The sequence below is a fragment of the Colossoma macropomum genome, unplaced genomic scaffold (genome assembly GCF_904425465.1).
Source record: "Colossoma macropomum unplaced genomic scaffold, Colossoma_macropomum, whole genome shotgun sequence".
NCBI classification, from domain to species: domain Eukaryota; kingdom Metazoa; phylum Chordata; class Actinopteri; order Characiformes; family Serrasalmidae; genus Colossoma; species Colossoma macropomum.
This window is the reverse complement of record NW_023494793.1, coordinates 27,959,052-28,247,409: the sequence shown is the minus strand read 5'-3', so window position 1 is coordinate 28,247,409 and position 288,358 is coordinate 27,959,052. Positions and strand designations below refer to the sequence as shown.

General features: G+C 38.1%; 8 protein-coding genes across 11 annotated transcripts; 2 read left to right on the top strand and 6 right to left on the bottom strand.

The window, feature by feature from the left end:
* Positions 1-13,719: 13,719 nt before the first annotated feature.
* si:ch211-218o21.4 lies at positions 13,720-22,826 on the bottom strand. Its single transcript, XM_036579744.1, has 4 exons — positions 22,574-22,826; positions 20,486-20,597; positions 15,957-16,098; positions 13,720-13,962 (listed from the first exon to the last, which is right to left on the bottom strand). The coding sequence occupies exons 1-4, from the start codon at positions 22,824-22,826 to the stop codon at positions 13,846-13,848; spliced, it is 624 nt and encodes a 207-aa protein (XP_036435637.1). The 3' UTR covers positions 13,720-13,845.
* A 4,287-nt stretch (positions 22,827-27,113) lies between these two features.
* LOC118813626 (5'-nucleotidase domain-containing protein 2-like) lies at positions 27,114-54,446 on the bottom strand. 2 transcript variants are annotated; one of them, XM_036579064.1, is made up of 14 exons: positions 54,098-54,446; positions 46,518-46,702; positions 45,002-45,076; positions 42,958-43,013; positions 41,805-41,898; positions 40,740-40,868; positions 33,895-33,955; positions 33,287-33,389; positions 32,568-32,669; positions 32,292-32,373; positions 32,073-32,159; positions 30,575-30,715; positions 30,056-30,120; positions 27,114-28,690 (listed from the first exon to the last, which is right to left on the bottom strand). In XM_036579064.1, the coding sequence occupies exons 1-14, from the start codon at positions 54,444-54,446 to the stop codon at positions 28,429-28,431; spliced, it is 1,791 nt and encodes a 596-aa protein (XP_036434957.1). In that variant the 3' UTR covers positions 27,114-28,428. The 2 variants fall into 2 exon arrangements, with proteins under 2 accessions (XP_036434957.1, XP_036434958.1); XM_036579065.1 differs by lacking the exon at positions 54,098-54,446 and adding an exon at positions 48,413-49,239 and having other exon boundaries at positions 28,429-28,690.
* An 8,863-nt stretch (positions 54,447-63,309) lies between these two features.
* On the bottom strand, positions 63,310-87,405 carry zgc:162200 (uncharacterized protein LOC558638 homolog). Its single transcript, XM_036579063.1, has 10 exons — positions 87,227-87,405; positions 85,804-86,090; positions 80,211-80,423; positions 79,434-79,586; positions 77,582-78,034; positions 74,901-75,800; positions 73,039-73,218; positions 70,085-70,236; positions 66,915-67,254; positions 63,310-65,273 (listed from the first exon to the last, which is right to left on the bottom strand). The coding sequence occupies exons 2-10, from the start codon at positions 86,023-86,025 to the stop codon at positions 65,268-65,270; spliced, it is 2,619 nt and encodes an 872-aa protein (XP_036434956.1). The 5' UTR covers positions 86,026-86,090; positions 87,227-87,405; the 3' UTR covers positions 63,310-65,267.
* Positions 87,406-95,927: 8,522 nt separating this feature from the next.
* Positions 95,928-106,702, top strand: ren (renin). Its single transcript, XM_036578044.1, has 9 exons — positions 95,928-96,096; positions 98,288-98,444; positions 98,537-98,660; positions 98,741-98,859; positions 99,109-99,305; positions 100,785-100,907; positions 101,274-101,418; positions 102,788-102,886; positions 105,086-106,702. The coding sequence occupies exons 1-9, from the start codon at positions 96,035-96,037 to the stop codon at positions 105,245-105,247; spliced, it is 1,188 nt and encodes a 395-aa protein (XP_036433937.1). The 5' UTR covers positions 95,928-96,034; the 3' UTR covers positions 105,248-106,702.
* A 12,184-nt stretch (positions 106,703-118,886) lies between these two features.
* Positions 118,887-156,584, top strand: csf1b (colony stimulating factor 1b (macrophage)). Of its 3 annotated transcripts, none has more exons than XM_036579061.1 (8): positions 118,887-119,303; positions 138,197-138,310; positions 138,916-138,978; positions 140,682-140,852; positions 141,587-141,773; positions 141,847-141,986; positions 143,548-143,591; positions 155,908-156,584. In XM_036579061.1, exons 1-8 carry the CDS (start codon positions 119,253-119,255, stop codon positions 155,924-155,926), a joined length of 789 nt encoding a protein of 262 aa, XP_036434954.1. In that variant the 5' UTR covers positions 118,887-119,252; the 3' UTR covers positions 155,927-156,584. The 3 variants fall into 3 exon arrangements, with proteins under 3 accessions (XP_036434954.1, XP_036434953.1, XP_036434955.1); XM_036579060.1 differs by having other exon boundaries at positions 155,903-156,584; XM_036579062.1 differs by lacking the exon at positions 143,548-143,591 and having other exon boundaries at positions 155,903-156,584.
* Positions 156,585-158,483: 1,899 nt separating this feature from the next.
* rbm39b (RNA binding motif protein 39b) lies at positions 158,484-168,869 on the bottom strand. The gene is made up of 16 exons (XM_036579059.1): positions 168,495-168,869; positions 166,894-166,951; positions 165,276-165,325; positions 164,980-165,171; positions 163,743-163,802; positions 163,560-163,613; positions 163,000-163,117; positions 162,766-162,918; positions 162,538-162,672; positions 162,333-162,398; positions 162,024-162,228; positions 161,813-161,893; positions 160,001-160,109; positions 159,465-159,570; positions 159,244-159,322; positions 158,484-159,127 (listed from the first exon to the last, which is right to left on the bottom strand). The coding sequence occupies exons 2-16, from the start codon at positions 166,942-166,944 to the stop codon at positions 159,027-159,029; spliced, it is 1,560 nt and encodes a 519-aa protein (XP_036434952.1). The 5' UTR covers positions 166,945-166,951; positions 168,495-168,869; the 3' UTR covers positions 158,484-159,026.
* Positions 168,870-173,878: 5,009 nt separating this feature from the next.
* rh50 (Rh50-like protein) lies at positions 173,879-175,692 on the bottom strand. Its single transcript, XM_036579057.1, has 2 exons — positions 175,155-175,692; positions 173,879-175,069 (listed from the first exon to the last, which is right to left on the bottom strand). Exons 1-2 carry the CDS (start codon positions 175,599-175,601, stop codon positions 174,062-174,064), a joined length of 1,455 nt encoding a protein of 484 aa, XP_036434950.1. The 5' UTR covers positions 175,602-175,692; the 3' UTR covers positions 173,879-174,061.
* A 10,221-nt stretch (positions 175,693-185,913) lies between these two features.
* slc12a5b (solute carrier family 12 member 5b) lies at positions 185,914-271,474 on the bottom strand. Its single transcript, XM_036579058.1, has 26 exons — positions 271,344-271,474; positions 221,749-221,852; positions 220,799-220,930; positions 218,524-218,670; positions 214,592-214,646; positions 213,202-213,332; positions 212,270-212,517; positions 210,156-210,367; positions 208,463-208,630; positions 205,851-205,949; positions 204,043-204,100; positions 203,699-203,873; positions 201,192-201,310; positions 200,827-200,925; positions 197,073-197,192; positions 196,564-196,668; positions 194,718-194,886; positions 194,323-194,518; positions 193,262-193,431; positions 192,083-192,214; positions 191,873-191,980; positions 190,549-190,674; positions 189,903-190,117; positions 187,558-187,572; positions 186,431-186,564; positions 185,914-186,114 (listed from the first exon to the last, which is right to left on the bottom strand). Exons 1-26 carry the CDS (start codon positions 271,396-271,398, stop codon positions 186,023-186,025), a joined length of 3,384 nt encoding a protein of 1,127 aa, XP_036434951.1. The 5' UTR covers positions 271,399-271,474; the 3' UTR covers positions 185,914-186,022.
* Positions 271,475-288,358: the final 16,884 nt, after the last annotated feature.

The window sequence follows — 288,358 nt, the reverse complement described above, 5'->3', positions numbered from 1 at the left end:
TCATTTGATGCTGCACGCTAGGGGAACGCTGACCAGTGATGTCTTCAGTGTTATTCCACCATCTGTTAGCAGACACCAGTCAGTCCAGTAGGGCATGGACTCTGCTGGACTGACTGGTCTCCACCACCACCACCCGTAAGTAAATGATCCACTAAATCAACTTTAACACATTTTACTATATTCATTATTATAGAACTGTATGATGAGATGAGGAGGTCAAATACAGTCCACCTGATTCCACATTTTTGTCTTTTCTTCCTCTGTTTCTATACGTCGGCGTGATGGAGCCTCACCACTGCAGTTCACACTGAGCCAGGCAACAGGAAACTTTAGTGACGGCCACTGAGTGACAAGGTAAAGCAACATAGAACACCATTTCATTTCTTTTTTTCTGTCATTGCCTAAATTTCTCCATTTTTATTCTTTATAAACAAGTCTCCACACTCCACGTCAGGTTCTGAAGTCATTGTCTTTGAATTACTCTCTTTTTTTAGCCCCAGAAGCTCTGGATCATAGTCAGCAGAAAGAGTGAGTGTTGTTGGTCAGCATTTAGCCAGCAGTATACTCCAAACAAACAAACTTGATTTTAATGATTGAAATGATTTTAAATAGATTTTTCGTAACATTCTGCAGTTTAAATGAACAAATTCTCATCACTGCAAAACACAGTAAGTTGTGAAGATAAATGTATAAGTAATGTTTTTCTGCACTTTTCATAATCTCTAAGCTGCTGTTGGACCAAGTTATTTAACGCTGATCATTAAAATAAATACATCAATTAGAAAATATAATATTTTGTAATTTTATCTCATCACACCAACACATTGACATACACTGATGTATTTCTTTTACCTTTTTGGTTCATTTACTTTTGCAACAGAAACATTACAGAAACTCTACATATTTAGTTTTATTCAGTTCAATTGTGAAAGTAAACTTGTAAACTTGTACACATTGTTCTCATCTGTAGTGGATTTTTTAATTTCCTGTTTTTTTTCCACTAGAAGTGCAGTCCGCCATCATGTTTCCATGGCAGCGAGTTTATAGATTCTGAACATATTAGCTTCATGTTAAAGCAACGTACATGTTAGTTAGTTGTTACTAGCTTATAGATTTGTGGCGCAACCAAATTTAGTGAAAGGATAGTTTGAAACTCACTAGTCTTTAATGAGAACTTAATAAAGACTTTACACGCTTAATTGATTACTAATTAATAGTAATAGTATATTAATTAAGTGTCTCAATATTGGACTTGGTAATTTACTGCATTCTTTGTGCTGCTTGTGCTGCCTCAGAATTCTCTCTGCTCCACCTCATCACACATACTGAACTTGCAAAACAAAGTAAACTAGAAATCTGTCTGTTCAGAACAAATCAATTAAAAACAGCAAAGTATTTCAATAATGTTAAACAGTTTGTTTGTTTCATGGTCATGGTATTAATTACAGCAGGCTATTCAGCTCTGGGCCAGCACAGTTATGTGATTTACTCTTGCATTACAGTGATATCTTGGCTGCTTTTCCATGAAGTATCTTCTCTTGAATGTTATCAATTGTAGTAACTGTATTATAATCTCACTGAAGAATTCCTCCATCTAGCAGGCCAGTTTGGAGTACAGCAACAACAACCCACCACTCAAATGTACAATCATTATGTTTACAATGCTTTTACATGTTTACAAGTCCTGAGACTCGACCTGTTCACTGAGGTACTTTGCAAATGCTTTCACTGACCTTTTATTCTGTCTAACAGGTTTGGAGGATTCTAGATGCAGAGAAGGCTGCAGAGATCTTGATGTGGAGATGGCCTTGTGGAGATGTTATGGAGATGGCCGACTCTTAAATGGAGGAGTTTAGCAGAAGTTCAGGCATTAAGAACCTGGAACCTGTGGGAGACGTCAGATTTTCTTCCCAAGTGCTGAACTTAAAACCAGATTGTTCCAGTTGTTGTGGCTGTTCAGTGCAGCAGCTTCACCAAAATATATCAGTTAATATAAGTTACAGTTGTAGAAACATCTTAGTAGTTATACGTTGCAATTAGGTGTTAAAAGCTACTGACCAACAACTACTTTTCTGTTGTGGTAACCATCCCTAATAAACACAAGAAATCAGTTAAACAACAGAATCACAATTGAGTCTCCAGAGTAATATGTTTATTTAGGAATCATGGCCAGGGAGAAGCTCCTGGTAAAAACCAGAGACGTCCATCTGAATCAAAGATTACAGAAGGTTTCATAGTCCCCTAAAAGGGTGTATTTCATTGGTCCATTGGTTAAATCTGATTATTATATGAATATACAGGAGAGTGTTAATGTATATGCATAGTAAATGAGAAGGAAGGAAAGCAACCTGCAACCCCAGGGACAGTAAACGATGGTCTACTGTCACATTATCACCTAGCTAGACTCTTGGATGAAACACAGCAATACAATTTATGTCCAAATAGAAGGAGGAGATGGGAAACTCCTTCAATTCGTGGCTCACTCACACAGTCCAAAACTCCAAAAACGGTTTGAAGACACTTAGAAAGGGAGATGAAATGTTCTCTATTAAGAGAATTGTGTGATTAACTATAAGGTCAGCAATTGATAAGTGAGATCATTATTTCAGTAACCGCACTATCATACATAATTTCTGAATACAGTATTTGATGCCTTAAAAACAAAATGGCTTCACATACCTTTGGGAGTTTGGGAGGACCACACCTGAAGCTCCGCCTCCTTCCAGTCTAACGTTCTATACATTTACATCTCTACCTTCCATTTCCTGTGAGGTTTCTGCACTTCACCACCTATATTGAGGCCACAAATTACTATACTTAAAATGTATTCAGTGTAGAAACTGTGACTACATATACCTGGATTAGATTAACATTACAGAATAATATATCATTTGTTTCTATAGAGTTACAAATACATTAAAATAAAGAAATTCAGACATTTACGCACAGTAACGCAGCATCGCCTAAATCAGGGGTGCACAACTCTGGTCCTGAAGGGCTGATGTCCAGCACAGTTTGGTATTTTTCCTCCTCAAACATCCCCTTTAAATTAAACCTGTCATTTACCAGAGTGTAATCAGGTGTGTTTGAGCAGGTAAGTCACCCTCCAGGACCGGAGTTGTGCACCCCTGGCCTAAACACAGTAAATATGTCGGCAAATATCTGTTTGAAATACTGATCAAATCTAAACATACTTATGATGCCAATATATTTTTTAAAATCTTGCACAGTCGTGCATCACTAGCTGTAAGAGTGCACTAACAGTTTTCATTTTAATTCTCTGAAAATTAAGAGTTTAGTTTCAGTTCAGTTTTTAATATTTTGGTGAATATTTTGTCAGAAACTGGAGTGAAACACCAAACACACACACACACACACACACATCATCTAAACCGCTTATCCTTCTGAGCTGCGGGGTGCTCAAGCGTAACATCAAACAGACGTCTGAATCTGTGTTGTCATTCTGTAGTTGGCGTCATGCCAGTATTTGAGACTCCAGGTCAAAGCAGTTTTTATCTGTGAAGAAAATGACACAACTGTACCCTGAACTGGCATCATAAGACTCACAACTTCACCAAAATACCCACACAAACCAGCAAGCTTTGTTACATTAGATACTTAAGATGCTTTGTCAGTGAGCATAGAGTTTGGAAAGCTAACATTGTTATACAATACTGTTAAAATATAGCAGCAGATGGAATTTCAATGTGCAAAGTGTTTTCTTACTTGTAGCCTGGATGTACCGTTATTCATATTTATACTGCTCAAGGATCTCGGCTGGGTTTACTGAAAGCATCTTAGTACAAAGATAATTCTTAAATGGTAGAGTGAGCATCACACTGAGCACTCCCTCTCCCAGAAAGATGGTCTCATCACTAATATACAGTATTACATCAATAATACTGTATTTTGCACTTCTGGTTAGATGCTAACTGCATTTCATTGGCTCTGTACCTGTAGTCTGCATAATGACAATAGATTTGAATCTAATCTAATCTAATCTACTCTTGGGAAACCCCTTATACTTCAGAGCATCCAGCAACATTCTGAGGGAAAATGTACACAGGAGCGTTTCTGTTGACAATGGCAGCAATTTTTAAAAATGTTATTCATTCTCCTCATAGAGAAAAACTGCTCTGACCCAGAGCTCCTAATATGGTCATACGCTGACTACACAATGATGTACGACTGCAGAGGCCTATTAAACTTTAATGTTTCCTTCTGATGAGTTTCACAATGCTAACTTAGCACAACTGTAGACTAAACTCAGCTAGACTGATCAAAGTGAAATTACACAACTCAGAGACATCTACATCTTTTGTATACCATGATTCACACTATTTTTTCCTCCATAATTCTATTCATTTTTTGTTCTTGTCGCTCCAGACGTTGATTTGCTGAAACATGTTTGACGTATGAACTTTGCTTCTTTAGGTTTGCACTGGTTACTGGCTGTTTTGGGCACATAGACAGAATGTATTCAAATTTGAGGGGTCAAGGATGCTCAGTTACAGTTCTGAGTGCTGATTGGTTGGCAGCTTATTTGCTGAATGAAGCGGTTGACGAGTTCAAAAGCACTCAAAAATATAACGGCAGACTTATAATGTTTTATGTTGTTGTGTGTCCAGGAAATAAACATGTTCTTCTAAAAAAGTTTAAGCATTAACAAACTGATTTTGCTCAAACACTCCATATGAACACATTCATGTTGAACTCGCTCGGGAGCGCCCTCTAGTGTTTAACAGACCCAGAAGACATTACAGAGCGGCGATTCTCCTCTGTACTCATTCTCTGCCCGTGTTGAGCTCATAGACTGTGATTGACCGCAGCGACGCCCCGTTATAAACATGTTTCCTTTTGAAGTTTAAACTCCATTGTGACCCGAAATGGAACCAACCCGCGACATAAAACGGTCAGAAAAGAACGTTGATCCTCAGTCGTTTACCGACACCCCCAGCGCTGAACGGCTCTTTCTGTGCTCAGAAAACGCGACAGACTTCTGCTTCTTCTGGAGATGAAGACCCCCCTGGCCGGCGTCCTCTCTCTTCCCTCTCGGCTCGGCTTGCGCCCCCTGCTGTTCGTGGCTGGGGCCGCGGCCGCCGCCGCCGGAGCTTACTATGTTTTCTTTTACAGGTTTGGAGATCGACAGCGGAGACCGACGACGGAGGAGACCACCGATACCCTCAGAGTCCAGACTGAGGTAGTTATTCAGCTCCACTCACACGAACTAACACTGCTGAAAGTAGCTTATTAATGTTTCTAATCTCGGTTTCCATCGTAGGTCATCACTGAGGACAGCGGGCAGCTGCTGGTCAGCCCTCAGTACTGTGGACCTGTGACTGTATACAGGGTGAGTGAAGCGATGAGGTTGTTTACTTTTAAATTGGATGTATCTGTACATTGTCTAGAGGATTCACTGGTGTTAAATTTCTCTTTGAGGGTTTACAGAGACAGTTTAACCGTCTTTTAAAGGTCTTTCAGTGGATCGTAACGTTACTTTATTCTGCCTGTTTGTGGTTTTCTGTTTAAAGGGTCTGTAAACATTGTTATGTTTCAAAATGTACCATTCACTCCCAGTCCATACAGTCCATACAGTCCATATATGGAAACTAAACTCTAAAACAGCCTTTTCAGTATTTATTTTTAGCAGTATTTTGTCTCGTTTGCTAATGTTTGTGATAGCTAATCACAGCTGCTGCACCATTGAAGGTGTAACGGGAACATTCAAACAAGAAGCTGAAGAGGCGAAAAAGAAGCTACATTCAGCCTCATAGTTTTAACACGGGTAGTATTTTTAAAAAAGAGTTCTAGGCTATCAAAATGTCCCACCTAGAGGTTCTATCTGTGAGCTACGGTAGAACATTTCGATAAGGTAGCACAACTCGTCAGATCACCGCCATAGTGTTAGTTAGTGTGGTGTAGCATAGTGATATCACACTGATGCACAGTAGCTTCAGCTTGCATGTAGCAATGTTAGTATTAAGGCTCGTAATTCGGAGGATCCAGTGATATTCGGGAGAAAAATGTACACAGGAAAAATGTATGGCGTTCTGAACATTTTTATTTAACACAGGGTGTGACAGAGGCTATTGTTCGTAAACCCCATTTATTCTGGCCATAGAGAAATCGATCTTAGACCCGGAGTTCCTAATATGGGCATAACACGGACTACAGAATGACGCACGACTACAGTGGAATATTCAGTCTACAGCAGTTTAGCTCCGCCCATTCACGCTGACATTAGAAAGAGTGTTTCCACCTGAATAGGTTTTTGAACAAGATACAACACAGGGTAGCCAATGATCACAGAGATCATTTACATAAACCAGTCTTAAAGGCGCAGTAACAAGAACAGCCTGTTCAATACTCTGGTATAAAGGATGGAAAATGGTCTTGTACATAACCTCACACACACATTAGAGGACCTCATACAGGATATGAGCACTTTAATGTAAATATTATGGTTATACTAAATTCCAAACTAATGAATAAGGTCTTTCATGTTAACATTTTGATGTATACTTACAAATTTACTGAATAGCTTGCTTTCTATGATGGTATCTCACTACAGTGTCCCAGACAGTTTCTGGAGGAGCTTATCCTGCAGCACTGCTTCAAGGAGGTGCAGAGTTCATTCTGGACTCTGCGCTTCTCTTACGTATCCTGGCACAACCGTGACCAGCAGGTATGCACTTCTGCCTCTGTTCAAGAACACGTTTAGTATTGTTACTCATATCTGCAGCTTCATAGTGTCTTATTTGCATGTGTGTGTATTTTTCAGAGGATCTGTGTCAGGCGGCACTATGTGCTGTTGATGCGGGGGGCAGTGACGTATTCGTGGTGGATCCTCACCAACGATTTCTTCATGTCATCTTCTCAGGTAGAACAGATCTCCCTGTTGTAGTCATCTCCATTAGCCTTGTTGTATATGGTAAACATTGTTAGGATTATTCTTCATATTATTATATAAAGACTTGAATTTCTCTCACAGTGCCCCATTTGGTACGCATCAGCGGCACGGATCACCCTCGCTGAGGTAAGACGTTTCAGTCATGTTTATGTTCAGGTCTGGCCTTCTCTTAGAACTTGACTCTCATGATAACATGCTGTGTCTTTTTAGCGTGTTGAGGGTCTCCTGACTCGAGTGGCTTCTTGTGCATTCACTGAGCACCACGTCCCTAAAACATTTGATGGTGTTCAGGTAACCTAAGCATTTTCTAGTAGATACCAACACATCTGTTGTTGTAGAACATTCCCTGAAAAGCTCATACATTGAATTACATCTGAGCACAAGACATTATGCCCTGAGTATGTGTTCTACAGGTGACGGAGGTGTTCTACACTCATCAGTCCCTTATCATCGGACATGATGAGTGGCGTGACTTTGCACACTCGTGGTCAGAAGTCCTTCTCTGTGAACCAGAGCCTCAGGACACTCCTGAGGTAACTAACTTCTGTTATTAGGTGTAATAAGTTCTTTATAGCTGTAACGGATGTTTAGTATTTGGTATTCAACTTTTCTGGCTGGTATTACAGGCAGCTGGAGGCAGTGCAGATGTGGACAGAGAGGTGCCCGCTTTGCAGTGAGTACCACATCAGCTTTAATCCTTTTCTTAGTAATTGGAATCTTGGTGTTTCTGTTCATTTTGACTGAAAGATATTTGGTTAATGTGCAAATGTAAAATGTACTCCTTTTCCACAGTGCCTACACACGGATTAAGAGGATTGACAACTTTCCTCTTAAACTGATCGCTCTGCGCCAGGCCTTCACTGTAAGTGGGACTGCATAGAACTACTTTTACACACCTCAAATCTTTAAATAATGATGTGTCATCATTCCTTTACTGACACCCATTTCTCCGTTTCTGTAGATCATTCTGAACAACGCAGAGTGCCGAAAGGACGTCTGTGAGACTGGCAGGAAGATTCTTGGTGACCTCGCCACTCTGAATGCCAGGGTAATTACATGATCATGATCTAAAACAAATGAAGCCTGTAAATTAGTATAATCTGATTTAAATGATTGGTTTGAATATCTTTCTTCTTCCTGCAGGATCTGACTGCCTTTCAGCAGGCGTATGATTGGCTGCTGGCGTTGGTTCAGGATCCTTCCTGCCGTGAAGGAATTGAAGTGGAGCTGGCGCAGATTGGGGTGAGTTCAATTAACTAGGCTGTAACCTAAAACTTGGTGTCACTTCTGTTCTGTAACACTAATGTTTCTTTATACTTTCAGATTCATCACTTCAACTTCATAGACATCGTCTATGAAGTGGTGATCTTTGGAGTTCAGTGTGGAGTGAGGCCTCAGATCTGTCCAGTAAGAAATCTTTACAGTTTTCAGAGTGGAATGTGTGTGTTGTGTCCTAGAGATCAGGGTTTAGACAGTATGGAGCAACAGAACGCTGATTTAGCTGCAGCATCCTGGTGTCATTTTCGGTAAATTATCCAACCAAAAACTTTACTCTAGAAGGGGGTTGATACATAAGTGTCCAGAGGAACTAACCAGCGTTGCTCACTTCTCTATCATTTCTCACATTGTTGCAGACGCCAGGAGGATTTCTTGACCATCTGTTGGTCATGATCTCCTCTTTCTCTGTGTCCACCGAGCAGAGCAGACCCAGAGCCGAGCAATACAGACTCATGATCCAGGTAAAACTCAGAATCCATCACAACACAAGTGAACATCACAACTCTCCTCCAGACATTCAGAGCAGAAATTATGAGAATTTGTTTTGAGACGTTTTGTTTTCCTCATTTAATAACCATCTCTGTTCTCTGTGTCTCAGAATGCGATGATGCGCCTCCTGGAGGACATCTTTGCCCTGGGGGAGTCTGTGTATGAGCATCCTGAGTCTGTGGCCGAAGCTGTGTGGAACTTGGTTGTGGACCAGTTTGACGAGCTCTTGGACAGGCTGAAGAACATCGAGCCAGAACTCTTTTAAATTCCTTTTCAGATTTCACCTCTCCTTACCTTCCCTACTATCTCTTTTTCACCATTAATATTAATGTTTTACTTAAATATATTTAATGTTAAGACTCCTTAAAGAGCCCATATCCTACATTTTTCCACTTTTAATATTTCTGTGCCAAAATTTCATTTCTGCATTACCATTTTCAAACCTCCCTTTGTCCAGTAGAATTAAACAGGCTTTTTTGTTACTTTGCCTTTAAGACAGATATATGTAAATGAACTGTCTTCAGATTGGCTTCTTCCTATTGTGCCTAGTTCAAAAAGCAGTCTGTCTGAAACACTTCTTATAACTTCAGCGTAAATGGGCGGGACTAAACTGCTGTAGGCTGAACAGGCACATGTATGTAAATGCGCTGTTTATTGTGAAATCGCAGATACGATGATTTAAAATCAGGCTGTTTTTTCACTGTAGTTTATATAAATGGACCGTCTGGACTGGGAAGTGAATGGTACGTTTTAAAACTAACTGTACTACATCAAACTCTTTCATTCAGTTATCATGATATGGGCCCTTTAAGACTGTTCACTGTAAATAAATGTATTATTAGTATTTTAATCAGTTTTGTATAAGAGCTGTTTTAGTTGTATTTGTGTGTTTTTGTTATATGAGGTAAGGCAAAGTAAGGTTCATTTCAGTTTGCTTTCTATTGTTGAGCGTTGTTTTATTACATGATATTAGCATTTTGTATTTTAAATGATGTTTGCTTTCTCTCTCCACTCTTTCACTGTTTCTTTGCAGGGTTTCCACTGGATCTGCAGTCGTCTTGTATGGTGTCTGATGTGTTGTGAGTCCTGTACAATTTAAAAGTCCTCTGATAAAAGGACTATGTATTAGATATTATTTAACCATTTAAGTCTATTTTTGTTTTTTTAGGTTTGAGCCAAAACACTGGTACATCAGAGTATTAGACAGTTTGATATTATAACACTGTCAGTGTAAACATTAAAAGTATTAAATGGCATTAATACTGAAAAAAATGAAGACTTTTGATAAATTCTCCAGTAAATATGTAGCATGTTTTATATGTATAATGTGGTGCCTCAGCTCTTTGTCTCTGTATTTGCAGTGGTTGCCGCTTGTCATTTGATGCTGCACGCTAAGGAACGCTGACCAGTGATGTCCTCCGTTTTATTCCACCATCTATTAGCGACACCAGTCAGTCCAGTAGGGCATCAACTCTGCTGGACTGACTGGTCTCCACCACCACCACCCGTAAGTAAATGATCCACTAAATCAACTTTAACACATTTTACTATATTCATTATTATAGAACTGTATGATGAGATGAGGAGGTCAAATACAGTCCACCTGATTCCACACTTTTGTCTTTTCTTCCTCTGTTTCTATACGTCGGTGTGATGGAGCCTCACCACTGCAGTTCACATTGAGCCAGGCAACAGGAAGCTTTATTGACGGCCATGAGTGACAAGGTAAAGCAACTCAGAGCACCATTTCATTTCTTTTTTTCTGTCATTTCCTAAATTTCTCCATATTTATTCTTTATAAACAAGTCTCCACACTCCATGTCATGTTCTGAAGTCAGTGTCTTTGAATTACTCTCCTTTTTTCAGCCTCAGAAGCTCTGGATCATAGTCAGCAGAAAGAGTGAGTGTTGTTGGTCAGCGTTTAGCCAGCAGTATACTCCAAACAGAAAAGTGTTTAAGGCCTCCCCCACCTGAGATTGGTTCTAATTACTGCATGGTTTGTTCTGACACCTCTCCCTGACTGTGACTGGTCCAAATTACTGCATCACTTGTTTTGAGACCACCCCCTAACTGTGATTGGTCCAAATTACTGCATCATTTGTTTTGAGACCTCCCCCTCACTGTGATTGTTGATTTTTCTTTTTTTTTAATCTGTTTTACAGGTAGAGACACAGAGAAACACTTGGAATCTGCATGAATCTCTTCACCTCTCCACTCAAATTCAGTGTAAGACTACAGTGGATGGCTGTACCAGCTGTATGTTTATGCATTTCTAAATCAGGTTACACCACATTTCTTTGCACCACTAGTTTTTAGGTTGATTTTATTTGGTAGTAAATATTTACACCTCGCCCTAAGCAAGTGTAAGTGTTGGGCAAACCAACAGAAACAACATAGGACATACAAAAAAGGATAAAATCATGAACTGACTTTGTGGTTAAATGAACTAAGCTAAAACACTGAATGCTGTGTGCTGTAATTTTACTCACAGCTCTAGTCTTTTCCCTGGTATTAGCTCCAAACATGAAGCTGACATCCAGAGCTCCAGTTTAGACTCAGCAGTTCAGACTGATGCTGCTGTTGTGCTGTCAGTCAGTCAGAAAATGTTCAGTTATTGTGAGGAAATATTAAAGAATAAACAAACGAACCATGACTATATAAGAGGTATTCTCTCAAACAAAAACTCCAACTTAATAATTTATTTTTTGCATATAAAAACAGTGATGGCTGGTTGATTTTTAAAGACAAACCTGATTAATTTAATTGATTTAAAACTGATTTTAGTTTTTTTTGTGTAGTTTGTAACCAAATTCTCTTTACCGCGACACAGTAAGACATGATAATAAATGTATAAATGTTTTTTCTTCACTTTTACTTTTTCTCACTTTTACTGTTGTCAGACTAAATACTTTAACGCAAATCATTAAAATAAATACAGAATTTACAAAATATAACATTTTGTAATTTTATCTCATTTCACCAACACATTGACAAACACTGAGTTTTTTCTTTTACCTTTTCGGGTCACTTAGTTTGCAACAAAAACATTAAAGAAACTGAACAGTTGATAGTTATATAAATGTTTATATATGTATCATTTAAATTTTATGCTGTACTATATGGAGCTTCAGCCTAGTTACTACATTATAATTGCATAATGATTGACACTCATATTCTTTGTATTCATTTCAATTGTGAAAGTAAACTTGTACACATTGTTGTCGTATCTAGTGGATTTTTTTATGTTTGAATTTTTATTATTATTCCTATGAAGTATCTTCTCTTGAATGCTATCAATTGTAGTAACTGTATTATAATCTCACTGAAGAATTCCTCCATCTAGCAGGCCAGTTTGGAGTACAGCAACAACAACCCACCCCTCAAATATACAATCGTTATGTTTACAATGCTTTTACATGTTTATAAGTCCTGAGACTCGACCTGTTTACTGAGGTACTTTGCAAATGCTTTTAATGACCTTTTATTTTGTCCAGCAGGTTTGGAGGACTGTAGATGCAGAAAAGGCTGCAGAGATCTTGTTGTGGAGATGCCCTTGTGGAGTTATGGAGACCCCTCCTTCTCCCTTTTCCTCAGTCCTCTCTCAGGCCTGCCTCCATGGATCAAAAGGACTGGGTCCAGTCTTATAGCTTAAAGCAGAAACCACTCACAACTGCAGCCCAAGTTCTCAGAGTTCACTCTCCTCATACAGTCATATGGTCTTTCTCATACTACACCGATGTTTTGAAGGTGTCAACTAGCAAACTTTAAATACACTCAGAAGTGTTCAGATGTCTGGAATTGCTGTTTTCAACAACATAATAAATAATAAAAGCTAACCTGGATGCAGACAAGTGTATAAAATGATTGTAAAATGAAAAACCTATACATATTAAGTTTAAGGTAATTAGTAGAATACTAAAAAACTGAAGTACAATGAAAAAATGGGACATCAAGAATATAAAAAAGTCATAAAAATTAATATTAAGATTTTATCACATTCAGAATTTTGAGATCAAGTTTCAATGCGGATAACAGCAAAAATGAATGTAAATAAATACTTATTGTATAATGAATTTTATTCACTTCTCGTTAACAGAATTCTTGAAATATTAAATAAAACATCTAAAAGTGCTTTTTGGTGAGTAGGTTGTATTTAAGATATACTTAAATGCACATTTGTACAAGTTATTATTGTACATGAATTAAAAATAAAGCTGCACTATGTAAAAAATTGAAAGAAGAACTAAAATAGGGTGTGCGTGTGCTGTTGCAAGTCACCCTGTAAAGCCTAAATAAATCGCTGGAAAGTCAAAGTTGGATTTCTCTGGAGTTTTTTGGACCACGTCAATTGTCTTTACATAGTAAAGTATAACTTATGTTTAAGTCTCAAAATTCAAAACTACACTGATGAAACGATGACAATTCACTTACATCCTTGGAAGACACGTCCTTCATCAAGTTTTGACTGAGTTCTCTTTCAATTCTCTTTCAACGCATTCGCAGATATCAGATTCATCCGCCCAGGGAAGGTGATTGATGCTGTGTACAATTACACATTTCCACCAGAGAGGTCTCCAAATCCTCAAAATGGAAGTCCCTAAAAGTGTAGCTTTAAATGGCAAATTATTCTAAACTTCTGAACTGCAGTTTTTAAATATTTATTTATTTGTTTATTTATTTAGGCTGTATTCATATGCTTTAGGCCTTAATTCATATAATGCATATAAGGGCCTAGATTTTTCAGCATCATTACTTCTGTCAAATACAGATCCAAATAGATGTTTATTATCCACAGTGAAATAACTTCCATAAAAACAATTCTAAAGCAGAAAAACATATAGAAGCTCTAAATTCAGACAGTTACAAAAGAGGCAGGTCTTTTACACCACTGATATGTGACTGCACACATACACATACTTAAGACATACTACTTAAGCTGATCATATTATTACCAACACAAAGACTAAAAGATGGTAGTGGAGTATTTTAAACTATGATATTGATTGACTAACACATAGATAAACATATGCAAGCCACAAACAAGGTTTCCAGCTTAGTAATTACAGCAGCAGGCAGAGCATGAAACACCCTCTTCTGCCAGTGTGAAGTGGCTGTTGCATGTCCATTCTGTTTGTCCAGTCACAGCCAGCTTCTGCTATTGACCAGCTTCAGGAGTTGATGTTCTTGTGTAGAGCCGAATGGACTTTTCTCAAGTTCTGTCTCACGCGGATGAACTCAAGAAGCTGAATCTCATCACGAATCTTCTCCTCCTGTTCCTTCTCCCTCTGTCCAATCAAATCACACAAGCACTGTAACACATCTGTACATTCAGAGGTTTTATCTAGTGTATGAACCAGTTTCATCACAGCAGCATTTTCTTCATGTTTTCCTTTACTTGCAGTTTCTCCTGAGAATGTTTAGGTCAAACTTGTGGTCTTTAACCATTCAATAAAACATTCAATACTTGTGTATATCATGAAACAACACAGACTACAGTTTAGACGTTTGGAGTCACCTGTGGTATTAATAATCACTATTATATTTGGATTATTAATATTGTTTTTCAGAACAACTAGAAGTTATTAAAATATAGGTCTACTCTCTTGTACATTATATTAGGACAGGTCACATCATGGATTTCCATGGATTTTCCTGATTTCCAAAGCTGTGTCCAAATCATTTTTTAGTTATACATTTTTTAAATTTGTCCACCAGGTTCTACATCACAACTTAAATGTTGAGTCTAACTGCTTACAATATGACAGCATGGAGCTGAAATATTAACTGGGTATACACATACAGTTGCATGCAAAAGTTTGAACACGCCTGGTCAAATATTACATTTTGTTGATTTTCTGAGTGAAAGGAAGTTAACAGATACACTTAAAATGGTATTTTATGCAGATTTTAGTGCACAGTTTCTATTTATTTGATGAGTTTAACACACTGGAAAAAAACAAAACACAAAACATGCTGTAACCTTTGCACAGGCTTAGAAAACAGATGTGCTATGATGGTTTAATAAGCTTTTTGAACATGAGGTATTTTACTTACAAGCACAATGTAAAGAATTAGTAAACTATAAATAGAAAGGCAGTGGATTTCCAAATGAACTTTTATAAGGTTTATAAGAGGTAATATATTCTTCCATTTCTGGTTGTTGGACGATACACAATGACGCATATATATATCACGCAACAAGTATCCTGCTTTGATAAAAGAAATACTGAATTAGCATGAATTCAGGCAAGTTTTTGCTTGACATTTGTTTTATTTATGGAAATACATGATACCTGCCAGTTGGTGTGAAATGATCTAATCATTTTTATACAGCTTCTGAGCAATTTCTTGTCAAGTTACGTTTTAAGGTTTGATCACCATTTTTTCAGTTTTTATAGAATCATCTACAACTCGTTTGTTATTCTGTAGTCATACACACTGATCAGCCATAACATTAAAACCACCTCCTTGTTTTACTCTCTTTGTGCATTTTATCAGCTCCACTTACCATATAGGAGCACTTTGCAGTTCTACAATTACAGACTGTAGTCCATCTGTTTCTCTACATACTTCATTGGCCCCCTTTCACCTTATTCTTAATGGTCAGGACCCCCACAGGACCACCACAGAGCAGGCATTATTTAGGAGGTGGATCATTCTCAGCACTGCAGTAACACTGACGTGGTGGTGGTGTGTTAGTGTGTGTTGTGGTGGTGCGAGTGGATCAGACACAGCAGTCCTGCTGGAGTTTTTAAACACTGTGTCCACTCACTGTCCACTCTATTAGACAATCCTACCTTGTCAGTCCACCTTGTAGATGTAAAGTCAGAGACGATAGCTCATCTGCTGCTGCACAGTTTATGCTGGTCATCCTCTAGGCCTTCATCAGTGGTCACAGGACGCTGTCCCCAGGACGCTGTTGCCTGGATAATTTTGGTTGGTGGACTCCAGCAGTGACACTGAGGTGTCTGATCCACTCAGACCAGTGCAACACACACTAACACACCACCACCACGTCAGTGTTACTGTAGTGCTAAGAATGGGACCACCACAGAGCATGCATTATTTGGGTGGTGGATCGTTCTCAGCACCGCAGTGACAATGTTCTGGCTGATGGGTGTAGAATGTTTTAATTTTTTACAGTGTACTAAAAGCCAATAGAACTGTTTTTATATTAAAAACAGTGATTCCAAACATCTGAAAAGTAGTGAAAGTGTCACATGACACAAACAGTCATGATTTGTTTAGAATTAGGACTGAAGCCGGTGCTAACCATCACCTCCTGGTGCTTCTGCTGGCGTTTGAGCAGGACCTGCTCCAGAGGGCTCCTGTCCCTCTCGCCCTCCTCTTTCTGTGCCTGCTCCCTCTTGCGCCTCTCCAGAACCGTCTGGAGCTCAGGCTTACAGCACACTACCAGCCCCCTGCCCTCCCCAAAGAGCCAAATCACAAGAGACAATCAGGCAAACTAGAAGCATGACAGAAAGAAAGACGAAAGTTGATGATGCTTAACATCCACAGTGAGTTAACCTATTTACATTAAAAGCTAACTCATTTCCATTACAAAATTAAAAGAAAGAGCATTATCAAATAAAGAAAGATCTTTATCTCTTCCTAAAAGAACTAGCAAAGGTGACATACAGTCAGGGTTGTGGTGATAATATGAGAATACTTTTAAAATACTTATATATACACCATCTTGAAACACCATCAGTGCTTATTTATTAACTATTTTAGAATCAGTGCAGGGCATGTAGCAATCATATATAGAATACTGAAGAGGATGTCTTTAATTAATGGCTTGTTTACAAACATCGAAGTTCCTACTAAAGTCTGAGTAGACTGGTAAACCAAAGTGATGATCAGTTATTAATCTCAGTGTAACTGAGCTCTGCTAAAGCCTGAGTAGACTGATAAATCAATGTGATGATCAGTGATTAATCTCAGTGTTACTGAGCTCTGCTAAAGCCTGAGTAGACTGATAAACCAATGTGATGATCAGTTATTAATCTCAGTGTAACTGAGCTCTGCTAAGCCTGAGTAGACTTTTTTTATTTTTCATGAACATGTTTCAAAAAACCCAAATTATTACATAAAGAAAACTGACATCCAGTAACAGCGAGGAACAATGTGTAATAAAGACAAATATTTTGAATGTGCCTTCCTGAGATTTATTGTAAATATATTCTAAATATGTTATTTTGTTATGTACTATAATAGAATATGTTACTGAATACATTTAGGACAGTGTATTCAGTATTTAGTCATCACTACTTTTTAAATTATTAATTATTCCAACTCTGTATATGGCACTGTCAGCTTCCTGTTGCTCCAAGCAGCCAAAACTCAAGAAACATATCAAAACAGGGATAACGATTATGTTTTTCCTTTGGTTGCTTTTAGGAAAAATCTGATTTACCTTCTTTCAAGCAGGCCTTTAGGCAGGAGGAGTTAGCAAGCTGTTGGACATAAAACCTATTTTTGCACCATGTATGCCTCTTACCATGCCTGAAAAACGCTCTCTGCCAAATCCTTAGAAAACCTCTGTGCTTGCTGGGTTTGAGGGTTGATCTGTTGGTTCAGATGTTCTGCGCATGATGTTTTTTTAAACCATCAATACATTTTTGGAGATTTCCAACAGAGGCCCACTGATGAATATGTTCATGTTTTGTTTGCTTTTATGTGTCGTGTCCAGAGGTTAGACTCAGTGCTCTGCTGCTACTGTTCTGACTCATTGGTTTCGGTCTACCAGTCTACCAAACTCCTCCCTGTCTCCCAGGCAGCTAGTAAGCTGGTATTTCCACATGGAACATGACCTGATGCTGTTTATGAACACAAGCATGACCAATGTGGCAAAGGCCCAGAAAACGTCCAGATCCACTTTTATACAGGCCTCACTGGTGGATCACATTGTATCGCAAGGAGCCTCAGACCTGCACCAGTGATGTTCTCAATATCAGTAATGCTAGTGTCCTAACTTGTTTGCTGTAGAAAAACAGAAAGATACTGGTGTATCTTTACAGGAATATCTTCTACTTTCTGAATTTAAAAAGTTCACATATGCCTAAAAACATGTTGTATTTTGAATTTTTAGCCATTTAGATCCCTTCACCACATATATTAAAGCCCTCTAGCGTTTTGCACATTTTTGACATAATTGGAAAAATGGGAATGGCTCCCTTTTAAACTGGCTCTGTTAGAAAAGTGGTGACTCAAGTCAGAAAGTGACGAGGGGACAGTGAGGAGCGGTTTTTTCAAATGGTACGCAGGTTAGCCTCAGTGAGCTAACTGGCTAGCCATGCAAACTTGCCACACAAAATGTATTTTAAAAGTCTGAACATAATGTGCATAAAATGTGTGAGGAATTGCTTAGCCTGGCTATAAACTCGGCATGGTGTAGTGCCTTTCTTAATATTGTTTTTTAGCCATGTAGACTTTAGCATGCTAACTAGCCAGGGAGCAGAGTCAGGTGATCAAGGTTGTACCAGTTGTCACGTATAACAGATAGATTTTGCAACCGAAAGCCCAGCAAATTAAATGTTATGGTTCCTAAACAGCTATTTCTGTCATTATTTTCAGGTTTGAAAAGGGAAATGCGTCAGGTCTCTGAGGGCTCATTTTTACTTGAGTTAATAAAGTAGACAAAGATAGCACCAGGGATTCTCCTGAGGGGAAATGACGAGGCCAAGTGGACTTGCTGGGGCTCCAGAGTGGCCCTACAGACCAGGGAGATTGCGAGTTTGACACCCAATGATGCCACAGCCATCCGTGTCTGGTAGTCCAAGAGAGCGTAACTGGCTGGGCCCTCTCTGGGTGGGTAAGATGTCCCTCCCTTTTTTCCCTTATCACAGTGCAATGGTAGCCAACGCAAGCATCTGTTAGCTAACATGACAGAATTGTCAGTAAGTGTTCGCCTCCAAGCGTGTTGAACTGTCTAATGACACTGTGTTAGCAGCAGTTTGAAAAGATGTGGTGGTGCTTCACACGTGTCAGAGGAAACGTGCTCGTCTTCATTCTCCCAGCTTGGTAAAAATATTGTGATGGAGGGACCTAGCTAGCAGCTGGAACTGTCCACAACTAAACTGATGAGAAAAAAAAAAACAACAGCAGCAACAAAAACAGATTCTGTATGGTTGCCAGTTTTTTTTCTTTTAATATCCATAGCAACATGGTCCATGATACTGGTTGTACGAGATGAGTTGCCTTTGACAGAACTGTTTGTCAGGCTTCTATTCTCAATGGCATCGGTATGCTGAACTGACTCTTAAGAGTACTGATAGTTACTTTACTGAATTACTTTACTTCAGCTCATTGTTTATTTGTAAGTAATGATTCAATGCAGAAAGCTTATATCAGAGCAGCATCATACTTAGTCCCAGACTGACTGGTTCTTTGGGGAAGCAGTCTGAAAAGTTTAAGCAAGTGAAGTAAACAGGTGTTTCCCAATTCCCTACATATTAAACGATGTTTTATACACAGGTCTGTTGTGGCCCATTCTTCAGTAATTACTATGAAGCTATTGTGTAAGTTGTGACAGTACATCAGGAGTGTAACTGCTATGAAAGCCCACATACAGGTCTCTAGAGTTTGAGGGATTAATTCAAGACTGGTAAGTTTACTGTGTGTGGAATTCATGAGTACACTGCTGTTAGTGATTTACAATAATCACAATTTGTTGCATTTAATAATTCTTAAACTAGTACTGTCATATTTTGAAAATTGAGTGAGTTTATAACTCATGACTTCATTTGCTGGTAGAAATTCATAATGCCCTTGTTTGACAGCACTTGTCTATCACTTATTTAACCCCTTGAATTGCATTTCCTGTAGCTACTGAATAATAAACCTTAGAATGTAATACGCCTGGGATTTTAAGAGGTAAATTCTCTAAAGACTAAGTGGAGCGTTGCTTTATTCTAGGCTAGTGCTTCTACTCTCTCTGTATGACATCACAGTGCTGTAAAGAAGAGCTATCCAGCAAGTCTTAATAGGGTGAATGTCTATCATTACAGTGGCTGACACAGCGTGGCAAGTAGGCTATCGCTCATGCGAGAGAGGGTGTACGATTGCAGCCCATGTGGTCGTGTGTAGCTGCCTGACACAAAAGACGAGAGAGAGAGAACGAGACTGTCATCAATTTTTCACAGAGCTCACTCCACTGGCTCAGCGATTTATAAAAAGGCGGGCAATTCCTTTTCGAATGGACTTCATGTGTCTCTTTCATCTACAGCATCAGTATAACTTGGTGTTTTGTTACATATGGAAAAGGCCTGATGCATTAACCCCTTAAAATCCCAGACTTATTACATAGTAAGGCTTATTATTCAGTGACTTCAGGGACTCCAATGCAAACTGGTTAAGCTATTCTTAGGTTATACAAGTGTGTAATTAAACTTTGGGCCTGCCGGTGGCCCCATGTAAGGGGTTAAACCTATGTGAACATAGGTAGTGCTCTTATGGTTCTTCAAAGGTTCTTTAGTAAAGACAATGGTTCTATATAGAACCATAAACACTTGAGATTGATGGATGCTTATGGTTCTATATAGCACCAAAAAGGTTTCCTCTATTGGTACAAGCTTGACATCGTAACAATAGCAGAACCCTTTTTGGTGCTAAATAGAATCCTTTTTTAGAAAGGTTTTATATAGAACCATATACAACACATTCTCCGTCAATCTGAAGAACCATTTCACCGTGCGAAGAACCCTTCAAGCATGCAAACTTTTTTTGGGTGTTCATGGTTCTACATAGAACCACTGTCTTTACTAAAGAACCCTTGAAGAATCACTTTTAAGAGTATGGTGCTCTTACTTCTTGTGGGCCAGCAGCAGCTCTCTGTGGAGTTCCTGGTGGCTTCTCGAGGCCTTCACTGGGTTGTTCAGGTTCCAGGGACTCTCGCCTGTGTTGTGCTTGTCTGCATTTTCTAGAAGAAAATTAAACTTGTGGAGTTTACTTTCAAGCTGCTTTTACAGAGAGTTCCCATTTCCATTACCATGCAGAATGACCATCAGACAATTATGTATTCTCAATTTACAAGTAGTTTCTTAATTTACACACAAAAACTGATTTGGCTGCATGAGTAAAGCTAGACCATATATATATATATATATATATATATATATATATATAGCATATATATATATATATATATATATATATAGCACAATACCTCTCCCAGCATTTTCCAGTTGATGGAAATGCATTGTAACTTCATATAAACTGTTTGCTCTCTATTTACTGTCCTTTTGCTTTTACCGCTTATATAGGCTGGCATTCAGTAAAGCCTTGTTATCTTGGCAGATCTACTTGTTTTTGTGATGTACGCATCAGATGAATTGTGCAGTTCACTAATGCAGCGGAGAATCTACTGATGTTTTGGTCATGTACTGTAGGTGTGGGCTGTACTGCTGTCCTAATACCAGTATAGATGCTTAATCTGCAGAAGTCACATTATCACCAGCAGTAACAAAACTTACTGTCATTCAATATTGTAAATAATTCCCATTCATAGTTCATTATACTAGAAGCGAGTTGAAAGTGCAGATTCTAAAGCTCAATCTGACTATATTTGTGCTTGTAAGTAGAAAAGTAGATTTTCTATTATAGATCAAATTTGAAGTCCCGGACCTGTTGATACAGAGTATAAATCAAATGTAAATGTTCATTAACTGTGTAACTTACTGTGTAATTGAATATATAACTACAAACTATAATGCACAACAGTAAGAGACCATTCATTCATGTGCTTCATTTCAGTTATTCATTGTTCAGCATCAGGATAAAAAAAAACATATTATAGTATAGTATATTATATAATATAGTATATAGAAAATATATATTTAACAGAAAATTGCACAGAAGCCTAACAATGAACTATCCATGATTTCATTAAAACGCGGTCATTGCAGCTTTTAAAAATATGGTTACTAAGCAGCCACCTTGTATTTTTGGCCATTTCTATTTAAAAAAAACAGCAACGCACATCTACTGTTTAACTCGTTCAGAAGATAAACACTAACTAGAAACCAAAATCTGGGTTTGGCTATGAATCACAATAAAGGTTAAAGATGAGGAAAATCATATAACATTTTCAGTGTTTAGTGTGTCCACTTTTTGCCTTTATTACAGCTTCTTTTCAAGAGACTTGCTTTCAGTTTGTCACAGAAATCTGCGACGAAAGCTTTAAGTGCTGTTTATTTGATAGCGACAGTTTTTTTGGTCTACCAGGTCTTGCAGGTGGTTGTTAGTAGTCTTATTTTCTCTTTTAATTATTTTTTCAACTTCAGTTTTGGAAACTCGTGTTTTTTTTTCACTTATTTTCCTTTGACTTTGTCCTTCCGTATGCAAGTGGAATATTTATAGCTCCTAATATAATCTAGAGGTGGGCGATATGGCAAAAATATAATATTACAATACTTCAAGAAATATAAACACATGAAATGTCATGATATTTATTTTTTAAATCTTATCAGTTGGAACAGAGAAAAAAGAACCAATGATGCTACATTAAAAAACTTTAAATACAATGATTTTTATTCAGTATTTGGCATATTGTGGTACACTAAATCTAGTTAAACAGGACTAATTTTGCTCTCTTTATAATGAAACATGTTGTTGGTCAGTTTTCTAAAAGTACTGACAACACCCATGATATGTTCAGAAAAGCATATTGTATTGTATTGTATTGTGATACATTATCATATTGCCCAGCCCTATTATAATCTCAGAAATATCTCCTTTAGCCATTTTAGATGCATTATTGTGCTTATTATCTGATGCTGAAAAATGAAATTACACTTATGGGCTGTTTTGATTGGAATTAAAATAAACGATATGGTGACTTTTCCACATGACTGTATATATAATGCAGAGCAAAGGTCAGGATCGAAGGCTACTGACCTCTGTTATGTGGAAACACAGGACTGTTGCTGAACGTGTTGTTGGACGTGCGGGTCCTGAGGTGTGCTGGTCTGGGTGAGTTGGGGATGCTGTGGGCCTGGCCGGGGCCGTCGCTGCCGGACAGAGCTCGTTTGAGATCGTGTGGGGACGGGGGCGTGGGCAGCGGGTGTGAGGCGGCCGCTCTCATGGCACAAGCTGCTTTCAGAGAGGCAAGCACCTGAGACTGGGCCCTCAGCCACAGCTCCTGCTGCATGCTGGGACACTGCGGGGGGTCAGGTATGTGCGTCAGTGTGTGAGTGAATGTTTTGGGGTCGTCAACGAAAGCAAAGAGAGAGCGAGAGGAGTGGAGAGATTGAGTTTCACCTAAGTGGAAATCTATAATTAATCTGCTGGTCAAATGCCTGCCAGAACCGCAAATGATTTATTTGTTATCTCAGGCAAATTCACAAGAGATTACCACACAGCAGAGTGACCGCACACAGCAAATCTGCTTATACAGAGTTTGATGAGTATTATATATGAGTGTGCAGTCGGATGCAGTAGTGTGGTGCCTCTGGTCAAATTACATGTTTAGTTGATTTTGTGGAAATAAGTGAACACATCCTCTACAGAGAATACACCTCTACACATTTTAATGCACAATTACTGTTTATTTGCAGAATTTAAGATATTGGGGAAAAAATAAAACATGCAAATTTGACACATTTTATATGTTATAATTTCTTCCAAGATGTTAAACTCAAATAAATTGAAGTTGTTCACTAAACTTCTTAATCTTAATACTTAAAATCTTAAAATCTTCCACTTAATATCGCTGTTGTCGGAAGAAAACCTCGTATTTCCATTTTTGATGTTTTTCAGTTTTTGACATAATTTGAAAATACCTGTTGCCCTTTACATTGTATGTAAATTTCATGATTAATGGACTAAAAGAAATGGCCCAAAATTACTTGGAAAACATTCTGGTTCCATTGACTTAGATTAAATGTAAAGTATGTTTTTTCCTTCTCCTATAAAGTCACCATTTTAAAAATAGACAACAGTGAGATATATCTATATCTATATCTATATCTATATATATATATATATATATATGTACAAACACTAAACCATCATGAAAATAAATGTATATTAAAATAAGTATGAATAAATTAAAAAGTAACAAAAATTCTTTTTCTTCTTGGTTTTTTTGTGCAAACAAGTAGTTGATATCTTGTACTTTGATAGTTTGAAGACTAGTTTGGTTACAGATTTCACCTCAACACCCACAGCCATCACATGGATATATTCAATTTTATCATCAACACACTTCATTTAACCTAATGAAATAAAATTTCCTGTATATTTACATGTAAGAAATTATTATAAGGTATGCACTAAATTTTCATATGAGTACATATATATGTATAGATGATAAAGTAAATAATCATGACGATACACATTACAAAGCCATAATGCACATGCATTTCTTTGCTTTGACTGCATAAGAAACAGCACAGTATAGTAACTGCATGAATATAAAAAGCTGCTTCACAGCATTGAGTTTCCAGCAGGTTAAGTGGCTTGCCTTCATTAAGGATTTCTGTTACTATTCACAAACCAACATGTGGTAAAAATCATGCATTTTAATCCCCCCTTCAAAGGCCAAACACACTTTCAGACCTCTGTTCAAATCTTGGCTTAAAGCAATCAAAATAAGGTACACATTTTGAACTCACCTCAAGTGTGTCAGCCCTCCATGAGCGAGTTCTCCTCTGAGCTACAGTGAGCAACAGATATCACGTTTACGCCACAGCACAACGGACACCTGAGAAAGAGGAGCGTTAATCTGGCCCTGCATCTAAAGCGCCTTTCCCTTTTCCTACCAGATGGGGGAAGCATCATTTTGCAGTGCCACCTCATAGATCAGCAGTCTACTAAACCAAACACAAGCAAAGCTGTTCAGATTTCATGTGCATTTTAGAGCTAGGCCAGGGTTTCCCAGTCCTAGCACAGGAGGCCCCCAGTAATATGGTAAAAATCTAGTTTGCACAATTTTTTTACCTTACCCCACATGTAGTCTTATCAGCCATGTTTAGTTTGCTTTACACTTACATTTATGACTTTTATCCAGAGTGAGGTACAATAGTGCTGTTTTACCTCAAAGATTGTATCCTAGCTAGCATGAATGTTAAAAAATACCAGCTAAGATACTGCCAGAACCAGAAGTCAGTGCTTCTTTAGTCTGCAATGGAGGCTAATCTAGCTAAAAAGTAATGGAAGAGTATACCTCATCAGTTAGCACTGCAAACTGTAGGCCCAACTCATTAGACATTTGTCTCAAATTGAGTTAAGCAATCTCAAATAGACCACCTTATAGGGGCTCCTAACTCTGTATGATTAGTTAGTCTCCAAACTAAAGGAACTTTGGACAACAACATGTCTTGGCTGATCTTCAGTCCAAGAGCAAGACCAAGAAACGCCTACCTAATTTAAAGGTTTTGGGCCTAGTGTCTATACAAGCTGCTGAACAAAACGACCCTAGACTAAATGGAGTTTTTTATAGTGAAACAGCACTGTAGTCCAAGAATAGGCTTAATCATATCCACAGTTTAAATTATGTAAAAGAGACAAAGACAAGTTAGTAAGTAATTTATAAATATTTTATTTAAATTTCAATGGAATTAGATACAGTATAGTGGTCACATCTATGAATGATTGCAGTAAAAACTAACCTACATACTGGTAATTGGTTTGTGACTTTAGCAGAGGCTTCTTGGCAATAGTAGAATAAAGTATGAGAAAATCATCCAGACAGGAGTAAAAGGTATGTTTTGCTGTCCTGTTAGTGCCTGTCCATTCTTTATAATCAGAGGGGATGTAATCAGAGCAGAAATACAGACATTCTGTACTCAAACAAAAGTATAAAAGTACATGTTTCTAGATGTACTTAAAGCAAAAAAGTAAAAATATGTATTTAAAAAATGTTCGTAATTCAATTTTTGAAATAGGGTGTTCTTTACTGCGTGTTAATGAGATGTGTTATTTATGTTAGACTTGTATGCATCATCTGCAAAACCATAGAATCGCCAGATTTTGTTTTGTAGAAATGTTTTTTGAACCAACCAGGTCAAACAGTGGAAAGTAAGGACATGGATGGGGTTCTTGATAGCTTTGGCAGCAGCCAATCACAGGTGACATGTAGAAATTTGCATCTCACTGAATCATCCTTCCTGGTTTCACACCCAGTAGGATTTCAATTAGCTAACAATTTGCCACCTGATGAGGTGCCTAAATTTACAGTAACAAGTAAGTGAGTAGAAAGCGAAGTTAAAGTAAAAAGTAAGTGATAGAAATGCTCAAGTAAAGTAGAGACACAAATTTTTACTTATTTTTACTTAGTTAAATTAAACAATATTGCATCAGTATGAACCTTAATATTTTAGAGCAGTGGTTCTCAAATCAGTCCTCAGGGACCCCAAGATTAATTCACATTTTTGCTCCAACCATTGGGACACAGTAAAAAATGGGGACCATCTGGGGGGTCCTTGAAGTATTGTTTGAGAACCACTGTTTTAGAGCAAGTGAGAAATCCAGGCAACATACATAAGCCTCTCACTGAATTAAAACCTTCTAAAATCTGTTCGGTCTGAAGAAAAAAAGGTGTTTTGGTTATTTTATGTACAGTTTTTATCCATCTGCTATGAGAAAAGGCTAAGAAAATGTAATAAACAATCACTGAAAAATTAGGTTGATTTTAAAAATAAACTTATAGACAAATTAACTGTGTTCAAAGCAACATAAACAGGTTTGAATTCAATATGAGGCTTGATCATCCTGATCATAAAAAAACTTAAAACTCCTTCCTAAAACTTGTGCGTACCTGTGGTACCAAAGTGCCACTAATATCTTGTGCGTTTAAAGCATTATACTCAAAATAACAAACACTAAACAAGTAAAAATGAAAGACCTTGACATCAATACCTAAAATGAACGATTATCTGTGAGAACTAATATACACTACTGTGCAAAATTAAGAGACCACTCAGAGTTCGGACCTCAACATCAGTGAAAGTGTTTGGGATTTGTTGGATCATGAGAAGCAGAAAATGCAACTAACTTCTAAAACTGAACTTTGAGTGTGTGTAAAAATATCTCAGTAGATTTTTGAAAACTGAAAGCAAGTGTCCTGAAAAGAATGGAAGCCGCAATAAAGTTTGGGCACATTAAATACTGAAAAAAATTATATTTTGTTGTTGAGGCTTTAGTGCCATGTTTTCTTTCCTGATGCAAAAAATTAATAACTTATACTTTAATGGTCTTTTTGACTGGAAATTAAATACATAAAGAGTGATCTCTGACTATTGCAAACTACTGTATGTAATTACTTGTCATCACATTCTTGTATCAACAGGGTGAAGTCTGCACTTTTTTTTGTTTGTTTCAATATTAAACAATGACAAATATATATATATATATATATATATATATATATATATATATATATATATATATATATATATATATATGTGTGTATATATATACATTGTGTGTAAATTTCATAATGAAAGGAACAAGAAAAATGGCCCCAAAATTACTTGGAAAAAGTCTGGTTACATTGACTTACATTAAAAGTGAAGTATGTTTTTTCCTTCTCCTGTAAAGTTACCATTGGAGATACAAGGTTTTGTTCTGACAGCAGTGATTATATGTGTGTGTGTGTGTGTGTGTGTGTATGTATGTGTACTATAAGGACATAGACACCTCACACCTATCTATGCTTGTGGTGTTATATCCCTTCCAAAACCCCTTGCAGCTGTAACTGTCTCCACTCTTCTAGGAAGTCCGAGAAGGCTTAAAAACAACATTTTGGAGTGTGTCTGTGGGAATCTGTGCCCACTCAGTCAAAAAAGCATTTGTGAGGTCAGGCTCTTATGTTGGACAAAAAAGGCCTGGCTCACAAATGTTCCAATTCATCCCAAAGGCGTTCAGTATCCTGTGACAGTGCCACATCACTGAGCTCTTCAGTACGGCCCATTCTACTGCCAATGTCTGTCTATGGACATTGCATGGCTATATGCTTGATTAGAACCTGTTAGAAATGGGTGGCTAAAACACCTGAACTTAATAATTTAGGAGGGGTGTCCACATACTTTTTGGGTGTATAGTATATATATGCTTTGGCTATGTCTGTTTAGATTTCTTTCATTTGGATATTTGTGCCATGGGCTGTTTCCAGAACACTCTTGAAAATAAAAGGGTTCTTTACGCGATACCACACAAGAATCATTTGCTTCCCTAAAAATGTTTTAATTGATGGTTACTTGGAGAACCTCTTTTGTAAATAAAATATGTAAGTGAGAACCTTTCTTTCACATAATGTACAGGAACCTTTACCAGAGAATAGAATTTTTACATTATGTGAAGGTTCTTTTCACCTTCAAATGGTGCGTCACATTCATAGTTCTCTTTTTCAAACAGCTCTCTAGGCAATCAAAAGCGGTTCATCAATGGCATCACTCAGAGAACCTATAGTGGCACCATTTTTTCAAGAGTGAACAAAAAGTTGAACTTTTTAGCCTGTTGCTGATTATTTAACCTCATCAAGCCATGAAGCTGAAAGGAAACATTAGTACCATACTGTTGAAAGTACTGTAAGAGAGTGAGCTCTGATAATGCACAGAACAAACTACAAGTTAACTAGATACCAGTCTCTAGATACATAACCTTTCACGTGTAAATGAAAATGAACAATTTCTCCAGTTTTTTCCCAGGTCCCTCAGAACATTCATAATACCTCAATGTCTCATAAATTGTACATAATGCAGTGCAAACTCTAAACAAACTAGTGGAACGAATATCGGGTAAAACCTCCATTAGCGGATGTGGGCCATCTCCTCCAGAAAGGGGGTCTTCATGCAGCCCGTGCAGAGCTGGTCCATCCAAAGTGGGGCTTCGTGCTGCAGGGGCGTGCGGCGAGGGTAGAAGGTGTAGGAGAGGTCATAGTTCAGCAGACAGCTGATGGAGGCCATGTAGAGGTCGGAGAAGCGGCAGAGGCGGCGAGAGAAGTAGGTGGGGTTGTGGTATGTGCGGAAGATGCTGCCGAACTGCGGGTTGAACAGGTTCTTGATCCTGGCGCTGGGAGAAGGAGATAAAGACATGAAGAAAGCAAGACCCACGTTTAGACTACTGCAGTTTAAGAGGTTAAAAAAAGACTATGGCATGCGCCCGTCCCCCGGCCTTGCTGCGGACCAGGAGGCAGGGTCTGGGCAGCGGAGTTCGAGACTCGAATCCCGCCTTTGTGTTTCTTTGTGTCCCTCTCTGGCGGCTGACGTCCTCCTCCCACCGTCACTCGCGTCCTTCTGTGGTGTAAAGGATTCCTGCGCCGTCCCCACCCCTTCACGGTTTTCCTCTTCCTGCCGTCCTCACCGGAGTTCCTGCCCTGCCTTCCTGCTGGCTCTCTGGGCCGTCAGTGGGGCCCGGGGGATGGGCGCATGCCATGAAGCCACACCACAAAGGCCAATAATATATGGACATTCAAACATCAACTTTATACTTGCTTGCTGAACATCTCATTTCAAAACATTGGGTTTGCATGGTGTGGGTTCCTCTACTCTCTTGAGAAGGCTTTATGCAAATTTTTGGAACATGTCTGAGAATTCGCTTCCATTCAGCCTCAAAGCATTAGTGCGATTAAGCACCATTGTTGGGTGATAAGGTCTAGCTTGCAGCTGGCATCCCAGGTCAATTCAAAAGTATTGGATGGGGCTGAAGTCTGGGCAGTCAAGTTCTTTCACACTTAACAAACCATTTATTTTTGAACCTCAAGGGAATTGTCATGCTGAAACATGCATGTTCCTATTTATAGAAATTATGCAGCCCGGCCCTAATAAAAAAAAACAACCCCAGATCATTATTCCTCCTCCGCCAAACTTTACAGTTGGCAACATGCATTTGGGCAAGCAGCGTCCTCCTGCATGTGTCAAATCTAGATTTTGTCTGTCAGACACAAGATGGCGAAGAGTGATTCATTGCATTGCATTTTGTGTGGCTCAGCCATGCAAACCCAATTCATAAAGATCCCGAAAAACAGTTGTGCTTATGATTCTGTAATTCTCCCAGAGGCTTTTTGGTACATGGTATTGAGATGATTTTAAACACTATGCACTTCAGCACTCAGTGGCAGCTGCAGCTGACGTTCCTCCTAAATGTTTCAACTTCACAATAACAGCACTTCTATATTACTAGCACGCTGCTTAATTTGAGCTCAAGATGGAAAAAAGTAATGTTTACCAATGTTGTTCTAGTAAGTGTTTTGTTACCACTTTCTGGTGGTAATAAAAATGTGCTTTAAAATATGTAACTGAGCCCTGTGCAAAACTGTTTCTTTATGACGAATTGTATAACATAAATTTGAATAACTTTGGTGACAACTGTATGAATTTGATCCACCATGTGAGCTGTAAAAAAAGTATAACCACTTAATAACTTGGCTGCACCAACCGTAGTTCTTCTCGCTCTTTCAGCCATTCCTGCAGCACAGCTCTGGAGTCAGGATCTCGATACATCTAAACAAGCAAGAGAAGAAATATATGCAACCATGTAAGATACTGTGTCACCTACACTTCCATAAAAAGATTCCCTTTTTAAAAAATGGTTTGATGTTGCACTTTTGGCTCCCAACCCTAGACTAAAGGTGATGTTTTGGCCAAACATCAAATATATACTTTCTCCATACCTCAATAATAGTCAGTTAGCCAAGACATGTTTGCTGTCTGACGTTTGCTACCTCAGTAGGCCGTCAAGGCTAATGTAGCTCACAAGCAATTAAAGCTAAAACCAACACGTTGTGCAAACTGATTCCAATACTTGGCAGCTACATGTCCATGTAGGCAAAACTAAAGAAGCACACTTTGATATTAATACATGCCAAAAGGGAAAAACTGTGTGAATGTAATTTCTGGCTGAATTATCGCTCAAGTCAAAAGTTAAGCCTAAGTTGTCCGCCTATGTTGTCCTCACTTGCATGCGTTCCAGCAGTCCAGTGAGGGCCTGCAGCCAGGTGAGACTCTGAGCGTACTGCTCCGTGTTCACTACTTTCGTCTCCAGCTCCAGCTCAGGAACGATGGCTCCTGTGCGCCAGCCATGACGCAGCATCAGGTCCTGCACAGAATAATGGCTTCAGTTTCTTCACTGCTGGATCCAATCTTGCTTTTAGACAGGCAAAGTCTATCTAAAAGCAAGACTTCAGTGCAATTTCAGCATGTCACCTCTGGGTACTGCCAGGGCAGAATGGGAAACCCAGACCACCAGAGGCACCACTATGCTGCCAGTATATGATGTCCTTTATCAGTGGCATCTTATGGGCCCTGGTGCAAAAAAATGTATGGATTTTTAATAAAATGACAACTAATTAGAAACATTAATATAAGTGGTTTGTTTATTGCTATCATGTCTCAAATAAGTTCTCTGGCAAGCCACTCCACTTACTAGCATCTAAAGTTAACCTAAATGTTTACATGGGCCCCAGTGCGATTCCCCTTCATCCTGCAGTAGTTATACCACAGTCCCTTATGTTTAAAGGCTATAAAAACAGCATCAGTAGTCGGCCAATCTGTTTACAAGGATGTGTTTCAATAGAGGAGAGGGGTTTGTCCCTGTAGAAAGGTATGTAAAACCAATGGAAGCTCCTAATTGTAGGTATAGTCTCTGCTTTTGTTGAGCCCCTGAGGCATTCTTAAATGAGGGAGCTCCTAACTGGACACCATGCTATGCATACAAGCTGCTGCATGCTGCCATTGTGTGTAGTAGTAGGCCTGTCACGATCATGACATTTTAGCTGACAACGAATTGCCATATAAATAACGGCAAATAACAATTTAATTGGCTTTTTTTCTCACTGTTTGCAGCCATTAAAGTACAAGCCTAAGGTGAGCAACATGGACGATCAGCTATCTTGCTTCTTCGCTGTCAAGTGATAGACAGCCCAAGCTCAAATAAACAAGCATTGCTCACTGCTGCTTCAGCACCAGTCAGAATTTTTTCTTGTCGCAATAAGTGCGTTTTCTGCTTTTCTTGAAAACACACCCAATTTCCACCATTGTGACGATTGTTGTGACGTAAACAATTGTGAAAGCTAACATCTGTGGAAAATAATCATGATCAGTTGAGAAAACTGCAGTCAGATAATTATACAATAATTAAGACACGCTTAACAATTGATGATAATGTTTTTAACCTACGTCCTAATTAGTCGATTTCTTTTTTTTGATATAAGGGAATGATATAGTGATGTCTAGGGTTGGGTTCAGGTGAAATGGCTAAAGATACATTTTTCTTTGCTTTAAGTAGTGTTAGGTGTTGAATGGCAGAATTTAGGGTTTTTTCTGGGGCGTCCGCTTTACACATGCTTGTGTATCCATTAGGAAGATATATCATGCAGCCTAATGATGTTCTTCTAACTTGTGCAGTCCAAAAGAAATTTCACTTGAGTATGAGGTGCTTCTTTTTGGAACATTACCGCTAGGTCGCTGTAGAGATGGTCTCCAAAGTACAGCACCTTGGACCCTCTCCAGCCTGTTAGTCGGAGGAAGTCAAAGAGGTTCCCCTGTAACGCACATATAAACCTTACTGTGTGATGATGAACACTAAAGCATGGAAAATGGAGGCCACTGTACAATCAGTAGGAAAAAGGAAAGCCAAATATGATGCAGAATGAATGAGGCTATAATAGTCAAACCTGTTTATAGACTTGACCCTTGTCTAAATTACTGATCTTATCCCACTGCAGGTCCCCTTTGCTGTCCAAACGTCTAAATGGTCTATTGAAAGATGAATGAGAGAATATAGTTACAGGCGTTCAACCCTGAACTTTATTCAAATTGATAGTGTAATATTAGAATAGAACAGAATACTGCTTATGTTGCTTGTGGTACACCAAAAAATATCTCAAAACATCTTAAAACGAGACACAGTGCTCTTCTCAGATCATTACTTGTGCGCAGAGGGAACTTACTTGGCACAGTCATTGAAGAAATGGGGCTTGTCTGCTTGCACGATGATGACATTGAAGAAATCTCTCCAGTCTTTGCCTACCATGTATCTCATCCCTTTGTCACTGACAACAAGACATCAAGACATCAGGAGGCAGAATTATATTATATTTTCACTTCATTCCTCAAAGCAAAGCACTTATGCTACAATCATACACTCAAAACAAGGGATTTCAACTTGATCTCATGACTGGAATATTCCAGTGTTTTTCAACCTGAGCTCTATCTACCGTTTCTATCTGAAAATACATATCAGCCCCCCAGTTAAAACAAAATCGGGTTCTTGTGCAGGGTATAATTACATGGTTTTGGGCTATCAGGCCATACAAGGAACATGTTTAAATATCTTGGTGCACTGCAGAATTCAGATTTTATGCAAGCTCATAAGTGTGAGTGTATCAAGGATTTTACAGTGACTTAGAACGTGGCTAATCCAATCACAGAACTGGTATTCTGATCCTTGATTTTGTTTTCTTTTTTTTTTTTGAACATTTAATCACGGTTTTCAGTCAAAAGAACATGTCTTATCCCTAATAAGTCTACCAATGCATAAATTAAGACAGACCACATTTATACACAGTTATAATGTAAGCCTGTTTGGCTTCCACGCATATTTTTCAGTTTAAAAGTTTAAATCTTCACATCAGAGGCCAGAGAGCAGGAACATTCCAGTCCTACTCACACAAAGCTGAAAGGGCTGTTTGTGATGAGGAACAGCTTCTTCCCATGACTAACTAGTCGATGTAGCACTGCGTATGTCTCCTCTCCTCTGAGAATATATTTTTCTGGAAGAAAAAAACAACATAGCAACAATACAACATAATGAACAAATATGACAACAAAGGCATATTTCATCAAAAAAATGCCAACATTTTTAATAATGAATGAAGTCTTTGGTCAGAACTACTCCTGTGTAGCCACATTAATGTTACTGGATAAAGGACTGATTTAATGAAAGGGTACAGAAAAATTATCGTGAAGTGGGCAACAGGATGAAAAAATACCTCAGAAGAGCAGGCCAAATCCTATAATCTCTAAGAGCTTTTCTTGTGAAATAAAACCCAAGTGAAAACCAGTCACCCATGGAGTTGAATCCTGCGGACAGCATTTTCCATTGTCTACCTAATAGATCTCACACTATGAAGATTCCAAAAACATTGAGGTCTACGCATGAGAATGGCAGATAAGCTGTCAAAAACAACCCTAAACTGGCATGTATCTCGGGCGTGTAGATTCAGGCATAGTATTAGCAGGTAAAACTTTTGTCAGTTAGCTAAAGACAAACCTTACCCAGATCCTCCATGATCCACTTGTACATGTAGCCTTTAATGTGCACCATGCCAATAGCCTCCTGAGAAAAAAAGAAAAAAATCCTGTTTTTTCCCACCCCTTCAGAGAAGTGGGCTGAATATAATTAGAAATACAAATGAATTAATTTACATGAAGACGCAACAATAACAATCAATAGATATAGATAGGAATACAATTTTACACACTGTCTAATTGTTACGATGGCAAAATACATAACAACTAAGCAAGTGTACCAAGCAAACCAAAACACACCCTCTCAGAAGGCCGCCTCTCTCAGCGGTAAAGCATGGGAAATTCTTTTGAAAGGAGTTAATGTTTTGTGAAATCAGTAATTTGGCCAAAAACCAGTTGGAACTTCATGTTACTCTGGAATTCCTCTTCAAGCTGAACAGGCTGCTACAATCCCACGGCCTAATCAGGGCTCCAGCTTGCTTGTTTACTGTTGCTTACTTGTTTACTACAGTAAGCTTTTATGTTTACCTAATTCCTTCCCAAGAATCCGACACAGGCAAATATCATAATTCACAGATAACAATTTAAATAGCCTGTAATGTTTTCTTTGTTTTCTCTCAGATCTCACTGAAAACTAGCTGCATGTCATTTCTAACAATTTACAGTGCTGTGCAAAAGTCAGAGAGCACACTTTCATTTTTTTTATTTTCAGCATCAAGTAAAAAGCAGAAACATACTTAGTAGAAGATTACACTGAAGCCTCAACAACTATTTCAGTATTTAGTGTGTCCACACTTTGCCTTCATTACAGCTTCCATACTTTTCAGGAGACTCACTTTCAGTTCTTTAAAGAAATAAGTAGGGATATTTTCCAGCACCTCCAAAGTTCAGTCCATAAAACCTTAATCTACATCATACTATTCTGGTGAAAATGTACTTATTTTTGTCTATGTCCTTTTCTCAGTAATGTGGAAGTACAGTGGAAGGATGGACAGAAACACCTGTGGATTTTTTCAGATATGAAGTAAGAGTGGAGCTTGATTTTCTCCTCTCTCTCAAAGATGAAAGTTTTAAGTACTGATGGGGACAGTTTTGTTGGTCTACCAGGTCTTCCAAGGTTGTTAAAAGTCTAATTTTCTCTGTATCTTTTCATCATTTTTTGTAAACGTTTTCACTTTACTTTCTTTTTCATCTTTGTTGCCCCTTCCTCATGCAAATGCATTACCTTATATGTAATCTCTACAGAAATATCTCCTTTAGCCATTTCAAAGGCATACGAGAAAGAAATCTGCATACAGCTGGTTTTGACATAGGAAGGATGGAAGAGTTGAAGCCCCAGTGGAGTGCACAAAGGTAAAGAGCGGACAAATTAAATATCTGATTTGACAGTGTTAGAGGCTTTTGTGTGATGTACTGTTAAAATATATGTTTCTTGCTTTTTCTGACACTGAAAAATGAATAACTTGTAGTTAATGGCAGTTATTGACTGAAAATTAAACAAATGAGACAGTGGTTTCCGACCTTTACACAGAACTGTATATGGTTCATGGATACAAACTAGAGTGTTGAGACCTGGCTTTTGTGAGTTCTTCACTTCAGCATTTGTGAAAACTGAAGCAAATACTGCATGTTTCATTGAATTTTCTTTCATGGAGCTACAAGCGAACTCTGCCGAAGTCCAATTCCACACAGTGCAGAGATAACACCTCAGTTTCCCTAATGGAGAAAAGCAGATCCGCTCTCTGTGGACCATGAAGCATCAGTGTAACCAGAGAACAGTCATGCTGAGCTCAGGGATCTCTTTACCACCACAGTGTAATGAGAAAAAGCCTTTGTTTCAAGTGCATCTGCAAGACACCCCTGTCTCCTTGCTCGAGAACAGGGAAATGTAAACCTGCACAGCGTAAAACACTTGCACTTACGAAATGACCCCTGATGGTGATAGAACACTCAATATCCAAAGCACAGAAACTGGAGCCCGCCTGCATGGTGAGTGACAGGAGGGGAACTCACCACTTAGAAAATGGTACAAAGGCTGGTCGAATCCCTTGCCAAATCCCACAAATCGAAATGAAAAGCTATGGACAATTCTAACTGATCCAGACCAAGAGAGTCAGAGTCCTAGGACAGATTGAATGTCACATAAATACTCTAACCAGTAATCAAGTGCAACCGAAGTAAGCATTTAATACATTACGTCTACAAAACCCCTGGAAGCCCACATTAACTTCTAATGTTCAAGTCTACTTTATGTGTTGCCTTTTGACCATCTCTTTCTGACAAGCCCAGGCACTGGTAGATGTGTCAGACTGGCAGGAGTTACACTTGTTTGTTTTTAGATTTTTGCCCAATACGTTTCTCTTCAGTGTTTCTACCAGTGCTTGTCCACTGTCTCACTCTCCCATACTGTACAACACCAAACAATTTTAGATTCTGTTTACACCTTGTATTAACATGCGTTTCATGTCTGAATCATATCTGGATAAACTTTGGCCAGATTCCATTTGCACTATTAACTAAAATGTGTTAACCAGATAAGATCTGATTGTACTTTTCCAGTGTAAAGAACACATTAGCACGTATGTCATTTCTGTTACACTTTTGTTATTTTTTTTCCTTGTTACTATAGAAGTCAACAAGCTTGGACTGGACACTTTCATTGGCCCAGAGTGCAAGTTATTTTATTGTTTATTCTCCCACCTGCTAGTCTGCATTCAGCAGACGCATATCTGCTATTGTATACAAATAACAAAAACACATTCCATTTTACACTAATGTTAAATGTGGTGAAGATCCGTCTCTGACCACCTCTGAATATGGTTTTAGTGATCCATTTGTAATCCGCTCACATGTCTTGGGAGTGTTTACACCTGGCTTTTCAGGCGGTCAAATGCAATCCGAACATGATTACTCAAATTACCCAAAATACATTTTAAAGCAAGGCATAAACAGGCCCTTAAAGTGTGAACATTAGCATGTGCTTCCTCCAATATACAATATATATTTTTGGTCTGCTGCTCACATGATGATGTAGAGCGTGTGAATGCACTTACACCGAACAAAAACTATTCAATGTTCTAACTTAACAAAGTACGGAACCTGTCTACCCTAATATTTTGAGTTCACTGAACTTCAATTAGGGCTGCATAGTTTGGTTCCCTTGGTGCAGATCAAAGCATAAAATTATACATTTTTTTTGCATTTTGGTTCTGGTTTGCTTAGCGTTCACACTGACATATTCAACATAAAATCAAAAGTAAAAGGTCACAACTGATGATGTACAACTGTCCATCAACTTTGTGAATCATGCTATTTTCTTTTCTATCTGGGCTCATTGGTTTTATGTCGTGTTATATCTGTCTTGTGATATTAGAGCAAAAAGCCGTGAAACTCCCTATATTACCATGTTTTTGCATGACGCAAAGCAGGGTGAAATCTGTGTCTCACACCCAGTGGCTTACTGCTTTTACAAAATGGAGAAACCTTGGAGCCTTAATAATATAATATAATTTGTTTGTAGTCAAATTGTTTGGACCGTGCCTTCAATGGGAGAGAATTCTGACAACTTGAGCTGGAGTTTTTTTGGCAGCTTCTAGAAGGCAGAACTGTGGTAGGACTGACATGGGACAGAGGGACAGGGAGAGGACGGAGTCGTGGTGGGGACGGCAAAAACTTTATCATGGGAAACAGGAGGCATTTATAAAGTGTTAGACTGGAAGGAGGCAGAGCGTCAGACTATGGTTCTCCCCCCAAATTTCAGTTATTCCATAACTCCACATTGAGTATATTACAATGGCTTAAAACATGCTTCAGCCTCATTTTGAAACTGAAACTGCTCGTTCTGTAGTTACCAATTCAGAGCTTTTGGAGAGATGATACATCACATGCATGTTTAAAACAGCATCAGAAACTCTTTTCCACATACTAAAGAAGTTCTGCAGAGAGGACGGCGGTTCATTCTGTCTTCGGTCTGTTTAGATGTCTTTGGTCTGTCATGCATTTATACTTCAAATGAACCCCACCAGAAGAAGATTTTGGTTCAACAATTGATTTGGCTGACTGGAGAAATATATGTGGACAACCCAGTCATGTTGTAGCAAGACACTCAGGTTGGGAGAGGGAATTTAAAATACTGCATCGGCTCTTTATTACCCCAGAATCTAGACACAAGATGAATCCAAACTTGTCCAAATTCTGTAATAAATGTCATACAGCAGTTGGATCTTTATTTCATTTGTGGGGTTGTCCACATACACCGAAGTTTTGGTTTGAGGTTATTAAGTTGATTGAGAAAATATTCAAATGTTCTCTTAATTTAGGGGACTAAGATTTGTGTGTTAGGGCTCAATGATTTTCCAGGTATACATTTGTTGCATATTCTTTTGTATTGTGCCAGAAAATGTATTTTATGTCTTTGGATTACTGACAAAGCACCTAATGTAATTCAGTGGCAGCAATCAGTAACAAGCATTATTCCGCTGGAGGCGTTCTCTTTAGCCCTGAAAAGCAAGCCATATTTATTTTTTAAAATATGGACCCCTTATTTGGACCATTTGGGCAACGAGAAAGCCCAAAAACTCATTTCTGGGCTCCAGGATATAGCTTGGAAAAAGTGCTAGGGGACTTGCAATATTTTCTATTTTTAACATGTGCTTCTCGTTCATAAATTAGTCCCACTAGGAAAGTTTATGTTTGATGGCAAATTGTTTATCTGCATGTGTGTGTATGAATGTATCTAGGATGTACATGTAGCTCCTACTGTGTGTTTTTTTCCTTCTTTCTCCTTAATTGTATGTTGTTTATAATGATTTTGTTAGGTATTTTATACAATAATATCTTTGTACCAGAGTTTTTTTTTGATGCGAACCAAGACTGACATGCTGAGGGGGGGTCTCGGTCCACTTATTTGGTGTGGACCAGAGTTTGGATGGCAGTGTTTTGACTTGCACTAACAAACTACACTAACAGAGCAATCGCAACAGTGTTCCTTTTAATTGAACCAAACCTGCGTAGTCCGAACACACCTTAATAAGTTAACAGAACGCAAAACTTTTTTAAGTTAAAACACTGAATCATTGCACTGACTGCCCATCTCTGTTTAGAATTGGTCAGCACCAATGTAGATGGACAAGAGAGAGGAACTAATTCATCCTTCCCTGTTGATATCAACTGCATATCAAATGTTAAGGGCCTATAATACTTCTCTTATTTGAAATAAAAGAGTTTGATGTAGCATGTAAGTGTAGCAAAAATGGCCTGGTTTATTCTAAGGACTAAAGAGCTGTTTGTAAAAGGTCATGCAAAAGTTAATTACAACTGTTTTTGGCAAATAAACCCACATAAACATCATAAGAGGACCTCAGGGAACAAAAGTACATGAGCAACGTAGAATTTGTGCCCTTGCTGTGTCCACATTACAAGCCTCATTGTTTAATTGAGATTTTTTGCTTATACCAGATCTTGATGGTTCATGTTCATGTGGGTGACATGTATCTGTCATTAATGTGAACAGCTCTCAACTATTCATTTTTAGAGCAAGATGAAGGTGACAAAAGGTTAGATGGTTGCTTTTACAACGGTTACCGGCACTCACTTCAAATTAGACGCTGCTGCCATGTTAACACTCAATGATGGAGTCAGAAAAAAAAACATATTCCAATCTGGCTGTTCTTGTTAAGGTTGCATGGCCACGACTTGGCTATGGACTGTGAAAAAAGGTTTCGATGTTTTAACTTAAAAAGTGACCGAGTTGCCTTAAAAAGTTGAGTTCTTCTAGCAAGTTAAAAGAACAACAATTTGGGATTTACATTCTGTTAACTTATTATTTCGGTGAACTAAAAAACATTAAGGCAGCCATATTACACATTTTTTATTTTAAAACATCGAATTGTTTTTTATAGTGTGGCAACCGTGTTCATAAGCTGTGCAGTGGTAACCATGTTTATAAGCTGTGCAATGGCAACAGTGGGCCTCATTTACCAACTGTTCTTAAGAAGAAATTTCTTCTTAAAACCCACTTACGCAATTTTCACGAAGATTCTGACATTCACCAACGTTTTGTTACTTAGGATTTATTCTTAGGTAAGAACAGAATCTACACACACTCAAGAGCACAAAGGTGCGAACAGCTCTGTGGTTTAAGAACGTGTCATGAATCTGACGCAGACTTTTTATTAGGACCCTTTTCTAGAACAAAATTAGGAAAAAACCTAGGAAGATATTGGCGAAAGAGGCCCAATGTTCATAAGCTGTGCAATGGCAATCGTGTTCGTTAGCAGTGCAATGGCAACAGTGTTTATAAGCAGTGCCATGACATCAGTGTTCATAAGCTGTGTCATGGCAACAGTGTTTGTTAGCAGTGCCATGGCAACAGTATTCATAAGCAGTGCCATGGCATCAGTGTTTGTAAGTTGTGTCGTGGCAACACAGAGTTCATAAGGTGTGCTGTGGAAATGAGCTATGAAAGGGCAACAAGGTTCATAAGCTGTGCAGTGGCAACAGCTTTCGTAAGCTATGGCATGGCAGTAAAACTATGCAGCTGTAATAGTGTTCATAAACTGTTCTGTGGCTACAGTGTTCATAAGCTATGCGGTAGCAATAGTGTTCATAAATTGTGACGTAGCTACAGTTTTCATGAACTATGCAATGGCAACAGTGTTCATGAGCTGTGATGTGGCTACAATGTTCATAAGCTACGCAGTAACAACAGTGCTCATAAACTATGTTGTGACAGCAGTGTTGACAAGCAGTGCCATGGCACGCGTGTAACTGGACTGGATCACTATAGACTTGATGTTGGGTCTTCACTGCAAGAATTAAGCTCTGGGGGTGAGACGCCACTATGTTTAGTGAAAGTTTCTGTCCACACTTACCGAGACATCTTTATACAAGTGCACAGGGTCGTACTCGATGTCATTGGAGATGAAGTAGTCGTTAGCAACCGCCAGAAGAGTCATCTCAGGTAGAGAGAAGACATCCATGAACTGCTTAACATTCGGACCCTAAAGACACATATTGATCTGTTGATTCCAAAATGCTTATCAAAATAAACAAGATCTCATCATAGATTCACCAACTCAATCATCTCAACCATCAAAATCTGTATCAAGACTGTGACCTCAGTCTTTGATCTTTTTCAGTTCAGTTACATAAACTTTATCCTTTATTTGATGATACACTGTAATTACACAACCAAAGTGCAACCACAACAATGACATAAGAGTAATCCAACCAACCGGCCACTGGTCAGGATTTTGAATTTCTTTAGAATTTCATTCGGGCTTTACTTGACCTCCTTTGACCTCCCCCCTGTTTCCACCACTGGCAGAGATGAAATCCAATTTAATAGACTCAAAATACACCAAAAATAATTATCCTGTCTCCCTGCAGGCAGGGACGCAGACTACAAAAACAGGAAAAGGTTAGAGAGGATGTCACGTTAGGGGGGCACTTTCATAAGAGTGGAAAGAATCTGAACACAGGACATAGCGTCAAACAATCTGCTGGATTAGTAGTGGGACACCTCCACAATTTTCCTACAAAATAACATCGTCTGACTTGATAAAACCTGACACTAAGCCCATGTAATCAACTGCAAACCAGTCATTGGTCAATTTGAATCTAATCCTAAATCAAATTCCTGTTTCCAAAATGCTGCTTGCATGCAAAGCCAAGGAGAGCCTTTTGCAGAGTTTGGAAGTTTGGAAATCCAGATAAAATATGCTGGCAGTAATTCAATGTCTGGCTTTACTACTGCTGCTGCAAAAAAAGTTGCAGAATTGCAGAAAAGTTAAGTTACTTCAAGGTTGAGAACTTTTTTTAAATACATTCTTTTATGCTTGAGATCAGACTCATACCACAGTCACACTTCTTAAAATTAATTTTTCAATGGACATTGAACTGGATGGATAACGCTAAATACTACAGCAATTACTGACCTTCCCATAGAAACCACTGACTTGGTTCAGGGGCACGTGGTGCGTTCCATCATACAGCCTGAGCACTTCTTCATCCGGCACTGGATTTAAACCCCTGCAGTAATGATTTTATGGTGAAGTACAATGCAAAACTAATTTGCAGGATGTACATTACAAAGCAGGGTTGAAGCCAAGGGTAAGCCTACCCAGACTGATCACAGGCCCACCCAATCAAATGGAGAAAGAATATGTATTAAGCTGCTGTTTTAACATAATGCAATTTGATTTGTTTTCGGTGAGTGCTGTCATTGTACTATGGCCACTACGAAATCATTGTGCTCTCCACATCATTCCTGAATGTGTAAGGTCTAATTAACCAATCCCAGAAACTGTCTAATTTTCACAGCCTACCAATCACTGCTTTGCAAATGATACCATCCACCATTGCCTCAAGCCTTCACATGTTTATTATCGCATCATTAGACCAATAGGTCTTACTAGCACACTCTATGCACCTTTGTTGCAGCCTTTGGCGAGGACTGCAACATTGTAAACTCAGCAGCCAATTACTCAAAAGTCCTTGAGATACAGGTGAGTAAAAATATGTTTTCTTATTAATTTGGCTTATCATAAAGTGCCATTATGCCTGTAAGCACTGTAGATCACCCTCGAAGTTTCTTGCATATTGCTGACATCACCAAAGTGGACTTTGAGGAGGGCCGCAGGGCTTAGGGCACCATTTGAGACTGGGTTGTAGCCTAGGATGATTATATTTAGGTTTTTTAACTTTGCTGTGTAGTTTTTCCTCATCTTTGTGCATTTCAGTTATCTGATTTTACCTCAACTGTCTTTACTGGGCAAAAGTTGTCCCTGTAAAATGTGGACACATGCTTTATAGTGAAAGGTGTTGCACTGTTGCTTGTGTTTATGTGAATACAGAGTTCTGGTTGATGTATACACAGTCTTGCTATTGTTTTGTAGTACCATAGGGGTGGAAGCACTGGAGTAGGTAGGGTGATGACTGCACTGCTGTCAGCATTAGGCTATAACCTAATGTTATGATACTGCGGGACATAGTGCATTTGGAAATATTATTTTCCACTTTTTCATAGGCCGACCCAAATATTTATATCTGCTTATGCCACTGCTACAAACACAGAGGAACAGCACTCACCTATACACTGTACCCAGCTGAATGTAATGGAAGGCATCTATCTTCATTAGAAGCCCCTGTGGAAACAACGAAGACTCTGACTTCAATTTAACACTCTTGCACGTTACTCATGGAGGTGGCTTTTCTTTGCTTGTTTTAACACAAACTAACCCAGTACCAACGTGTCCTACATTTTTGATTAAACGTTCCCCTGACCACTAATGCTGCTACTAGTATTACTGCTGCTTCTACTGGTATTACTACCACTACTACTATTACTACTACTAATAATAATAATATTTTTTTTGTTATTAATAATATTATTTTTTATAGTAATAAAAATATCACAGTAAGAATATAATTGCAAAACATTAAGCCACACGTTGGGTAAAAGGCCCATAGCCTACATTTTTACTGTAATATATGTTTCTCCCTGAGGTCCATTTATAACATGTATGTGGCCATTTATAACATTTGTTATGTCCCAAAACCAGTCATTTCTTTTTACATTGCAATTTTCCAAGCTCTTTTTATCCTTTAGAACTGAACACATTGTTAATAAAATAAACAAATCAAAATCCTGCATATAATACACAGAAGTCATCCAGAAACCTCTTCTAATTAGTGAATTCACTCACATAGCTTGTATAATCTCCCTAGGAAAGTACTGCTAACAGAATAGGAAGCTCTGGAGTAGCCACATATAAGGTCAACATGCCCAACGCCAAAGCATCAACCAGAGGGGTACAGAGTTCCCAGCAATGGTCTCTGGAGCTGTGGAATCTGACTCATCCCAAAGGACCCTCACCCCAGAGAACACAATTCTATTTGTGGAACAAACTACCTATTAATACTCTTGCTTTTAGAAGAAACACTGAATGAGTAGGTGTCTATAGACTTTTGGACTTATAATGTATGAGACATAAAAGACAAAATATTAGGAGTTCAGTGCCTATAATATCACAAAATACAAATGTAAACCCATAAAAATGAATAACAAAAAAGCTAAATTAAAAAGTAATAATAATAGAAATTAAACCTATATTTGCTTTTATTTGCTTACGCTCATCATATAGTTTGGAAGTGCAGTAAATTCTACGCACATGAAGTGTTTCAAATCACATTTTGAGACAAATCAAATTTTAAGCATTTTTCAGGGTGTGTTGCCTAACAAATTACATATCTGGGCTAACTAAGGCATTCTTGGTGACATTAAAGGAAACAAAGGAGATACAAAGAATGTAATATCTTTCACCTTTTGCCTTTTGAAAATGATTAGGGAGAACAGGACCTGATTGTTCACATTTTGGCTTTTGCTAAATAATTTTCAAAGTGTTTGAACAAAATTAACATTTTTTAATCTCCACATGCTACAAATGAAAACATAAACTCTGTTTCTAGCACCTGCTGTTTATGAACAGTAAAGCGGAAAAGGGCAAGAGTGCAAACATTACAACTTCCCCCACAGACGGGGATTAATTCTACCAGTCAGAGGGGCTAGCTGTACCAGCTGCTATAAAAGTCTGATAAGTAGATATTTAGCACAATTAATTCAATACAATTCTTCATACAATTGTTTGAACCAAATTAACTTTCTTGCCTAAATACATAAAAAATATCTGCTTTAAAATAAATATGATTAATGAAAAGAGACCCTACACTGGTACATCCAGCACCCGCCTGCGACCCAGGAGGATAAACGGCTTAGATGATGAATGAATGAATGAATGAATGAATGAATAAAGTAATCAGAAGCACGTTCCATTTAATTCTTGATGTACTGACTGTGTGGTATAGTACATTGACCTGTTTCAGCTTTATGTAAAAAAAAGCTGGGACATTTTGGGAGCTTTCTTTTCCAATCATATAAGCTTCTTACTGAGAGGGAAAGTGTGTACACTCACATACTACTTTTTGCCCATCTAAATGTAATCTCTAGAGCCACATTTCCAAGAAGCCATTTTCCCTCTTTGTACTTGTGTTTCCATCCTATTTCATCCTCGAGCATACATTATCTTCTTTTTATCCTCAGATTAGAGGAATTTTACATTGTTCATGAGTTTACCTTTTGAATGTCGTAGTGAAGGCCCCGTGCTGCGAAGTTGGGAAGGTAGTCATACTTACTGATGGCTTGTGGATACTATGAGACAAGAAAGAAATCAGAAGAAATTGGTAACTGATATGAAATCACTGCAGACAAAGAAGTACAACAGACAAAAGGCAAAGCATACAGTACTGTGCAAAAGTAAGAGACCACCGTTCATTCATTTATTTACTTTGTCAAAAACAGCCATTCAACTTCTTCATTTTTCAGCAGCAGAAAAAAGCTGAAAATATAGTGAACAGAAAATCACAGAGAAGCCTCAACAACCAAATATAATATTATTATTGTACAATTTTTTCAGTATTTAGTGTATCCCTCCTTTGCCTTTATTACAGCTTTCATTCTGTTCAAGAGACTTGCTTTTTTGGTTTTTAAAGAGAGATTTTTTCCACGCTTCCAAACAGGGGCAGATTTAATGTTTGTGAGACTCAAGGCAAAAGACAGGAATTTGCCTCCCAGGATGCAGTAAATTGATGAGTAATGAGATTACTTTCTCCAGGGAGCAAAAAGTAATATAATCCTATTACATTTTTCTGACAAGTATTTAGTAACTTATAATGGATTAATTGGCCCAACACTGGAGCTATCTATACTAACACTAACGGTAAAATTATATACTGAAATATCAGAAATAACAACTATTTTTAATTCATTTTAAACATCATTGAATGTGTTTGGGATGTATACACATATATATATATATATATATATATCAAACACATTCAATGATGTTCAGGGCAACAGTTTTGGTGGTCTACCAGCTTCCACGTGTTTGTTAGGAGTTTTTTCTGTATTTTACAATAATTTTTTGTACACCAGTTTTGAAAACTCCAGTTTAATATTATCCTGATTATCTTATATCTATTCTCCTTTGAAAGACCTCTGTAACATAAATCATTAATAGATATTTTCACTGAATGTGAAATGAATGAAGGGGGTGGGTGTCTCTGATTTTTGCACAGTACTGTATACTGTAAATTTATTTTTTGACCAGCTGTCAACTTCAAAAACGTTACCATTTTAAAATGCACACTACTATTATAAAATGTGTAACATTTTTAATAATATAAAACCAATATAGTTGCAAATAAATGTACAAAATTCTAATTCTAATACGCTAACCCAGTGTGATTTCACAGGTTTCAAATAATTAGTAGTACTGAGAAAGGAGTATAGCACTAAGAATGAAGTTATGAACAAAAATTATATCCAGAATCATATTTGAAAAGTGGTAGATCATTGGACCAATAATGAAAATGAACAGATAATCACAGTATATGTCTTGTCAGTTAATAAAAATCTTTGTTGAAATATGGATACATCTAAAAATAGCTGTCGTTATCTTGTTTATATTATTTCTATCTACATAGTATAAGTTATTGCAGTATACAAAACTAAAAAATATTTAACACGACAAACGAACTCAAATGTCTGAGTGGAAATGTATTGGGCTGATTATTTAACTGCTGTCCTCCACCTTAAAGTGTTCGATGAGGAAGTCTCGGGCAGTGGTGTAGATCATGGCATCCAGAGCACTGGAGTAGAGGGCAAGCGTGTAGTCATAGTCAAAGCCATAGATGTCCACTTCTGACAGACTGACTTCATTATTGGCGTAGATGGTAGATGAATTGAGCAGGTTACACACTCCTGGTGGGATCAGGTCTGGACAGAGTGGGAGAGAATAAATAGAAATTTAATAGAAGATTTTTTCAGGAGATTTGTAGAGGAAACAGACAAAAAAAAGGACAATTGTAAATCAAACAAAGAAACTACTGGTGTTCTCAGAACAATGGACTGACCACCATAGAGTCCAGACCTCAATATCATTGAATGTGTTCAGGATTACTTAGATCATGGTAAGCAGAAAATGTGACCAACTGCTAAGACTGAACTTCGGAGGTGTGGAAAAATATGCAGATTTCTTTGAAAAACTGAAAGCAAGATTCCTGAAAAGAATGGAAGCTGTAATAAAGAAAAGAGTGGACAGAGTAAATATTGACAATTATGGTAATACACTTAGTTGTTGTGACTTCTGTGTAATTTTCTGTTAAATAAGTCATATGTATCTCCAAAGTAGTAACTTTATAGGAGAGGGCAAAAGCATTCTTAACTTTGAATGCAAGTTAGTGAAAATAAATTTCTCACAGTTTAAAGGGCAGCTGCAGTGTTCAAATGATGTAGAAAAATAAAAATCTAATTATTTTTTAAACAGCAACAGTATGTTTTCTACTTTTCGACTACTGGAAATGAACAACTGAAAATAACCATGCATAATGGTGAATGGTGTGGTACTGGTTATGCACATGGTTTATTCAACATACACCTGAATATCAGTGAATTAAGACTAACATTCTGCACTTTAACCTCACAGTCAACAGATGATTTCAAATCCAATGTGCTGAAATACAGAATGAAAACAACAACAGTATCACGTCCAGTTGGACTGTACTGTAGTCACCAGTGTAAATACAAGCTGATTTTATGCTGCGTCTCTGCACAGTTCAAACAAAGTCTTCCATCAGATCAGTGACCACATGTAGACAGTAACAGGGCAGATGGTAAATATCAGTAAAGGAGCCAAAAAGTATGCTTTCTTCATGTCTCCAGTGGAAATGGATTTATAAATATAATTTTAAAGGTGACAGAAGCATGCAATCACGCCAGCACGTCATGCACACTTTAACAGTAGGAAGTAAAAGAAAACACGACGGTTGTAAAGGTTTTCAAAGGAAGTGTTGACTCAGTGTTTTTCTTTCTATTTGTTCTCCCTGTGCAATCATAAAAGCAGCGGTTCAGTAAACAGAGTGAGATTAAAAAGGGTCACCGGCTGTTGCCCAATCTGTTGCCAGACTCTGGGCCAGAACCAGGAATTGAAGAGAAGAGCAAAGTGGGACAGTGAGTGAGTGACTCAGAGATTGTCAGCAAAACAGCTGGGCTGAGGAGGCTCTCTCTCTCTCTCTCTCTCTCTCTCTCTCCATCTGAGCATCTTTACACAATAGAGAGAGTCTGTGAGGTTCATAACAAGGAGCTACTGCAGTTTCTGAAGTTCAGCTTCACTCATAATGCAACTTTGTATATGTGTATGTTTTGTCAGGTGAAAATGATTCCAAGACTTTTAAATGTTATTTGTATTATTTACGTCAGAGGTCCCCGACCTGTTTTTAGTACTTGCCGATACCATGTCCGATACCATACTGAGTAACCTCCTTAGAATTATTATTATTATTATTAGCATATGCTAGCATAAATGAAGGCAATGTACCTTAGTTCAATCTAGCTGATTTTAAACGACATGCATTAGCTAGCTATGCTACATTAGTTGCCTTTGATTAAGTAGTGTGGCTGTGGTGAAGAGTGGGTTTTGTTCCTCACCAGAAAAGTGCTTCTGTACAGCTGCAAATAAAGTATGTTTCATAGTTTTGATCCTCATTGGTCTCTTTCAGCATCAGTCTTTGTAGCTCAGTGACAGCAGGAATCACATCCGAGGCTAAACCGCAGAGTTTTACATCTGAAGTATTTTGTTTGAGTTGTAGTTGAATGTCCTGTAAAGCCAAACATACACTGTGTGATTTTAGAAATCATGTTCTTTGGTGACTTTGGTGACCGTACATTTGAACAGACCTTCATGTATGGACAAAGCCTACGATTTATGTACTCACGCTGTACGAAAACACTCCGTCCATGATCATGGTCCAAGATCAATTTCAAATAAAGCTGTTCCATTGAAAATAACATGGTGCCAAATACTGAGCAAACAGAAACTGATCAATGCTGCTAACACTGTGTACTGAAGGTAAAAACCAGGCTTGGACATATACAGTCTATCTACAGCCTATTTTACAAAAAGAATCACCATATTAGCACTTATAATGTCGGTATCAGTTCATTTTTATGAGTAGAAGTACGAGTAAACGAGCACAGTATTAGCTGGATACACGGCACCAGTATCAGTATCAATGCATCCCTAGTTTAGATACATATTATATTTAGGCACGGTTGGGCAAAAATCTGAATACACTGTCCTAAATGTATTCAGTAAAGTTCTCCATTACAGTACATAAAAAGTAACATGTTCAGAATACATTTACAATAGATTTACAACACATATACATTAGACTACTTTTTATTTCATTCACACTGATCCTCGCTGTTACTGGTTGGCAATTTTCTTCATGTAATTCTTCAGTTAAGATGTTTCATGAAAAATTCAATTATTCAAATGAGTACAAAAATGATTACAAATCTCTTAACATTATTTTGGCTCTCAGTGCCTGTGTTAGTCCACTGCTGCTCCCATAATTTTACTGCCCTTTTATGACCTATGACAACACTTTGCCATATCCCAATAAAAAACACCTTGCTAATTCAACTATAAAGTGGGTAACTATGTGATTTTCAGTTTATAACATGTATGTAAAAAGTCCAGTACGACACCAAAGCTCAGCTTATCACTCATGAACATGTTAACTACAGAGAAGACTCTGGTTCAGTTCTGGATGTTCAGGAACACTAATAACTGATCATCACATTAATTTATAAGGCTACTCAGGCTTTAGCAGAGCTCAGTAACACTGAGATTAATAACTGATCATCACATTGATTTATCAGTTTACTCAGGCTTTAGCAGAGCTCAGTAACACTGAGATTAATAACTGATCATCACATTGATTTATCAGTTTACTCAGGCTTCAGCAGAGCTCAGTAACACTGAGATTAATAACTGATCATCACATTGATTTATCAGTCTACTCAGGCTTTAGCAGAGCTCAGTAACACTGAGATTAATAACTGATCATCACATTGATTTATCAGTCTACTAAGGCTTCAGCAGAGCTCAGTAACACTGAGATTAATAACTGATCATCACATTGATTTATCAGTCTACTCAGGCTTTAGCAGAGCTCAGTAACACTGAGATTAATAACTGATCATCACAATGATTTATCAGTCTACTAAGGCTTTAGTAGAAACTTCAGTTTTTGAATAAATGAGTTCCACAAATGAAAAGTCAAAAGGTTTACATTGACTTGCTCTCAAAATATAAACATAACTAGTATGCATTTTGCCAGAACAATCAAAGAGTTTGATTTTTTTTTCTTTTTGGAGCTCAACAACAGTATATGTCATATTTAACATTATGCTTGGCTAAATGGCTATAACTATTCTAACAATTGTTTATGGTTTTAAAAAAAAACTGATGGGCAACAGCCCCCTAGTAGCACCACCATAGCCCACTGGGGGGCTGCAGGCCACAGGATGAAAACTACTGGGTTGTATGACCATCTTCACTGTTAGAGAGCTGTATAGACTAAATAAGATGTCCACATAACAAACTACTACATGACAGTAAAGAACAGAATACACACACCTGATAAGTCTATTTTAATGTACCAAAAACAATCCTAATTAATTTTTACATCACCATTTTCCAACCTCCCTTTATCTCTCAGAATTAATCAGGCTGTTTTGTTACTGCCTTTAAGACTGATGTAAACAGGTGGATACAAGTAAATGCGTTTGTTTTTGTGACACTGTAAAGCAATTAATTTAAAGTAGGCTGTTTTTGCAGCAGTATTCATTTTTACAAGACCACTTTCCAACCTTTCTTTAACCCTTAGAATCAAACAGGCTATTTTTGTCACTGTGCTTTCAAGAATGACACATGTAAATGTTCTTGGGCCTCAAAAAGCAGTTCAGGCCAAAACTCTCCTTACAACTTCAGGGGTTAATGGGATAAATATTAATCTGCTGGTTTTCCTGATAAAACCAATTATTTCAAAACAGGCTGTATAGATTGGGGAGTGAATTGCACATTTTGAAAGTTCAATAAAATAAAACTGGCAGTGATTAGTAGGCAGGCTATAAGATGATAAAGAATATGCAAATCCTCTTACTCTCTTACAGAAAGAAACAGAGCCTGATGGACAGGCACATTTATACGCATGTGCTTATATTTTTAAGGGCAACACAAATCAGAAATCATAACACACTTTTCCTACATACTGTGACATATTTCTGAGTGAAACATGGTATCAGGGAGGGTCTCTGAGCTAGCTGAGCGATTCTCTCTTTGAGAGATGGGGTGGAGGGAGGAGGACGTGAAACATTATATTGTTTGTAAATATTATTTTTAAATTTAAAAATCTTTTAAATGATATGATTTGATAAATCGTGCGTAATATGACCAGGGACATAAACTAACAAGGTAAAAATGGTCAATTGCAGTGACGTATTTTGTAATCTTTGAAAGGCTGTGTATGGTATGTTAGTGCTCAGTTAGATCTATTTTTAGATGTTAAGCCTTTTTTTTAACTCTGATTACACAAAGCCAAGCCCTGTCCAACAGTACAAGAGGTAAAGGACATTCTAATTGGACAGTCTTCACTTTTGGTTTAACTTCTTCAGTTTTACTTAATCCTGATTTCTGAAATATTCTCCTGAAAATCATTTCAAACAGGATTTCTCAATTTACCAGATAACTTAAGCCCAGAGTGAAGCCTGTCTAATAGGAGAAGGGGTAGGTAACATTCTTATTGGAATGTCGTTATTTTTAACTTAAATTATCCAGTTTGGTGAAAAATTCTGCTTTATGAATTATCCTCCTGGTCCTGGAGGTGCACTGCACTGCATAATGCAATGTTATCCCTGATATTAATAAAAGGCCTTTCTGAGTTCACCTGACCTGACCAGTGCTGTGGAGCAGGGAAACACTGAACTTGGCAGGGGTGACTGGATTGAGAAACACTGGTGTAAACAAAGCCCCAGCAGAAACATGCTTCATCATGCTCATCTCGAGGGCTTGTTTATGCAGCTCTACCTATTAATGTAGAAAGAAAATTTTATGTCCAGATTTTTCTTTCAGCTTTGAGGCAAATTTAGTTGCACTTTTAAACATAACAGAACGCAGAGCTACAACTGTGTTCTAGATTCTTAGCCTGGAATAATATCTGCCATAATACTAAAGGAGGTTCTACATAGAACTGGGCAATATGATGATATTTATCATTATCATGATAAATTACATCAGAATATGTCACAGTGTGTTTTCTGAGCATATCATCGATATCATCAATACTTAAAAATCACTTCCCAACTACATATTTGATCAAAAAGACAGCATAATTAGCCCTGTTTTACTGAATGTTAATTCCAGCACAGTGTGAATAATGTTGAATACAAGTTATTGATTCATAGTTTTTGACAGTACTTTTAAAATGTGGCACTATGTTGTCTGTTCTAATCAGATTTCAGGAAAAATAAATATTGTGACACATCATGAATCGTGAAAAACTTCCTTAAATATCATATTACATTTTGAAATATCGTCCACCTCTAGTTCTCCATGATTTCCACAAGAACACTCAATTAAGAAAGCAGTCCAGGCTAAAATATTCCTTATAACTTCAGTCTGAATGGGCGGGGCTAAACTCCTAACAGCTGTTTATATGTAAAAGCATGTGTTTTTGTGGTATCATAAAGCAATGAATTTAAAGTAGGCTGTTTTTGCAGCTTAGTTTCATAATTCATTATTCATTTTTACAAGACCGTTTTCTATGGAGCCCTGCTGGTGACATCCCACATAAATAACAATAATGCGTGGGAACGAGATAATTAAGTTGTGGAAACGACTTAGTAAGGCATGGGAACAAGATCATGCTTTATTAAGCTGTGGTCAAGCATTAATTATCTCATTCCCACACCTTACTAAGTTGTGGCCATGCGTTAGGATCTAGTTCCAACACCTTACTAAGTTGAGGCCACGACTTAATTATCTCATTCCCACGTCTTACTAATGCCGGCCTTACACCAAACGACTTTTCAAGCGATTTCACTGTCGCAGACAAATATCCATGTCGGAATAAAATCATGAGAGTCTTGTTAGAGTCGCGTCGCACTCCGGTCATCTCGATCGTTTGGTGTAAGGTGGTCAAGATGGCGGTCTTAAGTCAGTCTTTTTCTCGTCTTGATGCTGCGACAAAATCAACCGTGTTTAATATTATCGTAAGTTTTAAGTCTTGGCTCATGCAAATAGTGAGGTGCCAGGGGCGCGCGTGAGTGCTTGCAGGCGAGCGCAGGCGCGATAGGGGGAGCGAGAGAAAGAGAGAGAGAGAGAGAGAGAGAGAGAGAGAGAGCGAGCATGCGTGAGTGCCTGAAATCTCTGTAAAAACGGAAAATCTGCTCCACTTCAATACAATAATCATATTAACTTAAAATGTAAACTGTTAATATTAATATTATTAATATTTCGGGTTCACTGAGCCTGTAACACGTAAGGAAATGTGCAGAGGACTTTAAGAATGCCATTATTGAAGAATCAACAACGTTTTTTTTTTTCTGTTCTCTGTTACAGTGGTTTCTTACTTTGTTTGTTTGTTTGATTTTTATGGTTTAGTTCATGACACCCAATCAACAATGCTGAATCACTGCATGTTGTGTTGATGTGTAAATCTTTATATCAAATTAAAATCTTAACTGCACATTTTACAGGTTAATTAAAATTATGGGTGATGATCTGCCAGAATATACAGTTCTATAGTGAACTAATCTGAGCCCCAGATCTTTACACACCCAGCCAGCATATCTTCCCATCTGTACCACTATAGAGTGGAAGGAAAAGTGTTTATCTGCTTGTAAATTTCCACCAGGTGCATGATGGGGAATAATCTCAAAAATCTAGTTACAGTCTTGTAAATAGTGACACTGCAAGATTCCTAGTCTTTGCAAAATCATAGTCTGTGACTAAAAAACATGACACTGTCTTTAGATGTGAGAGGGTAATGTTCCAACCTACAGTGTAGCAATACAGAGTAGTATAAGTTACTACAATGTATTACACAGATATTAAAAGAACACTGTAACCCTAAGAAGGCAGTACTAGAGGAGTATTACAGTGCTGTATAATACGTAATAAAGTATTAGCAAGCACTAAACAAATCTTTTAGTTTCCTACACCGTTACTATAGATTTTTGGAAGGGTGTGAACACATAACTGCGGGACTTTTAACTTGTAGAAGCAGCAGCCTAATCATCACCAGTACCAAACCACAATACTCGTACCGTGAACCAACCGCTTCATTTCGTTGTACCGAGCCCACAGGTAGGACTTCCGCTCCACCTTCAGCGCCGTGGATGAGAAGGAGCGTCCGGACACGTTCAGCGACTCCTCGCTGCGCGCTTTGCCCCCTATTTGGTGTCTGGACCCCGTAGGCGAGGCTGGCGGCACTGCGGGCGGAGAGGCGCCTTTGCACAGTCCGTCTTTGCACTTCTGCTCCGCGCTGCACGCGGCGCAGGGCGCGAGGCGCTTACTGGAGAAGTTTCTGTCTTTTCTCGCGAGTGGCGGAGTCCTGCTGCCGCTCTGCCACAGCGCGCGCCCGAGCCCGAGCCCGCCAACTCTCTGCAGAGACATTTTACATGATTTCAGATCTTTATTTACACGTTTCTGCTGATAAAATCAGGGCAAACATGACGTCGTTCTCTCCGTTCCGCTTACTGAGTTCCCCTGACACAGCTACAGGTCTTTGGAGGATGGAGTAGAGGGCGTGTCGAAACGAGTGGGCGGGGCGAACGTTTGTTTCCTATTGGCCGTCAGTGCCATCAATCACACATTCCAGTATTGATTGGGACAATATTGATGGTGGTTTTTCCGTTTAAATTGCTTGTCCGGTGTTAAAAATATTTCAAATATACACTCACCGTGTTTCTACATTCACTGTCCATTTTATCAGCTCCACCTATCATATAGGAGCACTTTGTAGTTCTACAATTACAGACTGTAGTCCATCTGTTTCTCTGCATACTTTGTTAGCCCCCTTTTACCCTGTTCCTCAATGGCCAGGACCCCCAGGGGACCACCACAGAGCGGACAGTATTTGGGTGGTGGGTCATTCTCAGCACTACAGTGACACTGACGTGGTGGTGGCGTGTTAATGTGTGTTTTAAACACCTCAGTGTCACCACTGGACTGAGAATAGTCCGCCAATCAAAAATATCCTGCCAGCAGCGTCCTGTGACCACTGATGAAGGACTAGAGGATGACCAACACAAACTGTGCAGCAGTAGATGAGCTACTGTCTCTGACTTAACATCTACAAGGTGGACAAACAAAGTAGGTCGGTCTAATAGAGTGGACAGTGAGTGTTTAAAAACTCCAGCAGCGCTGCTGTGTCTGATCCACTCGTACCAGCACAACCCACACTAACACACCACCACGTCAGTGTTACTGCAGTGCTGAGAATGATCCACCACCCAAATAACACCTGCTCTGTGGTGGTCCTGTGGGGCTTCTGACCACTGACAACAGGGCGAAAAGGGGCCAAAAACATATGCAGAGAAACAGATGGACTACAGAAATTGTAGAACTACAAAGTGCACCTACATGGTAAGTGGAGCTGATAACAGGGACACTGGGTGTAGAAACAAAGAGGTGTACTTAAGGAAGTGGTCAGTCGGTGTATAAACACAATTTAATTTTTATAATTAATCTTTGTCAATTGTGTTACAGAAACATTCATGATGTCTAAAAACACAGCGAGAGCTTTTTGATAGATTTCTTGTATGAATGTTTCACAGGAAGAAAAGACTAACTCGGAGAAGTCCACGGTTAATGAAATATTTTATTTATGTTTATTTCTAATAAATTTCGATAAAATACTTACGGCTTCATGTATCACAAAAAGTTTGTGTCATTGTGTAACTCGTGAAACATTAAGTGATTTTAAAATAAAAAAACAAATAAATATTTGTAATTTTCTACATACAATGAAATTTGTGGTGGATGTTCAGTATAACAGACTGTGTGTCACTTATCAACATTCACACTTTGTTTGCCACTGCAATAGCAGAATGAATGACCCACTTACTGTCAACACTTTTTAAGCAAGATGCTGAATAATAACAGATTTAGCCAAGCATCAGTGTAAATCAGCCTAATCTAATGTTGACACCAGGGGTGGAGCTAGATCTTTTAGAATAGGGGGGTCAGGTAAGACCCAGAGATTTTATTGCTGTGTCACACTGATAAGAAAAAATAGCATTACTGTATTAAAATGACATAAAACATGTTGGTTTTTCTCTCTATATAATAAAATCTGTCCATTATTTCCACATGAACAAAATATTACATCAATACAAATACTCATCAAAGTAAATTCACAGACAAAACTGTTAATGTAACGTAGTTTGGTCATCCATGAGGATTTGATGTATTTGAATCATGTAAATTAAATTAATCACTTTTTTTCAGTGCGTGATGTTAACATTAAGAAATAAATATTTCATAGAGACAGGCCATGGCAGTTATTCATTTAGTTTGAATTAAATACAAGTTATATATGAGTCTGATGATTAGAAATCTAAGCAAACAGCACTGTATAATCTAACCTACAACACCTGCATGTATTCAAATGTAAAAATTTAAAATAGTGTGATAAACGATTATAGCTCATTTTTGATAGTTCAGTCATCTTACAATCGAATAGCCTATACATAATGTGGCTCACAGAGCAGCAATGCTGAAGGGACCCAGTGCTCATTTACTCGTCTGTTTGCTCAGCAAATCAGCCAATCAGAGCAAGATATGCTAATTTTTAAATGTGACGTTATCAGACTCACATAACTGACTGGTAACTACCCTAATGGCAGATTTTCACAATAAAGTATAACTGATGCTTTATTTATGATGACTGACTGTCTCACTTTCCTTAACTGGGGTGGCCAGAAGGACGGCCTTGCTTCAGTCCAGGGTGACGATGGCACTGGCTATTCTGACCACCCCTCTGGTTGATAATATTAAGTTACTAAAAAAGATGAACAGTGAGACACTATCGCCAGCCATTGTGATCAAACATGAGGGAATCCCAACGTTAATACATACACATCATTTCATGTTAACATGTCAAATGTTTGCATGTTAACACGTTTTAAACATGTTAATAAGTAGATATGGCATCTACTGGTGTGGCATTGTTGCTGAAATAACATAGGCTGCTGAACAAATAGACCAAATATTGGAAACTTCTTCATTTATTTTCTGATTACAAGAATAAATACACTGCATTACTGAACAGTTTAAAGCCTTTAAAAAAAATATATGGGTTCGATTCCCGGCCGGGTGACCAGGGTCATTTCTGTGTGGAGTTTGCCTGTTCTCCCCGTGTCTGCGTGGGTTTCCTCCGGGTACTCCGGTTTCCTCCCACAGTCCAAAAACATGCAGTCAGGCCAATTGGACGTGCTAAATTGCCCCTAGGTGTGAGTGTGTGTGTGAATGTGTATGTCTGTCTGTCTGCCCTCTGATGGACTGGCGACCTGTCCAGGGTGTATCCTGCCTTCCGCCCAATGACAGCTGGGATAGGCTCCAGCACCCCACCGCGACCCAGAAGGATAAGCGGTTTAGATGATGGATGGATGGATATATATATATATATACAGTGGTGTGAAAAAGTGTTTGCCCCCTTCCTGATTTCTTATTCTTTTGCATGTTTGTCACACTTAAATGTTTCAGATCTCCAAACAAATTTAAATATTAGACACAGATAACACAAGTAAACACAAAATGCAGCTTATAAATGAAGGTCTTTATTATTAAGGGAAAAAGAAATCCAAACCTACAGGGCCCTGTGTGAAAAAGTGATTGCCCCCCCCCCACAAATGGCGAAAACATGGAACAGTGGTGAACCTTCCCAGGAGTGGCCGGCCGACAAAAATTACCCCAAGAGCACAGCGACGACTCATCCAAGAGGTCACAAAAGACCTCACAACAACATCCAAAGAACTGCAGGCCTCACTTGCCTCAGTTAAGGTCGGTGTTCATGACTCCACGGTAAGAAAGAGACTGGGCAAAAATGGCCTGCATGGCAGAGTTCCAAGACGAAAACCACTACTGAGCAAAAAGAACATAAAGGCTCATCTCAGTTTTGCCAGAAAACATCTTGATGATCCCCAAGACTTTTGGGAGAATACTCTGTGGACTGATGAGATAAAAGTTGAATTTTTTGGAAGGTGTATGTCCCGTTACATCTGGCATAGAAGTAACACAGCATTTCAGAAAAGGAACATCATACCAACAGTAAAATATGGTGGTGGTAGTGTGATGGTCTGGGGCTGTTTTGCTGCTTCAGGACCTGGAAGACCTGCTGTGGTAAATGGAACCATGAATTCTGCTGTCTACCAAAAAATCCTGAAGGAGAATGTCCGGCCATCTGTTCGTGACCTCAAGCTGAAGCGCACTTGGGTTCTGCAGCAGGTCAATGATCCAAAACACACCAGCAAGTCCACCTCTGAATGGCTTAAGAAAGACTTTGGAGTGGCCTAGTCAATTAGCAGCATTAAAAGTAGCCATTTTTGTTTGAAAATTGGTCTAAAATAATCCTTTAAATAAATATTGTGACTGGCACTGCAGAGGGTAAAAGGAATATATCGCTGTTGTCGGAAGAAAACCTTGTATCTCCAAAATAATAACTTTACAGGAGAAGGAAAAAACCTACTTTGCTTTTAACGTAAGTCAATGGAACCAGACTTTTTCTAAGTCATTTTGGGTCGTTTATTTTGGTATATTCTTCGTGAAATTTACACACAATGTAAAGGACAACAGGCATTTTCAAATTATGTCAAAAACTGAAAAATGGAAAAATGGAGGTACGAGGTTTTCTTCCGACAGCAGCGATATATAAATAATTGATGTAGTTCTGTCCTTTATATGTATATGTGTGTAAAAGTAAATATGAACTTTAACCTACTCATTTTACTGCTTGTAATTTATGGCAATTGAAGGCTTTTTTGATAAACTCTGACTTCCTTTCACTTCTTGTTCTGTCTCTGTAAGTAAGGCCTAAACTTCATTAGGCCTTGTTAGGCATCACTGGCCCAAACTGCAGAAGGCCTCATTGTGTTTACTCCTGCTTCAGCCCTCAGATTGCCGCTTGTGGCTACATTTATTCTGTTTTTATTATCAATATATGATCTCATGCTCTGTGCCTCGTTTAGTTCAGACTATTACAGTTATAGTCTTTGTAGCATTTCATTTCCTGTATGGTAATTGATTAGTATTACTGTTCTGTAGGCTTAGGATACTTCTGCTCTAGAGGCTGTGACATTTTACTGTACAGTTAAATTTAGTTTTGTGATATTTTATATAAAGACATTGATGAAATGAATTGTTTGTAAAACACATGGTGCCAAGCCTATTTACACACACACACACACATTTTCTGAAACCGCTTATCCCTCTGGGTCACGGTGGGGGTGCTGGAACCTATCCCAGCAGTGCCTATTTACACATTTCCCGAGTTTAGAATTCATTCATGTACCTAAATCATTTCATGAACTATAAAATTTGCATTAATATTACATCATGATTACTTATATAGAATCATATAGAGTTTTTGTCAAAAAAAGAAATAAATTTAATTTAATGAAAACCAATGCAATTAAACTAATTGAAAAGTACTTTTGTTTCTGTGTGTTTAATGGTGATTGGTCAAGTTGTTAATTGGAAGAAAAAAGATGTAATAAAATAGTGACTAAACTTAACGAAAGCCACCATTTATTGCAAAAACATACATTTAGAAAATGTAAAAACTATGTAAGGCAGTACGGAACCATCAGGGCTTACCATAAATGATTTCTGAGGACTGTAAAAAATACATTGTAATGTTTTGTTCATTATTATTTAGTATAATAATGCTTATATGTAAACATTTTAAGGTAAAAATATTTTCACTGCCATTATCTTTGTGCCCTGCGATGGACTGGTGGCCTGTCCAGGGTTTACTGTCTTCCACCCAATGAACACTCGAATAGGCTCCAGCTCCCCTGACGACCCAAGAGGATAAGAGGCTTAGAGGATGACTGAATGAATGAATAAATGATCTTAGTGCAAATATATTATAATCACATATTAGTGGTTATTATATTAGTGTTTATTTTTTTTAAACCAGGTTTTGACATTTTTGGTCCACACTGAAGGCCTAGCTCTAAAAGTTATGGTCAGCACTAAGGTGATGCTGAAAGCCTTATGACACCACCCAGACACTGTTTATAGAAGTAATTCCTTCAGAATTTATCATCCAAAGATAAAAAAAAGAGACTTGCGTGGAAAAATGATAAAAAAGACAAATAAAAAGAAGCACAGAGAATAGAGTGTGAATGTGGAGTGCAGGTGTGGTTAAGTGGAGTGCACCACTGTGGTTAAGTTTTTAAAGTGGCTATGACTTTCAGCACTGCTATAAAACAGGGGTGTTTAATCTTATCCACTAAATCCTGATGTGGCTGCAGGTTTTCATTCCAAACAAACTGCAGCACATCTGATTCTCCTCCTAAAATCAGTTGGTCTCAGTCGTTAAACAAACATGTGAGATCCTGCTGTGCTGGAATGAAATATAGGCACTTTGCAATAAAATCACTCATTACTGTTTTTAGTGTCTGATATCTTCATGCAGTTTCCCAAAAATACATTTTAAAGTTTTGAAACATACTTCACAGGACTCAGGAACATGCTTTACTAAAATTAGATTACATAATTTGAAAAATAGATGCAAAAATATAATAAAATCATTAAAAAGACCCACAGACAGAAAACAAACCCACAACAACAGGGAGAGGCAGGACAGCCAAGGGCAGTGACAGTATCTCTCTTTTTCGGCTCTTTAAAAGATGCAAAAAATGTGTATTTCTTCAAAACTAGCTTGTTGAAGCCAGACTGTAAACTGAAGGGATCGTAGTGACAGCCTTACCTCAGGAAATCCTGTATGCTCCCTAAGCTCTTACACGATGCTGTTCTGGTGGTCTGTACATGTGGCGAATCTCCACGCTGCCAATGTGTCACTTGAATATGTTTGGGCCCAAACAAACCGGCTCACATTGTTTCCCAAACGCTAACATGTAACTGGAAGAAAGGAATAAAACATTAGTGTTTATATTTACAAATGATCACATCAACACTTCACCAAAAGACACTTTCCAGCTAAAACATCATATTTAACACTGAATTATTTTAATATAAACACAAACATCTGTCCCAAACTTTACCTACTCACTCAAACATCAGCATTTACTTAACATTTTCCAGAACACATTAATGAGAGTAACACTAAATGCTCACAGCAGGACCAGTAAAACTGAATGAGGTCTGTTGTTAATTCTTCAGCTAATTAGCCCAAACAACACCTGGCCATAAATTCTGCTGCACAATGAAATTAGACTCTTTTTACAAAGCGCTGTGGTTGTAGTTTTTCATCACAAAGCAGGCGCGCAACTTAAAAATAATCATTTGTGTGAAGACAAGCTAAATAAACGGGTGGTGTGCTTGATTAGAAAAACCTGCAGCAACTTCGGCCCTTCGTGGGTAAGAACGGCCGCCACTGTTCTTGCTAGCAAAGTGTGACGTAATTATTATGAATATATTATGAATATGCATGTGTGTCCGGATTTAAGGCCTCCCATTGGCAGAGACCTTGGAAAACAAGTGAAGGTGTTTTTTTGGTCATGTTATCATGAATAAACTTTACGTGTTAGCGCGCAAAATTTAATTAACATGTTAATATGCATATTTAAACATGTTTTGCTCCAAATGGCCTTTGGTAAGACAGGTTTTTATCAGGACACTGACTAAACGTTTTAAGTTATATTTAAGAATAGCTGCTGCACAAATGTTCGCGCCAACTGGAATATTATATTAACATGGTTAACATGACTTTACGTCATTATAGTGTTAACAGGGAAAAATGAAAAGAAGGAGGTGCTGGCGGTTTAGTTTCTGTAAAAACATATCGCATGCTGGCTGTTAGCATAGCGAGCTAAGCTACTTTCCTTTCACAACCCGAGATTCGCAGACGCAATGCGGCCACAGTACTTTGTGGGTTTGCTGTAGAGACCACTGTAAAGAATTCTGACTTGGTTAATGAAATCCTTTTATATTTCTGATACATTTGGATAAAACACTTACAGCTTCATGTATCACAAAAAGTTGGTGTTCCTCAGTGATTTTAAAATAATAATAATAAAAAACCAAGAATGCAATATTTGTAATTTTCTACATCTAATGTGGCTTTGAAACCATGGCAATGGATTTTTTAAAAGCTCATTTTAAAATGGTTTATTGATTTATTGATGGTGTTGGCTTTCATGATGTTCACACCCCGTTTGCATGAACAGCCCACACACTGTCAGCTTTGCTTTAAAGTAAGGCGCTTAAGAATATCAGACTCACTGCGCACCGTCTGTTTACACACGCAGCGTTCTAACCGTCATCGACTCATCAAACGAGACGCTCTAGTTAGGGAGCAGTGACGTCGCCGCTTGTTCCCGCCCACTGCACGCGCCCGGCGTTTCCCTACCTCAGGTATCAGAATCTCCTCAGCGGTTTACCACCGTAGATTTCTGCTCTCCGGGTTTTATAGCCATTTTAATTGTATTTGCTGGAGATTAACAGCTCATATAATGCAGCCACGGTACTTCGTAAGTTTGTAGTAAAGACCACTGTGAATCAGTCTGATCAGGTAAACTTCGCTACAGTGCAGCATTTCACAACAAAACACTCTGAATGACTGTTTTTCCGCTGCACATTCAACTCAAACAATTCAAATATGTAAAACCAAGAACTGACCCAACCAACAGAACTAGTTTCAGTTCTGCTACAGACAACCGGAATATTATTTTGACATGGGTAACTTAATTGTTGTGTAGGTTATTTTATGTCTCTCTAAAGTGTCTAATTCTCTATCTTATTAAAAGCTCATATTTTCCCTCTTGAGTGTGAAAATATGAGAAAAACTCATCATGTGGAGGTTAGCATAAAGTGTCGGTATTAACCTCCTAATACAGCAAATTATCTACAAATGGTTCTTAAACAGCAAATCAACACAACACACCATTCTAGTTTACAGTTTGGTCCTGCAGGACTGTTTGGTGACTTTATCTTCACCTGGAAGAGTAAAAAACCTGCTAAAATGTCATTGGCTTAAGTTGCAAGTACTACCAAAGACATAAGGTAACACCCTCAAGCACCATAAGGTCCTGTTGGTACCAATTTTGAGCAGGTACCAAAAAATCTGTAACTTTTAATACTAAACTGATGGCCGATGGAAAAAGTTCCGGTTTTCTGGTGCCAAAGATTCTGGTACTCTATCCAGTGGAAAAATGCTGTTTGTTTACATCACAACAAATGAATTATGTGCAAAGTTAGAAAAGTCTGTGAAACTGCCCTTTTAATTTATACTCAAGATCTGGGGAAAAAAATTAAAACAGCTAAACATCAATAAAACAGTACAACATAATGACCTTTCAATAACTTTATTCATATCCTACACTTATTTCACAAAAATGTCTGGGACTGGTGTATGAAAATTACATCTTTTTAAAGGAGATCAGTGACAATAAAATGTATCAAAGGGAACCAAAGGGTTAAAAAGGCTATAGAATTTAAAAGGTCTGAACAGGCAAGATTTTCATATTGAGGTAAGACATTATGAAGACCAAAGAACCTCTGTAGCTTACAATATACTTCTTCCATGGAGACCTTTCAATAGTGATTCTTTGTCAGGACAAGCAAAGTCTGCAAGGATAACAACACTGTCTTCACACAGTAACAATGCAGGCCAAGTACAACCACTCCACTCATGTGTTATTAGCATGCTGCTGACCAACTTGCAGGATGGCAAGCTAGCCAGTTTTAACATTTGCTGACAGTTAAATAACTACAAATAAGAAATCTCACAAATACATCCACAACCTCACCGCTCTGACAAGAGCAGTGAGGCCTATAAGTTGCTATGACCTACATTTTTGCCACAAATTATGTCAGTTACCAATAAATTGAAGAACAGGGCAATCAGTAACTGCACAGTAATGCACACAATTGACCTCAAAAAAACAACAACAAAAAAAAAAAACTAAACAATTAAATAAATTATTGCATCAAATACCTACAAAGTCTGTTTAGTCTAAAAACCAATGACGCGCACCACCCAAAACAAAAAAAAACAATAAGGCACTATTTTCAGATCCTATTTTCCCCCCATGATGTGTTCCCTTTAGCATAAACTAGTGCCATATTGCTTTGAGAAAATTTCAACATAGTTTTAATTAAATAAGTAAAAAGAACAAACATGGCTTTGTCCCATACTTGTAACAGAGCATTATTATTTGATATAACAGTGCTGTGTATTTAACCCTGTGCTGAAGATCAAAATTACTGGCAGTATCGTTGACTGGACAACCTTGATTGGTCATGTTTTATGCTTGGTCTGGTTAGCAGCAAGACCTCTACCTCTGCATAGACAACAGTTTCAGCTACTGATCACTTTGTATTAGCACCTCTCTCCACTGAATCTGAGGTACAGAAGATGAAACAGCTTTAAAGGGCAAAGCATCTACTGTCGTCGCAGGATACAAAAAGGTCATCTTTCAGCAAACACAGATGAACCCCAATCAACAGGTTTCGATACAGATGTCTGAAGGACAAAGCACTGGAGCAATGTTATTGTTAATGATGGCGTGAAAGTAGGGAATGTAGCATACAAATGTTATTCTGAACATAACAGCTTTCCTTAAATACCGTAGGACTGGTCAGTTCCAAATGTTGTCACACCATGGTTGTTCAAAATATAAAGCAGGTTCAATTTCCACCATCATACATAAGCCTATCTGAACATGGTAACAGTAGATGAAGACGTCACAGGAAAAGTCTTATCACGTGTGGTCAATTTTAAATTACACACTGATCTCTTAGAGTGATTTTTGGTTTCGTACAATGTCCATGAGAGACTGAAGGCAAGCTGCGAAACTTGCCTTCCTCCAGAAACCCCCATCATGAAATGAGATGAGGCTCCTTGCAGCTTTCAGTTCCTCAAAGCTGCACAACACATGAGCTGACTGACCAGAAAGCGAGAGGGGAAAAAGAAAATTAAGAGAGAAAAAGAATGAAAGTGACATGAGTAAAAAAAAACAAAAACAAAAACAAAGAAATTGACACAATGATAAGAGAGAAGCAGGTGAGAGAAAGGAATGAAAGAATAAACAAATCAACAAAAACAAAACAAAAAAAGATAAACTTTCAGTTAAAAAAAGAGAAAGGACAGATGAAGAGCGTAAGAAAAAGAGAAGCCCAATGTGTTGTGGTCTGTGATGAAGTGGATGGCAGGTCAGGTCTGGAGGGTTAAGGGTGGTTCTGAGCTGGGCATGAACACGGTCCACATACACTGGAGTAGGAGGAAGGGTGGTGGAGGACGAGCTTTCATCGCTGCAAAACAGGCCGAAAGACACAGTCAGTCACATGTAGTCATTCATACACTGGAAACAATGACTGCAAATACAGACAGTGATGAAGAAAGACCAATAAGACATATTCAGGGTATTAAGACAGGTGAACAGGTTCAGCTGCACATAAGGAAATAATGTATACATCAATAACTAAAAATAATATGAATAATATAAAAAATACACATGAGCGAAAGCAAGATTTTCAAGCACCTTGCACAACCTAAGTGTCAGATGATGGACATAGTGTTATCGAGTTCAGAAGGCATTGGGGTTTCTGAAAATGAAAAAAAAACATGAATAAATGCTGACATTTCCTGTGATTTCTTTTCCTTTCTGCTTCCAGGCTTCTTCAGTTTTTAAATAAAATTAGAAAGCAGACTGACTAATTTTCTTAATTTAATTAATGTTCACTTTGTGTATTTATCACAGTTGTTCCAACCTAATCTCTATTGTATGACTGATTAACAAATAATAATGCTTCAGCACCTGTCTGCTGGCTTCTATTATAAATGTGTTTGGAGATGTTCTTCATCGGTATACCAAGCACAGGGAAAGGCGGTATTGCCCATGGTCAATGACGGTACCACACAGATCAGGTTAAATACACCAGAGTATTTTTTTTTAAACTGATGACCAGTGCTGTTTACTTCTCCTGTGCTGTATCACCATCGGCAGTGGATGCTGGATTTCTGTAGAGCTTTGATTTGTAGAGATTTCTGTCTCACAGCAACGGTAAAAGGTTTCTAAGTTAATTTGTATGCAGTATGCTTGTTTATTTGACATGTTTATGTTCACGATTGTTGGAACGTTTCGATTCTGAACTTCGCCTAGTTTGTGCTGATCTGTGTGTTGTGTCAACACCTGCTTGACGTTTTTTGCGCACATCCTGCTGCCTTCCATTCTCAAGGTGTGGATTAGAAAACTCTGTGTTACTAAAACTGGAATTTGATCGATTTGCGACCCTAGAAGACGATGTTGCATTACTGGTAACTGAAGATTTTCGGCTCTTGCTGAAGTGACCGTATGAAGAAGTTTGACTATTAGAGGATGCTACACTCAAGCTCCTCTGAGGTGGTGGAGACTTGGATGAAGAGCTTGATGTTACAGCTGTACGCTGAAAGCGGTTTACACTAGTTGCCTCCATAGAACGTGATTTGGAGATGTTGGACTGCTTTTTGAGAACAGCATGCTCAGTGGATTTCAAATGAGATCTTAGATCATTCTCCTCCATTTTCACTCTGCTTTTTCTCTGTGATCTTATAGAAACAACCGTGTTGCATTTTGACACAAGATTTTCTGCTGAACGTGAAGAGGAAGGCGTGGGAGTGCTTGCTGGTAAAGACGCACGGCGCACCTTGATAAATGTATTATTACGACACGGTGCAGACACTCTGATGTTTTTTGCCTGTACATCGGCAACCTTAGGCTGCCCTGAGAGTATCGCGAAAGGCCCCAAACCACCTGTCGTATCGTCTAACGAGCGAGATGAAACGGATCCGCGGCTACGAACAAATGTTGCATCGCGAGGAAGACCGGCAGACACCAAACTCTGTGTGGAGGTAGATGGTAACGGCTCATTGGAAAAAGATGACGACGAGGAAGAGGAGGAATTGTGTCTTACAGGGCTGCCATGGAGGCTGCGCGAGAGTGCCCTAAAATGGCCACTCATGCTTTGAGGGCCAGAAGAGGACACCATCACGGGGCTGGCACGCGGGCTGCTCCTCATGGGACTCCGTGGAGCTCGGCCTGATTTGGTACCCAGCTGCTTCGTGCGGGAACGTCGTGGGCTGCCCCCGTTACTGTGGGGGAGCAAGGGAGCCTCCAAGTCCTCCAATCGTTGGGTCAAGGCCAGTTTCTGCTGGATGGCCATACGGAGGAGGGAGTTGAGCGTCTTCTTCTCATCCTCTGCAGCAGCCAGCTGCCTTTGCATCTCATCTAATTGAGTTACGTACTGGTCACATCTGAGGGAGAAAGAGAAGGGGCATAACAGAAAAAGGAATGTTTATCACTAAAAAAGACATTGGTATGCTTGAATAATTCAGAATTAGCTATCAGGTATTTCTTCTGAACCAGTTGGCAACAATACAAACAATAGACTACTAACTGCCAGAAGTGCTCATTGCTGTAAGTGCCCACTTGATGGCGCCATACACAAAATTTCTAACACAGATGTCTGGGATGAGACGTTCATGAATATCAGGGAAGTACTTTCCAAAACATGGAGTTTAATTTGCGACAAAGGATCAAGTCTACATACCCTGCCCTACTAGCAGCTTTTTAGGAGTGAAGTCCTAATGACGCGCAAAAAAGAAATAAAAGGCCCTGCAGCCAACACAGGTATAACTTCATTTCACTGAAGATGTTTGTGTGTACTATTTGAAGTGTGTCAGCCCACATAATGCAAGCCCAACTTGATTAAGGGGGTGCATATTCGATTACTAGAGTCACAATCTAATATTCTGCACAAGGCACTGTTTAATCTCTAAGTCCAGAACCAAACCTGTGCTGTTGTAACTAGCACATCAACTTCTTTTCTGAAATATATTTTTAGAATATATTTTTTCTGAGATAAATGGTTTTAAACAGTTTGTTAAAGTGCCTCTGCACAGTACTGTATATATATAGGACTTTTAACCCTGTATTTTGTTGGTTTACACAGTGTGTATATAATGCAGCCTTCAGTGTTTCTCTCTTACTCCCAGTGTTTCTCTCATTTACTCCCTTATTTACTCCATGCACAATTTGTCCTAGACATCCTCTAGTCCAGTGTTTCCCAACCTTAGAGGCTCACTGCATGGACTTTGAATCTGAACAAGCCACTCGAGGGTTGCATACAAAACTGCATAGTACTAGTACACATACTAACCTAATGCACTTCTAATAATCTGCCAGACTAATAGGTACTGTAGTAGGTGGTTTTGGATGCAGCCAAGGACTTCTGAAGATCATTAGCTGGAGTAGGTGAGTCTGACTGCGGCTGGAAGTAGACTTTACAGAAAGACAGAACTCCAGGAGCAGGGTTGGTGAACACTGTTTCAGAGCTTCACTGCTGTGCTGTTCTTTGAGCATATTATTTTCCCCTCTATCAGGCTAAGGAGCCAATGTCAGTTTGTCTGCGCGTCTTTCTGTCCACAAACTATCATGTCAATGTAAGATGGATGGTTTGACCCGCTGCCTGGCTCACTTCTTATCTAACATCTTTGTTAGTATTATAAAAGATGATGATTTAGACACTTTAAGCCTTTTTGCTACAATAGGTTGCACTACAGCCTAACAGCTAATTTTTTCCCCTCACGCTCTGGCAGGGAAATAACAGTGAACTGAAATGTTCTGTGACTGACAGAAGAAACCATAATCGCTAGCAAAAAATGGTTAAACATATGTTGAAAACTAAGATGTGTGTTGCATTAGAGTAATGTCATCTACTTAAATATAAACCACTAAAATGACCAAACTGTACTTCTCTCAGATATAGTCATTAATTATTTAAATAAGGTTTTAGTTAGCCTAATGACTGCAAAGCACTTATCTGATACCACAAATCTGCACACAGAGTACTCGAGCTGTAAGTTTCTCATTCTCCTCGAATAGCTTCTTGCTAAAATATTTCACAAGACTCTGTTCAGTAAACATTAGATGAATGAGTAATGTAACCAGGCATTCTTTTGGATTAAGTGAACAAAAATCCAGCCAGGACAACTTTACTAGTTACGTGTAGCAGACAGCCAACTTTATTCACTCTCTCCCCTCTCCTGACCCAAGCTGTATTCATGTAGCAGTCAAATTTAAAGCATGTTTTTTCCAAAATGGATTAATACAAAGACTAAATATTTTTAAGTGGACTGAAATACACTTAGGTGGATGTTAATATACCTGGGTGCACGGCCAAAGTATAATGTGTAGGAAAAACTCAGCAGTGACACTGAGGTGTTACAAAAACTCCAACAGCACTTCTGTGACTAATACACTTATACCAGCACCACATGTACCAACATGCCCCTACAATATTACTGCTCTGCTGAGAATAGTCCACCACCTAAATATCTGGTCAGAACTGGTCCTATGCTTGTTAGTAATTGTAAACTTATAAAACACATCTATTTAGTAGATATGATATATGACTATATGGCCAATGAATGCAGCTTGAAGGTACTACCCGACCAGAACCCGACTAGGACAGGCAAATGATGCATTTTAGGCTATGCTTGGGATGTTTGTTGATAAATTGTGCTCAGTAACAAATCAAAGTGCTGTAAAACTGTCTGCAATAAGCCATCTCTGTACCTGGGAGCAGGTTTGGATCAAGTTCGGGTTTTAAATTTACCAATACTAGTCAGGCCTGGTTGGGTCTCAAAGCCGCAGGTATGGTCAGGTTCAGCCTTTAATTTCATTACACTACTAGTACAAGGAAGGTGTATCTAACAGCCTGGCATCACCATGCATACATCTAATTTACTTATTCCTGTTACATAATAAGTCTTTTCCATCAGGACACTGTTCCGACATGATCTTCGAACCCTGACATTTGCATCCTGACCACAGAGGCAGGTGGCGTCATGTGCACAACAGGTCAAGAACCGTGCTTGTTAAGATGCACGTGAGAGTTGGGATTGTAATCTGATTATGTTGGTCTTTAGACAGAACCATGTGGGTGCCACGCCTGCCTAATCTCTGCTGCTTCCCAGGCTTCTCCCCACTTAAACTTCTCTGTTTTCCAACTCTGTCTCTCTCCTTCTGTTTGACGAGTGTGCAACAGCGTACATTTTTGTAGGCAATGGGAGTGCCCTGTACCTGCTTGCAAACATGACCCGTAACGAGGAGAAGGTAGCAGCGTCCTCCTTCAGTGCCTTCAGCTCGTTCCTCAGCTTCACCATGGTCTCAGACACCATGCTCTTCTCTGTTTCATACTTGGTCTTCAGGTTGCTCAAAGCCAACTCTGCTGTCTGAAAACAAAAGCATTATGATAAAGAGAAGAGCTCTATTCACAAGACTGCTATTCCCTAAACTGCTATGTTAGAAAACAACTGCATCAGCAATTATTGTAAAGCATTTAGGCTGAAATATATATGATTCAACCAAGTTATCTGCTAAGAAAAATAAGCAAAATAAGCAAGGAAAAAAATGCTGCAGCATTCTAAATGCACACTGCACTCAGAGGTGCATACAGAGGAGCTTACTTGCATGTGAAGGCTAATTAAGTAGATCACATATTAGCTAAATTAAATGAAAGGGCAAAAATATGCAACTGCGACTACTAAAGGATCTGTGCTCGAGAGTGGGCGCAGGAATTTGAGGATTAGTGTGTGAGACAAGGTCAGACATAGCTAGAGACCATTTTGGACAGTGATTTTATATGGCACCACACAAAATACAGATTTCAGACTGAAGAGACTAATCACTCTTACTGTGTAGATTTCAAACAACAGGTTTTAGTGCTGAAACTTGGTCTGTCAATTCAAAATTTCAAATATTCAATATATTCCATAAAAAATGCAAATTACAAAATACAGAAAAAGTTAGTTTGATTGTCTAAAGTACTGCTCATCAAATAGATATGACCTGGGGACAATTTCTTACAAAGCAAACGCAGGGCTGTGTGAAAGTTTTGCTCATCTTTGCAAGTAAGTAAATGTGTTATATGACACTTTCCTACTATGAAACGAGTGCCTTAGAGGGAGCGTTGGCAAGAATGCATTGTTACGGACGTAACTGAGAAGGCAGAGATAGCAAAGCCGGTTCTGGTACAGCATTTTCGGCAACTAAGCTAACTACTCTAGCTGATGTTAGCTAGGTCTGGAAACGGGGAAAATCTTATTTTCTAAAATATTGCAGTATCCACAGAGGGGAAGGACCAGCTCTAGTACTGGCTCATTAGTGCTTCTGAAGAGGCAGCTTCTGTTACTCATCTGACATCAAAAACCTTCCAATTTCCCAAAGCTATTTGTGAATAATGCAAAACGTTTTCATTCCTCTGCGTGTTGCTATTTTTTTGTGTGGTACAGTATTTCCAGCCTCCTAAGAGCTAAATATTAAGTCTACAGCCCTACGGTAACTTTGGCAAAAGCAGTTTTTTCCCCCCACCTCGTGCAATTAACCTAATATCTGTTTATTACCTCTTACGGATACTCAAATATCAAAATTCATCAGAATGCACATCCCTAGTTGATGCCAACAGTGTTTGAGGCTTTACTCTGTTACAGAATTGAATAATTTTTGTAGAATGGGCTGGGACTGGAGAAAACTTGCTCACAGGCTGGATTTGGCCCACAAGCCTCTTTGATGTTCCTGGGTTTAAAGCTATCTCTGCTGCGGCTCCTAACACATTTCAGGCCAGTTAGTCACAAAGATTACAGCTAGCAAACACACAGAACAACATGCCACTGCTGACAATACATAAAAGAAAAATAACAGACCAAATAAAAAATTTAAATACAGCACATAAAATAAAAATAATAAAATACCTAATTATCCCTAATTACAGATTTATACATACATATAAAAGACATTTTTAGACAACCATTATCCCTCTAAACTGAGCATCATTGGTGTCTGACACTGTGAGCTTTTGGGATGCTGGATATTGAGTGATTGAGACACAGCATCTTCTTACAAAAATAGAATTTTTCCTCATAAAAAAGGTTCTCAATTGATTGAACATATTCAAATGTTTGCCAAACAAATTTACATTCAGTTTTAACCAGAATAAGAGCACATGCTCCATTTATATTCTGATATAAACCACCGCCTATGCATCTCACATATTACAGGTTAAAAGTAAAGGTTAAAGCAATGATTAAAAGATAAAGCTCTTCTTAAATACAAAACTTTTACCCTTTAACCTTTCCTGCAACAAGAAAGCAACTAATTGTCAACATGCATTAGAACCAGTTCTAATGAAATGGGAAATCAATATTTATCTGTAGCCTAGTGCCTCCTTGGAGTTGTTCTTGATCAAAGTGCAGAGTACTGCTTCACATAAAACATTAACACAAAAGGCCCATGATCAGTGTCTGGATCAGTGAACAAAAGAGGAGGCTTGACAGGGCACCTTAACAAAGAGGACCATCCAGTGTAAAACCTGTAAAACAAGCTCTCTGAATTAGCTCAAGGCAATGACTTTCTGATCACCTCGGAGGCGGTGATGGAAAGCAAGCGTGCTTACTAAACGTTTTTTTTGTAAATCACGGTACACAAAAAAAGGGTTTCACATTTCAATGACCAATGAAAGTCAGTGAACAGGTTTGACAAATGGTGTGCCTAAAATTTCCATTTGAAACATTTCAGCATTGAGTACCTGCAGTATAGAGCCTGATTTTAGGGTGGTTTAGTTCCTGACCAAGAAGAGGCTAAAGCTACATTCATTCACATTACTGCTTAATACAGATTTCTTTTTTGCTTTGATCTTTCTCCCTTGATGGTTCACATTTGTTTGTAAGTGAACCATATCTGTCTTTAGTGTAAACACGTGGGCTCTGAAAGGCCTGTATGCATAGGTCTGGATCATCAACAACAAAAACATTAACAACCTGGCAGCACAAGCCTTTATCTCAGAGATCACTATCTGTTCATGATGAGGGGGAAAGGTGAACGAAGGCCAGGATGCAAAGATGCTTTAGTAGCGTTTACTGGCAGAAACTTAAGGTAAGCCGCTGCTGCAATGCTGCCAACACCAGATTTCAGTAATGTAGCGTTTAACACAGTGTCAAAGTCTGTTCAACTCGAATGTTAGCAGACATGCTCTGTACCTGCTTGTTTGCCTTCAGGACAGTCCTGAGTGTGGCGATCTGTTCTCTCTTGGTGCTTAAAAGAGATTTGAGCTTCAGCACCTCCTCAAGCAATGCCTCTGCATCACGGTCAGAGTCACTGCTTCTCCCAATTGCGCTGGAGGGCAAGGTGCCACGCTGCCTGCACAGGTCCACAGCCACCTGAAAATGATAAAACCCAGTCATTTTTAAGATGGTGAAAATTTGAGTCACTCACACTGCAGTAAGGTTGAACTGCAGTGGTATGACTGGCGTTAGAAAAGTATGGCAAAACACAATATTAGTGGATTTTTGAGATGGAGATTTATAAATGATTCCAGACTGATTCAAATTTTTCCGCTCAACTCCCCTAAAAGCTGCTTAACAGCTTTTCTAAAACCAGACGTTTTCCTATTAGGATTACATATCAAAGGATCCACCACTGAGATCCTCCCTTTGGGTCAAATTTACCATTAAGGGTGTAATTCAGGACACGCTTGATTAGGCAGTCCAAACAACAAGTTAAGTGACCAATAAGATTTCAAGCATTTAAAACAGAACTGCGTGCAAGAACCGGAAGCAAAAGTGTAACACTTTCAATATGGTAGTCGCATCAGTTATTAGTTGGTCAAAACCATAAATGATTTATTTACAATGTAAATTTTACATCTTACTTATGTGGAGGTGTAAACAAATAGGTTGTGTTTAACCTTGGCTGCATTTCAACAATGGCAGAGCATGCAGTGCCACACTGATGTGCGCTAGGGTGTAACAGTAGAAGCGTACTACAGGAAAAAAGGAAGCATACAATTTATAGTGTCTCTCACATACATATACACAAACAAAACACTAGAACAATGCTACCTATCTAGAACGTTCTAATTAGGGTCAGATACATTTAAGCTAAGCAAGTTATAAGCTAGCAACAACCTCATTAGACCTTCCTCTTACCTAGATATTGCCTTCCATTTGCCTTCGCTAAAGTGCACAACATGGAGGAAAATACCTTACTGCTACAAACTGCTAGGGAGGCACCAACATGCCTGGGAACTGTGGGCTGATATCCGATACTTTTCATGTACATTTTTGCCAGTGCCGATAAACATTTTTCACATAAAATGTAAAACCAGGACTAGATCAACATGGATTAGCATTACAGAGGAATACACTTTGTTGTAGAGGGTTACAAATGAAATATTAATAAAATGCAGACATTAGTGCAGTAGCCCACACAATTTAAACATTCTAATCTATTCTGGTCAGATCTAAATCATGATTTTTTTTTTTTAACAGCAAATATCTGCCAAAACCTATATGATTCTGATATCGTGCATTCCTACACATTGCAATTGCAATATGACTCTCAACAAACTAAAAACACTGATTGGCCTGCACTACTTGGACCAATATTATTCACATCTGTTGGATCATGTACATTCCTTGATGTCCAGAGAGAACATCTGACATTGTTCAGGACACTCACAACACAAAATAAAAACAATTCCGATTCATTAAAGTGCTCATTTGAAATTGAAGAAATTGCAATAGCCAATATAGTGATAATTGCAAATGACTGCAAAAGCCAATAAAGTGATAATGCTTAAAAGGAAACTATAAACAATTTTCCTATTATCCCAAAAAAAGTATCCAATCAACCAAGACGTGTTTGGTGCCCCACATTTGCTTCATTAGTTCTGCACTAGAGCTACAAGGTTAATGCAGTTTTGATTTTGGGTATCTACATACCCTGTTTCCTTGACTACATTAGGCATAAGGGAACAATTAGGTAAATTTAACAAACACTACCATTGCGCAGCCCTAAATTGAGATTTTTTTTTTTTTTAACCAACATTTAAAATACCTACCTGGAGGTGTTTAATCTGGACCCGAATAAGAGCTACCAGGTTCCGCACATTAGTGGGGTCCCTGAAGTCCAGTGTGGGCGACCCAGGACAGCTTCCACAGGTAGGGGAAGTATCTCCACTCGGTCCTCCGAGGTCTACCTCCACAGAGTGGGCTCCCTTCCCCAATGTCTCCCCCGACCGCCTCTGCTTCCGGAAAGCTCCGTGGTGGTGATGAGAGTGCGAATGGTGGTGTCTTCCACCTCGAGCTCCTTCACGATAGTAGTCCAGTGTGACTCGCCTGGGTGTGAGGTTGTTGCACACACACACGTGATGGTATAGACTGGCCAACTCCTCAGAAAATGCCAGAAGTTCCTCCTGCGTGGCGCTAAGGTGGCCCTCTGAGTCTGTGGCAACCCGCCGCGTAGCACCTATCTCCTTCTCCAGCTGCCCTATGCGCTCTTGGTCCTGCCGGCTTGCAGCAATGCACTGGCGGATTTTGTCGGCCAGCTCTTGCGCCTCTGCCCTCCAACGCTCCTTCTCCTGCTTGTAGCGCTCATCCAGAGCCTTGCAGCGCTCGCCGGCCTCCCTCAGCTCATCCCGCAGCTGCATCAGCTCCGCGTTGGCTGCTCTCATTCGGCACTCGAGCACTTCTGCACTTTTGGCGTCCAGCTCATAGAAGTCACCTCCGTTTTTTGCCTCCAGACCATTCTGGTGAGGGCCGGCAGCAAGGCCAGTCATGTCCCCTTGCCCGTCCGTTCTGGACTGGGAAACAGAGGAAGAGGTGCAACCCTGCAGGGCTTCCAAACGCTGGGAGAGTTGCTCTACCTTCACTTTATGCTCATCCAGAACCTCTTTAGACAGGGCCAGCTGCTCCTGGAGGTCTTGGACTGTACTGGCAAGAGTGGCTTTCTCTTTCTCCACCTGCAAAATGAATACAGATAGTGTCACAGTAACATAAGACTAACGTGACGAAAAAAATAAATCAACTAAAAATAACCATCTTTCATTTCCGAATTGTTAGACACATTCTCAGATGCAGACTAGAGATGCACTGATATAAGAAACCCGATACTTTTTCCATGCATGTGCCTGCCGATGCTGCTACATGAACATTTATAAAAAAAGAAGGGACTAGATCTATCTGGATTAGTATTACACAGAAATGTTTGCCTTATTTCTTTAGGGTTACAAATACAGTAAAATGGGGAAGTCATCAAATACAAGTTTTAAATCTCAGGTAAATTTAAGAAAACATTTTTTATAAGCAAATATCTGCTGATACTGTCATGATTCTGATATTATCGTGCATCCCTAATGCAGACATTGCAGAACCTCAACAACTCAGGAGTTTCATACTGCCAGAATCATCATTGGCAATTTGTTCAGAGCTGCATGTAATTAAAAAAAAAAAAAAGTAATTCGGCATTTAAAAACATGTAGTTCATAAGGGAACACATGCAAGGAGTACTAGAAATACAAAGAGAACCCTGCCAACGCAACTAATAAAGCTAACAATAATAGGGATACATAGGGATCAAAACAAAACATTATATATGCATTATATTCCCAGTAGAAGAAAAAACAAACAAACAAACAAACAAACAAACAAAAAACTTGAAAGATGAAAGCTGCTTTGGCAAGAACCATTTCGAAACACTGTCAAGGCTGATTTTTCAGGCCTTCATGTAATGAGATTTTGAACAGGATGTGGTTTTAAGCAGGAAGCAAGTTTCATGCCTCACATGGAGTCACTAGAAGTAATGTCATTTGATTTAAATAGAGCTTGGCTGAAGAATTTCAAACCAAGCTTCCAGGTGTTATGCATTTAAAAGAAGGGAAAAAAAAGACAACACTTTGATCTGATTTGAGGAGGAGGAGATGTCCTTGGGGCAGTACCCTTGCAGAAATTTGAATAAGTAAAGAGTCCAATTTGAGAAGTTACATTATTTGCACAAACCACAAAACTTTTTCCTGCATAGAGGATTTTCTGTGCAGCACAGGTCCATGGTAGAACAGAAGCATGTGTGTGAAGTGCAAGAGATAAAAAGTGCAGTTTGAATAAGCCAAGTCAAGAGATTAAGTGACACTCAGTACACCCACATAATTCAGCAAAGACCTTTCAAATAATGAACTCATCTTCTGAGCTCATTTGCTTACTGGAAGGTATTTAATGAAGCAGGATTTCTCAGGAAGCCAAAGAATAAAACTGGCAAAAGGATGACTTCAGTTACCCTGCGTTGTGAAATGTATATGAACCTCTAACAGTTTGGAATCATCGTTCATATGTTAGAAATAATGTTTTCAATAATGCACAAACAATTTGGTTGCAGAAAAATGTTTTAAATGTTTATAAGATCACCCTGTAATAATAGCATCAAGAATCCAGTTATATATATATATATATATATATATACACACACACACACACACACACACACACACACATATATATATATATACACACACACACACACACACATATATATATACACATATATACATATAAGTTGTTAATTTTTTTTATAACTTTGCTGTTCCCAAAACACTTAAAATATTACTCAAAATATTTCAAGTTTCTAGTTTACAATACTTAAATCCATTTCATATAACTTATTTAACAAAGTATTAACATGGCAAGTAATTCCAAACTTTTGAATGGTATCGTATATGATTGTATGGGTATGTATGCATCCTCCACAGACCTGCAGCAGCTGCTGTTTAAGCTTCTGGCTGTCAGACAGGTGTAGCTCGCTCAGCAGGTCAGCCACTAGCCCTGGAGCCTGAGGCCGGAGGAAGACGTCACTGCTCCTTGGAGTGGAGCACCGCTGCTTTTCACTTCCTTTGGAGTGGTTGTAGCCACTGTCCTGCTCCGCCTCCTCTTCTACTCCCGCCTCCTTGTCCCCCCCACCGTCCAAGCTGTCATCTAGTTGCAGGTCCAGGTGGACCACCGAGTCAAAGGGGTTGAGAGTTTGTGCAGCCAGTTCCCTCTTCAGACTGTTCTTCTGCTCGCGCTCCTCCTTCAGGGCCTCGAGGGCCTCATCCAGCTGTCGCTCTGCAATCTCCCTCAGCCGGCCGGCCTCCTCCAGCTGAGCCCGCAGCAACTCCTGCTCCTCCTCCTTCTGAGTCAGATCCACCTTCAGAGCCTCAAACTCCACCTGGGACCAGAGAGTGATCACAAGCAGGGGTGAGAAGTGTGGAGGCTTTCAATTAGATCAGTTCATTTTTACAATTTTACTGTAATAATTAGATAAAATGGGGAACAGGCCTGTTACAATTATATAACCGCCTTGTCGCTTCTGGTTGGCATAATTCATCTATAAATGGTTTATAAGCTCTGTATTATTAGGATACATTCCCACACTCAAAATGTGATCACACTGTTGATAATGCAGGCTATAATAAAAATTGCACCTCTTGCAATTAGAAAATTGCAAAATTGCAACGTCAAGATAAAAACGACGATTTTTCAGCCCCGTGATAAAGCACAGAATTTAAAGACATTGTATTTTCTAACGTGTACTGAACTGATTGTTTTTTTTGCCCTGATCCAACCAGTTCTACAGAGTGTTAGATTATAAATATGCTAACATATGCTAATATCCTTGGGTGGTGCACAGGCGTATTTGCAAGAGATTCACCTGAAAGAAACCTAGGCCTGTCACACTTATCACATAATTGCCTAATAGCGGTTACTTAAGAATATTCGCATTTATTAGATTTCAGTCACATCAGGCTGTAACAAACAGACTGTGACTTTAGGACATTGACACAAATAAAAGAAGAAATGTGTGTGTAAAACAAACAAACAAACAAACAAACAAACAAAAAAACAAATATATTGCCTACCATATTCAAATGACAAAAGAAAAATCGTATTGAGATACTTTTGTTTTTGGATATGAATTGCAATTATTGAGAATCACGGATCCCATGAAAACAAAGTGTTTTTTTAATTTGTTAGCGATGTAGCTAATTCTAGTGTTTCGGCACATGTGCTGGCAGAATAAGTTTTTCATTTGTGTCTTTTGGTTTACGAGAACATGTAGCTTTACTCAGTTCCTAGCTCGACAATTGTGTGAGTGTTCTCAGTACTGATTCAAGAGTGCAACCAGTAACCGCTGCTAATTAAACATAGCTAGACAGTAAGGTGGCTAATCAGCCAATATGGCCACTTTAGACTTGTATTAATAGTTGCAAATAATGAACAAGAGAAGACAGATAATTAATCACAATTATTTATGTAACAATCATTAGCTAAGATTTCATAATTGTGACAGCCCTAGGAAAACTTTTCCGTTATGCAGTCAAACTTGTGGAGGGCTACTGTCAAGAAACAGCTGAGACAGAGCTCTTACAATAGGAGCATTTGTATTGCCCTGGTCACATCTAGAAACACACACACACACACACACACACACATACAGTCACAAGACACCTCTCACCAAATCCCCTCAACAAAGGCTGACTTCATGCAGCAAAGATTGGGAGGCAGATTAGGGCAAGGTTCAGCTTCAGCACCTCACTGTTTCACAAGGCTAGAAAATAAAGACACACCTGGTTTTCTTTGAGAACAGAAACTTGTTTCTGCAGGGAGATGTTCTCCTCCTCCAGCTCACTGTTGTCCTGAAGCTGCTGCAGCTCCCGTACCTTATATTCCTTCAACTCCTCTCTCACATGAGTCTTCTCGGCGTCCAAACACTCACACTCCTACAGAGGGTAATAGGTAGAATAAAAGGTAATCAAAAGAAGCAAGTTAGTTTGAAAAATATTTGGCATATTAAGCCTACAATGAAGCTGACACTTTTATAAAACAATTATGCAAACTGAAAGGCTAAAATAAAGTTAATGTTATGTAGTGCAAGGCTTAAAGGAATACTCTACTAAAAAGTATGTATTACACCATGTGTAACCAACACCATATGTGCAAAAAAACACTGCTCTTTTAGCACTGGCTAGTCAGCTGCGACCTCCATCTCTCATTGAAACTGAAATTGAAACCAGGCCTGGTTTTGCGTTACAATACCTGCAACAGACCAAACCCTGCAAAAGAATCCATCATTAGGGGTCTGTTGTCAACCATTACTATGATCAGATCTTCAAAAGATTCCAGCAGAGGTTCTTTCGAAAGCAATTCATGTTTCTTTTACACATTAAAATTCCTGAATAGCTAATATGCCTGGCAGGCATTGCTGACAACCAAGGGGGTAAAACTGCTACAACTAAAATATATGGATGGTATCAATTTCAGCAAATAGACAGGGGTAACGGTAATGAACATGTGTAAGGAAATACTATGTTTTATATGGGACTGAAAAACTATCCTTTGCGTACCTTCTTCAGCTGCGCAGAGACGTTGGCCAGCCTCTCATTTTCAGCTGTAGTATTGGTCAGTGCCATACGAGCCTGCTTTAGCTCCAACTGCAGCTCCTCCATTCGTGTTGCCATGGCAGCCTCCTTACTGGCCGTCTCCTGTAGCAGGCTCTCCTCTCGACTCTCCCCATCTGCTGCAGCACGCTTTTGGCTGTTCACAGAATCAGCAAGGGCCTACACACATGCACATACACATGAATTAGATATGAAACATTGTTTAGTTGATTCGATGAACAAATGATTGACTGCTTTATTTGTACTGGATGAGCCATTTCAACTTAAACAGTTAGTATTTAGTAATGCAAAAACAGACGTGTTCAAACTCCAATATAAGGCGTATCACTTATATATAACATGCATATTCTTTTTTTTTTCTTTTGCACTTCTCTATTAGTGGGGAAAAACTGGCCTTTAAGATAAGCTTTACTGAAATTGATTTATTTGGAAGAAGCTGCCCACATACTCACCAAATAAACAAAGTAAACTGGGTATTGTGGCTTACTGAAGCGAGTAGAGTCCCCCTCCATACATTAACAATGCCACTCCTGTGACATCACATTCCTGCTCTGCTGGCAACCAAGAAATTGCATGTTGAGGCCCCTTTTGTACTTGGGCAAATACTAACAAATTTACACCAGGTTTTCCCACCACTATGCTCTGAATTACAATGAACTGGGCCTAGCTGGGTCATGTGCTATTAACGTGGTTTCATTCTTTTCTGAACATTTAGAGAAATTTGAGAGGAATGTGGTAATAACAGGTTAAGAGTGGTGACTTTAATCTATTTATAGGAAAGGGGAAAGTGTCTGCAAACACATTCACAATGTATGGGACTGCTGTTTTGCTATTAAAGACATAAAACAACCACTTCATTTACATGTAGTTCAAGAAATTGAAACACACACATAAGCACTTAATTTTTTTTCTGTTCTGGCTCGACTCCAGCACGCTGGATTTAAAACAAAACAGTGACTATGATTTTGGCATAATTAATGGCTAAATAATAAAGTCATTCAGAATGAGTTTGATGCCTCTAAAAGAAAGTTACTGCATGAAATGGTTTTGGATATGCTGCCTGATGTCTGAAACATTGATTTATTATATGTTTTGCGATAAAATTTTGCCATTATACATAATTTGGGAGAGGGAGAAATACATGCAAGGCATTGTTAGACAATATAGGCCCCAAAGAAAAGTAACGACCATTATACCACCATCAACTTTACATACAAAAAAAAAAAATCAGAAAGCACATGTAGGTTCACTGGTGGTTTTATAAAATGTTTATTATAAACATATTTATAACGTTTATATCTGTGTTGTAGACATTTCTCTTCTGGTTCCTATCGCCATCACTATAAAAAACACCAGAGCTGGTAAGTTTCTCTACAAAGAACCATTTCACATCAAACCACTCTTAAACACTTTGTTTACATCTCAACCGCTGAATTATGCAGAAACCTGAAAACATTGGTGGAATTCCGCTTTAAACTGCAGAATGCCTGATATAATTCGAGGATATTTATACACCAAGTGAAGCATATTAGGAACACATCCCTTTTTATACACACCCACTTCAGGGAACCGTAAGTTATTTGATAATTGGCTGCTCAGTCGTTTCTTGGCCATCTGTGTTGGTGCATCATTAGTTCATGCACAAGAGAGCTAATAAAAGCTCCAGAGTTGATTCTCAGTGGAGCATTTGCATGAGGGTGCATTGGTGTTGTCTCTTAGCGGGCAGACCAAAGAAGTGTCAATGCCAGTAAAGCAGTAAGTGTCAATGCCAGTAAACCATCATGAGACTAAATTATTAGAAGGAATCAATCAGAGACACAGCCAAAATATATGGTGTGTCAAAATCTATGTTTTCAATGTTGTTTAGAACTATGCGCTCTCAAGCTTTGCAAATAACAATCTTGCGGACCACTGAGGACCACAGTAGTAGATCTATTCCTACATGAAGAAAACGTGCTGAACAGATCAAAAGCTGTACCTTAAAAGTAGACATTTTGAGAATGACCTCAGTGGGTTCAGTGCATGATCCAAACTGATAAGAGCAGAAAGAGAGATTTCAGAGACAGCTGAGGCAGGAATATACAGGCCATCAAAACTACGGGGACACTTTCTTGTGGGCCAAGCTCTGTGCACTTGTCCAATCACACAATCCATCTATAAGCCCCTCCCTCACCTCTAAAATACAATTCCTCTTTTATCTTCTGTATACATGTAAACCAAAGAATTAAAAGTCATCTGAGCAAGACACAGCAAAAAGCAACATAAAAGACAAAAATAAACTAACAAAAAAATAAAAACAGTATACTTTATAGATGCATGGAGCATGCTATATGGATAGAATGATAAAGCACATTAACTTGTTTTCAGACTGTTAATAATTACTTATTAGCATGAAAAGCTCTCTAGCTAGCAGCCATGCTGTTAAGGAAAAGGGATATTCGCTCATGTATGAAAAAGGGTTGCACAAGCATAAAAAGCTTATTGACAAATTCCCACCTACCAGCTCTCCCTAATGCACAATACTACCAAGCCAGTCTAACGGCACCTCTCTGTACACATGCCTTCAATTGGGTAACATTACACTGAGTGATGGAGGAAGAGGACAGGCCATCTTCAGGGTCCGCTTTGAACTCTTAGACTCCTGGTTGGGTGTGGCATCAAACTCGTGATCTCCTAACAACATGACAAATCTAGAACTGAAAATGGCTGGGAAGAGGCCTAACATCTGGTGAAATTTACAGGTCGCAGACTTTAGGTAACTGTCAGGAATAGCAACATGCTGAATTTAAGACCACTCAATTGTGTGGTCAATCAATAGTTCACCCAAATGTGATGTAAATACCATGGAATTAAAGCTGACAATCTGCACCTGAAACACAAAGCCACCATTTCATTTCAAATACAATGTGCTGGATGGAGTACGGAGCCAACAGAACACAACTGTCACTGTCCTATTACTTACGCACATCTTTCTGGCTTAAGGTCGCACTGTTCCAAGTCTTTTAAAACAAGCATGCTGTCTTTCTACCACGCTTTAATGCACGCAGAGTCTCGCAGACATATTTCATCCTACCACACTCACCTACTTTCTAGATTTCATGCTCTGCTAATCAGAGTTACAGACTGAGCGAGAGACGACCCCGGTCATCTCACCGCTGGCAGTTTAAGTATTTATGTACGTATTCATAAATCATTCACCCTTTCATAGATGCTACAAAGCATTCATGTTGTGCATTAGTTGTTGGAAGCCAAGGATGGTAAACAGTAGAACACATACACCGCAAAATGACCTAAATCTCTTGATACTTTGGAAAAAAAAGACAAACAGAGATTCTGGAGGGGGCAGATTTCTGTAATAAATCGGATAACACTGAAGCTTTATAGTGAAACATGCAATTAAGGTTTAAAGCTTGGCTGGACTTGGCTTTGCACCCCAGAATGACTAGCATTAATATGTTTTAGGCTGACTAAACCTTGGCTCGTACCAATTTTTTTTTAAATCCTGGGCCTGCTTTGTTTATTTTTACTCACCTGATTTAGTACAGTATTAGCACTGCAGATTTGAGGTGAATTATGATGCTAAAATAGAGATATAAAAAAACAACAACAACAACAAATAAAAAAAAACATTCTGGGCATATATTCCACCGGAAACCACAGCATCGATGCTGAATCATTTTTAAAATGTTTAATTTTGTGAACATTTTAAATGCCATATGAAATGCCTTTATTACAGACAGCTGGACGATTAATTACATAGCATCGTTCATTGGGGAGGCAAGGGAACAACCCAAAAATTCCAGTCGCTGCCCAACCCTAACTGTCCCCCCTATATATGGCATCAAGCTAATTTTAGGAGGTTAGGAATTCAATGGACCAAATTGTTTGATGGCATCTGAAGTGTTGCTGAAGGGACAAATTGTTCAAAATTGGAACATATAACCAGGCTGACGCTCATTCCTGCTCCAGACAAAGCACTGCTTTGAGTAGCCACTTTCACTGTCATCACCTACCTCCTCACAAGGGCTCTGACTCAAGCAGTGACTCAAGGGAAAGAACAAGATATGGCCTCCTTATTTCAGTCTTAGTACTGCTGATTAGCTGATTTTCTTAGAGAATCATTAATTAGTACAACATGGTTATCATCAATACTCAATGGGTTTGCAAGCATTTCAAATACAACGTGCTGGATGGAGTACGGAGCCAAAACAACAAAACTGTCACTGTCCTATTACTTACGCACTAAATTTACCAGTCTTTCTGGCTTAAGGTCACACTGTTCTATAGGGGTGAGAAAGCATATTTGAGCCAGCCCTGCAACACAGTACGACCACACTGAGGTCATGATTTGTGAACATGCTTCAGAAAAGGCTCTCTAGGACATTTCTCCCCTTCACTGCCACCCAACGCAGCCTTCAGACAGTCAAAAAAAAAAATCACTTCTGGTTAAGATTTTTGTCTCTGTGAGTGAAACCCATTATGCAATCACACGTCATTTCAAATGCTACGTTTCTCTGTGACAAATAGAGAAGCACCCAGCACTGTTTTTGGCTCTGTTTTCAGTGCAGTCCTTCAGGAAAAGCTCTGAGCAAGGGCAGTGTAGGGGCTGACAGTGGCTGGAATAGCGTCACCACAAATGAAAGACGGTACTGTTCCCACATGTAACACAGTCTTTCTCTACTGAGGTTCTATCCTTACTATCAAAACATGGCAACAGTTTCTTCATGCATCGACATCCATTTGAAACAGGGATGTTGCCACTTTTTGGCACAAACCTTTTACCTCCAAAATGGTAGTTTTACAGGAGAAGAAAAAATAACTTTATATAAGTTTAAATGTAAAGAGACATATTTGTTAATATTTTGATTTTCAAAATATTAACAAATGTCTAACCTTTATTTGAAGTACAATGATTGAAAGAAAAAACAATAACAAATTTCATCAAGAAATACAATTTTTAAAAAAAATAAAACTATGTGTGCCACAATTGTTGGCACCCCTAGAAAGCCTTATGAGTGTAATCTAAGTGAAGTATATTCACACGCATATTTTATGTTTTAAAAGTTCCTCTGAGAGATCAGGAACACTTAAATGGTCAGCCATGACAAAATTCACGGTTCCTTCCAAAAGTGTAGTTATCTCTGGCATTAAAATTAACAAGAATTAGTGTAAATGTAAAGACCAGTATGAGAATGAAATTACATTCTTACGTCAATCCTCATAATTCTTATTTCATTTTTAAGCTTTGCATTATTAATGTACTCAAGGGGCTCTAAATGCACATTCAGATGAAGTGAACCTCACAAAAAGGGTAAACTACTTGTGCCACAGCAGAGAGAAAATAGCATCATTCTCAATGCTTGTTCACACACTTGGCTCTGCAGCACAAAAACATTTAAGGACTTCCCTATGGCGTAAGGAAAACTCCACTCAGCAAGAGAAACACTACACTCAAGCCAAGAACGGCACTTGTCTGGGAACTTCCCCAAGCTACAAATCGCTCAATTTCCTAGCCATCATGCTGTGTATGTGTACTGACCTCACGGAGCTGCTGCACCTCCAGTTTAAGGGCCTCATGCTCCTCTTCCAGCTGGCTGTGTCTGCTCTTCAGCGCTGCGCTCTCCTCCAGCACAGCCAGGCCGTACCGAGCAGCTTGGAGCTTCTCTTCGTTGGCCTCCTGGAGCTCAGCTGTCAGCCTCTCCACCTCAGCCTGGAGGCTGATTCCTCCTCCTGCCACCTCCACATCTTCCTCCTCCAGCATCCTGCTTCACACCTCCTTACGTGTCACTCCACAGCACAGAACACAACCCCTAACCCCTCATAACCCTGCCAGGAGAGAGGGAAGGTTTACAATCAGGCTCATGTACAATCAGAGTAATCATCTTAAAAAGTTAGACCCTCGTTGCTACAAAATACCCAGTCAATAAGCAATGAAACGAAAGATAAACTAATTTCTGACCACAAAGGACCATGTCATTTTATTAAGAGATTAGCCAACCAACAAAGCTTACATTCTGTAAAGCTGTCCCCTCCCTACGGCCCTGCAGAATGGGATTTAGATTAGCAGCTTAGAAGACTTTGGTCACTTTCACTGGGATTTTCTCAATGGACAGCAAACAGTACTGCATCCAGGAAGCTTTAACTAGAGGTTATGGTCATATAGCTACATATGATCATTTGAAGAGAAGTATCTCGTAAGCCCGTAATGATCATTAGAAAGAGCGTCACATTTTATATTCCTAGTCAAACCTAACAATAAACAATGTTCTTAAAACACATCACAGTTTCAGTTAGGCAGATACTTATAAGTTAGTGTCTGGCCAGCTAACAAAACAATGACACAATAGGGAAGGTTCTCTGCTTATGAAAACAAAAGATGAAAATAGAGATATACAGTGCATTGGCTTCCTCTAGAAATGAGAAGTAACGTTATCCAGTTAACCTAGATTACATAGAAAATGTTATCTGAATGAAGCTGGTAAATTTAGAAGAGACTCTGCGGCTGCTTGTCATTGGAAAACCGCGCCGTTTAATTTTGCTAACTAGCTAACGGACTTGCCCTTAGCAAGGAAGCTAATCGAAGTATCATTTGCTAACTCAGTCTGATGAACTGCTCTCTGCCAGCCAGCAATTCACACTGTTAGTAACGTTAGCTAACTAGCTGGGCACGACAAGTGAAATGAGACGGTAAGATGACCGCCAACCTCCAGTGATAATTAAGCTTTAAACAACACTGAATATCAACACAGAAGCTAGTCACACAATAACTGCAATTTCACACCAAATAGAGGCTACTTTCAACTGTCAGCAAATCTCGCAAGAGGTTATAGTCACTCGCAGCACCAGAAGCAGAATGAGCAGCTAGCTAGATAGCTATTTAATTAACGCTAGTAAGCTAACGTTAGCTAGGTTAACATAGCTGATGCTGCAAGTTAACCCAGCTAGCATGTACTGTCTCTTACCTGTTTTAAACTGTGTCTGAAGGGGACCATACGGTGTTTCAGGACCTATTTAGCGGGTGGAAATATTACAGGCACATTGGCGGTCCTGATAAGCAGCCAGTGTTTCTGAAAGGCAACGAACTGTGAAGACACAGCGCTGGCTGGAGATGTTCTGTTAACAGAGACAGGCGGTTCCTCCTTGCGCGCCGCAGTGAGGTTGAATAGTCGCCGCCCCTTCGGCTCCTCACGCTTCCTTTCACAACGTAAGAGCCCTCAGCTCTCAGGCTTTGTCCACTGACACAAAAGTCTGTAAAAGCTTAGTTTTTTATTATTTTTTACCAGGTCATAATTAATGTTTATATGAGCATTTTCTAACTTCTCTTTGTCCCTTAGAATTAAACAGCCTTATTTGTTATTGTTCCTCTTTAAGACTGATATAATGAGCTCTGTTCTGATTGGCTGCCCTGTACTTTGCCACATTCAAAAAGCACCCTGGGTTGAAACTCTCCTTATAACTTCAAAATGAATGACCGCAAAGCCCCACAACTACTTTGCCGAAGCACATTTCGCATTTATTACAGCAATAAGTCTTTGTAAATAAGTCTTTACACGTGGACTAATTTTATCCCACTCTTCCTTGCAAAACAGCTCAAACCGTCTACGGCAAAGATCTTCCTTTTTGAAACCATCCCTTGGTTGACTTGGATGTGGGGTTTGGATCATGACTATGCTGGAAAGTGCCAGTCCTCTTCATCTTCATATATAAGCTGTTTACATCTTGCATTAATATGTGTTCTGGGTTAGTAGCGTATCTTGATAAACTTATACTGGATTCCATTCACACTTTTCACTAAAATGCATCCCCAGTTTGACCACAAGATTGGATTGTGCTTTTTGTCCATGTAAAAGCACATCAACACATACATCGTTGCCATTTTACTTTTGTTTAATTTTTTTCTTGCTACGATTGGACAAACTTGGCGTGGACACTTCTATCGGCCTGGAGTGCATGAAGGCACTTTTTTGAGGCTACCTTCAGCCTTGCACATCCTCTGTCTTTCATTTCAATGCTTATTTTCTCACCATGCTTGGCAGACACATTTCCTCTCCATTTACACTAGTGCTGGATCCTTCTCTGACAAACCTCGGAATGTGGTTTGAGTGATCTGATCATAATCTGCTCACAATGCATCCTAGAAGTGTTTACACCTGGCTTTCCCTGCAGTCAAGTGAAATTCAAACTTGATCCAGTCACCCAAAATGCATGATAATGCAAAGTGTAAACAGGTCCTAACAGAGGCCAACAGGTTTTGTGCCAAAATATCCTAACCTCTGGATCTAATCAGCCCAGAGAAGCAGCCACAAAATATGTTGCTCCCACCACCATGCTTCACAGGAGGTTTTTTAGTTAATGAACTGTTGCTGCTGCACCATCTTTTAGATTTCAGGCCAAAACATCAAACTTTGTCTCATCAGATGTTTTTTGGACAAGTTATAGATTTTTTTTTTTTGGTGAAAAATGGCTTCCATTTTCTGCTCTGCACAGTCCATTCCAGACATCCGCAGGACAAAGAAGATTATTGTCAAGGAATGCCCAGTACCTCCTAGAAATTCCTCCAAATTTATTTATTTATTTTTTTTGAGGATTTTCCTGACCATGGCAATGTCCCTGTGGTGCCACATTTTTTCTAGTCATTGATGTAAGTCTTCAGAGTGCTGTATGTGTATTCAGTGTTTTAGATATTCTTCTATATTGTTCTACTGTTATGATGTACCTTTTGCAATCTTGAAACCATTAGAAACAGCTACAGGAAAAGATGATTTTTATTCATGATTAATCAGAATTACTTTCATTGATGGCAGGTGTATGCTGATTGTTTGTGGACATCATTTTAAATGTGATTTATTAACTCTAACAACAGCTACATCCCATGTTATAAAAGAGTTAGAAAAATTCTGTTTTCTACAATATGGGCCCTTTCAGTACCACGATGACAGGTATATTTATCAGACCCTTATTTATTATGTACATAAAGACCCGCAATAAAAAAACCCATTAAATACAGACAACTTCAAACCAGCTTGTCCAGTTTAGTTGGCTAAACAGATTGCAATCAGCTGTTTTGTTAGTTTTTGCATCAAAGGAAGAGCCCAAAGAGAAAGCTAGCATATTCTTAATTTTGCATACAACTTTAATTTAGAAATTTGTCTGACAAAGCAGGAAAATTGTGGCCTCATCACACACAACTAATATAAACACAAGACTGACAATAATACAAAAACTCTATAAGATATATACAGTGTAGATTAGCACATACATGATACAAGTTTGATTGACTTCTCAAAGCTTTATAATCACCATAATAATGTACATTTTGAATACTAATTATTATTGATTTTTATTATAGTGACTGTTCTCTGAGAATGGCTTGACTTGTGTGGCTGAAATTCACACCACCAAGTGGTTGCTGATGGTAAGTGCATCCAGCCTGGTCACCATCATCCAAAACACACTGACATTATAACGTGTGCAGAGCTGAAGTGAACAAGGGGGGAAAAAAATTAACCATCGCAAAAATTTTAACAACAAAACAAGGTTCAGGATGTGATGCTAAAAACGATATGTGGTGTTCCCATGAAAGCTAGCAGAAAAAGGGAGAGAGAAAGAGACTGGGGTTCACCCTTCTATGTGGGAAACTCTGTGCTAGGCATCCACACAGCCCCTGAGGTCAAAATTCAGAGGTTGCGGGGAGTTGGCTGCCTCTGGGAACCACCCTTACAAGCAGGTCAAGGAGGTCAGTGTCAAACCAGATAGATGGACAGTGATACAAAAAAACAAACAATTCATGTTACAGGCATAAGCAATGCATCCAGTGACGCACTCTCAAAGAGATTTACACAAGTTACATTGACAAGAAACAAAGAATAATGTGGTACCAGGTCATATCAAAACATTTTCCTTTTTGTATTTATTTTTTTCACATGATTTGAAACACACCAGCTGCCCTTTATGTGGTATGAACATTTCATGATGAATGAACTAATATAAATGGTTCAAAATTACTTGGAATAAAATCTCAGTACTTTTTAGATTAACATACAAAAAAATTAAATAATTTTTTCTTTAAAACCTTTTGGAGATACAAAATTTGACTAAACAGGCATCCAGGGCTAAAACTAGCATTCAGTATGCTATTTGTTACACTATGTAGTATTCTATAGTGTAGCATTGCAACCCTCTGAATCTAAGGTTTTACACAATTCTCAATTTTATATAGTTTTTGTGTTTTTGTCCATCAGTGTTCTTCAACTACAATTCCCAGCATGCATTATGTATATATATCACAAAATCATTGGAAATCTCTTCAGTGCTCAACACATCCGGACAGCTAGCCACTTACCTAGAGGCTAAAGGTGCTAGCTACCATTAGCAATTGATAATCAAATGTGATGATCAAATTGTTTTCTTCATTAAAGTAAAAATTTACCACTTGTAATCTTTCAAAGTTTACTTTCATTTTCAAGATACATCATTAGATGGGGGTTAATTGACCCAAGTGTATGTGCCATGAGATATTCATACCCCAGGAAAACCAACAACACAAACAAATACTGAATTAATTCATGGACCAGAGAGCTCAGCTTGCTGGTTTGACAGAGGGGTCATGGTGGCCCAGGCACATGGGAATGGTTTAAGAACTGATCTTGGACCTGGTGCGGTGGCCTTTAGGGTCCAGGACTGACGTTAGCAATGGTATCTGAACATCAACAGGACTGGTCTGGTCTAGGGTTGCTCTGATACTGTGGGAACTAGAACTTTCTCTTAAGCTCTGACAGGCATAAAGGCCCATGGGGTGTACAGAAGTTACCCTAACAATGCGGGTCAATTAGTTGTTGTTACCACTGTGTTTCCACGTCTTCAGAGTTGTGGTTGTGGTAACAATCGCAAAGTTCACTACTTCACTACAGTTCAGGAGATTTTATAGCTTTATTATAGTTTTAGTTATTTATATAGTAATTTAAAAATACAGGTCTTGAATAATGTCGATAGCGTAAATATAGAATTTATGTTCCTATTTAAACAGAAAGGTTATAAACCTCAGATAAAAAGCCTGCTAGCTACTGTTTGTGGATGTGTACATAGCATTAACTATTGTTTCCCCCAGCCCTCCCACCCTGGTTGAGATGCAAGTGATCCCAGATGCCAAGTGTGGTCATTTTTGAGCACAAAACTGCAAATGTGAACCCCCCAGAAAACCCTGAGGGGCGTATTTGCAATACAGTTTAAAAATGTTAAACCTGTTTTGAACGTTATTTTTTTTCTTTTTTAATACTGTATTGAAAACATTACATCCTTACTAGCTAGTTTATCTATCTAGTGAACATAACGACATAACAGGCAAGGCTCTCTCCTAATGATGACAAATTGAAAACAAACATAAATCAAAACCTCTGTCAGACATTAAGGCCCATAGGCCCACAGACGTTAGCATAAGCCACATTATAAGCCACATTACTCACAAGGCAAGGTCTTCATGGTTATGTTTGTTGCAACAGTTGAAAAGTTCCCTACAACAGTACAACTGTGTAGCATGCAAACCGCAATTCAGCCACAAGACCAAGTCAAATACCAACAAAGTAAAATGTGGAATGCAGTGAAGAGGCAAAAGAGCTCAAGTCAGATTAAGAAATAATCATGTTAATGTTGTAATAAATCAGACCATAATGGGTTCCACTGAGTGGTCTGGATTAGGTACAAGTCCAAGTTTGTGGAGTAAGTCTAATGCACATACCACATTTGAAGGCCATGTGTTTGTGTTTATATGATTCACTGCGAAAGACTGATATTTGCACATCTTCAAACTCTACTGCATTTCCCTTGCGGTGTCACCATCTGTCCAGACGACATTAATACCTTAGAACTGCCTTAAAACGCACCACAAATGTCCCATACTCAGACTCATGGCTTCTAAAGTCTCATAAATCATTTTGAGACAAAAAGCTAGGGTTTCTTGTCTATTATTGCAGTCTAAATATACTCCTGGAGGTGTTGAGTTTGAATAAACAGATAGGGATATAAGCCTAAAAGCAAATGCTTTTTTCACTGGTTCCTATTAAAGTAAAGGACAAGAGCAAACAGATGTGAGCTACATGGTTCATTAGCTTATATCTGCTCACATCTGCTATTCAGACGGAAGTACAGATAAGGAGAGAAGAGTGAAATGGAGAAGAAAGGAAGCAAAGAGAAGTGGGAACAAAATCTCCCTATATACACAGCAGGCTTTATTCTGGAATCCAGCTAGTGTGGTTTTATTTAATCGCTGTTACAGTAACTCTGTGGGTTCTGTTGAGAGTTGTGGCGCACCAAATAGCTTTAAGCTGCATACCCTGTTATTTTCCAGCAGCTTGAGCTCCTTTAAGTTTAACTTTAAGCTTTAAGTTTAACTTTAAGCTTTAAGTTTAACGGTGCAAAACAAGTGGATTTTGTAAGAATTCTGTTCAGTAATAATTTAACGCATTTACTGTTTAATATAGTCACTTGTCTTATTAATATATCTTGCTGTTTTATATTAGGAATTAGGGGTGCGGGAAAAACTCGATTCTTAGATGCATCGCGATGCGGACGTGAACGATTCTGAATCGATTCATAAATGTCAAAAATCGATTTTCTAAATATTTAATTTATAACGTAATGTTGACGGAACGCAAAAGGCGGAACTGGAAGTGGGTAAGTGCAGCGCCGGACTGTCTGTGGCGGCACATAACAAAAACACAACTGGATGAGTGAGAAATCCGACCGGCAGCCTCTGCATTAAAGCCAGGTTAGGTCAGGAGTCACAACACAAATGATAAGAAGGGCCATTTTGTCTTTTTAACAAAAATCAAACCACCTTGGGAGCCACAACATTTAATGTCCAGTATGTTTCAGTATGTGTTAATGTCCTAGTCTGGGCTAAACAATATAAACGAATATTTACTTTGCTCTGCTTTAAACTTCAGCTATAGCCGCTTTCCTCCCAACTCCGCCAGAAAACTTTTCTTCAAAACTAGAAGAGTTTCTTGTAAAATGTCTCAGCGTCCGGCTGTTTTACGAGGCTGATGTCGCTTCTCATTCGCTTCTCGTTCTAATTTTCCCGTTCCACCATAAATTCCGCCTTAGGCGCCGAATGTAACTGAGGCACCATTTAAGGTGGAACGGGAAAATTCAAAGAGAAGCGAGTTCATTTTCGCAACGTTTTAGAGAAAGACAGTCTCTCAGCAGATTTAACCAACCGCGCTGCTTATAAATGCGAATAAGTCCTCCCAATGTTCGTCTTAATCTCTGTTTTTTCGTTCGCTGCTAGCGAGGCCAGACCTCGGTGCTATGTGACCTGCTGTCTGCTGTCTGTTCTCGGTCGTTGAGAACCAGGGCTTTCGCGCTATGCTGCACACTTTGGAGCCGAGCTTTGGAGCACGTGCTGCGTGGACACCCATTACCACTGGGTCTTATTTCAGGGTAACAGCGCATTTTATCGCAGATGAGTGGCAGCAGCGTCTCTGAATGAGAGCCTTCTAGTTCACTTGCCACATCACTTCCATTTGATTTATTAATAAAAGATATTTTAGATATTTAAAGCAAGGTATTTGTAATGATCCAAAATGCATTTACATTATGGATCATTACAAATACTTTGCTTTAAAACTACCAAGTCCTCAGACAGTAGGAAGATAGAGATCCTGTATAGAGAAATGCATCGATAATCGTTTTATAATCGCATCGCAGCCCTCTGAATCGTAATCGAATCGAATCGTGAGGTGCCTAGAGATTCCCACCCCTATTAGGAATGCACAATGATATCAGAATCATAGTGGTATTGACAAACATTTGGTTAAAAATTATGGTTACCGGATGTTAAGATATTTCTAACTGATTCAATTTGATGACATATTTATTGCATTCAGAAAGTGCAGAATGTTGACATGACATTGGGTTACTGCGCTAAAATATATGCATTTTATTGCATTTGTAACCATCTACATATCTCTCTGTAATGCTTCCCAATTTACACATTTTTGACTCGTTTTTTCCAAAAATATAAATTCCAAATTTAGTTGTGCCCAGTTCTACCCACTAGTTAGGCCTGCTGAAATCATACATTACTACCAGAACTAGGAGGGTGAAGTCTAGCATGTTTCCTCAGAGTCACGTGAAGCCAGCCACAGCTCAATTGGACAGCTCAACTTGAAGGAGGAGAACGTTAACTGCCAGTTCTGTTATGTCAGCTAACAGACGGGTGCACTGGCTAGCACTGTGCTGAGTGATGGGTGGGAGTGATGGAGGGCCAACGCTTAACCACCCAGAGAGAGCGAGGCTAATTATGCTCTCTTGGACTCCCTGCAAAGGATAGCTGTAAAGATGCTAGGGCCAGGGCTTAGACGGTTGCACCACAAAGGAGCCCCCCCAATTTCTACCCACAATTCCTATATCAGTGCACCCCCATTTTGTAGATAACAATAACTTACACACCATACACTTAAATATTATAAACAAGATAATAAAGGTACTTTCAGATAGGGAAGCGCGATCGGAAGACTGCCAGATTTTTGCTTTGGCAATCGGACAATTTATTATTTTGATTTTTGGCTGATCTGTGTGCAGTTTTATGTGCTGTAAATGTAACCATGTAAGTGTATTGTATTGTAGCATAATTATGCATGAATCATGTCACTAAACAGCCAGTTGCTTTTTACATTCAGTGAAGCAGTTTATTTGATTCCCATTATTAATTTTAATTTTTCATTTATGAATTTTAAAATAGCAGTTCATAAATAAATTTTAACATTAAAGAACGAGTACTTATGTTGATAAACTTGGCTAATAAAAGGACTGAAAATGTGCTTGTATGTTTTATGCTTTCAGTTAGCCCACACAATGTGAGTTTCAGGGAAAAAAGACTGAAAATTGGCCAATTTGGCTGTAAGGAAATCAGAATTATAAAAATTTGTGATCAATGCCTCTCTACTTTTAGAAAATTTTATATTCTCAGAACTTTGAAAACAAGAAGTTGTTATTAAATGAAAATATTATAATTATCTATTTACAATAATTTTCTGTCGAGTCATCTACTTTAAAATTTGATCTCCTTTAAAATATGATGCAATCTGGATGGTAATTTAATTTCAACTTCATTCCTAATGTTGTACAGGCTTCTCAGTTATCTTCAACAGCTCAGTTCATCACTCTGGACAAGCTTCCTAGCTTCCTACAAATTATTCAATACCTGTGTAGATAATGTGTGGCACAAAAAAGATCATTAGTATATTATATAGTATTTTATAGATTTATATGCAACCAAATTGGTTTCATGGAAAACATAGTGTTTAGGCTTTTCAACAGTAATGTATATATTTATATGCTTGTCTATTGCAAAAGTTCTATTAAAGTATTAAGTAACTGAATAAATATCTTTCAGTGGTATGATCAACTCTTTGCAAAGCCTTACACATAAAACAGCATGTAATGGTCTCCCAAAAGTCAAAGGTCCTGGGAGCACTTAATCCGGAAAGGGTCAGGGTGACCGAGAAAGAGTGAGAGAGCTAGAGAGAGATGGCGAGAGAGATTGGGAAACTGAGAGTGTTGCAATAAGGTACTGCGTCAATCATACGGTCATAGTTTATGTCAGAGAAACACTATAAAAACTGATGAAAAAGGACAGTGTCTCAGTCAAGCGCTGTACACGACAGAGGCAGCTGAAGCAGTGCAGAGGAGAGAGGGCAGAGATCTCACATCCCTGTTTCTGTTAAGTATCTATCCTCCCAGAATTTCAGTGGTCAGCTGCACCTGGAGCAATGAAAGTGCATTTGCTGGTCCTTCTGCTGTCGCTGTGTGTGAGTGTGCAGGCCTTACGGAGGTATGGAAACACTTCCTGTGATCTCTAAATTCTAACAGTGCCATGCCAAATGTATATTGTGAAGAAAGAATAGTGTGGTGTTTAGACAGTGCTGCAGGGTTTTTATGTGTTTATTGCTTGTAAAGCCATTTAAAAATTCTTATCATCAAACCCTCTCAAATTGTGCTAGAGTGTTATATTACAAATGATAGGCAATGCCTGTAATTATTCTAAATCACAAATTAGTCATTAATCATTAGAAATACATGACCAAGTTGACTAAACTGCAATGTACCAAGTGAACTAAATAGGTTAGCATGGATCCAACAACTGTCTAAAAGGGTGATAGGTACTAATGGTTTTATCTTTCTGTAATATATTAAACAGGAATTCTAGCGATGTTTCAAAACTTCTGCACAAGATGTAAACAGTCATTTGGAGTGATTTCAAAAGAAATCTGCCGTTCTAGAGAAATTTAAAAAAAGTTAGAATTGCTCACAGTGATGGTGACAGTAACCAGACATCCGAAGCATTTAATGCCTCTACAAGCTACATCACAGAAAGCTACTGTGTGAAATTGTTATGATGATGTCACCTCATGCATGAGACATTGTTTAGTGATAAGTTTGAAGATTTTGGCCTAAAATTTATATTTTTAAATGCATTTATGGTGGAGAGTTACATGCAAGGCATTAGAAGGTAAAATGGTACTCAAAAAAGACACATGTAAATTAATTCCCTGGTCTTTTTTGATAGCAAATAAAATGTCTGTACTTGCACTGAAGTACATCTCTTTAATAACCCAACATTGTATACTGTCACTGTCAGAACACTGAATTTCAATTTTTCTCCTTTTTTTAATGTATAATGTGAAAATGGAAGCTACCGTTTACACTGTGTACAAATGTTATGATAAACAGACCAATAGAAACCAATAGAAATGGTCCACAATGACTTAGAATAGCATCTTGTTACATTAAAAGTTAAAAACATTTTTTCCTTTAAAGTTATGCTTATGAGTGGGAGAAACAAGGTTACTGTTTTGGCAGGACGATTTGATTTTGGACAGGTTGATTTATGATCAGCGTAGTTACATCCTGTGGACAATGACCATGATGTTTTATCTGTGGTAGTTATTAATACATTTTATCCACTTCATTTACTTCTCTAAGATGTTATATGGAATTATATGGAATATATCGCTGTTGTCGGAAGTAAACCTTGGATCTCTATTTTTTACGTTTTTCAGTTTTTGACAATTTGAAAATGCCTGTTGCCCTTTACATTGTATGTAAATCTCATGATTAATGAATTAAAAGGCCCAAAATCACTTGGAAAAACATCTGGTTCCATTGACTTACATGAAAAGTAAAGTAGGTTTTTTTCCTTCTCCTGTAAAGTTATCATTTTGGAGATACAAGGTTTTCTTCCGACAACAGCGATATGGAATTAAGAAGAGAGATATTTGTTGGTCGTCATGATAACTGATATGATTGACAGGAGTGAGTGTACCACACTGTCCGTTTTGACTACAGTTTTCAAATTCATATCTCTCCATACTGCCTCAATTTCCCCATTTGACATTATATTTGTTGCAAATTTAGGCAAGAAATGTACTTACCATTTGGATCATTCTAAGATCAAACTGACTCAATTTCATGAGACATTTTCTCAGGCAGATTAAAACTAACATGCCTGAGCTTTGAGTGGCAGGCTTAAAATGACCTCTCACCCCAAACACAGCACTTATGACCCCTTTCCCTACATCTGTGTTTCTCGGTTCCTAGAGGCCCACAGCCTTATATTTTTAGTGTTTTCCCTGCTCCCGACACACCTGATCAAACTAAACAGCTCATTAACATCCCATTATTAAGTTAAAGTTGGTGTGTTAGAAGAAGAAGAAAAAGCATGAAAACACGCAGGACCAGGGTTGAGAAACACTGCCCTACATGACACATCAGAGGGAGTGAATTAACACCACTGGCCAGAGGTGTCCAATCTTATCTGCAAAGTGTTGGTGTGGCTGCAGATTTTAATTCCAGACAAGCAACAGCACATCTGGTTTCACTTTTAATCAACTGGTGTCAGTGTTCAAGCTACTGATTGCGTGTTCTCCTGCTTCGTTGGATTGAAAACTTGCAGCTACACCAGCCCTTTGCGGATAAGACTGCCATAGGCTTTACAAATGTTATGCTTGTTTCTTGCCTCATAGGGTCACCTTGAAAAAAATGCCCTCCATTCGAGACACTCTTAAGGAGATAGGCTTCACACCAGCACAAGTGTTTGCCGAACTTGCGCAGAAACTGGACATTATCAGCCCATCCCCTAGCAATGGAACAGCCCCAACCCCTCTAACCAACTATCTAGATGTGAGAAGCAAAAAATTACTGTCATTTTAATCAGTGTTTGGTAGAGCTGAACAATATTCTGTCCTACTGACATCTTCTCTAATCTCTCCCAGACTCAGTACTTTGGGGAGATCAGTATTGGTTCACCAGCTCAGATGTTCAACGTTGTGTTTGATACGGGTTCTGCCAACCTTTGGGTGCCGTCACATATGTGTTCTCCACTATACACCGCCTGCTGTGAGTAATTTAAATACCACACACACACGTTTTGTTCAGAACTACTATTACGGTCTCCTCTAACCTCTTCTTTCACATAGTCACTCATAACAGATACGATGCCTCCAAATCTCACACATACGTTAACAATGGAACAGGATTCTCCATCCAATACGCTTCTGGAAATGTTAGGGGATTTCTCAGTGAGGATATAGTAGTGGTGAGTACAAAAGACCTAATTGTGTAAATATACAGTAAACGTTATAAATCAGACCAGCAAATTAAAAATGATGCCAGTACCTTCTTCCCAATAAACTCTTCTAAAGTCAGTTACATATCTTGGCAATCTAGGCTCATAACAGATACACGAACAAGAATTCCAACTGCATGTGAACACATGGCAATAAATTCCTTCAATCTCTGATCAGCAAACCTGTAATCATTTGGTCTCTGATACCAATATCCACAGGTGGGTGGTCTCCCAGTGGTGCAAGTGTTTGCAGAGGCCACAGCCCTTCCAGCCATTCCTTTTATCTTCGCAAAGTTTGACGGGGTACTGGGAATGGGCTATCCGAATGTGGCCATTGATGGCATCACACCAGTGTTTGATCGCATCATGTCTCAGCATGTACTGAAAGAGGAAGTTTTCTCTGTGTATTACAGCAGGTCAGTTGAATGTCAAGGCAGGTAACAAAGCTATAATCTAAATGGGGCACAAATGCATAAGTATATTTTATTTTCCTTTTATGGTAACAACCCTACTGCTTGTCCAGGAACAAGAGTCTTTGGTTATTATATTGTATACTTGCTGCATGTGCTTTATTAACACAGTATGACAAAGGTCATCAATTCCAGTCCAGACTGTGCACAGTTTGGTGATTTCCCTACCCAAACACATCTAGTAAAACTGGCAATCAACGGATGAATTCAAGGGGAACGAAAATTACTTAATCGTTCAATGGTTTCGATGTAAACAAAATCATTCAGTGAAGTTTGGTGTGAAATGTGCCTTTCTAAAGAAATTTAAATTGTACACCATTATAGTACTAGGAACCAGACATCTGTATGTCTACACTACAAATATCACCATCTTATCTGCTATCCAAAATGACCAGTGACCGTACATGTCTTATAAGGTTTTATATGTCACGTTGATAATGGTAAACAGTGCTTAATACGAAAAAATATGTTTTTGGGTACTACTTTTTCGTTACAACACCCTGCATGTACCTCTCAGCTTTGCCCGTGTTTCGTATTGCTTGGGTAGGCAGGGCTGTGTCGCATGCTTGCTACTGACACCACCAATTTCCTTTCGCCCTGGCTTGTTCTGCATCGGCACCAGCGGGTTCACTCTCTCTCTCTCTCTCCCTTTTATCTCTGTCTTCTTTAAACCGCTGCAACTCCTTCATGTATTCCGGTTCAAACTGATATGACTCTATGACATTTTGGAAAGAGACCTCCTCGAAGTCTTCCGCATACTCTGCCATCTTCCAAAATAGGTAAGAAAACCGTAAAAATAAACTGTAAACAAAAGCTGCTGCTGGTGTTAGCAGTGTTGAATGCCTGCAACTACAGGCGAGTAACAACAAAAGCATGTTAGGTTGCGCTCACTGATCTGAGTTCAGAATGCAGTTTTGAGAGGAAACATGGAAGTGATCCTGGAGTAAAAGTTTATATTAAAAATACATTTTAGGCCAAAACTTATAACAAAACTATCACAAAACAATGTGTCGGGTATCAAGTATTGCATTCAGAAACATTTTGTGTAATAACTTAACGGGGCGTAGCTTTTAGAGCCAATAAGTGCTTAGGACATCTGGTTCCTAGTACTATAATGGTAAACAATTCTGTCTCTGTAAATTTCTCTGGAAAGGCACGTTTCCCACCGAAACTCTCTGAATGGTTTTGTTCACATCTAAACCATTAAATGATTAAGTAATTTTGCAAAATCGGTGGAGATCCCCACTAAATCAGGTGCGTTTGAGCTGGAAAATCAGCAAACATTCAGGTCTAGAACTGACAACCTGTGCATTATGAATTTTGATCCTGAAAATACTGGAATCTAAAGGGCACATTTAACATAAGGTGATTTCAAAAGTGCAATTTATTGATGTTATTATATTTCTTATATTTTGTGTGTACCAGGGACCCCCAGCGCATTCCAGGGGGAGAGCTGGTGTTGGGGGGCACAGATCCAAATTACTACACAGGCTCCTTCAATTACATTCCCACCAAAGGGAAGGGCAAGTGGGAGGTCATCATGAAGGGGTAAGAACGTTTTTGCCCACAATGAGAACATCAGATATCATTTTATACAGACATACACACAGAAACTAGGTGTAATCTGTTCATAATTCATAATCTATATTTGGCACCAGCTCTAGTGTGATTAATATACACAATACGTATGTACCAAATTCATTACATATGAAAAAAGTATCAATTATTTTAACACTTTCAAACTACAACAATTCATAACAAATTCATAACCAATATGCTACAGTTACTGGAAAGGTAAGAGGTAGGTCTGATAATCCTATTTTTAATGCATGGGCAGAATTTAAACCATAAAAAATTACAATAAAAAATTATGCAACCATTTAAAGAAATGTTGAAAATCTGTCTCCCTTGCAGTGTGTCTGTGGGGGCAGACATGTTATTCTGTACCGAAGGCTGTACGGCTGTGATTGACACAGGTTCCTCCTTCATAACTGGCCCTGCCTCCTCGGTCTCCATCCTGATGAAAACTATTGGTGCTGTTGAGCTGGCAGAGGGTGAAGTAAGTTCTGTGCACTTTACAAAATGCAGGAGAGCAGTCCAGGAGAGTTTCTCCATACTGCCCATAAGCAAAATAATGTGTGTGAGTGTGCATTCATTGTTTAAATGTTCAAATATCAAGAAGGATAACGCTCCAGGAAAGTTGTGTAGTAACTGTGCAGTAGTTGAAATTTGTAGTTATTGCTGCCACGCACAGATGAATATTCAGTCACAACATTTACTAATAAACACTCAACGGCTGCTGTGCATCATTTGAGCAATAATCAATATTTATGGCAGAGCTGCCATTTGGAAACCACTTGCAACCACAACCAATGACAAAAACCACACAATAAGCACAAATTTTGGACCTTAAAGCAGTTTACTCTTTTTGTACATCTGGATGTTTTTTGCTTCTGAGAAAACCAAAGGAACTCTTTATCCCAAACTGCCTGCTCCCAACTGATGTATCTGTACTTTTTTCTTCATTCTAGAAGAATCTTCCAATATCGCTGAAAGAAATTGTTCAAACATTGACATGCCAAGCTGATCTGGAAACAAAAGAAAACCCAGCCTCTTAGTACTATTGATTTGCATCATTTTGCATATGAGGCATTATTTTTTCTCCTGCTTTTTTATGCATAGCAGAAATAAGACTAAATCAAACAAAGTGAAGAAAGTGCCAATGGAGGCTTTCATTTTGTTTTTGAAACTTTGATTAAAATTACAGTCGTATGCATTTTGATGATCCAAAAAACTTCAACTGAAGTTGGCTCTTTTTGCAGCGATTGAGATGATGAATGTAGATGACTTGTCGTGCCAGGCCAAAAGAACGCAACCTTTATGAACCCACTGAATCATTCAGTAGAGCCTTCATGGCTAAATCCCCAGGCAGCCAGCTAACAACAAAGCACAGCATAAAATTGTTATTTCACGCTTCACAAGACCATCGGAAAAATCCCATGGAGTTTTGTAGTACGGACCATAGCTGTGAAGGCACACAAAATCTGTTGTGAAACCAAACAGAGGAACATTAAAGATCTTCCCTGTTTTGTGTACTGTTCTATAACACTATTGGAAAAGGCATTTTTATTACCATTTTTTACCATCATGTTTAGTCTTAAGTTTAGTCATGTTTAGTCTCTCTTTGAGAGCTCAAAGACTTAATATGAAGTATTTTGGTTAATTTTCTCGAACAAGAAGGACAGACAGCGTTGGAGCTTCTTTTTCGGAAGTATCATGAGTATCATGTTTTAGCATTAACCTAGCTTGCTCTTCAACAACACATTTTTCAGTTCGACACACTGACCAAGATTAGTTCATGGTTTGTTACTTTACATACACATTTTGTGTAAGGCTTATCCTTAACTCAGTCTTTGTCTCTCCTTCAGTATACCGTGAACTGTGACCTGGTCATGTCCTTGCCCAGTGTGGCCTTTCACCTTGGTGGTCAGGAGTATCGTCTCACACAGGAAGACTACATTCTCTGGGTATCTCTATCTCAATATTTTATCTGTGAATGCAAATCAAATATTTCTGGGTACTGAGAAAAATGCGTAAATGAATTATCAGTACAAATAACAGCTTAAAGGCAGAGTATATGATTCTGGAGAATGAGCACTGATATTTGAAGTCATCAGCAAAACAAATGCTCCCCTCCCAGCACTGGTTTAGCAAACTTGTCTTTTTAGGTCTTCGTGGCTATAAAACCCTTTGCAAATGTTATACACACAAATACCATGATATAACGTTCCATATATCAACCATGCAGCAAGGTAACTAACATTTGCTATGTTGTGGGTTAGCAAACTATGGCTACAATTGCTGTTGTGAAACTAACCAGTTGCTATCAAAAACATTAGCAAATGGGACAAAACAATTGTTGGTTCTGTGAAATAGCAACAACAAGTTAAGGTTGCCCACCTGTCAAGCAGAAATAGGGCAACCTCCTCATCCCTTTTCATGCTGTTCAGCTCTCAATGAAACTGAATTTTTCTGTTCCACATTAAATGGTGCATCAGTTACATTTAGGCTCCTCAGCTTCTTGTTCAACTTTTCCTGTTCCACCTTAAATAAGGCAGCAGTTACATTCAGGTGACAGAATGGAACTGCTGCACCATTTAAGGTGGAACTAGAAAATGTGAATAGGAGACCAACTTCAGACTTGTCAGCTTTCAGAGGTCTCTCCACCGTTGAAATGCCCATGCCATGAGTACATAGCCCCTCTCTCGTGAGCACCCCTGTTGCTGATTTGCTGGAATAGTGTTGTGTAACTCGCTCCCGACCACTTTATTTGCTTTCCATTTACAGAGCAAGGGCTGTGTACAAACACTGGATTTTTTCCAGCATGCACACAGAACGGACATCTAGCGGACCATGAGGAGATATTCACTGAATTTGAAAAAAGAGTATTGGTTTTAAATCATATTCTGCACCTTTACAAACAACATGCCTCATTAACCGGTATCTTCCTAAGCTTTTTCTTAAATTTGTTCTTGAGAAAAGTCCAAAGAAAAAGTGCTCTTGAGTGTGTGTCAATTCTGTTCTTACCTGAGAACAAATTCCAAATGAGAAAACATTGGTGAATGAAAAATCTTCATAAAAACTGCTTAAGTTGGTTTTAAGAAGAAATTTCTTCTTAAGAACAGTTGGGGAATGAAGCCCACTATTTTTCAATAAGCAAATGCAAGGATTTCAGGCATTACACCTACTTACGGTCAAAAACCACAACAGAATGCTGAGCTTCAAATCCTCAGATGTCACCGTATGGGCTTGAGAATACTTATATTGTTTGCTGTGCAACCATAAATGCAAGTTAAAATTGTACTTCACACAGGAGAAGCCATACATCAACACAGTCCAGAAATGTTGCCGACATGTATTGCTATCTAAAAAAAGTCGACCTTTCAGGCTGTTTATGGAAATAATGCATGCCATGTTCTCTGCCACAGAAGAAAAGGACCATCCAAACTGTTACCAACGTTAATGTTAAAAGCCAGGGTCTGGTATGTCAGTTGCATGCACTTCTGTGAAGGCACTGTTAACGCTATAAAATATATACACATTTTGCAGCAACATATGTTGCCTTCAAGACAACATCTTTTCAGGGATGTCCATTTCAACCTGACAATGGCAAGCCACATTCTGCCTGTGTTACTACAGCATGGTGCATAATTAGAGAGTGCAGGCGCTAGACTGGCCTTAAAATGGCCATATAATGTAAGAATGGCAAAAAGTCCCGCTTTCAAAACTGCATCATCTGGTGTCTTCAGTCAGAAAATGATCATGGAATAAGTAAAGTAAAAGCTGTTAAAAGGAAATATAATGGTAAACATACTCTTGTGCTTTTTTTAAATGTTACAGAGAGCATATTTTAAATAAGCTTATAATTACAAAAACAGTTCATAAGGTGAAACATCAAATTTTGTGTTTTTAAACTGTTCAGTTTACTTCTCGTACTTCTTGTTCAATAATAACTGCTCGCTATTTTTATTAACTTTTTACATTCTGTCCCAACTTTTTTGGAACTGTGATTGAACTGTGAAGTCAAAGTCTTTTTTAAATGTTTTGAACTCTGACTTTCTAATAATTCAGTAGAATGATACATAACAAAACTTGTAACAATCATATTTACATCTGTATGCTTCTTCTACACTCATCCTCCTCCCCTTTTATTTTCCAATCTACAGCAATCACAGTTTGGAGAGGACATCTGCACTGTGACATTCAGAGGGCTGGACATACCACCTCCTACTGGTCCTGTTTGGATATTGGGAGCTAACTTCATTGCCCGATACTACACAGAGTTCGACCGTAGGAACAACCGCATAGGCTTTGCTCAAGCAGTGTGACAACTGCCAGGACCTACCAGAAAATTCCTGCTACCACACCACATGCATGTTACTACCACAGATTACAGTAATTTTCATCTAAAATCCATTGTGGTAACCCACAATTCCAATTCAGATAATGCCTGAACTGATGTGACACATGTTGACAATTACTGCTGAACTTGCCTCTTTCTCCTGTAATGATCAGCTATGTTTTAACTGTTAATGATAGACATAGAATAGTTATAGATCAGCTGTTATGGGGGACCCATTGAATGTCTCGGCATTATATGACTGAAATGACTAAAGTAAAAGTTTATCCCAAAAAGAAAACACCTGGGCCTTTTTATGTTCTAATATATGTTGTGAATCCACAAATTTAGTATGCAACTAACTTGCTATAATCAATCAAATAAAGCATGAGGATCACTCCGGCCTGGAAGAAGTAGGAAAATGATTTTTCTAAAGATTCTGGTTTTGGACACCTAATCTCCTGCCTAACCATGTCCCCCTCAAGGTTACCATCAGAGTTCATTTGCACTGACATAATGTTTTCTTTATCTGGGAATCAGGATGATGTTTTAGATATGTCCTACATTAATTAAGCTCCTTTTCCTTTGGATAGTACAGGAGTGCAGGACACAATTTAAGACATCCATCTGGGTCTAAATCCACTGTAGCACAATGACCTCCATTAAGGATGGTTACCCGAGAATCCCTAAACTTTAGATGTTTGAGGCAGCTGGGCTCTGTACTACTGATCATATTCCCATGACATTGCCCCACTAAAATGTGAAGTAAGTCTTGCAGTTCTGAGCACTTACAGAACTAATAAAACACTTGAAAACCTGGCTGAATGATCTTCCCACTAGTTGTCATGTTTCCAGTCATATGGAGATCTGCAAAGACAGAACATTCTGGGCTCCAGCCCCTAGCTGATAGTATCCAAAAGCACTTGACTGACGGCACCCAAAACTGCATCAGCTGTTTTGCTCAACTAGGAGAAATATATCCTTTGGAAATTCCCAATTGGCAGAGTATGAAAAAAATAAGTTTAGAGAGGCTCACATCAATGAAAATTCACATGGCTGAATGAAAATCAAGCTGGCTTGTTCTATCTTCCTCTTAAAGGGGGATTTTAGGCTATTTCTATTGTCAACAGCTTCTTAGTGACATACTGTCTAGGAAGTGAGGGTGCTAGTACAAACCCTCGACAGACTCCAACTTCACTTTGAGCTTGATAGGAAGGCCTTATTCTAAGGATTTATATTATGAATGGACATTTGCTACTTTGAAGAGTGCTGTGCTTAATCAAAACTTCAGAATCAAAATGCAGGCTTGCTTTTAACATGTCTCTTATTTAATATTCTATTTCAGCTTCTTTCTCGAAATCATGTTTTTTGTTTATATTGTTATGGTCTCTTTGATCAGTTACATTTAATCTGGTTAGCGTTTGAACATCACATTTACAGAATGTTAGCACAAAATAGGCTCTGGTGTATGAATAAAGAGTGTTTAATTAACCAATCAATTTGATTCATCATTCAATTGGCTGTATATAAAAGGTGTATATCATTACATGTCATTATGTCTTGTGTTGACAACTATCGTAGCTTTGGAAAATTCACACTTAAGAGAGTTTGTGTTCATATGTGTGCTGCGTGTGTGTGGTCCTTCAGGAATGAGAACCAGTCAAACACAAGTATGAGAAAAATGATCCATAAAACTAACAACCGTCTAATTATACAGAAAAAAACATCTCTGAGGTTGAAAGATCAACGTGTACACATGGCACACTGTCAGAAATGATTCAACACTCGTGTAAAATACAACCACGTCCAACAATATGGGCTCATGATACAAACTGGTTTCGCTTGGCACAGGAAGTGCCTGCAGTCCCCAGACCCCTTGTACTACGTAACACAAGCACTCTGTTTATCAATAAGACCAGCTCAGTTGTCATTATCACTGCTGTGCCAACTCCTCAGAACACTATCCTATTCCAAACCATCAATTCATGCCAAGCCACAGGAAAAATGAAAAACACTTTAATTAACAACAATAAAAATATTTGTTCGTTTCAAGGTAAGATAGTTATAGTGTGTGCCTCAGGAACTTACAAAACCTTAGACACAACGTTCCAGCAGAAAAGGAACATCTTAATTTAGTGCTGACATCCATCATAATAGAAAAATATATGACACTTGCTGTTTCTTATTTTTTAAAATGTTTTTCTTCCTTTTTTTCCCCACTCTGTATGTGTTTGGCTATAGACTTGCTATCACACAATGTTCGCATTAAGAAAGGTTATGAAACGGAATGCGAGATCTGAACTCCCGCTGTCACAGTCATGGCAAAGACGCCGACTCACAGTGGGAGCTACAGCTTTTATCATCCTCGGCCACTTCGGCCTCCCCCAAATCCTTCTCTGTTTTCTTGATGATTATTCATATTTATTGTTAGCATAGCTTGAGAAAGGTGTGTTATAGCTTGATGTCATTTCATCTACAGTAGGTGGAACACAAGAAACGCTGTGGTGTTACGTTTATTAAATCAGCATCTGGGACATATTCTGCCTGGTTGTAAAGCAAGGCGGACCAGGGCTTTCCTAACTTTTATGGCATGGGATCCCTTTACAGAGTGGCAGACCACAAAAAGTTTTTAAATAAAGATTAAAAAAAAAAATTAAAAAAAGAAATTTCCTTTTTCCCCACTACTTTGTTGTTAATACAGGTAATGACATTCCAAGTAAATAAATGAACAAACTGCATCTACAATGAAAAAACTACATCTACAATCTACATTCTTTTTGGACTTTTTGGAACAGCACTTAACAGGTCTATGTAGATGAGAAATAGGCAACATAATAGAAAAAGAAGAACCTTTCAATTTTAACTATGACAGAAGTTGTTAAGATGTAGTACTGAACACTGAACATTCCTGCTGCAGATATCACTGCTTATTTTTCATCAGTAATTAAGTGACCTACTATAACAGCAGTAATCTATCAAAGTCATCAGTGCAGTGCTGCTTGAAAGTTTGGGAACCCTTCATTATTTTGTGCATTTCTACACAAATGTGACGTAAAATATGATTAGACGAGGTCCTGAAAGTAGAGCCCACATACTTTTGCCAACAAATATATTTAAAGACGCTCTACATGATTCTGGAGAATGACTGCTGATATTTGAACTCATGACACGAACTGCCGAGGCAAACAATGCTTTTTTAGATCTTTGTGACCATAAAACCCTTCGCAGATGGTGTACAGAGAAATACCGTAATATAACATTACAGCGAACAACGACACAGTAAGTAACATTAACGTTAGCTGTTCTGGTTTAGCAAACTGTTGCCCAGCGGTTCTGGGTTAGCAAACTGCAGAGGAGGGAACAAGTCACTAAGTTGCAAGTAACAAGTAAGTTTCAAGTCTTGACACTCAAGGCCCGAGTCAAGTCCCAAGTCAAGATAGTCGAGTCTCGATTCAAGTCCCAAGACAGTACAGGCGAGTCTCAAGTCGAGTCCCAAGTCAACAGTCATGACAGCCATGAACACTCAAATAACCCTTTGCATGACCACAGCAAAATTGATGGTGAATGTATGAAGCCAAAACTGACTTTGAAACCAGCAGCTTTATTGTCAAATTATCTGTTCCACCTTAAATGGTGCAGCAGTTACGCTCTGGCACCCGACTGCTGCACCATGTAAAGTGGAATGAAAAATTCCAATATGAAGTGAGTTTCTCAAGCAAGAGTTTAAGGGTTAAGGGTTTTCAGCTTATGGAGGTGAACTTGAACTCTAAATGCTTTACTCGTCTTCCAAAATAAAATCAACCAAGTATAAGCACAGTGACAGACATCTGACAATGTTGTTATATATTCAATTTACTGTAGGAAACGAATCCATTCCCAGGAAAAGGAAGTGGCTGGGTAGAGTCCCACCTGCAATCAGACTCTCCACGTTTCTTCCACTTTGGGTTTTGAGTCTTTCCGAGTCATGATGCTCAAGTCTGAGTCAGAGTCCGAGTCACTGATGTTGAAGTCAAAGTCGAATCGCAAGTTTTTCTAATTCAAGTCTAAAGTCATCAAATTCATGACTCACGTTCACACATCTGGCAAACCGGTTAGCCTTGCTGCTGTTGCTATCACAAACATCAGCAAACACGACAAAACAATACTGACCTATTGGTTCTGTGAAACAGCGAAAATAAGTAAATGTTCCCCACCTGTCAAGCAGGAGCAGCCTTCTCATCCCTTTTTATGTCTTTCAACTCTCAATGAAGCTTAAGTCAGCTTCTTTTTCGCCAGCGTCTTGTTCGAAGACTATAGTCTGGCGCCTTAGCTTCTTGTTTGAATTTTCCCATTCCAACTTAAGTGGTACATGCACAAAGCTGTGTTGGTGGTCACTATCTGGGGAGGGCAAAACAAAACGTGGGGAGGGACAACATTTTCACAGGACAGGACTAACATACGTATAGCCGGACCGGCTATGAAAACAAAAAAAACAGGGGAGCTCAGATTACAACACACACACAGGGGGTGTGACTTCATTTGCTTCTCATCACACCATTACTCCACTATGTCTTTTCATAGAAAATAGTTGTTTGCTGCTATATTAATGTTTAAAGTGTCATATATATATATATATATATATATATATATATATATATATATAAAACCTTTAATGTTAGCTCAATAATGAATGAAAAACTAAAACTACATGTTTTTGTGTTATTTGGTTAAGTGGGTTCTTTTTATCTATTGTTGAGTTATACAAAGATCTAATCATATATTAGGTCACATCATTGTAGAAATTCACAAAATGGTAAAGGGTTCACAAACTTTCAAGCAGCACTGTGAGTCTCCTTGAAATGCAACATAGCAGTTGCACCGGCTCTAACTCCCTTGGTCAGCTGCACCAGACGACCCTGCGGTCTCTGGGCCTGGTTCTTTAAAACAAGCTGCTTTTGAGCTGCTACTGTTAGGGTGAAGGACTGTAATATTAATTAATAATACCAAATTCCAGCAGTGTCTGGTGGTTGTAGAAAGAACATGTAAATGGGTTGTGTGAAAGAACATTTTGCACCATTTTTGCCAGGCCCAGAGAAGCCTCTGTGTGCTTGTGTGTACACACCATAGGTTTATCTATATTTTGTTCATTTCTGTTTATACTATTTTGCATAATAAAAATGTACTTTGCTCTCGGGCTGCAACTAACAATTTCCATAATCGATTATTCACTTCATTATGGCTTTGATTACCTGATCAGTTGTGGGGTTTAGTGGAGGGGCAGCCAGTGGTCTGTCAATAACTAAGTATTCTCATTACATACAATGTTTTGTTCAACAAGTTAAAAGTACAAGGATTATTCCTTCTTTTACAGAAGACTCTTCTAAACATAAAACACCTACCATATGTTCTAAACCATAATTTTATCAAGATTCAACAATGCCACAAAATGCTTTCCACTGCCCTCAAAAATGCAGTGTGAAAGGCGCAGAAACAAAAAAACAACCTATGAACAAATTTTATATGGCAGTCCATGCACTATTATGGAGGTAGTCTGATTCTACAAGAACTCCGCATTGCTATTCAAATAATTTCTCTGTGCTTGATGAAGCAAAGACAAATTAGTCTGTTTGTGTGCTCGGTAACAGCATGTACTCAATTATCTAGCCCACAGAAGCAGCCTGCTTATCAGCCATGTGCGACATGCATGGCCATAAAGCACACTCACCACTCAAAACACCATGCGCTGCAAAACAACATAAATAAATGTAAATCGAAAGAGAATGCAAAGATTTGCAAATCTCATAGACCCATATTTTTTTACAACAGAACATTGAACACATATCAGATTTTGAAAGTGAGACATTTTACCATTTTATAAAAAACATTAACTCATTTAGAACTTAATGGTAGCAAGGCATCTAAAAAAAAATTGGGACGGGGCAACAAAAGGCTGGAAATGTAAGTGATACTAATAAAAAACAGCTGGAGGAGCAATTTGCAACTAACTCACATGACTGGGTATTAAAATAGCATTTTAGAGAGACAGAGTCTCTCAGAAACAAAGATGAGCAGAGGTTCACCAATCTGCGAAAAACTGCGTCTAAAAATTGTGGAACAATTTCAGAAAAATGTTCCTCAATGTAAAATTGCGAAGACTTTGTATTCCACCATCTGCAGTACATAATATCATCATCAAAAGATTCAGAGAATCTGGAGAATTTTTCATGAAATAGTAAAATGTCCCACTTTCAACATCTGATATATCTTCTACTGTGAATAAAATATGGGTCTATGAGATTTGCAAATCATTGCATTCTATTCTATATAGAACCATGAACACTCAAAGAACCTTTTGTGTGATTAAAGTGTTCTTGGCATAGTGAAAGCCTTCTTCAGATTGATAGAAAATGTGCTGTAGATGGTTCTATATAGAACCTTTTTGAAAAGGTTTCTATACAGCACCAAAAAGGATTCTGCTATTGTTACAATGTCAAGCTTGTTACAATAGAAGAACCCTTCACACATGACAGTCGTGCTGTTGTCAACGGCGAGCAGTTTTACACATCACACAGGTGAATCTCTTTTTAGAAGTGTACCTTTATTTTTGACTCTTGAGTCATGCATAACATTGTACTGTAAAGTCCGCCATCGTTTTCCTGCGTTCATTCAAGTCATGTAAATGAGGAGCGCAAACATCATCATGACAACTAATCAATAACAAGATTTGTTGCCAACGTTTTTGAATTATCGATGTTATTGATAATGTCGAACAGCTGTTGCAGCCCTATTTCAGTTATTTAATATTTTTCTTATTAAAAGTGAAGGAACATCCCAGAATAATAAGCCACTGTTAAACTACAAAAATAGGTTTACTTAAGGATCTAAAATGGTTTTATTTGGGGGAAAAAACATGATATATAGTAAAACAGTTAAAAACTTTGATTATATTTTGGTTACTATGGTAACTATACAATGATATCACCAGTGCCCAGAAATCATCAGGGTCTAGCCACCATTCTTGGAGGTCATCTGTAACATAGATGTCCTAACTTTTGTCATAGAGGGCCAGAAGCCAAAGTTTTATTTACAAATGATTAAATTCATTATATTTTATGTATAATGTTATATCAGCGCATAGAATCAGAGCTTTCTGTGTGCTACCATGTTTCCTATCGCTGTTTTAAAGATGCACAAGCCTTCTTTTACTGTTGGATTGCTCACAGCAATTTAAACAGTAAGCGCTTATAACAAATATTCAAGTTTTTTAAGAGTAACAATAGAAGATGTCTAATTTATTAATAATATCCATATTCAAGTGTTTACTTGTTCAACAATAAAATCTGTGAGAAAAAAAATCTACACTTCGGTTTTGTTAGCTGATTTTCACATATCAAATAAATGCAGCAACCGCATTCAGAAATCACTTTATCAAATGAAAAGAGTAGATTAAACAGCGCAAGTTTGTGTTCAATCTTAAAGGATATATATTTACAGTTTTCTCTACCCACTCCTGAATATTTATTGTAACGTCCATGCTTTATTTAATGTCTATTGATATTAAATTTATTACAGTCTTTTGAAATATGAGGCATTTGCTTTAGCTCTCTATTCAAATGTTCATCTTGGTTTTCAATGTTAAATTTGTGCTTTTTGGCTGTAGTCCTGGCTAAATGTCATTAAGTACATTAACTTGCATGTCTAGTCAAAGTAAAAAGGCTCTTAAACTTTAGCTAACTTCGTTACCACAGTGCAGTGACTGCTGCCACTGTCAGGTGAAAGGAAAAACAGCAACATACTGGCTGGCGGGCCACTTATATCACAGTCTAAAACAGAAGCCACAGGCCAGTTAAAATCTGTCCACGGACCGCATTTGGCCCTTGGGCCGGACTTTGAACACCTCTGATCTACAATTCACATTGTCTCAGGAAGGCAACCAGCATTTGTAATTACCCCCACTCACGCTTGCCATCTCCTGTTTCACCTTCAGCCATCTGGCAGATGGTACAAGACTATTTAGGCCTTGTATCTCCATTTTTATCATTTTTCAGTTTTTGACATAATTTGAAAATGCATGTTGCATTGTTACATTGTGTGTAAATTTCATGAAGAATGGACCAAAAGAAATGGCCTAAAATTATTTGGAAAATGTTCTATTGACTTACATTAAAAGTAGAGTATGTTTTTTCCTTCTCCTGTAAAGTTACCATTTTGGAGATACAAGGTTTTCTTCCGACAACAGCAATATACTTTTTTGTCAATAGCGTCCTGTACAAAAGCTGCAATCCAATTTACAATGACAAGATAGTCTTTTCTATTCCATTGTGGCTGCTAAGTAATGTACAGAACCTTTTTCTTTCTCTGTATCTTCAAATGCCTGGAGCACTGTGTCAAGTTTGCAAAATGCTTTAGAAAACAAACATAGCCCTTTATATGCAGCAATATCTAGATGTAATAGTTAAATTTGAAATGGGCAAATGTAAACATATTGTGTCTTGGTTGGCTGATGATCCAATCACAATGTAGACTCATTAACTCAGGTAAGTCTTCATTACAAAATGTCTTCAGTTTTTGTTTTTATTACAGGAAAAGAACTTTACCTTAAGGTCCTGTAATGAACCATGCCAGAATAATTTTAAATTGACACATTTTCATCTTACCAAAAACATTTCTTTGTATTTACTGAAGAGTACAGCATCAAGGTGTGCTGGGAGGACATGCACTGTCTCTAACACTACACCAAAGCCTTGTTGTTATGGATGTGAAAATTTGCACACTTCTACGGTCTACCTCACGTTCCAACCTGAAACTCATTTAAAGATCAGTGGAACTTATGACTGATCACTTAGGCCAGAGGTGCCTAACTCCACTCCTGGAGGAATACCATCCTGCAGAGTTTAGTTCCAAAACACCTGGCTTTAATATTCACATGCTCCCGAAGGCCTCGATTAACTGGATCAGGTGTATTAAATTAGGGCTAGAACAAAACTCTGCAGGGCCACAGATCACCAGGAGCATGGTTCGGTAGCTATGGCTTAGGCTACAGTAATGCAAGGTCTTCACTGAATGAGGGACTCTCAGATAACTGGATTTTAATAGAAATGATTATTTTACAAAACATCAGTGAATAACTTTGTCTAATCTTGCAATATGAAATAACTAAAATAGCAAAGGTTATAGGTTTTAGGTTATAGGTCTTGTCTTCTCATCAAGAACAAACACAGGAAAGACAACTTATTCATACAGTCCTACAAAGACATATCCAAAGGCCACACTCACTCAATCAAGAGTGAAAATAATTCACCATGTTTACTACATGTCTGTGTAAGAAGAGGTCAGCATGAGAAATGTGAACCTCCCATTTGTACGGTCTTTCTGTTCTTTTGGCTTTAGTGACAAGAAGAAGAGATGAATACACAGATGTAGTTTCATTTTCAGGAAAATCCAATGGAACGTGCTGGTGTTGACCAGTGAAAATAATGCCTCGTGATGCGGTGGCCTCTGGTGTGCATCCCAAGCAATTCCAACACATCCTTCCATTGTGCTCCCAAGTTGTACTTTTTGAACACAATTGAAGGTCAAAACAGACAATGGACTTTGCATCTCCAACAAAATGACTTTGCGAAAAAAAAAAAAAACAATTACTTTTACAAGAAATGTCAGAAGACAGGCGCCAGCAGAAGTCTACTTTAAAAAGCTTACATGCATGTTTGGCACATTTGATTCAGTGTACTTACATTTGCTTCTTGAGGAAACAACAGTTCAACATCAAGTTAATCATGACAATGATGTGCCACAGGTTTAGGGCTGCAAGAAACAAATATTTTGATATAGTTCATGTGAATTAATTGATTAATAATTGAATAAATGGCTTAAACATGGCCTGTAAATGTGAAGAGCTGTAAAAATAAAATGTTCGCCGATGTTCTCACAAACTGAGGTACTGTTCACCAAGAGTGAAATTACCACCGCTGAAAAAATGTGGCACTTTATTTAAGCCTGCCCATAATTTTGAGCTACAGTGAGTAATAAGCAATAGCTAAGCAAGCGATATAATAAATAATATGTAGATCAACATTATATCTTTTCAGGCTGCAGCATCATTTATTTGGTTTTACAATTTAATGTGCTAGTTCACTAGACGAGTGATGTGTGAAAAGGTTCCCAGGACAAGCATATGGCAGTTTTTCACGACACATTTTCACATGAGTTCCACTGCTTCAGAATTGGCACCAGCATGTTCTTTGCCAGTGGTCGAAGGTAACAGGGTGCTTCTGTGGAAAACTAGGTCAAACTTCTTTTTTAACTTTCAGCCGTTCTTTCTCTTGCTATCTGCTTGCACAGGTACAACTTTATAAGTAAACTCCTGCCATTTTCGTGTTAAGCTGTTACCTCACTCTAGGTTGGATTTCACTGTGAAAATGTAAAGGAAAAACTGACAGCATAAATCGTCCTTGACTATTTTTATTGTCGACATTAATCAATCAATATAGAATAATTGTTTCAGCCCTAAACTGATCTATTGTCTTTTAAGGGCATTAGCCACGTTTACATGCAGCCTAATAATCCATTAATAATCCGACTAATAGCTTAATCAGAATAGAATATGTCCATGTATAAACCTCAATCAGAATAGACTTGTACAATTGAGACCATTCCGAACACAATTTCTATCCAATTTAACAAGGTGGGTGATTCTGTAAATAATCTATTAAATAGAAGAATAAACATCTGTATCTGATTACATTCCCAGTCGGAAAGTTTAAGTGCATTCTGCACATCGGCATCTGCATCATAACAGAAGTTCATAATGTTCAACATGGCGGGAGCCAGAAACTGGCCTGCAGAGGTGATGAAGTTTATGCTTCAAACTTTAAAAGACTTAAAAATATTTAGCACGATGGATGGCCATAAAGCTCACAATCATGAGCTGCTCAGAATATTGCAGGACATGACGTCTTCCTCTATGTAAAGTACATTTCTTGCACTTACCATTATTTTAAAGCAATTAAAAGCATAAGCGTGCCAACTGAAAACTCAGGTAACATACTGCTGCTTGCCTCAGTATGACTGGACTCACGTGATGCTCGTTGTCATGGTAACGTCTATACTAAGTGGTACTCTACGCAAGCGTGTAATTTTGGATCTAATTACTTGTATTGTGCATGTAAACAGAGATTTTCATCAGACTGTGGAGTAGAGTGTGCATATAAACAGCTCAGTCTTAATCTATAATTGGACTGAATTCAACTGAATTGGCAAAAATCTTTGCATGTAAACATATCCAATGATCATTTACATGTTGCATGGTATTCTATGTTCAGCATGGTCAAAGTAATGCTGTTCTTGAAGTCCACTAATAGCTCAAAAGGTAAAATAGACAACAAACCACCAGGTAGAGTGAATTTAGCTTTACACTGCATATTGTTTTTTTTTAAATTGCTTCTTTTCAACGAGTACAGCCTACTCCTGTGCGGGCTCACAGATGCTTTGGTCCAGTATGTTTTTCATTTGCCAGTTCACAGTGGGAGCAAATTCCACGCCTTGAGTTTTCCAGCGTGCGTGTGAATGATTCCCGCAGAATGACTTGCAGTCTGTGTACTCTGTCCAACAGAGTGAGAAAGAGCTCACTTTCTCTTTACCAGAGATAAAATATCAAGTGCTGGCACAGAGGGGAGCCTTTACAGGTATGAAAGCTTTGCAGGTGATGCGCTTTGGAGTCTTGGACATGCATGAATCTGGCATTTTTGACTGCCAGGATGAAGGCAGCCATAAAAACAGAGCAGACTTATAAGGGAGGATCCAAAAAAGGTGGATTCAGTATAAAGGCACAATGTAGACAATATGTGGAGCTATTACAGCATGATGCAGTATTGCAAAAAAAAAGAATATTTAAAACTAAGTCTGAAATACTACTATACTCCGGTTACTTCCTGTCCCACTTCCATGGCACGTAATGTGGCAAACCAAGTCACCAGCAGCAAGATAATCATTTGCTTGAGCTAACTCATCTCCTCCTCACACTCACATTATGTACTGCCGCTGTCAGGACAAAACCTTGAATCTCCATTTTTGCCTTTTTTTTTATATATTTTCCAGGTGGAACTTACATTGTGTGAATATTTCATTATGAACAGACCAATTTAAATGCTCCAAGTGCATTCGGAATAAAATCTTTTGACACTTTATTAAAAGTTAAGAACATTTTTTCCTACTTGTAAAGTGACCATTTTGAATATACAAAGTGTTGTTCTGACAGGAAAGATAACTTAATTGCATCTAGTACTACATGAAACACACACTATACCAGCGGAGTCAAACTCGGGTCCTGATAGGTCTCAGCTCTGCAGAACTTTTTCCCTCTTCTAACACTCTGAATTCAACTCATGAAGGCCTTTGTTATTACCTAATGACTTGGGTCAGGTATGCTACATAAGACTGCAGCAGTGTGGCCCTCCAGGACAGGAAACTGACACACCAGTACTAAACTGCACTTCTTGCCCATTTTCTACTCTACATGAGGTCAAACTTTTCATCTCAGGTTTGTTCTACGTACCTTACACGCAGATTTAAACAGTCTACTTCTTTTCAAGGGATTTTTATTTGATGAAAACTGGCAGAGATAACCCCTCAACAAGTCAATAACTGCAAATTTAACAAACGTTCAGCTCTTGATCTGATAACATATCAATAAAGATCTTGGAAAAATATACTTCTTTCAAATATGGAAGCCTTGTGAATCCACTGGAAGTTTAATAGGAATCAGTAACAGAGTACATATTAGAACCTCCTGGCCTCTAGAATTGTAAGCAGTCTTGTGTAGTGCACCATGTGTGGATTTGAGCTTGCAAAGCTGTGCATATGGATGGGAAGCATCTTACCAGTACACAGCAAAACCTCCAGACCCCTTTGGAAGTTATTAGTATCACCGCTGTGTTGACAGCAATGAAGTCTGACGGAGTCTTAGGAGTTCTTCATGTCTTATTGGTTGCATTCCCCACCCCCCCAAGAATCCTTTAAGAACCTTCATGAAAAGCATACTGCAGTTTATCTGATTAAAGTTGTACAGAATACCAGAACCAATTCCTAAATCCATTACTCATAATGAATGAACACAACCAGGACAGAGCAAGGATTCTGAAATTGAAGTAATGTTAGCCAGTCCCCAACAGGGAACAGCATGCCTTTGAATATGAAAAGGCATGCAATGCATACGGAACAACAAGCAGAAAGAAGCATATTGCAAAAACTAGATATTCAAGTATAAACAGACACAAGGAACTCAGAGATTTACATTAATTATATCATGCGACTATTCTAAACACATCATAGGCTTCAAGATCAACTACACTGTATCTTTCAGGTTTTTTGATAATAATAATAATAATAATAATAATAATAATAATGAATCTTGAATATTTATTCAAGACTTAATCTAGCATATTCAGGTGTGTTTATGTGTGTGTTCAAAGAGGTGATGTGAGATTTAAATAAGATTAATGTCACAACAAACGTATATACGGGACCCTTATACAAGTGTCACTGTATCTACAACAGTAGAACTACATATTTCAGCATGCATAAGTGAGACAGAAAGAGAGAGAGAGAGAGAGAGAGAGAGAGAGAGAGAGAGAGAGAAAGAGAGAGAGAGGGAGAAACACACCAAGGGTGAGCGGTAGAGAAAGGGAGAGAGAGAAGGCTTAAGAGGAGGCATAAAAATCAAAAGCAAGGAGAGTGAGGAAGAGAGACACAAGGAAAGTGTGCCTACACAAGGACTCAAGTTTTAGACAGTACTGGATCTGTTGTTACGTCTTGGGATTATGAAAATGCACAAAGGAGGAAGCTACTCTGTTCTCGACGGCTCTGAACTGGTGTGGACCTAATCTGCGACAGTTTAGCTGTTTTGAGTTTTAGTCTGAAACTTTTTATTAGTTCACCTGAAACTCCACATGCCCAACAGGCTTCCAACCTGCTCAAATGCATCTAACTGTGGATCGTAACTTTCTCCTGCTGGATTCATGAGCCAGATGACCCACTACAACGCAGTCCACATTATCTACAAAGCAAAGGTAGGCACAGAGGCTCAAAAGAAATGGGAGTGCTAGAATTTCATGTGTTTTGTCTGATATTGGATAGGTAGGGGGAAGATATTGGGAAGATATCAGAAACGATTAATTAATGAAGAAATTAGAAAATAATGGGATGTTATCATTCCTGATAAAAAAAAGGAGTCATGGGGCATTCATAACATCAGTTTTTTTTTTCGTTATTTACCTATCTAAAAGTTGTGCAAAATGTGCACTTGTGTATGCAGTATTTACCCATTAAGATCATAATATTTACTATGTACTCCACATCCAGATCTGTATAAGAGAAGTAGCATATTACATCACACAGCTTTAAGATAAAGGTAGTATTTGCTTTTCTTGCAAAGAAAATTGATAAGTCTGATCAAAAAGTAAAAACAACAAAAAGATGAGGCATGGGCTCACAATCCACTGGACAAAAGGTGCAGCTAAAATTGATGTTTTGGAATCTTGCTATTATCTTGTTTGTAGGGTATATATTGTGAAGTGTCTTCAAATGCACTTCTCTAGCTTTATCGAGGATACAGAATTTATTAAAAGCCTTGCTTTTTTTTTTTTAAATTAATATCTGTGGTTAATACATTCCATTTTTTTTCCCTCTTTATTGAAGATAAAGATTTAAAATCTACATCACTCATGTGAAAAAGTAATTGACCCCTAAACCTGTTTTGCCACTCTTGGCAATAACAACTGCAATCAACTGTTTGTGATAACTTGCAATGAGTCTTTTACATCGCTGTGGAGGAATTTTGGCCCACCCTTCTTTGCAGAATTGTTTGAATTTGGCTACACTGGAGGGTTTTCATGCATCAACTTTAAGGTACTGCCACACCATCTCAATGGGATTCATGTCAGGGTTTCGACTTAGCCACTTCAAAACCTTGATTTTGTTTCTTTTGAACCATTCAGAGGTGGACTTGCTTGTGTGCTTCAGATCATTGTCCTGCTGCATAGCCCAACTGCGCTTAAGCTTTAGGTCACAAACTGACAGGCGGACCTTCTCCTTCGGGATATTCTGATACAGAGCAGAATTCATGGTTCCATCAGTTATGACAAGTCATCCAGGTCCTGCAGAAGCAAAGCAGCCTCAGACCATCACACTACCACCACCATGTTTGACTGTTGGCATGACGTTCTTATGGTGAAATGCGGTGTTAGCTTTCGCCAGATATAACCCATCTTCCAGAAAGTTCCACCTTTGACCCATCAGTCCGCAGAATATTATCCCAAAAGTCTTGGGGGTCATCTAGATGTTTTTTGGCAAATACGAGACGAGCCTTTATGTTCTTTGTGGTCAACATGGTTTGCACCTTGCAACTCTCCCATGGATGCCATTTTTGCCCAGTGTCCTTCTTACTGCGGAATCGTGTACACTGACCTTCACTGAGGCAAGTAAGGCCTGCAGTTGTTTAGATATTCATTTGCATTCTTTTGAACTCCTGGATGAGTCGTTGATGCGCTCCTGGTGAAATTTTGGTAGGCTGGCCATTCCTGAGAAGGTTCACCACTGTACCATGCTTTCTCCATTTGTGGATGATGGCTCTCACTGTGGTTTGCTAGAGTCCCACAGCCTTAGCCATGGCTTTGTAAGCCTTTCCAGTGACTTTGTTTTGTGTCTGTATTTGAATCTCTTTAGAACATAGTATCATGTGATGCTTTTTGAGACCTTCTAGCCTGCTTTACATTTGCCAGAAAGGTTCTATTTAAGTGATATCAAGATTCAACAGGTTTGGCAGTAATCATGCCTGGGTGTGGCTAGTGAAATTGAACCCAATAGTCACATGAATTTGGTTAACTTTAAAACTAACTTTGGTTGACTTTTTCACCTAAGGCCAGGTAGGGCTGAACAGTATTTTTCCATCAATAAATGAAATTATCATTTAAAAACAACATTTTGTGTTTACTTGGGTAGTTTGATGATCTGAAATATTCAAGTGTGACAAGTATGCAAAAAATAGAAGAAATTGGGAAGGGGCAAATACTTTTTACACAACAACGTACATAATATATATATAAGTCATCAGAGCCTGGGGACTTGGAAGGAGATTTGCGAATCTTACCATTTATAATTAAGGCTGGTATGGAGTTCCTTTTGTTATTTTTCTTTTTATAACGCAAAAAAAAAGCTAATGTTTTTCTCCCCTTCCTCTAAGTATTTTCCTCTTAATCTTATAAAGGCACCTTTAGCTAATTCCATGTTAAGGTCATCAATTTCCTTGCAAAGCAAAGATGTAATTTTGTTTCTTCCTCGGTGTTAAATGATTCTTTAGAAAGTACTGAATAAAGCTTTTGGGATTTTGAAGCTTTTATCTCTTTGCCATGCTGCACAGCTAACTGCCTAATTTTAAATTTAAAACATTTGCAATTCTGAGTATAGTTCATATCCTTACTTTTTAAATATATCAGCAGATTGTTTAACTTTATCCATAAATATATAATATAAATATAATAGCCTCATATTTTTTTTATCACTGGCAGTCTTAGTAATAGTTTTCTGAAACATGTTTAAATAAACTGAACTTTGATTGTGGCCATAAAAACTGAGTAGATCGTCTACAATATATGCCCTATAAATTTATGTGAAAGAACTGCAACCTCAGCTGAATAGTTTGCACCATGACAAAAGGCAGCATCCCCCCACTATGCTTCCCAACATTTAGAATCAGCATCACAAGAAAGTGATTCTTGAAAAAAAAATTATTTGAGCCTCATTATGTTTACTGAAAAGAAAAAGTGCCTTTCTTTAGTTATGCCTCTCAAATCTCAAACAAGCGCAGAAAATGTAATTTCCCAAAATCTATCAAAATTTATATTATCCATAAAACCAATGCAACAAATATGAACCTGCAAAATCTCTCAAACTGAAATTAAACCCGGCTGAATGCTGAACAGACAGACTCGCCATCATGTGACCAGACTAAAACTTTCGTCTGAAACACCTGTAAGACTGCACTATGATTAATCGTAGCAGCAGCAATTAGCAGTCAGTTGTCTTACAGTTGCATCCTCTATAGTTCGTCAGTGACCACTCTTTTACCTTCGATGTAAGCAAAGGCACCTCTGTAAGATGTCTTGTTGCCAGGCTCTCATGCCACACTTTGGCCCTATCTGCCTTTTCTTCTGGTGACAGGTTTTATTTAAAGCGTAGATGGGCTTCTTTGAGGTATTTTGAACCTTTGCATCTTTCCGTATCACGTGTTGATAAAGCTGCTTGCTGAACTGTATGAATACAGCTCTCATCAAGTTGTCTCCTTTCTTCCTCCTGATTCCACACCCTCAGGCGACTTCTCAGCAAGGATCTTGATTGCAAGCTGGCGAGTGTCCTCTTGTTGGTTGCTCTCCTTAACGCCATGTAGCCTGAGCCTCCATCTGCGTTTGTAGCTATTAGCCTTCAAAAGCTGAGTTTCAGTTCTTTGTTTTCTTTGGTCAGCATGAGGGTGGTCTTATAGAGCACCTCAATCTTCTCTGTATGCCTGGAACTATCTTGAAGAAGTTGTTCTACTGAGTGTGGTCGGTGTTTTGACCGTTACATACGTTGCTGCAAATTTCTCGAATATGACTTCACAGTTAGCATAGAGAGACTGACTGGAACACAGAACTGTACTCAAATCAGATTCTGAAGGTGCTGTTTTACCTCGCTTTGAAACAGAGCTCGTAATTGGAGTGCCAGGAAGATGCGGAAAAGATTTGTTTGCGTCCTTTGTGGAGAAGCTTACAGTGCTTTCTTCTTCTATTGTATCAGCATCGTTTGACACAGGAGAGGAGGAGATGTTAGCCACATTAGCTGCAACAGGTTGCTATTTACATTTGCCTTTGCCCATAGGACCAAGTTTTCTCAAAAAAGTAAAATCTAGTCACCAAACGAGAGACATACAATCAAGAATTCACCAACAGTTTCAAATATAAACGCTTGTCTACATTTGTTCCTTGGCTGTGTTTAAAGACTACAGGTGCAGCATTGCTGCATAAATAAGCACCATCTTGCCCCCCCAATCTTCCGCCGTGTTGAGTTAATACTCTTAATGGTTAATTAATGGTTAGTTAATACTCACATGTATGTTATTTATATTTAACCAATGGGAATTAAATTAATAATAGATTCAGTATTTGAAGCTGATCATGCTTCAACTCAAAATACTTAATCTTTTACTCTTTTACTAAGAAGATTTCAGGCCTGTCAAAATAACACACAAGTGATATTCAGCTAAAAATCACAATTTTACAATTGTACACAAGACTGAAGTAGCTAACAAGTGATGGAAGTATACAGCCACCAACATGTGAGGATTAAGACATAGTTTCCACAATGCTGGAAAGCTATAATCTGGTAGCTGGTAGCTATAATCTTCCATTATGTGTTAGCTACATTAACCTCATACATCTAGTGCAAAACATAGCTTCTTTCTGCAGGCCCCCTAGTGGCCATTCTCAAATATATATATATATATATATATATATATATATATATATATATATATATATATATATATATATATATATATATATATATATATATATGTATATATATGAGAAACCTTTGTTGTGAAAAAAGTTCACACCTCACCCTCACCACAAAGACGGCCGTGTCAAGATAAAATGGACAGCACAATTGCAGCTTTCTTGATATCAAAAAACTGTATAACCAAAAGTATTTAAACACCTTTATACATTTTTCATACAAGAACCAAATATGAAAAAAAGACTGTATGATACTAAACTTGAGTGTTAAACATCTACCAAAGCTTAAATGAAAAATATTAGATATAAATATTAGAAAAACAAACAAGTAAACAAACCAAAAAAACACTGATTAGATCAGATCTGAGCGGCTGGTTCGACAGCTCTCTGTCCAACACTCCTAGCCTGCCCACTCATACAAAACTAAAATCATTATCCAACATTTAAGTGATGGTTACTGGATGAAAAAAAGTCACTGGTCAACAGATATGCAGACGGACAGAGGGACGAAAAAGCAGACGGACAAAGCAATGTGCGAAGGAACAGACGAACAGATGGACGGACGATAAACGAATGTACAAATGTTCATGGATAAACAAATGAACGGGCAACAGGTAGCTACAGACAGGTGGTCTACCTTGCTCGTTTTTGGTTATGCTGCGTGAGCTTTAGTTTGCCAAGTTTCTCTGACTTTGTTTTGTGGGGGCGGGACAAGAGATATCAGACTTGTGATTGGTCAGGGGAATGCTTGAGGAAGCGATACCCAAGATTAGGACCGTGCAGTTTACATAGACCACTGTAGCTGTGTCATCATTTTGTAGCCGGTGCCATGCTCTGCTAATCTCCATTTCTCTATGGCCAGAATGAATAGGGTTTTTGAAAAATCGCCTCTATCGCCCCCCTGTGTTAAATAAAAATGTTCAGAACCTGATATGTTTTGTCCTATGAACATATTTCTTTTGAATTTCACTGGATCCTCTGAATTATGAGGTCGTTAAAGAGTTGAAATATGAATATTGCTACATGTAAGCTAAAGCTACTGCACACTGAGTTCATGTCATTAGACTGGCAGTCTCCTTAAGCAGGTTTTGTCAGTGCACATTTCCATGTACAGACTGAGGACAGAACAAAATCAGCAGGTTTCCCTGCAGATCTCTGTTCTTCATCAGATGCTCACTGAAACACGATAGATTTTTCCTTTTAGCTTGATTTGAAAAGATCTACAAACGTACCTGCACTCAGGAGAATCCAGTACAGACTCAGCCTAATATCACTGCTGACCCCCTGATAAACTGATTTAGGCTACGTTTACACAGCAGGTAAAAGTGGCCCAAATCTAATTTTCTCACCAAATCCGATTTTCTTGTTTGGCTGTTCACGTTATCTTTTAAATGTGACCTGTATGCGACATCAGTCTGAACAGATCACGCTCCTAAACCGATGCGCATGCGCAAAAGAACAATGCCTCACGTGGCTCGTCCAGAGGTAAACAATCATGATGGCCAGCTTTCAGTTTAGTCTTCGCCAGCATCACAGGAGCGATTATGAAGTTCCAATGATTGACAGCTGGACTCATCACCCAGAATGTGTTCGAGTTCACCGTAAAAAGGTCACGTTATTCACCACTGGCACTTCTTTGGTTCGTGTCCTCGGATTCTTTAAACTTTTTTGACACTGCAGCCTCGGTCTCGTCTCCTCCGGCTGCGTTTGGCCGTTTCGTTCGAAACCTCTTTGAACACGGAGCGGCTGCGATAAGTCTTTTTAAATGTTTTGGTACAGAAACATCAGACTAAAGATTTATGAGTCTCAGCAGCGCGAAATTATGACGAATATCGAGTTGGACTGACGTAAAAGTCCCATGAATTCCAATCTGGCTGTTCAGACTGAGTCGCGTTGCCGCAGATCGGATACGTATCGGATTTCAGTACCACATATGAAAGCGTCTCAAATCGGAATTGAAAATGTCAGATTCAGTGGGTGTTTTGCTGTTCACACTGACACACAGATGACACATCTGTGTCACATATGAAGAAAAAGATCGGATTTTGGCCACTTTTACCTGCTGTGTAAATGTAGCCTTAGGCTCTCAAAATATCCTACTTGTTATTTTAATGCTGGTAAAATTTTTCTGAGGACATTTTCTCAGGACATTCTCCAGCTTTTTGTTCAGCATTTCCCGTTCCACCTTAAATGGTGAGGCAGTTACATTCTGAACTGCTGCGCCATTTAAGATGGAACAGGAAAATTTGAACAAGCAGCCGGTGAAAAAGAAGCTGACTTCAGCTTCATGGACGGTTGAAAGGCATGATATGAGGAGGTTTCTCTATTTCCGCTTAATAGCTGAGTGACATTAAGTTATTTTTTGCTGTTTCACAGAACCAACAGGCCGGTATTTTGTCTCGTTTGCTAATGTTTGTGATCGGTAGTCACAGCAGCTGCACCATTTAAGGTGGAACTTCAAACAAGAAACTGGTGAAAAAACAAGCGTAATTGAGCCTCGTAGTTTTACCACAGGTAGTATTTTTGATAAGGAGTTCTAGGCTATCAAAATATCCTATCAAGAAGTTTTATTTACGGGTATACCTGTAAATATGCGCTACGGTACAAGATTTCGATAAGGTAGCGCAACTCGTTGGAGCACCAGCACAGCCCGCCTTAGTTTCGTGTATCTTAGTGACATCAAATTGATGCGCAGTAGCTTCAGCTCGCATGTAGGAATATTAGTATTATAGCTCTTCACGACCTCGTAATTTGGAGGATCCAGTGGTATTCGGGAGAAAAATGTACACAGGACAAAACGTATCGAGTTCTGAACATTTTTATTTAACACAGAGTGCGACAGAGGCAATTTTTCGAAAACCCTATTCATTCTGGCCATAGAGAAATCAATCTTAGACCCAGAGTTCCTAATATGGGCATAACGAGGACTACAGAATGACGCACGACTACAGTGGTCTATTGAGAGGAGGGAAATATGGTTAAACATATCAGCCATTTATTGGTCATAGGAACATTATTCAAAGAGTATACTTAGCACATGTTTACTGATGGTTTGCAAAAACAAGATAACCTGCACAAGAAAACACAGATTTAGGTTCCCTAGGAGCTTAAAACATTCTATGAACGTTATTGAAAAAAACAAAACAATGCACAGTTCAACTGTGAGACCTCCAGCATTTTATGGATGAATCATCCCTTTAACATTGTGAGGACCTTCAGAAGCCCTTCAGGTGTCTAAATGGCTAGTGTCTAAATAAAAACCACATTACGCAGTACTATAACCCTTTATGATGGACATCACTTTTGCCTCAGGTTCCTTCTTTGCCTTGGTAAATTACATTAGATGTATATTAGACTGGTGACAAAAGTCTAATAGTTCTGATTCACTTAATAATAACTGAGTCACCATTTCTACAGGGCAAAACTAGTTTATTTAGAATGTGAATGTGCATTCTGGGCTTGCCTCTGAATGAAGCACAATGGGCTCTCTTATATCCCAGGTGAGTTTATCTTATTAGACGTTTTAGAAGCACTGCTCAGAACTGATATAAAGACTATCTCTACTGGAGCATAATTTTGTCTTATGATGGAGCCTTAATTTTGACCATTAACTTTGGAATTGAGAAATTCCTAGAGTCTACATGACTGCCTGTACTGTAGGCAGTGATGTGAATGACCTCAACTGTTCTTTCTTAAAATGCCTGATGCCTTCCTTTGTAGTTACAGCATTTTAAACATGTAGCAGTATGTTTTAGAGCAGAGGTCACTAATAGGCAGACAGTGGTCCGAGTCCGGACCCAGACGCTGTCCTATGCGGACCTGGACCTATAACCGAAAACTATGGAGAATTATTTAATTAGACAGGGTGGTCCTATTTTAATCGGCATAACCTTTCTAGCCTTTATGCTCCCGCTTTAGCAGCCCAATAGACTCACAGACCAATCGCATGCACTGTAAATATCACACGTGATGCTACTCAGCCAATAAGATCTGTGCATTACGATGAGCACCGAGACTTGAGTGAGTGATGCACACACAGTTTAGGGACGAGGCGAGAAACAGCAGTTGGAGAAGAAAGTGAGTGAGAGGGAAGTTATTTCACATGGCATGCTCTAAAAAGAGAAAACTGACAAGAAATGTTATTGAAATATTACTGAATTGTATTTGGTTTGACATTCAGTTGTTGACTGCATAAGATGTTGATATACCTTCTAGGCTACTTCAGTATATGGCACTGAGTCATAATGCAAGTTAGACATCATGATGATCCGGACCTTTGCTTGAGGATAATTCCTCTGACTCGACCTTGTTGAATTTTAATTAAATACCCCTGTTTTAGAGCATGGGAGGGGAACTGAGGGCTAGAGTCCAGCAGAGTTTGGTGTTTTCTAGCCCTAGCACACCAACTAAACCCGGTAATGAACTGCTGAGTTGAAACAAGTGTGCTTGAGTATGAAAATCACCAAAGTGTGCAGGGATCTGGCCCTCACAAACCAGAGTTCCCCACCCATGTTTTAAAGTGGAAGAAATTACTGTCATAGATGCACTGATTATTGCTTATGATCAAATTTGTTATTTTGGAAGGCAATAGAACGAACAAATAGCACTGCATTGTCCACTATATTGTCTCAATCTACCTAAATATCATAGATCACTTACAAATCTCAATTCCAAGTAAAAAAGTTGGCACAGTATGTGAAATGCTAATAAAAACAGAAAAACAGAAAGCAGTGATTAGTGAATTCTGTTTCACCTGTATTATACTGAAAACAGTACAAAACACAGTATTTGATGTTTTACCTTGCAAACTTTTTTTACTAGTGTTTTTTTTTGTTTGTTTATTTTTTAAATATACACTCATTTAAAATTTGATGTCTACAACAGGGCACTGGAAAAGATGTTTAGAAGGCAGCACATTGCTCCAAACAGTCTATACATCTTTCAGCGCTCATGGTGCCTTCACAGATGTGCAAGTTATGTATGCCACAGACCCTGGCTTTTGAACTTTCAATCAATCCATTTCAGATGAGCTCAAGTCTAGAGAAGTCAGCAGCCTTTCTGGACGTTGTTGACATATGGCTTCTGCTGTGCATTAGTATGGTCTTGAGTTTTATCCAGGGTTGAGACAGTTAGCTTAAAAATGTATTCCATTACAGATTATTGATTCCCTGTTAAAAAATGTAATTGTAACCTATTTCAAAGTTTTACTATACTAATGTAATCTGATTACTTTCCGTTACTTTTGGATCACTTGTCTTTAATTAAAGATGTTTGATTAAATAAAGAAACAAGAAGAACAATTTCAAAAAGACTTTTAACAAGAATTAAATTTAACACGCATCAAACACAAAACCTGCACTGTTTTATGAAACAGAATGGCAGATTATAGGTGACTTCAATATTGTGCCACACAGAAACAGTCACTGAACTCAGCTTTAGCGAAATGGCCAAACCCAATATATGAAAATATTTAAAATATAAAGATGATAGATTACAAAGTTATATAACAGTATAATTTGTTTGACTTTGACATGTATACTCAAACCGTCAAGTTCGCTCCCGAGAGGCACAACCGTCTAAGCGTTGGCCCTATCATTAGGAGATCGCGCGTTCGATCCCTGGTGATGCTACAGCCATCCGTAGCCGGGAGTCCGAGAGAGCACAATTGGCCTCGCTCTCTCTGGGTGGGTGGGATGGCCCCTCCTTCTCCCCCATCACTCAGCGCAGGCGTCTGTTAGCTGACGTAACAGATCTGGCGGTTGGCGCTTTCCTCCGAGCGCGTTCGGCTGTCCAATGACGTTGCGTGAGTGGCAGTTCGAAAAGAAGCGGTGGTTGGTTTCACAGGTCTCGGAGGAAGCCTGTGTTAGTCTTCACCCTCCTAGCGTTGATAGCATCGTGTGATTGGGGGAGTCCTAACTAGCGGGTCGAATTGGAGACGACTAAATTGGGGAGAAAATCGGGTAAAAACAAAAACAAACAAAAAAAAAACAAAACGTGAAGTTCAGAAATCAAGCTGAGTAATTTTTAGCAGGAAATGTTTTTTTAAATCTGTACACTGAGACTAAAAGCTCTGAGACTAAAACATAGAGGAACAAGTAATTGAAGTAGAGTGTTTCAGTACTTTGGACCAAATGCAATATTGTTAAAAGCTATACTGCTGTCCTGAGACTTTTCCTTATTTGATTATTTATTAAAAATCTGTTGTTTTTCATGCAAAAGTAAAAAAAAACCCCTCATCCTGTGTGTTCTATCTGCTAAAAGGCTGTACTGGATCGTAAGGTTTGATGTTGGTGAGTTGTGCTCAGACATTGATGATCTCTTTTTTAGACACTCCCTAATCAGCTCTCAGCAGCTGCAGTCCACGGAAATTTAATAGGCATTAAAACAGGCATAAGATGGTTACAAATAATAATAATTTGCATGATAATTTTGCATACATCATTGAAAACTACTGAAGAAAGAAAGCATACAAGTGAAAACTAACTTTGCCGCTCACAAGACTTAATTCGCTCTCTTTTCACGTTTCAGATTGTTAGTTAAAACCTGCCAGGTTAAAGTTTTCAAAAGTTTGATTTATAGCCGGTCAAACTGTAGAATGTTTCAGAGCAACAAACGAGAATAAAGAGTTTACTGCCTGATCAGATCAGATCAATCTGCTGCTAAAGAATCTGGTGGTGTGGAAGATCAGAGTAAACACCTGACTTAAATGTCTTCAGGAAAACTGATCTCAGCTCTGCCAATAAAAATAAAATGCTCAATAAAAAAAAAATCTACAGATAAGCTGATTAAAAACTGTGAAATGCTGCTCAGAATTCTCTCCTGGCAGCAGCACCGTTTCCTCCTAAATTAAAAACTTTTCAGATCTACAAACTCAAGTTACATATCATTATAACGGTGGATTTTGGTGAAAGATGACGAGTTTGCATTTGAATGTGATTCTGCTGCCAATCACTCTGTGTTCATAATGTACCTGTAATCTGATTACTGTCTTTTTTACTGTTACTTTAACAGATTACAATTACCTTTTTTGTATCCTGATTACATAATGCTGTTACATGTATTCTGTTACTACCCAACCCTACTTGTATCTGTGGATGTAGTGCCAAACAGTGTTTATCAACAATGGTTTGTCAAAGTAATTTTGAGCACATGTGGCGATATTCATTTTTTTAATGCACTGATGTTTGAGGGATCGAAGGTCACCGGCATTCAGTTGTGGTGGTCAGCCTTGCCCATTACACACATAGATTTATCTGGATTTTCTGATTATATTGTACACCGTAGATGGTGAAGTACCTACAATCCCGCAATTGCTTGTTGATGACTGCTGTCCTTAAACTGCTGGATTATTTGCAGACACATTTTTAAGCGAAGCGGTAAACCTCAACCTATCTTTGCTCTTAAAGAACGATACTATTTTTATATCCAAACATGATTGAATCACCTGTTTAAGATGTTTTTTTAAACATTTCACCATGTTCCGAGTCTCCAATTACCCAGAAACTTTCTGAAATGTGTTGCTGGCATCATTTTCAGAATCAGTGTACATTTACAAAAAAAAAAACATTTTTAAACATCTTGTCTTTATACTGTTTTTGTTTAGATACAGGTCACAGTGGATTTTTTAAAAATCAATGTTTTCTGTTTCTAACTAGTGTTTCCACAAGGCTCCAGACCTGTTTACATTTTATGGGCCATTAATACTTTATCCCCATTAAAAACCTGCAAATTCCCCTTTTATAGTCATAAACAGTTGTTAATGCCTTCTCCCTGAAACAATCCATATTGAGTCTGTATGATCTCAAGCAGGAGCTGAGTAAGGTAAAGAATGTAGTATTTGATGTAGTCAAATCGATGATTTAATACACAAAAATAAAGTGTCAAAGGAAAAATTCTCAATATTAGTTAATACTGTAAAAAATAAAGATTTATCAATACTTATTGATTCTGAACATTTAAAACGATACCAATACTCCACAGCACAGGTTCTCAAACCTGATGTACCACCTACCCTGTAGATGTTAGTTTTTCCTGCTTTATCATAACCACTAACTAACTAAGGCTGAGAAAATAGTTTTCCACAGTATAGATGAAATCCATGTTATTTGTACTTTTCCTCTTGCTTTTACTTTTTAAAGTGAATTGACACACAGAGGCCACCGCGTACACACAACACTTCAAACATGGAGAAGCACCCCTGCCTCCACTCTCTCAGTTGGCAGCTGTTTACAGTGTAATGGTGTGTACAGGGAAAGATGTGATCAGAATGTCTGTTACAATCCTCAAATGTCAGTTCCTCATTTAGCTGAAATGAAATGTTTATGTATTCCACTGTTAGAAGGAAATTAGCATTATTGGATAGTAATCAGATGAACAAAGGCTTCCTGCAAGTGAGTTAAAAGATTTTTACATTAAATATGGTATAGACTTATAGGTTATTATTAGTATGTACAGTTGTATGCAAAAAATTGGATGCCCCTGGTCAAATTACATATTTTATTGATTTTCAAAGAGGAAAAAAGAGAACACAAAAAATCTGCAAAACAGTGTACAGTTATTTTATATTTGATTAACTTACAAAAACACAGAAAACAGATAATGGTCTGTGCAAAATAGTTTGGACACCCTGCTAAGTTAGTACTTAGTAACACACCCTTTAGTATTTCTATAGCCAGCCAGCATATAAACATATAATCTCATCTCTTGGTTTTCCAGCTCATGCCTTGACTTCCACAGTTCCCCTTAAATGCCAATTCTTATTAGCATTTTGGACAATGGAAAGTGCAAGCTGGGAGTGCTTCTATATCTGGTTATGGCCTTCCATTGCTCTGGAATTGTCTAATCTTGACCTGCCTAACCAGTACTAAAGATTCAGTTTAGGCCTACAAAGCTAATTTCTAAGACTTTACAACTGAAGGAATGTCCAAACTTTTGCACACACCACAATTAATATTTTACTTTTTCTATTTTTTAAAGTTTATCAAATATATACTAACTGAGCATTAACATTTGCAGAAAATTGTTATTTTTTAAAAAATATTGTGCTGCAGAGGTTGTATTTATCTCTTTTCACCTTAAAAAACAACAAAATATATAATTTGGCCAGGCGTGTTGAACTTCTGCATACAATTGTATAGGACTAAAACAAGTTTTTCCTTTAACAACGGAAAAAATTGCTAGGACAACATAGGACAGAACTCAGATCATTAAAACACTTAGCATTAACAGCAACTGGTAACTCTTTTACATTCACCATTAAAGTTGGATGGTTCCCACTTACCTTAACAACCTAAACAATCCATTCAAAGCTTTAAAATAATGAGGTAATGGAACAACTGGCATTGCATTCCAAGCTCTGCCTATAAAAGTTTCAATGAACAAGCTCATTAATGGACATTCAGTGCTGAAACTGCAGCTTTTAATCTCTGAAATCCCTGATTGTAGACTTGAGGCCACTCTTAATGATGTAAAGAAATCTGCCTTGCTTATGTTTCATACAGGGCCTTACAGCTGAAACTGTTCAACTGTCTTTACTAGACTTTAGATACTGAAGTATGTTTAGTTCGGGGTACTTTCACAATTGCAAATTATGCTTGTGGGTATATTTCAGTTTTTCCATCTGAATTTACATGCCCAAATCATAAGGCAAATTATTCAGTAACTGCATGAAATAAATGTTTTACTTTGTAAAAGCTCCACTCAAATTAACAGAAAATGTGTTTTATGATCATACACATATTGCTATATGCTCACAATTTACTGCTGAAAGTCAAAAATCTTGGACGCTCTTTGTATTATTTTATGAAAAGAATAAAGCAGAAAGGAACTAGCATCCAGGCTAACAAGTTCCAACAAGTTCCAGGCTAAGTGGAGGTGGTTAGAGATTAAAAGCTTAAAATGATAGAGTGACAAGCAGCGCTTTAGAGTTTCCTGTTGTGTACTCCAGTTTGCTGGTGCACTGTAACTGAAAACAGATTTTCTCAATACAGTAAAAACTTTTGGAAACTGACAAGTAATCCAGTCATTAGGGTGGGTCCCATAAACACTATTATTTACAGAGGGCACAGATTTGCTATAAGATGGAATATGGCTGGTGAAAGAAATTCAGAAATTCAGCGTCCTATAGATAAAAACAAACCAACGAGTTTCCCGCTGCACTGCTAGAGAGGACCAACCAGCTGTTCCATAGAATGTACAGTGATTAGTTCTGTATGGGTCACCAGTGATGAATCTCAGAGCTGAGTGCTAAAATACACTGAGTGGTGAATACATTATACTTATCGTGTATTGTCTCATTACCTAAATGATATTTTTGCTCCATCGTCCAGTCCTATTCACAGGTTTTAACAGATTTACTGTTGATTGATTGTTATAAATGGACTCTTCTGACAAGACAAATTTGCCATAAAAAAAGCCATTTTCCAAGCTTGAGATCAACTATGAGTTTTTACAGCTTATCACTATGTGACACTGCATAGAACTAGGAAGCATGTTCATTTTTCTAAATATTTGTATGTACATTTGTTAAATAATCTTTTAATGAAGTTATCTACTTTGTTTTCCCTTACAACACTAGAGTCTTTAGTTTGTTAGTAATGCACGTGTTAGTAATACATTTCTTACCTAAATCCCTACATTTTCCACACATTTTTCTTTGCTTTGGATGAGAAATAAAAACAGTAGTCTTCTGTGTAAGAATAAGGTTGAATTCACGCACTTCATCCTCAGCATCATCTTTCCTGTTCCTTATGAGGAAGAGACAAAAGCAGGCAAAATCCTGACTTGATTTCCATGCAGTAGTATTCTCACAAAACAGGAATTACCATTTTTGGGCAGGAAGTACTGTAAGACTATCATTTGTAAATTAACATATAAAATGATTAAAATGTGATTGCCAAAATGTTAAAATAATAAAATGGCAATTAAAAAGATATGTGGACAGGATATGCTCCTGTAAGTAAAGTCTTAAGTCCAGTTATGGGCAACTTTACTGGTAGATTAATCCCAGTCAATTCCACATTTTACAACAGCTGTTACACCCACTGTTGCACAACTTGAGATGCTTGGAATCTAGACTATTTTATCTAAAATCATCAAAGGAGCTTAAAAACTTCCGGCAACCAAGAAACGGCAAAACACTTCATTTTTTCAGGCTTGGCGTTTGAAAACAGACTGTTTTCAATTTGAACGAGACAGAGTGATGAACAGCTTTTGTTATTACGCTCTTTCAAGTTTCACACAAACCAGTTTCACAAACAACACCTAAATGCGCCAAAGCTTAACCATTCTAGGTCTGGGTTGGCAGTTTCAAAACATTTATAATAATAATGCAAATGATGAACTGCTTCAGAGAGTTTGAAATTAAAAATAAAAAAATGTGATGTAAGGTAAAAGTGGTTGTTCTTTGCACAACATAACACACTGCAGTGTCATGTACTCATACGAAATACTGCATACAATAAATATCTTCTAATGGTACACTACAAGTCCTACAGACTTCAGGTTTGTGTCCCAGCTGTGCCGTTTGCTGTTCATGGTTGAGATCACAAAGGCTGGGATGACTAGCCTGCAGCACGACTTCTAAAGCGAGTAAAAATTCAAGAGAGAAAGAGAAAAAATGTATTAAGAGAGCATATGAGGTACCTGGCTGACATATAGGCACAGCTGTCCAATTTGCTTTAAGGATGTTTTAAAATCTGGTCTTTGATATTTCTGAATGATTTTTTTCCCGTTGACGGGGCGTAGCCAAACCTTTGCAAAGGGGTGGTCAGACCTGACTAAGTGATTTCAAGGTGTCAAACTACGAGGATAAATTTTAATTTATTACATAACTTATTTCACATGAATAAAATATTACATCAATAACACAATTATTATTATTGTCAAAGGTAACTGAACTGAAAACTGAAAGACAAAAATAAAATAGATCAACACAGATATGTGCAAATGATGTACACATCTAAATCAAGAGACTTCAGCTGTTTCAATGCACAACACTTTAAGTAAACCATGTAATTTAGGCTTCCCTCCCCACAGGTAACTCATGAGTCTTATGATAATAAAGTTAGGCAGACAACACAGTGTAATGTTATGAGAGAATTAATCTCAGGAGGGTGACCTGCCAATCTACCATAACCTTAGCACGAACTTCGTCTTAAAGCACTGGATTCACCTCAAATGGAACTGAGCCTGCATCATTAAACACGCACATGCACTCAGTTGTAAAAAATAATTATCTTACGTGATAAATGATCATAGCTTACTAATAATGGTTAACTATCACACAGTCCATTGCATTAAATGTAGCTAATGAAGCAGCACCGCAAAAAGGGAGACCCGAGTATGGAGTCCACTGGACAAATTATTAATGTAGGCATAATTCAAAATTCTATGACAATCAACATAATAACAGTATTGTAAACTGGTAAACCTGATTTTATAAATGCAGTTTTCACTATGAAACAATTTAAAGGGTATGTTTGCCATTGTTTTATGTGACATTTTTTTCTAGCCTATGCTATTTCTGCTCTCTGCTAAGTGTTGTTAAAATACTCTATTATAGTAATGTGAGCCACAGAGAGCACAATGTGCAAGAAAAAAAGTAATTATATTGACGTACACTCTTAAAAAAGATTATTCTTCAATACAATAGTTCTATATAGACCCATGAACACTTAAAGAACAATTTGCATGCTTAAAGAGTTCTTCGCATCGTGAAATGGTTCTTCAGGGGTGCATGCCCAAAAGTGTCATTGAACAACTATTATATAGTTAAATGATAGAGAGACTATCATTTTGAATACGCTCTCCATGGTTACCACAGTGCTTGCTCAATAATGCTTTTGCGGAACACAGACTGATTGAGAATGTGTTGTATATGGTTCTATATAGAACATTTTTGAAAAGGGTTTGGTATAACATCAAAAAGCCTTCTGCTTTTGTTACGATGTCAAGATTGCAAGAATAGAAGAACCCTTTTGGTGGTATATAGACCCCTTTAAAAGAAAAAAATAAAACCATATACAACATATTCTTCATCAGTATGAAAAAAACATTTCACCAAGCAAAAGAACCCTTTAAGCATGCAAATGGTTTGTTGAGTGTTCATGGGTCTATGGAGGAGAGAAGCCTATAGCAAAGAGATACACTGATTATTATGATCAACATCAAATTATAAGTAATTGGTATCTGGCCTGCTGGTAGAATTTCACTGCAAAACCTAACTGTTCACACATTAGCAGAACTTTTCTCTGCTGACCACTCCATAAATGACAGCTGACTGTCTCGTTTAACTTATCCCCAGGCTACGCTCCTGTGCACAAGTCTATTTTTTATGAAGCATAAAATCCAAAGAGATCAAACTCTCCCACTTTCTGATTGTGATTTCACTGCAATAAACAAATCTGCTATCTGTGCTGTCAAGTTTTAAGCCTTCGGTAAATCTGTGTAATTAGAGACAAAGGAAAAAAAAAGATTCCCATCTGAAATAGTTATATGACTAAGCTCAGTGAGTCAGAGCAGTATTAATGGGAGTTGAGTAGTAGCTTAAGTATGCAAGTTGACTTAGTATAGCAGCACCCATGCATTTGCAGTGCACTGGCCATCCACTGTCACTGGTATTCATGCACTGACATTATGTTTCTTATCTTACATTACATTTGACACATCATGCTGATATATTGTGTGAATTCGAGGAAAAACATGTAGCCCACCAAGTGGCACTTGCTTAAAGATCGCTATATTTACATATTTGAGATGATTCATCAAACTTGCCTTGCCTCCATAACATACCAGTCTACCAGCTTTTTCCATAAATTTTGCATTGAGAATTTTTCTTATGGCTCAATAAATTAAAAGCACTCCCAGGTATGTGATTTATGATCAATTTCTGCTCTTTTAGCTTCAGTGGCCACGTAGAAGGTGGTGCTAATCTTTTTCACATATTAACCCTTGTGTGTTCGGGTCTGTGGAACCTATTTTCAATGTTTAACAGAAGAAAAAATGATGCGATTAACTATTATTTCAACCCCAGATTCCTTGAGCTTTGCTCATTTTCTGTGAAGAACATATAAAATAACACATTTTCAGTGACTTCACACTGTTCACCCCCCACACGTTTATATTATATGTGCTGTTCGGGTGAATCTGTGGGGAATAAAAGTGTGGAGGTTCTGTGTCTCTTCACTCTGCTCTCCTCCTACATGGCCTGCTGTTAGTGTGTGTGTGTCTGTGTGTGTGTGTGTGTGTGAGGGTGGACAACATGGACAGGCTGCTGACTGGCTACAGCTGAAAAGGAGAACCCTACGCTGGCCACTTGTGATATTAATAACCATTTCTGTAAAAGTGCCAGTTTAGCCAATTTGGGTAATTTTCAACTAATTTTCAATTTTCAACTTTTGTTTTATAAATATCTCTAGGTGAAGAGCGTGTGCGTTTTTGTACTCCTGTATCTTCCCCTCTCAATGATGGACATCCCTGGACCCTGTAGGCACTCCATAACCAAAGATCACCTGCTTCAAATAAAACATTTGGTGAGAGAACACCCAGATATCAGTATATTTCTGCAACACAACGCTGCATTAATACATGCATATAGTTATCAAATGTCAGCTTTTGCTTTATGTGTTTCTATGAACACAATTACACAGATGACCCTTGGGTTTTTCTTACTGACGCTGTTTTGCTTTTCTTGCTTTTTCCTGTGTGACAAACAAGATTCAGCTCATGAAGGTACTGGCAAAGAGTCTGGTCTACTGTAGAAAAAAAAGGCATTGTCCATTGCTTAAAGACAATAGCGATATTACTTAATACTTCATAAAGTTAAGTGTTGATGAGTTGTATCAGGATAAACAGTAAACTCCACCCCAGTTATAAGCACATAGCAAGGTTTAACATTTTAATTACTGTCTATTTTGCCCCTTTGCACTATGATTATTACATGTTCATGATATGCATTGAACATCAAATATCCATAGTTTTCTGCATGCTCTCATCAGAGTATTACCAACATGCTAGACCATGCACAGTTCCAATAAAATGTATCTATTCTTTTTTTTTTTTGCATTTATAGCTCACAGTCAACAGAAATTAATGTTCCACACCGATGATTCTAACTGTATTGTGCATTGTTTCTCAGATCAATAACCAGCTGCGGAATGGATGTTCAATAACCTACAGATTCACAGAGAGGAAAAATCTGGTAAGACTGCTTCCTAAAACTGGTTGTAGGGGTGGGCAATATGGCAAAAATGTTATATCACGATAATCCACGACATTTGCAGGATACACAATATGCATCATGATATTTTGCTTTTCAGGGATTTAACAAGTTGGAACAGACAAAATAGAACCTGTAGTGCTACACTTTGAAAAAAACTATTAAAATAATAATAAACCATCTAAATAGCTACAGTGATTTTTATTTAATGTATCACAAACTGCACTGCACTAAATACAATTAAACAGGCCTAATTATGCTCACTTTGTAATGAAACATGGAATTACTCAGTATTCTTTAGGTACTGATGATATCCACAATATGCCCAGAAATGCATATTGTGACAATTTGTCATGGTAACAATAAAATATCGTCATTGCCCACCCCTACTTGGTTGTTCTGAAATAGTAACTAAAATATAAGTGGCTCAGCATCATGGGCCATACCTTTCATGTTTCATATTAAAGAACATATGAACAAAATGATCTGTTGCGCAGTTTTTCACTGTTCAGTGTATTAGGGCTTGTTGTGAAAGAAGAATAATGTATTTGACCCTCTTACCCATGTGGCCCACTGTTACCCCAAGTAGGTTTCTTTTTTGTTTATATTCTCTAAGGTCAAATGAGCTGTAAAAGCAAAGATCAGAAGTTCCTATTCCTGCTCCTGGGACAAAAAAAAGTGAGAGGCACACTGCACTGCATATTGTAGTGTTTTCCTTGCTCCAAACACACCTAATCAGGTCACTACCAACTCCTTACTGAGTTGAAGTGGGTGTATTAGTGTAAGGAAAGTACTAAAATGCAAGTATGCAAATACCAGTGACAACACCTGGACAGTGCATTACAAATTCATGAGTCCTGCTGTACTAACTCAACTTGCATACTTGAGTTACTACTCAACTGGGTGTCCAATCCATCCTGCCTCCGACTCACTGAGCTCTGTCATGTCATGGTGACTTTTTTTTGGTTACTAGCTCTTTTTTCTCTGTTTGTCTCTAATTTGTCTTACAGCCAGCTTACAATATGACAGTACAAACAGCAGATCTGTTTATTGCAGTGAAATCCCAAACAGAAAGTGGGAGTGTGTACTTTTGGGGAAAAAACACGATGATCCCATATGAGTTGAGTCTTAATCTTTCTAAAATAAAAGAACATAAAGCGCAGTTCAGTAAAAGTTGTGTTTCTAGTATACTGTAATCTTTGTTTTGGCCACAAAACTGTAATTATTCTATTAAAAAAGAAAAGAACTGTGTAAGTCAAAAAAACTTTCCCATCTGAGAGTTTTTGGCCGCTTAGCTTAGCCCTTTGCCTTCGTCCCTGAAGCCGTTTGGCCTGAAGACGTTTTTAAAAAAAAAATTGCCTTATGAATGAGAGTTGAGTTGTGTTTTACTCATGTGTTCACGAGATGAGTTCTCTCAGTACCAAAGTATATTTTGGAACTACAGGCTGCCATTAAGCATACACAGATGTATCAATACTGATTAGCCTGCTGCTTGTTCACACGGACCAACTCTCTGTAAAAATACCGATAACTACTGTGATAATGTTGCAGCTCTCTAGGACTAGAGTGCCAGTTTAGAGTAAAATGCTGTTAGCAGGCTAAAACTGGCTCTACCATTATTTAATGACCATGCTACCGAGAATCAAGATAACTTGTTTGTCTGCTTGCATCTGTCTCTCTTTCAGAGTGCAGTGTGTTATGTGAAGGCAGCATTACCACGTGTGTTGGACTTGCTGAGCGCTCACTTCAAATATCCACGAGGCTCAGACAGTGCTCTCTCAGTCCTCTCCCTACAGAAACTTATCCTCAACATCTACTCACAGCACTGTGTGCCTGCTCTCAACGAGGAGCTCGAGGTGTGTGCATGTGTGTCAGCTAAGTTATTTTACATTCACGTTACATAATTTCATTCACATGAAAGAAAGTCAACATAGTTTATGAGAACGACTGGATTGCAGATTATGTGAGAGCTCCACACTTAAAGCGCTGTGTAATCATTCCGCTCTAGCTCCACTCCGGGTTTTCTATTTCCTGCTCACACATCAGAGAAAACCCGCTCCATGTCCACTCCGTATGATTCATTCATGTGATATTCATTTTACATCTTGAACATGTGGACAAGACACTATGAATTTCATTTCATAAATTACATGATTTATGGCCATTATTAAAGTGAAAAAGTAATTAAATGTTCTGTGCTACACATGCTTTTTTTGCTAGGTATAAACATAAACAATGGCTCATTCACAAGCCAGACTCCAAATACATGTTGTATTTCTGCAGTCTCTGATTCATAGCCCCACCAACCAATAGTTGAAAGGCTACCAAAAACTACATGCAAGATGAAGAATGATCAGAACATGGAATTAATATGGAACACTGTCTTTAACACACTATCTAGCTGTCTATATTCTGGGACCTGTTGTTAATTTGCAGCCCATATGACATTTGGAGAGTGTTTACAGTTTTGATTTGTTTAAACCAAACCCTGTTGTGATTTATCTGTTTTAGTTCGTTAGAACATGCAAGAATGCTGGTTTCTGAACCTTGGTGTGCAATGAAAAACATCTGAATATCCCTCTTTCTTTAGGAGGACCCAGCAGGATTTGAGAAACAGTTTACTGATTCTCCTGTGCGAGCCCTGCAAAGAGCTGAAGAGGTGCTCGCTCTCTACCAACAGCTCATCACACACACGCACACGTTTGTGGACTGGAGCTGCGAAACAGAATACAGCAGTTATACAGCTGTGACCATTACAGAGCTGCCCACCAGCACAGGTACACTCAGGTCCTCAGACAGACAAGATAAGCAGAAATTTCATGATTACTGATTAAAGTGTGTTCCATCCAGAGGCTGCTCTAGGACTGCTGGGACAGATTCACCAGGGCTCCTCTGAAGAGGGCTTCTACAGACTGGGCTTCATAGTGTTATCCATAGTGAGTGGGGGGCTTTTCCTCATTCTCATGGTTTACTGCCTCAAGGACAGAAAGGTAGGTCTTCTTTGTCAACTGTTTCTCTTTGTGGAAAGTGAGGGAGTAATTGGAAAATATTCTTTTTTGAAACGACGAACCAAAGTTTTTCATAGTATTCGATTATGTCATTAAGAAAGCCCCGTTGCCATCTTGGCAGGCAAGCTAACTATCATCTGATAGAACTTGTCACCACTGCTACAGCTACAACCCTGCAGGTGGACAGACCAAGTAAAATAGACTAGAGTGACCACAAAAAAACTGTTTAATTTGAACACCTGTCAAATTCTGATAATTTCAATGCATAAGATTTTACAAAACCTAACAAAAGTGGCTACTAAAACTGCCAAGGCTCTTAAATAATAAACTATATATATATATATATATATATATATATGATGCTGCAGTTACATTGAGGTGTCTTAACATACAAAGAATTTCGAAAAAGAAGTTGGCGAATATAAAACCAACTTCAGCTTACCCCAATAAATGCATTAATTAACCTCAATTGATGCATCCTTAATCAACAAAAACCTTAAACTTTAGCTTGGAGAAAAAGATGATTTTTATGTAATTCATTAAAAAATACTAGTTAAACATTCTGTATGCTGCAGACAGATTTCCCAGCTGGTCTACAGGCTTAAAACTTTTGCTTAATCAGAAGCCAGAACGCTGTCCAGGAAAAACAAATATACCTTGTACATTTATAAATCATATTTTTGTTGAGCAGAGTGACTGGTATCACCATTTATCCACCTAAAAACGGGAATGTCTGTATAACTGTCTTGCTGCTCTGCTCCGCAGCACAAACGCTGTATGTATGAAAGTCCGGCGCGTTCTGATGTCCATGACTGCCGTGTTATTTCAGCAGAGAATAATGTATTTGCAAATAGACTGTGTCAGATTTTGGATGTGTGGGGGCAGGAGCGGGACAAATTGTTTTGGTTGCGGGCGGGAGAAATTATTCCGATTTTCTGCGGGAGCACGATGAAATCTCACGGGAACGGGACTGAAAAAACAGTCTATGCAGACCTCTAGTGCAGAACATCTTCAGGAACAGGTTTAGCTATGTTGTTAGCAGCAGTTCCACTCTGACAGGAAGAAGTACAACCACCAAACTAGGGACAATCAAATACATACTTAAAAACAAACATCCTAAGAGGAAAACAGCGGGAAAACAAAACACAACATCAACAACAAGAAAAACACTGTTGACACTGTGGAACTTAAACCAGAGGTGCAAAACTAATCTTAGACTTAAGATCATCTTAACTGGTAGATAACTGGTATCTGGTATTCATTTAAGAGTAGTTTTTGTGCTATGATGCTTTCAGGAAACCCAGCCCAGATCTGATCAAAACATCTAATTTGCTTCAACTCTGTTTGTGCTATATACACATTTAAAATGCATCTTTGGGCTCATAACAATTTAACCTATTTATTTATTTATTTTTAAATACTAAGAGCTGGTTTCCCAGATATACACCAATCAAGTTTTAGATTAACGGTGTGTTCATCACTGAACATCACTTTGGTTAACCAACTTTGTTTATTTTAATTTCATTTGTTTTTTTCACAACAGAAACTTCAAGCTCATGTTCCAAGAACAACTCTGGATTTAGACAGGTGATGATTTTTAGCACTGTTTTTCTAAATCCTAGTAAATCTTTCTAAACCTACAATGGAACATAATGTCCTCTGTTCCAGTTTCCATAAATGTTAATGTCTGTGTTGCTAAAAATAATACCATAGCTAACACTGCCTGAGTCTTCCACTGCAGTTACTGATGATTTACCTAACCAGGAGCAATTGTATGCTATTCTATATAATAAATTTCACACACACACATACAAGAAAAGAGAGAGAGAGAGAGAGAGAAAGAGAAAGACAGAAGAAAGAATTTGCTCCATATGTGGCAAATTAACCTGCAACACGAAAAGCTTGCCAGTAAGTGTTTTCTGTCATATCCTATACTTAACCCTCAAAACTCCAAACACTGACTTTCAGAATGCGACTGACATAAAAAATATTTTTTTTTAATGTTTGGGCAACCAAGGGTTTTAAAGGTTATAGAATTTTGTCATTGTGATTTCAGTTTTAAACAAATTACCTGTTTCTAATGAGCCTGTAATACAGAATGCATAAAAAAACTTTTTTTTTAAAATTGTGAATTATCTGATGAATTTTCCCAAGTGAGAAAATTTCCAACTGAGAAACTGCACTCTAACAGCTGACGATATTTTATCTTAGTGGGAAACCTGAGATTCTAGATGATATATGTTTTCCAGATGTGATGTGTAATGTATAACCTTTTTCTGCCAAAGAAAGTTCTCATTTCAGTTCTCATGCCCACGTTTCCACATTTAGGGTGTCTCGTAGCCTTCGTAACTCAAAGATTAAACTTGATTATCATTTCTACACTGAATCTAATAAAAACACATCTCAACGAACAATATCTTAAAGCTTAAATGGGCTTAAACAGCTTAAATGAGTAACAGGGTTGAGTTTTTAAGCATAGAATTAGCAAACACACAAAATGTGCTTTACCAACATCCACACTAATGGCACAAGGATATTAAGGACCTTCTAATGATTTACTTCCAGGAATCATATTTCGCTCTTCTATTCAATTAAATATAGTTCACTCTGCTCATCCATAGACTGTAAGGAGTACAAAACAAATAACACCTTGATTCAGTCGCTATATGATGTGTTTCACCGCTGCCATCAATTCCTCTGTGGACAAAAGCTCATTTTCTGGCTGTTCATTCTGTATGCTAATACCAACTGCTCTCACTGGCTGTCAGGGTAAAAGTGGTGGGGTAAGGAGTGTGGTCACTGTACCATACTGGAGAGCTTAACCATAGCTGCAGCAGAGCACAGTATAAAGAGACTATGCATTTTCAACCTTTTAAGCTTGTTTACACTGAGAGCCAGATACAGTCACTAAATTGTGACCATGTGCCGGTCAGACAGTCACTGTACAGATTCATTCAGTTTCATGCAAGAATTTCATTTTGTATGTAGCTTTCGTCTTCACAATTTTGCTACCACTAAGATAATGTTATTTTCTGGTAGCCTGGTTATAGGGATTTTAATGTTATGTTACCATCAAGCTAACAGTGGTTAATATATCTTTTTCATTTGATCTTTGTTGTTGTCTTATACGATTTTAAATAAATACTCATAGTTTCTTCTGTTATTGTTGAGCTTTATCACCTGTTTGTTAAGTATTTGGTATGGAAAGTGCTCTACAAATAAAGACATATTATTGTTATTATTAGTATTATTATTAATTATTATATTAACCAGCTGGAACTGAAGCATAAATGACAAATATTTTCTAATCTTTTCCAGCAGTGTCTGACGGTCAGAGGCACAAATGTATGGTATGCAGGTATGATGTATATAATGTAACTGCTCCTACATTTAAAGGTCCGGTGTGTAAAATTAAGTGGCATCTAGTCGTGAGGTTGCAGATTGCATCCAACTGAATACATCTCCCTCACCCCTTCCTTTCCAAGCATTTAGTAGAACCTATGGTGGCCTTCAGGTTTTCTGCCATCGCCTGCCCCAATTTCGTTTTGAATCTTCATGTTTTTGCTTCTTTTTGGTGATGAGGATTCACCCTCTTTTGTTTTTCTTGTGCTAAGTAATAAATATGATCTTCCATTTGTCAAAATTTGGGTTCTCAAACTTCTCACAACACAAAATGGTTGCCAGCACTGGCAGCAACCACTGATTCTTCTTCTTTCTACGTCTTCCAACTGACCAAATTCAAGTTGCTGCTTCAACATAAAAACGTGAAAGGCACTCTCTAGAGCCACTGTTTGGTTTGTCCGTTCTGGGCTACAGCAGAAACATGGCAGTGCAACACAGTGGCCTCTGGTGGAAGAGCACTTGCTCCCTATGTAGATATGAAGGGCTCATTCTAAGATAACAGAAACAATTTGTAGTTACAGGTGATTATACACTAATGAAAACATGATTTTGTTTACAATATTCCATTTCTGCTAATAAATCCCCCTTAAATCTTATACACCGCACTTTAAACTGGAATGAAAAATTCAAACAAAAAGATGCCGAATAAGAAACCAACTTCAGCCCTGTAGAAATTAAGACATGAAACAACATTTATTATGCCATGAGAATTTTTTTGGCCATACCGCTCACTACAATACATCATATTAAAGGAACTTCTTAGATTAGCTATTAGCTATCTGTTCATCTTACTCTAGTGAGCACAGAATATGGTCCAATTATCCCACAGAAAGCCTGTTAACATCAGCTGAATCAATTACTAACACAATAGTCATAGCAATATGTGACATTCTTTCACTGTTTTAAGCAGCCTTGTTCATCAGAGGTCTCTCTGTAAATATGTAGTAGTAATGTTTAAAGTGTGAAGGCTGGGTGAAGGGCATGGTTATCTGAGTGGGGCAGGATGATTGCTCGATGTGATGCAGCATCAAGCAGTAAATCCTAACAATTAATTATTTATTATCAATCTATAATCTGGGTAACAATGTGACCTCATCAGTCAGAAATATAAATATAAAAATAAAAAATTAGAATGCAGAGTACAGACTTTTCTTTTTCCCTTTACCATGAGGAAATCTAGACAATGCATCTTCTTGTTGATATTTCATAGTAGTGACTGAGTTCAGGTATTGGAACAACACAAAAATGTATCTTTTTTGATAACCTTTAATGGATGACTCAGTGGACCAGATTGGCTCAGTGGACCAAAAAATGCAGCGGCAGATTTAAAAGCAAATACCGTTGTGGTAAAATGTTTGCTCATTCATAAATAAGAATTCCTAGCAAGTTTTACCACAATAACAGTTTCACCGTTTTACTGGTAATTTTCCCGATCAACCTTCTAACTGCTGTTGTGGGAGTAGAAGACCTCCTTGAGCAGCATATCCGATTGGTAGATTTAAATGGCACTACACTTAAAACCGCCTATTCCTTCTGTGTCAAATTCAGCGTTTTGCAAATATCCCATCCTGTGTACAGAAAGTAGGTTTAGCTTCAAATCCAAATCAGTGAAGAGAAATATGACAGTCCAAAGGGGGTCAGACAACAGAAAATCAGTCAGAACTAGAAAATACACAACAGGAATGAATACTCAGCAGCTCTAGGAAGAAGCAATACCTCACAATGAACTAACCTAAAAGCCCAGGCTTTAAACTAACACCAATGTGAGGTGAACAGGTGATACAGATTAGAACTCAGGAGAGAGAGATCGGTGATTGGTGCGTGATGGAGGATCAGGAGTCATGTGAATCCTCTGGGAGATGGAGTCCATGGAGACCTCTGAGCCAGAGGGATGCGTGACATGTGAAAAGTACATTTTTACTAGTAAAAATTAATTTCTTAATTGAGTAGTTACTGGTCAAAATTTTACATTTCCTAGTGGACTTTTAATTCTCACATGTGCAAACTGAATTCCTGATATCAAGATTTAAATGTTTACTAGTTGAAATGTAATGTTTACATGTGTATACTGAATTCCTAACATCAAGAAATTGAGCTAAACTGGATTGCTGCATTAATAAGCATGTCAGTTTCATTTTTGTGTGGAAAAAGTAACCCCATGTTAAACTTTAATGTTAATAAACATTGTTACTACAATAATAATGAATTGGAAAAAGGCCTTTAAGAAATGATATGATACATGCTAAAACACAATTCCGACAGTTAAAAGTTTAATTTTAAGATGTTATAATGTGATTTACATATATGTAATTTTTTGTTTATATTTTTTTCTTGACTAAACATTACAACTATCTTTACCAAACAATTTACTATTAATTACCAGCACTTCTTCCCTTAAATTCACAGGTGTTTCTGAGAATGTTGTTTTTTTTGTTACTTTGTTTTTGTTTCTTTCATCATATTGGTGTGGGTCTTTAATGTGTATGACCTATTTTACATGTTGCATTGATTAGCTCTTGCCTAAAACAGAGGTGAAAATACAGCATCGTTAAAAAGACACCTGTGTACTAATAACCGCCACGGTGTCCTTATTGTACTTCTTATTTACTGTGCTGCACATTTTGTGTGGCATAGTGCTGTTACCATTGAGTTTTAAGAATCTGTTTAAACATAAGATACTTCTTCCCTTAAATTCGCAGATGTTTCTGAGAATGTTGTTTTTTTTGTTACTTTGTTTTTGTTTCTTTCATCATATTGGTGTGGCTCTTTAATGTGTATGACCTATTTTACATGTTGCATTGATTAGCTCTTGCCTAAAACAGAGGTGAAAATACAGCATCGTTAAAAAGACACCTGTGCACTAATAACCACCACGGTGTCCTTATTGTACTTCTTATTTACTGCGCTGCACATTTTGTGTGGCGTAGCGCTGTTACCGTTGAGTTTTAAGAATCTGTTTAAACATAAGATATTAAATGGATTCACATAATATGTAAAAATAACATGATTTCAAAATATCTTATTGATTATGTTTTAAGATAAAGTGTTGTCATGGTTGGCTGGGACAGGTGAAAATGCTGTTTTCTAAGTGCTGTAGCTTTTATTCATGTTTTATGTTAATTATCTGAACTATATAAATAGGTTGTTGTGAAGGACACTTTACTTATGTTTAAAATGTCATTTTACCTTTACATACTCATTTGTAGATGTAATATCAGTGTGACACCAATGACACCCCAATCATGGAATCACCCAATTATCTCTTAGGTGTTTCTTTTAATATAGCAAAGGAATAAGAGAAAGTTCCCTTCAATATTATATACATCCTGTGAGTTGTACATACAAATCAACCATCTGGCATGCACAACTTTCAAATGAGCACTCGAATGCAGCGTGAAACTCAGAATATTAATTTTCTTCATCACAAATAATGCTATGATACAGCTCAGAGTGCCCTTCTGGGACATGTAGCTTTTGGCCACATGTAGTCAGAGGCAGGTATGAAGTGGTTTTTAAAAATTGCTGCATTTACTCAACATGACACTTTTTAGATATGGCTGTAATCAAAGATTGATATATGAAAAGAAATGCAACCTTAGGACGGTGATCTATAGCATGTTTAGAAAATAAACAGTAGATGGTGAACATTATCTGAAACACAAGGGCTTATTACATTTTCATTTATTTCAGAGGCGGAATAAGAACTTAGTTTTGTTTTAGTTTTAGTGCGACTGAACTTCTCCCAGACTAAATACATTCACTAAACATTGCCATATGGGCTCAAAGCATTCCTTATTAACCAGGGCATCTTGTATTGTTTTTCCCCTGCCCATTGTCTGAGATAACAAAGGACATCTGCTGTTTTACTGTTTGAAATCACAGCAGATACGTGTATAGCTATGCTTCCATCAACTTTTTACACAAACAACAAAATGAAAATGTGTTTAAAAGAAATTGCGATTTTTGCTTGAATCTACCTGACTTTTAGGAGTGGGGTATTACTGCATGCTGGTAAACCTCTAAATGGGGATATAACGCCAAAAGGGGTGGACCACAGGTCAGTTTTACGTGAGGAGGTGGGGTAGTATAACTTTTACCATGTTTTTCAGTTATTTTAGTTCCATACAAATGCAGCATCAGTCATTTTTGCTCTCTGGGTGCTTCTGTCTTACCTTCTGTAAATTGAGCTGTAGAAATAACCTGAGGTTATACTAATTTTGTGCGAATCAGCATGTCAATAAAAATGCTTTAGGTTTAAGAGATTTAGGAAATTTACTCATGCTCTCTGTGACTACAATCAAGCCAATATATAACATTACTGTCCTACACATATACACTTCAAAACGTGTAGAAATTACAGAAAAATGTTTGATTTTATTGCAGTGAGGTTGACTGTTTGCTGTGAATTCCCGTGCTAATGCCAATGTTAATGACACAGCAAGACAGATGGTTAGGGTAAATGGAATAATGGCTAAAATAAATGTTTAAACGTTTTCTACTCTTTTCTGGTGTGAAGGCAAGGCGTACATCGAGTAGCTGCTCCCATCTCTGTCATTTATACCAAAAGTTCTTATCCCATGCGAATTGGCCATAAACATTACAGACATCCTGTGGTAAACAGGGATTAACCCACCTGCCCATGGAAAACTAATCCTGTCTGAATACGGTTTCACTGAAGTGGGTGTGCATTTGTGTGAAATTAACATGAATTCTACTGGCGTTTTTGCTCTCATCATTCCAATAATTTAGTTTGTGCATCACCAAAAACCTGGGCTAACAGACCATAATGTATTGAATGTACTGAAATGGCTTCATCATGCCACATCACCACTTACCTAGTCATGTTTTCACTTTAATTTTGTGAGTTGCAACATCATATTAAAGACTGAAAAGTTTGCACACGACTTGTTTTAGGTTTTACATCAGACAAAATATTGAAATTTCAGGCATGTAGAGGTTTTATTTGCTGTATCTAAAACTCATGTTTAGATTAAAAGGCCAACATTTCATAGCTTTGAGATAATAGGTAAAGCACTTCGTTTTTAACAGAAGTCAAGCACAAAATGTAAGGTGTACAGTAACCTTCAGAGTACAGCCTATTTCCATAGACTTGTATTAGACCAATAATAAATAATTTAACAGAATGCAAACTCATTTGTAGTTGAGTTGGAACACGGAATTATGTTATTTTTGACCTCTGTGCATTCAAACTACAAAGGGGGGGAACATGGACACTTCCATGAAAGTGAACTAGTCAGCAAATGTTAGAGATATAAGTGAAAATTTCAACATTCATGGTGTATCTTCTCAAAACAGTGAACATTATGGCCAGCATTAGACTTCACTAATTACTACTTACTATATCTGGTGGTTGACTGATCTAAAGCGCATTTAAAAGCACAGACGTGGTTCTTGATTACTGTTAATGGTGTGAGGAGCCATTATGATTTGACATCATACACTGAGCTTGAAGTTGAAAGCATCATCCTAACTTTCTGAGTAGGAATTCCCATCTAAGGGGTGTTTTCTTTGAGTTTTCCTAGTTGTAGGTGAGAAATTCCATGTTACGAGCTTCAGTCAAACGCAGCCTTGATCAAGAATGAAGGAACACATACTTGGGACCCCTTTCCCCTACCACTTAGCCCTTAGCCCTCTGTTTTGCGCGTTCATGTCTAGGGTTAGGGTGTCCCAATTCCGTTAAGATAAAGGAGTAGGGCGAAGTGTTAGGGCCCTCCGAACGGAGTGTTATGAGGAAAAAAAGAAAAACCGGCATTGTTACGAAGAAAACGACCATAATACACAACATTAAACTAAGATAATACAATGGTTATCGTAATTTTTTAAAAATTACGATAACCATTGTATTATCTTAGTTTAATGTTGTGTATTATGGTCGTTTTCTTCGTAACAAGCATAAAAATCGCTAACAGCATGCTAATGTCTCGGTAGCTAGCTAGCTAACTTTCCCGTTCCACCTTAAATAGTCCAACAGTATTGCTGCCTGAAGCGCCAGAATGTAACTGCTGCTCCATTTAAGGTGGAACTGGAAAATTCCAACAAGAAGCTGGTGAATAGCTGACTTCAGCTTCGTATCATCAAAGAATTAGCGGTGGGCGATAATAAATAATTGTCTTAATCCCCCTCTGTGAAAGCATATGATGCCCTAAATGTAACTAAAGCCCAGCAGCGAGGTCGCCTCCTCTGCTATCACTGAAGACAGGCTGGGTTGCCTACAGAGCGCCACTAGTAGCCTGTTAATGAAGCAATGTTTTTTTGTTTTTTTTTTAATTTGAAGGTCCCATTTCGTAGGGGAAGATTTCAACCACTACCACTACTTTAACTCAGTTCCAAGAGGTTAGGATGACACTCGAAAACAAGGGGTAGGGGTAAAAAGAAGAAATTGGATTGGTTCTTGATAGTGATTAAAACCTTTTACATAACGATGACATTACCAGCAGAACACTGCTGTCAAATAAGTTTTGGTTTATCATAAAAAAAGCTGTCTTGACATTCCTAATTTGTGTGCACCTCTGCCTTCCCTGACTTCCCCATAACCTAATGATAAGGGAATTTTGTTTATTTTATTTTGCATTTTATTATTTATTATTATTTTGCCATTTGAACTGTTATGCAAGAGATCCTGTTTCTCTGCAATACAGAACTGTGCACCTTCTGTTTAGATAGGCTGAAAACTGAGTGTTGAAAGTGGCAGCAATCCTTTTAAAAATGCCATCTCAGTTCAGCTATATCTCTATTCCCTATACAGTTTGTTTGCTGTATGCAGTATGAAAGAGAAGAGTGTGTGTCACATGACACAAATACGTTCCCCCCCCCAAGACATTTCTTTCTCTAAAGTTGAATGGAAAAGGTTTCAACATTTATATAATATTACTGAAAATTTCTGTTTCCATTGCCTACATCAACAAACTTTCTGAAGTGGTAAAGTTACAACTTTTTTTGCCAAAAAATCCTTTGGATGGAAATTTTGCTTATAATAACAGCAAAGACTACAATCTTTACTAAAACTTTACTACCAAAATCATTTACAGATGGAAATACTTGTGTGCAGGATTCATCATTGCCATTGCTAAAATATGGATTTAATAAGCATTGTCACTGTCCAAAGAAAAATATGTATCTCCATTTTGGTGAATATTATTTTCTACATCATTTGAACACAGCAGCACAACATGATTTCAAATGTTTAGATTATTGTTTTGATAGCAAAGATATGATGTCACTTTACGTGAGAGGAACATGAGTAGCAGACTTACAGTTATATATTACTAACTCTGATTGGTGCTTTTGGCAGATTCTGACATCACATGAGCCAATTAAGTCCCGTCCAACTCAAACTGAACAGAGGAAAAAGTCATTTCAAAATCTCTCAACAGAAAAGACCAACATCATTGTTTCACTGCAATTTCATAGTAAAAAATATCACAACAACTGTAACATAATAGTTACAAGAAAATAATGAAAATGAGTAGACATGTGCTTAGAGATAGGTTGGCATCTAACTTACCAGTCGTAGTATCTGAGATTTGCTTGCTAGTGCATCATCAACCGTCTAAAAGAGAAAGAACTATTACCGTCAGTGTCAACCAGCGTTATTAATTTATCGCACGACAAATAAATATGAGCTGAATTTGCTTGTGAAAAATGCTGAAGTAGTACGCATAAATACGAGTCTGTTATCATTCTAAAAATAAACGGTTTCCCTCACCTGTAGCAGTTAGTAGTCCTATTGGTAGTGATGAGGAGTCGATTCTTAAAGAGTCGATTCCTTGACACGAGCAGTTCTGGGAGTCGGGTTACACTCTTGACCAGTAACTCTTCGACTCTTTGACTCCGTGTTTTTTTCTGACGGAGGCGTGTGTTCAGTTTGGGTAATGCGAGTTTGTTGAACGGCTTTATCATAATCCAGCGCTCCCCACCGGCCGCTGATGAAAACGTGGTCGGTGTTTGTGCCTCTATAGTCCACCGCTCTGCACTCTGACTCAGCTACGGAAAACTCTTCATTTTCTTCATAGTTAGGGCTGCGACAAACAGGGATTTAAAATTGTACAAGGAACGAAAACCAAAAAATAACAATGAGCCTCATTCCCCAAAGTTTTTCCTTAACTTTGTTCTTGAGAAGGGTCCTAAGAAAACGTCTACGTCAGATTCATAACGTGTTCTTAAACGGCAGAAATATTCCCATCCTTTGTGTACAGATTCTGTTCTTCCCTAAACATAAATCCCAAATAAGAAAACATTGGCGACGCCGGAATCTTCGTGAAAACTGCGTAAGTTGGTTTTAAGAAGAAATTTCTTATTAAGAACGGTTGGTGAATTAGGCACAATATTTTTCACAGACCATTGTGGAGAATAAACTGTAGGTTAGGGTGGCATTTTTGGCCTGTTTCTAATTCAAATTTTCTGTTCCACCTTAAATGGTGCCGCAGTTACATTCTCGTGCCTGTAACGTTACACTGTTTAAGGTGGAACGGAAAATTCGAATAATAAACTGGTGAATAACTCAAATTCAGCCTCGTGGAAAGAGGAACAAGCTAACATTCAGCTATTCCGAAATGAAAGCGTTACTTTAAATCTGGTTAACCAGCTAATAATGGTTTATTTAATAGAACTATGACTACAGTAATGATTTTCTCAGTACATCACTGTTTCTCGTCGAAGCTGTAGGTCGAGGTTTAAATTCCAGCAACAGGAGTCGGAGTGGAGTCCAGAAATGCCGGGTCGCATCACCACCAGGAGAAATGACCGTTGGATAAGTCGTCGGTTAGGCTGATCCGTTGAGATTCCGTTAAATTTTGAATTTTAAATCAGTGTTCAATTGTGCGCGCGGGCTGTAACAGAGCAATTCTGGGGTGTTGCATTCCACAAATGTTGGTGTCGACTCCTATGCGAAGGGACGGTACTCGATGGAGTCGATACCACACATTAATCTCGATTCCAAAACACGGAGAAGAACATCAGGGTTCATTATATTTAACCTTAGCAAACAAATTCGCAAAGCTAATGGTCGCTAAATGAACTCAGCTGACTAACGAGGGCTGTCTAAGTTGTACTTGATTCTCCTCTGTTAGCTCCTTTGGGTGGGTAGATGGTAGTTTTGGCTCTGGCAGTGTTGTTTGATTGTAAGCCATTTTTTGTTTCAAATTTTACATTTTACTTTGCTTTCCATGTTGTCTAAAGTAGCACACAGTGTCCTGTGTCAGAATTTAAAGGATGCATTTTTCATACAGATTGTCTAAGTTAGTGACAGCAGAATCCCTCTCAGTCCGTGTGCAGGAGGACGTTACTCTGTGGAATCGAGCAAAGCTTTGGAGTCGACTCTCGATTCAGGAACGCCCGAGATCGAAGAACCGATTCTTTTTTGGGTCGACTCCTAGAGAGCAGCTTTAATTCTTACCACATGGGTCCCACATGGGTTCACATTAACGTTAAAGTCTTAAAAACTCCCAAGTAAACAAATTTAATCTTTTTCTAAGTATTACAAGCGTGTAACCTATTGGGATCCTAATGCCATTTTAGGCCTTGTTCAGACAGGTTCTCCAATCTTCCCCTATGCAAGCCTGTTTCTGCGTCTTGACTTAATACGTTTTTGATCACAAAATACTGTTTTATAACTATGACTTCTCATAACAATGACTAAATACACAATCATGTCTTACTTACATAATTAGGACTTCAAATATGAAATATCAACAGAATGAGATACTAATTCACAGTTACTATGACTAAATATGACTAATGAATTTCTCACCACAGGCTTCATAAGGTTCCTGCTGCAAGCTACTTTTCAGAACATATTCAACAGACTACCCTTTCAGAAAGTCTTCTTAATTCAAACGCTGCATACAATGTGAGGAAACTGGGTAACACTTTATTTGAAGGCTACCTACATAAGAACGTCATTACACACGCACGAGCATTGAATAACGTATTTATAAAGCAATACTTGGGTATTTATGAACAGTTTATGCCAGCAATCTCAAGATACCATAAGCTGAAGTATATGACATTGTATTGACATAAGGGTTTTGTAGAACTACATAGAACTGCTATAAACTTCTAAACTAGACTTTCCTTCTTAGTTCCATTACTTGGCAATGATGCTTCATAATAGCGTTATAAATGGAGCATCACTTTAAGGTCCCTTATGTCAATGCAATGTCATTTATTTCATAGAACATCTTATGTCATCTTGCAGTTACTAGCATAAGCTGGTTGTAAATACTCAGATATTGCCTTATAAATGTGATTCAGTTCTTATGCATGTGTGATGTAATCATTGTGTGGGTCGACTCTGAATGTTACCAAAAACTGTTTGTGGCATTAAAACAGGCATGATTTTTGTGGTCTGCATTGCCAAGAATATCTATAAACTTGTTGAACTCAATGATGACATAACAGCAAAATAAGTAAAAATGAAATACAAAGTAAAATAATTCAATCATTATGCCTTTTATTCCCCCCCTCACATTCCACAGGGCAGATGTCTATCCAGAGAGTGAGGGGATGTATCCTCTCAGCAGCCCTTCGTCTAACGGATCTGATGTCTGACTTCCAACAAGAGAAGCCCATCTGGTGAACAGTCTATGGGTTTTCACATCTGGTATACAGTCATTCTTTGCATATTCATCAAGAAGACTACATGTTAATGGACACTGTATATATGTAAATACACAGTGCACTGTACATGTATTTATGAATATTATCCAAAATAAAAGTTAATAGTTAAAGCGTTTTAAGAATAATGCAATCTTGATGATGTATGATGCTCAAATTCAGAATCTTAAACGGTCTCCCTTTATGATTACACAGACTGGAGTGCAGTTACCTAATCTGTCTCAGATGTTTCTAAAACATTTTTCTTAATATTACATTACAGCATTATATCAAGATGTTTGTGCAGTGTCTACAGGCTGTATGCATTACTTGTAGAGTGTAACAATAGACTCATCGTAAACAAAACTTCATTCAGTTCAAAACACGCTAACTTTACTAGGCGATGTTTTAAGAGAACTATGGAGTTGTCAATGTTTTAAGTCTAACCATAAAGGGACAACCTGGTTTATGGTCCAGCCACAGAAGTGTAAACATTAGCTTCTTTTCCAACATAAAAATTTAAGTTACTGCACATCTAATAATGCTGCTACTACATCTTTAAACCTTAACCATGACAGTTTTGCTTACAGGCTTTTTGCAGTTCAGTGTCTTTGCCAGTTGGCACAGTCACAGGAAAAGGATCTGTTTGGGGTACAAAATAAATCTGCTTTCAAATGCAGTCTTTTTATGATGCTCATTTAAAAGATAACACTTTGTCCCACAGATCTGATTCAGACACAAGGTTATCAGTTGATATGCTTATGTAAAGGTGCTGACACGCACGAGCACTGGAAACTGGAGACGCTAAACTCCCCTATGGCAAAGTTCGTGTTTCAGGTTTGCCGTTTTATTTTCGGCAATTCCTTTTTTTGTAAAGTGAGATACTTGAAGGCAATCAGTGACCACACCACACAGTAAAATTAAGTTTATTTTGCACTGCCCCGTCGTTGCTAAAGTACTATACATTATCTTCCTTATTTCTTGCATTTCTTACTAATTGTAATGTGTATCCCCCTGGAAAAATGAGTATTTGGATTGAATTTTCAGCCCACAATGGGGCACATTTAGTTTTTAGTTCATGGTCAATGATTAACAACCCTATAACCAGCCAAAAGAAATGAAATCTAGGTCTGGCAAGACTCACAGGAGCCCATTCTTGATGCCAACTTTTTTCACCCTTCCCATTTCTTTCCAATGGAATTCTGGTTTTGCTACACCTAAACTCCACCCTCTACACACCCTTGAGCTTACCACTAATGCTAAGCTTTAATATATTACCCCATATGCACATAACAAGCATAGATAGGTTGTTCTTACAGTGCTAAAGGAAAATCCCTAACTCTCTTGTAGAAGGATTCTAGAAGATGTCAAAGAGGAAGTCTGCAAGTGATTAGGGCCAGCTGTTAGGGATAAAATGGAAGGCCTTTGACACACGCTCCAACGTGATTTAGTAGAAAAAAGTGGGAACAAAAAGTATTTATGGGCAACTTGGAGCACTGCCACCTCCAAATACACATCACAGGAAGGATCCAGAACCAAGGTAGAGTACTGCTCTGCGCTGATCTGATGAGGACCAGAAAAGCGAAGTGACAGCCCCTGTGTGGCCCCATCCTCTGAAGAAAGTGGATAGGGACATGCTGGCCTCTTTAAATTCATAGCCACAGTTCTAAAAGCAAGGACAAACAGTGGAAAACATAGAGAAACAGATTTCTTCCAGACTTCTAAATTTAAAAGCTTTAAATGGTTTGATTACAGGTGCACCGTTGCTACCATGTCTACTATCCTGTCACATTTGCATAGAACAAATGACATTATACAATGGCTAAAATTTCACAATTAGTAGGAACAGACGATTGTTTAAATGTTAAAAATGACTTAAGCAGATCGCTGATTGTGGCTTATGTGATTTATGACAACTACTTAAACTTACCTTTTCCTGATACCTGAACCATGACAGTGACCTCAAACAACAAGGCTCTTGGTGAGAGGTGAGCTAGAAGTAGTAGATCATGACATACCCATTAAAAAGCAATATGCCACTGCACAGCTGGAGGTCAAAATGGTCAAAACAGCTGGGAGGGCGAAAATGACTAAAGTAAATTTCATAGCTAAAACGGTGGTAGTAGCAGTAATAGCCACACTTTTGTCCATTTTAACTGGTGTACATGAGCTTCCATTACTTGTTACATATATCAGCCTTGTAAAACTGAAGTTGCAAACTTTGACATCAAAAATATCTTGACTGATTATATTTTGAGTGACGAAAAATGGTCAATGTTATTTTTTGCCAAACAATTGCTTTAAACTGACTTTTATCGTTACGAAATAACAGCAAAGATCTGTGTACCACTTGTACCCTGTTAATGCCTTACATTTCATTATGCAAGCATTAATAAAACCAATGAATCCTCAAACTGCTTTCACTTATTTCAAAGCAAATTTAATTACATTTTCTTTACAAAATCAAAACATTTGATTACAAAAGCTATAAATATAAAGTGGTTTCAGACTTTCGCATATATCTAGGACACCTCATTGTGATGGGGGGACTCGTCAATTTTGTAATTTGTTTACTTCCAACCTTCCAAAATACCAATAGGTTTGGAGCCCACAACTACATGCCTAATGTACAGGACAAAGACAGAAAGAGAAAAGCTTTGTTCAAGAAAGTAAGCTCAGCTGTATGTCACGTCACTAGGCATGTGTACTGAAAAGAGGATAAGAACAGTTTGTCATCTTCTTCAGTCAATATGGGGCCAGTGTGACTTTTCAGTGACTATTTTCCAAGCTGAACCAGCTAAGTCTTATTTACACCTTTACCTAAAATCCTCAAGTAACTGTGTATCTGAGATCCAGAATGTGCTCAGGCCCTCCAGGGACAGACAGCAATTATCTACAACATAGGTTAGAAAAATAGCTGGTGCTGAGCAAAACCACGCAGAGTGACATATTTACATCTCCAGGATATGCAGAGAGACAGAAAGACTGGTACAGCAGGATGACGGATCACCGACGCGTAGGCATCAACAACTGTATAGCTGTCACTGCGTCTGGGAACAGTTTGTGATAGGTTGGGAGGGGCACGTAGGCAGCTGTGATCATTTTGCCTGTAATGAAAGGAACCAAAAAACATTTCAACAGGACATACATGTACTTTGATTACTCACACATTCAAAAGATCTGTGAGCGCATCTCTTTTTGAGACGAGCAGGGCATTTCTTACCAGCAAACCAGCGTCCGTGTAGGGCACTGACAGCAGCCATGGCTGCAGGAATAGTGGGACACTTCACATACACATTACCCTGTGAAAGGACAAGAGGTCAGTCCTACAAAACTTAGAGAAACTACAAAGGCATGAACAAGATCTGACCAGCTAAGAGAGTCAGGCAATGAAAGAGAACTGCTCAAGCCTGAAGGTCACTAGGTTGATGCTGCAGTACTTACTTGAGGAGAATTCTTGTCTACATATATGTGAACAATGCCTCCGTGTTTATTGCACTCTTCAATGACATCATCCTTAATCTCTGTGTCCCAGCCAAGCTCATTTTCTCTAAAGAAAAACAAAAATAATAGTTCAGGTCTACACATAGTTCACCACCAAATTAAATGTTTTTAATAACTTTTTAATATTCCACAAAAGGAATCTAATACCATTTCCACTGGAAAAAACCCAAGTAAGTATTTCAAATATGTCATGTATGTTTGAATATTAGTTGTATCGTCCCCTAGCCTTTTATCATTCATAGGTTTCTAAACACAGCTCCACTGTCTGCTCAATATTTTTGTTCTACAATAGTTTCATAGTACACAATGGCTCTTTTAAAAAATTGATTGGTAGGAATCAGATAACTTTAATAACAGAAAATAAGACACTGTCAGGCTTTTTTAGAATATATAAGACCGTAAGACCTGCGGGAACCCTGTTGTCAATTAACACTCAATGACATATGCAAAAACACTAGTGTGCTAGAGAGACTCACGACTGTGGGTTGAACATGTTGGAAAGCTGCAGGCAGTGAGTGGCCAGTGGCTGAGTGGGGAGGTTCATAGCCTGGTTCATGCCAGTGCTGGGGATCAGAGCAGGGTTCGCTGTGGCAACACAAAGACAAATACTTTAAATCACACTGTACCTTCTAACATACAACAACATTTAACAGTTAAGTGAACATGCTGAAGCGTTACACTTCTGTAGGACGCCTGCTAGACACTCTTGAGCTTCATCAGCTCAAGATTCGTCAGCTTTATCAGCAGGCATATTCCTTGGGAACACTCACACATGTAAATGTAATTATAATGAACACACTTTGCTGAGCTTGCATTAAGGCTGTAAAGCATGAACCAACTGTGAACTGAGAACAACCTGAGTTTTATTGGAGGATTTTATTGGAGCACGTCCGGACAGCTCTGAACGACAAGGATCTGACTGGATCGAGGTGATGCAATACCTATAACTTTACAAAGTGCTATTGCATAAGGTTTTTGTTTTAGGACTACACTCCATTTGCACAATACATTATCTCACAGGTTTACATAAACATGATAAAGTCACTGTACTTTTTTTTTTTGAGTACCTCAACTTCTCTTAGGTAACATACCAGACCAAAGTTACAGCAACATTTAGCTGAGCACAATTAGCTATTTTCCTGCTCAAACACACCATATTCAAATCAGCAGTTAGTCACCAGGTTTAGCAAGTGTGTTTAAGCAGTGAAGCCACCAAACTGTACTGGACTTATGTAATGAAAAGATAACACTGTCACAAGTTGATGCATTTAGCTTAAACTCACAGGTGCAAGTATGCACATGTACAGCATACATACAACGATTCTTGTATTAAAAAGCTGACACTGGCCTGTGAAGTAGTATAGCCAAATATTTTATTTAGCTAGCCTGGAGAGAAAGCTGTTATTCTATGTAAAAATTTGGATCATTAATTTCTTCATATACTGCTTACCTTTTGAATGGTAAGCACAGAGGTTCATTTCTCAATTTGAGATTGTAAATGTAGATGACCTAATGCTAAACTAAAGCAAACAGTTTAACATTAGATGAGGGGCAGTCACCGTCTTCTACACAAGGTAATGTCATTTTCTGCTTAGTGAATGATGTGGAAGCATGTTGGCTTGTCAAGATAACACTGATAAAGAAGAAATAGCTTTTCTAATTTCAGCCATCATATTTTAGCCTAGCTGCAGAATTCTCAGTCATGCCTATGGCACTTTAAGGCTATCGTGTTTTGCTGTAGCAAAGTAAAATATTACACAACAGTAAGACTTTGCACTGAGTGTGCAGGGTCTGTAAGCTGCAAACAGACCTTTTTCTTTTTTTACACCTACTAATCACGGACTAAAATACCCAGTAGGTTGCGAGGCCAAATGCTGAGGTGTTCCTATAGTAACATAATAAACTTAAGTACAGTATGAACTTTTTTCGGTGCATTTACAGTTCTATACGTGAAAATCACACCCTGCAAGAATCTCATGTAAACTTCTAACAGTGTAATTTTCATGTCATCAGAAATGGACACGCCTGTCTCATTCATGAAAACATGACTACTGGTACAATACTCTAGCTTGGCATTTGAGAACTATGGCACATTATAATGAGGGAGGGACAGGATCTTTAAAATCTGCAATTTGCATATTTTTTTTATTTTACTGACACACAAAAGACACAAAAGAAACACAATCGAAAGCAAATTACTGCATACTGGCTCTAATTCATTGTGGAAACTGAGGTGTACACCTAATTGTGCTAATGTGCTCATTAACAAAAGAATGAAAAATCCTCACCCCCAGGCAGGTTAGCAAATGGAAGAGATCCGCTCATCTGCAGGGCCTGCTTTGCAGCAGCAGGAATCTGTAGCCCAGTACCTACAAAAGATGGGGGCAGGGGGCCACAATTTTGCATGTAAACTAAGCTTTTCAAGCAAGATAAGTACATCTCTATACAATCAGATACATAAAGTTTAACCTTAGACTTGTACACTACACTAATCCATACCCTCTGCAAGTCGGGCCATGAGTTGCAGGCGGCCTGTGGTGCCCAGGTCGATACCCGTTCTCTCCAGCTCATCGTTGTCCAGGAAGGAGCTGGCTGATGAGGCGTCTGAGCGCTCTGTCACATGCCCCACTTTCATTGGGCGGCCAGCCAGCTCAAAGCCATTCAACTGTTCCAGGGCCTTCTTGGCACATTCAGCATCTGCAAACTAAAAACACAATCAACACAGTTAGTAGACATCGTCACAAAGCCTGGCTCATTTTAGTTCAACTTATGTAAGCTTCTAAACAAGACCAATACTGATATACTTACTGATATGAAGCCATAACCTTTTGACCTGCCCGTCTCGCTGTCCATCATCAACTGGATGCTTTCGATCTAATCAGGGAATAAGCAGACCTGACATAGAGCGGCATCTCCCAAATACTTGGTATTAATATGATTTCTTCATTGAAGTGGCAGTAAAAATGTGATATGTCTCTGCAACAACATGGCAAAAATGCAGTGACCATCTCACCCTGCCAAAAGGCTCGAAGATGCCTCGGAGCATGTCCTCAGTGATGTTAAAATGTAGAGAGCCCACATAGAGGCGCATCGGCCCTGCGCCACCTTTTTGCAAGTTCATGGCTGCTGCTGCCCTGTTCTTCTCAGCCTAAAGCACACAAGGAGATTGTTAGACATCACATATGAGGAGCCAAATTCGAGGGAAGGGTCTATACTGCATCTACGTGGAATTCTTTCAGACCTGTGAGATCTGAACGATGATGGGCACTCCCAGCACTCTCTGTCCTGTGAGCCCAATAGCCAGCGGCACAGAACTTGCCTCCACAAACTCAACATAGGCAATACCTTTAGACCTGCGAGAGTACCTGTCTGAAATTATCCTCACATCACGCACCTTAAAGAGAAAAAAAAAGACGTCAACACCGCCCCCACACAAATGAAAATACAAATAAGTAAAGTAATTAGAAAGACATACCTTCCCCACAGCAGAGAAAAATTCCTCCAGGTCTCTGGGTCTAATTCTGGCGGCCAACTGCATGCAAAATACTGTACGAGCATCTCTCTCCTCTGCACTGAGATTATCAATCGGCTGCCTGTGCGAGAAGACGGATAGAGCATTAGTTTCTGCACTGATACGTAACTGGGTACTGGATAATTAGAAAAAGTTCACATCTTCAGTGCAACCATGGCAAATGGATCTATGCCAATCAGCATTTAGAAACAGTGGCCTGTATTTATCAATCTTTTCAGCGTAATACTGATGCAATACTGAAAATACAATGACCTGATGAGACCTGATTTTAGATCAGTGCTCTTACTCTGAGACACTCGATAAATGTGGGTCAGTATTTTTATATTATGAATCCAAAAGTGCACAATCCTGTGTGTAACATTACAAGGAAACAATGTTTTTGTTTCCTTGTGATATTGCTCACAATATATTTATTAAATATCCAATAAATACAACCCCTTATCCCAATCAATGACAAAAAGCAGAAAAATATCCAAGGTACCACAGAAGATAAGTCATTTCACCTGACTGGGCTCTTGTCTTTCTTAAAGGGACTCCTGCTTCGAGAGCGTTTGCGGCTATAATAAAAACAGTCAAAGAATGGGTTAGGATCTTTGTTTAAGGACAGCTGTGTATACTAGGCCAATTTACATCATGCACATTCAACAGGCAGCAGGAATCACAGAAGGAGATTAGATCATAAAAACCTTAGTTTGGTGGGTGGGCCAATCTTCCCTCCAGGACCACCGTTAAATTTCGGCCCCAAACTATGACATAAAACAAGGCTTTTTCTGAGCATTGTAGACCAGCCAGCAAACAAGAGAAAGGGCTACTGCATACTGGTGTATGAGGGCTTGTCTCTTTGGCAATCTCTCAATTAAGCTGAATCAAGCTGAGGTAGTTGGAGAACACTTTGGGTCATGTCATCAATGAGCGTTACAAGACTCAAAGTGGGAAAAGGCCCTCTTAGAACCAGGATGGAGCAGATTACATGTCTAAAATTGCTTATAACATTAAGCATAAAACTACAACAGCAGTAACAGTGATCATAGTGTGGAGTTGCATCGCCATCAGGTCAGAAACATGCTGTTACCATGACAAACTACAACACTGATGTATTAGACAAGAGAACATGACATCAGACTGACAACTATTCCAATCTTCGATGTATTTCTAACACCAAATAAATAATAACAAATTTACCCCCAGAACATGCTTAACTATTCCTTAGATCATATCTTACCATGCTATGAACAACTACACATGAAAGACATGGTAATATGGGTGAGTGATATGGCAAAAATGTGATGACGACACTTATTGTGACGTAATTTATCGTGACTGTCATTAAACAGTCTTTTTAAACTCATGCTGTTAAACACTTGATCTGAGCCATTTTCTAAAGCTACAATTTACAAAGCAGCTCACCAAGATCACACCTGCTCTATTAATGATATGAGCACTTTTTTATTACCGACCTTGGCACTGTTTTATGTCTATTTCTACAAATGCAGGAGTCAGAAATATATTTTTTTAATTCTGATCAAACAGCTTTTATTCACTATTATATTATTAACTACCACATTTACTGTATTTGAAAACAGTAAATTCACCCAACTAGATGATAAGGTCCATTTGGGAGTAAAATACAAAAAAGGGTCCTTTTTGCAGCATTGCCTGATTTAAATGTATGTAAGGAGAAAGCATAAAGCTAGGGAACAGTAACTCACTGACGGTCATAGTAGTCATGTAACCACTCAATGTCACAGGTTAACCTGTTTGCTCTGCATTTAAAACTAAAGACAGCAGAAGAAGCAAAGCCTTCTATAAAGGTAAGACAGAGCTCAGTCCACCATCAACTAGTGCTCCAGATGCTCATGTCTGGCTGTTACACAGTGGCAAATGTGATGCGTAGAAACTGCCACTGAGAAGTGCTATACTCACTAGGGGCTCTTGCGACCACGATAGCGTCCATAACGCTCATGACTGCGGGAGCGGGAGCGGCGGCGTTCTTTGCTGCGAGATCGTTTTTTCTCGCGGCTGCGGCTCCTACGACGGTCCCTGCTTTTCTTGCGATCCTTGCTTCTACTTCTGTGGTGATCTGCGCTTGTGCTTCGACTCCGGCTGCGCCTTTTCCTGGGTGGAGGAAAAAAAACAACATGCTGACCACCGGTCTTGTCTACGCACTGAGGTGTTAATGTACTTGCAACCAGCAGTCAACCAAAACAATGGCTACTCACTTCTTGCTGCTTTCATCATGGCCATTGGCACTAGAGGACTTGCTGTCACCCTAAGCAGGGTTGATAGAAGAACATCGTGAGGACGGAGAGGATACATAGCAAGTCGTCAAAGGAATGGGGGAGTGGGACAAGAGAAAATACAGAATATTTTCATTTAGAAAAACAGAGTTCAAATCAATGGTTGTCTGTTATAGACAGGCTTCTACCAGCAAGGTCCAATTTTCCCCCCTCAACTTCAGAAGGTGATTACCCTTTGCTTAACTACAGTGTGCTCTGTCACATATCAAGTCAAACTTAAAGAAACTTAAGGGAAAGATCCCATCAAGTTATTGAGTGGCATGTTACAGAAAAGCCATGGTTTGGTAGGACCCCCGGTCCAGAGTCTGATAGTACCCTGCTATTTTAAGCCTAAAGCTTGATGCTAAGGACAGGGTCGCTAAAGGGTTTTCCAGAGTTGAGGCTGTCATTCCATGAGATCTTCACCCATTTGTGCGGTTGGACTGTGAGAGTGCGATGCCATCTCTGTCTCACAGCTCGTCCTGAAGCAGACAGGGATTTACACGGCTTAGTCATAACGGCTCCCAAGAGACACGGCAGCAAAGTAATCCACAAAAAGATACCACTGACTTCCTCATGAAAAGATTTTTTAAATTGTGCTCACTTTACAAAATAACTATCTTAGTTAAATTTATTCTGCATCTGTTAAAAAAGAACAATAATAAAAGTAGCCTTCTCATAGTAATGGAACTAATCGAGTTGGTAATGTATCATAATGTATCAGTATAATGGAGCTTCCTATGTGCATATGGTAAATTGAATTTGGAGGAAACATGAACTTGATGTAATACTAATGTTCAGGGCATGCAAACATCAAGATGCTGGCTTATTTGATCTGGAGATCATCACAAGAGACTGACTTCTGAGACAGTATTCATACTCTGGAATTTTCAGTTAAATCACTTAACAGGAAGCTGCATGTGAAGAGAGTAATGTCATATAACATAGTGCTGCTCTTAAAATGTTGTAGTTTATGACTTTTGACCCAAATACAACATTTCTTTGTGCATGAGGTAGTTGAAATGACCTGCCAGCTATCATAACTGCAACAAAAGCTATTACAATGGATGGTGGCTTTGGTAAGGCAGTGCTAAAATGCAAATACTGTCTCTGTTTCATGTCAGGTTATGTCCTTATTTCATCCACTGCCATTCAACCTTGACACCAAAGAGGTGACTGGATGTTCTAAGATGAGGGTCTTTTGATATTTGACCTAAGGGATCACAGTACATCAATACATTCCGCAATGACCACCTTACTTTTTTTCACAGTTCACACTGGAATCAAAGGTGTATTCAGGGAAGTAGAGGTGAGATATCATTAGGCAAGTCTATAAAAAGAGATAGACGGGCATTTATTTGTAATTCAGATTAATTGCTGAAACATCACACAAACATCATCATTCTCTCTACCACTCAGATAGAAAAGACTTGTCAGTGAGGCATATGCTATCAAATACAGGACTTCCGAGTTGCCATACTGTAACAGCTACTCAGTCAATGTGCAAAAGAGCATTAGTGCTGACTAATGTGAACTGAAATAAGCCAGTTCAGTCACCCACCTTTTTGTAGGGAGCTTCAAGCATGGCCTCAATATCAAAGTCGTCAGCCATTTGTTACCTGTAGGTTGAATCATAATACAATCATTTTTCATTCTGACTTTTGTATTCTGAAATTTGACATTCTTCATATTAAATGGGAAGCCTAAAAATAGACTTTCCTCAGCCTTGTCAGTTTAAGAGAATTCATCATTTTAGATGGTTTTCATGAATTATCAATGTTTTGTAACTTATGATAGTAAATGCAATTATTTTATCTTTAGTCAGCACAAAATTGATGCCAGAGACATGTTTCTTCTCTTCCAGCAAGAGAACAGAAGTCAAACCGAGTTAAGGTATCTACCCAGCTAGCTTGCTAACTTTAGTTTTAGCTTGTCCTCCTCCTCATCTGAAATCTCTGCTGTTTGAATAATTCATTACACCCATTAGAACAATGATCTGAAGAGTTACTAGAGTTATACAGCTGCAATAAGACATTCAACTTCCTAGCAGTAACGTTAGATATTTGGCTTCCTTCTGCATTTACCATCTAACAAAAAACATTTCAAAACAACACATCCCAAAAGACCTCCTCAATGCAGTTTTTTCCAAATGTCTCTCCCACTTTCAAGATAAATCATCAAAGTGGGGGTTTCCTAGTCTTTAAAACAGATAATCTCACTCTAAAGACATCAGCACCACTGTAGGATGCAAGTAGGCATGTTTACCACAGATGTAACATTAACAAGTTAGGTTTTTCTGCCAGTGTCCCTTTAATTTAGCTAGTTAGCTCATTCTTAATCAAATACATGAGGCTTTGAACTTTGCTGTATGGGTATATACTAGAGCTGGGCAACATCAGATATTTATCATTATTGTGATGAATTACATCACAATATGCTTTTCTTATCATGTGATATCAGCAGTGCTTCTATAACACTAGTCAGTTACATGTTTCATTACAAAGAGAACAGAATTAGTCCTGTTTATTTGATTTAGTGAACTGCAGTATGAGACATGTTGAATGCAAATAAAATGTGACACCACTGGTTCCCTTTGTTCATTTCAACCTGTCAGACGGCAGAAAAATATATGGCATATCGCGTGTCGTGAAAATTACTTGAAGTATCGTGATACTGTATTTTTGCCATATCGTCCACCTTTAATATATAAGTGCGGGGCTAAGGCTCCATTCTGTCAGTTCTCTGTAAGATTATATTATTTCTTCACGTGTTAAGCATGCTGTCAAGCAAACAAAGGTAACTTGCAAGGAACTGCCTCGTACAAAAGCTACAAATACAGGAATACACGTTTGCAAGGTTTTATGCCTTCTCAGCTCTTCGAAGTTTCAACAACAAAACTATGATAGCTACAGCTTAGCGTTGCCAATGGCAGGTTAATCTTAACAGCGTACAAAATATTACACGCATCTTTTGCTGCACTTTTTAGCCCAGACTTCACGTTAGCTAGAAGCTAAGGCCTCCGGCATTAGAAAAGCTTAGCTGTCCTCAACTGACTTAACGTTACTTCTCCCTTTGGCAGCAAACTAGCTAACACATTTCAAAAGCGGCTTAATCTACATAGCGAACCCCTTAGAAAAACAATTTAGGAGAACAAATACCAACCAGTTTGCTAAAAGGCCTACACTCTTGCGTGTATGTCCGTAGGACGTCGCCGCGAAATCAGCTATGTTGTTGCAAACGAGCGCTATTCACAAACAGTCAGCTAAGCTAAGCTAACCTAAGCTAAGCTAGCTGGCTAATGTTATCCAACTCGCTTAGGCTCTTTTCACTCCACCAGCAAGCCTGAAGCGGCAACGGTCTTTCCTTTGGTTATTTTACCCCGTTATAAGTGATGAAGTTAAGCAAAACTCGGAATTAACGCATCCCTTCTCAAGCTGCAAAGCAGTTAGCTCCTTAGCCAGCTAGCTACATTTGTGTCTATGAGTTCACCGACAACTTCCTGGATATCGCACAAAATGGCGACGGTGTTTATGAGGGGTTTCCCGTTCAGAACTGCATGGTTTGCCTTAGTTGGACAGAGGTGTAAACCGAGGGCAGGAGGGACTCAAGTGTACTCAAAGGGAACCTCACCCATTTTTTTTTAAATTCCGCATAATTAAATGATTGCAATCTTTTAGCGGGGATTGATTGAATTACTCCGTTAAAGAAACACTTGCCGAGTCAGAATTGCTCACAGTGGTGGTGATAGGAACCCGACGCCTGGAGAGTTTAATGCCTCTGAAAGCTCACTCACAGAAAGTTATTATATGAAATTAAAAATTTAACGATTGCTATAGCTGTTGTAAAGATACTTACTCATCTTCTAAAGTGGTCCTGTACTAGTCTTTGGAGTGAGAGTTTCCTGTGTAAAGACTAGAACAACCCCCTTCTCATGATGCATTTTGAAGGTGTGAGAAACTTTTGAAAAACTGTAACTGCTTTGGGGTGTAGTTTTTAAAAGCAGGCTATTTTTAAATATTGTGTTAGCAGGTGAATGCAGAAGGGAGGCAGATTGTTACTGTTATTGCTAGAATGCCGAATGTCTTATATAACAGCTAAAGTTAGCACCTGTCTATCTAGACCCCAGGTGTCAAACACAAGGCCTGTGGTCCAGATCAGGCCCATGACACAAGACTATGCGGCCCACAAAAGTAGTTTGTTTTTCTATTAGCCTGTTTCACAGTGTGCTGCACTAAAGTCTCCAGCATGCATTGCAACGTAATGTGCACTCTGACTCCCTTACCCCAACAGCAGTCTATGGGACAGCGGTTACATCTCAATTCTACACAATTTTACACAATTCCACACCAGTCATTTCACCAAATGCATCTCAGCTGCAGTGTAACCAACATAATCAATTAATGTTAGCTTAGCAGCTCAGAAATTGAGCCTAAATCTTAATGCACTTGCAGCAAAGAAAGGATACCAAGTGTCTAGTCCAGGCAAATAGATGGCTTTAAAAAGACAGAGCTCCTGGGGACATTTAAATTTGGTATATTTTAACAATTTTTTTCTCTGGCCCACAGATTTGATGAGATTTTTTTTAATATGGCCCTTCCACTAGTTGAGTTTGACACCCCTGATCTAGACAGTTGGGCTTATCTCAGTTTGGCTTCTTTTCTCTTACATCCATTTAGTGCTGAACAAAGACAGAATCACTGTTTTCTTTACGATTTTGTTCAATGTACAAATAAGCCTATAAAAAGTGGTAAGGCACATTGATTGACACCATAGGGATTTCCAATGAATGTATGATGTATTTTGTAATGCATTATGGTTATGAATGAAAACATGAAATCATATAAAATTCTGAATTCTGTTGAACCGTGTAGGCTAAGAGGTCTTATTCCATGCTACAGAATACTACATAATATAAAAAACACGTTAAACTCGTTTTAGGCCATAATGTCCCATAAAGTTGGACCCATTGCTTACACAGGTGTTTACTTGCAAGCACACAGCTTGTATGTCAACAGAAAAGCATTGCCAACAGAATGAGCTCCATCAAATGCATTTGTGATGAGCGCATTTGAGATCCAGAACTGATCATCCAACATCAGTACCTGACCTCCTGAATGCGCAATGTTCCAACATTAAATGTAAAACTTTCCCAGAAGGGCAGAGTTTACTTTTCCTTTTATTAGACAGGATTTCCTAATCCCTACCCTGGGCATCTATTGTCCGGCACAGTTTCAGCTATTTCCTGCCTCAACGCACATCCTCCAGTTCATCAACTGATTATCAAGCCATTCATGAGCTGGATCAGGTATGCTGAGGCATGCAATAGTTGTAATTATGCATGGCTGAGGGTCCCCAGGAGCAAAATTAGAAAACAATGTTATTAAGGGATATGAGGCCTGCATCATTAGTCAGATAATCAGTTTATCCAATAAACTCTGTCTTAGGATAGCTTGTACTTTAATTTGCTTTACATTCCCAGCAAATAAATTTAATCATACAGTCTACATGTGATAACTGGAACAGTTTGTAATAGAAGTACTGAAGACTAGCCCCCCAGGGGTCACGCACAATCACTTGAGTACTATGATCACATAGATACTACTGTATTCCTCCAGGCATTTTTCTTTCATTTTGTGTGGCTTTGCATCTTCCAAATACCATGCTAGTTGGCTTTATATAATACAAGGCTGAAGAACTAATTAATGTGGGGTAAAGGTCCAGCAGTACAGACGAATGTGGGCTCACTATTACGCAAGCAACGGGACACTGTTGCCCTTTTTATTTGTGTTAAAGCTGCTTATTAAATATTTTTAAGGTGTTTTTGACCTAATTAACAACCTAATAATAATAAACTTATTTTAAACCGTTCATTTTTCATTTATACAAGTAGTCTTACTGTAAATTAACCACAGACAACATAGGTGCAGATTAAGCAACAATTGACCACTGGCTGAGCTTTATATATATATTTTTAGTTGTTCTCAAATCAGTCCCTTTATATCATGCAGGACTAAAGAATTAATACTGCAAAGAAAAAGGTCAGAACGTTTTGAATCCAGAAACTAAAACCTAATACAATCTTTCATGTTTAACCACAGAAGGGCCATAGATTCCATTTTCAGTAATATGGAGTTATTTTTATTTGTTTTCTCAAAATCTTGTGGTATTTATGTCCGCCACCCTGGCAAAACAAATGTTGTTTTTCTGAGATCTCAAGGCATTTATTTCATTATCACAACATAATGGACATTGTCTTGTCAAGATAACATTTATGTGAGAAAACAAATGAAAATAACTAATTTTCATAGAAACACAGTAAAAAAAAACTAGCAAATCCATGGCCCTTCTGTATTTCACAAATCCCAAAAAAATACAGGAAATATTCTTATCTTGATCTTCTCCTCTAACTCATAACAGTAGTGCATTGTTATGGTCATCATAGCGCATAAAAACAATACACATTACCATAATCGTGACTTCAGGGCAAATTCCAGAGCAAGAAGGCGCACTCTCAAATTTTTGTGATTTTTCTTTATTTTGTCTGTTCATATTGTCTGTATTTTCATATCTTCATCCATGTGCTTATATCTCCTTTGGTCTAATTCGCAAATCAGATGTTACTGGTTGAGAAGCTGGGGCATTTTGGCCGCAGTTTTTCAGGCCCAGGAATGGGCATTTTGCATCTTGGCCTAACAATTTTTCTTGTTGTATTACTAGACCAAGGGGAATTTAACACAGGGGAAGACTGTATTCCTCTTATGCTATTTTTTCACCCAGCAGTGCAGTATGATACGATTACAAACCCATGATCAGACATTTTGTCATAATTTCCTCTGAGAAGTGAACCATACCATACATGAATAGTCATGCTGAATTTAATTACCCTTCTTGCTGGGGTATCCGAACAGCATCATCATGTTTTGAGTCCGAAATTGACCCGAGGACAACAAAATTTTGTCAGAAATTGACCCGAACCACCCCATCATCACTCAAGGTACCAAATAAAACCTGGCAGAATAGCACCGGTTACTGTGTAGTAACAATAATAGCTGTCACTACAGCACAGACATATATTATTATATAAACAATCAGACATAATGAGGTAAGATAAGCTTGAATCAATTTATTCATCAAATAATGCTTTGGAACAACATCTCAAATGTTTTAGCCACACTCACTTCAACTCGGTAAGGTGTTGGTAGAAGCAGAGAAAGCACTAAAAAGCAGGGCAGTGGGCCTCCAGGAGCAGGACTGGGAAACACTGACATAGAACATACTGAACATAACAAAAATATTTTTTGGCAAAACAATTCAAAGGTTTTTTGGCTGGACTAAAAAGTACTTTTCTGATTTGGTTCACTGTTTTTGCCCCATTTTTTCAAAAGCGTGGGCCTCATGGACATTATGCCAAATGTATGGCAGTGAAAGTACTGAAAAAAGGTAGGGAGAAAAATAAAAGCAGAGGGAATGCAGGGTAAAATCATTAAAAGTGGGAGGCAGGCTGAAATCATGTGAGCATCACATAACCTCCAGAGAACCCCGCTTACCTACTTACCAGTTCTGTTTTGCGATAGGAAACAGATACAGGTACTCAATCAGTGTACGGATAGTTTCGGATTTGGATTTGTAACTGCACTATGCTGTACCACAGTAGGGACAGACAAAATGAATTACTGGTGTTGATGAAAAGAGAAAAAGAGAGCAGTAGTCTCCCATACTATTCTCTCTTTTCTGAGGGAATTCTGATTGGTAGCACACTACAAAAGCTTGTCATATTGATGACCAACAGTTTTTGTGAATACATGGCAAGATTTGAGGTCACTATTAGTGCTGTACCATCATATGGCTAATGTTAACCTATTAACCTCTACATCTTGGGAAAAAGGTGGATTCACAGGTGTGGTTAACAATAGTCTAATGAACAGCACTAACATACTTCAATTCAGCCCCTCCAATGCAGCGCTAATGGTACACTAGTCCATTGTTGTTGTTTGTATTTCATATTTTATATTTTTTTTATGTTAAAATCATTTCAAATATGTTGTTAACATTCATTCACCAAAACTAACAACATTGTTAGCATGTTTCTAGAGTGTCTTCAGGAGCTTGACTGTTTCCAAGATTTGACAAACCAGGACAAATAGGCTTGTGTTGTTTGTATTGTTTGTTTCACCACAAGACAGCTGACCAAATGAGTAAGGGAGATAATGAATGTACAAGCATTTTTTCACAACACTGCATTATAAAAAGGACACTCTGACCAAAATGAAAAATGTAACCATTGCTTCATCTGTTGTAAACATGCCTACTCACTTCGTACAGTGGTGCCCCAATAGTCTGTTGTGAGAAAATGAGGTTTCTCAGTTTAAAAACTAGGAAAACTCCCTTTTGATGATGCACCTTGAAGGTGACTTCAAAAACTACAACTGTTTTGGTGCAGATACTTGAAGGGTACTTTTAGTTTGAGTTTTTCTGCTAGATAGTGAAAGCAGAAAGAAGCTTGATACTTCACATTACTGCTTGAAATTAATGCATGCTAGGCACTGTAGCAAGTAAGAGAACATTTATTGATGAAAACACAAAAAGGATACAAAATATTCTGTCAAACTGAGGGATACAGTGCTGCCCTGCGGAATATTACAAAAATGACAAACAGCATACTATTCGTGGCCCACTCATATCCATGCCTGGTCCATTTAAAGTGTTCTTCATCTTTTACTGAATGAAATCTAGCTTTCGGTACTGCGCTTACCCAGTACCTGCTTGTCCTGCGTCTTTGCACACCCTGGGTCCTGTGCCCCAGGTACCTGATTATAATCTGCAGGAACATTAAAGAAGAGCTCATCATCAAAGCAGAACTCATCAGGTGGGGAGGCGAGATACGGGAGCTTGAGCAGCAGTCCCGTCAGCATGCCTCCCACAGCAGCCAGAGCAATGGTGCTTCCCAGTGCAGCCAGTTGGTACAAGGCTTGCTCCTTTGCAGTGCGGCCCAAACCCGCCTCCAATCCTGGAATCAGTTCCTGTAGTTTCGCCAGCCGAGGGTCTCCCTTCTGGGGTGCACGATAAGAAAACGTCTCATACAGGCTGGGGCCATATGTTTCCTCACTGGCCCACAGAATGGCGCAAATGGCCGCTATAGTTGAGATAAGTCCCGTTAGGCCGTGAAGGTTGTGGATGCCACACTGGTCCTGCACGCGCAGCCGTCGTGCAAGAAAAGGACTAAGGTACTTATATCCCAGCATGCAAGCGGTACAACCCAGCATCCCTAGCACATAAGCAGCAGCGGGTGTGATCATCATGTCCACTGAGGCACCAACAGTGACTCCACCAGCCAAGGTGACGTTCTGTACATCGGCCATGCTGAGCTTGCCATTCTTGTTGAGCATGGCCGAGAGGGCAAAAGCAGTTAGTGTGGAGGCACTCAGGCCTATGAAAGTGTGGAGGATGGCTCTGTGCTGGTCATCTCCTCTCAGGGTCAATGCACAATTGAAGGAGGGCCAGAATACCCAGAGGAATAAGGTACCTAGCACAGATAGCATGTCAGACTGATAGCTGGTACATTCTTTGGAATGACCATCATTCAGAATTGGCCTATACAGGATGAAGGTGGCACCCAGACCAAAGTAACAAGCAAACATGTGAATGAGGATGGAGCCACCAGCATCATTGATCTTCAGGTACTTGACAACAATCCATTCCGTAACGCCAAACACAGGAACCTCCAACAAGGCCATGACCTATAGATGAAATTGAAACAGATATTTACAACTGACTATCACTGCGAGACTTGCAAACTTCAAAGAGAATCTCAATCAAACTTACTAATAACTGAACGGGACTGGTCTTCCCCAGCACTGCTCCAAATGAGATAAGCACAACCGCACAAGCAAACTCTGCATTGATCAGGTTTATCACTCCCAGATGAATCTTCCCATCATAATAGAAATGAAAGAAGCCCTGGATCAAAATGGCCCACTGGATGGCAAATGTAGCCGTCAGGAAATTAAACACCATTCCACCAAAACCATACCGCTGAAAGAAAGCCAGAAGGCAGCCAAATCCGATGAAGATCATCACTTGGATGTCAGCGAAAAAAGGGTAGTCTTGGTACACAGCGTTCTCCATAGGCTTTGTCATGTTGTTCTGCAGCACTGCATTGCTCTGGTCATCGTAGGTTACAAAGACAGCATATAATACAACGATCATGACTTCCAGGACAAACACCAGAGTGGGAAGCCGCACTCTTAAATTAGTGGAATTTTTCTTCATTTTGTCTGTGTTTCTGAGGTGAGGCTCCTTGTACCCCCTCTCTCTTTACCCCCTTGTCTTACTATCTGTCTTTTCATGTCTGACTCCTTGTGCTTATATCGCATTTAATCTGATAAGCAAAACAGAAGCTATTGGCTAAGAGGCTGATGTACTCTGGCTGCAGTTACTCAACTGCAGGGATGGGCAGTCGCACTTTGGCCCTTTTCTGAACATTTATGAACACTCAGCAGCTTTCGGACACCAGCACAATGTTTGGTATATTGTATTACAAGGCAATAAACAGGGTGAGAACAGTTGACACCATCAGTGTTGCAGATGGGAAAAATTCAATTATCATTTTGACATTGTATAAAATAGTTACATTAAGCCTGTATGAAAAATATCACCTCCAAATTTAGTAATTGTGTATTTAATAAATATCTCAGGTAAGCTGCTTCTTTTTAGAGGATAAGATAAAAAAAAATAGGCCCAGTTAGCAAAATCATTAAAATTGTACTCAATGTTTCTGGTATTATTTTAAAGCAGTGATTTGAAAATGTTGATTTCATTTCCACATGAACATGGTAATCTGGCAAACTAGCCTTTCCCTCCCCACACTGTAAACTTAAATAAATTGACATTACTTAAATCGTGCAAACCTATAGCCTTGAAAATTTTAAGTTACTTAACAGGTTCAAGCTTAAATAACTTTACATTTGAGTTTTAAGTGCTTTGTATTTTTCAGTGATCCACACTTTTTCAACAAGTTAAACAATTCAGTCATTTTAAATACTTTCAGTTGAGCTGGCGGTACTGCACTTTTTCAAGTTCTGTTTATTCTCAGTATAGTTAGATTAACCTGAATCAGCCTAGTTAAGTTAACCTCTCACTTAATTGTGCTTTGCTGCAAGTATTAATCTGTGTGCAATGCATTGGTATTAACTGTAAAACAACTCCATTATTTTAGATGCACTTTTTCATACAGTAATGAACAAATTGCTCCATATCCAGTGACGACATATTGTATGATCCATTTCTTCACATAATAATGAAGCAATGGATAAGACAAGAGTAACTCACTTCTTAGGGCCTCAAGTACCTTCACCATTGTGTTCAGAAACTCACCAATAACATTCCTGGCTATAGTGTGAACCTGTAAACCTGAACACAAAACATCATCATGGTGAGAACAACAAAAACATGTAAAATGCATCCATATTTTACATTTTAGCATTAGAATATGCTCTGACACAAAAAACATTATGCAGGGAGAATTAATGAAATATTCAAACATTGATTAAGTAACACAACACAAACCAACAAAACTGCAAAGAATGCTGAAAAGCTTCTTGGGCAAAGGACTTCAGTATGTATGACTAAGTAACTACAGCATTATACGAGAAATAGTTCGACTAAAAAATTAGCTTACCAATGCTCTACTGGCTTCACACTGATGTTTGCAACACATGGGCTGTTTTGTTTGATAAATGCGAAATATCTGAAATGTTTGACTCATTTTGTCTGATGGGAAAGTGGTGAGGTTTTGTTAAGGATGACAAATTATGTAGTTTTATTGCAGTGTCATTGTTACACCTACAGTGATTATCGTTGTCAGCTGTTAAAAGTACAGGCCCTATAATAACATCATTAAAGCTCCATGCGCTGATAAAGCTTGTGGAAATGAACTTTGAACAATATTCTCAGCTTGAAGTCTGTGGTTCATGGGGCTGCTTTGACCACAGGCTGCAAACAACCGTTTCAGATCTTCCTCTACTCTTACTAAGAAGTGTGTGTTAAGTACAGGCAGTATTATGAATGGCCTATTTCAAGTGCTAATTAAATAACAACTCTATGAAATATATAAAAGTCAAGTGGAGTTACTCCTAAAGAAATAATGGATGTATTCAAATGAAATGTGTTTATTTTTAATAATAAAGGAAGTCAATTGGACTAAATATGTTATGAAAGCTTAGTGTGGGACAAACAGCATTAAATTACTGAATCTCAAAAATTCCACTGAAGACCAGGGGTGGGCACATTTTTTGTCTTAGGGGTCCAAAGTGCATTGTTTCTTGGTGGGCTGAGAGCCAAAACAACAAAGCAATATGCAAAAGTTTCAAATTAAGTTTTTAAAAATGTATTTATACCATTACTTTAAATTCTGTTACTAAAATGTTTCAGAAATACAATTTTAAAATCAAAAAAAGGAAAAGTTATGTATGGTATTAAGCATATTTGGGAGAGAGGATGTTGTTAGGATAACTTTCTGGTGGGAAAATTAAAATGTCCTCACTGTCCAAAGTTGGGTCAGCCCTGAACCAGTAGGGCTTTTCCTTATGTTATTATTATTTTTTTTAAATAAAACAATTTGATGTTGTATGTAAACATAGCCTCAAAATGTACCACTGACGCTCCAGTCCATACATGGAAGCTAAGCACCAAAAAAAGCCAGCTCTGAATTCATTGTTTTTGTGATTGACTCATGTGATAAAAACAATATATTTACCAGTCCTGCCTATTCACACTAAAGTTATAAGGAGTGTTTCAGCTGCTGCACTGCTTTCTGAATGAAGCACAATTCAGAATAGCCAGTCGCAAGAGAGCTCATTTACATACCTCAGTCTTAAAACCACAGTAACAGAAACAGCCTGTTTAATCCTAAGAGATCAAGAGAGGTGAGGAAAGGGTCTTGTAAAAATGAATCATGACTGTTTTGGTTCATAAAACCACACAAATGTTATAACCCCAGGGGGAAAATATAAAAAAGTAATAAAACCAAAGAATGTGGGGCCTTTGAACTACAGAAAACCATTCTGAACAAAGACAAGCACAACAATATGTGTAATAAAATGACAATTTATTGCATTAGTGCAGACAAATCTATAAAATGGTCCAGAGAAACCATTAGCCATGTAATGTAGAAGCATCTGACAAACGTAAAACAATAATCTCAGATATTTCTTTTAAATATGCTTTGTAGAACACAATAGAGAATACACATTTCTATTTCTTTAAAATATTAGACTTGCATGGACACAAATTAAACAGCTACGCTAAGATATAACTCTATAATAGTTCTGATATTTACAAAATTAACCACCAAGGCCTAGCCTGTCTTATTCCTACAGCGATACAGCTCAAACATACAGTCACACACACACACACACACACACACACACACACACACACACACATGCTCAAAGACTGTTTCTTTCTCACTCTCATGCTTTCTCTTTGTTAGAACCTCTCCTCTCACACGCGCACGCACACGTTCACAAATAAATATGAAGAACTGCGACAGAGAACATAAAACACCTACATCACTACCCAAGATCAGCATCTCTGGATCCACATAACGCTACCATACAAAATGTATCACTACTCTTCTAAAGATAGAATACAAATGCCATCTGTGTAGAAATGCTAATTCTCTTGTTCTAGTTTTTGCAGGGTGCTCACATTGTGGGGATTTCTGAATTCATAGGTTTCTGAGGGCGCAAGCGTGTCTTTACAAAACCAGAAGTGACCACGGGTAAATTGAGTTCTGGTAGACTCCTTTAAAAAAACACCGACCTACGGCTACACGCAGACACAGGGAGAAGATCTGAAGGAAAAGGCTGAAAGGCGAACTCATGAATCTCATCCATCCTCTACAAAATATTACCATGTATTCCATAATCTGTCATTCTGCAGAGATAACTGCAGGTACACACTACCCTGTGAAGCTGCACGTATAAAGTGGTGGTCCATGACCTGCTCCTCAAACTTTTTTACTCTAACTAAAGGAGTTTGGTGAAAAATCGAATTTATATGATTTTCCACTTCACTAAACATGCATCAGTCAGAACATGTCGATGCATGTTTGGTGTCCAAATTTTGCTTCTTTAGTTTTGATCTGGAGATGATAGGCTAACGTTGATAATTAACACTGGAAGTCAATAGTCACCTAAGCTGTTTCTGTAAATACACGCCAAAAAATGCAAACCGCATCCAGGTGTTAATACAGGTCATGCAGACAAGTCAATGTGGTTTGGAACATAATATAACTCACTATGAACTACAACACAATGACAACAAAAAACTTCATTTTGGTTAACTGGAATTTTGCAAAATGGAATGCAACACCTAATTTTTGTACATTTACCATTATTCAGTAGGTAACTTCTAACTCTTTTACAATCAGCAAACCTTCAGTATTACAGCGCTAACGCTAAGTTTGTAAAACATTGCCATTTTACAACATGACCCTGAACCACATCCTCTCAGAGTTTGAAGGTGGAATAATACTGAAAAGCAGGATGTTATGTGGATGATAATGTGGTTCCAATTTTAGCTTAAATGTGAAAAACAGGGATATCCACATCACTGTACTGTTGTTTTTAAAAACATGTTTACAAAGCTTTTTGACATAATTGGAAGCGAATATATGAAGAATAGTGCAGGTTTTTGTGGAAATGGTTTGGATGGACTTCCAGTGTCAGCACAGTTAGCTTAGCAGCTCCAGTTCTAAACTAAAGATGGAAAATTCAGACATGGCTTGGCTGATTGACTGCATTTGGGATAAGTGGAATATCATGTTAATTTGATTTTTCGCAGAATTATTCCTTTAATACTATATAATACAAAGAGATCACAGATCAGCATTCAACTTCTAGAACAATGGTCGACCCTCCACCTGGAGGTCCACTTTCTTTTGGAATTTAGTTCCTATCTGCATCTAACATGCTGCCTCCCACTTATCTAACACTAATGCAACTTACCCAGCCAATCAAGAACAAGTCTTTGAAATTAATAGCAGGCCATGGTTGGAACTAGACTCCGCAGGCGGGTAGATCTCCAGGATCTAGAAAAACCTGCTTAGGTCACTGGACCATTTTTGACCACACGCTTAAAAATAATGATTCTTCAAAGGTTCCTTAGTAAAGAAAATGGTTCTATATAGAACGATGAACAACCAAAGAACCCTTTGCATGATTAAAGGGTACTTTGCATTGTTAACTGTTACAATGTCAAGCCTGTAACAATAGAAGAACCCTTTTTGGTGCTACATAGAACCCTTTTCAAAAAGGTTCTATACAGAACCATATAAAACACATTCTTCATCAATCTGAAGAACGCTTCAGTGATGCAAAGGCTTCTTCGAGTGTTGAAGGTTCTATATAGAACCATTTTCTTTACTAAAGAACCCCTTAAAGAACCATTGTTTTTAAGCGTGCAGGTTAATCTTTGATCATGTTAACGTCTTCTACTTAGTTTGGAGTCCAGTACTAATGTTCTAAACCAAGGGAATGAAGCTAGAGTAACTCCAAATGCTATTCAGATGGAATTCCTGATGTGTCTTCACTTGTACTCTTTGAAGTCTGACTGAATAGCCCTTCCTGAATGAGGAATCCACAGGTGTTTAGCCTGTTCGTTATTGCATTGGTAAAAAAGCCTTTACGACTCCGGATCCAGACGCCACGCTTCTATACCGGCTCGATACACCTACATAATTCTCAGCAAATTAACTCCTTTCAAATGACTCTCCCTGACATACTCGAATAAAACATGTAATTTGAAACCACACTCGCATTTGCTCGCATATTTCTGCAGCAATCATGCATAAGTTATCATTAGCACCTTCGGAAACACCTGCAATTAATTAAAATACAAATCTAATTAACCGGTCATTCTAGTGACCTTGCTGGACTACCAGTAGAAAACGCTTTCGTTGCAGGAAGGCTGCGAGTCAACATTGCATAATAAGCATGAGTCGTGATTTAAACGGTGAAAGTGTTTAAAATGCAATTTTTTGGAAAAAAAAACTATGGGAAAAAAAAAGAAAAAAATATTAACCAAAAATCGAAAACGAACAGAAACACGGCAACTGTATTCATACGTCTGAAATAATATTTGATCTCCTCACAGTGCTAACTTCTGGGCCTGTATTGATAAAGCGCCTTACTGTAGAACTGCTGATCTAGGATCAGATGGCTCTCTTATTTATGATGCCCTTAATCAAAAGATCTCAGCACTTCTACTGAGATGCTTTATGAATACAGGTCCTGGTCTGCTTTGTTCAGACGAAACAGTATAATTTATAGAACTAACTGTCTCACTGGTAGTTAAAGAAGGTGACGTCACTTTTCTGGACACAGATTAAGCCTAGCCTTCAGTCTAGAACTAGTTTCAATCTCTGTCCATCCCTGTAAGTACAATTATAACTAGGGATATTTCTGATTAACCGATTAATCATTAACCAACAAAAACATTAATGTTTAACTAGTACTTTAGGTTAAAAAGTGAGTTCAATTTCCAATAAACAACTGATGTTTGAATAGGTAGGGTTTTCAATTAACTTGTGGATCATTTTTGAATTGTACCCATGAGGGTGCAATAGCGCATCTTGTTCTGATAGCCTTACTTTGACTGATTTACTTTAAAACAGTAGTGCCAGAGGTGTTGATAAGGCATGTAGCAGAGATTAAACCATCCTAAATGTAGTTTACAGCACTATCACAACTAGCAATATTTAGCTACATGACACAGTGCTGAGGTAGACTTCAACAACATCATGTTCTGTCCACTGAATGCTGCCTTAAGATTTAGCCTGCAAATGTGTTTGTTAGCTAACAGTTAGCCTGCGTAGTCAGTCTTGTGACAAAAAGCTTAAAAGCGGCGAACTACTGCCGTTAAAGTCTATACTCACCAAGTACACTTTCTTCGGGTGAAAAAAACGGATGCCATTTTTGAAGTGGGACCTTCAGACCAAGTCTGAGCATTTATTGTCTAAACACTCCAGAAACATGAGAAGAAGATAACATGGGGAGCTCCACCACCTCATACAGGAGCTGAAGCTGCTGTATAACGAACAATTCCAAAGGCATTTTTGTACTTCAGTGGGGGAACTCAGAGCTCTGCTTCTGCTTGTTGCTTCTCTCATTAAACAGGAGTGTTCATTAAAGTTCATTCTTTGTGGGGCATGGACAAACTATGATCCACCTATATAAACTAAAAAAAAACACCTTTATACAGTTGCTGTAATGTACACAACGTAATTCTCAGCCCTTCTTTAACCTCTGCATTTTTCTAGTCAGCAGTTGCTTGGCAAATTAAGCTTTTGAGCTCTGCTACAAGCTACACCAGCATCTTGATGCACATTTATTTCAGCTGCACCCACGACAACAGAGCTTCTTATTGGTCAGCCTGATTTTTAACACATCCACACAATGCAGAAAATCAAGCAGGCTCCGATTACAAAAACTGATGCAGTTTTGCAGTCCGTCAGTTTCAGACTGTGTGTGAAAAATGACATTAACATGTCTGTTAGTTTTCAAAAGCTGACGTGCGTTGATTGTTGCTTAAAATATTTCAATAGAGAGAGAATAGAGAATTCAATAAAGCCTAGAGCTTTGTTCAAATAAACACAGTGCTGCGTTTCATGTTTTCAAGGGTCATGTCTGCAATTTTAGGTTTGTCGGTTAACGATTAATCACAGACTAATACTGGTCAGTCAAAAGAATTTGGCAAAATTCGCATCCCAAGTTCTAAGCATAACATGTACCACGTAACATGTAGTGAAATGATACAGGAGAGCCCTTAGTATCAGTGTGAGTAGCATTAATTTCAGCTGTTCACTGAGAAGAGAACTTTTCTAGAAACTCAAGTTTTGGTTTGATCGGTGAGAATACTTCTAGATCCGCAATAAAGTGCGTATTATTACTACATATGAAATATTGGCAGTCACCAAAACAGTATGGTATGATGTGGCACGCTGTGTACCGCACAAATTCGAGATATTAAATTTAGAAAGATTTATAAAGATAAAGCCCCTCATTAAAAGCTAGACATAGTTTATGGTAGGCAACTACACAATTCAACAACCCCCAGGCTAGCTCTGTAAATTAGGTAGCGTCTATTGGATGAAGTAGATCTTTCAAATCACAACTAAAAGAAAGCTACTTTCAATGTAATAAATAAATAAGAAAAAAAGGAAAAGTAAATGTACCAAAACATAGGCGCAATAATTCCACTAAACAAACAAACAAACAAATAAATAAAAACAAAATAAATAGCATAAAACTGGGTGGTGCATATAGATTACACATGAAATGATTCCGTAACACTTTCCAAGTTTCTCCTATCACTGTAACTTGATTGACTATTACAACAGGTAGTATTTTTGCTATACGCTTTTAGCTATGCTGGTTAAAAATCGATAAAATGGATAAAAGTATTTTCACAAACAAATCGGCTTGCAAATAGCAAAACTGTAAGAAAAGCAGTGGAATGACTACCTTGCTCTTTGCCTGAGGTCAGTAATCAACTGCCTCACATTTGGCCTTCTTTCGAACACATGATTAAAGTGCAAACCTTTGACATGCAAACGAATAGTGTGATATGGTCTTAAACTAAATATCTACAGGAGGTTCTGCACAAACAAATCAGGTTTTCACTCTGACTTAAAGTGCCTAAAACCCTGTGATTGAGTGATTTGTAAGACAAATTAAGCCTAGCCGTACACTGACACCTTCAATAGAGACTCTCCATTGCATTTGCTAGACTAAGCATGAGCCTGGAAATAAAGCACATCCAGCATAGTGCTCTTCATGTCAACCAGCTTCCTGCTCAAATTATGATTACAGTGTGTTTTTCTTTCATTTCTGTTGTGATATATTTACACATTAATGACAGTAGCAGCATCCTCAATGCAATTGGATTTCATTTGAAAACATAGCACTAGTTTGTCTTTCACTCTCACAATTATGCACAAGACAACAAATATATATTTATATTCATATATATATATATGTAGAGAGAGATTTTTTTTCACTAGTCTATTCAGTAAACATATGTTCTTGGTTGTAATTATACAAAAAATAAGATTATATTTTGGATAAATGTACTTTTGCTTATATCTACTTCTACTTTAAGTAAACGTATATCAATGTTCTGCAGTATTTAAGCAGTTTGTGTTTCTCTTACAGATGATGCTTCCATATAGAATATTTTAGCAACGTAAGACAATCCTTATAAGAATAGAGAAAAGTGTGTACTGTAGACATTGTGGCAAAGTGTGGTGAGAACATAAAATGAGTGAAGGGCAGGGCACATGATTCTGTTAGTACATTATCAGAATAAAACTGGCTTTTTAACTTCGTAAATCAAACATGATACAGTTTCTGTGCAGTGTCCCACATGGGCTAAGCAAAGACCCTGTCTCCTTCACCTATTTAAGTCTGAAGTATAGTAAAGTATAGATTTAAAGAGAAAGGTCCTATCAAAATCATTATATTTTTCTGTCTATATGGCACAAATCACATTTCAGTATTTGGCAAGAGGTGCTGATATGATGTTAGTCATTCAAAAATGCTGATGATTCAGGAATTCCTTCTGTAGATAAACATTTGAAATACAAATACTGTTAATCTTCTTATGTTCCTTCAGGATATATACATTTTGAATTTGCTGTATATCTTTTTATATCGTTTTCATTTATACAGTGGTCTCAGGACTTTTAGCAATATTTGATATTCATACTACAGTATGTACATATCTCAGTGTGCTGATGCATATAATTTGCTATCATCTATAATCTGTGAAATTGTAACATTATGATATCAACTGGACTGCCACTCTTGTGGAACCAGCTCCCAAGAAGCGGTACACAATAACAATGACAAATATCACGAGCAACAGACATATGCACACATTCTGCCACCATCGTCTTCACACAAATCCTACATAGTTCCTTATTAAATTGACAGACCGAAACATGAAAATGGTTATTGGCAATGTATGGACAGCCATAGGGATCTGTTCTAAAAGGTTTTCTGAGTAGTTATGTCAAGCACACACACGTACCCTGGGAATTTAGATTCAAAGTGCTTCTCAAACCATTAAACAAAACATTGGAAGACATTTTTTAACCCTCAACTGGTCATTTGAATTACTGTAGTTAAATAAACCTGTGATTTGAAATTACTGTAGTTAAATCAAGTCTGTACATTAAATTGTAACCGGATGTTGTTTGCTATACACAAAGCATAAAAAATGTTTAGATTTTCTCTCAGTACAGTATCAGATCATGGTATTTGGTTGGGTCTAACTAATTACAGGAGTAGTTGGGCTTGCGTTTGTCTTTGGAATATCAGTCCTCAGAAGGTAGAGAAGGTAGTAACAAACATCTACTGAGTACTAACTACCCAACCGCGCAATCATAAACCACTGAACATGGCTGAAGTTGTTGGTTAATCTAGATGAGGATAAACAGGTAACAAATAAGGAGTGTCAAGTTAGAATGACTACTAAGCTGGTGTAATAAGGAGGTCTATAATTATGTAGTGCAAAGTCATCTGATATGTGCTGGGGCTATATTGCTCATGGTGGCGTCTGTGGACACTGGGGTGTTCAGTCTATGCAGTAGGAAAATGGGATGAGAAAGATTTGGTGAGCTTTGCCCTTCAAGAGTAGATGGTGATAACCTCACGTCCTCCACCGCGCACAAGGAGGACCCGATTGAGACCCTCAGTCAGCACCTCCAGGAACTCCATGTCTATAAAAAGATCACGAGTCAAGGAGCAGAACCGGCCACTGAAACTGATTCACGTGCAGTGCAATCACATGCTCCCTTGACGCTCTTTCATGAAATCTGGACAAGCTTTAGCCAAAGTTAGCGACGGACGTTACGAGCGAGTTCTGTAAAACAAAGTCTGTTTTGAATCCAGCAACTCTATTTCCGGGAGAGTTGCGGTTGAAGAAAATCTGCTTTAGATACAGCAAATGTGTTTTGAAAGAGAGTCGGATAAATCAAACACAGGCAGAGTCAAAGGTGAACAGAAAAAGTTTAAGAAAAATAAGAGAAAGGATACAGTTCTCCTCTCCTGTGAGGTTTTTGGGAGGTCCAGGCATGTTTAGTAGGACCAACTTTGCTTCTTGTGACTTTTTCACAATGACTTCATTCAGCTTCTGTGCGTGATGCATGCGCCTCACATTTGACTGGTTCCTGCAGAAGAAATAAAGGGAAGAACTCTTATGATGTGGTGCTTTTCATGGGGTTAAAAAAATTCTACTACAAAATCAGATGCATTTAAACTGGAGCAAGAAAATTCCTGATTGTTGTTTCAGCTTGAGTTTTTTAGCATAACAGTTCTTCTTGTATGCTAAATGTGGAGAGTGCCTCAGTAAACAAAGCATTAAAAAGAGCTATCAGTGCGTATTGGCACAGCCTACGCAATAAATCCTATTGTTTAATACAGATACTGTGCCAGTATGCTCTATTAGATCCTCAAAAAAACCCAAAGAACAACAAAAAAACATGATTGGAATCGTATTTTGAGATTGGATTGGTTACACAACTGTGGTATGCAGTTCAACATGTATTTTTTGAGAATTTGAAAAGTGCATGCACACTAAAAACTGCTGGGTTGTTTTTTCTACCCAAACGCTGGGTTGAGCCTGTTGGATCATTTAGCTGAGTTATGTCCACAGTGCTGTGTAGTTTTTAGATAATTTAGCCATGACTATTACTTAAACCAGTAAAGATAGGTGTTTTATTTCAAGAAAAATCTATTATGAACTGTATTATTGTGGTTGTGATGTGAAACTATTGGATGACATTCACTATAATGTCAGCTTCCACTGTCATACTGGAGTGCCACTAATAGTTGTAGCCAAAAATGTGATATTTTTCTAACTTCATACCAGAATATTAGGTCATTTTTAAGTTGACATTGACATTACATATGTAATCATTCTATTGCAGTTAACCTACCAAGTGTGTCACACAGCTGTTTGATTTTAAAGTTTGTGATTTTCTCTTTACAGGCTGGAACAAATATGCCAGGGCCAGGGATATGACCCAAATTGGGTTGTTCTGAACCCAGCATTTTTTTTTTGAGTGTAGGGATGTACTTTGGTGAGTAACGTTAGCATGACAAGGGAAAAGGGGGAAAGGGTGTGGAGGAGGGGTGTAATATTAACATGAAAGGGTACTCACAGGTTTTCCCATTCCCTGAGGCATGACCAGGAGAGAACAAGAATGAACTCAGGGTTCTTTACACAACAACATAGCACACATACTGCCCACAGGACAACATTAGGAGTTCAAACGTTACGGGCCCTGTTTTCGTGGGTGTGCAAAGACTACAGCATGCAGCGCTACAGCTGTGGTATCTTCGTGCTCTTGGAACATGCATTTTGGTCTTTTTGTGCCTGGTGCACCCTGCATTATGCAGTAATAATATTTTCTCGTGATAATAAAGTGCTAAGAATCCAGAGGAGGCAATCACTTGACCATTTGGTTATTCCATCAGCAACTACAAACAAAATGCATTCTGAAGAATGCACAGCACTTCATTGGATGTAATACAAAACGTAACAGCTTGTACCAGTTAGATTGCCAAGAAGTTGCCTGTTTGATTTTATAGTCTGGGCCCTGCAGCTCAACCAGCTCTGCTTTTGCTATAAACAGTTCCCAGGATTGTTTCGTTTTCTCTTTTGACTTTTTTTTTTTTCACGGTACTGTTAACCTTGTTGGCAGGCCCTAACTAAGACCACTGTAGGCCCTGAGGCCAGTTCTCCGTTCCACACGCGTCTCTCCCAACCCCAGAATTTGAACTAGGATGTTCACCCACGGTTAATGCTATTTCATTCAGAAAAAGAAACAGAAGCACAGCCTATATAACAGGCTCAGATGTTAAAATCAGCTTTACAATTTGCACACAATATAAAGTAAACCAAGGACAGAAGGCAGTTCACATAACCACTGCATCATTGTTTTAAAGCATGGAACATCTCATAAAGTTAAGTAAGGCGACATAAAGTATTTATTTAAAACTCCTCTTTGTCTGTCAGCTGTAATAAAAGAAGCTATTTTCACCCTAAAAGTAGGCATTCCTCACCCACAGCTTTTTTCATTGTGAGAATTCTACTATATTACTGATGAAGCTCTAGGCTTACATGACATCCTAACAAAAATATCCAGTAAGTTTACTGAAAATTTTTAAATTAGCTCACAATCTTCCTGCTCTTTGTCTTTGTGCCTTTTTCTATGTATTGCAATCTGTATCACATGTTACTGAATGCTAGCATCAGGGGCCTATTTTATTAGATCAAGGACAGACACAACAAATGCAACTCCCAACTGTGATTTGTTTCCGTTTTTGAGTACAAAATGATTTTAGCTTTTTAAAGTTCCCAGAAAAACTTTTTGAATTTCGACTAGTACTTAACTTGGTCAGAGAGAGAGATCTCAAAAGAAAAGACAGGAGTTTAAAAAACTGGAGATATTAACAAAGCAATGTAAAAGAAGTAGAAAAAAATGGGACTCCTAACAACAACACAAGACCTGATAGACCATCAAAACTGTCACCATCTGTCAGATAAACAGTACTTAAAGCTTTCAACTTTGAGGGAGAGGAGAAAATTAAGCTCCACTCTTGTTTTAGATCTGAAAAAATCCACAGGTGTTTCTGTCCATCCTTCCACTGTGAGAAGACAACTCAACACGAGTCTGAAAGGATATATAGCTGTCAAGAAGCCCTTACTGAGAAAAGTAAAGACAAAAAAATGGACATGATGAGTCTAAATTTGTGATTGGGAAGCAGAAAACGCAACCAGTTTGGAGTTGCTTTTTTGGACGAAAAATATCTCTGCTGATTTCACTAAAAACTGAAAGCAAGTCTCTTAAAAAGAATGCAAGGTGTAATAAAAAAAAAAGAATGGACACCTTAAACACTCACAAATGTGATGTTTAGTTCCTGAGGCTTTTGTGTAATTGTCTGTTAAAACTACATTTTACGATTTTTTCCCTGACGCTGAAAAATGAGTGGCGTATACTTAATAGCTGTTTTGACTGGAAATGTAACAAACGAAAGGGTGGTCTCTGACTTTTACACAGTACTGTATATTACAGCTCTGCATCTGACACAAGTCTTGCAGATTTATCCTCATGTCAAAGTGCTGCAACTGCCTGATGAACCAAAGGCCCTAGGACTGTTTAAAGACAAAAAACACCAACAAATCATGCAGGGCCTGTGAATACTCTGTAATATTAAATTTGACTACATTAACCTTGTAACCTCAGTTACAAACTAAATAAGCACTCAAAACCCATCTTGATTGCTTGTGCACATTTGCTTTTTGGCCAAACTACCGCTTTGAGCGATTCCCTCTTGTCTGATTTGTGACTAACAGACTGTGTGGCTGGAGCTAATCTCTTTTAATGCCTTCTTTGAGACTTTTAAGCAAAATGCTCTCAGAAGGAAAAACAGCAGCACTGAATTAACTTTCATGCAACTGAAGTGCATTTTTCAGGTGTAGTGACTCCAAAGCTGCACTCACGGTTTCATATTGAACATATCTCTGACAGTCTCTGGGTTAGCCACGGCTGGATTCTTTCCCTTATCTATATCGTCGCTCCAGGTCATCTGCACCTCCTCTCCAGGGGTCACTGCCCCCACGCTTAGTGAAGCCGGGGAGGTGGGGCTTGTGGGAGTGGGCATGGCATTCTTACCCTGGATGAGCTGCACCTGTCGAGGACGGGAGAGACGGAGAGACTGAGAGAGGAAAAAAAGTGGAGCAAGGAAAGGGTGCAGAGAGGAAAAATTTTGAGAGGGAAGAAAAAAGAAATTAAGTGCACATGAAGGTACTGCAAAAGAGAAAGAGACAGAAAACCAAAGAAAGGAGCGCAACCATGATGTAAATAGTGTTGTGTGGCAAAATACAGAAAATGTTAGTAAGGTAACATCTCAAAAGAGAGAGAGAGTAAGAGTGGAAGTGAGAGGACAGAAATGACTCAGAGAGCTGCTTTCTCCACTGCAGACACAGAGTTCCACACTGTCACCTACAGAGCCATAAAAATGGCAAAGAGAGAAGAACACAGCACGATCAGCTCAAATGGCAAACAGGTGTTGAGTGGATGACTAGATGGATAACAGAGATGGAAGAAGAGAGAGAGAAAAAAAGGAGACAGAAAGGCCAGAGCTACCTCTTCCTCTGGTTTCTCCTCCATGCTGCCCCCTGCTGGCTCCTCGGTGATGCTTTTCTGGGGATGCAGGTTAGATGGGTTCTTTCGGCGGATGGAGCCACGGGACACATCTGTGATGCTTTGAATCTAGAGGCAAATATCAGTGGTTTTATTATTCATTATAAGTATCATTCATTTTTTTATTTATTTAGGTTATTATTTAGAAGTAGCTTTACTATTAAAACCATTTATTAGGCCTTTGTCTCAAGTAAAACCAAACTGGAACAAAAGAAATGGAAAGAAAGGTTAAAGAAGGTGTTCTAATTTCTTAAGAAAACAAATATGGGTTGTGAATTAGCTTGGACAGTTGTGTAAAGTGCACTAGCAAGATGTTCTCTCTTTTTTTCTTAAGGAGTATTCAATAATACACTACTTAGGCACAAAGTGAATGGTTTTGATATGAGCCACCTTTTTAATGGAATACAATACCAGTCAAAAGTCTGGACACAGTTTTACACAACCTTCTATAACCCAAGAACAGCGCAACCAGTTTGCATTAAAGTCCTGTAAAGTTACTGAATAAAAGTACATAATTGTATTGTAATTAGTATATAATAATCCTGGGATTTTAAGGGGTTAAGACCTTGTTATGCAAATTACTGAGCATGAATTAATCATCTAAATTCACACCTCACTAGTGTAGAATTGGCAACATTTAATTTCTATAGATTCAAGGTAGCATCAGGGGACTTCTGGAGTTTGCTGCATCAGACCGATGCTTATATTTGACCGATGTTTTAAAGCAATATCTGATGATGTACTCGCTGTACTCAAAAAAAGAACAATGTTCAGGCGATGCTGGACTACTGCGCAAAAATATCTGTGTATTAGTTACTTTACTGCACTTCTAACCCAGTACAAATAAATGTTATAGTTCTCTATAACGCAAATTCAGGTAGATGTAGTACCAAATTCTACCTTACATGAATGTTTATGTATTGATATTGGTGTCGGTTTTTCATGTACATGAAAAAATCAAATACTGTCACATTGTCAATATCATATATTGTCATATTGCACACAGTTCCCAAATTGCTGCACCTTTAAAACAGATTTTTTTATGTTGTTGAAATTCAGGCTGCACGTGGACATCAACTTCACTATTTCAATTTGTCTTAGAATTATTTGATCATAAGCCTTTAAGGTTTTTAATATTATGAAAAACATACATTCAGTTATGTGTGGCTACATTTTGACTTGTACTGTATGTGTAATGCAATTACTTAAAAAAAAAGAAAAAAATCGTGCACAGGCTTTGTGAGTGAAAAGCTTGGTCATGTCATACCTCTCTCTCCCGCTCGTTCTTGGTCAGGTGCATCTCTTTGAGAATCTGAGATCTTTGCTCCATCACCAGTGTTTTCTCATAGGTGTAGGCTGAGATATCACTGTCATGCTTTGGGTAGATATAAAAATATACACATTAGCATGTCTCTATGGCATTCTATGGCAGTGTGTTTGCGTGTGTGTGTTTTGTGTATGTAGATGTGTGTCTCACCATTTCCACCACCTCCACTTCAGCATCCAGGCGCAGGTGGTAGAGGAAGGTCAACAGGTCCTTCTTCATTTGAATGCTGTTATCATCCATCTGAGCCACAGTGAAGATGCGCATCTTACACTTCCTCCACACCTACGAACACACAAATATAAACATCTGAAAAAGCCTTCCTTGAAATTCTGTAAACTTTACAACAGGCACAACATGCACCACCCAGAAGGACCCCAAGGACACCATACACACAGTGAAGTATAGAGGTGGGAGCATCATGATATGGGGCTGATCCTCCGTAAACAGTGCTGAATTACCTGTCATTGAAGAACAAGACCCCAAACATACAAGACTGTTATCTAAAAACTCTCCTGACTTAAGTTCTATTATAAATGTATGGAGGATGTTTAATTCGCAGTTCCATCAGTGGGATCCTTGTAAACTTTGGGACCTGCAGGAAGTTTGCCACAAGGAATGGGCGAAAATTCCTCTAAAAAGCTATTTACTTCTCACCACAGATGTCTGAAATCGGCAACAATGATTTTGCAACAAAGGAATGTCATTAGTTTGTGGTGTCGGCACACTTTTTTGCCCTATTAATTTAATCTTTTAAACACATCTTTGTGTATGTTCATGAATACAGACTTTTTTGCTCATGTTTATAAGTACAATATCAAAAGGCATTACCCGTGTAAATTTGAAGTGGATATATGCCCTGGAACTATAATAAATAATAAAAAACAAAAGTGTATGAGTACTTGTTTTACCTCACTGCTTCTGTTAAAATATAAAGCCAAACTATGCTGTTTCACACATGATTGAACAGTTTTGTGCCTCATTTGTCTTACTCAATAGCTGAAATAGGTTTATGTAAGAAAAAGACATGAGAAAGATATAAGACTAAGATTCTTTTTTCTTTTACAGGCCTCATCCACATCTCAGAAATCCTTTAGCTGTCTATCACTGCAGAAAGGGACCTCATGCTTTTCTGATTTGTCTCCAGAAAATTCTTCATCACAATTAAATGCATGTGCAAATTTCCTTTTTTCTCCTAAGGGGGAGAAATAATTCAGAAATTGGTAATCCTTCATTTATACAATATTGCAATATGTTTTATTTCCTCGTGAGATTAAGAAAAGTTGATCTTAAAAAAGACATTTTTATTTCGAGAAGTCTGTGTGTGTGTACCTTGTGCTGGCGCAGCAGGAAGGGCAGGAGCATCAGCATGCCTCCATCATGCACAATCCACCAGACATCGATGTGGCCCTCAGTGAAGCGCTCGCCATTTGAAGGATATGCAGAGATGTTCTTGGGCACTATCAGAGCCAAGTGAGCTGCTGTGGTCTCCCTGACAACCTCTGAAAGAGAGAAAAACCCAAACACACATATGCACACATTTTAATGCTGGTGACAAGGTCAAAATACAAGACTTAAATTATTTTAAGGCAGTCAGTTTTTTTATGGCGACTGAAGAGTTGGGGATCATATATTAATTGACAAGAAACTGTACACTAACTTGTTACTGAACAGAACCAAAAACATCAAACTTGCAGAAACATGAAATTAAAGTCTGCTCCTCTACCAGGGGTAGGCAGATATGAAAATTAGCATTGGCCACTACATCAATGAATCTTATGGACAAAATTAAGCATTTGTAGGCAGAATGGTTTAGACCAGGGGTGTCAAACTCAACCATTAAAAGGGCCATATTGAAAAATCTCTGCAAACCGGTGGGCCAACTATGTTTTTATTTCATTTTTACTTAACATTTTGCCATGATTTTATTTATCATTTATTTTATATTATATTTATATTTATTATTTTTTTTATTTATTCATGCTTAAAATCTGCCAAAACTGCAAAAGCAAAACAGGCATTAAATACTTATTCAAAAATAATTCTAAATAAAAATAAATTGTTTTAGGTTTTTAAAACTTCCTATTTGCTTGAACTAGACACCAGGCATCTTTTCTTTTTATGCAACCACTGGCCCAGAGATTGCTTTTGGGGGCCAGAACGCACATGTCGCAGTGCATGCTGGGGACTGTAGCGCATCTCAGGGTGAAATGGGCTAATAATAATAGAGAATTAAAATCAATTCACGGGCCGAATAGGACTGTGTCACGGGTCTGACTTCACCCATGGGCCTTGTGTTTGACACATGGGGTTTAGACTGTGCAGACTGCAAGCACCAAAAGTAGCTGTGAATGAGATTTCACTCAATTATAATGTCAACCGCAGTGTCCCACCGATAAAGTTCCTCAGGCGCTGGTTGTCCGCCGCCTGTTTCCAGTTTTTGGGAAAGCTGACAAGCACAGCATTGTGGCGTAAGCCTCCGAGTCCCCCAGCCTGGATCAAGTGAGACGTGGCATCACGCAGGTTAGAGGAGATAACCACCTGAGAGAAACCCTTCACCCGCTCTGTCTCCATCAGCTTCCTCAGGGACTGAGAAAGAGAGAGAGATAGAAAGAGATACATAACGTATATTAGTTTTACAGTAGTTACTAAATAATTCATAGCTACTGAATATAGGCTTAGAATTTAAGAGGTTAATAATGATTCATGAGTTCTTCTCAGCTACAGCCAACATTTTATCCACCTCTTACTTATGCGTGTGTGTGTGAGTGTGTGTAAGTATGCTGACCTGATCTGCTTTCTGTGCCTGTGGGTGGTTGTTGAGATAGGTGCCCTCTACACAAGCGCCCACGATGGTCAAGCCTTTGCCCGCCTTCAGCTGATTGGTCAATGACAGCAACCGTGGCTGCTCCACGTTCTGCTCTCCATCCAAACCCACGAGCACCAAGATCTGAGGCCTGCGGGTGAAAGGGATTTATTAGATTGTCTTTAACACTGGCTTCCTAACACAATGCTTGATAACATTTGATACTTGATAAGAATGCACCCCTATTAGGACTGCAATGATACTCAGTCAATTAATCAATCAACCTTTACTTCGACTCTGAAGTACATTGAAGCTGACCCTCATTCACAATATAGCTGAGCAAGTTAAACAAAATTTTAAACTGAAATTTGATCAACTAAAACAAATCAAGACTAACAAGAATAAATGAACAAAGCAAATTTATAAGGCAGAGCTTTAAAGTTTCCTGTGATGTATACCAGTTTGCTGGCACACTGTATTTAAAAGTAGATTCTCCCAGTTCAGTAAAAACCATAAAAACCTGACAGGCGATCCAGTCACTACAGTAAATCTGATAAATGCCCTTATTCACAAAGAGAATAGCTGTGATTTAAGGTGTTATACCATTGTATCACAATTCTGTTAGTGCTCCAGTGATGGACTATTTAATGTCAATGGGTAGGGAGTGTAAGTGTTATATACACTACTGCTCAAAAGTCTGGAATTCTAATGCAGATTGCTAATAATGTGCAAAGAAGCTGCTAAACACTCGAGAAATTTTAGATCTGTCCAGAATGCTGAACAGAGCTGTAGAAAAATGCCCAAAAAAGCAATATAACATCAAGAATATATAGTATATACAGTATAAAATTAAAGAGGAATTCCAGTGATTTCTTCATAGCTAAAGTGAAAAAAATAAAGTCACTCTGAGTGGTTTAATGTGCAACACTCAGAACTGTTTACAGTAGTGGTGATAGGAACCAGACGTCTGAAGAGTTCAAAGCTCTCTCACAGAAAGATATTACATGAAATGCTTATGGATATGTCTGATGTCTAAGACATTGGCTTTATCTCAAACCATATAATACTAAACTCCATACACTATACTAATGAATACACCGCTACTTTTGACATACTGTTTAGTACAGTAGAATGGGGTTTAAGATGCAGACATTGTTTTATGATACTTTTAATATAAGGTTTTGACCTAAATATATTTTTAAAATCCATTAATGGTGGAGAGGTACATTTAAGGAGTTGTAAGGCAAAATGGTTTTTAAAATGTAATACTATTTTACCACCATGCTGTCGTAACAAAACCTTGTATCTCCAAAACGATAACTTTACAGGAGATAGAAAAAACATTACTTTTAATGTACGTAAATGGAACCAGACCTATTTTCAAGTACTTTTGGGCCATTTCTTTTGGTCCATTCATTATGAAATGAACACACATTGTAAAGAGCAAAAGGCATTTTCAAATTATGTCAAAAACTGAAAAACATTGGGAATGACTTTGTTTACATCTCAAAGACTAAAATGTGGTCTAGATACTCTGAAGAACTTTTACTATAAAAACATAAGATTTTATTAACGAGTTAACAATTAAATTCTTATAAACTCATAAATTATTATAAATTAATAACTACTATATTCTATTTAAAAATCTAACTGAAAAGTATTTTTTTAAATATAATATGTAATTCTCGTTGTCCCAAAATATTTCAAATAGAAAAATAACTAAAAATACCAAAAAATCTATCATTTACATCTACATTGTATAAGTTAGGTTCCGTGAAGTGATTACAAATGTTTGAGCGGTACTGTGTCTTGCATGTGTTGTGCTAACCTCCAGTTCTTTGTGTGTGGGGGTCCTTCCTCCAGCCTCATCAGAGCATAACGGGCAGCGCTGAGAGAAATCCCACGTATCCCATCACCCCACTCTTTCTCAGCCCTAAGACAGAAAAAAAACTTGCAGTGTGTACTCCAGAGAGCCAACAGGACCTCATTATTAGTTTTTACAGCAATTACAGTGATCTCATCTGCTCCTCATTTCTCTGTCTCTTCCATTTCAAATATCTAAGTGATATCCCACACTGAGCAATGCGGAGCCATTTCACACCACAGTAAATTACACTAAATGGCAGAGCGCAGTGCATTGATCCAGCCTCATCCAGTAGCTCTTTAAATAGAGCCTACAACAAAACTGCCAACCCAGGCCGGCAAAAGAAGTCTGTGTGTCTAATAATAGCACTTCGCAAAGGAAGAGAATGATCTTGTTTGTGTGGAGTTTCTTCTTCGCTTCGTGTCTGCTTGCTGTCCACTGTGTTCCCAGGAGAGCAGCCTGGGTGTGCTTACCCGCAGAACTCGATGTATTTGTAGATGCAGCCAGCTATGCCCATAGCCACAATAGCGTAATACCAGGAGCAGATGAACATCAGGGAGAGACACAAGCTCATGCCCAGGAAAGATAGAGCCCTGTATAAAGGAAAAAAACACAGCCTATATTAAAATGAATAGTGGTTAACTTCTACTTGAAGCTAAACAAATAATAATGGGATATAACAGTATATTAAAAAGAACACACAGTAAGAGAAAAAACCTGTAAACTAGTTAAAAGGTTAAGATGTAAACAAAATCATTCAGAGTGGTTTGATGTGAAAAAATGAGCACAGTAGTGGAGATAAGTAATAGGAACCAGAAGTCTGAAGTGTTTAAAGTTGTTAAACAAAATGCTTATGAGTTAAGAGATATAAGATAAGCTTTTGGCATGGGAGAAAACAGTATTTATTTATTTATTTTTTATAAAAATATGTTTGTTACACAGACATTCACAGCACATGAGATGCATACAGGGCGTTTAAGACAAAAATATCCCTAAAGAAAATGTATTTGCCACAATTACCACTAATTTTTCCAGCAACATTACATATAACACACAAAAATGTATCTGTAGATTTACTGGTTGTTTTGGATAGTAAATAATATGGCTATATTTGTGTTGTAGACATCATGATCCCTAGTTATTATCACCACATTGTAAAGAAATCAGCTGCAAGTTTCTCTACAAAGCACCACTTCACATTACACCACTCTGAATGTTTTGTTTTACATCTCAACCATTGAACCACACAGAAATTTTTAATGGATTTTTTTGTCCCAGTAGATGGCGATGTAACTTTCAACCAATGAGTCCAAAGATCCCTTTTTTGAAGGCCCTGCTCACAAGTAGATGAATTTCTGTCCAGTTCCTGTATGGCTTACCAATGGTGATGTATCATTATGTGAATGCAAAATAAGCAAAAGAAAGAAAGGAAAACAAAAACACTGTCTTTTGTCATATAGTTTAAAGAAAATTGGTTGCCTTGACTTGTTCTAACAATACACTCTTAAAAAGGATGGTTCTTCAAGGGTTCTCTAGTAAAGAAAATGGTGCTATATAGAACCATGAACACTCAAATAATCTTTTGCATCATTAAAGGGTTTTCTGCATCATGAAATGGTTCTTCAGATTGATGGAGAATGTGCTATAGTTGTTTCCAAGTGGAACCTTTACAAAAAGCGTTCTATATAACACCCAAAGGGGTGCTTCTATTTCTACAACATCAAGCTTGTAACAACAGAAGAACCTTTTGGATGCTATGTAGAACCCTTTTCAAAAAGGTTCTGTATAGAACCATCTGTAGCACATCCATGCACATTTTCCATCAATCTGAAAAACACTTTCATGATGCATAGAACACTTTAATCATGCAAAAGGATCTTTGAGTGTTCACGGTTCTATATAGAACCATTTTCATTACTAAAGAACCTCTGAAGAACAAACATGTTTAGGACTTTAAGGAGGAAAACTGTTTAAAGCTCAACAAAGTCAGCAAGTAATTTCATGAATGCAGCTCAACCACTAAGTCACAGGCTTATTATTATTATTATTATTATACTATATTATATGATCATATTATATCACAGATGACACCCATGAAAACAATTAAGGATACTCTAGTGCTCATAGCAGCAAATTAAGCTTTACAATTTTACAAAAAGGTAAAGGACAAAAATAAGTCCTCCTCCCTGACCCGGTTTAAATGTTTGCCGCTGTTACTTTTCACATGGTTACCTGAATAAGTGGACTAAGAGTTGCTGGCACAGGCCCATATCAGCCAGACACTGATACCAGTCGACACTGACATGCCATCTAATAACAATATTTTAAGACCATTCAACTTACCAAAATGACGGATGTGAAAGGAACACCTCCAGTGTGTGCTGAAAACTTGTATAACTGCACAGTGTACACTAGAGACCATTCTAACACTGCAGGCCAGAGACTCTGGAGGGCCACAGCAGAGCATATTAGCATTTTCACAGAATTAACACGTCTGATTCAACTCATCAGCTCAACTAAGCCCCAGGAGCTGAAGTGGCTCTCCTAGAGCAGGAAAACACTTGACTCTGCAGTGCTTTGTTTCTCTGGGATCTAACTTTGACTCCTTTGCTGCTGGTGTTAATTTAACGTTTGTGATTTTGTGGCCTCCAGACGCTGCAGTCTCAGAGATATCAACCTCTGTGGTTAACACCTCTGTCAAATTACATACAGCCTACATTCACTCTCACTAGCTGTATACGAAAAAAAGCTAAAAACTATTCAGGCCTTAAGCTGAGAAAAAGCTTGCTTAAAAATTGACAGCAGCTGAAACTGAAACTGAGACTAGGGACAAATATTTTTGTCTTTCTTATTCAGGTGGCATTTGCACTTTCTGCCCCAAACATTATCTCTGCAGCATCCAAATTGTCACAGTCTGTTACAGGAGCCCCAACACCCACCTGACATTTTCAAAAAGCATTAGAGTAAAACTCAAATAATCAGGGTTTGCAGTGTCATAGGAGTGTGTTCATATCTCAAGACTGTTTGCTCGATGAATCAAAATACAACCCCAATTCCAAAAAGGTTGAGACACTGTGTAAAATGTAAATAAATGTCAATAAAAACAAACAAAGTTCTTAATGTGTTGATGTTTTTTAATGAAATGGTAAAATGTCTCACTTTCAACATCTGATATGTGTTCTGTGTTCTATTGTGAATAAAATATTGGTCTATGAGTTTTGCAAATCATTGCATTTAGTTTTTATTTACATTTATTTACTTTTTACACAGCGTCCCAACTTTTTTGGAATTGGGGTTGTACATTTTGGGTTTAAGCTGAGTAGATTAATCCCTTCAACCGAAAGAGACAACATAACTTGCATATTGCCTAACTTGGAAACTTTACAGGAGAAGGAAAAATAAATTCTTCACTTCAATGTTCGTTAATATAACAAATTTTTAAAAAGCCGCTATGATGTTTTGATAGGACAGTGACAAAGTTGGATTCATAGTTAGTTGGGTCAGTGACATATCATGCATTTTGTCCATTGCGTTACATAACATCACATTATTCTTCAATATCTCGTATCAAAATTAATTTCATGTTAGTCATTTATGCCCTGCGAAGTCTAAAAATGTCAGGTGGTGTGACCATCCAGAGGTAATATTTACAGATGTAAATGTATTTTACCTACATAATTTTTAAAATAAAGTCAATATTTCATGTTTTAAAACTTTACAATAACAGCATCTTGAACAATAGGGCAACTAAAAACTTTTGTCCATAAATTCAGAAGTTCTCAAAATGTTGTGTGACACAACCGACAAGATTTTTATTCTCACGTTTAAAAAAAAAAAGCGGCCAGGGCACTGCAGCATAAAAAGACCCTAAGTGACCTTTGTGGTGCAAGATCAGTAGCTCTTTCATAAATATTGAAAAAAAAATTTAATCATAGTTAGGCTGGTTCAGGTTACCATGTCAGCTGGTATGACCCTATGAAAAAGATTAAAATTTATATTTATATTACAAAAGGTACGAGACAAAAAGTGATATTGCACATCCTTGTAAATAAGTACTTTTTAAATAATCACTTTGAAAGCTTATTTATTTGTCACTGACCCAGTAAGCAAATAATGTATAGTAACTACTGGTTTAGTAAATAACTGAATAATAAGCCTGTAGTTTAAGGGGTTAACTATCTTAAAAGGCACATGAAACATAAGACTTGTGTGTGAGGCTGCACTAACCAATGGTAGAATTTGAAGCGTGGCCTCCAGTTCGGGGTCCTGAGGAGAGTCTGCAGAGCGCAGGCCAGATTCACAAACATGTAGCACATCAAGAAGAACCTGTGGCAGAAAAAGCACATGGCTCTATTAAATCTAGGGAGAAAATTAAACATGATTCCTCTGTGAAGCGCAAGGATACGTGCTCCTTCTTTGTGTTAGGTAGATGATTCCTAATCTAATAAAGGTTTAATCCAATACTTTCCAATGCATAATTTACAACACTTATCTTTATCAAAGGGAAAAGTGCATGAGGCTTACGTTAAGTTCAGCACTAACAAGCTATGATGGTTAATGAATTATATATCAAAGTAAGTGGCATTACGTACATGGAGAGAATGGGCGCTACAGCGTCCAGAGAGGCGATGATGATGCCAATCTCACAGATGCTGGCTGTCAGGAGCAGAGCCCATGTGGGCTCACCGTTAGCCTTCCCATGACCAAACACCTGCCAAAAACACACACAATGGGATCATGCCCATCAAAAGTTTGGAGACACCTTTCCTTCTTTTGAAATTTTCAGAGCAATGTTTAATGTTGCTATTACTTTTTAATTCAGGAAGAAAATAATCCGCAAAAAGAATATTATAAGCGACACTTAGCTTCATTTTAGTCAAAGGGTCTTCCTTCATATGACAATTAGATTTCTCTTAAATAATGATTTGACAGTTTTCACTTCCAAACTATTGTTAAAAAACATCAAATGTGGTTGAAAAACCTGAAGGCTGGCTTTACAGTTGGGCATGTGTAACAACGAGCTACATTATTTTTCTGCTATCTATACAGATGTAGCAGCGGGAGTGACAGGACTTTACTGGTCAGGGGCTGAAAAATGACAAACAAGATGCTGACAGACAAATGAGACATCAAGATACAGGTAGTTACAGGTGGCATTGATCATATAAGTCATCATTACGGTCTCTTGTCTAATTAAAGTGTGAGCAAGTAAGCCAAAATACTGAAAGCTTTCTGTGGCTTGTCGCTGCTAGAGTTCACAGGAGTTACTACTGACACTATTTACATGAGTGATACTGTTTTCCTCAAAATGAATCTGCTTAGTCTTTAAATTGTTTAATTTTTGTAATTGTAAATTTAGACCCCTCAGCAGCCTGGCTGCTCTGTATTTCACTGTAATCACCACAGGCAACTGTAGTTTACAGAGGTGAAGTCAGACAGCATGATAATAACAGTAACCTTTGAAACAAATTATATTTTAGATGGTTAAATATTTAAATTTGAAAAAGTTTTTATTTTGCAACAAAACCATATCCATTTTTAAGTAAATGCCCCAGTGAGGTCCAAATGTACAGTTTTCAAAACAGATATTGCTACTTACGGAGATATCATCACTGATATGGAAGTATGTTCAAGAATCTTTTAACATCTTTATTTAGTGACTGATTTTGATAGTTATTTTAGCTTTTTTACTGAACACATAGCATAAGTTCATGTTTCACTGCAATTATGCAAACATAAATCTTGTTCAGTACTGATGACATGGTGAGCTATTACAGTGTTTGATAGCAATTTGCACTGATTAATAGGGACAGTTCATAGCCTATGTGATTTAGCTTTACCTATTAGCTATCCTGTTATCTCTCTACTTTCTACATTCCAGTAGAACCAGAGGATGCGACAAGCAACTGTGGATGCGTGACTGAGGATGCTCAGCTTCCACAAGAGCGTGTGGAAAGAGTGTTTTCAGCAGAGCCAATAAAATTAACTTATATAAGACTACTTCCTTTTGTTATCTCTCACTTACAATTTTTTATCTCTTACTGCAACCCTTCAAAGAAATGGAGAGTATCGCCAAAATGATAGTTGGGTAGAATTATCAGGCTACATGTGCAGCCTTAAGCTACATGGCTATGACATGGTGAACCGTTATAGTCTATAGTAGGCCATCGTACTAACATTACATGGTTAGCTGTAGTCAGTTTGGTTTTTTATTATGTAATTTATCATTACAAATACAATGACTAGTATATTTTAAAGCCCAATTTTCCTTTCAGTCCCGGGCTGACAGCTGTGTGTTGATTTCTATCCCTTGGTTTTGTTTTCATATTAAAAAGATTGGATCAGCTTGTAATTGTCATTGTTAAAACAGTTTGTTTAAAGCAGTTATCAATAAGTCTCTAACCTCTAACTTTGAAAACTGTCTGGAAAGAGCGTCATAGAACTCTGTTGGGGGTCCAAAGGCATATGTTACAGCAAAGAAAACAAGCTTTTTTGTGTTAAAACATTTTGAAAAGCTAGGGGTACCCAAACCATTCATACCTGTTCTACACCAAAGGCAGTAAAAGGTATTAACGGTCTCACATTGTGGAAACTTAATTAAACTGGCTACAGCATCACTGGGGTCAAACTTTTTAAAGATGAGTTTGATGTAATGCATTAGCATTGTTAAAGTTTCAAAATGTACCATTCACTCCCCAGTCTATACAGTCCACTTACGGAAACTAAGCTTAAAAAAATAGCTTGTTTTGAATTTACTGCTGCTGTGATGTATCAAAAACCAACACATTTACACATATCTCCCTATTCAGGCAACAGCAGTTTAGACTTCTTCATTCTCACTGAAGGTATAAGGAGTGTTTCAGCCTGGACTGGTTTTTCGAATGAGGCTCAACACAAGGCAGCCAATCAGAACTACAACATTTACGTAAATCAGTCTTAAAGGCGCAGAAATGAAGATAGCCTGTTTAATATTAAGAGATAAAGTGAGGTTAGAAATTTAATTAATACTGTAAGTAAATCAGGGAAAATGTAAGACATGGTCCTTTAATGTTTCAGGCACTTCGCATTTGGCATTTTCGTCCCACATGCACAAACTCACCCTGAGGAAGGGGATGATCCCGTCCCGAGCAATGGCCTGTAAGAGGCGAGGTGCTCCAGTCAAGCTCTGAAGCCCCGCCCCACAGGTGGAGAAGAAGGAACCAAACACAATAACCCAGGGGGAGGGCCATGCTAAGGTACCAATGACCAGGTTACCATTCACGCCTTCACCAAACCTGTTTACCACAGAAAGATCAAATATTTTGATGGGATCTGCATGTGGAACTGCTGCACTTGACAAAATCCTGCCGAAACTTTATTTATATATCCCTGTGTGTTGTTGAATCTTAAAAGTGAATTTAAAATCAATCCATCTGAAAGTGAAATGAAAGTGGACTGACTCACTTGTCTCTCAAGACCACTCCCTCAACACAGGCCCCAAACAGAACCACACAGGACATGTCTGAGAGTCAGAGCTCAGGAAGAGGAAAACACAGTGAATGGTACTACTACAATTATTAAAGCAATACTTCACATAAAGTTTACAGGTTTCCCCTTACATCAAATGTAGCGATTCAGCCAAGACATGTCTGATATCTTACAGGGCCCACACCACTGAAAACCAACTTTTCCTCTATTTTTATAAAAAGTCCATATGTAGACCATTCTGTTAATTCAAACTGCAGTCCTACAATAAAAAACTACTTAAAAAAAACAATTACATATTCAGACCACAGACACATACACAAGAATTATGCTATGATCTAATTAAATCTAAGGCATTAACTGAGATTGTAATAGCTAAATATATACAAAATCCTAATTTATAGCGTGCTTTTTATTGGGAGATGGATGTCACAAACCCCTAAATTTCAACCTGTGAAAATAATATTTTATTTTGTATTTTTTTTCAATGTTTTTGGATGTTTTGACTTTTTTAATTAAAATTGAACAAATTAGGTTCATCATGGGTTTAATTTTTAAATGAAAAAAATGTATTCAAAAAAAATGCTGTGTTTCCTGTCACTCTCGAAACACAGAGTTTTAGTCAGTAGGCGGCGCCTTATTTTATCCACACCTCTGCATTTTAGAGCAGGAAGTGAGACTGCATCCCTGTACCTGATGGCCACATGATGAGCAGTTAGATTCCATTGTTTTGAAGTAAATGTGTGACATCAAAAACTTTCATTACCAAAACACGTTTTATGTGATTTAGTAAACTCTTTTGTGTTTTTATAAAAACATTGTGAATTTATGCGTGTGCAGCTGTTAAAAGCTGCTCAAAATTAGCTGTGTTCTGTCTGGTGTAAAACGCGACATAGGGCAGCCAATCAGAGCTCACTTACATATGTCAGTCTTAAAGGCACAGTAACAAAAAAGGTCTGTTTAATTGGAGGGGACGATGGTCATGTAAAATGAATTAGGACTGTTTCGGCACATAAAACCTCACAGATGTCATAAGTGGCCATAAGCGACCTCTGGGAAACAATAAAAACCATGAAAGAATGTAGAGTAGGGGCCCCATGTGAAGACCTTTGCTTTGCACTGGAGCTACACTGTAAATGCAAACTTTTGCATAACTTTTTACATTTCCTCAACTTAATTTAGCCAGAGGATATTTAAAAAAAGAAAAAAAAGAGAAAACTTTGTACTGCATCCTAGAAATTCCAATAAAACAATTTAATTTGAGCTTAATAAATAAATAAATAAATAAATAAGGAATGAAAGTAAGGAAGAAAGAAAGAAAGAAAGACAGAGAAAAATAAAATAAAATAAAAAACAATAAATGTGATGGATAAACTTTTACTAAGTGGTTAATATATACTTATATATATGACTTTTACAAACATACATTGTATTAGTTCTTATGTGATTTAATTTATGAAAAGCACTTACAGTGCTTTTATTATGTGTATGTAATTAAGTAAATGGTTAATAATTCAAATGGGAGCATTTATTAATGCATAAGTAACAATTATATAATTAGTAACTATCATTAACAAACTTTTAGATAATGAATATGTTGCTGTTTATTGGGGCTTGTATCATAAAGTGGTATGATAAAGTATCTAATGTAATGACTCATTTGACTTCAAAGTTCTAGGTATATCAAATCCACATAATTAAATGTGCTGATGCTCGGTGTCTGCTAGTTTACGTAAGCGGGTGTAAACGTGAGTGGAGATGTAGTGAGGTGCAGTAGTGAAGGATACATATTGTGGAGGTGGTGGAGATGGCCAGGATGGTGCCGATTGGGATGGACTTCTGTGCGTCCTGCAGGTCACCAGACCGGTTTGAGCCAGCCATGATACCTGTGAGACACACACACACACACAGAGAGATACAGAAACTGTTAACTTTAGAAAGGATTACATATTTTTTTTGAAAGGCAGGGATGAAATGTTGCTTTTTCGGCAGGCAGTCAAAAGCTATTATTTATTTTTTTGCCAAATCTGATCAAATAATATTTCAACAGATTATCATATGCTAATAGCTTGTCTAGACAAAACCTCATCTGCTGTTTATCCCCTTAAAGTCTAGGCATATTATTCAATTACTAGTCTTAAAATCTTAAAGCTACACTATTTAAGTTTTGGGGATTTGGAGTATCCTTGTTTGTGTCTGTATCTGCCTTTGTTTATCTTCCCTCGTGTGTCTTGTTCCATGTGCTTTTGTTTTTATACGCCATGTGCTTTTGTTGTTGTTTTGGTCTGTGTCTCCTCCCTGATCCTGCACCCTGGTCATCTGTGCCACCTGTCTGTAGTCTGTAGCCCCACCCTCTCATAACTCCCAGGTGTTTCTTGTTTCCTCTCAGTGTATTTATACCTCTGTGTTTGCTCAGTCCCTTTGTCTTACATTGTTGATGTGACCCACTTGTTTGTTGTTCCCTGTTTCTACTGCTCTTCAGTCTTGTTTCAGGTTTTGAGTTATTTAGTTTGTCTTCCTTTGTGTTTAATTTTGTTGTGCTCTATTTCCTTTCCCTCTTTCAGCATGGACTAATCTGCTTTACATGCCTCTGCTACTTTGTTTCTGGTGTCTGTAAAATTCAATTAAAAAAAAATTGCACTTTCATCCAGCCTTATCGCCTCAAACGTTGCACCAGGAAGTAAACCAAAATTGTTGTGAATGTGACAGAGATCAGGATGAAAAACTCTGGAGTGACCAGTAACTTTTTTGAATTACTCTGAATTGTTTAGTAACTACTAGGAAAATACTCTGTAAGGCCTGTAGTTATGTGAAGAATTGTCCTTAGACCTTAAGGGGTTAAACTCACTTCATGCTCTCAGGGAGCACTGTGCCTCTTTTCAGTGAGTCAGAATAAGCAGCTCAGCTCACATATAAAAGGTGACTCTTTCAGCTCCTGAAAGGCTCTTCATTCAGTAGCACTGTCAATTTTAGTTGACAATATTATCTATAATTTATAATTTACTTAACCTTACTAAACCTTTTAATAAAAAAAAATTGCATCATGTTTAGAAAATAATAAGTTAGATGTTGATAAGTAGCTTCACTGGATAAATTTCGAGCGGCAGGACTCGCAAGACAACCACACTCTTAAAAAAGATGGTTCGTCAAGGGTTCTTCAGAAAAGACAATTATCACTCAAAGAACCATTTGCATACTTAAAGCGTTCTTTAATTGGTGACATCGTTCTTCAGATTGAAGGAGAATGTGTTGTACATGGTTCTATATAGAACCGTTTTGAAAAGGGTTCTATGTAGCACCAAAAGGGGTTGTGCTATTGTTATGTCAAGCTTGTAACAATAGAAGAACCCTTCTCAGAAAGTTTCTAGAACCATATACAACACATTCCCCTTGCTTAGTTGGGCTTGGGACCCAGATTTTCTGTAAAGCCATTTTGTGACAACTACTATTGTAAAAAGCTCTGTATAAATACATTTTGACTTAAACATGTCCTAAATATTCTAAATGTGTTCTCTGTGTGTGTGTGTGTGTGTGTGTGTGTGTGTGTGCATGCATGTCAGCCTGACCCAGGTCAGTAAACTCAGTGTAATCTTGTAGAATTGTGCTGATGCAGTGCTGACTGGATCACAGCTCACTGTACCTCAACATTTCACTGCTGTCATCACTTCTACCCAAGTTTAGTTTAACATTAGAGCACACACACGCACACACTATTGAATCAAGCAATTAAACATCATTCAACTCAAGGTGGCAGAGTTCCTGAGTAGGGGTTGTGATGGTACAATGCAAATAGTCTTTTAATTCAGAGCTGTAAAAATAAAATCATTACGCTGAAAACAAAGCCATTCTGTGTGGTTTGATGAGAAATGCTCCATCAGACTCAAAATTCTTCACAGAGGTGGTGATAGGACCCAGATGTCTGATGTGTTTAACGCCTCTTATTCACAGAAAGTTATCATATGACTACACTGGTCTCACATATGCTGCCTCATGCCTGAGACATTGTTTGAGAAGGTTTTGGCATAAAAGGCTTTTTTTATAATCTGTTTCTGGTGGAGAGGTACATGCAGGGTGTTACAAGACAAAATAGTCCCCAAAGAAAACCTGTTTATTCAGATTTATCGCTATTTTGCCATTATTAGCATTACACACACACAAACTCAGAAGACACGTGTAGGTTCACTGGTGGTCTTGGATAGCAAATAAAATGGCCATATTTGTGTGGCCTGTCTAACAGTAATGCCTCTTAACTCTTCTCTTATTGTACATGCATAACCTCAAGGTTAAGTTATGTGGCTTAATCTTGCTTTTTGAAATACTTCCAAAAGTTCAGTGGAAACCCAGCTGGTCACTGGTAATTAATGTAAACTTCTTCTTACTGGCTTTGGAAGGTACTAACCTGTGACAGAAGGGAAGTAGATGCCCACCAGTAGGGTGAAGAAGCTGGTGATGTCAGCTAGTACGTAGCGGTTAGTGTTGGTTGCTGGAATGTCGGGGTCAACCACAGCTGGTATTCCTCTCTTTTCCAATATTTCATTCTTCTCCATGAAGAAGCTAAAGAGATTCTCTATTAAAGAGAAGAATGAGGGAAAACTGTCAGTACAATGTCAATTTTTGATCTATACATGATGTACTTTCGACACACATAACTATGACATAAATAACTACGACATACTGTAATGCTAGCAATCCATTACGCACGTGCACATATTTTTCATTTGGCATTTTGATATATTTATTCATTGCTTTGAAATATTTCTCAACATGCCATAGAATTATATTGCTTGATAAGTAGCATTCACATTAGAGCAACAGCCTGGATAAAAAATACAATTAATACAATTTTCCCCTGAAAACTCTACAGACAATTCAGAGAAAAACAGTACTAAAAATGGAACGACCCACTTTAAATGGCTTCCACTACTGTTTTTAGCTATGCAACCCACTTTTGTGCATTTTTGAAGATAATAGTATCCAGTGCTTTGCCAGCAGGCGTGTCCCCACTAATCTGCAAAGGGCCGGTGTGGCTGTGGGTTTTCATTCCATCAAAGCAGTGGCTGCTGATCAGTTGTTGAGGACTGAGACCAACTGATTAATCAAGTGGAATCAGGTGTGCTATTGCCTGTTCGGAATGAAAACCTGCAGTCACACTTGCCCTTTGCAGATAAGACTGAATAGCCCTGCCAAACTGCATTCGAAAGCACAGTCTGTTTGAGATTACTTAACAACTCAACACGGTTTAAAACTGTGTGATGATTTAGACATGCAGTTTGCACAGTGCTAATTGCTGGGGTATAAGCTTCCATTACTTGTTAGCTAGTCTCATAACTCCAGTACACAAAACTAAAGAAACCAAACATCTTTTGAATGATCTACTGCATGTCCATCACTCAAGAGATGCACGAGGGGAAATGTTTCTAAATTATATTCTTTTAATAAACTATTAACACCACTAGGATCTGGAGTTTGTACGCATCCATGTGAATAATCCCGCTATGGAATGATAATAACACTAATCAACAATATAATCAACACTATTAATTGTGTCTAACAAATCACTCATTATACACTCAGAAACACTGGCTTTATTAAAATCAATAAAATCTTCCTGCAGAGTAGTCCTGACTCCACAGTGGCCATAGCAATGTGTATCAGCACATGGAACTGGAGCTTTCTGTATGCTACTGTGTTTCCTATCACTGCACTAAAGAAGCTTTATTGTTGGATGCACTGTAATAGTTTCTGACTGAGTGTGCTCACACATTCAGAATGGAATTCACATTACTAAGAGCTTAATACTGACTTGTTTGAATAGAGTAACAATAAAAGATGAATGAAGTTTAAAGTATATTCCTATTTATATGTTTGCTTTCTCAAAATGGTAATTTGTAAAAAAAAAATCTATACCTTTTCAGCTTTGTTAGATGTACAGGAGTGTGTTCTGTACAAAATATATACAATAACAGAATTGAGAAATCACATGATTAATGAGGAAGAGTATACTAAAATAGACATTTCTTGCTTCTGCCTTCAGGCGTCAAAGAAGTGCAGATGAAATGTACGTAGTGTGATGATAAGAACAGTTCTCTGACCTGCCAGGATGCCACTGGTCACTCCGGGGATGCCCTGGACCTGAGTGATGTTGTTATTGGTGAAGTATTCGTCACAGGTGGCGTTGAGGAATTCTGAGTCGCAAAAGAGTCTCCAGAGCTTAGTGGTGACTGTGCTGTTGCCTCGCTCTATGGTCTTTGCGCAGATATCTAAGCCCTTGGACATTAGGGTTCGGTTTCCCAGCATACAGATCCTACACAGGAGAAGGAGATTATTCAGTGTGCTAAGCTGAATGTGTGAGTTGTTAAGAATACCCTGCTTAAGCATTCCATGCAACAAAGATTATAAGCACGAAGTGAAAAGTGTAACAATTAATACTAGACAGCAATTTTACTTTTGTGATAAAATGATATCTCAACTGCGTTACTAATACATATTACAGTGCCAGTCAAACATTTAGACATACACACACATAAAGAGTTTTTCCTTTATGAAGTTTCCTATCAAAAGTATGAAAAAGCATAAAAAAGAGAATTAACTACAGCTTCCATTCTTTTTGGGAGACTTGCTTTAAGTTTTTCAAAGAAACCTGCAGGGATATTTTTCCACACTTCCAAATTTCAGTCTAATCCCATTTTACTCCTTGCCCCTACAGCTGAGCCCTTACCCCTCTGTTTTGCACGTTCACGCCTATAGGGAAGGTGTCCTGATTTTGGTTGAGATAGAGGGGTAGCGTGAAGTGTTAGGGCTACACAAACCTCCAAATGGAGTGTTATGAGAGAAAAAGAAAAACAGGCAAGATGGTGACTCCTTTGGGGACAGGTTTTGTTGGAAGGTCACAGCTGCAACCGGTCGGTTTTCATATTTGAAGGACAGAGGAGTTAAAGTGGCAGTAGAGGGCACAAAATGGCTTAGTGGGAAAAGTAAAGACTGGTTAAATTAAATTCTGATAGATTTGACGACACATTCAGTGTTGAAGGCCTTTGTGTGATTTTCTGTGTTTTTTGTGTGTTTCCCGCTTTTTTTGTGACAATTAAGAACAAATAACTTGTACTTAATAGCAGTTTTAAAATGAAATGAAACAAAAGGGTGGTGTCTGTGCTTTTGCATGCTGTTGTAATGTCTATTGTACTGTGTATTTTTAAAATGTACACTTTCAAAAAAAGATGGTGCTTCAAGGGTTCTTTAGTAAAGAAAATGGTTCTATATAGAACCATGAACAGTCAAAAAACCCTCTGTACGATTAAAGAGTTCTTTGCATCATAAAAGGGTTCTTCAGATTGATGAAAAATGTTAATCAATGTGCTATAGATGGTTCTATTTGGAACATTTTTGAAAAGAGTTCTATATAGTAACAAAAAGGGTTCTTCTCTTGTTACAAGCTTGACACCAGAACAACAGAAGAAACTCTTTGGGTGCTATATCGAACCATCTTCAAAAAAGATTCTATATAGAACCATGTATAGCACAGCCTCCATCAATCTGAAGAACGCTTTCATGATGCAAAGAACCCTTTAATCGTGCATAAGGGTTCTTTGAGTGTTCATGGTTCTATATAGAATCTTTTTCTTTACTAAAGAACCCTTAAAGCACCATCTTATTTAAAAGTAAATAGTTTACATTTGTAGTTTGTTTAATTACGATTTTGTTTTGGAAATAAATTGATATGTGGAGAACAACTATACTAGTTTTCATTGAACTAGACCAACTTAAAGTCTTTAGATCAAAATCTTTAAAATATTGAATATTATGAAAAGTATGCATGCAATCAGGTGTTTCCCAATTTCTGAGTTGTACTGCGTGCAATGAACTTTTATGACAATATATAAGACTACAGCAATTGAAACAAAGAGACATTGCAAAAATGTTTTCTTGCAAAAATGGCACAGTCTCTTTAAAAGCTGTGAAAGTTTAATTGCACTCTTGCTGGTGTAATTACTCCATAGTTAGATAATCCAAACTCATATGAGCTTCATTCCCTAGTGTTAGCAGTATAAAATATACTCATCAAGTAATATGAAATCTATGGCTTATTGAGAACAAGTCTCAGGATAATAAACAAACACGCAGACTGAAAACTTTTGGGGGAACAAAGCGGCTTTTTTTTCACCCATCAAAAGGTAAAGCTGTTAGGAAGTATAATGAAACAGCTTACGGAAAGTCCGGTGGGTCGAAAGCGGACTTGATAACCCCAGCATACACAGCCAAGATGGAGAGGATGACACAGGCGAGGAAGACCAGAGCCAGCTTGTTGACATACTTGACGCCAACAAAGACGACCAGAGCCATGAAAGAGAGCACAATGGTGCCGTACACACGCATGTTGTTGAGCATTCCTGCTTCAGCCTCTGGTCCCTCCAGACCCTCAATCTGAAATATAGCAGCCTGCGGCACTATATAGACCTACATTGGGAAAAAGAGAACAAAAAAGTTCATAAAAAACAAAAAATGTTTATGATTATATTATTCACGTGTTTTATCTGTAACTATTAGTGCTCTGGTGTTTAACTAAATCTCCAAATTCCACTATTGAACTGAAAATGCATAACTAGAAATTTTTTGATATTAGTAATGTTAGTGCTGACATGATGTATTATCCTCTCTGCAAGTAACATGTTCTTCCTTCATTTTCTGCCCTGTACTTTTGAATAATTCAAACAAATTTCTTCACCATAATAGCATTCAGCCAGTAATAATGCATGCCTTCTCAGAAGTTGTCACCAGCATAGCCATGGAAACGGGTGTAGCTCACAGATCCAGTAGTTTACTTTACTTGGATTTGATGAATTTTCATCTGTGCAGCCAGAGTAAACTAACCCTATTTAGCCATTTCCCCCACAATCTGGATTTTTCAAAGTAGAGGGACATGGCCCTCTGTTCCAAACAGAAACTTTACAATAATTTGATTAAAAGTGTCATTGTTAAACTGAGACAGCACACATTTAGGTAAACAGCACCAGAGCTTGTGTTCAGAACTAGCATAATCTCATGGTCCTGTCAAAGTCCATGTCAAGGTTCTTTGCCATCATAAGATAAAACCTACTGTCATTCAGAAAGTCAGCTTGTCTGAAGGCAGTTTGTTATTACCAGTAAGATCTCAATGCAGCCCAGGATGTACATAGCTCCAGCAAAGGTGGTGCCCAGGTAGAAACAGATCCCCACTGCCCCGCCAAACTCCGGTCCCAGTGAACGTGAGATCATATAGTAGGACCCACCAGCTGAAACAGAAGAACAGTTTAAATATCCAGCATATAATTATGATTACATATTGATGCTGCAATACGAAAACCTTGTAAAGGCTAATTTTATATGAGAAGAAAAGTTTTTTATTCAAGGGCCCATTAGCAGGCCCAAAGTTTTATTACACAATACTAGAACTTGAGAATAGCTCAAGTCCCTGTAGTTATGGAATAACAAGCCTTAGTATGTACTAACCTGGTATTTTAAGGGGTTAAATATTTTCCACTTACTCCAGATGTAGTGGATAAGCCAAAACATGTTTAGTGTTCAAATTTTGCCTATTTAGTTTGGTGCTATAGCTATGAGAAGAAGAAGTCAAAATAATGACCCAAAGAAGTCAAAATAATGACCCAAATCTTTAACAAAAACAGATTCCCAAAACATGCTCAAACTGCTTCCAGCTCTTCATTAAGGTGACTCAGACTTGTCAATGTGGTTTATGACACAGTATGAAGAAGGACAGAAGCATTCAGCCACGTAATGAAGTGTTGTTCATTAATACAGTTCACACTAAGGTACCTTGTGTCCTAAACCACATGAACACTTTGTGAGTTTGATGAAGACCTGGATATGGTCTGAGCAGGCTTTGGACATTGACAGAAAATATCTGGGTGTCTATTAACTTCGTGTTTGCAATGTCAGCCTCATAGCTCTAGCGCTAAACTAAGGAAGCAAACTTGGGGCACAAAATAAGTCTTGGCTGATAAATTACATATGGGGTGAATAGAAAATTGTGTAAACTTGATTTCACAACCAACAATTTCTTTAATATAATGTAACTGTTAACACAGAAAATAAAAAATAAAAACCAACAAAAATGTTGTTGAAATTAGAATAAGTTACAAGGATTTCTTATGACAGCAACAGTATATGTACTGGCACATATATACACACTACACTGTACAATATATATACACACAATGCAATAAGCTCTGCACATGTCTACATTAAATTTAGGGGTTACAAAATACATTTTATCAAGTGTAAAATAACTACTTTTATATTCAGAAATTCATTTAAGGGGTACGAGTTTTGTTTATTTTCTCTCCAACTCTCACCTGCCCACACACAAAAACAGAATTATGTACTGCTAGAGGACTGAAGCTGAGCTCAGCTCAGTAGGGAACTGTACTGTGTACCGTGGCTAACTGCCCATAAAGAACAAGAGGACAGCCATCCTCTGGGCCTACACAAACACGAACACACACGCAGACAGGGGCCATTGCATTTTGCTTACCTGGCACAACTCCATTTGTGGCAATTGCACTCATTGAAATGGCAGTCAGCATAGTCTGAAAGAAAAGTCACAGACATAGACTTAAATACAGTGAAGGGAATATACTGATAGAGGTATAGATCTATACACAGATCTGTAGACCTACACATATACAACGTACAGATGATTTTAAATGTGGCACTGTCAGAGGATGTCACCTTTAACACAGTCAATCTATTAGACAATGATCAGATGGTTCTAAAGTTTAATATATCAATACAACAAATACAATATAACAGTGTTGTGGTTCACCAATTGACAACAAAGTGCTATTTGGCAAGTCTACACCTTTTAATGAAGTGTAATACCACAGGAAAACTTGATAAGTCTTCCCCCAAGTGTATCTGAAACAGCAGACTAATAAAAGTTTACTTGAACCATTATTTTCCCTCATATTTGAATATATGTCATAAACATAAATATATATACACATACATACATTTATATTTATTATTTATGCACACACACAGTGGAAAGAAATTGCAGACAGTCAAGTTTCAGTCTGGTCAAAAACGGACATGATTGTTATGCATGAGGTTGAGATTTAAAAAGAGTTAGCAAAAGAAAAAGAGGAGGTAAGAAAAATATGTGTGTGTGTGTGTGTGTGTGTGTGTTGGTCTAGGTCTGTCAGTATCAGGAGTGCATTCTAATGGATTTGAGGTGGCTCAATCTGAAAGGACAGCTTTGGGCTTTTTGATATCAAACAGAATTAAAACAGATGTGACAAGCAGGAAACAAGAAGTGAAAAAATGAACTCAGAGTGGCACAGTCTCGCACACACACACACACACACTTGTTTTTTATAGAATGACAGGAATTGGGGTCATATAAGTGGGTTGCATGACCTGGGCATAAAATAAACTTGTTGGACATTACAATACAATAAGAGGAATGATAAATGTTGTTGTTATTATACTATTATTATTATTATTATTATTACGTGCTGTCAAGTTCTTACCACCTCCTCATAACCATATGGACAGTGTTCCTCCATAATACCCTGTCTTCTTTTTGTGTCTTTAGATTTCTGAATGACAGGTTCGTGATTCCTCTGATTGTATCCAGCCATTTTGTAGCTGGTCATCTTCTTCCTCTTTTACCTTCAACACTTCCAAGCACAATGGTCTGTTCCAATGAATCGGTTCTTCTCAGAATGTGTCCAAAGTAAGATTATCTGGCCTTTGAGTGAGAGGTGTGGCTTGATTTGTTTGTTTTCTCTGCCGTCCAAGGAACTCCAAGTTCAAAGATTTTTCCTGTCTCACTTGTTTATTGTCTACAGCAACACAAAATTTTACAAAACTCACTACTGTGTAAAGTTCAAAATACAATATTAAAATACTAATAGCTACTCACATAATAACTGCAGTGGAAGGCTGTTAGAAAAACACATCATTGCTGGCACAAGCCGTTAGTCGTCTAACAAAATAATTATATGCTCTTATGTGCCTAAATAAAAAATATGTATTTATTTGATTTTGTGACCTTTATAGAAAAAGCTGTTGAGGTAATTCTGACTGTTTCTCAGCCTTTTAATGCACAAATTATGGGCTTGCAGTTCTGATGTAAGAAGCTGTTAGTATTTATTTTTATTTTGCACAATAGTGAATGGTGTTTTTGTAATTTTGTATTTTGCTATTTGTTTAAAGGAGAGGTTAGTTATATTTCTGTTTATATAACAAAAAAGTCTTTTGTCACATCCAGTCAGAGGCACACCATTTTAATAATAATTTATTGTATCTCACATTGTCATCGTGATATCCAACAGCTTTATTGAACATTACAGTTTATGTCCATTTCATACAGCCCTAACCTACAGTGTAATATGTGTCATATGTATTATATATGCAAGCGTCTACATGTAATAAGACTTTTCTAAGCCTAACCCTAAACCTAACCATGACCTTAAAGCAGCACTATGTAACACTTGGGGGTTTGGAGACCTCTGTGGTGGAAATGTGTAATTGCATGTAACAACAGGAACATTTAGTTTCATCAGTTGTGCTTTAAACCCCCACAAGAAGATGAATCTGAAGAGATATCAGTCAAACCTTGGTGCAGGATGTTTCTTCTGAGGATGTGAGTGAATTATATACTACTGTCATCATATCTTATCTTATCAGTATAATGTTGATTTTGCATTTGAGACCTAAGCCTTGAGCTGGACCTGACTTTTGAGGCTGTGCGTGTGACATTAGTACATGTAGACATATAATGTGGTTTGAAAAACTTCTGCAAAATCCATCCAGATGCTTTTGAGTTTTAAAATGATTATTTCAGGCTTTACAGGTCGACTCATAGCACTGCATGCACATCATGTTTTAACATGTTTTTTCTCCTGACTCAGTAATGCTACTTCTTTCGGTTTCTCAGGATCCAAAAAGAAATGTTTTGTCCTTTCAGTTTTAAATGAAACATGGAGCTTTTGTAAAAAGCACTTTACACAGCCAGGACCATCTTGTTATTCCAGTAAGTTAGCCCTAATACTTATTGTATTAATATTATTCATATTTATTGCATTATTAGTGTTCTTTGAGCAAATAATTGCTTACTGTCCAGATGAATTTTAATTCTAACTTTCTCAGGTGTGTTATTTTCATGAGTGCATGTAAACACAGGCACATACCAAACAACATTAGTAATAGAGCAATATTAATAGTACAACCCAGAGTAAGAGCTGAGCTGTGGGTGTTGTTCATTGTGCTAAAGTAGTAGTGCTATTAGCAATGTGGAACACCAAACAAACAGTGTGATTACGTAATTGTATGCAGTTCAGGGGGAAGGGAGACGGGGATTAAAAGGGAAGAGAAGGCCGCAGGGTTAGAGAGAGAGAAAGAGCAGCAGGGGTGAAAAGTCTAGTCTCTCTGGGCCATGCTACAGAAGAGTAATAAAGCAGTGTTGTTTCGCAGGCAGAGGAGACCTTTTTGTTGGTCTAGACATTCACAAAGGCCAAACAGGCCTGAAGGAGCGGGTATTTATGGAGTGTGCGTGCATGTGTCTCAGTGTGCAAGTATGTGTCTCAGAAATGGACTGGAGGAGAATAAAAATGGTGTGAGAGTAAATGTGTGTGTGAAAGAGACAGAGGCCATAGTAAATTGAGTGCACGCAAGTTTTGTCATAATCAATTTCGTCTTTGTCGTATCTATGAAATCAGATGCTGTGTTTGTGATGGTTCACTTGTTAACTAATTCACTATTTACTACATAGTGTTTGCTATATGGATCGCTCTACCAACTGGTTCAAAGTCGAGTTGAAAATGCATTTCAAACTTTTAACTGAGTTGGAATTTAGACTAAAATGCTTTTGCTTTGAAAGACCATACACCTTAATTATGTTTATTTTTCATTAAAACACAAAGAGTTTACTTAATTGCAGAAAATATAAGTTTCAATAGTGACAATTCTTAATGTTACACACTGATTTTCAGACACACAACACATTTACTGACTAAAACAATGGGATCTAATTGTTCACTATGTAGCGATGAAGGACATGGACACAGTTTCACTCCCTGCTCTAAAATGCAGATGTGTGGCTAACATATGGCTCCACCTATAGAGCCAAATTAATCTCCATAGTACATAAGTGGAGCTCTGTAGAATTTATTTTTAATTTTCATCTATAACATTTTAACAATTCAAAAACTGAATTGAATGTTTACATAAATTACACTGTATATGTACTGTGTATGTAAATATGTATATGTTAATAGTGCGTATATTAGGTTAAATCGGGGCATGTCATTAAATGACATGTAAATAAGGGGCTTGTGCGTGGATGCTTTTTCCATGCAGCACAAGCTGATTCATTAGCTGTGCACAAATCACCGCTCATGGTGCTCATCAGGGTAAGAGAGAGATAGAGAGTAAGGAAGAAAGAAAGAAAGAGAGACATACTGTTGAGCAGCACATGAAGACAATGAGGAAGGTGCCCATGACCCCACCGACGCCCACAAGCCAGGTCATCCTGAGGAACAGAATCACACCCAGGATGTTCTGCATACACGGCAGGTACACACCCATCACTGTGCCCATACGAGGAGCCTGTCAAATTCACACAATATTCAATAAATGTAGAGCAATGATCAGCATTAAATTCACATTACTGCGAATAATAAGGGTCCATCCTGTCAATCATTCAATGAACTGAAAGATCACTTTGACATGTTACTTTCATTGAATGACTGAATGATCAAAAGTTACAATTAGGGATGCATCGATAACACTTTTTTTTTAATACCAACACCAACACCAATACTAAGTAACCGCCTAGAAATTGAAGAGTTGTGAGTGTAAAAAGTGCAAAGTACCTTAACACTTAAATTTTTAAAATCTGATTGTAAATAATGTGCATTAGCGAGCTATGTTATATAGGATCGAGTAGCCTTGCAGTGGAAAAGAGTGAGTTTTCTTCCACATCCGAAAAGCTCCTCTGCACAGCTGTGAGTGAAGTATATTTCATAGTTTTGATCCCATCTCATCTGTCTCTTTCAACAACAGTCTCTGTAGCACAATGACAGCAGGAATCACATTCAAGGCTAATCTTAGGAACTCACTTGTTGAATGTTACATCTTGTTGGAGTCTTTTTATTCTGGTTGTGTTGTAATTAATTGTCCTCTAAGCCTAGCTAGCCTAGGTATCTTCACCTGTATTGGAGAGATGGTTGTGATTTTGCGTCCCACTGCTGCAAGCAGAGCCTCGTTCACTGGCAGGCTGAGTCGTTTATTCATTAGCACAGTAGCGCACATAGGGCTTACATCACATGGCATCAGGTGGTATTGGATGTTGGTATCTGTGTATTTTTCATGAGTACGAGTATGAGTAAACGTGCACAGTATCAGGCTGATAGCCAATACCAGTATCAGTGTCGATGCATATATAATGTATATAGTATATATAATAAATGGTGCTCTGAATGCACATGAATATTATGTACATGAACACAATTGATGTAATATATTTTATGCTGTGCAACCACTTGACACAATAAATCCAAGAACCATTTTTACTGTACCATTCAAAAGTGCCATTACTGTTCAAAATTCAGGATCAATGGGCCTCATTTACCAACTGTTCTCAAGAACATCTTTAAACTGACTTATGCATTTTTCTGATACTCATCAATGTTTTCTTACTTGGGATTTGTTCTTATGTTAGAACAAAATCTATGCACACTGAAGGTGAATCTGATGCAGACTTTTTCTTAGGACTTTTCTCAAGAATATTTTTAAGAAAAAAATTATATTTTATTGGTGATATTTGTGACTGGGGCCCAGTGTTTTTACTTATATAAAACCAGTTTGTTGAAGACACGTGTACAGTTTAGGGAAGTACATTCCGACAAATTTTGATATTTCAGTATCTGCAGCAGTTAATGAACAGATTTGTGGGAAAGAAAAAACAAACAAACAAACATAGAACTCCATAGACAAACACAGACTCCATAGTCAAACAAAGACTCCATAGACAACACTGGTGTTAATCTGGTGTTAAAAATATCAGTATCACAAAAATTCAGCAGCAAACAGAAGACTTTATTTGAAATAGTGTTGGGGGAAAATATCTAATTACAATTTTTCTGACCAATAGTGAGACAGTAAATTGCAATTATTTTCTATAAATTAGAATCTACAGGTATCTTTTATTTACAAGTACCAGATGTACAAGGAATTACTCCAAAAATTAACCTCCAGTCTTGTTTTTTTTTGGCAGTGAAGACCAGCATTACCCACTTTTTCTGTTCACAAACCCTATGTTGACCCACTTAAAACTAAACATAGCACTGCTGATAAAGTAGGCTACAATCAAAATTGCACCTCAAATTGCAAAATATCACTTTATAGAAGTTAAGTAATGTATCCATTTTCTGTTTTTGTATGCACTAAAGTAACAGTTTGCTGTAGCCTAGAGGGAGTCATTATTCAGCAACCACAGTTCAGCCGAATGATACAGTTAATGTGAGCAGAATGCTTCTTAACTAATTAGATTGTGTGGTCAGAACTAACTGCTGTATAATTTTGCACATAAAATACAAGCACTATTAATAGTGCTGTGTGTGATAAATGGTGATTAGAGTATGAACAAAGGTCTATAATAAGAGGTTGGCTGGGCAGCGAGTGTAATACCATTCCATTACCATTAATTCCAGAACGTCCCAATTTGTGAATTTACCTGTACTGGTTTCTTGCGGGCCTCCTCATTGTTCTCAGCCTCCTCGTGTTCCTTGCTGCCCTGTGGCAGGTTAGAGTAATTGGCCAGACTGCTGAGCAAAGAGGAAACCATGGGACTCGTGTCCATCTCCTCCTACATCACACGCATACGGATATACACATAATCATCAGCTACTGTAAAGAGACACTGGTCTTTATGTAGACAGCTTCAGGAAAGTTTAATTAGGATCTCACAAACATTTGTTTTGACTCTTTAGATGATTCAGCACATCACAAAATCTCAAATTACAAAACAATTCATTCGATTCAGTTGTTTTGGTACAATTCAGAATGTTTTTTAAATGCACAGGTGTGACTGGCTATTTACACAGTAGTAGGACATACACAATAAAAACTACGACACGACACACAACTTTAGTATTTTAACCTTGTACAATAAAATATATATTATGATATATCATAATAGCCAATATACAGGCGTGCTGACAATATTAGCCAATGTTATTGATCCACAGTATTAGAACAGACAAAGCATTCTGGGTTGCTCTGCCCTAAGGGCTACAATATACTGTTTAAGACTGTGAGTTGTTTATTTGAGTTGAAGTGTGATCATTAAGAACTGAGAAATGTAATAGTCAGGAAAGCACTGTTTAACTAAAACTTTTGGCATACAAAGTAAAGCCTAAAATCCAAAAATAACATTACATCAACCAATATTAGTGATCATCCGAATTTCAGTATCAACCCCAAAATTCTTCAGCAGTTGGGCCAAAAAATTTATGCATACTTTACTGCACATTATTATAACTGACTCTAAAATTTTAAAATGTATGCAATTGGACAGCCATCTTAAGAATTTTACATCTCCATTATCTGTTGAACCTACAGGAATATCAACGTCATATTCACCGAATATGAAAACTATGACAGCTACAAAAATCTTCGTAATACCTCAAACAAGGCCATGTTTTTGCCATCATACTGCTGGCTCTTTTCAACATCACTGCTGCTGCTGCTGTTGATAAAAGGGCTGCTCTCTTTGGGGTTTCCATCTCCTGTGAACATAAATACACATATATTTAGAGCACACTGACATTATGCGGTACATTCTCAACGATTCTTGAGCATATTGTGATACTTTAACCATTTCATCATTAACGAATGAAGTTCTTTAGGTTCACCAAATGAAAACTTTCGGAAAAAACAGCACAGCATCAAGCTGATGGTAGACTCTTTGTGTAGAGAAAGCCTGACGAAAAACTCCAACCAGGCTGCACTAAAACTGTTGTAAAGCACTGATGTGGAAGTGTCAAAGTCTGGGCCTGTTTTCCCTACAACAGCATCGGTGAGCATCGAGTTCACTGAGGCATTTTGGATGCAAACCCACAGAAGTCTGCAGCGAGACTGTTCAAATGATAACAATCTCAAATGCACCAGCCTTTTAAAAGAATATTTTGCCAAAAAGAAAATGACAGTCTCAGTATGGTCTGTTTAAAATAGATGCTGCTTGTTTGACTTTTCTAAACACAATGAATTTCAAACATAAATGGATGTCCAAATATTTTTGGAACCATTGCATATGAGGCATTGCTAAGCTCATACAATGAGAAATTACAAATCAAAAATCTGTTAGGAGACTTCAACGTCTATGCCTTCCATTTTTTCTAACAATAATCTGCAAACCCCAACTCTGGCTTTAACTTCCGTTAAAGATACTGCGACTTAAAGAAGCACATGTTATTAAAATTAAGTCATGACTATAATAAAACCCTTTATAAGCAATACCCTGCATACAGTGCAACACTGGTTTACTCAAAACTCATTATCCAGCTCCACGTGGCCTACTTCTGCCAGCATATATGCATATATTATCGTGTGGATCTGCAGTGAAGTTTCTATACGGTTACTCACTGTATTATCACTGAGTTCCTGCATAAACACCCCATTAAAGCTGCTTTACAGTAGTGTGTGTTTGTGCGTGTGAGATGTGGAGATATAGCTCCTAGTACTCTGCACACTGGCCTCAGGGATTTGAGTGAGTTTGGAGAGTTAGCTTTGGCTTCTGTTTATTTTTTATATGCTGGATTATAGCTAGCGCAGCAGAGAGGGAGAGAGTGAGATTAAATGAATGCTGAAAAATGTATCTGCAGCACATCAACAAAGAAGTCTCTCTTAAGAGACTAGCATCAGTATGTGTGTGGATTTGTTATGTGCATTAGCAGCAGCCTCCTCCATAGCAACAACCTGATTCTGAGTCTATTTTTTAACAGCCCACACTTTAAATGGCACTTAAGTAAGTGAAGGGATTCATTTCACCACACATTATCTCATTACAAACAACTGGCCTCAGTTCCGTCAGACTGACACTGCGCTACATGAAACACAAATCCATAAATCCTTTGAAGGTCAAGAGTAGTGGGGACAAAGGTGATGATGTCAATAATGGCCAAAACTAGTAAATGGGATCCTACTGAATCTCAGCAAATACCTAAATAAGTCCTGAACTACACTCTTAAAAATAAAGCTTGCTAAGTGGTTTTTGGCTTGGATGCATGATTTTAGTAAAGAATTGTGTAAAACCTCCATATTATGTGGAGGTTCTCTGGAGCACCCATATCTTAAATTTGTCTTGTATGTTATGTATTTTTAGGTCCATTTATAACATTCGTGTGGTCTTATGTACAAAAACAGTCATAGTTAATTTTTTCATCCCTATTACCCAACTTCTCTTTATCCCTTAGAATAAACCAAGCTCTTATAAAGCCTTTAATACTGATATATGTAAATGACCTTGTTCTGATAGGTTGCCCTGTATTGGGCCTCGTTCAAAAAGTCTAAATCATTCCTTATAGTTTTGCTGTAAATGGGCGGTGCTAAACTGCTGTAGACTAAAAAAGTGTAACATTTAAAAAGCTGCTTATGCAGCATAGTTTTCATATTTTGACTGTATTGACTGGGGAGTAAAAGGTACCTTTTGTATAGTTTTTATTTCAGTATTTTGCTAAAAAAGGAAGAGGCCTTCATTAAGGAGAGTCACAATACAAGCTCTAAACACCTTCAGTTGATTAGTCAAATGAGTTTGTATGAGTCTTTAACTTATTTTCACTTTCAACAAAATGCCCAAACTTTGGTATACAACTATATGTATGTTTGCTTGAATGTGTTAGAAGGGTCAACCATACTGAATCCAAGACAAATGTCTCATGAGAAACAATAAAGTATATTTAACTAAGTTTAATCTGTAGAATTTGCTCAACTATTGCTGGTATTTCAGGTGCGCTGATAAAATTAGTGTAAAGTGTGCAAAGTGAAGGAATTTAATGTGGTGTAATATGTTTTATTATATGTATTATACATTATATATTATGTAGTATTGTGTGTGCATGTTCTGTGATTGTATTTAGTACATTCTGTTCTGCCTATTTTTGTTTATCCCTACATGATCATGTCTGTCACACCTGTCTCTTGTCATGTATAGCCTGGGCCTAATGCTGGCGTCAGTCCAGCTACAGAACTGCATCAGTCCATTGTTTTACGGGCTGGCTAAGTTTCTGGTACCTGCGCGCAAGAAATAAACAACAGTTCTCCAGACATACAGCTAGCTCCCTTGTTTGTGACAGGCTTGGATTCTTCAATTGTCAAAAGGAAGTTAACTGAAAAACACAATTTGTTGATGTCATACATTTTATTCATTCGGATGTACACATTTGACCCAAGTAAATTCAATGTATCATTTTTTTCAGTGTGAAACACCCACAAACATTAAAAAACCCTGCATTTTCTGTTCATTTTTGCACAACAATTTTTACGATAGGCCTTGCCTCAAAGCAGCTTTCTAGAGAGCACCAGACCCTTAATTATCAAGACAAGGGCAACAGTGACAGGAAAAACTCTACACTAGTGTGAGGAACACAGAATTGGATGTACTGTGACTAATGTGGTCTTTGTAGCTCCAGTTACTGCATAAAAGCCACGCGTCTGAAACAGTGTAAGTGGTGTTTTGACTTTTCTGAAACATGCAATCACATTAATGATAATCGTCTCTTCTTGTGCTCTGAAATAATTGTATAGGAGAGGCTGCTCATTAAGTGGCCAGGGGACTACCGTCGTTTCACATGCCTGATTTAATCGAACGCATTCATGTTTAATTAATTACTGGCCAGCTTAAGCTGGAGATATTTTAATTTACAGATTTGTTTGCACTGTGACACAATGACCTTCAGCTACACAGTTTAGCTGAGATTAAATGAACAAGGAGCACTTCTTTAACCTTTTTAAAGTTTTCTGCCCTTTGTCTATCACTGATTGTTCTGTCAGAAAGCAGGAATTAGCCAAATGACCTGCTCGGGTCAGGGTCAGAGCTTAATTTATGCACAGAGGATTGGCAGAAACAAATTTATGCACAAGTGGTACAGTAAACAGGATAAACACACCCTTCGGAGCCATTAAACACAATGTTAGACCTTCAGTGATTTGGGGTCAGCACTTCAAGGCAAAACAAATCAATGCCAAATATACACACACAGAATCCTCCTGTCTGTAATCCATCATCTCAGCCTTCTCCATTCTGAATGTCTCTACCAAAACAAGCAGGGAATCATACTACTTCCAATATTTCCATAACTGATTAACCTCTCAACTACTTTTCTATTAACTACCAATTTGGTTAATTATGACTTTTGCTGTTTCCTCTCACTTTGTCCTGTCACAGGGCTGCTGTCACTCAAAGTTTGGTCACACCTAGTATACAGATACTTTCCGGACAAACTTTCTGGTGATTATTAGCAATTTTATGGTTTAGAAGTAGGTTTTGTGTTGAAGTTAAGGTCAGGGTTAGGTTTAGGGTAAGATTTAAAACAATCTGAAAAACATTTCATAGATATTCAGTTGAAAGCATGTGGATGTGGCTTTGGAACTCACTGTGTGCAGGTCTGAAGTTTCTCTTCAAGGGGGCGCTGTTAGTATGCAAGTAACTTTTGTATGCACCATTCAAAGAGAAGAAACAGCTATGAACCCACACAACAGGTGATCACGATTGCACGTTTGAAAAAAAAAAAAATAAACAGTTATTACCAAAAGATGTTGACTAAGGATTATTATGAAAACGTTAATATTGGTATCGGGTTTGATTCTGATACCGTGCTCATTTACTCAGACTAATAAAAAAATACCAATACCTACATCTGAGACCATCTGATACTATGCGATGTAAACCTTGTGTATGCCACCACGCTAATAAACAAATAACTCTGAGCTGACAGTGAATGAGGGACTACTTGCACAGCGAAGCATTGCTGACATTGTGGTGGTTGGACACAAGGTCATTGGTCACTTTTAACATCCTCCTTTGGCAGATTATCACCAGGCATACACTGGGTGACTTTATGCCAGTTTTAGCCCCAAATTACCTCTTTTGATTAGTCTCGGACATGATTTCTGCTGTTAGGGTGCTACATAAACTGTTCCTGAAAGAGACAGGAACATAGGATCAAAACTATGAAATGTACTTTACTTATAGCTATACAGAAGCACTTTTCTGATGTAGAACGAAACCTGCACTTCTCCTCTGCAATGTTACTTGCTCCAGGGTAACTAATGTAGCATAGCTTGCTAATGCACTAGTAATTCATTTATAATAAAGCTAGATTTTAAAGGTATTAAACTAAGTAGCTTACTCATTATGGTCTCTGTATCGATGTTGGCAAGTACTTAAAAAACTTGTACTTGGTCTGAAAATACAGTACTGATGGATCCCCAATTATTATGTTATTTTTAGATATTGCCCAGGCCCATAGTATTTTACAACAGTACGTGTTGTATAAGTCTATATATGCAGGACAATTCCCATACTTTATAAATATTCCATATGTTACAGTTTATTAACAATTTAAGAACTGTAGTACATGCTGACATAAGTCAGTTATACTCAGTTATCAAGTTATTGCCAAAACATTGCTATAAAAATTGAAAGCCAAAGCTAAAAAATCTCAAAACCCAAACTAACACTATGTGAGATTGTTCACTAACTTAATACTTAGCTACTTTTTAATACTAACTCAAGCTAATATTTATCAATACTGTAGCTACATATCTAAATTAACAATGTAGACCTACATAACATTATGAAATATTTGCCACCTCATTAACAACATATTTAAATGTATAACTGGGGAGCACTCTCCTACAATGACGGTTATGTTTTCCTTTCTAATCTCATTAAATTCTTTTTATTGAGAAACCCTTTTCTGCAGCTACAAACTGTGAGGCGACAGTTAAAGTGTTAAGTTTACATAATGCTATCATTGGTCACTGAGGTGCTCTGTTATACAGTAAGGCATCTGATGCAGGATTGCTGGTCAATTTTCTGTCAGATTCAGTGTGTTACATTTGTTGCTGTAGTGTTGCCACCTGAGGATTCTGTAATCCAGTGCACATTTTAAATCTGCTTTTAAAAACACATTACAGCCTTTGGCTTAGAAGTAATCTGCTTTTTAATTTTTCATGTTTTCATGCTTTTTTCTCCTCGTAGCTATACTGCTTGCACAAACTGGCATTACAAATCTTTTTTACAAGATCTCGTCACTACTCTGTTCTCTGGTTCCCTGTTCTCTTAAGAACATTCAAAACTGGGTGACCAGAAGGCCTCTACGCCACATTTAAAGCTACTATCTTGGTCCAAGTAAAACTGCTCAAACTTGGTCATGTATTTCTCCCTTTTTTTTCTCTTCCCTTCCACATCTGTCCTCTTTAGTCTATGTGAAACTGTACGAGAAGTTCTTCCTTTGGTTTGGAAAGAGTTAATAAATTTATAGGAATTAAATAGGAATTTCACTTAAATAGGAATTCCACTTGTTTTTCCAAAGGTTTCCATAATGAAATCATTAAGCTGTAAACAAAGTCACTCAGAGTGGTTGATGTAAAATGCTCAGTTCTCAAGAAACTTATCAAGTCCAAGTTTTTCACAGCAGAGGTAATAGAAACCAGATGTCCAGAGCTTCTAATATCTACCTTATAGAAAGTTATTACAATAAATGTTTACAAAACTGTTATCTGATACCTGAGACAATTTCTCATATATCTCATATTTTGAGATAATATATCATCTTAAAATATGCAGGTAAGAGGTACATGCTGGGCAAGTTAAGGCAAAATATCACCTAAAGAACTATTTTGGTAACACTTTCAGTGCATTAAATGCAACTGAACATTAAGTTGCATGTGAAACGTTCTATTAAATCTGTCCCTAAACCTAAACCCAACCCTTAACCTTAACTTCAAGGCAAAACCTACAGAAGATGTGCAGATTCACTGTTTTTGGTTAGAAATAAATTGGCTATATTTACATTATCTCTGGTCCCTGAATGACTTTGTATACATCTCATCAAGTCAATCATGTAAAAACTCTGAAAAAAAACATTTAGTTCCTCTTTAATAAACCCATTGGAATCTGTGCTATCTACCGGCAATCTTTTTCTCCCTCTCTCTCTCTTTTTCACTACAGGCCTAATCTTGTTGTCGCCACGCCTTGTAATACTCTCGGGAATCCAATTCTCTCGAGAAAATAAATCGGTTCCGTCATATCGTTTCTGTGAGCCTGGGCTGAGGCCAGCGATCTATAGCTGCTCTTCACTTTTCAGATACTTTATGTCATAATCTAATAAGACTGCAGCCTCATTGAGCTCTGAGAATTCACCCCCTGATTCAGCAAAAAAGATGGGTATAACAGATTCCACTGTTTCTGAGAGTTGAAACCCCACTCCTACAGTGGGCTGTTTGAAATTGGGAACATTTATTAGGAATTCTATCACTGCTGTTGAGTTTAAGGCTGTGAAGGAAGTCCTTTTTTCTTTGGTGCCCAGGAAAAGAGGGCTATTATACACCTGCCTGCATCCTTCTTTGTTTAATGCGGAAAATGAGAACTTTAATTTCAGCAGATTTTCAGTGGACCATTCTCATAAATGAGAGCATTTTTAAGTTTAAAAACTTCCACAAAATATAAACGTTCTATACCAAAAGCAAAAGATCTGTATACCTAGATCAGGGGTCAGCAACACACGGCTCCAGAGCCACATGGGGCTCTTTTCCGCCCTGTTGTGGCTTCACAGCAGAATTAGATTTTTAGGTAAAATAAAGCTCTGCTAATCGCTCTAACACAGTTTTAACAATAAACGGTCTTGAATGTCGGAGTGAATGTATAACTGCTATTCGGACTGTTTGGTAGCTAACAAAACAGCAAAGATTTCAGATGAACATCAATAATTTAGAGATAAATGGACAGACTTATTTGCATTTATAAGCACTCCAGCTGTTTTCTTGATATGTTTAATCTGCAATGAGAAACTGTCAAACACTAGTCATTTGCCAGCTTCTTGTTCAAATATTCCCATTCCACCTTAAATGGTACAGCAGTTAGCTGCATAGTTTGTTTTAAACTTTGTAACTTTACAACTTTGAAATTCAATAATTCTCACATCATTTTAAAAACACCCACTTCCCTTTATATTGTGTGAACATTCAGGGTGAATAGAACAATAAAATTCTTGCAAAAATTGCAAACTTTCCAACTGCAGTTCCGGTAACACTCTATTTTAGGACAGTGTACATAAGGTTATATGTAAGGCTGTCACGATGTTAGAGGATGATTATATTTCATTTACTTGCAATTCATTTTCTTCTCCTGTTCATTGTCTACAACTACTAAAACAAGCCTTAAGCGACCAGCAAAAACCTTACTGGTTAGCTATGTTTACTTGGTAATACTACTGCAAAATCAGTGCACTCACACAAATTTCTACAATTAGACAGAATTTTGTGTAGAGTTAAGCAAAGCTATGTGTTCTTCACAAGAGTAAAAATATAAGCATAAAACACTCATTCTGATAGCACACATGCTAAAAACTTTAGAATTAGCAACACAGCTAACAAATAAACACACATTACTCATCACTGCCCTCTAAACATATTAGCGCACCAAGTTAGAAGTCAGAACTACTTAGTCTTCACGAGCCCCTATGATATCTCAGTGAAAGCATTTACTGCTTTCTTTTATTTACATTTATTTGCCTCAATTGCTTCACATTTTGTTTGTTTCAGCGTAATATGACTGAAACCTAATGACTGTGGAAAGTGTGGTAGTGTATATCAGAGTGATACAATGCTGATGATATCACTTAAATCTTATAAATAGCAAAAACTCACTATACCTAAGAGCCACAGAACATGCTCACTTTTCTTCAACCAGCCTGACTTGACAAGTTACATCACATCACATTATTAGCACTGAGTTACAAAGTCTGTCATTTTACCCAAGAAAGCGTTTTAAAAATCAATGCCACCCAACAGAGGTGTTATGTCAATGACATCAGTCAGCAAATGCAATCTTTATGACAAATTAAGACTGAAATAGGTGTTTATAAATGTTCATGAAAAGCTGAAATTTGTCGTGAAAAGCTTATGTAGTAGTGCAGTACAGTGGTACCATAATTTCTTACATGAACAGGCGTTAAAAACCTTTTTTTTTATGACTGTTAAACCCCTTTGACAGGCCATGGGCCCACCAGCAGGAAAAAAGTTTTATTACATGCTTCTATAACCTAAGAGTAGTCCATTAGTTTGTACTGAAGTCCCTGTAGTTACTGAATAATGTATGAATGTGTGAAATAAACCTGGAATGTTAAGTGGTTAAGAGATAAGAGGTTTTCTTACAACTATAGGCTACTGTGCATCCAATACACCCTCCTCCAGCCAGCTTACATAAGAAGTGATGTAGCGCATATAAAACACAGAGTTCCATCTGGGACAATTTGCATAGTATGGCATTCTGCTGCTATACTTCCTTTCCCTTTGTGTCACCAGAGGCCCAAACACCGTAAAGGACATCCTCTTTCCCAGTCACAACACAACTCTCTGCAGCTTCATTTCCCCTTGAGGCCAGAGCCTATAACTGGCGCAGGAAAAACTAATGGCACAGATCAGTTGTTGGTAGCAGCAGTAAATTAAGCAGTTTTTTTTTAACCTTTAGAAGTCTATAGTCATAGTGTCTTTGCTATATGAATTAACAATGCATACTTATTTATGCTGTTGCATAATAGCGCACAAAACATTTTATTAAAATTCACTGTGGTACTGACTATTTAGACAGAATTTAGATTAACAGAAATTCTCTTCTTATGTCAATAATAAAAAAATATCCTCAGAATTTTGAATTAGGAGCACCCATTAAAGAACAGACTTTGATCCGAATATCTTACTAATTCATTAAGTGCAGTTAAGAACTGCGGGTTTACCATTAAGACTTTATTTTAAGACATATTTTGACTTTGCTTTGGTCTCATAAAAGCTTTACTGCATGCTACACAGGGGAATTGCAAACAGCCAATACTGAGCTCTGATATGTATTTGCAGTGCACTGACCAGTTTTATTAGCCAACACAGCACCGACAAAATTAAAGGCCGAGTGTTGATTTTGTGTGCTGGCATTTAAACAGGCTACCAAAATGGATGCTAAGCAAAACAACCAGCAGCTGAAGGGCCCTAAAAGCAACATGCAAATCTCCCCAGTGATGTGTTTAAATGGAGTGCATTGATTGAGTGCAAGTTACAACCAGGACAAAAAAAAAAATAAAAGTGTTTCCTAGGGTTTGTAGTCGTGCTGTAAAGTGGTGGTGGCATCAGGACTGAAGCAGCCTCTGCACTAGCACAACTAGTGTTGGACATGCCAGATCTTTTCAGTAACTCAGACAAATTCATTTATTTCGAATCAGGAGCAGCAGTGCTTGGTAAAAAGCTTACTGTACAAGCCTACATATGATGGCACCAATATGGACAATCAAGAAAAAATGTAGCTTATAGTAGGTTTTAACATCTAATAGGGTTCAGCTTTCCTACATGAAAATCATGATTGTGCCTAATCAAGGCACACAGGTGACTGGCATGAACCCACACCATCGGTGTCAGTAAGGTGCAAAGAGTTTGTGAGCTGCAGTGAGAGGGTCTCCTGATATCAGATTCTGCTTAGGGCCCATAAAAGACCAGGGTCAGCCCTGCCTAAGAAGGCTAAGCCAGACTGGGCAGAGATGATGATGCTGTGTTAACTTTATCGCTCTTATCGACAGAGCTCCTGAGGTGATGGGGCATGGGTGACACACAAGCCTTAAAAGGGAGATGCAGCTGAAGATTTGGCACGCTGCCAGCTAGAAACTCATAAATTACAGTTGTCCTTAAGCACCAGTGGAGTGTGCTGAAATGACGTAATTGCAGAGGAGCTGCTGGGCCTGAACTCAGAAACCTAAGAGCTCTCAATGAGACAGTGAAAATGACGTAGTGGAGCAGAAAGCAAGAGAGACGGAGAAAGACCAAAAGAAAGAAAAACTGAGAGAGACATATATAAATAGATGAAAGAAAGATAAGGGCTTGTAAAGTTTGACCTTATCTATGGTAAATATGGATGCATTTTTTGCATTTATTTAATAAAGGCTTTTTAAATGCTTTGTAATCTTTACCCAGCAAAGCCTTTTAGAATATTTAAACCTTATATACAATATTGGCTATATAAACTTTTTTACTGTTCAGTTAAGTCCATTTGTATTGTTCTGTCTTTTTTAAAAAACCTCAGATTACTTGACAAAATAATTGGTAGATCATTCAATTACTAATATAATGACAGGCCTACTTGTATTTTTCACAACAGATGCTTCAAAAATGGTCACTTTAACAGTGTTTTAGCTTCTGCACTGTAAGAAACAGTTGATTTTGAGTGTTTGTGGGATTTGGATTGATGACAAATACTGGTTTTGTTCATCTGAACTGTCATTTTCTATGTAATGAATGAAGTTACAAAGTGCTGACTCATAAGAGGTGGTGATGCAATGGGAATAACATTACATGCTCTGGCTTACATGAAATATACCATCAAATCTATCCAAAACATCCAGAAAAACCTACAAATTGGTGAGTACATCAAATGTTCTGGGGATACCTAACTTTTTAAACTGTTTTAACACAAATGGGCCCATTTTCTTTGGTTATCTGCAGTAACTTAACATATTAACGTCTAAGCAGGTTTATTTTGAGGAAAACAGCATCACACATATAAATATTAGTAACAATACTTGTAACAAGGATGCCTTGGGAATAATGCCAAAGCCCACAAATTTTATGCTATTGATGTCAGCACTCAAATCTTTAAGGTGTTTAAACTACTTTTAGGCCAAAAATGATCAATATATGTTGGAAATCATAGTTTGAAAAAGGAAACTGTTAAATCATTATTCAGGCAAAACTTGCTCTTCATAGCAAGAAAGACCATGATAAACAAAAGCTGTCACAGAATAAAATGAAAGTATTATAGCAAAGTTACAGTGAAAATCTAACATTATTTGGAACATTTCAAAAGAAGATAAACTGTCCCCAGTTTCTGACAGACATTGTAGAGCAAACAAAATCAAATCAATGATCAATGTGTTCTGTAAGGCTCTGCCCAAATCCTCCCCCCAAAATATTATATTACGTTTGTTATACAGATAACGTCGTGCTGCAGCCTTCCCACATTAAAAGTGTTTCCTTGTGGAACATAAATTAGGGCTTAAACGATTTTGACGGCATGGTTAAATCAAATTCAATAAAAACAACAGCTTAAAGATCATAATACAATACAATACAAAGATCATAACACAATACAATACAAAAACAGTAAAGGAAAGCTATAATGACAGTGGCTTATAGGCCACTACAGGAGGCTTTAGCTGTTTTATTACTTGAACAAGAAGCAAATTATAGGCTGTAAACCCAATCCTGGTCCTGGAGATCTACCACTCTGGAGAGTTTAGATCAGATACCTGTCTCAAACTATCAGACACCCCTGAAGGCCTTCATTACCTGAATAAGGTGTGCTAGATTTTGGTTGGAACTAAACTCTGCAGAGTGGTAGATCTCTAGGACCAGAAATGACCACCCATGTTGTAAAAGCACAATTTATTAAACCTATACCAAAAACTACCAAACCATAGAAAGCACAAAGTTAGCATACATTTTTTTCAACAGAAATTCAAGTGTGTTTATTTACATGGGTCAGGAAAGCAACTCTTACTTGGGAAAGAAAGGCAATATGAATCCAGTTCCATGGTGTTTGGATCTGTAGCCAGAATAGCTAACTTAACATTAGCTTAGCAAGCAGGCTACAGACCTAAACAGTGCCATCCACCATAGTACAGGTTTGATGGCACTCTGCTGAAACACGTTTATATGATAAAAACTAATGTGACTGGTGTTGGAGTGACAAAGCGAAATCGTATCTGTTCTATGGTGTATTGTAGCGTTTAGCTAAGTGAACAAGAGCTTAGTTAGCAGGCCAAGCATACAAGACCACAGCACCAGCTTGGTTCCAGCTAAACGAAGCTAAAATGACCGGCGTTTTGGAGAATATCTAAGACCAAGTGTCTGCTATTAGAGTGAACGCTGAAGCCAAACGTGTTCTGTGGTGTAGCAAGAAAGACCATGATAAACAAAAGCTGTCACAGAATAAAATGAAAGTATTATAGCAAAGTTACAGTGAAAATCTAACATTATTTGGAACATTTCAAAAGAAGATAAACTGTCCCCAGTTTCTGACAGACATTGTAGAGCAAACAAAATCAAATCAATGATCAATGTGTTCTGTAAGGCTCTGCCCAAATCCTCCCCCCAAAATATTACGTTCTGTGTTCTGTGGTGTGTGCAGCTCTTTGCCATTTCTGAGCGACTATCGTGTCCTGGCCCAAGTTTGGTCCCAGCTTTGATTTTTCCACTCTTTCTATCAGCGCCAGTGTGTCTACTTGGGTGTTCAGATGTGGAACAGAAATTTGACGTCATAATTTTAAAACAACATCATCATTCTTAAATACTGTGGTACTCTGTATTACTGGTACACCCCCCAACCCTAAATCCACTGTATACCATTCTTCAAAGCTGGTTTATATACACACAGTCTTAAACGATATGTACCATCTAGACTCTGCAGGGTGTTACTCATCTCCAAGGCAAACCTGCTAAAAAAGATGCTTGTTTTGTTTCCTGCTCTGTGGCTGTTCACACTTTTTGGGCCCACAAATCCTCAGAGCTGGCTGTGTGCACACTCTTAAAGAAAGACTCCAGCATTTTGCCAGCCTAATATGTGTCTGCTGCATCTGTACTTTATGGTTTATTACCACAAACAATAATTTTGATATGTTTTCCAGTATACAAAACCTGCTTCAGCATCTGCTTATTGGCTTCTATTGTAAGTACATTTCAGTGGGTTTCCGTTTTTTTTCCAAGTACAGGAAAAGGTTTTGTAATAACTGCCCTTAATATGCTGCAGACAGAGATCAGGATGAAAAATGCTGAAGTTTTCCCTTAATTGAAACGCCTTGTATCCCTTTGAAAAAGACTTCACCGCCAACTCAGTGACTCAGGCCTTTCATGGCGATTTGGGGGGTCAAAGCTCAACGGCTTAAACCGGATGACCACCGCTCAGAGGTAGTGACAGCCAGGGGTTGTGCTTCAAACGAGCAAGGGTGTGTGTGTGTCTGTGTGTGTGAGATGCTGGACATGCTGCACAGGCACAGAGAGTTCATTCAGCAGTGCGATTAAGAATAATGGCAATGGAACCTTCACAATCTTCTGCTAGAGGCAGTGAAATGATATAGAGGCGGTAAAGCATATCTGCGGTGCTCACAGACAAGAACAATACAGCACAGGTCACACAGGGGTAGTTCTACTGCACTATGATAGCAGGTCTATGGAGTCAGTAATACAATATACAGTAATACAGTAATAATGTTTTTTAAACCACATGGAAAAATATGCATTTTTATGTAAAATATATTTCAAATATACTCTGTTTAATTCTAAAATGCGTTTTATATGCCTTTATTTGCATTTAAAATGTGACCTACATTTGCCGTTGGATGATTTAGTCTATTTCTTGCATATATATATAGTCTATATATTAGGGGTGCGAATCTCTAGGCACCTCATGATTCGATTCGATTACGATTCAGAGGGCTGCAATGCGATTATAAAACGATTATCGATGCATCTTGATGCATCTTTTTTTTTCTATACAGGATTTCTTTTTTCTCACTGTGTGAGGACTTGGTACCTTTAAAGCAAAGTATTGGTAATGATCCATAATAAATTTACTTCCAATATCTTTTATTAATAAATCAAATGGAAGTGATGTGGCAAGTTAACTGGAAGGCTCTCATTCACTGCTCTTGATTGGAGTACATGAGACGCAGGCTGCCACTCATCTGCGATAAAATGCGCAGTTACAGTGACATAAGATCCAGTGGATGTCGACGCAGCACATGTTTGGTTTTGGTGGTATTGTGGGGGGGGTATCCCTGGTTCTCAACGACTCGTGATAAAATTTGTAATTCACTTCCGAATTGGGTGGAAGCTTTGACATCGCTTGCTCGATGGTTCTCTGGTTGGCAGCAAGTACAACCGGTAGGAAAACGGGTGGAAACATGCATTATGGTTTCTCATGTTTGTCGTTTCCAAAATATTTCAGTTTAGTGTGACACAAATTCATATAGTATGGCTCTTGTCCAGGCCCCTTTTCTCCTTGCATGTAGACTGCAGGTCACATAGCAATGCAGACAGTCTCACCTAGCTAGAAGCTAACAAAAAGACAAAGAGAGAGATTTAAGACGAACATTTTGAGACTAATGGACTTATTTGCATTTATAAGCACCGCAGCTGGTTTCCTGGAACGTTAAACCTGCAATGAGAGACTGTCAAAAACTAAAAAGTTGCGAAGATGAAGTCAGCTTCTCTTTCAAATTTTCCTGTTCCACCTTAAATGGTGCCACATTTACATTCTGGTGCCTCAGGCAGAATTTAAGGTGGTAAAAATTCGAACAAGAAGCTGGCGAATGAGAAACTTCAGCCTCGTAAAACAGTCGAACGTTGAGAGACATTTTACAAGAAACTATTCAACTTTTGAGGAAAAGTTGCCGAATGTGGGAGGAAAACGGCTACAGCTAAAGCTTAAAGCAGAGCAAAGTAGCTAAGTCTGAGTTTTCGTTTATATTTTTTAGCCTGTACTAGGACATCAGCACATACTGAAACATACTGGACATAAAATGTTGTGGCTCCAAAGGTGGTTTGATTTTTGTTGAAAGGACAAAATGGCTCTTCTTAACATTTGGGTTGTCGACTCCTAACCTAACCTGGCTTTTAATGCAGAGGGTGTCGTATTTCTTGCTCATCCACCGTGTGTCTCAAATCAGGGGCTGCATCCTTCGGTGGCTGCATTTGAAGGCCGATTACGTCACAGCACTGCGACTAGACTGTCCCATTTCGGAGGCTCCTTCATACGCGGCCGAGAAATGTGTCTTTCTTTTCCATGGCAACGAGGGATCCAACGGGTGCATCCTACGTCAGCCAACATAGGATTCAAGAACATGGCGGCATCAACAGAGGAGAGAACAGTGGCTGAAGAGTACACTTTTAGATATAATTTAAATATACATAAATATAAGTATTGAGTTTAAACTGAGGTGAATGGCTAACAATACAAATGTAAACATTCTCATTAGTACCAGCAGTAAAGCATCTCTAGCTCTAATAAATGAAAAAATATACAATTAAAATCAAAGTTTCTGGCTCCATCTTTAAAGAACTTGACAAGAATGGTGTTTTGTGGCGCAATGGTAAGGATGGGAACAGCGGTGCTGTGATGCAAACAGAAAAGCCTTCCAGGGTCTAAGCAGCCTTCGAAGGACGCTTCGAAGGATCCAGCCCATTTGGGACACACTGCCAGTTGTGTTTTTATTATGTGCACGTCACAGAATGTCCGGGCGCAGCACTTCCACACTTCCAAGTTCCGCCTTTTGTGTTCCGTCAACATTACGTTCTAAAGTAAAAATTAGTAAATCGATTTTTGACATTTGTGAATCAATTCAGAATCGTCCACGTCCGCATCGCGATGCATCTAAGAATCGATTCACTCCTAATATATATATAAAATGGCGTACCGTTTAGGAAATTATATATATATATATATATATATATATATATATATATATATATATATATAAATATATGTAAAATTATATAATGTAAAATTGGTTGAGAAGATTTCGCCATAACAGCACTTTTGTTTCACAAACGCTGTATCACTCCACTGGGACGCCGTTGCTAAGCAATGACTTTGACAGCTGTAGGAGACGCTCAAGCCATTTGAACGTTTTTACTTCTTACTTTGCACACAAACAGAAAACTGACACTTAAGATTACATTTGACCGACAGCCGATTTGGTCAGACTCTGAAGATGAGACTACACTAAATTCCCAAACTGTCATCACTGCTGAGCAGCTTTTCGGTCGGCAGCTGTGAGAAGAACAGACAGAAAAACACCTAAACAACCTGGAATCAGCCAGAAATGAACTAAATACCATTCACCAAACAAAATGGGCTGTAAGATGCTTTACAGGCTGGCTGGAACGAAACAACTTTAATATTGATCTAGCAAAAAATTACAACACTGAGCTAAACTTGACATTGCAGCAGTTTTATGGTCAGACTCAGAAGATGAGACTACATGTACATATACATATATATATATATGACTGAAAACATACTGAATATATGGAATTAATATATATATATATATATATATATGGACTGAATATATGGAATGAAAATCTGAATATATAACATGTAGCTTGAGAATATGGAATGAAATCTGATGTCATCAACATGGACATTGCTCAACCCTTTTTGTCACACACAGACAAACATACATTTTCTGCTCATTTAGTTTTTCAAAAAAAAAAAGAAGCAAAAATGTCATGTTTTCCAATCATTGTGGGGACATGCAGTCCTTAGAAGAATACCAAGACAAGCACACAAACACACACACACACACACACACACATTCTCTTAACATTACTTGTACAAACAGAGCTGTCAGGTGAATTACAATGCTTGGATAAACTATGTGAGTGTGTAAGTGTGTGTGCAGAGTGGTGCACAGTGGTGCTTTATCTTTTGGCCTGAGTTATATCACACACCCCTCCAGCCGCGCTCGCTCCCTCTTTCTCTCTCTCTCTATTTCTCTTCCACCCCTATTTCTCTCTCTCTCTCTGTCGCAGTCCCTCTTGTGGAGTCTTCGAGCTTCTTTCTTTCTGCAGTGTGCCAGCAGTGTATCCTCTCCAAAATGTCAAATGTGCTTTTCAAAGTCGCTTGTCATCTACAAGCAGAAATTCATGGCCAAATAAAAAGCCATACTGGAACGACATGACTAACAGCCTTAACACAATGGCACAGTGTTTCTTTAGCACTAGAAGGGAAAAGTGTTCAATGTCAAATCAGCCTGCCGCATTTTCTCAACCGTTTCTTCAAAAACAAACATGGACATACAGCTGCTATAACCATAAAAGAAAACATATACCACTAATAAAAAGGTTAGTGTGGTTGCTGCTTATGACTGGACCACACTGCAAGTGTTTTAAAATCCTACCCAACGATGAAAAATGTGAGAGACCCTATGCAAAATGACAAGATCCACTGATTTTTTTTGTCCTTAGTCATCCTTCAGTCATCAAAGCCTCCACACAACATGATTAAATCTGAATAAAACACCACACGCTTTCAAATTATGCTAACGAACCAGATTTCTGACAAATGGTCCCGTCAGAACCAAAAATCTTTCACTGATAACATCAATATTGTGTTTCACATGAGAGAACTGGCGCCCCCCCAACACTACAGGGTGTAGAGTTCTAGACATTGAACAGGTTGAATATTTGCGATTTGAAATCGGGCTGTCTCGACTGGACTGTGAGTGGATTGAAAGGGTAAGATCGGATTTTACACACTCACACCAGCGAATAATCTGGGAAGATAATCGTTTAAAACACCCCTAAAATCTGGACACCTTTTGTAATTGTCAGGAGGGACAAACTGGCCTTTAAATCGACCTGATTATCCCGTAATGCGGGCCCGGCAAGCGATGGTTTGACCGAATGTCAAATTTACAGAATTTCTGTGTTACCTCAAATAGACACAGCCTACTTATGTGGTCTCTGGCACAGTACGGTCTATTGTTATTCATAAAAATGAACAAAAGTACAGATAATATTTAAGCTTCAAGATGGCTAATTCTACTGTTTTTGGCTATAAACATTCTTTTTTCCATTTTCATAGATAACAGTATGTCATATAGTGTCAGAAACCACGTAAGACTATTTGTGATAACTATTTGTACTATGATTCAGGATAACCTGGCAGCTTTAAGCTCCCTACTTTTTAACTACATTAGCTAAAGAAGCAAACTTCAGACAACAAACATGTTTTGGCTGATTGAGTGTGTTTGGTTTAACAGAAAAACAGCATAAATTTGATTTTCAGTTTAACTATCACTTTAACGTTGAACAGTTTCTCCCTTTAGGCAACTGTCTGGACGTACCTTCAGGTGACTGTCTGGACGCTTAGACTATCTTTAGTTTTAGCATTGCTAACCTTGACCCAAATCCAGGCTAGCATACTACAATGACCTTCAGTGCAAATCTAGAGCAGATTTCAGCTACTGCGACTGGACCCACGCCCCAAGGCGCAGTGACGCTGGCCGGGTGACAGGGCAGATCTTGCAGCAAACACTCTCTCCCAACAACAGCCACAAAAAAACTCCAAATACCCACAGCAATGAAAAACTTTCTGTAACTAAAACACAAATAAATGCATGACTCATTCCCAACACAGATTAAAAAAGCTCCTCTAATAGTAAACTCTTGCACACAGCTTGGCGCAGCGTGTATGCATGCATGTGTTTCTTGTCTAAGCTCATTTGGTAAGGCAAGCGCATAAAGAGAGCTGACAGACTGAATGTTGAATGCTGGATTGTGGTGAATCTATGGCCACATAACAGTACCTAGTACAAAACTGAACACTGGTTTACCCCCATGGTACGTCACTCTAGACCTGTTCTTCCATGAATTATGAAATAAATTTTCAATGAAATATATAATAATAATCATATTTATAAGAATATTAAGAAGAACCAGACATCAACCTCATTGAATGTGTTTGTTTGCAACTCTGAACACTGAACTTTGGAGGTGTGGATAAATATCCATGCAGATTTATTATAAAAAACTGAAAGCAAATCTCCCGAAAAGAATGGAAGGTTAAAGTAATAAAGGCAAAGGATGGGAGTTCCATCAACTTACATTAATTAAAAATGTTTTTGCCTGTTTCTGTTTTTGGAAATACATGGTTTTGTTTCGACAGTGACAATATTGAACTATTTATCTATTTCTTACAGTGAATAAACATGAGTGTTGGGTACTTCATAGTAATCCAGAGCACTGGCAGTGCTGCGGTAACACTCATTCTTGTCAGCACCTTTAGAGACTTTTCAGTACAGGTGTGTTAATTTTGGGCTGAGATCGGCCCGCCCTGGACAGAAACACACCAAATCAAATCAAAGTCTCTCCATCTCTCACTTACAGCTATTGACACTCACATTTCCTCAATGTCTCTCTCTCTCTCTCTCTCTCTCCATAGGGTCATTCTTGGTCTGAGTCAGATTTAATCTGCACTAATGGTGTATCTGGCACACACAAATCTCCCTCACTCGCTCTCACTCTCTTCCACCTCCCTCATATCCCTCTCTCCCACGTATCATAATCATTAGTATCTTTACTACACCGTCAAGCGCTTCAGCCTGTGTTGAGCACTGTATCTACACAGAGGATTGTGTGAATTTACTTAAAGGGAACAGAAAAATGTATATTTATTCACTCAATCAGTCTCTGGGAGTAAAAGAGTTTGAAAGTAGTAAAAAAGTTAACTGACTATTATAGAGTCCAACTTTTTCAGTGTTTTAAACATTTCGTTTTTAATTACTAAAATTGTAACCAAAATTAATAACTAAAATTGTACACTGATTATTTCCTTTGGAATTTTATGTTGACCTAATGAGTTTCATTATTGCTTCACCTCTAAAAAAAAAGCTTTATCTTACATTTATCTTACAACACTGACGCTAATTTTGGCCAGAAAATACACATATAAATTTACAAAAAAACACAATGTCCCTGTTGTAAGAAAAAATTGTATCTAAATTAATACCTGTATAGAAGAAGCAGCAATTTCTTATGACAGTGACAACAAATTTAGCCAAAAAAAAAAGGAAGGGATACAAAATCAGACAAAGACTGACCCTTTATGTTTTTTTTCCCTAAAAGTGCCATATGAGCGTGAACTGCATTACTCATCATTAAAAACAATAGTTTCCAAGGGCTACATAAACAATAACTGCAGTATTCATTATTAAAAACAATAGGTTTCTACTACCATGTAGACAAAAATGCACTCAAAATAAGCTGTACTCAGGCAAAATGACAATGATTTCATTTACTTTGCTTATAGAAGGGAAACTCATCCTACATATTACATTCCATAACAAAAGTTTATTATACAATTTATTTTTTCAGTGTAAAGCATAAATTGTATGTATAAAGTGTAAAATTGTAGGTGCACAAAAGGTAGCAAGTGCAGACAAGAAGGGTGAGAAGGGTGAGACAGGGGAGAGAGAGAGAGAGAAAATGTGTGCTCTTTTAAAAGTGCTAGAACAGGCTGAGTTGTGATCTGACCCAGATAAAGGCAGTGGGACAGGGTGATTGAGAGTGAGATAGAAAGCTGTTTCTGCTGTTATCCTCTGCCTGAGGTAAAACCATGAAATTCTACAAGCTCTGAGTACTGATGGCAAAGGCTGATGCTGCTCCGCTATGACTGTGTGCGGCTGACTAATGGAGACTCTGCTTCAAAACAATGCAACTGCTTTAAGGAGGGCCTCCTCTAGGAATTCATCTCTGACCCTCAGCATCCATACACCTGCAGCTGTGTCCAAACATGCACACATTCTCTCTCTCTCCCTCTCTCTCTCCTGGGACATCCCTCTATCCACTTGTGCACATCCCCAGGGGAGCTGCACTTTCTGTAGGACACAATTTATGACTATATCCTTGATAACGCATTCACACATACATGTACACACACACTTGTAGTGGGCTTCAGCAAAATATTTGTGCATATAAAATGCATATACTGAGTATGCACTCGTGACAGCACCAGCAGTACTACAGCAGCCATGAGTTGGGGATGAGAAAAGATGTAAAAACCAATGACCATTTGAAGAGGTAAAATAATAGGAATGATGCCTGGGTGCCTGATGTTGTGTGGAAGTAGGGTGAGCTGAGGGGAATTTCTGGTGAGTTACCACACTGCTTGCCGGGCAAAGCTGAGCTAGACTATTAATTTGAGTTTTTGTGTGACTAAAATAATCATAAAAACCCTAGCACACAAGGTAATGCTAGCTAACCATCCAATGTTACCTAAAAACTATGCTATCATAGCTAGCTGGCTAGGGTGCTCATTAAATTAAAGGGTTTTTTGTGACTTACAACACACTGCATGTACCCAGAGACATTATAAAGGAGGAGACAGGTCACTGGTTGAAATATGAATGGGAAATCTCGTAACACTCATGGTGTCTCTTTACAGGGTAAAGTCCTACCCTTCAGTAAAAAAGCCAATAAGCTTGCTGGTTAAAGCCGTGAGCGGGGACAGCATTTTGGTTATTTCTCACTTAAAAAGATAGAAGCCTGGTCTCATACGGCTGGAAATAATTGCCAAAATGGCTATCGAGTGAACACACTTTCCTATAAGGACTGTGATGTACTTCTCCTCCATGAATGGATTTAAAGGGGAACTCCAAAAATTTTTCAAAACTCCTGATTGTTCAGTCCTTGAGATGTAAATAGAGTCATTTAGAGTGGTTTAATGTGAAATGGTTCATTTTATAGAAATTTCTTTTTTCTTTGAGGACTATTTAGCCTTACAACATCTGCACGTACGTCCCTCCAACATGAATGAATTAAAATAAAGGGAATAAAACACAGTTTAAGCCAAAACGTTATCACAAATCTATCCTCAGGCAGCATATATATATCTCTTTCATGCAATAACTTTCTGTGAGGGAGCGCTCAGAGATATTAAATCCCTTCAGACGTCTGGTTCCTATCACCACCACTGTGACCAATTCTGACTCAGTAAGTTCCTCTAGAACAGAGTATTTCACATCAAACCTGAATCAACTCTTTATTTATGTGGAAATTTCCCGTTTAATACAAAATAATTTAGGCCAAAACCTTATCTCAAAACTATTACAAAACTGTGTGTCAGAAATCAGGCAACATATTCATTACCACGTCATGTAGCTAGTTAGCTAGTTTTCTGTAAGTTAGCTTGCATAAACGATTCAGAAGTCTGGTTCCTGTCACCACTTCTGTGAACAGTTCTGACTTGTTTCTCTCGAACGAAGCATCTCTCATAAACCACTATGAACGACCTCGTTCACATCTTAACTTTGCAGAAATTTTGGAAAATCATTGGAGCTCCATTTAACGTTAACAAGACAGTAGCTAGCTTTTCTTCACTTTTCTGAAGACTCCAAGATACTAAAACAAATTGAACCTACCTTTATATTTTTGTCTGTTTCACTGCCACCTCGCACCGTCCGTCTCTGCTCAATCTGCTCTGCATCCTGACCGTTACAAATATTCTTGCTCGCGCGACCCGCCAATCAAATCTCGCGGCAAAAATCTCCACTGCTCTCTTTCTGAAGAGACAATCTTTGTATTGCTGAGACTAATGAAACTATACGAAAACACCGTTTTGTTTAAGTAACAGACGCGGTACACGTTGAGCTTTAAAGATACAGGCCCTTTATTTAATCACCAATCAACTAACATCCACCACCCACCTGGAGGCAGGCGGGTCACTTCTAACCATACAACTCTCCTTGCTGGACGCTAAACTCACCTAACTGCCTCACAACCCAGCAGAGAGCAGCACAACCAAGAGGCAAACACATACTAAACCAGCATCAACAACGTAAACAACAATAAGTGTTTCTCTCAATAAGTGTTTCTCTCACTCCCAAGAGCCTCTTCGCGTGGCAACTTTGCATGGCCACACTTCCTGCGTATAGAAAATGGTTCTATACAGCACCATGAACAATCAATGAACCCTATGTATGATTAAAGGGTTCCTTCATTCAGATTGATAAAGAATGTGCTGCACATGGTTCTATATATAGAACCTTTTTGAAAAGGGTTCTATACAGCACCTAAAGGGTTCTTCTAGTAGCTTGACATTGTCACAATATAAGAACCCTTTTCAAAAAGGTTTTGTATAGAACCATCTACTACACATTCTCCATCAGTCTGAAATACGCTTTCATGATGCAAAGAACCCTTCAATCATGCAAAGGGTTCCTTGAGTGTTCATTGTTCTATATAGTTATTCTATGTTCTGTAAAAAATCAGTAGCCCCCCATGTGCCCAAAAAGCTAAATTTATATATACATTATGAAAACTCACTTTTTAGTCATTTGCTCGTAAAAGCTCAGAACATATGGACCAAAGGAAAGGTAAAATTTCAGATATGGACATTATTTGGTCAATAATAGTGGAACTGCTGGGCCTCTATTTGTCTGTATGGCCATTTTTGTTGTTTTGTTTAAATAAATATGACCATATTTGTCTTATTTTAACCAATCAACTGGACTGAGAACTGATTTCCAATTCATTTTAACGTAAATCTTGGTATATTAGAAAAGTTTTATTCATCTGAATTGAATGACATGAATGTAGACACAGCAGACATTCAGTGTAGAACATAAGAAAGACCCTGTCTGGATCTACCGTCAGGGCAACGAGGGTGAGCACCTTGGGGTCCAGTCCAAACAACCGATCCCAGGATCCACCTTATTTTCTTCACTCTCCAATCACTGCTTAGCATCCGTTGCTTACCGCCATCTGCCGTTACCTTGATCAAGCTTTTGCGCTCTATAGTTTAGACCCTGATGGAGCAGATTATATTGTTTTTTACGCATTTCCAAAGCCAGTGGGAGTAAGGGTTGGAGGGTCTTAGAGCATCAGTACCATTCAAGGGCATGTGGGGGTTTTAATCTGGTCTGGGTCAAGACATATGTTTTGTTTTTGGTATGGGAAAGCGGCTGTTGAAAAAACAAGTAATTACTGAAATAATGTCAGATTGAAAGGGTGAAAGTATGTGTTCATTTCTGAGCTGAAGCTGATGAGGACTCTTTGATTCTGAGTTGGTTTGGCTTCATTTATTCTGATTTTTTTCTTTTAATATAATAATGCGTGTGAACAGGTCACAGTGTTGGTGGTGAGCATCCTCTGAGCAAGCATGTATGGTGTTCTCTCTCTCTCTCTCTCTCTCTCTCTCTCTCTCTCTCTCTCTCTCTCCTGCCTGCAGTCTGACCTACATAGTAGAACGGTGCTGCCTGATTGCGCAAGCAGCTGCTGCAAGAATCCTCTCACATATACGCACGACACACACACACACACACACACACACACACACACGGGCACAGTTACACTTCATGGGAGAGGTGCATATTCACTGTAGAATTATGTAAAGGGGAAATACACTGTGCTTAACACTGTGCAAGCTTAAGATGCATAAGAATAGTTTAGCAATACAAGAATCCAGTGCTCGCGTAACTGTTTGAGAACATTTGTTTCTTTAGTTTTGCACTAAAGGTGATGGAAGCTTATAGCTACTAGTTTGCAAACTGCATGCTTAAAATATTACATGCTTGGCTAAACTACATGAAGTTGATAAAATGTGTAGTGTCTGACACTGCAGAACATACTGCTATCTATAAAATGTGCAAAAGTATGGACAGAATTCAAGCTTTAAGATGGCTGCTTGGCAGGTGATGGGGTATTTACTCAAATAAGTAATTCATTATAAATGACGAATTACTGTAAAAGGATTACTTTACTGATTCATTCCTGAAAAAGTAATCTCATTATTCATTACTTTACTTCTATTTTACTCTCTAAAATCCATACAAATCTGTATACCAACTGGAAAATACAGTGGAAAACCCTGTAGTCCTTTATTATTATTCTCTTTATTTATACAGGGGTACATTAACCCACTGAGACCTAGATATCATTTACAGTGGGGCCCTGTAAATCATACAAAGAAATACATTACAATAATATAGTGAACAGAAATTAATAACAAACATAAAATATCTATATCACTAAAACAATTACAACAAACGTACATAGTATTACACCTACTCTCATGTACTGAACTGTTTAGAAGTACTTAAAATTATCTAAAAGGTAAGAGTTAATGCAATACAGGACGCTACATGCAAATGCTTACTTACCAGGTTCTGTAGATGAGAATGGTACATTCAACACCAGCCAGTCATTATTTCTAATGCATATTTCATTTGTTCTAACTGTAAGGAAAGATAAAATATATGGCAGAAGCTGTTTCAAATGATTTATAAATTAAAAAAACAATAGATCCTGCTTCGTTCTTAAGTACAAAGACTTTATTTTCAGCACTTTATTTAGACAGACATAGCCAATCTTAGTGAACATTCCTAGCCGGTAGAAACAGTCCAAAAACAGAGTCGCATTCACAATCATGCAGTCAGCTGTTGCACGCAGCATACACACACATAATTTACAGAGATAACCTATAGGAAATGGGTATGTTAAATGCATTGTGCATAATTATTGTGAACATTGCTCCGGTAGAGAGTGATGAGTTATGTAAGAAATGTAATTCTTACTAAGTTAGTAACTGTAATGTGAATGAACTGAAATTATAAGTTACACTACTTTGTACTTTGCATTATTGTACTTTGCTACCCTAACTTACTTACCCCAACATACATTTGTCTGTTTTTTATAGATAACAATGTCATATTCATCACATAAGCAGATCTGTTTGTGATTACATTACAACGCACTGTGATTTTACAGTACACATTTAGCCTTACTGACTACATTTGCAGCAAAGGCAAGATTGTGTACAGTTGTTTTGTGGTCAAACAGTTGCTTCAATGTTGTGTTATAATCATCATGCTTTTCTCCCATGCTCAACTAAAGGCTCTCATAACTAAGAACAGACCTGGTGAAAAAAGGACTTCATCCATTATTGGGCAATAAATCCATCTTACAGACATTTAGCTCAGCGAATGCAGTTATTAAGGGTTACTAAGGTTAAAAGGAGAAGGCCGCCTCTGGGGAAGGACAAACTGAGGCAGTACTGTACACATTAAAGCTGCACTATGCAGGTTTTTGTTTACATTGAAAGACGTAATATTACTGAGCCAGAGAAAATAGAAAATATGATAAACTATAGTGTCTGCGTGCTGTTATGAGTCACCCTGTAAAGCCTGAAATAGTCATTTAAAAGTAATTTCCAAGAGGACAAGCTTTTATCATAACAGACACTCACAAAACTTAGGCGGATGGCATGTCAGAGGTGTGTTGTGTGTGCTGTATGTCAGCTTAAGACATACTGTCACAAAAGCCTCTAGCAATGCTTTCCTCTAAAATCTGTGCATGTGCTGTCCTTCATTTTGACACCTTCAGTTTTAACCTGCAGGTCACGCCTTCTTCAAATAGAAATACATTTCCATGCAGTTCAGAAGGAAATTTGCCTTGAAGTGTAAATATAGGCTAAATTTAGAACCCTCCAGTTTCCACCAAAGCGTACCCAAATGCTTATTTATCTCAACTGGATTCTACTTTTTCATCTCCTGCACCCAGTCACTTTACATGAGACATACATTTTATTTTAGTTTGCAGTTTGCACTATTGAATAATACATTTACAGTAGTCATTGCTGCTAAAGACTTCATTTGTCTCCTCTGTTGCATTGTCCATTGTTTTCTTTTTATTTTTCGCTGCCTGTTGCTTACTGTTTTCATACTTTATTGTACAGTGTACTGCACATCTAATGTTTTTCATGTACATATCTGCAGATGCTGGTACTGCTTCATAAATATGTATAAAATAATTTTCAAAAATAATATATATTTATATAATTTATATTCACAAAATGTACTGTACCTGGACTAGTATTAAAGAGAAACAACATTATTTTTTATAGGCTTATAAATGCAGTAAAATGACTGAAATGTAGGCATTTTAGCGCAGTAACCCAGCATCACTTAAACTTACTGTTGTTCAGGAGTGCAACAAATACATCATCAGATATCAGTTTGCAATATTGGCAAAATTTAAACATCATTTCTGAGTAGTATAGGACAAAGTCTAAATAAAAATCTAATAGAAGTTCAGAAAAACAGCTATAAATCATGAAATTAAGTTCAGGAATGATAGAGATATTCTGATTGTAATCTGTGCTTTACACAGGCTAAAAGATAGAAGTTGCCTTTACATTCAAGTCAAACTTTTACATTTTGGAGGCCAAGAGAACATGATATAACTAAAAAACAGAAGGTATGCTGCACTACTGATTTATGAAGGAAAATTGTGAAAATACAGTACATTTGCAGTAGAACATATGGTTTTGTTTAAACAGCTCTGTCACATCATTTCCATTTGACAAACGCAGTTGCTATAAATGAAGCTTCCTTTTTATTAACAGCTCCAGTATTTCTTCATAACCCACGCTTACCTCTAAAAAACTGTGTCTTCTTGATATGCCTGTTGTTCCTTTTTTATCAGCATCTTTCTTTTGACTTAAAAACAAAACTCTTGTTCTTTTTACTTCTTCTGACCGGGCTAAACCACTTTAACACACAGCCCTTCATGGCATTTCTTCAGTAGTGTCTGGCATAATGCCTAAACAGAATCTCTAGAACACAAATTGTGTGATTTGTAATCGTATTATTTCTCTGTCACAGTAAATAACTGCAGTGCTATCAGACATATTCATCAGTCTCTGGTCTGGAAGAAAAATGACAGTTACCTTTGCATGTTTATCCATGTTAATCATCAGACCTGAAAATGAAATGGGAAGAAGCACCACTCGCTTCACTGGAAGACGGTATGGTTGAACGCTCAGATGAGTATCTCTAGAATGTGCTGATTTTGAGGGCAATATTCATAAATGTGTAGCGTGTCAGGAAACCGCAAAGACCAAACATGAATAATTGAAGCGTGAGGTAAAAGTCAGGCCAGCCTCTTCTCAGGGTCCAGTGTGTGTGATATGCACGGCACAGGAAAGGGCAGGAGTTTAAATTTCTCTCTTCTGCAATGAACAGAGATAGATTCTTTCCACCGGCATAATATATGTTTACATTTGAGAGGATATCAGTTACTACAGGAAGCCAGAAAGCCATTCAGTGTGTAGAAACTCACTACAAGCTATAAGATAACAGTTTTCAGTTATGGTCTTGGGGAACCTTTGTACAATATGTTTTCTATTGTACTCCCCCTTAAACACATTTCAGTTCAATTTCATTTGCACAGTACTTATTAAAATAGACTTTAGCTGCATTACAAAGCCTAGGCTGCAGTCAAGGTTGGCAGCATTTCTCAACATCATAGCAGGCCGTTCCAAAGTGAAGGACCCTTCGTATACAGCCTAGAAATGCAGCCTACGTTCACAGTGATTTTGAGGACACAACAGATATATCCTTCCAGGACTTCAGCTACCCACAGTTCTTTGTACAGTATGTAAACACGGTTCAAATTTTAAATCATGCTTCAAATCAGTTCATTTAGAACAACTGAGCTGCGAAACCAGCCCGTTTTGAATTCTTTGTTTTTTGGTGACGTCACAAAAACCAACACACTTACGTATATCCGCATACAGTCTACAGCAGTTTAGCCCCGCCTATTTACACTGAAGTTATAAGAAGTGTTTCAGCCTTACTGCTATTTGATTGTTACACAATACAGGGCAGCCAATCAGAACAGAGCTCACTGACATATGTTAGTCTTAAAGACGCAGTCACAAAAGCAGTCTGTTTAATTCTTGGTGGACACAGATAAAGAGGTAGGGATTCAGGAAATGGCAGTGCAAAGGGTGCAGCAGCACCGCCAGATTCCAAGATTCCATTATTTAACAGCAACTGCTAAAAATAATTTAAAAACATGTACATATCTGAACTTTAAGATAATCTGAAGATGTACATGTACTTGTTTTTGGGGTAAGTTTATATCTTTATGTTTTATTCATATATTTTCAAAACATGTGGTAGCCGTGCACTGTTTAATGTAAAGTGAGCCGAATCACTTCCCTCTGTAACTGTTGGCGGCTTTTCGAGGTGTGTTGCAGGTATAGGTCTAAAGAGGAAAAGCGTGGGCAGAGTCGTGGGTCATTTCTGAGCCCCAAAACTGCCTAATATTGTTTTATCTCAAAAATAATCTACTAATGTAATAATGTCCTGCACTTTGAATACATTATTTTTCTGTTTTTTTTAATCAACCATTAAATCTCCTGCTCAGTGTGCATTTCAGTGTTGAGTCAACAGCGAGGAGCTTGACAATTGGTTACTGTGTCACATATTAACAATTTAATTGGTTGCCACTCAGCTCATTTGCATAAAGTACACCCAAAGCAGAAATCACAGAGAAATCAGGGTGTGCGTAGCGGTTTGACTCATGGCCAGTCATGCTCTCTTGGACTACCAGCCATGGATGGCTGAGGCAGCAATCATTTCCAGGAGTCAATATACTGTAATACAAATCTCAAAGTCTTTGCATATTGGCTGTCAAAACAAAACTATTTTTGACTGGTATAAGACAGAGACATTATTAAAACCTACTAAAAGTCAAAAAAGAGCTATAAATCATGAAAATGAGTTCAGAAATAATAAAGCTATTCTAATTTTTTTTATCAACTGTTATATCTGCTGCTCGGTGCCCATTCCAATATTAAAACAGAAAGCATAGAGAAATCAGGTGTGCATTAGCGGTTTGATGTTTTGTTGTCTCGCGCCACATTATAGCACATTATGACACATTCTGTTTCATGTAAATATAAAAAAAATCCAATCAAAAAATGATTTTGCATGATGTCACCATTCATGTCATATACGTGATGCTTACAATTTCAGCACCTCCAACTTAAAAATACCTTCCCACATCCCTGTAAAGAGGGGTTGAGAAATAGTAATGTAGAAAATAATTATGACTGTTTTTGTTACATAAAACCACAGAAACCTCCTAAGCTGAACAAAAGAAAAATACAAAACTGTAAAATATAGGCCTTTTAACTCATCCTCTACAGTGGGCAAATGTAAAGCTGTACTACGTAAGTCTTGGGGATTTGGAGACCTCTCTGGTGGAAATGTGTAACAACAGGTAAAATGCAGAAAAACATTTTGTTATGTGGGTTGTGCTTTAGACTCCTTCCCTGAGTAGATGAACGTGACGATCGCAAATGCATTCATTCAAAAGAGAGCTTAGTCAAAACTTGATGAAGGACTTGGTGAATCTTCTGAGGTTGTGAGTTAATGATCTACTATTGTCATCATATCTTCATCAGTGTAATAATAATTTTGCAGTTGAGACCTAAATATTGAAGTGGACCCTCTTTTTGGGCCTCTGCGCGTGACGTTAACATGCAAAGACATATGACGTCGCCCGATAAGCTCCCACAAAATCCGACCCAACACCTCTGACTTTTAAATGATTATTTCAAGCTTAACAGGGCGACACAGCAGCGCACGCACATCATATTTTAATGTGTCTTTTTTTCTCCTGACTCAGTACCCCTCCTTCTTAGTTATACCAAAAAATCTTACATAGTGGAGCTTTAAATTTTTCAACAAATTTTAGTGTGCAACTTCGGTGTATTTTTGGAGTTTAAATTATTGATTTTTATTTTTCTCAATATTTTAAATACAGCAAATACACAGTAATTGTGCATTAAAATGTGCAGGAATGTGTACTCTGTAGAGGATGTGTTCACTTATTTTCACTCAGAAAATAAACATGAAATTTGATCAGCCCAAATATTTACATACCGTATAATTCCTAATCTATTGTGACTCCTTTGTTTGTGGCTAATCAACACTGCTAGCTTTACTTTGTACACGCACACATACATGTTTAAAGCACTTCAGCTTGAGTTTTCGCTCTGAGCTGATGAGTCTTCCACCCATTACACACGACCCTGCTGAAGGTTAACAAAGTTTGTTGATGATTGTGTTTGAAGGTCCTTTGCTGCTCATTAGCATCTTATGTCCCTTGATGACTAAGGCTTTTTTGCTGTTGTTTGCTATCGCTATGATTCTTTTAGGGCAAATTAAAAAAGGTTTTTGCCCTTAAAAATGCACTTTCTCATGGTGTCAAAGCCACAGGACATAGTAATACCAGCCACAAGGGACATAAGCAGGAGCTCAATACAGCACGCAATCTTAAAAATAAAGGATTCAAAAAAGAGCTTTCCCATAGAAGAAACGCTTTTGCTTCTCTGTCAAAGGGTGGTTCTTTAAGGACAATATTCATAAATAAGATGTGAAAGAATGCTCACATAACACCAATTAAAGGGTGCATATCATGGAAAAATGATATGCTTCAATTTTTTTAAATATAAGGGTTTGATGTTGTATGTAAACATTGCTAAAGTTTAAAAATGCATCATTCACTCCCCAGTCCACAGTCTGTATGGGGAAACTAAGCTGCAAAAAAAGACTGTTTTTGTGATGTTATTAAAACAAATTATATGTTCAGCCTACAGCACTTTAGCCCCATCCATTCATGCTAAAATTATAAGGAGTGTTTTCAGCACTGCTTTTTGAATGAGGTACAATACAGGAAAGCCAATCAGAACACAGCTCTTTTACATATATCAGTCTTAAAGAGGAATCCCAGTTTTTTTTTTAAATGTCTGCACAATTAAATGGTTAAAATGTAAACAAAGTCTTTCAGATTGGTTTGTGTGAAATGCTTCATTCTAGAGAAACTTACCGAGTCAGAATTGTTCACAGTGGTGGTGATAGGAACCAGACGTCTCAAAAGTTTAATGTCTCTAAAATCAACTTTATTATTAGGGATTATGGCACAAAATGGTAAAAAAAAAACACTGCCCAATGCTTGAGGCTTTGATTTACTTTGCTTTACGTTTTGGCCTAAAACTTTGTTTTTTGACAAGGATGTTGTAAGGCACAATAGTCCCCAAAAAAGTATTCTTTTACTTTTACTGTTATCAATATTACATATAAAACATCAGATGACACATGTAGGTTCGTGGGTCATTATGGAAATAAAATGTAAATAAAATGCCTGTTCTGCTGACATTATGACCACTGGTTTCTATCACCACCACTGTAAAGAGATTTGAGCTGGTAAGTTTCTCTGCAATGCAACAATTCACATCACACACTCTGAAAGACTTTACATCTCAACAATTGACTTATGCAGAATTTTTGAGAAATTGGTGGAATTCCCCTTTAACGTCACAGTAACAAAATCAGTCTGTTTCATTCTAAGCAATACAGAGAGGCTGGAAAATGGTCATGTAAAAATGAATTATGACTGTTTTTTGTCAAATAAAACCACACAAACATCTTAAGTAGACTTCCTAGTACTCTCTGTCACCTTTATGTCACCTTGACGTTACTTTTACATAACCTTTATTTTGAAAAGTCTACAAGGAACTGAAGCAGGACATCATCAGGAACTCAATACAGCATGCTTGCAGAGCACCAACCTCTATTTTCCCCAGTCCAGTGGACACAGATAGTGTATGTGTGTGTGGGGTGGATTAGACAGTGCTACATTTCATAATCTTTAATCACCCTAGACAGAGCTGGGAATGTGTCAGAAATGCTCCTTTTCCCATAAGGATTAGCGTGTGTTGGGGTTATGGGGATGATGTTGGTGCTAAATTTGTAAGTGAAAGACAGTAAGCCTGTATTTCCAACACTTTGAGTGGACACAAGCACAAACATTTGCAAACCTGCTATATTAGCAACTTCTAAACTGTCAATGCCTCATGGCAACATCTGTACTCCTATCTCTCCTTTGCTGTTCAAACTTCACTCCCTCATCATTCCCACACATAAATGGCCTCTGTCACCGTTCCCTAGCAGAAGCAGCTGGCCATCACAATTTAGCAAAGCTGTCAATCAAAGCAGAATACATCAGCGGGATTACAGCAGGAGGGCATATTAAAATCCTGTATGTGGCATTAAGAGGAAGTGCTTATATAATGCAGCGTTCTCTTCTGCAATGACATAATGCTTGACCACACCACCACAATTATATAAGAACTACTGGCCGCAAACCCTTGACCACGTTGCCCTAGGTCTTACTTCAGAAAAAGCAAAAATACAAACAATGCATGCAGCAAACAGAAGGGCACTTATCACCTTTTGTGGACCGACCACTGATTGCATGAGATGTTTTCCTTTGGATTCTTTGTTCATGTTGTAATGAAATCTGTGGAAAACTTTATCCTGCCCCCAACTCCCTCTTGCTGCCCATTCCCATAGTGGTATTAACAAGCCCTCGTCCACTTGGCTTTGTTATTTCACCTTTTGTGTTTATGGGGATAGAATTGGCTTTCATGTGGCCTGGAGAAGCACAATGGCACACGCCGGCCCTGCTCTTATCATCACCGCTGTGAGCCATTCTGGTTTTCTCTAGTTTCTCTAAAATGGAGCATTCACATCAAACCACTCTGAAAGACTTTCTTTACATCTTCATGCTTTAATTATGTAGAAATTTTGAAAAATCAGTTGAATTCTCCTTTAGGGGCCATAGCATTACTTTATTAGCTCAAGTAAAGGAGTAAGGGATCAAGTGAACAGAAGCGTTGACTTTAGCAGCAGAGCTTCAGTTCAACCTGGCACATTTCCCTTTTCAAACCCGAAAACAATGGCAGACAAAGCTGTTTATAAGTTGCAGCAATAAAATACTTTAAAATACAATAAACTACTCCATCTGTTCCACATGACTGCTGATACAGCTTAAATACTTTACATGCTGGCCTGCTAGTCAGCAAGCTAATCTACACTGCTACAACAAAACAAACAGCACTACACCACGGTTCTAATCCAATGCACAGCCAAAGACAAAGCATTCATTTCACAACATCTACATATGTTCAGATTTCTCAGACAAACATTGTATTGCATTGATTAGCTGATTAACATAAAGTAGTGGAGTCTGTATGTGTGCCATACATAACACAAGTGTCAGTTGTGTAAGGAAGTGTGTGGCATGGTGAGTTTCAGTTTAGAGTGTTAATATTTCATCTTTTACACATAAAACGTTAATGAACCTCTCTAGGAACAGTGAGAAAACATATAATTAGCCATATCCACCTGCAAATACTGAGCAGATCCACCAGTTAATTCAGCTAAAATTGCTATTGCTCATTATTGCTATACTCACAGACATGGAAACCCAGTTTTAGCATCAACTGTACACAAAATCTGGGTATATCACATATATATTTACTACATGGATGCCTGTATGTACGTAATGTTAATACAAAATTCTACCTGCTAATTCTAATGGCCTAATTTTTAAGAGGGAGTATAAGTGAATCCTTTGTTGGTTATGTTGTTCCACAGTCTTACACATTGTCTTGCTTACATTCACAATAAAAACAGCCAATGAAGGCAACGGCTGAAACACAGTTGAGAGAGACCAGTTTGTGTAGTAGTTTTATGTTCTAAAATTAATGACAGTATCAAAGTGATGACATTCTGCTGCTTCAAAAACCTGCCTCAAATTCCTTCATACCATAATGCTGCCTGCTGACACAGATTCTTTAAAAAGCACCAGACAGCAAGGCATTTTTTTCAAATCCTGTGACAGTCTCTCACGTAAATTGATTAGAATCAAAAGCTGTGATTGGCTGAGAGCGCTGAGTAATGGCAGTTGACAGCTGGCTCAGATTAATCAGTGCTAACACCAGGCATAGTAACCTTGAACGCTTCAATCTTTGGTAATCCAGGTAGAGCGGCCATTTTTATCACTGTGTGAGGGGGTCGTCTAGAGGTGCGTCCCAAACCACACCCCATTCATACACATTGCGGTATTTTTGTAGTAATGACAACAAAGATAATAGAGAATATCTGGGGCTTTCTTGAAATCCCACAATTCACTGCAATAAGCAGTGTCAGTGTAACCTACACTCTTTAAAAATGGTTCTTCAAGGGCTCTTTAGTAAAGGCAATAGTTTGATTTAGAAATGTTCCATATAGAACCATTTGCATGCTTAAATGGTTCTTGGCATGGGGAAATGGTTCTCCAGATTGATGGAGAATGTGTTGTATATTTTGAAAATGGTTCTATAGAGTACAAAAAGGGTTCTTCTATTGTTACAAGCCTGACATTGTTACAATAGAAGAACCCATTTTGGTGCTACATAGAACCATTTTCAAAAAGGTTCATAGAGAACCATATACAACACATTCTCCAATCTGAAGAACCATTTCATCATGCCCAGAACCATTCAATGATTTAATGATTGCATGCAAATGGTTCAATACAGAATTCATTGTTCAATATAGAACTCATGGCTCTAAATAGAACCCTCGAACAAGGGTTTTTTAAGAGTATAGTCTAACTAACTAGTTGTCAACAGTGATGTGCCAAGAAAACATGTTTTAGTCCTTTTCTATGAACTCAAAATTCCACTATTTGGTACCTTTTAGGGGAAATTTCACTGATTTATCAAAATTTATCAAACTTTTCGTACAATTCATTCATTCAGATACTCTGATGTGAACTGGTTCATTGTAGGGAAACTTACAGACTTACAAAGTGATAAAATATGTATTATGACCAGTGAGCCTGCACATCTTCCGAATTTATATATGTAATGCTGATGATGGTAAAATAGTGGAAAATCTGAAAACTAAGTTTCCTTTGGGGACTATTTTGCCTTACAACCTTGTATGTACTTCTCTGCCATTAGGTCAAACCCTTATATTAAAACTACTGTAAAACAATCCATTAGGCATCAAGCAACATATTTTTAAGCATTTCATGTTATAACGTTCCATGAGGCATTAAACTCATCTGGTTCCTATCAGCACTGCTGTGAATAACTCTGACTTGGAAAGTTGAATGAATGACTCACCACTCAAATGGATTTGTTTCAATGAACTATGTCCTCATATACTCATCTTAGTATTCACTTTCTTAAAAAAAAATTAGATAAGGTATCTGTAGTTAAAAATTGAAAGAAATTTTAAGAAAATCGACATTAATCATGTAATATCTTGTAATTTTCAAATGTAGTTTTGACTGTGTGATGGAGAAGCACAGAGAAAGTTGAGACACAAGCTGCTGATATAGCATCTCATATTAAGCAAATAACATCTAAGTGGACCTGCATACAGAAATATTTCAAACAAAAAGATGGCAAATGTCTATGTGCAATAAACAAATGCTAAACCTTCTATGTTTTCATTATTTTATTCAGAAAAAGATTTTGAATGTTTTTTTATTGGGAGATTTGACATAACAGAATATCACTTACCTTGCTAAATAGTGAGTAAATCAAGTAGTGTAAGAAATTGTTACTGATGTTATTTATTTTCACCTGATGTCACAGTTTCAGTGCAATTCAACTGTAATACAGCTATGCAATTATTAATGTAATGAGATGGATTTATGGTACCGTTTCTAGGTAAACATGAGGTATTATGGGTGTTATTGGAATTGGGAAGGAATAATAGGAATGGTATATGATGTAACGTGTAATGCAGCAGCTGTTTTGACAGACATGGCTTATGCTCATAGGCTACAAGTGCCTGAGCACATTAGGCTACTCTATTTACAACAGTGCGAGCACCTTAGGTCACTGTATGTTTACAATAGCATTTTTGTTCTTTTTTTTAACTATGTGTGTGTGCATGTGTGTGTTTAAGGCAGTGGATGAGCTCCAGGCCTCTCTAATTCAGGGAATAGCTGTTTGGCTTTAATCTCCCAGTGTATCTGTGATTCTAAAACAGGTCTGGACCATCTGGCCCTGATGTTCATTTGACCTGCGTTACCCACAAGCACAAGGACACACAGCCATCACTTCACCTGTCTGTTTTCGTTTCTCTATTGTCCTCTTCTTTACAACAAAGCTGCAAAAGTTTACCAGGGCTGGGAGAAACAATCTGCTGGGCCCCTAAAGTCCCATTGTGGAAAAAACATTGCAACAAATTGCAACAAAGTGCATACCCTTGCAATATTGTACACACTTCCTCACCAACATTTTGCGTTCACTTGCAATAGTTTGGCCTTTCTTTGCAAATTTTGTGCATTCCCACGCAAATGTTTTGCAATCTCTTGCAGATTTTGTGCATGCTCTTGCAAATATTTTGTGTTCACTTGCAAGTTTTGCATTCCCTCGCAAAAGTTATGTTTTTCCTTGTAAAATTCATTGCATTTGCAAGGAAAAGCAATGTTGCTGGGAAGGCATACAAAATATTTTCAAAGGAACGCAAAACTATTGTGAGGAAATGCAAGGTTATTACCTCTTTGTTATTTTGACCATGTCCCTTAGGAGCTCTGTAATTGACACAATGTAGTACTGTTCTATTTCTTGTGAAAAAACAGTACACTTGTATCAGTTGTATTGACGTTATACTGGTCTTTGTTTGGAGTCGCCACATAATCTTGAATTTCCATTGTAAAATTCTACAATATCTGGACTATGTTGTTAAAGCTAACTGAAACTATTCAGATTAAAATGACGAGTGACTTTGCCACCATACTAATATTAACTCCATTACATGACATAAAAATGACGTGCAATATGTCCTAAAAGTGTGACCCCTCACAAACATACAAAACAATTAGCATTTGAAATGAGTAAGTCACTTTAAATGCAAGTCAGCTGACAAAAGTTCTTCTATCTAGAGAACATAATTGTACCATAATTAATTGCAATTCTTTTTTACTATTATTTTTAAGTTTTAAGTCCTGTGTTCACTCCAGAATTCCCATATGGAGGACAAATACATATATTTGATTATATTAAAAATATGTAAAAATAAACATGTATGTGCAATATGTGTGATGTTTTAAAATATATCTGCTAAATATATTTAACCCCTTGAATGGCCAGACCCCACCGGCGAGTCGAAAGTTTTATTACACACTTCTATAACCTAAGAACAGCCAGTTTGCATTGAAGTCCCAGTAGGTACTAGATAATAAGCCTTAGTATGTAATAAGCCTGGGATTTTTAAGGGTTAACTGTGCCATTTTTTAATATTTAAAAATATGCCAATGTATGCATATATAAGTCAATATAGTGAAATATGTGCACATATGTAGATGAAATAGATGTGTCAGTTTTTGACATACTCGGAAATAAATTACAAACTCAACGTATTTACAAAATAATACATATGGAAATATATTTCCTTTGCATATGTGTTACTATTTTGTTTTTATATTTAAAAAAGTTAGGTTATGAAAAAGTACAAATATGCATCTTTAATACACATATTCAAAGTGAATATAATTTCTTACAATTTACCTTTAGGACCATGTTGTACCTGTGAGGGTAGATCTACATTGTTTCTCCCTTGAGGGACAATAATATGCTGAATCATTTTTGTGTACATAATTGCAGTGCAAAAAAGTAATAAATAGTTGGTTTGCAATGACTCCAGGTACTTTGCGCTGACAACTGAGAAATCTGTTAAAATCCTGCACCACTATAGCGACTCTGCTCTGCTCTACTAATACCATCAGTAGTCTGTTCATTAAAAAGCTTGTCTAGGAAGAAATCTGCTTAACTGCTTAATATCACTGACATTTTCTACCGTGACATCATGTTGACATCATCAGCATGAGGCTGCTGCAAGGCGAGGCTCCAGGGTCGTCCCCACTCCTCATTATGACTAATAGCAGAAAATGCCACTGTATCTACCACTAAGGTCAATAGTGGCTCATTTCTCACTTTTGCACAAAAATGTCATGATTTCTTCACAGAGCGATCTTTACTGGCAGCCAGATTCTATTACTGAGCAGAATCAGCTTCTGTTCTGTAATGTAGAACATGATAGATGTTCTAAATGAAAACAAACATTCATTTAATATGAAATGCTACATTGTACACACACACACACACACACACACACACACACATATATATACATATACTCATCCAAGCCCCTTATCCTCCTTGGTCACAGTGGGTGCTGGAGCCTATCTCAGCACTTATTGGGTGAAAGGCAGTCCATCACAGGGCAGACACACAGATATATATATATATATATATATATATATATAAAACCATGCAATGCTTTGGACGTCTAGTTCCTATCATTGCCATTTTGAACAATTCTAAATTATGCAGGTCTTTTGAGAAATAGGTGAAATTCCCTTTTAACCAGTATTATGATTTGCACTGCAAAATGTGAAAGCTCCCTTTAACCAATCATGAGCATCATCCATGTGAGTGTTTCTGTGTCCTTATGCGTTAAGATATTCATGAAATCCAAAAAACGAAAACTAATTTGGTCAAAATATCGCAGATGAACCTTTAACAATGCCACATTATTGATTCACCAATGTATTTTTAATATAATGCAAGGTGTATTATAATATGTATCAATATAATCACAGTTCCAGTATTTTGTCCAAATTGTGGAGGCATGATTTAAGTAAAGTAATTGTAAAATGCAAAGAAATCACAAACAGTAAATAAGCTCCTGAGTGCTGTGTCTGCCAGGTTTTGTACTCACTGATTTCCAGAAACTCTCAGAAACATACATAACTCTTACTATTTGTACTTTAACAGAGCCCTCAGTAGGAGAATGGGATTTGGGCTTGCTAGATTTTGATTGGCTGGTAATACTATTCATAAGAAAACTACATTTAAACCCTTATATCAACTTATTTCTATTTAGGAGCATTTAAACAAACCATTTAGTCTTCAAATGAAAGGGATCTGTGTCTTATGTTTACAGTTCAATCCCTTCCTCAAATGTAATGCTGCCTTTGAAGAGCTTCAGCGTGCTGGTGAGCAATACTCTTCTGACAGGTCCTGCTTAAGAGTATAAAGGGCAAGGTTCACAATGAGAATAAATGTCAGATGAGATGTTTTTGAAGAGGAAATAATATGAGATTATCTGTTCTGTGTAATGTTATATGAAATAATACTGTATAATAATGTGCAATGTGAATTGTGTGGCATCTCTACAGTTCTCAACAACTACTACATAGACACAAGTCCATTCCTTCTGTCTGTCTACAGTTTCATTACCGTATTACACAGTCATGTGAAGAAGTAAGTACACCCTGTTTAAAGTTTGGACTTTTTTAGCATATTGGGACATACAGATATCTGGTCTTCATTGAAACAATGTTGACAGATAAAGGTGATATAATAAGAGCATATAGAGCATCACTTCATAGTAGTGTAATTTATCACAAAGTTTCAGTAAAAACTAAAAATATATCCAGCCACTTCCAGCCTTATGTTCTGATACAAGGGCACCTAAACATTTTGTCTTGGGGGGCCTAAATGCAATGTTTGTGTTGGGTTGAGGGCCAAAAACACAAATAATACAGATTTTTTAAAAAATGTGTTTTATAAATCAATTCTAAATCAATACAATCATAAATATTTGAATAATTTTGTGACGTAAAGCATGAAAATCTATTTCTTCTTTCATTAGGTGAGGGCAACGTCCTGGTGGGCCATATCACATGTCCTCTTGGGCCAGTGTTTTCCTGTGGGCAGGCCTGATCTACAGAGTTAAACAGAAATTTGTTCAGTTTGCTCCTCATTAAAGGCTTAGTTTAATGATGTTTCCTCAGCTCTACAGATGAGTTTTGTGTTGATGATGATGTGTCAGGGCCATTAGCCTCATGCTCAGAAAAAGCTACATGGTGACTCCCTCTGCACCTGTGCGGCTTTGCTGTGTCCCAAATAAGAATAAACACCTCTCTCACCTTCTTTTTGCAATCCATCCACAGGTCAATACTCGGTTTTGAATTTGCTGACACAATCCGGATGAAACTATAAGAGGCAAGGAGGCAAGCGTGTGTGTGTGTTTGTGTGTGTGTTCAAAATAAGAACATAAAGGTAATTATTGCCAAGTGCACACGGGGGGAAATCAGATTTCAGCCACAGTAGGTGGAGATATACACACATACACATACACACGCAATTAGAAACATCTCACAACACCCCACACCAGCAGGCCGAATCATTCTAATTAATGTCGATATCCATCAACTAGTCCACAGCTTTTGCTATCATGTTATTGTGCCAGCTAAGGATAGCTGGTTTTATCTCTGATCCACAGTTCTCCCCTTTTACTGATAGCAATCTGACCGGCTATCTGATGGCCATAGCCACCGTAAATTTGCCCAATAAAGCATTCTCAGCTTGTCAAACAATTACACACACACACACAAATAGAGTTTCTGATTACCTGAGCAGTGAGCCACTAAAGCAGTATACAGTATACGACCAAATGTGTCTGGACACTCCTCCTAATTATTGAGCTGAGGTCTCTCAGTCGCATTCACTGCTAACAGATATGTGAAATCAAGCACATAACCAAGCACTCTCCATAGACACTGGTAGTAGAATGGGTCATACTGAGGAGCTCAGTGACTTTAAACATGGGACTGTCATTGGGTGCCATCAGTTTGTGAAAATTCTGCACTGCTAGATCTGCCCCAGACACCAGCAAGTGCAATTATTGTGAAATGAGTCCTGTCCTCAACCCCACTGAACACATTTGGTATGAACTGGAGCATTGATTATGAGTAAGGCCTTCTCATCCAACATCAGTGCCTGACCTCACAAGTGCTCTTTTGAATAAATGAGCACATATTCTCACCAATTACCTCCTTGTGGAAAGCCTTTTCAGAAGAGTGACTGTTACAGTCACAAAAAGGGGCCAACTCCATATTAATACTCATGGTTTTAGATGTCCAATAAGCTCATATGGAAGTGATGGTCAGGTGTCCACATACTTTTGTTCTACAGACAAAAAGGCTATGGTAACACAGATAACCACTCCGTACAACTGTGTTGAGCAGAAAAGCTCAGAATGCACATGTCAAAACTTGAGGTGGATGGGCTACAACAGCAGAATTTAATGTTGGGTTCAACTTCTGTCAGCCAAGAACAGAAAGCTGAGGACAGTTGAAGGCTGGTAATGTGTTGCTTGGTCTGATAAAATAGATGGTAGGGTCAGAATTTGGCATCAATGGCATGAATCCATAGACCCGCACTGCCTTGAGTCAGCAGTCCAGGCTGGTGGAGGTGGTGTAATGGCATGCAGAATGTTTTCATGACACACTTTGTGCCAGTTAATCACCGCTTAATGCTACAGCCTTTTTGAGTACTGAAGGAGATGCACCCAGTGTTAGTATAGTGTTTCTAATGAAGTGCTTGGTGAGTGTATATTGACAGTATTCACATACATTTTAAAGTAACTTTTAAAGTAAACATACCCTGTACCACCGTTTGCCCTTAATTTAAATTGGATTTTTACCAAAGTTCTGAAAAGCTTGTCCAACCTAGCAACAGTTGCTATGAAAAAAAAATTGTGGGCGGAGCATGAATAGATCCACTGACCCCTGTCAAAGACCCACCTCCCATAGTTACTGTTGCTATGCTCAAACCACCTTGTGGTATCTCTAACACTTATGCTAACATGCTAAAATACTCAGTAGCACAGAAGGCAATAGTTATCTTTTACCTACCTGCTGCAAAACAAAAAAGTAGGAAGTGATGCAATGAAACCTTTTAACAATGTTCTGAACTTTGATAAAGTGAAGCTGAAGCTTGATAAGGTGTGATTTGTAGAGAATGGAATGAGGTGAAACCTGTGCCTCTTCTTCAGCTCATAATCTCTCAGTGTTACTGGTCTATTAGAGCTCTCATGCCACGGGGGAAACAGCTAGAAGGTCACTGCACTACTTCTGAAGTCAATCAACACTTTCTCTCCATCCAACACCCCGCCTAACCTTACCCAGTCTCTCATCTGCAGACAAATGCCAAGAGGCGCTAATGCAATCAGAAACATCTCACAACATCCTATGCTAGCAGGGGAACGGCCGCCGGCCAAAAGGAATCTGGCAAAGGCGTACTCTGGCAGGCTTGAGTGTCGGACTGTTTGAAGTATGTACTGAAGGATGTGCTGATACATGTGTTCCCTTACCAGCTCACACTGTGTCTATGGAACATGTTATAGACCTAAACATGCCCAGATTTGCTGATAACATTTTGCTATACAGTAACATCCTACAAGCCTGAGGTTCCTTGTATACAATACTGTAAAAGACTACCCTTTGTTTACTGTCTTTTTAACCAAAAGAACATATAAGTAGAAGTTATTCATTTTCAGGAGATATTTCTGAGGAGATTAGATAAAAGCTAATCCAGTTCTGTAAAGCAGGAGGAAGTCCTCGTGACAACAGTGCAACACCTGGTAGACCCCCATAACCCATGACGTGTTTAAAGCTTTCATCTTTGATAAAGAGGAGAAAATCAAGCTCCTCTCTTTATTCAGATCTAAAATCAACAGGGTTTTCTGTCCATCCTGCTACTGTGATAAGACAACTCAGTGCTATGGGTCTGAAAGGATGTGCAGCTGTCAAGAAGTGGCTACTGAGAAAAAGAACAACAAAAATGAAGAGCATTTCAACGCGGTCCAAAAAAAATTTCTATTTCCAAAATAGTAACTTTACAGGAGAGGGCAAAGACATTCCTTACTTCTAAGAAGTTTCTCTAAGTAGTTTTAGAGCATTTCTGTTGGTCCCTTCATCATGAAACTACCACTCAATGTTAGGGCAAAGTCCTTAAAGGAAAGTGTGTTCACTCGGTGGCCATCTTTACAACGCTGCTGGGCAGTTATTTCCAGCCATACAAAGCCAGACTCCTCTCTCTTTGAATGGAGAGAGAACTAAACACTAAAAACTGAAGGTTACAGTTTCAAAAACAGATTTGAAATTACTGATAAAACCTGACAAAAACATCATAAATATTTAATAGCATTTGGCTCAATAATGCACAAAAACATGTTTTTTCGAGTCATTCTGGCTACTGTGCCTGGGCAGGTCCCCGCAACAAGGAGGGGGGCTTTCTCTGCTCATGATGTATCCAGCAAGCTGACTGGCTCTTTTTCTTTAAGAGCAGGATTTTCCCCATAAATAGACGCCATGCTGAGCATTATGAGCTTTCCCATTCATATTTCAACCAGTGACCGGTTCATAACATCTTTGGTCAAGTGCAGCTGCTGTGTTCAAATGATGTAAAACAGTTTAAATTGAAAAAAAAATAAATAAACATGCATTTTGGACAGCAAGGATTTACATTAAACAATCAAACAAAGAAGCTGTGGTGTTTTCAGAACATTGGCCTGGCCACCTCAAAGTCCAGACCTCAACATCACTGAATGCGTTTGGGGTTAGTTGGATTGTAAGAAACAGAAAATTCAACCAACTTCTAAGACTGAACTTTGGAGGTGTTTCTTTACAAAAAATGAAAGATCATGTAGAAAAGAATGGAAGCTGTAATTAAGACAAAGGCTGATATTATATTTAGTTGCTGAGCTGCTGTTGAGGCTTATAAAATGAATAACATGCTAATAGTCAATTTGACTTAAAAAGGATTAAGCAAAGGGTGGTCACTGACTTTTGTACAGTATTATAACTTAACAACATGTCCAGACATTTGGTATCTAACATAAATATTTTCAAAATTATAATAACAGAGATTGTAGTGCTAATGATAAATGCTTGAGGGATTGTTTACAGAACCAGAGCCAGAAACAAAAATCAATCCATATTTAACCCCTTAAAAGGCCAAAAGGTTTTAATAAACACTTCTATAACCTAAGAATAGCTCAACCCGTTTGCATTGAAGTCCCTTACTGAATAATAAGACTTAGTATGCCATAAGCCTGGGATTTTAAGTGGTTAAAGCTTTAAAATCAGCCCTATTGGCAAGCTTCCAAGTTGTGACATTTTGCTAACAGTTTGTAATTAGGATCATTTCATACAGAGCTCTGCTGGGAGAGTCTGAGTGACTTTTTTTAATCGTAACCTTTAAATAGGTGGGAATGATGCTGAGTAACAAAATGCATGTGGAGAAGAATGTATGCAGTCTCTGAATAGGCCATCAGATAATATTAGACATGTTTGTGTATGAGAATGAAAAACAAAGACAAAGACTTTGAGAGCAGTGGTCTTTCTTCTCCAACAATATCTAAGCCTTAGAGGCTGCCGGCATCACCTGTGATAACAAAAGCATGGTGTAGTTACTTATTCCTCACTCTGTAAATGCAGACTCAAAGCTGCTGACATGGAATGCAAATAAAAAGAATGAATTGTGTAATAACTATGTAATAAATCATATACAACTGTGTAATTACACTTAAACAGTATACTGCATTAAAACAATAGTAACTCCAGATATCTAAGGGTTAGAAAAAAAAGGGATCACACTCAAATGTTGATTTTCTGACAGGGAACGAAAGAGACAAGAGAAAGACTGTTTTGGGACAGCTTTAGTGAACAAATTGCTAAGCACAGAGGCCGAACGGGCAACAGCACTGCAGCACTGTCCCACACTCCCCCTCCTTCTCCCACAAGAAAAATACAGAGAGAGAGAGAGAGAGAGAGAGAGAGAGAGAGAGGGAGAGAGAGAGAGAGAGACAGAGACTGCAATCCAGTGGCCAATCGGCATTGTACTCAAAGAGTGAAGGAGAAAAAAAGATGCTTTGAAATGAAGGTAAAGCTAAAATGCTGCAGTCCAAGCCAGATTCACACAGAGAAGTCCTGCGGTGCTCCTTTATTTGGGAAAATTCAGCCAGCACAATGGAGCATGAGATTAAAATGAGCTCACCGGCAAGTCTGTTTCAGCACCACGGAGAGCATCACTGATTCACACAGCTCACTGAACACATGATTCAGTACCATCAGTATATCAGTGCTTGTAGAAGAACCATGAGCAGTACTTAACCTACCTCACTAATGCTTTTGTGGATGCAATCAACTCCCCACAGCAATGTTGTAATATCCAAAGTAGAGGCTTCCCAGAAGAGTAGAGGCTGTTGCTGCAGTGAAGAGGGACTAACTCTATAAGTACCTTCAAATTTGGAAGAGATGTTGGATGCTGGAGCAGATATCTACACTTTCGAACATATAAGGTAGCATGTCCATTTAGAACAACATAGAGGAACATATCCACGTTCTTTTTTAGGTTTAGTGAATCCCATGAACAGTGCCGGGATTCAGCACCATGGACAGGAGCTCTGAATTACTGCAATCAAATGTTGGTGCTTGTAGAACAACATAGTGTGTCCACGTAGAACTAGATAACATGACATTATGGGTAATTTAGTTGGGCCAACAACACCATCATTTGGCAATAAGACCCAGAGCAGAGATCAAAGCACAGACAGTATCACGCAGCTTAAGGCACAGAGGATTCAGTCTTATGGACAGTACTTCTATTAAATAACAGTGCTTGTAGAACAACCACTTGACCTCACTAATGCCCTTGTGGCCGAGGGCAATCAAAGCCTCACAGCAATGTTCCAACATCTAGTAGAAGAGTAGAGATTATTACTGCAGCAAAGAGGGACCAGTTCTATCAATACCCATGATTTTAGAAGACATGTTAGATGAGCAGGTGTCTACCTTTTTGAGCATAATGTAGAATGTAGAAGAAGATCAAAACATACTCATATTGTCATCTTTTTCTCTTTAGGCCATCACCATTTTTAGGTTTGGCAAATCCCAGACATCAGCACCATGGACAGTGGCTTAAACTACTACTATGAAATCCTGGTGCTTGTAGAAGAACATAGTATCTCTGTGTAAACGAACATAGTATGGCATTATGAGTATATCTTTATATAGTTGGGCCAGCAACAAAATTTTTGGACGTCGGCAATAAGGACAGCATCACTGATATACACAGATCAATAAGCAGTAGATTCAGCACCATGGATAGTGGCTTTGAATTACTTCTATAAAGTCGCAGACTTTGTAGAAGAACATTGCATGACATTATTGGGTTATTTTATTTAGTTGGGCCAGCAACGCCATCACCTGGGCACCATAAGGCCCAGTATGGATATCAGCACCATGGACAGCAACATTGATCCATGCAGCTCAACTGGCAGTGGATTCAGCACCATGGACAGCAGCTCACGATTACTGTCAAGTCATGGACCTTGTAGCAGAACATATCATCTCCAATATGCATATAAAAATTAAGTTTATGACTTTTTCAATTGGCAAAGAATCAAAATCATGTCTTAATTTGGTTTACTGCTATCAACTCATGATGCCTCCAGAAGGACATAGCATGTCCAGTATGCAGATTATGTTTTCAAAAATTGTAATTATGTTTATATCTTTATTTATTTGGGCCAGCAACACCATTTTTGGATTTGGCTCTATGCAGACATCAGCATAAGCACACACACACACACACACACACACAAACACACACACACATCAAAAGAATTTGTGGCAGTGTCTCATGTGTGTGAATCCCTGGATGCATCAAAAAGCTTTTAAATCTGATCCCAAAAAATGGCATAGTTCAAAGGTACATCATCCTAAACCTCTCTCATCCTCTCTCTTTCTCTCTGTCTCTGTCTCTGTCTCGTTTTCTTTTCATGCTATCTCTCTGACCTCATCTTTTTCATGTAGCATTCTCCTGTCTTCTCATAAGTCCTCTCTATCTTTCTTTCTACATCTTCGTTATAATTGTCCACCTTTTGTCATCCATCTCTCTCTCTCTCTCTCTCTCTCTCTCTCTCTCTTTCTCTCTCTGCTGCCTCTCCTCCATTCCGCACATACTCATCTCATCATCCCTCTCTCAGAGCTGAAAAGGTTACGGCTCCGGCTCCACTGCGGAGAGTTCAGGAGAATGCGTGTGCTAAAGGAAAGTCTCTTTCTCTCTCTCTCTCTTTCTCCCTCCCTCTCTCTGTCTCTCCCTCTCCCCCTCTCTCTTTACTCAGAGGAAGAAAAGAGAACAGAAAAAGAGAGAAAAGGGAGACAGTGAATAAATGTTATGTATTTATTGTCTCTTCTATTCAGCTCCCTTTTCTCTCTTTTCTGTCCCCTTTTCTTCCTCTCTCTGTCTCTTTTACTCTTCCTCTCTTTCATGCATTCTCTATATCTCTCTATCTATTTCTCTCTCTCTGTCCCTTTTACTCTGTCTCTCTTTTACTCATTCTCCCTTTCTCTCCTCCTTCTCTTATTCTCTTTCACTCATTCTCTCCCTCATTCTCTCTATCTTCTATTCTTTATTCTTTTTCTTTCTGTCTCATTAGTTCTCTCTTTCTTTCACCTTCTCTCTTTCAATCATTCTGTCTTTTATTCTCTCTCTCTTTGTCTGTCTCCTTACTCTCTCTCTTGCACTCATTTTCTCTCTTTAATTTTTATTTTTTGTTGTCTTATTTTTTATTCTCTCACTTTTCTCTTTCTTTTTCTCTTCCTCTCACTATGTCTTTTACTCTCTCTCATTCACTTATTCTCTCTCTCTCTCTCTCTCTCTCTCTCTCTCTCTCTCTCTCTCTCTAGGTTTGTAGCAGTAGCTGTGGAGGAGGCCTGGGTGAAGCCTCATTGCCAAGAACATGTGCTCCTACATGTGAGAGAGTCCCTCATAAACACTTTCAGCTCTAGACACGACCCACGCTGGAAATCCTGCAGCAGCCAGGCATCCTCCAGCGCTTTCAAATACTGCAGCACAGGCTCACCACGGTGACACACACACACACACACACACACACACACACACACACCTCAGTCCACCATGTATAAAGAGCCAAGATTAACCCTTTAAAATCTAGGGAAACATTAAAAGGTTAAACTACATGTCTAGCCTATTAGTTGCATATTAGTTACTGAATAATTCATAATAGATAATAAGCCTTGAAGGTATTCTTCTGCATTTATGACCTAATATCTACCAACTGGATCTGTAATTCTGTGATGAAAGAGATGTTCCCCACCTTCAGAAAACCTCTTTACTCCAAATGTACTTATAATACAAGTTAATGGCCAGATGCTTTATACATATATATGTGTGTGTGTGTGTGTGTGTGTGTGTGTGTGTGTGTATCAGATATAATATATATCAATGGGCTGAAGTATTTCTTTAAGATTAATAATGAATAATAAACCTAGGGATACAGAGAGAGAGAGAGAGAGAGAGAGAGAGAGAGAGGAGCAGATAGAGGCAGGTTGATGATTTGTCCCCTGGGAAGTGACCATGCCTGACCAGGACTTCCATGCAGGACACACACACACACACACACACACACACACACACACACTGTACAGTGCTGCCTGTCCTTCCTCAGTCAGATACAGAAAGCATTATCATTCTCCTCACAGCAACCTTGCAGCGCAGGCCCGTGCCAACACACACACACACACACACACACACACACACACACACACACACACACACACACATACACATCACTCTTATTCTCTCATATCCTGCACCTCTGTCTATCTGACTATACTGAGTGTCTGTGTGTTTATATACATTGTATGTGCACCAGAAAAAGGGCATGAAGTGCATAAACACATGGGTTTTTCTCTCATACACACTTATATATTTGCACCATCACAGGTTCTCAGTGCAGAATGCACTCCACTGGTTCTTATCCACCGGATACAATCAAACACCAAAGCCCCCCTGCCAGCACCGGACAACCTGCCAGCTGTTTGACAAACCTTGTCCACCTCAAACATGCACACACACAGAAGCAGTGGTCACTCACCCTGGCTGTTGGTGCCCCCCTCGCCCTCCTCACAGTCGGTTACGTTGTTGAGCATGTCAGCCTTCTTCCACTGTAACACCGCCGCTGCTGCTCCAACCAGCCGCCGAGCGAGAGCAAATCACACGCACACACACGCAGAGCAGAGCGGAGGAGGAGTGGACGAAGGAGGAGGAACAAGCGTACAGCTCTCTCTCTCTCTCTCCCTCTCTCTCTCTCTCTCTCTCTCTCTCTCTCCCCCCTAAAGAAAAAGAGCAGTACTGCTTTGCCGGAGCAGCCTTTTTGTCATTTGCTGCTTTGCGTGTTGCTCTCTCTCTCTTGTCTCTCTCTCTCTCTCTCTCTCTCTCTCTCTCTCCAGGAGGAGGGGTGTGTGTGTGCGAGCATGAGACGCTGCAGGGGAGTAGATGATGGAATGCCTAAGAGTGCATCTCTCTCTCTCTCTCTCTCTGCTATAAAAGCTATCTAAGTCACTGTGTAAATACAGTATGTTTTCGTGAGGAATTCCTGCTGCTTGTTCATTGTGAGTCTCCCTCTCTTGCTCTCTCTGTATGTACTACTGCTCTCTCACTCTACTCTGTCATTGTTAAGAAAGTGGAAGGGAGAGACTGCAGGGACAGAGGGAAAGATGAGGGGTTGAGAGAATGAAAAAAGAATGAAAAAGGAATGTAGTAAGGCTATTTGACTTTAATAGCTGTTCTTCACATCTATTGCTGTAGATGCTGGTGAATTATTTAATTTGGAATAACCGAAAGAATTCAAGCATTTTTGCTTCTACATGGATTTTGACATTGGGTCCCATACAACTGTCAGATTCCCGTTCATCTGCCCAAATGCATTCAATCAGCCAAGACATGTTTGACATCTGAAATTTGCTTCTTTAGTTTTGCACTGGAGCTATGAGGCTAATCTAGCTAACAAATAAAAAGTTATAAGTGATCTTACTAGACTTGCTTATGTGGTTTCTGACACTGACAGTATATGATACTCAGTGGGGAATCATGAAGGCTTTCTAATTTGGGAACTCAAAAATACAATTTAATTGGTTAATTTCTGTTTAATACCATCATCATGCTTGTTGTATTTAAACTCTGCAAGTATTGTACTGATACTCATGGTTAAGCTTTGGTTGGAAACAAAAGGGTTTGAATCTCAAAATACCCAACATTTTTTCCTCTTTGCTATCAAAGCTGATAGAGCAAAGTGAGCTCACCCATTGGTTAGGACTTCAGGAGCTGGACTGAAGGCCTAAACTATTAGATTAACTACCAACATAATTAGGAAGAGACAAAGGGATCACCAGTCATGTTTTGTTTTCCAATGGGTGGGACCAAGTTTGTAAGAAAGAACACTCTAGGCCTTTGAGAAGTGCAAGATACATCACCAACGGCATGTATGAGCCATAGTCTCACCAGGATTCGTTTAGATGTTAGACACGGGAAACTGCTGGCTATGTCTCTTTACCAAGGGAGTCACTATAAAGTAAAATATATGTTAATGTCTGTTAAAAGCTTTAAATAAAACCTGCAATATCTTTTACAAGCTTGAAATATCTCTGTTTAATATATGAATGATCAAAAAAATGTTCAGGTGCACCAACGCTAGCAATAACATACTATTAAAAATCTCATAAGGATGCTAGTAGAAATAATCTATGTTGTTAAAGTTTTTAAGCTTAGATTGTATACCAAAGCTTGGGCCCTGGTCAAATGACATATTTTGTTAATTTTCTAAGTAAATAAATGAACATATTCTCTACAGAGAACACACTTATACATATCTTGCATAGTTACCGTTTACTTGCTAAATTTAGCACACTGGAAAAGAAATAAAACATAAAAAGAGGCCTGTTCCAAAGTTTACGGCACACTTTATACTTTTTTATACTTTTTTTTCAATGTGCTAAACTAAATTAATAGAAATAGTGTGCTAAAATTGGCAGAAAAATACCATGTTTAAGTGAGTCCTCTGTAGAGGATGTTTTAATTTATGTTAACTTAGAAAATCAACAAAATATGTAATTTGACCAAGGGTGCTCAAACCTTTGCATACGACCGAATGGCCTGAACTGAAGACTCTAATATGCATGAAGCTATTCTGTGAAATATAAGTTTCCTTTATCTGTTAGCTACATTAGCCTTTCCAGGAACTGCAGGCTGTGGCGTGGTTGAAATAATAACAGAATACTGGGAATGGTGTTTTTTCCACTCTTTCAGCCTTTTAGGAGCATCTACTATATGACCTCATCACTTCATCCCGGAGCATCTCCAAAGGCAGAGAGCTTTCTATAAATACAACACCGAGCATGAGGGAGAACGGCTCTCTCCAGGAGAAGAAAGATGGGAAGAAGGAGAAGGAATGAGAGGCCCTTAAATGGTGCACATGAATGATAAAAAGCACTTTTGAGAGTTTGAGAGGAATGAAGGCATCCAAACACATGGAGAGAGGGAGATGGGAAAAGAGGTTGGAAGATGAAAAGCAGTGGACATGATGGTGGACAGAGATGTGGAGATAAAGAGGTTAAGAGGTAAAGACAGAGAACAAATGAAAAGAAAAACACTTGTAAAAATCAAAGTGCCTTTGGAGCAAAGCCATAGAAGAACCACTTTTTGTTCCCTAAAGAACCTTTCAGTGGATGGAACCGTTTTTATAAAGGAGATATTTGAGTGTCAAGAACCTTTTTAAAGTTTAAAGAACCTGCACATAATGTAAAGGTACTGAAAGTTTGCACCATTTAACCTTATTTTTAATACAGAGAGTAAAGAAGTTTGCTGTGTTTTGAAAATGAAAAATATAATCTGACATTTTTCAGCATTTATTGCCTGTATTACAGCCTCCGTTCTTTTCAGGAGACTTGCTTTTAGTTTTTCAAAGTTAAATCTTGTAAATGTTCTGTTAATACATTACTTATATTTAGTAGATGTACTGTTAATATGTTACTTCCATTATAAAACATAACCTTATCCAACCTTACCCAACACCTAACCCAAACCCTGGCCCTAATCCTAACCCTAACTTTAACCTCAATCCAAAATCTGATCCTAACACTCATACTGGCCCTAATCCTAACCCTCACCTTAACCTCAACCCAAAACCTAATCCTAACCTTCACCCCGGTCCTAATCTTAAACCTAACCTTACCCTAACCCAAAACTTAATCCTAACCCTCATATGTTTTTGACATGTTACTGAGAGTCCATTGAGTGTTTAATCTAAGAGGACCACTCAAAGTGTCACCAAAGTTGGTTGCATTTTCTGCTTCTCACAATCCAAGTAATCCCAACTACATTCAGTGAAGGTTGAGGTCTGGACTCTGGGCTGGTCAGTCCGTTCTGTTCCGAGAACACCAGCAGCTTCTCTGTTTCATACACCTTGATCTTCTCAGCAGTGTGCCTGGGGTTGTTATTTTACTGTAGAAAGATTTTTCCAGAGGGTTTGATCTACAATTTTTTTTCTATTTTCCTTTTCTCAGTAAGGGCTTCTTAACAGCTACACGTCCTTTCAGACTCATAGTGTTGAATGTCTTCTCACAGTGGAAGGATGGACAGAAACACCTGTGGATTTTTTCATCTGAAGCAGCTTGACTTTCTCCTCTCTCTCAGAGATGAAAGCTTTCAGTACTGTTTTTCTAATAGGGACAGTTTTGTTGGTCTACCAGGTCTAGAAGGTGGTGGTTAGGAGTCTCATTTTCTCTGTACCTTTTAACCATTTTTTGAAGCCCAATTTTGTAAACTGTTCACTTATCTTCCTTTGACTTTTATTTTCTGAATGCAAGCGTATTATTTTATATCTAATCTTCTCAGAAATACCTCCTGAACACTGAAAAGGAAAATGGCTGGCAATTGGAAATGAAATAAATGAAGGGTCTCTGACTTTTCCACAGTACATCTGTATCTTCTACACTCTTAAAAATATGGTTCTTCAACGGTTCTATATAGAACCACGAAAAGATTCATTTCACGCTTAAATGATTCTTTGCATGGTAAAATAGTTATTCAGATTGATGGAGAACATGTTGTAGATGGTTCTATATAGATTCTTCTTGAAAATGCTTCTATTAAGCACTAAAAACAGCTCTATTGTAACAAGCTTGACATCATAACAATAGAACCCAGAACATTTTTCAAAAACATTCTAGAACCATATACAACACATTCTCTCTATCCGAAGAACGATTTCATCATGCAAATAACCTTTTAATCATGCAAATGGTTCTTTTAGTGTTCTTGGTTTGATATAGAACCATTGTCTTGCACTAAAAAACCCCCTGAAGAACCATCGATTTTAGGAGTGTAAGACTATATCAGCGTATTTTAACAGCATTTATTCTCAAGCATTTCTGGACATTCAAAGACTGGCGTTTGTGTTATAACCCACAACGGTCATTTTCTAGAATCTTCACAGCACTGGTTGGTTTACATTTATCAGAAAGTCATTTGGCTGAAATGAGACAGGTTAATGCGGCTGCCTCAGGGAAATCCAGAGCGTCTATTCTCATAAAGGACATACTTAGTAGTGAAGCAGTATTGATGTGAAAACTGCTATATTGCTTTGCCCTCTTTACTGAACCGTGCAATGACAGCACTAAGATTAACTCACAGCGCAATATAAACTCGAAGACAGTGTAATTAGATTCGCAAAGAGGGGGTGAAAATAGAATTTCTTTTTTCTATGGAAAGAGTTGATTTGCAATTCTGATGCTGCAAAAAAGCACGTTCAAATAGCATTTTATATGTAAGCAATCTAAAGGAGAATTGAACAGATTTTTCCAAATTCATACATGATTCAGTAATTAAGATGAACAGTCAATCAGATGTGAAGTGGTTCACTGTAGAGAAACTTACCAACTCAGATTTCTATACAGTGGAGGTGATAGGAACCAGGGTTCACAATGTCTACAACACAAATACTGACATTTTATATCGTCTCCAAAACTACCAGTGAACCTACCCGTGTCTTATGTGTTTTTAGATTAAATATTGTCCCTGTTTTAAAAAAATCTATCTCCATTTTTGACCATTTCTTTGAATATGATTGCTGTCCTTTACATTGCGTGAAAATTTCTTGGTGAATAGACCAACAGAAATGCTCCACAATCACTTGGAATAAAACCTTGTTACATTTACTTGCATTAAAAGCTAAGAATGTTTTTGCCTTCTTGCGAATTTGCTAGATTGGAGATACATGTATCTCATACATACAGATACATAGTGGTTGGTATAGTGTAGTGAGATAGTCCACTTTAGATGCTTTGTAGATACTTAATTTACTTTCAAGTTACATTCAACTAAATATCTACTAAATTGACCTTTATTTTCTTTCTATAGGGGACTATAGTGGACTATCCAAGTAAAGTGAGACCATATTATATATATTATTCCTTCAAATCCCTGCATGTATTAAAAACACATTTCAGGCCAAAATCTTAAACCATATCTATCATTAAACATTTCTCTAGAACAGAGCATTTCACATCAAGCCACTCTGAATGACTCTGTTTATATCTTAACCATTTAATTATTCAGCAAGTTTGAAAACTTGCAGTAAGGCTAAGTGATGAAAAAAGAATGACTTGAGAGTTCACATGATCTACCATGATGTACGGTGGCTCCAAAACAAGCTGCCACACTTAAAAATGTATTGAGTTCACTGTATTAGGAAACATAATGTTAAAGTATCAATTTGAATAGACCATTCCAAGACCAATTATTCTTTCAGAAGGTGGCTGATATGTTTCAGATCGTTATAGTTTAAGCTGTTTCTTTGCAGACTTTTGCAGATTTGCATCCAGAATGCTACTCTACACTTTTGAGTTTACAATGTGACCAACAACATTGTAGAAAAACAGGCCCAGTCCTTGGTGTTTCCAGCTCTACAGTAGTGTTAGTGCAGTCTGGTTGGAATTCTTCACCAGGCTTTCTCCACACAGTTTGATGCTAAATGTGTTTTCCTCTGAAACAAATATAATTTAATAAAGTAACCTAAAAAACTGGTTACTTCCAAAGATTGAAGTGTCCAAGTACTTTTTGGGGCCACTGTTTTGTACATTACTCATATTACAGTAGCCAGGGGTGTCAAATCTGACCTCACAGTAATTTGATTTTATTATAGTTCTTTAGGACATTCTGTAATGCATCATGAATTTCACAATGATATATCTATTTATTATTTGTTGCTAATTTGTTATTGGTTAAAAGTAGTATTTACAGTAACTGCAACAAAGTGTTTACAGTAAATTTACAGTAAAAGTAAAGTATTTACACAGTAGTGGAATATAGACAATAGAGACAAGATTTTAATGTTTGAAACTAGTCTGTGAATTCTATTAGGACCAAATACTTGAGCGTCTCAATTTCTCAATATTACAATAATCAATTGTAATTGATTCTAATGTTCTAAAATCAATACAATTGAACAATCACCTGCAGATCAATGCATTGCAATGCGTTTTGCTGCATCTCAAAGGCTAACCCTAAACCCAAAAGCTGTTTCGAAGACCTTTGGTATGCAAAGAAAAAAAAGAAGGTGTGGCCCAGATGTGGCCCTGCCCCTGATCTCTGCAAGTGACTGTTGAGGCTGGCCATGATTGGCAGCCCTCCCGAATGCCATTTTCATCTGGGCCAAGCTGCTTTAGCGCTTAACCCAAGGGCAGCTCCCCTCCTGACGCACACACACACACTCACATACACACACCACCATCACAGACTCCCAGCGCTGGCCTAATCCACAGATTAAGGCCAGCGAGATGCGACACGATTCACTTTTTTTTTTACATTCTAGCTCAAAGTAGACAGATTCCGTTCAAAAAGGGACAGCTGAGTAGTTAACTTTGTCGTTTTTGACACCGCCTCAACATGAAAGATCTCTAATGACTGGTCAAACGATTAGAACCTAGTGTCAGGATTATGCTTCCTTTTATTGGGGATTCGATTGGGGAACTGAACAGAACTGAATGCGTATACATTCCCCGGATGGCCAAGGACATGCTGTGTGTGTGGTGGGATTACACAGAATCCCATGTCCGGCAGCTACTGCAGTGGAAAGAGATTACAGCCAATAGGGAAAGTAAGAGCTGATCCCTCCGCTGAAGGTCATTCACCGCTGCTCTTTGTCTGTAATTTTCTTGATATTAGGCCAGGTTCAAACAACTGGCCTTTGCCTTACTTTCTTCCGCTGTTCATATGATGATTCCCATCTGAATGGTGATGGGATAACTGAGGCATATGTCAAAAAAAAGAAGTAGAAAAAAAAAGGACAATTTTAAAGTGAATTTCTGGCAGCAGTGTTTATTTAGAGAACCATTACTATAATCCTGAATTATGGTATAGGAGTGTGTTCACAGGTCTGTACTTCTTTGTATGGGATCTCAAAATGTTACTGAACAATTTTGCTGTTGACCTACTTAACTACCCTAAACAGAAAAAAACACACGTAGATTCTAGTTTTTGTTTCTTTGATGTTGTGTTTCTGGCAGTTCAATGGACAGTTAGGCCAAAGTTCTTAACTCAGCAACAATCTTAGCAAAACCCCCAGGCAGTTAAAAGATCTGATAATCCTAGCGTTTGGCTTAAATAACACAAAAAAGTGCTGAGCGGGTTATTCAGGTCTACAACAAAGTGGGGCTTTTCCCATTTAGGCCTTTACTGACAACGCTATCTTTTTTGCTGAAGGGTGGGGCTTTCCATAAAACAGCCACCACGCTGAGGGTTACAATCAATCCCATTTATTTTTCAACCAGTCAACTGTCTCATCCTTGTATTATAATATCAGTGATTGGGCATATTGGCAGCCCCAAACATACCGATTACACTCTTTAAAATCAATCTTAGGATGGCTTAAACTCATCCCAGCTGACATTTGGACTGCCCACCACTGAACAGACCATATTTCTGAGGCACATCCAATTATACAGCAGACTACTGTGCAGAGAAAATGGGTTGTTAATTTGTGCAAAATGCTTACTCAAATGTTTTCAAGCAGCAAAGACACATTTAGTGTTTGAAGTTTGCTATGAGGCACTCCAAGGCTAATTTAGCTAACTAAAAAATGAGAAATGGAAGCTTTTAGCTAACCAGTTAGCATCACGCAAAATGCCTGTCTAAATCATTGCACGCTGTCTCAGTCCATGTCCAGTTGGTGAGTAGTCTCTAATAGACTTGCTTATATGGTTTCTGATGCTGTACTGATACTTTAAGTAACAGTTATTTGAAAAGGTTGACAACAGTAGCTGATGTCATGTACCTAAAAACAGCAGTAGCAGCATCCATAAACCTGAATTTCGACCACTTTTGTCCATTTTTAGATAACAGAAGAAGCAAACGCTGGAGACCAAACATGACTTGCCTGAATGACCACATTCAAGAGGAAAAGGTAAAAGGAACATTTTATGTTTTCTGCCAAAATGTTGTGCAGTTCAACTAGGGTTGCCACCCACCTAGGATTTCCCTGGGTTGTCCAGGTTTTTGCTTGACTGTTCAGGAAAAAATAATTCCATTCTTGGACACAAAATGTCCAGGAATCCAAACATTCTCACGTGTTAGCATTTCATTTTATCCAATCAAACCATTTCTTTGCAAAGAATTGGTTTAATTAGCTCAGATTACCCTGAGCTAATTAAACCAATAACCAACAACACAGAGACAATTGTTTCCGTGAGGTGCACCGCTGGTCACACATACTTGGTTCTGTAGCTGATATCTACACTATATGGCCAAACTCCAGCAACACTGCTGTGTCTGATGCACTTGTACCAGCACAACACAGACTAACACATCACCACCAGGTCAGTGTCATTGCAGTGCTGAGAATGATCCACCACCCAATAATACCTGCCCTGTGGGGGTCCTGACCATTGAAGAACAGGGTAAAAGGGGGCTAACAATGTATGCAGAGAAACAGATGGACTACAGTCTGTAATTGTAGAACTACAAAGTGCACCTATATTGTAAGTAGAGCTCATAAAATAGATAATGAGTGTAGAAACAAGGAAGTGCACTTAATGAAGTGGCCGATTAGTGTATATAGCTACCAATTTGCTACATTTATAAAAACTCAAGCCACTGATTGAGCATCAAAAAATTCCACAGGGCTGAGGAGGCAATGCTACTGCTATATGATAGCTAAGAAGATTAGATTCTGCAGCTGAACTGATGTATCTACATTACATTGCATCAGTAGCATAGCTTCCCAAATGTCCAGGAGTTTTACAGGGCTAAGATGGCAACCCTACGTTCAACCCAACGTCTTAGCACTGCTTTGATTCTACTAACCTTTATTTGGCAGAAAAAGCTGCATTTGTATGCGAATAACATCAAATCTGGTATTCCTTACTGCATGAGTTTGGAGACACTGTGTGCTGTACTGCTTGTAGTGAGGGTCAGCTGAAGGTATTGACTTTTTCTAACCTCTCCCAGCGACCCCTATATTGGCATCTCAGCTTGTAGCTCTGAGATTTATGGCCAGTCAGGGAGAAGGAGAGAGAGAGAGAGAGAAGAATGAATTAGAAGAAAGGAGAGGGGGAGAAATTGTGCCTATCTGAAATGTTCTGTCCTGCAGAAAGTCAAGGACGAAATGTCTCTCTCTCTCTCAGAATACATTACAACTTTCTGTCTTCCCTGTAGGAGCTGAGAAGCAGGAGGCTCAGCGTGTACCAGAGTGTTACAGTGTGACCAGGTGACACTGTATGTTAGTGTGCGAGTGTTAGTTAAAAAGCTTCCAGGCTAAATGAGGAGCTGAATCAGTCATGAGTGAATCAACATGGCTGCAGGTGTGAACGGCCTACTCTGACTCTACCATTATGCTTATCTAATAATTGACTTGTCCTAATTTCTCTCAGTCCATTCCAGCATGTTCCTTATGGGAAGGGGAGTAAGCTGTGCTTCAGGATTTACAGAAATCATTTGTAAAATGTTTTAGCAAAAATCAACCATATGAGTTTAGGGTCACGACATAATGTTGAGTTTCCAGTTTAACGTGTTAACTGTTGCCCATTTTTGCCTGAAACGGCAGATCCAAAGTAAAAGGAGCACTGTTCCTACATAGTTTGGACTACAGTTATGATCTTCGTCTCCTTGGAAAGGTAATACTTTCCATTGTCTTTTTCCCAAACAGAATAAGTGTATGAATTACTAACACAGAATAACAGAGACTAGAATGGCAGCCTGATTAATAAATCTCTAAACTGATCTCTGACTCTTGCTGTGTTATCAAGATCACATGTTTTGGATTATGTTAAGGCTATGAAGGTAAGGTTCCAAAGAACTGTTAGGGTTTGCTTATTCAGTGCTTATGTTGCAAATGAGACGATCGTTACTGCTGTGAATAATGGCTCATCAAATGTTTGGTGAGAATCGAATCCTGACATTTCAAGCTTTCTAATGGCATATTGTATCACCACATCGCTGGACGATCTGACACACAAATACTTTGCATAAAAAAACAGAAGTTAATGCAAGTGAATGCAGAAGTGTGCCGGTACCAGTACAACGACCTAGATAAGGTTAAAATGCTATGCTGCCAAGCTGGACTATGTTGTAGCTAATCTAAACCAGGCAGCCTGGAAATGACAGTGAATTAGCCATCATGCTAACATGCAAAAATGTACGTAACACGTGTAGAAAAAAATATTATATTTAATACTACAGAAATTTTCATATTATGTCATATTATGTGATTTTGCACTACAAAATCACATTCTTTAGCTCGAATAAGTTTTTGCCAGTGCTTTATGAAGCTTGTTTAGCCTTACAACAGAGAAGTACACATTCGTGCACATTTTCCAGGGGGTACTGCATGCAGTATTAAAATAAGTTGTATCAGCATTCAAAACAAATCACCACCTTCCAAACATCTCAAATGTAGAGTCAGCAGTTTATAAAACCTTACTCTACATGTTTTACTGTTTTTTGTCTATTTCCTTTTCTTAGTGAGGGCATCTTGACAGCTACACATTCTTTTAGACTCATCGCGCTGAACTGTCTTCTTACAGTGGAAGGTTGGAAAGGAACACCTGTGGATTTTTTCAGGTCTGAAGCAAGAGTGGTGCTTGATTTTCTCCTCTTTCTCATGGATTTAAAGCTTTAAGTATTGTTTATCAGCCGGGGCAGATTTAGTGATTCTGGGGTCCTAGGTGAAAGACAGGAATGGGGTCCACTGTCCTCACTTTTTTTCGTGAATCACACCAAAGGACCTCCCCTCCATAAAGTAGATTATCACTTAATCACCTTGCTCATTTCAGTCTTTCTTCAAGCAGTGTCATCACAAAACAATATGGAATGCTCTGATATAATCATGGCCAGGGGGTGGGGTCGCATTTAAATTATTGAAAATAATCACTACAGTAGCAAATATCAGCTATTTTGAAAAAGTATATATTTATTATAGTGGTTGAATGATTTTAGATTTTTTTAAAGTCAACAGTTATGTGATGAAAGTTGAGTCGACGTGAACTAATCTCTATGACATCATGAATAAAACCACAGTGACTTTAAAAATTCTGGCTTTTTGTGATAAAGCCAAACTCCACAGGTCAGTATAGCATAACACAGAGCAAAACCAACGAGCCCTTGATCACATTGCTAGTCTTCAGGAAACCGCTATGGACCCCAAAATCACCAGGCTTCTCACCTGTTGTATTCTCTGAGGCGTCCATGTTGTTATTGTTATAATCACATGATCAGGGACTAGGTAACATCAAGCTTACAGCAGCCGATCAGTCAAGTTAACAAGTTGACTAGTCTGTGCAAACCATTAGCTATCTATCTATATCTATCTATGTATCTATCTAAAAATATATATATATATATATATATATATATATATATATATATATATATATATATATACATGTGCGTGTGTGTGTGTGTGTGTGTGTCAGTGTGTGTGACACACGAGTGGATCAGACACAGCAGTGCTGCTGGTGTTTTTAAACACTGTGTCCACTCACTGTCCACTCTATTAGACACTCCTACCTTGTCAGTCCACCTTGTAGATCTAAAGTCAGAGACAGTAGCTCATCTGCCACTGCACAGTTTGTGTTGGTCATCCTCTAGTCCTTCATCAGTGGTCACAGGACGCTGCCCACAGGATGCTGTTGGCTGGATATTTTTGGTTGATGGACTATTCTCAGTCCAGCAGTGACACTGAGGTGTTTAAAAACTCCAGTAGCACTGCTGTGTCTGATCCACTCAGACCAGTGCAACACACACTAACTTTTTTCTCATGAGGGCCCTAGATGGTTGCCCACTTTTGCCTAAAAACTGCCCCTTTTTATATAATGATGAGACTTTTGGTGGTCTACCAGATTTTGTTAAGAGACCCATTTTTAAAAAAATTATTGAACTGCTGTTTTGGAGACCCATGTTTTTTTTACTTCTTTTCCTTTGACTTTTCACTTTCTTATGGTGGATTAAGTTATACCTAATCTCTTTAGAAATATCTCCTTTAGCTATTTTAGATGCACATGAGAAAGACATTGGGAGGCAGCAGAGGTGTGTTTGGGTAGTTGTTTGCGTGAATGAGTGTGTGCTAGTGAACAAAGCTGGTGTCTATTAGTGAATAAATTATATACTGACAGATACTGTTGGAGGCTTCTGTGTAATTTTCTGTTACATATGTTCCTTTTTGATGCTGAAAAATGAATAACTTGTTCTTAATGGCAGTTTTGACCAAAAATGAAGAGTGGTCTCTGACTTCTGTACAGAAATGTATACTCATGAACGGCTCTGTACTGCGTCCACAGATTTATTCATCCTCTATGAACGTGCTTTCCCATAAACCACTCATACTATTACCCTAATCCTCTGTATTCAAAGGTACAACACAATCATATGATACAAATCCATTCCCGTGTCCATATGACCACCAAAATGGCCGCAGCTCATAAGCTGCCCTTGACATGAATGGAGATTAATATTCCAGATTTGTGTAATATTAATGTGATTTCAGTAATATCAATATTGCTGCGTGAGGGCCTCCAGCGCTCGTGACGACAGATCAGTCGCACCCTGCTGTCTTCAGGCTGCTCATAAATCTCAGTGAAAAGGACAGACCCTCGGGGAATGCACTTCAGAAAAATGGCTCTGCTGCTAATTACACTTCAGGAGATGACTGAAGGCAAGTGCCATAACAAACACCACGCTCTGATATATCAGCGCAGAGTATCGAATGCAGGGATTAGAGACGGCACAGGGAATAAATATGAGAAGCAAAAATTTGTGATATTTTTCACAGAACATAAAAAGAGTGAAAAGTTAAGCTAATTTAAAGGAAAGTCAAATTTACACAACTAGCTATTTACTCTAGATGTAGTCAATCAGCCAAGATATGTTTGCTCTCCAAATTGTGCTTCTTAGGTTTAGAAAAGGAGCTGTGAGGCTAATGTAGCTAATAAACACTAAAAATCAATAGTCACCCAAAATGTTTCTGTAAATACATCCCTAAAACTTGCCTCAATGCATTCAAACCACATCCAGCTCTTCATTAAGGTCATGCAGACTTCGTGATATGGTTTAGTGGACAGTGAGCCTCATGGTGAAATATAAAAATGAATAAAACTTTACTGTGTAGCTAAGCGCCGTGGGCTGTGAGATTTAGTCTCGAATTCTACTTCCTCTTCATGTGCATGCACGTCACGCAGGCAACACCAGGTTTCTGTTGTTTCTATTTGTAAACATGTATGATCAGTTTGAAAATTCAAGATCAAATAGGTATTCATAAAAACAGAAACTGCTAACATGATCTGTGGAGCCCACATGCTTGTGTGACTTGTGCGCACATGAAGAGGAGTTGAACGCTGCGGGGGAGTCAAAATTCGACACATGTTGTGTAAAATGACTGCCCACAGTGTTCAGCGATAAGGTCATTTTTATAGCTCATAATGAGTCATACTGTGTTGTAAACTACATCAACAAGTCTGTGGTCCTTAAGGAAGACCTGGAGGTGGTGTATTTACAGAAAAGGTTTAGGTGACTATTGACTTAGCTATATTTGCTTCATAGCTCCACCGCTAAACTAAAGAAACAAAATTTGGACACTGAACATGTCTTGGTTGATCGGCTACATCTGGGCTAAGTGTAAATTAGTGTAAATTTGATTTTTAACCTAGCCATTCCTTTTAAATGACCTGTTATTAACATTAATATTTCATTTCTGATCATTTAGAATTAGGGATTCAAAACAAAATGTTTTAAGTTAAAGTGAAGCTTTTGTATGCATTGCAATTTTGTTGTTTGTTGTTTGTTTTCAGTTATTTTCTGTGTAAAATGCTGAGTGGATTGCACCAGTAATAATTAAAGTGTAGAGCAAATAAAGGGTTTGTTAATCTCGGTTTTAATTTGTGTTGTCTTGTTTCACTTAATTCCAAACATGGCTTAACAAATTAGCAATTAAAATCTTAACCTGTGATTAAAGCACTGACATGGATTTAAAATGAAATTGATCGCTGATGGGTTCACCAGTATCAGTTAGCAGCAACACTGTCACTCTTGAGACCAATCATTATTGACACAACTTTGTTTTCCTCCCTTCTATGTGAAAACTAAGCCTGTTTTAAAAGTTTTTCATGCAGACAGACTGAACTAAAAAATTTAAAGAGACGCTCAGGCTGAAATTAAAAATGTAAGCGTCACTACATCTGTTGTAAACATGCTTACTCACATCCTGCTATTCTCTAGAGTGAGACTGTTTGGTTAAAAACTAGGAAAATCCCCTTCTGATGATGTATCTTGAAGGTGGGAGCAACTATTTTGGGCTGAATGTTTATGGGCTGCCTTTTTTTTTCATTAGCCAGTGGATACAGATGGAAGGCAAATGGCTCATGTTACAGCTGGGAAGCCAAATATCTTAATGCAAATAAATCATCATTACAATGGAGAGAAAAGATTACTCAGATGACAGAAATGACCAGTCAGATAAGCAGGACAGCAGGCTAAAAGGAAAAGTCAGCCATGTAGATACTTTACCTCAGTTTGACTTCTTTACTCTAACTAAAAAGGGAAATACTTGTCTCTGGAGTCCATTATGCACTGAATAAAGTTAGAATTGCTGTTTTCTTTGTGATTTTGTTTAAAGTAATGAATTAAAGTAATGCTAGCTCGGTTGTACTTAAAAGCCTATAGACCAGGGCTAGGCTAGCGGTCAAGATTGGTTGATACCACAGGGATTCCCAGTAATTGCATCACATATTTGCATAATGTATGCTGGGTATTGTAGTGAGAGAACATTAGGATATAAAATGAAAAACATTAACACCAATAATGCTGAGGTATATGATGCTTTTCTTAAAGTACTGCATAACACAACAAACAACATTTTAAGCTCTAACTTTTGGCCGAAACACCCCTTTAAGCAGTCTATTGTTGTCGTTTGTTGTTTGTGATTGGATGTGATCCTTTACCTGTAGGCACAGTTTTAGCCTCCAGATTATTGGACATCTACTGAGCTGTTACGCGTGGGATCCAGTGCTATGAAAGAAAAAAGATTTGCAGCAGAAAGGCTATTCCTGACATGAACTACTGCATCATTTATCGGAAGGACTCTCGAAGGCTTTGTGTGTCGTGTTGAAAGGGCAGCAGCGAATGGGTGGTTGTCAGGGCAGTGTGAAGGTCTTGGAGTGTTTTAGCAGAGGTTTGAGAGTGTGGGCTCGGCACATTTATAAATCATGGAGGTGGAGATGAATAAGGAGCGATGCTCTCCTTCCTAAACACTGCTGCACAAAAGCCGCCCAGGAAGCTCAAGGAGAGTGTTACAGAAGCACTGAGTCTGTGTTCAAAGTTCAGGAAAAACAGTGAAGTAACAGTGCAGATCAGTGTTCCACTCATGTTATTTTAACAGCTAGCCCTCGACTCGCAACCCTGATACCTGATACGCTCTGAAACTGCCCTGGAGACTTTGCCCAAGCCTGGCATGTGGATAGCAGTGTGGAATACTCAGGGCTTTCTAGGACTTCAGAGAAGGCCTAATGATTTCTAGGAATTATAAAATACGTCTGTAATTTTTAGTTAATTTCTGGAACTTAAGATGTGGCTGGAAACAACAGTGGTTGAGATCTTAACAGAAGAGATTTTCCAGTCAGTATTTTATTTTTTCTGTGAAAACTAGGTAGATACACCCAAGCTCTCCCATTGGTTAGGTCTTCAGGAGGTGGACTGAAGGCCTTACACATTAGATTAACCATCAACAGTTAGGAACTGACAGTGGAATCAACTAATCATGTTTTGATTTACATTGGGTGGGACCAATTTTGTGAAACAAAATATCTTTCTAGACTTTTTGGCAGTCCTAGATGTCACTGATGTGACAACGTGTCAACATAGAAGGTAAAATACATGTCAACATCCATTATAAGCTTCTAATAAAACACATTGAATGTTTTTTACAAGCTTCAATTGTCCATGTTTAATCTAGAATGTTCAAGTGTTCATATGCACCAACATTAGTTTGGTGCTAACATACTATTAGAAATTCCATTCCATTATAAATGAATGGGGTGATATGAATCTTTTGCCAGATTATAGATTTTAAATGCTTAGGCAGGTTTTATAGAGGAAACATGCACAACCTTTCTGAACATAGAACATCATAAAACATTTCAACACTGCTGCTATATTTTTGAGTGTTTTTGAGCTCCAGATGTACGATTTTCTAACAGTGCCCGATGTATATTCAACAAGCGTGAACCACTTAATTCAGCCAAGCTGCTCAGCTCACCAACCAATCAGCACCCAGTAGCAGTGATTCTAAACAATCACCAACCAGTAGCAGTAATTCTGAACAATTAGCACCCAGTAGCAGCAATGCTAACCAGTCAGTACCCAGTAGCAGTAATGCTAACCAATCAGCACCCAGTAGCAGTAATGCTAACCAGTCAGTACCCAGTAGCAGTAATGCTAACCAGGCAGCACTCAGTAGCAGTAATGCTAACCAATTTGTACCAAATAGCAGTCATGCTGATGTCCAGCTGCCCAAAACCTGTTTGCTGTAGAAAAACAGAAAGATACCGGTAAGTTTTCTTCCATTTTTAC

Bases quoted from the DNA above. Each gene is read 5' to 3' on its own strand.
- si:ch211-218o21.4 (XM_036579744.1), bottom strand. From the start codon at position 22,826: ATGCAGCAGGAGCTGTGGCTGAGGGCCCAGTCTCAGGTGCTTGCCTCT. The intron at 16,099-20,485 runs GTAAGAGCACCA...TGGGGAGGGCAG, and splicing joins CTGCTGCTGGCCCACAAGAA to GGGGCTGGTAGTGTGCTGTA. The intron at 13,963-15,956 runs GTGATGGTTAGC...TTGATTGGACAG, and splicing joins GCCAGCAGAAGCACCAGGAG to AGGGAGAAGGAACAGGAGGA.
- LOC118813626 (XM_036579064.1), bottom strand. From the start codon at position 54,446: ATGTCTCTGCAGAGAGTTGGCGGGCTCGGGCTCGGGCGCGCGCTGTGG. The intron at 33,390-33,894 runs GTAAGGTTTGTC...TTTTTCTTCCAG, and splicing joins GTGGATCATGGAGGATCTGG to AAAAATATATTCTCAGAGGA. The intron at 30,121-30,574 runs GTGAGGACAACA...TTGCTTGTTTAG, and splicing joins GACTGCTGGAACGCATGCAA to ATGTATCGAGATCCTGACTC.
- zgc:162200 (XM_036579063.1), bottom strand. From the start codon at position 86,025: ATGCTGGAGGAGGAAGATGTGGAGGTGGCAGGAGGAGGAATCAGCCTC. The intron at 75,801-77,581 runs GTCTGTGGAGGA...TTCATTTTGCAG, and splicing joins TTAAACAGCAGCTGCTGCAG to GTGGAGAAAGAGAAAGCCAC. The intron at 70,237-73,038 runs GTACAGAGCATG...TTTTGTTTTCAG, and splicing joins TCCTGAAGGCAAACAAGCAG to ACAGCAGAGTTGGCTTTGAG.
- ren (XM_036578044.1), top strand. From the start codon at position 96,035: ATGAAAGTGCATTTGCTGGTCCTTCTGCTGTCGCTGTGTGTGAGTGTG. The intron at 96,097-98,287 runs GTATGGAAACAC...CTTGCCTCATAG, and splicing joins AGTGTGCAGGCCTTACGGAG to GGTCACCTTGAAAAAAATGC. The intron at 98,445-98,536 runs GTGAGAAGCAAA...AATCTCTCCCAG, and splicing joins CTCTAACCAACTATCTAGAT to ACTCAGTACTTTGGGGAGAT.
- csf1b (XM_036579060.1), top strand. From the start codon at position 119,253: ATGAGCCAGATGACCCACTACAACGCAGTCCACATTATCTACAAAGCA. The intron at 138,311-138,915 runs GTGAGAGAACAC...ATTGTTTCTCAG, and splicing joins TGCTTCAAATAAAACATTTG to ATCAATAACCAGCTGCGGAA. The intron at 141,987-143,547 runs GTAGGTCTTCTT...TTTTCACAACAG, and splicing joins ACTGCCTCAAGGACAGAAAG to AAACTTCAAGCTCATGTTCC.
- rbm39b (XM_036579059.1), bottom strand. From the start codon at position 166,944: ATGGCTGACGACTTTGATATTGAGGCCATGCTTGAAGCTCCCTACAAA. The intron at 161,894-162,023 runs GTATGGATTAGT...CATCTTTTGTAG, and splicing joins CATGGCCCGACTTGCAGAGG to GTACTGGGCTACAGATTCCT. The intron at 160,110-161,812 runs GTGAGGATTTTT...GTGTTGCCACAG, and splicing joins ATTTGCTAACCTGCCTGGGG to CGAACCCTGCTCTGATCCCC.
- rh50 (XM_036579057.1), bottom strand. From the start codon at position 175,601: ATGAAGAAAAATTCCACTAATTTAAGAGTGCGGCTTCCCACTCTGGTG. The intron at 175,070-175,154 runs GTAAGTTTGATT...TTTCATCTATAG, and splicing joins CCAGTCCCGTTCAGTTATTA to GTCATGGCCTTGTTGGAGGT.
- slc12a5b (XM_036579058.1), bottom strand. From the start codon at position 271,398: ATGCTCAACAACGTAACCGACTGTGAGGAGGGCGAGGGGGGCACCAAC. The intron at 192,215-193,261 runs GTACACACACAC...GTGTGTTCGTAG, and splicing joins TCCTGCTGCGCCAGCACAAG to GTGTGGAGGAAGTGTAAGAT. The intron at 186,115-186,430 runs GTATCCTTTCTC...ATCTTTTTATAG, and splicing joins CCTCACAGGAGAGGAGAACT to ACATGGAGTTCCTGGAGGTG.